The 288,358-nt window shown below is 46.2% G+C and overlaps 3 protein-coding genes and 2 long non-coding RNA genes across 7 annotated transcripts; 1 reads left to right on the forward strand and 4 right to left on the reverse strand.

Annotated features, from left to right (window-relative positions):
* Positions 1 to 33,321: 33,321 nt before the first annotated feature.
* On the reverse strand, positions 33,322 to 40,344 carry anxa2b (annexin A2b). Of its 2 annotated transcripts, none has more exons than XM_023817588.2 (13): positions 40,206 to 40,344; positions 39,065 to 39,125; positions 38,765 to 38,858; positions 37,449 to 37,543; positions 37,218 to 37,331; positions 35,799 to 35,889; positions 35,647 to 35,726; positions 35,510 to 35,569; positions 35,266 to 35,359; positions 34,650 to 34,745; positions 34,094 to 34,152; positions 33,674 to 33,796; positions 33,322 to 33,579 (listed from the first exon to the last, which is right to left on the reverse strand). In XM_023817588.2, the coding sequence occupies exons 2-13, from the start codon at positions 39,113 to 39,115 to the stop codon at positions 33,520 to 33,522; spliced, it is 1,017 nt and encodes a 338-aa protein (XP_023673356.2). In that variant the 5' UTR covers positions 39,116 to 39,125; positions 40,206 to 40,344; the 3' UTR covers positions 33,322 to 33,519. The 2 variants fall into 2 exon arrangements, with proteins under 2 accessions (XP_023673356.2, XP_023673346.2); XM_023817578.2 differs by lacking the exon at positions 40,206 to 40,344 and adding an exon at positions 40,047 to 40,199.
* A 947-nt stretch (positions 40,345 to 41,291) lies between these two features.
* On the reverse strand, positions 41,292 to 55,846 carry ice2 (interactor of little elongator complex ELL subunit 2). The gene is made up of 15 exons (XM_023817565.2): positions 55,679 to 55,846; positions 55,194 to 55,295; positions 54,799 to 55,027; positions 53,557 to 53,676; positions 53,219 to 53,353; positions 52,957 to 53,076; positions 52,098 to 52,260; positions 51,733 to 51,905; positions 50,202 to 51,060; positions 48,441 to 48,610; positions 48,184 to 48,313; positions 43,756 to 43,840; positions 43,455 to 43,505; positions 42,709 to 42,952; positions 41,292 to 41,725 (listed from the first exon to the last, which is right to left on the reverse strand). The coding sequence occupies exons 1-15, from the start codon at positions 55,690 to 55,692 to the stop codon at positions 41,456 to 41,458; spliced, it is 2,865 nt and encodes a 954-aa protein (XP_023673333.2). The 5' UTR covers positions 55,693 to 55,846; the 3' UTR covers positions 41,292 to 41,455.
* Positions 55,847 to 57,151: 1,305 nt separating this feature from the next.
* On the reverse strand, positions 57,152 to 232,826 carry LOC111846919 (nuclear receptor ROR-alpha A). 2 transcript variants are annotated; one of them, XM_023817656.2, is made up of 11 exons: positions 232,501 to 232,826; positions 121,513 to 121,542; positions 69,856 to 69,941; positions 68,554 to 68,695; positions 67,477 to 67,869; positions 66,786 to 66,907; positions 66,574 to 66,706; positions 65,861 to 65,968; positions 65,271 to 65,381; positions 64,998 to 65,110; positions 57,152 to 64,659 (listed from the first exon to the last, which is right to left on the reverse strand). In XM_023817656.2, exons 1-11 carry the CDS (start codon positions 232,652 to 232,654, stop codon positions 64,495 to 64,497), a joined length of 1,557 nt encoding a protein of 518 aa, XP_023673424.1. In that variant the 5' UTR covers positions 232,655 to 232,826; the 3' UTR covers positions 57,152 to 64,494. The 2 variants fall into 2 exon arrangements, with proteins under 2 accessions (XP_023673424.1, XP_023673432.1); XM_023817664.2 differs by lacking the exons at positions 121,513 to 121,542; positions 232,501 to 232,826 and adding an exon at positions 103,366 to 103,496.
* A 9,987-nt stretch (positions 232,827 to 242,813) lies between these two features.
* On the reverse strand, positions 242,814 to 264,531 carry LOC140593392 (uncharacterized). Its single transcript, XR_011993691.1, has 4 exons — positions 264,272 to 264,531; positions 263,321 to 263,394; positions 262,541 to 262,585; positions 242,814 to 243,198 (listed from the first exon to the last, which is right to left on the reverse strand). It is a non-coding gene; the product is annotated as an uncharacterized lncRNA (long non-coding RNA).
* A 68-nt stretch (positions 264,532 to 264,599) lies between these two features.
* Positions 264,600 to 277,684, forward strand: LOC111846801 (uncharacterized). The gene is made up of 3 exons (XR_002838957.2): positions 264,600 to 264,645; positions 277,139 to 277,226; positions 277,544 to 277,684. It is a non-coding gene; the product is annotated as an uncharacterized lncRNA (long non-coding RNA).
* The last annotated feature ends 10,674 nt before the right edge of the window (positions 277,685 to 288,358 follow it).

Raw genomic sequence — 288,358 nt, forward strand, 5'->3', positions numbered from 1 at the left:
ATGCCATCCAGTCCTTTGTCACCTCAAAGTGTTTGACCTGGAGGTCTCTGTCCCCCTGTCGAAATCGGCAGTGAATGCGATGGGACAGTCCCAGAAATGGGAACATTTCATGGTTAATAGCTGCCCACAAGAGGTTTGAACATAAATATTTAAGCCCTCTCCCTCCACAACTACCCCCTCGTGGCCAATATTAGGGCTTTGCTAAGGTTATTTAATGCAAAAATCATGTATAAAACCCACAATAGGTGTATGTGTGCTACCATACTATTACTGCTGATTTCATGTATTTTTGTTTTTATTATAAGCGATTTATGAAAGGTGGTTATTGTGGTACGTTAGACAATGCTCTGCACGGAGTGTAATCCCGCACCGAGACCTGCCCCTTCCGGGACGCTTCTGTGCATTAAGCAGAGTCAAAAGCTTGCGGCGTCCAGGAGTAACAAGTACTTTCTTAAGGGAGGCTTTCTGCAGTCGCTCCTGGTTTTTTATACGGCCCGAGCAGGGTCAAGCACTCCGAACCGCCCTGCGACTCCAAGCAGAGCACGGACCAGCCTGCATCAGCAGTGTCTGTAAGGACCCGCATCGGGAATATGCGTTTTTGCGCTGATGATTTGGCACGCCGTGAATGATCACCCTCACAAACAAAACAAACACACAAGTTACGTTTGTTAAATCTTTGACTAATCTGGAATGATCCCCTAACAATATGTAAATGAAGGCATTTGCACATGAATGGGGGCCATTATGGCTTTTGTATACATCATTCTACAGTGCGCTACATTGTCGGAGGACAGAAAATTCGACGCTCACTTCTGTCCTGCAAATACATCAACAATGCGGCAAAAATAACCCGGCAGCATATTTTTAGAACGCACATACAGTATACTATTTGTAAAATATATTTAAACTTTGATATGCGCTGTACATATTAAGATAAGTTGATGTGATATCGGGGGCATTTTACGAATGTTGTTTGTGATATAAAAGCTAGAATAGCGTTACGTACATATAAAAGGTAAATAGTTAATAGTTACTAAGCAGCAGGAGAATGTTGTTTGCGTGCGGCAACACAAAGTATCTCGCTCTCCTGCCTAATTATCTAACTGCTGCCTGGCCGACATGTATGACTTGCGAGGTCACCGACATGGTCCCCGCGCTGCCGGCTCACAGGCCTCGCAGGACGAGCGCCCTGCTGCTTAAGGCTCTCCTCTCCCTCCCCCTCGACTTTGAGAAGTAACCCCAACTCTCCCTCTAGTGGCGTGGAGTTTGAGTAGGGCCTCGGTCACGGCTGCTAAAAAGGGCCGTGTAGCGCCGGGGCAGCGTAGCGCACTGCTATTTTTACACAAGGATAAATATAAAAACGCACAGGGAGGTTTGCTGAATGTGACTGTTCCTGCGTGTATAGAAATGAAGGTTAAAAGATTAGCTGCTTAACTCTACTTTCTGTGTAATTTCTCAATCAGACAAAACTGCTTCGGAAACTGAAGCAAATTCCGCCGTTACAGCTATGATTATATTTGTGAAAATAATACTGTCATTCCCGTGTGCTTAATATCCACATTATATATTAATATAGCTTGTGGCCTAATTGGGCTGAGGAGCGCATATTAATTAGTTCTTGGCTAATATGCACAAATGCTAAAAAACAAGCTTCTTTGCTTTGTTACTCAAAATGAGTGTTACCATTTTAAGTAAGCAGTGTGAATTATGCAGGCTGTGTGCACAAAGGAGAGTTTGGAGAGTCAAGAGTGCTAGTAAAGCCTACAGCCCAATAACATTTAATAATTAAATATTTCCATAATTCAGGTAATAAAGGTTACTTTAATAGATTTTTTTTCTCCCTGAATGCTTGCTGTAAATTATTATCATTAGTAGATTTGGTAGCAATTGCAGTAATAATAGTTTGACAAATTATATTTATAAATCAATTATTGTTGTTGTTATTTTCAGTTTTGCTTCCGTGACTTAGTAACATTTTATTTTACTGCGCCGTAAATAGTCAGTTATCTCCTTCCTGCTCCATAACAGTCAGTTTGATGACAAAGTTTCGACATTCTTTAATCTGTGGAATTCTAAAGAAACGGTGAAATTACAATTCAATATAAATATTATCACACAAATAATTCCTCAGTATAAATACTAATTAATCACAAGCCTGTACCCATCATAATCCTGATGCAGTCAGCTAATTATTATCCTAGTATATCTTTGTTAAGTGAATAAAGTAATGTACTAAAATGTATGGCGGCGTTTTTTTAAGTGCTTTGGACTTCGGACGTCATGTGTTTGTAAGTGTTCAGTGGACAGTGGAGTCAATTAAAATCCAAATTACGCCGTAAGCATGCCCGCAATAAATGCGGTGCGATCACAGGCCCTGTAATTCTGAAGTAATTCCTGGCTGCAAATTGATAGCATCACAGAAATAGGTTCCCTGTCTGCTACCATCAGCAGAAATAGTGCTACAATCAGCAAAACACCAATTAACAAACGAAAAAAATGTCACCTTGCCGTGCTGGCGGGATGGGCCTCCTAGCTGTATGCTTTTCCCTGCAAAGATATTTAAATATCTGCAGGACTTGCAACAGTCTTGAATTAGTTTGGTATGTCCTGCGCTGAATGGTGCAACTGCCACTTACGGCAAAACATCAAGGAGTTATGCCTCTATTGTTAATGTGTAATTGGGCTGTATTTCCTGCAGCCAGTTGTGCGATTCTGGTGGCACCAAAAGTTCACTGTGTGGTTACGCTGCCACGGGGTCGGCTGACGAGCATGTGACCCGGAGAGCGGGCGGCAGACCGGGGTGGCATCCACCTGATAAGTAAACATAACTGGATCGCTAAAGAATTACCGCTAGCTAAGCCGTGCTAGCGTTCTGTGATTGATGCACTTTGTGCTCTGGTTACCGCTGGACAGAACGGTAATGGAATCAGGACAGTTATTTCAACGCAGCCCCAGGAATGGATAACAGGTGGCGCTCATCATGGCAGCCGTAACGCAAAGCAGCTGTCACCTGCCTCCCCCACGCCCGCCCCCCCCCCCACCACACCAGGGCTATAAAGCCTGCTGCTGCCTCTCTACAACTATCCATCCTTACTAATGACGAGGCTCTCGCTTGCAGATCGCCCACTGACTTTCAGGCTCACCATGGGGGAGCTCACACGCCATTCTCGCGGTCCAGTCAAAGGCCCTGGTGTCTTCAGTCCAATCGGGTCAGTCCTCATCATAAACGTGCCCAGAGCCGGGAGCCCGATGCTGTCTGGCGGGTCCGGCCCAGTCTCAATGACACTTCAGATAAGGACGTAAATCACAGGCATTTCTTACATGCAGTAATTCTCCAAAGTTAAACAGTCATAAAAGGCTAAAGAACTCTGACCTTGACGATGTGAGTAGGCAGGAAAAGCCAATGATGTGTGTGAGTATGGCCAGCTCACCGGCAGGCCGGGGCGCGGTGAAATACGGCACCGGCGCACCAAAGCAAGCCGCTGCCGCCTCTGACATATATAGGGCCGGTATTTCAATAAAACCTCAATTTATTTTGCACTAAAATGTTTTATTGTTGCTCATAAAGCATATGCAACGTTGCCGGAGGCGGCAGCGATTCGCGGCTCTGGGCATCCGCGGGCGCGTGGGGCCCCTCGCCGTATCGGAAATGCATGAAGTTCCGGATCTTGTTTTAACGACGTTTCGACGGAGGGCTGTAAACTCATCACACCGGGAGTCACCGACTTCACCCTCATACCGGCGTGACCTCCCCGCTTTAAATTTTGGCCTGATAACGGCAGAATGACTCTGTGTCGACTTTTTGGTGGAGGGATCGTATTTAGGCAAAAATGTCTGTTTTACTTTAGAGTTTTAGTGGTTTTAGTACATCATGGCAGGTATGTTAGTGGAAAAATATATAAAATTCTTTTTTTGTTTCAAGGCAAATCTTGTCAAGGGCCAGCAGGTTGCCCTCAAATGTACGTTGTGAGAGTGAGGGGCCGCTTAGGAAGCTGGGGTGAACGCTGCATTACCCAGCTATCGCTGATACTTTGCTCTCGTTCGCGCCCACCGTGGCATCGCTAATCCAGCGTCCTCTTTGTTAAAAACCAACTGGCAGAAGGAGGGTACATTTGCCCCTCGCCCCTCAACCTTGTTTCGTCACTTTATTGTCACGCCATGGAAAGGAGGGGGGGGGGGGCCGACATGCTATAAAACAGACACCCCCGGGCCATCGCCTGCCATATGCTCGGGGTCCCAAATCAAACATACCGCTGTCTGTCCTTGGCGGGCCTCGGACCGACGGCCCCTCCATTAGTGAGAGTCGCCACCCCCCCTTTCCATTTTAAATTGATGCTGTTGACCTATTTTACCACCACATTGTTCTGAGAGATTACCCCCCCCCCCAACACCATCCCTGTACCATATGGAAAAATGCACTGCACTCGTCATAATCAAAATCGAATTTCTGAAGCATTTTTCTTCCACAACCGACCGTTAAAATAAAAATCTAAGGTTAAGTCTAACATTACGGTTCAGGATCTGAGAATGTTTTACCATATACGTCGTTCCTGTGACCCAGACCATGGGTCACAGGATGCATGGATGGAGGGATGGATGGATGTAGGGTTACCTCTAAGTTTTCTTGAGGCCCACTAAATTAAAGGCAAAACAAATATATCTGGGCAATGAAGCCTGTAATTCACTGAATGGAGAGGTGGAGAGTGTTTTATTAATACCTTAATGCTACAAGCAAGATCCTCTTTCATTATCTGGGGTCATTTGCGATCCCATAACATATTCAGACATTGAGAGAATAATCCCATGATAAATTCCTAGCCGTGCCCTTCACAGTTGTCATAGCAGGCTCATAAACAGCATTTATAACAATCTAGCCTAGGGTGAAGGCTTACAACGCTCCGTTTAGCATGCAGAAAATATTCAGATTGGAAAGTCCCGGTTTGGGGCTCGGTCCAGTCGTGACAGCAGCGGGCTAAATGTACCATTACAGTCCCACAGCTATTCCCAATAAAAACTCAATACCCTAAAGTGCAGCAAACACAAGTTTTAGAGGGAAAAAAAACCTTCCAAAGGCAAAGGGAAGTACGTCTTCTTGAATTTTTCCACAAAGCTTTCCGATTGTTTTGTTGTTGTTGCTTTTCATGTAAAAATCCTGCTGTATTATTTAGGGAATTCTTGTAGAAAGGTATTGTCAGCATTGTTTGCAAAAGTAATTCACATGCAAGGGCTGTATTGTCCTTTTTGGGGGGAATCATCAGGGTTAGAGGGGTGCTGTGCCTGCGCAGGCGGAATGGCCTGCAAGTCAGGTGGCACACGCCTTCGCAAACACTCACTCCTGCATGCGCACGTGCCAAAGCCCCAGATTTTGCCGGCGTCGTCGGTCGCCGATGCACGCAGGGCTTGCAGTGGAAGTCCCACTTTCCGGGCGAGGGCCTCGGCAGATGCCACAGTGATAATATTTAGCGAGCGGCGCTTCGCGGTAAACTCGCAGGAAGCAGGTACGCAATTAATCACAATTAAGCTGAATATGACAGGAGAACAGAGACAGCACTGGCGAGGGCCCCCCACCCCCGCGCTCACCACCCCCACATTCACTGCTCCTCGCCTGACAAAACGTCCTACTGGGATACTATCCTGTTCCCGCTCCCTACAGACTGCAGCGAGACTGCCTCATGCGTTCCTCTCACTGAAAGAGAGCTTCGGCAGGGATCTGCCACGCTGCGCTTGCTCTAACGCAGCTCTAATGCGAGCGGGCCGCCCGCCGCTCGTCTGTGTTTTATGACATATTGTCAGGGGCTCTGGCCTCCTGCAGGAGAGGGCTGCATTGCCTCAGGCAAAGGACAGGTGGCGCTGTGCTGCAGACCCCTTCCCCCATTCACACCCATCACTGAGCCTCTTACAAGGCTAAGTACCATTTAATTTAGTCAGCATTCTACATTCATCTCCCCCCGATTTATCGAATTACCATCTCACTGCTGTAACATACTGTAGCCTCGTCACAATACAATCTTTTATTACCATTTACCGGTACGAAAACCTGAAAATGCAAAGTTTTTGATTGTCAAGAACATTCCTAGCTGGAACGTAACTAGGCCCCCGTGTGAATAAATGAACGTTTTTCTTGCAGTTTTTTTAAGTACCTCTTGAGTACGGGCTAATTGCCTTATTCGTCATTTCGCAGTTGGCATGGAGGTGCCCCCGTATAATGGAGACCGATGTGCTGTAACGGTGATACCAGGCTGGGCGTTGGTGTTTATCTCCCAGTCACCGTGATACATTCACACACACTGACGCCTCCACTGTGCTTAATGCGCGCCCACGGCTTTGTAAAGAAAACAAAGGGTAAAAAAGCAATTAAGTTCAGCCGTAAAAACCTAAGTACCATAACATGCAACATTAAATACTTATTGGAGTTCATAAATTACGGCAAGTACGCACTCTAGCAGTTTGTTTAATTTGGATGTTTACCAGTGGAAGCTGTAAGAGAAGCGTACATTAATCCTCAGTACCGATGCAGTCTGTCTCATCTGAACACTCAAAAACCTTAAAATAAATAAAAACTCATGTTTGCATTGCATTTGTTTAAAAAAGTGGTCCTGATTTCCTATCTTGTCACAACGTAGAAAAGTGATTTCCTTAAAGTGCTTCTTCTGCACAAATGTTGTTTTTGTTGACGTTAGGTCATGAAGCTGAATGAAGCTTGTATGTCCTGTTTATAGGTGAATTACTGTATTCTGAATTACGATAGATTTGCTCATGTATTTCTGCTCATTTGGTTAAGGGACACACACGGCTTTGCTTTCGGTCGCCTTGAAGCATTAGCCTATTTTTTTCAGTTTCATCCCAACATCGATTCTGATGTGTGAATGTGAGTAGGCAGCCGTGGTAATTTTTATAGTATTTTCCCCACTGCTGAAAGTGGCATCACGGCCGATCCCATTATCCGTCATCCTTACATCCGGTCTTTTTCTTCCAGTTTGCAGTGTCCACGCATACAGTATTAAGCTGACTGCAGGGGTCATTTTGAGTTTCAGGTTACTTCCTGTTACATCTAGGCAGAATTTTGAAAAAGGAATGTGGACAACAGTCAAACTAAATGTTAAATAATCCACAAAATAAGGTACTATTCAATTTGAATTTAATCTTGTTACATGTTTAATCTTCCCTGAAATTGACTGGATAGCAAGATTTCTTCATTAATAATGTAGCCAAGAAGGAAGATAGGAAATCAGCTTGACACTAAGGAACAGCAAAATTTTGACATTATTCATTTGTATGGGGAGATTAAGTTTACCTTTATTCTGCTATTTATTGCAGAGGATATGACAGGAGACCACTATCATCAATTATCAAGTTTTTAAAATTAATTGATCTCAGTAACATCTGGTCTGGTAATTAAGATTGCTTGGAAATTAATTAAATGAAAAAAAAAATTAGCTTGGAGATGCTATAGGGAGCTGTGCACTAGAGAGCCAAGGAGTTGCCCCTGTAGAGCTGAGGGTCAGTGTTATGTGTCCAGGCACAAACGACACTGCTGCTAATGGTCAACGTGACGGCAAACACCCTCCCATGCGCTTCTGCAGCTCCTGTCCACGACAGGCACCCTCAGAGATCTTCGCTGATCTTTGAGCAGATACCCTGCGGTCATTTTATATCTGGCCACAGGGCCGCTGAGCCAAATGAGAATTCGTACTTTGATGAGCTGCTCTGCATCGACGCGGTGAGGGAAAGCCAGTGTTTACTCCCTTTTCTGCCAATGCGTTAAGAGAACGAATGAAAGAATCAGCAGCCATCTGTAGCATGTAGAGGCCAGAGGCTAGAGCCCAGAAACCCTGCTAAATGCAGCGACGCACGGTTTCCTCACCGAGCTGTGTGGTTTAAATTCCGAATAATAATCTCCTCATTTAAATAATTTAGCCTTTTTAACTTTTCATTGGTGCACAGCCATCCTAGTACATCAACCATCCCATCTGAGCAAACATCCCACAATGGGAAACTTGACGTGTTCCAATTAGCTGAAGTGTTAGCGAGCAAAGCGAGAGGCTTCCAGACGCCGCTTGTGTACCTGTGGTCATTTTCCCGCTTCACCAAGATGCCCAGCATACTGGTAACTCAGCCCTCATATGCAGTCTTTGGTGACACTCTGCCTGAACCCCCTCCCCCTTCAACACTATGTTAGCTGCTATGCTAATTGCTATGTTCTCAGTCGCTATGCTAACTATGTTTTAGCCACTATGCTAGCTGCTATGTTCTGCTGAAGGTTTCCTTCCTTTAAAGAATAGTGAATGCCATGTGACTAGGACCAGAACCATATTCTAATTTCGTCCCTACAGCCGGGCAACCTCTGACCTTTGACATACCTTGTGCTTTGGACATTTGCATCATTGCATATACTTTTGAGAAAAACTAAGTAATTGAGGAATGTCTTGCCTCCATCTGAATGGGCATCTTCTTACATGCATAATGATAACAAGCTTTGAAAGTGTCAAAGGAGCCAATGGGCATGTCATAAATAATTTCAGCCTTTGAGGTCAACATTCTTTCAGTTTCCTATATGCTGCTACCTGAACTTACAGATTAGAGGGACATAGGACATTTTTCTGGGGGGAGGGGTAACAAGGGGCTCATGGCAGGTTTGTACAGTGACTTCTTACAAATAACACGCTCAATCAGGTGATAAGGGAGAGGTCATCACTTTACACATAAGCCTGTGTATCCACTTCCTTTTGCGGGGAAGATTTTCTGGGGGCCAGATACTGGGGGAGGGGGGGGGGTCATGTTTGGAATACTATATTTAATATAGTATTTCAGGGGGCCAGCCATATCCTTATGCATATCCTTATTTCCATATTTGTATGTAAATATCCGGCTTGGGTCCTCACTGTAATAATCGCCCGTTAGTGACCTGGCTGGGCACATGCTATGTCACAGGGGTGTTCACAGCTGACATTCAAAATATACCAATCTGCAGCAAAGTGACAAGTCACTTTCTTCAATGTGTTTTTAAATACAGTAACACTAACAGCTGCTGTGCCCCTCAGCTAATTTTCTAAGCCCTTTCAGATACAGTGGTACCTCGGTATACGTCCTTAATCCGTTCCAGATCCTTGGATTTATACCAAACAGGACATATGACAAATGAACTTTTCCCATAAGAATTAAAGGGAAAATGATTAATCCATTCCCATGAAAAATAATCCTATTGTTATTGGCATATTATACATTGATGGGGTTGTATAAAATAAGTTAAACACTCTGTCATGCCCTGCTCATCCGAGCCACCCGTGTGCCACGCCCCCTCGATCGCTACCTCGTGTGGAATCCCCGTGTTACCAGCTGTTTCTCGTTGTTGTTGATTAGTCGATCCTGTGTACTTAAGTCCACGTTAAAGTATGTTTCCCCAGTCCGGTCATTGAAGTCTAACGTCAGTCCTTCTTGTGTGCTTTCTAATAAACCCCGTGTTCACCCGATCTCTTTGGATCCTGTGCTGCTCCCCCGCTCAGTGGCCGATCGACACGACACATTGTCTAATACTAAAGTACATAAATACAAAACCAATTAGATTAAATAAATGAAAAGAGAGTTATAGCGCGGGTTGTTCACTGAATGGTAGCAAATGGCGTACTGACGTTCGTGGGCAGTCGTGGCTTTGTCTCGAGAGAGGTGAACAAGGGTAGCGCGCGGTGTCGTGACTCATTTTGGCCTATACAAGTTCTAGCACGCGAGTCGTATTCCAAACAAAGGTCGTACACCAAGCAAATTTTTTCGCGTCCAAGCAGGATGTATACCAAGTTGGACCTATTCCAAAGCGGACGTATACCGAGGTACCACTGTACTTTTTCTTTGGCCAGGCATTCTCTGTCTCCCATACGCGGACGTTTTAATGGCGTTAATATGGAACTGCGTACTGGCTGAAGTTTGGAGTCTATGCCCTGATTCTGTCAAACAGGTGTCGTATTCTTCTTAAACCTTAATAGAGTAACTGAGGTAAGATCCACTGACTTACTAACATATTAGCTGTCGACTGCATCTATGATATGTCTGCAAATTATAATAGTTTTCGCTACTGATGTGACAGAACAACAGAAAAGCCTGTACGTTACCGTGCAGAGACGGTGCTGTGGTTGAGCGCTGCTGCCATATTTTCCTTTTTTTTTTTTCTTTCTTTTTTTTTTTTACGAAACTCAGTGTCTGCCGTGAGATTCACTCTCCACGTTTTCCCCCCCAAAATGGCAAACGCGCGGCTCATCACTTTTGATGAGTATACTAGGGTATTGGTTTTGTGACAAGACAGATTGCCCGTTAAAAAATCGCCCCTGATACCTAAAAATCCACAGCAATTAACCGCCTCTTATTTATGACAGTAAACAGCATAAATCTCCATCACAAGGCTGCACCACAAACCCTCAGCGTGAGTCCACTGCGACTGCGAGTACGGATACGATAGAGTACAAGGAAGTATGAGGGAGTGTGAGGGAATACAATGAAGTATAAGGGAGTGTGAGGGAGTACGATTAAGTATGAGGGAGTACAGGAGAGTATATGAGGGAGTGTGATGGAGTACGATGACGTATGAGGGAGTACAAGAAAGTATATGAGGGGGTGTGGTGGAGTACAATTAACTATATGAGGGAGTGGGAGGGAGTATGAGGGAGTGTGTGGGAGTACGATGAAGTATGAGGGAGTTCAATAGAGTATGAAGGAGTACAACAGAGTACGAGGGAGTACGATGAAGAATGAGGGAGTGTGAGGGAGTACGGTACAGGGAAGACTATACTTGTTGGGTGGCGGGCGCTTTCCGCAATGAAACAGCTGCCCCTCATAGACCCCCACTAAAGATGGGAACGTCACGGGCAACTTTCCAGCATGTTTCGTCCTTAAGATTTGCTTTAGGCTGAATAAATCATTCAAGCAAGAAAAAAAAAAACTGTAAAAACATAAAAAAGCCTATCGAACCACGTTCGAAATTTTACACCATGGTTACATTTTAAATATTTATTGGATAATATATGATTAATACATAAATGAATTAATACATAAATGGAGCAATACATATTTCAAATATATACATTGTATACATTTTTAACTATTTATAAATAATTGTATATATTTATTTTCCAGATCCTCTGCTCAGTTTCTTATATAAAACTTTTCAGTCCTGTAGGACGGACAAATCATTATTTTACTGGATTCCTCTTTTTCACCCCAAAGGACAAGCTGAACTTTTGCGTAAAGTATAGCCTCCCGGCAGCTGCTTCGTTACCCCCCAGGACCGGGCAGGCTCTGCTGCCGGTCAGTCAGCCGCGTGCAGCACCGCTCCTTCTGTCATTCCGCGATGAACGCTGCTCGCCCCCGCTTTTGGCGCACCCCTCCGGTCGCAGGATAATGGCGCAGTCAATTCAGCTCTCGTAGAGCCCATTTAACTCCGCTTGTTTTCCTACGTACTACAGCAGCCAGTAGGAGTATCTAAATAAGGTACCCGACTCTATCCTTAATATACCAAAACAGCACTGCCACTAGTCAGCATGGTGCCAATTAGCATGTTGCAAGCAAACATATGCCCCTGCTGTAGTTTCTGATTAAAGTGCATATTGATGGTATAAATTACCTCTGAGTACAATAGATTGTTGGGCATATATATGTAAATGTTTAATTAACCCAAGCCTAAATCACTGTGCTGGTTTGCTGTAGAGGTGTTAATCTACCAATATCACCAATAACTGGGGTCTCCAGCCCGGAGTGTGACAGCATGTGACAGATTAATCGCGGACACGGTAGTAGTTTACCTCTGCTGATTAGCATAGTGGCTCATTTCATTTATTGCAGGGTTTTCACTCTATTTGTGTGTTTTATTCTTCTCAGTTATCTGTTGTAAGAAAATGCAGCTTGTCACTGTTTCTGAAACCCTGATGTTTGCCAGCAGTTTGCTTTCTTTGTAATATTCGTTATGTATAAAAACGCAGAACACAGAACGCTCTGATTAGAACTGAGAATGCTGCAGACTTGACTTTCATTTAGCATCAAAACATATGCCACAAAGGTGATGCCATGTAATTTGATATTGCGCAATATTCTGTTTAATTTAATTGAATGAGAGGCATGACTGGTGAGATGGCAAGTTAAAGTTAATCTGAAAATTGACAGTGACCTGATGTCATGCCTGCCATGAAGGGGTAATACCTTACGAAGAACCATCTTAAATAAAGTGCATGGAGTTGATTTGGTGTGCCAACTTTTTTGGTTGTCATAGATAATGGCAGTCTTTTTGGAGCACTGTTGCATAGACATTTGGAAATGCACATTTGGGGCTCACTTCTGTCCTCTGTCACAGGGAGGTTCCTGGAGATCCAGGTCTCTCTCCCTCCCCCTGTCCTGTGGAGATCCAGGGCTCTCTCCCTCCCCTGTCCTGTGGAAATCCAGGGCTCTTTCCCGCCCCTTGTCCCGTGGAGATTCTGGGTTCTCTCCCTCCCCCTGTCCTGTGGAGATCCTGGGTTCTCTCCCTCCCCCTGTCCTGTGGAGATCCAGGGCTCTCTCCCGCCCCTTGTCCCGTGGAGATCCTGGGTTCTCTCCCTCCCCCTGTCCTGTGGAGATCCTGGGTTCTCTCCTTCCCCCTGTCCCGTGGAGATCCGGGGCACTCTCCCTCCCTCTGCTCTGTGGAGATCTGGGCTCTCTCCCACCCCCTGTCCTGTGCAGATCCCCGAGCTCTCTCCCATCCCCTGTTATGTGCAGATGCGGGGGTTCTTTCCCATCCCCTATCCTGTGCTGATCCGGAGTTCTCTTTCGCCCCCTGTCCTGTGCAGATCCAGGATTCTCTCCCGCCCCCTGTCCTGTGCAGATCTGGGGTTCTCTCCTGCCCCCTGTCCTGTGCAGATCCGTGGTTCTCTCTCGCCCCCTGTCCTGTGCAGATCCGAGGTTCTCTCCCGCCCCCTGTCCTGTGCAGATCCAGGATTCTCTCCCTCCCCCTGTCCTGTGCAGATCTGGGGTTCTCTCCTGCTCCCTGTCTTATGCAGATCTGGGGTTCTTATCTGCCCCCTGTCTTGTGGAGATCCAGGGTTCTCTCCCGCTCCCTGTCCTGTGCAGACTTGGGGCTTTCTCCTTCCCCCTGCCCTGTGGAGATCCGGGGTTCTCTCTCGCTCCCTGTCCTATGCAGATCTGGGGCTCTCTCCCACTCCCCATCCGGCTCCCTCTCACTGTCTCCATGTTATGCTCTGGCTATGTGAGAGCAGGTGCTGTCGGGCTGCCGTCTCTGCCTGCCTCTCCCCGAGATCACAGGGAGTGTGCGGAGCTTGCCGCGCCTCGTCCCTGAGGAACCTGCTGTTTTGCCTCAGAGGTATGAGCGGAGATGCGGAGGATCCCAGAATTAATCACCACGCTCGGCGCTGCATGCCGGTTTCAATAGGGTGGCAATTACGGCGCCCTTGCTGGTTGTCCTGCTGCAATGACACGGCCCCTCGGGCAGTGGCAGGGAGGCGGGGGTGCATGAAAGCCTAGACAGGGCCCCGGCTATCCCTGCCCCAGCCACATCGACAGCGCCGTTCTCCAGGCCCCAAGCACAAGCTGGCTGAGCGTCCAAAAACAGGAGGCTGCATATTAATACAATAGCTACTCGTTTCTTTACTAGCTTTTGCTCATTTGACTAGTTACTTTGCCAAGATTGGCCATCTTCATTTTTGCTGTAAAGCAGCATTTTTTAATCTTAAATCTTACTTGGTTTGTAGAGTGTCCTTTAATATCTATTCTCTTATTAGTATAAATATCTCAAAATGGACTGCGTGGATCAGGTATTGATGTAAATTTCTGTGAGGTGGTGGCCAAGGAAACTTGTTTAATTTGATGACCGTCGGCACCGTTTTAAAAGTTTTAATTTGGCAGAATACTGGTGCACTTTGACAGAAGGCATTTGTTTCAGCGCATTAAGAAACACCCAGTCAGTCTGGCAGGGGATGCTTCCTATTTGAATAAACCCAACCCTTCCTTGCAACGCAGAGATCATCATTCCAGAGACAGTTCTGTTACATTGCTTTAAATATTTGCAGTCTATTTGTTAATAAGCAAATACTCTATTGACACTTCACACACATTGAAATCCATATAAATATTTAATGACCTTTAATATACAGACTCTAAAGACTTGTGTAGGAATCATATAACACAGTTGTTTATTCCCTCAGGAGATGAGCGACATTAAAGCTAACCTCTTTCATTCTCCAGAAGAGCTCCTGTTTTTCACATGGTTCTTTCGGGCACTGGGAAATGCAGGGCAGAGCAAATAAACACACACCAGCAAATTTTCTCCTGGAAAAAAAAATCACATTGAGGAAGGAATTTGGGTAAATTAATCCTGGCATATTCTGAATATGAAAAACAAATGATGTCTTGTCAGTACTGGAGATACACACCACGTGACATTTACTTTACTTTGTGAGCGATAATTCCTTCGTTATGAATATAAATATTTCAGGCATAGTTTGGGTTGCATCTAAGGCAGAATTCAATAATAACCAGCAGTAAGTATAAATAAAATTAATTAATCGAACATTTCATTTGCATGTAAGTTTGTCTAATTAAATATCTTATTAGCATAATGTATTCAAGTAATTTGCCTTCGGTCAGCAGTGACGTGCTGCCTTTTAAGTGTGCGGAAATGTATATATATAATATAAAGCATGAATCTGGGAAAATATTGAGTAAAGGCAAATTCAGTTTCCACTCTTTTTGTTCATATTTTGCTTTTTCTTTGATACTGCGGTTTGTGTTGGATATGTTTCATTAAAAGCACATAAGACAGTCAGTACGTGGTGAGCATACATTTCCCCCATATCTTGTTTGAGAGAGACGGAGGCTTGGGAAGCTGCTCTGTCAGAAGATGGAAGAAGCCTGGAGAGACAAGTGTGAGGGTGACATCCTTTTCCAGCAAACCCTCAGAAGTGAGAGATGCACTGTGAAAGCGTTACTCCATCCCGCGTCTCCTCTTCCCTCTTTCTCAAAAATAATTCCTCCAGCCTACAGCGATCGCTTTAGACGTCCGATCCAGGCAGGAAGTCGCGAGATCGTCCCGCACCTCTGTCACTGGGGGGAAAGTGACAGACCGTCTAATTGGGACTAATCAAGCGGCAGCCCGACTTGAGTGTCACTGTAGTGATCTGAAGAGGAGTGGCGCTGACCCAAAGAAATGGGTAGAGCCTGGGGGTTCGCCGGGACCGCTTCATCTTGCAACGCGGCGCGCCGCCTCATAGCATATTCACATGCAAAGAGCGGCTTCTTTGCGATTCTTGGGTCAAGAACAAAAAAAGAGGAAAAAAATCTAACTAATCAAAAAAAGAAAGAAAGAGAAAGGCAGTGAAAAGAGCACCACTTGACAATTTTCCCAGCGCACATTAAAACAGAGAGGCTTGTCGGAGAAGCGTGTTACAATATTCTTTTTTATTATTTCACTTACAGCTATCGCTTTGAATTACACAGGGCTCTTTGTTAAGAGTGAGGCGGAGGAATCAAAAATTCATCAGAAAGGTTTCTGGAGAGGCCGAGAAGGATGTATTTTGTGCTGGAACCAACATTTGCGAAAGTTCCAGGTCCTTAAGCAATTATTAGCGGTGATAGTTTGACATGCTCAAGAGTTGTCAACAACTGGCTTTAAACAAAGTACAAAGCAGAAATAAACACTGCTGCGGGCGAAATTAACTCGGGGACGTGCAGCTCTGTAAATTATAGATGCTCTCCATTACGGCAGAGCCTCGTGGTTTCAGAGTCTCCGTTGCGCGGCGTGCCGCTATATCAGTGCACCTATATGTAAAGCGCCAGTGCAATAATGCGCAAAGGCTTGCATGATACCCCACAAACTAATTGTATCGTTTCCACGACGAGCGGCTCCCTCCCCCGAGGCTTATTGTCAATTGGTTTTCATTCCATTTGTTTTTTCAGCTCAATTAACTACTCTTCACCCAGAAATTAATTCTGTTCCCAAAGCCCCTTTTTAATCCAGCTAATTAGCCGACTGCTTAAGACATAAAAGAAAAGTTTTATCTCTTTAATCTCTTATTCCCTTCTAGTTCTTGGAAATAAGATAAAAAAAATTTGAACGGGTTTATTATTATTAGGCCTATTATTATTATTATTACGATTTAAAATTTTGCTTTAAAACATTGTGAGCATGCCATTTTCAGTTTCCGTCTTCACACGTCGCTTATGTGGTCGGGATTTAAAGCGTGCTGCTGTTTAGCGCGCGCACTAGCAAGAGTCCCGAATTAATACGCACCGTGCGTTACACGTGATGGAGGGGCAGGTTAAGGTATGCAATATATGAGAAACCGCCGTGGAACAATTCAAGGTGCGGCTCAAGCAGTCGGAGTCTGGCTCACTAAAGTTAAGATATTCACACAAGAGATGATGTTTGGGCTGAAGGAGACGGACTGCTGGTTCCGGTTTAATTCTGGATGATTGTAATACAAAACGATACCTAGTAGTTTTACGTACTTGAAATGCGTGTTGCCCCGGTTCTTTGTGTGCCCTGTAATCTGCCGCGCGCCCGGCGTGTAGATTACTGTTTTAGTGTGGGTTGGTGTGACAATTTATCTGAGGCAGAAGACACCGAACAAAAAGGTAAATTTAATAGAGCTCTCTCCAGTCTGATATGAGTTATATGCATTAGTCCATACAGTCCTGCTTCCTTGGGAAAATTACCTATAAACTCTTACTTGGCGTCCATTCTGCTTGCCTCTGGTTTTGGTGGATGAATTGATTCAGCATAAACGCCATGATCTTTCGTTCTAATGCATCTCCTTGGTGCAACGTCCACCTTCACCGCGAGTTTCAGGTGAACCTTGCAGAATAAAAAATAACATAATGCTATTTCTGCGGTAAGCAAGTTCGGGGCGTCGAGTGAAAAAAGCTGCGGGCCTGATGTGGGCCGCAGTCCTTGGCAGAGATTTGTGTTAAATCGCAGATCACCAGTACGGTTTAACTCGTTCAGCGGAAGCAGACTGATAAAGTCGTCTCCGAGTTATTGTATACACATTAAATAAATCATGAGAAAAACAACTTCCTTTTTCCAATCTCCAGAACTCATAACTGCTGAAAAATTAATCCGCAGAAACCATGAAATATGCTGCATTCCCATGTACGCAGGTTGCCTCAGGTTTTCACTGGAAATCGTACCTTTATCGTGCTGATTGGTTCTGTTGGTTGAATAAATTTTTTTAGCCTGACATTCTACAAAATGTAAATAACAAGTGAACTTAAGTGACCAAACAAACCATTTTTCATTTTACTGACATTGTTAGCCTATATATCGACTATTTAAATACTCTACTATTTGTGACTCTAGTAGTGCCAGTCAACAAAGAGGGAGACCAACGCCCATGACGAGACAGCTGATGGCGTGTCATTTATTAATTCTCTGTAACTAACACTGGGATACGCTATAAATCATGCACGTAATCTGCTGTTTGTGTCTCTGTGGGTAGGAAAGCACAGGCCCCCGTGGGGATCTTGCGCAGTCTTGCCGTCTTCTGCTGTGTGCGGTAACTGCGCACACTTGTGTTACCGAACACACTTAAATGTCGCACGGTTCTAGGTCAAGCGGCCGGGTGCCTATGTTGGTGTAATTGATTAACACCATTTTTTGCCTTATGGTTGTGTCATTTAATATTTGCATTTAATAAACTCTATCTGTTTCCCCAGAATGGATATTAACGCATTCGATATCAACAAATTACATCAGATATTTTGTGATATTTGTCTTGAAGAATGAAGGCAATAAATGGAAATTATAAACCTGAGGGTTCCGGTCATGGATTTTGATTGGCTTAAACCTGCTTTATTCCCCCCAATAAAGTAACGATTATTATGTTAAATGTCACCGCACTAACGAAATGGATTCTGTTTAACCATTAACGTTATGATGTGAGCGACTCTCTCGCAGACATGCAGTCAATCTGACTTTAAAGACGGGAGCTGGTGGGGTAGCTGCGCTGTTCTTCTGTGAATTCGTTAGTAAGCTAAGATAACGGTAATGTGAATGGAAACAGTGTCATATTAGTAAACAAACATATTATGGGTGTCCAGTAATTCATAGTCACGAGAGCCTCATTCCACATTTTGATCTATTACATTATCAATTAGATTTGAAAGCATAATTAACAGAATGAGACAAAAAATGCAAAATGTTGAATTTTCGTGGGCACATGCCGTCAGAGCAAAAGAAAAACAGATGTTATGTAGACACCCAAGCAGTCACGTGAGCAGCCCGTTATCTTGTCCCATTTCGTAAAATTTCAGGCTACACTGAATGAATTCTGTTCGGTACTCAGCATCAACCTACAGTTATATGACATCAATAATCAAATTATCAGCAGCCCATGAGTAAACAGAAACTGCTAGCCTTAGCATATTTAAGAGGAGCACTTTAGCATGCGACCATTAAGTTATCTCTTGGTTATTTATTTCCTGTCCTTGTTATTAACACGGGGAGCAATATTATTCTAATTATATCAGCCCAATCAGCAGTATTGCATGTCCGGGTTCATTTACATTAGCGCGAGCTTTGTCTTTCACAGTGTGATACTAATTCAATGAGACATCAAGCATTTAAATGGACTGAGGATGCGGAGGTCGCGCGCTCCTGCCCTTCCTTCCTTTCTATTACCGCTGCTGTGTAATTGTGTTTGTCACTCTCCGGGTGACTGATAGTGCCGGGGTTCCTATCCGAGCACAAATGAACATCACACTAATACATTAGTTTGCTCTATAATATCAATATGTGTTTAGTTCTGGGTGGGTGTGTCTGCAGAGTTTGTCGTCCAACATCCAAGACGTATGTCTGCAGATGATGAGTCAATTTCATCGCCAGATGATGATATTGCGGCGTTAGACTATAGCTCTTTACTACGCCGACTGTTCGATGTGAACCTTCTTGCGCTGTGACGAGTCAAACGAAATAAAAAAGATGGCTTTTAATGCTACACAATGTGCGCAAGGTGCCTGGATTTGGAATTAAGTAAACCTGATATAATTTGTGCACTGATCACAGCCTACGGATGGTGTCTCATGCTCCTCGATATTTCATAATTGTACTTGCTTAGGAATATATTTTGCCGGCTACGTTAAATACGGTAAAGGTTGTGAATCATAATTAATAAAGGCAAAGCTGTCTCCGTGAGTTAACTCCGATTGCTGTTACCAAAAACTGCAAAACCTCCTCCTCCTTCTTCCTTTGCCAACCCGACTCATTTCAGCTTTTGACAGCCGCTAAGCGCAGGCTTCACGGCCGGTAACGGTACTTAATTTATCACTTCCAGCGGTGGGTGGGTGACCTCTGAGCGCCGCACCCTTCATCACCTTCACAGCTGCTCCGTTTAATTGTTAGAGCCAAGAGTAAATGAAAATCAACCGGGGCAATAAGGGATGGAGCCCATTATTCCTCCCGGAGTTTCGCCGGTCCCCTCGCCTTGGTGATGCCGAGACACGGTTCCCCCTCGCCAGCGACAGAGTGGATTGGTACCAGAGTAGATCCAACAGAACCGAACCGGTTAGGAGGCTGAGTAGGAAATATTGACGATAAAGTTTACTCTTATATTTAAGTAAATTGCTTTGTGTGCGCGGTCAGGGTCGGCAGTAGACTTTCATTTTTATAAACTGGAATACGTTTGGTATTGGAGCAATACAGCTTTTGTATGGCGAATTTTCAGCTCATCGTTTAATCATTAATACGACAAACAAACACGAAATACTATGAGTCTCAAGCTGTTCCTCTCGCACAATATTTGTCCTTGTGGTTATTGGATAAGGCGACAGAAGGTCGGGTAGTATTTCCAGTTATCTAGCCGTTCCTGTTTTAGCTGCATATTCAGTAGGCCTACCCGAGCGGAGGTGGTGGTAATGGGAGGGGGGAGGTAGAACCAGGAGGGCATGCGTTTGTTTGTCTGGTTATCGGTTCCCTCACATGCTGGTTCACTGTCGCCGTGTCACAGTCAGACACGAGCATTTGCCAAAGCCTGCATGACACCAGTCTGGGCTGACTATGTGAGCACTGACCTTTGAGCAGGGGGGTGGTGGGGGGACAGACATGCATGTTCATCAATCCTTCCTTTAGCAGGAGCATTGCATTCATCAGCAAAATTAAAAAAGTGTCATGTCCCAAGTGATTTGTACCCTTTCATCAAAAAACACACACCATCAGAGTCTTTCAATTTGCATATTCTTAAAATGTAATAATAACTCATTGCATGACCTGAGACTATAAAAGGCGGAGGGTTAAGAAGAGCACTGACAGCATTTCCGGGAAAATGTGAAAGGATGCGCTGTAGGAAATTGACAAAATCCATCGGATGTCAGGTGCTGATTGACATCTGGGGTCGGTCTGCTTTTAATGAAGCGATCGGACGGTTCGCTTTTCCATGCTTGCGGCGGATTCCCAGACCTTTTCTTGTTTCTCCAATAATTTATAAGGCTGCAGAAGCGAAAGGTGTCTTTGGGTCTGCTTGGGAAGTCAGTCTCTCTCCTAGTAGAGTGGAGTCTTAATTGTTACAATGTAACAATAATATCAATAGTATAAATAATTAGAAATTTAGTCTAAACTAGGATCTTCCAAGATGGAGCATTGAGGACATTCTTTGCCTGCTGGTTTCAGGATGCAGTTTTCACTCTGCATTTCTGTGAGTCATAAAAAAAATAAAAAGATAACACAAATATAAAGCACAAATATAAATAACCGGCCTGTAAACCAGAAGCTGGTGGCTGCCTGCTGTCGATTTTTCAGTTCGTCTAGTGCAACGTTTTCAAATAACTCTGGACCGGCACTGAGACGCATTAACCAATATATATACAGCCGCCTCTGCTCCCATTTAGGTTCAATTACAAAGAACTTCCTCCGTCACAGAAGGCTCCCTTTATCTGCAAACAGAGCGCCAGTAACATTCGGTGCACTTGAAACGAGCTTCCAAACCAAATGCAATAGCAGAGCAACATTCCTGCTAGCTATTTTTCTGCAACGAAACATCTTGCTTCTCTACTCCAAGAAAACATCTTAAAATATCTTTATTTTGTTTTGATTTGTTGTAAGGTGTGCATAAATGAAAATAAACAGATGTTCCGGATGCATCAAGAACCGGCTGTGCAGTGCTGTTTATTGAAAGAAAGAAAAGTGCCCATCTGTGTTATTTTTTGTCATTTTTAATTCTATCAATATTTAATTCTTTTGTAGTTTATTTTTGTTATTTTTTTCATGTCATGACAAGTTGCAGAATTATTCATTACCTCTCCTCCGTGCTGCCCTAGCTGTGCATTGGCCCCTTCATTAGAGGTAAAGTACAGCAGAGTATGCTAATATAAAGACGCCGTATGGTAATGTGCGACGGACCTCCATGATGAAAGCCGCATGGCTGGGAAACAAGAAAAGGACAGTGACCGGGCCTGTGCTCAGACATAGACTGCACTGAATCGCTGATGGCGCCCTCCGGCTGTGCAGGTATTCCTGGCTTTGCCCCGTGTGCGTGCGCGTGTGCGTGTGATCCCGTGCTGGGACAAAGGCGCGACGGTGGCACTCAGCTTCACGCCTTCCCATTTCCTTATTTTGTTTACGGTCAGAAAGAAGGGCCTGGTCCATTATCCATAAGACGCTGGCATTGCTGGCTAATTACGACTGCGGGTGTGACTGGGCCTGGTCACTGTGGGTCTCTGTGGCTTGGAGCTCCAGGGGCTGACTCAGCGCCCTGACGGCCCGGTCCGAGGCCACGTCACGGCTCCATCGCAGCAGGGATGCGACACGGAGGCCATGCTCCTGCCTGCCGTGTATTATTCCAGCACGACATGCATACATGGGAATATCCCGTAAGTTTGGACCATTTTCCATACTTAGCTCACATTCAAATGTTTCAGTAGCAAGAAGCCATGCTGGAAATCTTATTTAATCTTGCGTGTTTTTCCTTAGAAGCTGCAGAGTCGCTAAAGGCAAGCCAAAAAACCAGGCTTCGTATCCTTTTTATTTTTTAATTTTTAATTTTAATGATCTGCTTCCTTTCCTAAAGTAACACAAATGTGAAAAAGCCAGTGAGGGGTTTAATTTTTTTTGCATGTATAATTTTAATTTTGTGCTCTTTAAATCTTTAAGGGCCTAAAAGTTTAAGCAGACATTTCAGCCAACACAACATTTTGCAACAGAGCTGTGATTTGATTTATTTACTGAAATTACTAAATATTATGTCCATATTTTACATCTTTACACTATTTGTAGAGATCACCGCTTGAAGGAACGTGTGTGATTTATCGTTCTCGTTTTCCTGACTTCCGCTTTGGTTAATGATCTTAAAAGGCGGGAAGACAGAAGTCCATATTGACATGTGCCGGAACTTTCTCAGGCAGCCATTATTTTGAGCATGTGGAATGATCATTACATACTGTACCCAAGTGTAGCGAAAAGCACACTTTAGGCAGATATGGTAGCTTTGGGTTTGGATCAGAGTGACGTTTTTTGGAATCGTTGGATTTCTGAGACAACAGTCGAGTTGAGACGGAAAGATTAAATATTTATGCTAATTGTAGAGAAACTTTCCACAGAAAGATGATCAGATGAATGAGGCCTGTCAGGGAGGTTGTCATTACTACAAGCCTGACTATTGAGAGGCGGATATCAAAGCCTCGTCTCTGGTACCTCCTGTCCTAGTCAGGCTTGGGGAGGTTCTCCCTTTAAAAATATTTATAATGAAGGGTTGGCATCAGGAGATTGTCAGCCCGGATTACAGCGGAGCCTCTTCCACTCTGACTCGGGCCCCGAGGCACCCTCTAAATGTACCTGATTCGCTGCTCCCTGACAAAAAGCCGCGCGCGACTTGAAAGCGAGACGCGGCTGATGAAGTTTGCATATTCCCAAGAACAAGAGCACACAATGTCGACGAAAAGGAAGGGCGTGATTAAACAAGGGGAACACTGTAGGCGGGCAGAGATGAAATTTTTAAAATGCCAGGTCTTGGCTTCCTGGTTCCGTGGCTCATTTGCATCACTTTGGAAGCAGAGAGAGGCATGGAGAGAGAAAGAGGTGTGGGGGGGTGAAATCGCTAAGACAGGTCATCGACACTGCAGCAGTTTCTGTCCTGCAAAAGCACCAGCTCTGTTTTCTCAAGTTTTTTTTCCATTTTATGAAGGTGCCTCACTTAGGGCGCTTTTCCACTGCACCAATTACGGTACTCTTGGTACGGTACTTTCGGCACTTTCACGTTTCCATTGACTTCTGGTCAAGTACCAGTACCAAAAGTTCCAGTACCGAAAGTGCCAAACCAGCTGGGGTACTTTGATACTTCGATACTTTAGGGTGGGAGTTTAAACACTTTGTTTGTCGACTGATTATGCAAATAGCCTGCCTCTGAAACACAATACCAACGCCGCCTTGAAAACAGCCGCAAACTCAGAAAATAATGGTAAACAAAGTTTAAAAATTGCAATTTGGTTGTAAGAAGATATAAAACAAGAAGATCCGGATGGCATGACAAGTAATGAAAAAGTATTTTGTTGAATATACTAATACAGCACGTATATAGGATATATTAGCAATATATAGCGATGTGATTTTGTCGTAATAAATATTGGGGTATTTATAAAACAAAAAAGGAGTTCATAAATTTCTCACAAACTCATCTTCGAGTGATTTAAATGGCAAAGATGAAAATGAGAACGCATGCAGCGCTTATGCAAAAGCAGCAGAGGTAAAACTTTAAACTGATTTTTAAACACATAAGGATCTATAAAAGGAATAATAATTAAAATTGCAAAGCTTGCTAAGTTTTTTTCCTATGACAGGGTAACAGAGTAAAAATATTTTAGCGAAACTTTAACCCCCCACGCTATAATGTCCATACAGAATTGAAAGTAAGAAAAAGCCTTATTTTAATACAGCTGACTAGTGATGTAAGAATTGTATGTGCCTAACATGTTGGTATTAATATTGCACATCGGCAAGCCGTATGATATACTACAGCCATTTTTTGAATTCAGTAATACCCGTCTCCAGCTGTGATGTCATTCAGCTCCGGTACCAGTTTTTATGCCAGTGGAAAACAACACCTTCTCTAAGTACCTGGTGCGGTGGAAAAATGCCCTCAGTTCTTTCAAGTATCCAGCATTTATTCCATTTCCTTCATGAGGCACAGCTAGTGGGTGATTGATTAACAAAACCACTGTGTGATCTTCATGTTCTGGTCTGTCCTGGCACCACATCATCAAATGAATACAGGTTTTATAATCTATAACTCCTTACCCACCTACGGCCAGTCTGTTTGTCTGTCTGTCTCTCTGTCTGTCTGTTTCTCTGTCTGTCTGTCTCTGTCTGTCTGTTTCCCTGTGTGTCTGTCTCCGTCTCTCTGTCTGTGTCTCTGTCTGTCTGCTTCCCTGTGTGTCTGTCTCCGTCTCTCTGTCTGTCTCTCTGATTCTCTGTGTGTCTGCTTCCCTGTGTGTCTGTCTCCGTCTCTCTGTCTGTCTCTCTGATTCTCTGTGTGTCTGTTTCCCTGTGTGTCTGTCTCTGTCTCTCTCTCTGTCTGTCTGTGTCTCTGTGTGTCTGTTTCCCTGTGTGTCTGTCTCCGTCTCTCTGTCTGTTTCTCTGTATGTCTGTCTATCTGTATGACTGTCTGTCTGTGATTATGTAAGTTTTGCTTGGTTTGTTTGTTCTTTCCCAGGTAATTTATTGTGTTAGATAAATTACCCGGAGAGCAGGTGTTATCCCATCAACTATGCTAAAACATACCATGGCTAATTAATGCCAGCCGTCCATGTTCCCGGCATGTGATGATAATGACCGATACCTTGTTTAGTCTCCGCTACTCTGACATCCATAGCATTTATCTATGGCAATTGTTTGCAGTAGAAAGTCCCTGTAGATGAAATCAGCTGCAAACAATGTAAATGGCAAAATAGCAATTTGCAAATTAAATGTATGTGTGTGTGTATGTGCGTGCGTGTGTGTGTGTTTGTGTGTGTGTGTGTGTGTGTGTGTACGTGATTGTCCCCACAATGTGATAAAAATCTTATTTTGATCTTGTAATGACATTTTTTCGGTCCCCATAAGTGGAAACAATTTTCTAAAAATCTGTGACCAGTAACCAGAAACCTGAAAATGCCAAAAGTATTTTGTTTGGTTATTTATGGTTAAGGTTAGGGCTGGGTAGAGGTTAAGGTCGTCATGTTGGGATTAGAGTTTTCCCCATAGAAATGAATAGAGAGTCCCCACAAAGATATAATTACAAATGTGTGTGTGTGTGTGTGTGTCTGTGTGTACGTTTGTGTGCCAGCCTGTGACTAATTAGTGCACTTTGTTGAATCTCTGCTTGTGCTGCTGACAGCTGCAGTGTTTCAGTTACTGCTGTAGGAAAGAGAGCAGTGTGAGTGTTATTCCTGGTAACCGACACGGAGGGTGCTGCCATCGCACTTTACGCTCAGATGAGGGGAACGAAACTTGTCTTCATACAGGAAAATGATCCTTTTATGTGTTTGTCCATTTTTTACTAGTTTGGGGCTTAATATCACTGATCAGTATCACAGAAAACTACACAATTTTATTTTATGTATTTATATACAAAGATGCACTCTTTGGTATTTATTCATTTTTGCTGAGTTGTTTCTAGGAATTTCTTCCGTTCCATGTTGTACTGTCCCTGCTGTCTACTGTCAGCCTCTGCTTTAACTGTGATTGTGGCATTGCTCTGTCCCACACCGCCGTACCCCCCACAGCAACCCCTAAAGTAACACCCACCTCCCCACCCCCCACCCAGACTGGCTTCGCAGAGCAAAGTTTGACTCTCTGCACGTCACTGAGAGCCTGTTGCCTTGGTCTGCGTCACCCTGGGCGTAGCTTTGATCAAAGCAGCGTGCGAGACGCGTCCTGAGGCAGGAAGCGCACTGTCTCAATAAAGCAGCTAATTATAACCCCTCCGCTGTATAACTGCACGCTTTACTACAGCATAACTGAACAGAGTACAGTGTGGGCCAAGCTGTCCTTTACCTGCCCATCAATCCATCTATGTATAATGGACACGTGTAGTATTTCCTGTTTTACTGTCCTATTTGTTGCACTTACTTTATAATTAGTATGATATGTATGATATTGCATGATGCAGCTGACTTGGAACTTCTACAAGAGAATTAACCAGTGAGGCACAGCAGCGCCTCCAATTCTCCTCCATTCCTGTCCTCCCAGTCAGTTTTCCTCTCTTCCCGTCCTGTTCTCCCAGCCAGTTCTCCTCCCTTCCTGCCCTGTTCTCCCGGCCAGTCCTCCTCCATTCTCATCCTCTTCTCCTGGTCAGTTCTCCTCCATTCCCATCCTCATCTACCGGCCAGTTCTCCTCCATTCCCGTCCTCTTCTCCCACCCATTTCTCCACCCTTCCCGTCCTCTCCTCCTGCTCAGGTCTCCTCCATTCCCGTCCTCTTCTCCCACCCAGTTCTCCCCCGTTCCCGTCCTCTTCTTCTGGCCAGTTCTCCTTCATTCCCATCCTCATCTCCCGGCCAGTTCTCCTCCATTCCCATCCTCATCTCCCGGCCAGTTCTCCTCCATTCCCATCCTCATCTCCCTGCCAGTTCTCCTCCATTCCCGTCCTCTTCTCCCACCCATTTCTCCACCCTTCCCGTCCTTTTCTCCCACCCAGTTCACCTCCATTCCCGTCTCCTTCTCCTGGTCAGTTCTCCTTTCATTCCTCTTCTTCTGGGATTCGCCAATGACCTGGTCAACAAAATAATTGCACAGAAACATCTCATCCTTTGGGTTCAGGCTCTGGCCCTGCAGGCCACGGCAGCCCTTTTTCAATCTGTTTCTGTACTCGTCAGAAAGAGGGGAGCCGGTTTCCCCAGCAGCCAAACATTCAAAAAAGGGGGAAAACGAGAGGAATCTCTCACTCTTTCTAGTGCAAAGGCTGCAGGCTACGGCCATCATTCCGAATGCTGCCCCCGCTCTCATTTCCATATCCAAGCCCCCCTGAGGAAAGCCGGACAGCGCTGGGGGTCCGGGGGGGACGTGCGGGGCCAGGAAGTGTCAGCATTAACGGCTTCAGCACCAAGCCCGGCGCTCGGCCTGAAGTGTCGCCTCGACGACTGGAATCTATCGAGGATACATAGCGGGAAGTGCAGAAGGAAAAATAATAATAAAAACCCAGAAACGGGGACTTTCTCTCTCCCCCCTCTGAAGGTGTTACTTTGTCAAATGGCACAGGGTTAATTAACATGAACCAACAATAAACAATCACAAGGAACACAAATTGTCCAAAGGTCAGGGGTCATATGTACACTATTTGGACAGAAGTATTGGGACACACCTCTCACTCACTGAATTCAGATGTTTCATTCACACTCATTGCCACAGGTGTATAAAATCGAGCACCTAGCAATGCAGTCGGGTTTACAAACGTTTGTGAAAGAATGGGTCATTCTGAAGAGCTCAGTGATATCAAGCGTGGTGCTGTCATAGGATGCCACCTTTGCAATAAGTTTGTCCAACTGTAAGTGGAAACATTTAAGATCAACAGAAACTCAGTCATGAAGTGACTCAATAACTGCAAAGTTCCAAACTTCCTCTGGCATTAACCCTCAGCACAAAAACTCTGTACTGGGAGCTTCTTTGGCCGAGCAGCTGCATGGAATCATCACATCACCAAGTGCAATGCCCAACCAAGAGCAGTGGAAACGTGTTCTGTGGAGTGATGAGTCACGCTTCTCTGTCTGGCAGTCTGATGGATGAGTCTGGGTTTGGCAGGTGCCAGGAGAACATTACCTGCCTGACTGCAACTGTAAAGTTTGGTGGAGGAGGGATAATGGTGTGGGGTTGTTCTTCAGGGGTTGGGCTAGGCGCCTTAGTTCCAGTGAAAGGAACTCTTAATGCTTCAGCATACCAAGACATTTTGTACAATTCTATTCTCCATCTTTGTGGGAACAGTTTGGGGAAGGCCCTTTTGTATTCCAGCATGATTGTGCCCCAGTGCACAAAGCAAGATCCATAAAGACATGGTCTTATGGAAATCCTTCCCAGAAGAGTGGCAGTTGTTATAGTTGTAGGGGGGACCAACTCCATACTGATGCATATGGACTTAGAATTGGATGCCACAAATGTTCCTGTAGGTGTAATGGCCAGGTGTCCCAATACTTTTGTCCATATAGCGTGTGTCTCTCTCTCTTTATATATATATATATATATATATATGAAGTTTATCTTACTTTGAGTACTTTTATTTTCAGATCACAGTCAGTATGTGAGGTAGTCTTACATGCAGCACTTTGTGATGCTGCGTCCGGCCTCTGGGGGTGAACACGGCAGCAGAGAGCTCGCACCGTGAAGGCAGCGCGCCGCCATGCTAATTACTAACGTCGCCACTTATTTCTCCATGGCTTGGGGCTGACATTTGGTTCATGTTTGAGTGCCTGGCTGCCTGATTTGGGTCCCTTGCATGAAGGTGACGGGGCTTGGATTTGAATCACGGGCAGACGGCAGGACAGGAAGTGTGACAAGCGGGTTGCCTAAAATGGGATTAAGGCGGCGTGACCGTCCTGGATTAAACATGCTTTAAATGACACGTCTGCACCAGCGGGTCATGGGTTCAAAATTAAACAATAAAACTCATTGGGGTGCGTAGGACACCCTCCTCTGCTTATATTCTTTAAGGCTCAGAAATACACCATTTCTGCAAATTGACAAATATGTAAAATTAGCATGCTCATCTTGCAGAGCTTTGGGATGCGTTTGCTCAAGGTCTAAGAACAAAACACAGAATTTATATGTTCTTTCATGTTTATGTAGCTGATTAATTAAACCCCTAAGTAGCAGGTTTTGTTGAGAGATTGAGTAGAAGTTCTCTATTCTATGTGGAGAAGTTCAACTGGATAGGTGAACATGAATTTTTATAAGATTATATCAGATGTATGATGCGTAATTGTTTAATTCCTGGATGCTTATTATTAATGGTTTTGTTTATATTCCAGTCTGTATTTAACACTGTACTGTGCCACCTATCACACTTTATTCATGTAAATGAAGCAGGAACAATTTAGGTACAGTAGGTGGTGTTGTAGCTTCAAACCTCCGGGCTTGGGGGTTCGAATCACACACAGTGTGTGGAGTGTGTTTGTTTCCTTCTGTGTTGTTCCTGTGCTGCCTGAGATAGGCTCCCCCCGTGACCCCTCCCTGGATAAGTGGTTGAATAATGGATGGATGGATGGATGGATGGATGCAGTTACTTGGATTTACTGTCTTTGGGTCTAAGTCTGTTTCTTGAACTATTTTGCCTTCTGAGGTTCTACCTCAATCTTTCATCCTCCTCCAATCCCCCCCCGCCCCCCACCCAAAACGTGGAGGCCTCGTGCTGAAGATGCATGTTCAGGTCTCTCTCTTTCAGTGAGCTCTTCATGAAAGCTGGCGATTAATGGCGAGAGCTGCAGCGTTTACCTGCCATGATGTTTCTCTTAACCTGTTCTCAGAAAGTTACAAACAAACGGGGTTATCGCTGCCGGCTTGTACAAACACCCACCTGAAAGAGGCGATTACAGCCACTTCACAGCCAATCACGATTAGCACGTTGGCTCCGCGCCACGAGTCCCGCCCACGTCCCCCCCCCCTCGGCACGCTGCCAGACACTGTCAATTAGCCGGTGTGCACAGTGGGCGGGGCACTCCTCCAGGAGGCAGGGGAGCCGATTGGCTGTCGCCAGGAGACACTTGGTGTTGCCGGGTTCTCCTTGGCCCCGTCGAGCTGCCGTACTGATCCCCATGTACCTGCAGTCATTTCCTGCTCTCCCCCTCTGTCTCTGTTTTCTTCTGACCAGAGGAGTATTCCTGGTAAAAGCAAAGACTTCATCTCGTTTTCTCGAGATGAAGACTAAGACTCTGCGGGATGGGTAGGGCAGGCCATGGTAGATTCCACTTGGCTCTGGGGTGGGTTGGGGGGAGAGTCCTTCATGTGTTTTTCACACCTCCCGGCCTTGGGGGTGGCCTTGCCTTTCACATTTCCACATGACATTGAGTGTACTGGGTACATCATGATGGGGGGGGCACCCAGGCCACTGCATTCATACGTGTTACATACGTGGTTAGAACCTGCAGCCACAGCATCCATGTGGTTCAGCGGAGCAGTGAACCTGCTGGTGAAAATGCAGAGAATATTTCAATACAAACCTTTTTTCTGAAATATTGTTCCCTGCAAAAAAAGACCTTGGCAACCCCCATTATTGGATGCCATTAATAAGTACATCTGTGTCAAGTTCAAGTAACAATGACATGTTGACCATACATTCTGTACATTGTACTGCTTTTAATTTTCCCTTAAATTTAAGAAAATAACTTGATCTTAGAAAGTTTCTGATTTTACTGTTGAACAGAACGTAAGTTTGAGTGATTTTAATGCTTTTTTTCCCCCCTTTTGTCAGTTTCTGTGGAGTGACTACAAAAGGCAGGCGGGGGGAAGTGGGCGGGTGGGGGCCGGGTGGGGGCCGGGCGGATGCGTCTCTGTCGTCTCACTCCACTCAGCGAACGAGGCGGCCTTGACAGCACCAAAGGCAGGAAACTCGCTTGATGGGCTCAAAAAGCCAGATAACAAGAGTAGTTAAGAGGAGATACCCTTCAGTGCTGCCAGCATGCCCAAGTGAGCAGAATCGCATCTTATTTATCATTATGGTCATGTTCGGGACAAGACACCGGTCAGGGGTGGGGCAGAGTATAGGGGCAGGATGGCGATTGGGGGCGGGGCAGTGGTGGGGGGCGGGGCCAGGTATCGGGGCAGGGTGGTGGTTAGGGTGGGGCCGTGTATCGGGGCGGGGGGACGGTCAGGGACTGTCAGGGTGGGGCCGTGAATCGCGACAAGGGGACGGTCGGGGTGGGGCCATATATTGGGGCGGGGGGACGGTCAGGGTGGGGCCGTGTATCGGGGCGGGGGGACGGTCAGGGTGGAGCCGTGTATCGGGGCGGGGGGATGGTCAGGGACTGTCAGGGTGGGGCCGTGAATCGCGACAAGGGGACGGTCGGGGTGGGGCCGTGTATCGGGGCGGGGGAATGGTCAGGGTGGGCTTGTGAGTTGGGCTGTCAGCATCTCAGCAGCTGTGCCTTTAAATTTTAATATGGCCACTTCCCTGAGCGTCACTGAGGGCCCGGGGCCCGGGGCCGCTGCCCGCAGGAGGCAGTCTGTCGCTGCTGCTGCTGTCTGCTCGTCCTGAGACGCACATCCCAGGCTCACTGCCACTCTGGGTGGGGAGGGAGGGAACTCTACACCCTACACCCAACCCCGAGCGGTTTGGCAGTGCGATTGGCAGGCGAGTCTGAGACGCTCACTGGGTGGGACACCTGGGGTGTGACACGCTGTCGTCACACCAGGTCCGCTGCAGCCGCTGCCAGGAATCAGCAGCCAGCTCTCAGCGTGACGCTGTAAGGAAGGTCATTTCATGTTGTGCGAGGGTCCAAACTGGCAGCTGCGCTGTCTGTGGGGTCGTTACTCTCAGCACTCTGCTTCTGTCTGTCATACTGGCATCCAGCTAATATTGATGCAAAGTTTAATATGTTGCGTAATCACAATTTTAATTGTACTGTGATAATAGTGATTTGTATTTAGTATTTATGGGCCAGGTTTTGGCAGGTTAGCTACGAGGTCAAGCTGAATTTTAGTTATTTGTTCTCTTTAAACCTTAAACTGAGAAAGTAATGCTTTTGATCTGTGATTGAGAAGTAGTAGTATATTTGATCGTAAAAAATCCCTTCTGGTAATTTATCGGTTTTCTTCTCATGCACATACACATTCCGTGGATAAAAACAGTCTATGTGTGAAAGTCCCCGATACTTTTCGCAGCGATAAACGGTGATTTTTTTGCAGGACGTGGTCGCGTCCCGCAGGGCAGCCCCGTGACAGAATAGCATGTTGTACATCCACATAAAAGAAAAAATACGGCAGCTACTCTCCACTTTATGACCTGCAGATTAATCTGTCAATGGATCCCGGCATAAATCGCACTCCTGCTTTACAAAATACTATTTTACATTCCTTTACACTATATTTTATCTTTTATTGCCAATAAACATAAAACATCACAAAGGGGGTAATGTTCTCATCAAAATTACTGCTTAATGATAATAAATTCAGGTGCTTATACATTTTTGCGGGAATACACATATGTTACAGAAACTGCACTCTCAGGAATGTGGTCGCAACTCATATATTTACCGCAAATAATACAGGTGCTTCAACGATGTCGCCTTGCGGCCAGTGGCCGGTGACGTGAGGGCGTGGGCTGGAGTTTCCCTGCGTGTCCTATGGCTCATCAGCGGTTCCTGTCTGCTCTTACTGACCATCGTCGCGCTAACTATTCAGCCCGGGGTGCGCTTAAGACGGCAAGGCGGCAGCAAACACCGGATTCACTAAGATCCATGCTCTGAACTCATGAGTTCGCGCCCCGACAATCCCCACCCCGCTTTGTGCTGCTGTGGTATGGCGCCTTTCCCCCGGAAAAGTGACGCTGTACTTTCCCCTTATTCTGTCAGTGCCACGGCGGATCCCGCTCTCATCCTGGGAGACCGCAAACTAAACAGGAGGATCATATAGGAGCCGTTCGGAAGTATGCAAATCATTGTAGCTGGAGGTTAAATTAACATTTTTAATTAAAAAAATGTGCCAAACAAACAAAGGAAAACACACTAACGATTAAAAAATCTAAATAAAGCCTCCTCTTGAAAGAGGGAAAAAACGGATGAGGAAAATTAGAGCTTCGTGTAAGAAGAAAAGTGGCTGTTATATAACATGATTCAGAAGTTTGCAATTAGGGAATAAAATGATAGAGGGAGGATTTGAGATGTGAACAAAGCACAGAAAAGTGCACAAGAAGCCTTCGGGGACAGGCGACGACGAAGCGCTCTGTAATGCACACACGGGGTATGTATGTACGCAGGCTAATTATTTTCAGTGTCGCAACTTGTTTTTGTTTTAATACGAATGCTGTACATATACATTCTGCTCTTTTCAGGACTATATACCGAATTCTGCACAGGAAATCTCAAATTATTTAACTGACTGCAGACAATTCCTTCCCCTTTTCTGAAACTTTCACTCGTAAAATGATCTGAAAGAAGGATAAAACATTAAGGTAAGAAAAATCATGTTTCGAGAGTGAAACGATGAGAAGTCTAAAATTTAAATCAAACGTCCAGCCGCACTTTATGTATATAAAAAACGACGTCAGGAGCGCGGCGGGCCGCTGTGGTTTTAGGCCGCATCCAGACACACCGATGAATTCTAGCCCTCCAGCGCCCTCTAGTGGCACATAATACGAACACGTATAACGAAAGTTTCACAGGCGTCAAGAATAACAAAAACCAGGCAAGGGAAGTATTTCGAATGACATGTATTTAACGACAGAACAAGATTACAAAAGTCATCAGTACTTCCAATGTGAGGGATAATTCCATGTCTCTCTGTAACACTGCTCTGAGTGGGATATGGAGACTGATGATTCTTCTTGGGACAGCAGGGTGTCTCATATTGATGTGCCCTGCAGTAGTCTCCCCCTGGAGGAACGCAGTCTGACTTAGTCATCTCCCCCACACAGGCCTAGCAGGACCTTCTGGTAGTCTCCCTTGGTGTGCTCCTACAGGGGGCAATGGCAGAGATTTAGGTGTATCACCCCCTGGGTTCAGGCTCCACCTAGGGCAGGACGGGAGCCAAAGCTGCTGGGAACTCACAGTGATCGTCTGGTGCAGTGACTTCCCAGACAGCTTCTTAAACTCCGAGCGGATCTTAACGAGGTCGACCTCACAACGGGACACCATAATCCTCGTCAGCACCTTCTCCTTTGCCCCTTTGGCCTGATTGGCAGGAAGAATGCAACCTCCATGTTATTTATAGTCAAACAATTAGAGGCACATGCACTAACCAGAAGGTCTCATGAAGACCTGCTTCATGAGCTCTATTGCCAGTCAGGTCCAGTGATCCATCAGACAGAGAGAGAGACAGACAGACATGCTTTGATCTGCCTCTTAAATACCTTTTCATGAGAAAATAAGCATGGCTTTGAAACAGTCTGCCAGTGCATCTTTTACAGTGTCGTCATTGTGAGTTGAAAGATGATAATGAAGCTGTTTCAGGTGGCGATTTAAATTTACCTTCATGGCATCATTCAGCCGGTTTGCGAAGTACAGCTGTTTGTTTTCAAGGCACTCAACTGCGAAAGAGAGAGAGGGAGAGAGAGAGTGCACGTTTGAATAACTGGCGTTCTCAGCCTTGCATTTTCATTGGCGGTTCCCCATGTTCCCTGTGAAGGGTTCCTAGTTAGAGGGCTGCTTCGGATTTTCCTTGGCGGTTCCCCATGTTCCCTGTGAAGGGTTCCTAGTTTGAAGGCTGCCTCGGGTGCCTCGGCACCAGGCCACCATTTCCGCGGGGCATCCCTTGAAATCAAATGTTGTTTTTCTCCAAACAGCTTGCAATTATGTTTAATAAGAAATGAATCTACTGCTAGCAGAGTACAAATGGGCTGTGAAGAAGGCAGAATGCCTGGGGGGGGCGGCAAACAGCTAGTCCCCCCGAACAGCAGGATGCCACACCACGCGCCTGAAAGATGGAGTGTGTGGCCCAAACCGGACGTCACTGGGGTAGTGCAGCTGCAGGTAACACCAGGGGGACGCATGGGATAAAACCGGGGGGAGAATGATGATGTCGTACCCAGAGTGAGGAAGGATTTCTCCAGATCACCCTTCACCTCCTTGCAGATGCTCTCCTTCATGTCGTAGGGGCTGTAGCTCTTGTACCTTTCAAACACTGAAAAAAGACACCAATGTTGGGATGATAGACAGACAGACTAAGAAACGGAAAATGATATAAACAGCCAGGCATTTGTGCTGAGACACAGACAGAGAAACAGCCATACAGAGAAACAGACAGATGGACAGATAGGCAGAAAGATAGACAGAGACAAAGAGAGAGAGAGACAGACTGACTAAGACATGGAGGCAGACAGACTAAGACAGACAGGCAAGTAGAGACAAGAGAGAGACAGATGGACAGAGGCAGAGAGAGACAGACAGGGAATGAGAGAGGCAGGTTGAGAGACAGACAAGCAGAGAAGCAATCAGACAGACAAGGAAACAGACAAACTGGACATAGTGTAAACAAGGCAGTGTAAATTAGACAATATTAATTAATGTTAGTACTGAATATTAAGAGGGGTGTGCAGGTATGGACATGGCTGTAGGTTGTAGTTGTATGGTGTGTCGTGGTCTGTTTTCAGTAACGTCTACTAGGAGATGGCGAGCTCTAGGTGCCCGAAGGTTCATGATACCCTTCTGCAAGTGAGGGACACTCCTTTCGGTCATGATACTGATCCATGTGGCCACATCTGTCCCTTTCCTCTTGACTCCAGCTTCATACAAGGCCTGTCCAGTGAAAAGGCACAACAGCAAGGCGACAGCAGCAGTTAATAAATGTGGAGCAGCACCCTGCCCCCTAGCACCCATTGCTGGGATTGCACCTGTGTGACGTACTCGCCAGACATAGCCCGGGAGCGGTCACACTCGTGTAATTACCCTGGCATCCATGTCGATCTTCTCGTAGTCCACGACACTGCTGGGATCATCCCTTTTCGTCTGTCAGGGGACAGAATGGTCAGTATGGAGTTCAGCCAAGAGCCATAGGAAGAGTCCCCCCCCCTCTATGAATGTACCTGGACCAGGGCCAGAAGCAGCTTCGCAAACTGCCCTGAGGTATCTCCGGCAACGTCCTTCTCCAGCTCTTTCTTAAACACTGTGGAAGCAGCTGAGCGTCAGACACGGCGACATGCGACACACAAATGCGACGGCGGCACCTGCCACTCACAATCCTTGTAGACCCTCCTGATATCCACTAACTCTTCGTTGCTGCGAGAGCAGACCATCTCGATCAGGGTCTCCTCATCTGTCCCCAAACCCTGGAGAGAAACATGGGGATGCATCAGAGGTTGTGGGACCCAGTTTCACATCACGTGCAGCTGCAGAGTTCATGCTGATGCATCAAAGGTTTGTAAGTTTATGCACCTCAGTTGGTGCCTCTGCACAGAGTAGGTGACCTGAAAGAGAGGCCAAGCTACAGAAGGGATAAATAAAGTACTAGCTATGAAATCTTCTTGGTTTCATAGACAATTTCGGGACCAATAGTATCCTGTCCTGTGTTTAAGTTTTTACTTGAGCTCAAGGCAGATAAATGAGTAGCTGCTGCAAGTTCTGTCCTGCCTTACATTGGTTTCACCAGCAGAGGGCAGCAAAGTACTGCATGAGCTTCCCTCGTTTCTCATTCATGTGCCGAAAGGAGTATTTAATTCATAATTTATAAAACAAAAACTCAAATCTCGCTTTGTAATGTTAGGCTGAGAGGCATCACCAGGTCCCTTTTTCATCTCAGAAACAGCCCAAGCTTCCCATCTCTCTCCATCACTCGTCGCTTTATAAATTCAGCTGTAAATTAATAATAGGGCCTCACAAAAAATAGGTACAAAAAACCTCCTTTGCAGCCTGTGTTTGAAACCACACTGTTCTGTTTCAGGTTGGTGAGGCTGCTGGTTAACAATCTACCCTGACATGCTGGCTACCAGCCTTCCTGTTGAGTGTATTAATCGTTTAATTTATTTTAGCAGACGCTTTAATCCAAAGCCACAACAGGGTCAGACAGTCACTGAAGCAATTGGGGCTTTAAGGTTTTGCTCAAGGTCCCGACGGTGAAATTGCTCCTGACACTGGGATATGAACCAGCGCCCTTCTGATCACGGACACAGCGCCCCACCAATCAGAATCCTCCAAAGCCGGCTCCCTCCCAGCACACTGCAGAAGGATCCACCGCAAATGGCTAAATTGCTAAATAACTCCCTCTATCTGCTCTTCCCTCCCTCCCTCGATTTCAGGCCCAAGTGACTCTTGCTCACTTCTTTCCACCAGGGGTTAGATACGCAGCACCATCTGCTGATAATAGTTTTGACCTACTTTTTTTTTTTTAATGCATTCATATCATATTTTACTGCCTGTAATCCTGTTTGTGCCAAATGCATCTGTGGCAGGACTTGTCTGTGTCCATGGCAAAATGTTTTGATTGTGGGGGAGAGAAAAAAATTACATGGGCTACGTTTTAAAATACTATGTCCGCGGAAAAAATTGCCTTGATCAAGATGTGTCCTGATGGCAAGTCAGAGCACTCAGACTCTGAATCGATCTGTATTTGTCTGACCAGCAGGACGGGGCGCTGACATGTGACACGCTTCAGGCTCACCTTGATGGAGGCCCTGATCTCAGTGGCGTCGAACTGAGACGTACTTTTCATCAGCCCCAGGATGACAGACTCGAGGGAGCCGGACAGCGCCCCCTTGAGAGCGCTGATCATATCCTGGAAACACAACCTTGTGTTTGCATGATACCAGCATAGAGGAATTAGATATGCCAAGGTGACAGTGGCCATTTTGAGAGCGGAATGGAGGTGCAGCGAATGACCGTCCTCCCTTACCTTCTTGGCTCTCCTCTCATATGCGAAGGCGATTTCCCTGCGCTGAGCGTAGCTCCGTTTGGTCAGGATGTCGATGATAGTCTGCTCATCCACTCCTGAGATAAATGACCAGGCATTTTTGCATTCGTTTTGCATATATATCCTCTCCTCCGTCATCTGGCTGCATTTTTTCTTTCATTTCTTTGCCTACCCTTTTCCATGTTTTTGAATTATTCTGTATAAATCATATAGAATTGTATTACAACACATCCATGTACTACAGCTGTGGAAAAAATTAAGAGATCACACTATATTTTTAAACAACTCTGCATTTTTAAATCCTGGTTTAATCACAGAAGGCTACACTGAGCAGCAGGTTGCTTCTAGGTTCAAAGTTTCTAAGGCAGCAGGAGGAGACATTGGGAACGACCATAAACCAGCCAAGTAAAGGGCAGAAGTGACTTTCTAATGCCAGAGACGACCATTAACAGTTTTCCATGAATTGTAGGATGACATCAAGTGACCTTCAAAAGGAATGGGAAACATTAAGTGCAGGTGTGAAGTGCACTGCTAGGATAGTTTGTATCAGGCTTCAAGAAGCAGGACTGAAGTTCCATAAAGCAGCCCTTCATCAATGAGAAACAGGGAAGAGGCAGGCTGTAGTTTTCAAAAAAAAAATATATTCACAGACTCACACCTAGAAATTGAGAAATGTGTGAAACAAAAAATTGTGCTGTGGTCTCTTAATTTTTTCCATGGCTGGATATGTGAAAGGCGCTATATATAAATAAGTTGAATATATATCAGCCTTTTTGTGACTGGGCTTCACTATCAAAACTCTAACGAAAGAGCACACAGCTGCTCTTCCCTGTTACTGCTTCCATTCAAATCCAGAGGATCTTACCCATTTAAAAAAAAAAAAAAAAAAAAAAAAGCAGAATGATGAAATGAGAAATGACATGAGGCATTTCATCACAGGGGAGTGCCTCTCTCTGCCAGGGCCCCCGGCTGGGGGGGGGGGGGGGGTGTGAGGCCGTGACCGACACGAGGGTGCGGTCCGTGGAATGCCCCCCCCCTCTGCTCTGAATGCATGCAGACAGGAAGGTGAGTCAGAAATACCAAATGCCAGCTTTATTTTCTCTGCTCTTTTCAGAACAAAGACCTCCATCTATCGCATCAGTTTCTATTGGAGTGGAAAGGCCTGGTGTTGAGAAAGGCTTTAGCTCCTTGCCTGGATAAATATTTAGTTTACAGTTTATCTGTGGGTAACGGCACAGATCAGGGAGGTGGTGGTGGGGGGGGGGGGTGTACTTCAGTGCAGGGTGGGGACCTCCTACCTTTAGTTTTGATGGCCGTCTCGATCCTGGCAGCATCCTTGTCGGGGTCGAAGTCGACCACAGGAACCACGCTGGGGTATTTGGGCTCACTTGCCTAGAAATTCAAACAATGTCAAAATCTTACTGTGCAAGGATCGCTTGCTCATTTAAACTGAGAGTGAAGCCGTTAAGTAAAGGCATTATGGGATGGCTTGGCAGAGACGGGTGACTAGTCTAGACAAAGGACAGCTGTGCTGGCAATTGCGGCATGGAGCTGCTGTTAGTGTAATGGCAGGCAGATGGAGAGAGGCTGGTACTCACTGGGCCCAGATTCAGAGTGAGTTGACCCAGGAACTCAGACACCAAAGCCATTTTCACTTTCCTGCAGACAATCGGGGCAAATACCTCCAATCAGCGGCATGGAAAGAATTCCAGACCCGTTTACAAAAAAAACACGCAAGGATTTCTGTGTAAAGGAAGACCACTTCTATTACTGGAAAGAATCCTGGAAGGTTAAATGTTACAAGGCCTCATTTTATCTGGCTGTTTTTTATAGAAACATATTGCAATTACACTTAAACACCACTCCACACTACTACACAACAGGTAAATGAGTGATCGTTACATGAGAACCAATCAGGCAAGGCATTTCTGTCGTTTGCTTCATCTGCATGTTCTTATGTTGTGTAATTGTGTTTTTATGATTACCTAGCAACAAGCCAACCACAGAAGTATTCTGAGAACAGAACAAATAGCTGTTCTAAGGCACCAGATGAATCAGGATCCTGTGCACCGTTAAATAAAGAATCCTTTTTGCAGAAAATTTTCATTACATCATATCCTGATATACCGATATAAACCAACAGTTTTTTAAAGTCTAGCCAGGCACTCAAGGCATTTGAAGTTAATACGGTTATAATAATATAATAAACAACCCACAACGAATATTTACAAAGCAGGATAATTATAGTGTGTATGTACTTATTCTGCAGTGTAAGACTGACTGTCCTACCCGAGTCTTGCTCAGACACGCCCTGTAACACCATCAGTAGATCACTCAGCAGACTAAGTTCTGTGAGAAGGTTTTTCCTTTAAAGATCAGATGACAGCACATGATGGAGATTTCTTGAGATAAAACTGCTTTAGATCAGTCACAAATAGAAAACAACTGCACATAACTTTACCACATAGTTCAGTACCACGTAAAAAATAAAACGAAGACAGCAGACAAGCCGTCAGACAGACAGATGGACGGACACTCGGGGAAGACCATTATTGCTAGACTAGATGTTTGGTAGCTTACCAGGTTGGCTTACTTGGATCAGGGCAGTCAGTACGAAAGCCAACTTCCCAACAAGAAACAACCCACATCTTGTGACAACAGCTGGTCCCAGGACGTTCCCAGAGGCAGAAGGCAGAAGCAGCGTTCAGAAAGTAGTGAGAGAGCAGGTCAGGGCCTTACCTTAGTGGACAGAGCTCAGAAGTTGCACAGAACAGATAGCCCAAGCTGTGTGCTCACCGCTGGGTGTGGTAGTTAAACACCACAGGAACTGAGCTGCGGAACAGAGCGAGGGAAGTCGACTCCCCCACCCTCCCCATCCTGGAGCTGCTCCTCCCATCTCCAGCAGGAGCGTGACATTGCAGCATTTTTCCTAGCAGAGACCTGCTCAGTATAGCAGCCTGGTGCCTGAGCTGCATTACGAGGAAATTATGTGTTATATTACAAAAGCTAGACGCAGTTTTCTCCACGGATATAATTCTACTGGGAAGCAATTCCCTTCTAATGCTTCAGTCTTAAGCTGATTGGAAGCAGAAGAAAGAAAAGCAGAAGTCTGTTTATAGATCTACCAAATGCTTGCATTGTTTGTGGAAAAGGAGCATTATTACTACATGACCTACAGCCGTTACTCGCTGATCAGTATGACACAAGTTCATACAATGGAGTATCCAAGGGAGTACCATACATGTTCATGTTACCTGGCCTGGAGGTCAGAGCCCCCGCACTGACACGAGATACAGAGTGAGGGTCTGTTCTGGGTCTATTCTGTACAAAGCTGCTCGTTAGCACAGTGCCTTTGGAACTGACCGCTTCTGATTCACAAACCTGAGGATTCAGGACCAGGCACCTCCATCCCAGCCAAAGTGCCTCCTGTGGAAATTATGAGGAATCTCTGCAGATAAACACCCAGACACTTGGGCGGAGGGTCAGGCTATCACTGCAACCAGGGCACCATAGGATTCCCAAACATCTAAGAGGTTACCAACAACTGCCTTAGCTCTTCTGGAGGCCTGGAGCCTATATACCATGCCGGGACACCCTGGACCAGATACCGGTCCATCGTAGGGTACATGCACAGACACACACAGACACACACACGCACGCACGCATACATGCACATACACTCACATGCTACAGAGAATTCCGAGACCTAGTCATCCAGCTGCATATTTGACACCCCCCTAAGCCATTAATAATCCATCTGTTCTTTTTAACACTCACCAAACATGACGTACAAAGAAAAGAAAAAAAACAGAAAAAACCTAAAAGTTCAGCATCTATTCATTTTAATATCAAAACTCACAGTGAAAATGTTACAAACCTTAAATAAAAGCCTAAATGCAACACAAGACTGATTGAACTCTTATTTACAAGGCAGCCTGGACCCAAACCCGGGTGGGGGGCACCGCTGAATGTGGCCACTGCCCCGCCTGTCACGTCCTGGGCTGCTGTTTCTTTGGCGCAGGGCCTTGGCCTTTCGCTGGGGGGGCGTGCTGGCCTTTCGCTGGGGGGGCGTGCTGGCCCCTCGCACCCCCCTCTTGCTGCAACTTCCTCTTCTCCCGCCACTTCTGGGAACGCTTGGCGCTTTTGCTCTTTTTTTTCTTCTTCATGGTGCCACCAGTAGGTGGTGCCCCCGGCTTGCGCGCCCCCCCTGTGGACGTGGCACTCCCTGCGGCGGGCTGGGTGCCATGGCTGTTGGCAGGCTGTGAGGGTTACAGAAGAGAGGTATTAACACGACCTCAGGGGGGCTGACTGTAGACTGATGCAGACCCTCCCATGCAGATATGGGTCTGCCCACTGATCGGAATCAGGACAGGTTGCATCATCTTATGAGCATAAGAGGACATTGGCACTGTATGCCAGCACAGTCACAACACATAAACATTAAAGACACGACCTGCTCGTACACAACCAACACACACACACACACACACACACACACACGAGATAGTGGATGAAACGGCATTTGTGCCCCATGGATGCCTCAGATGTGCCGTCGGTCACATCACTTCTGTGGCCTCGGGTTCAAAGGTGGTGGCCACAGCAAGGGGAAGTGGCTGTTTTCGATTGGCTGACAGCTCGTGGTGGGAAGTGGACGGCTGGCCCAAAAAAATGCCTCTTAGCAGCATTTTGGCATCTACTCAACGTTTCCACAGTGACTCACAGCTCATAACTCTCCTCCTTTCATCATCCTGGAGTTGCCGGGGTCTGGCTGCTTCCTGAGCCCCCCATCCCCCCACTCAGGGCTTCTGGGTAATGCTTAAATCAGCCACAGCAAACTGCCCGACTACCTCTCACAACAGATCTGGAAGACGCCATTTTTAGCATGCAGGCCAGTGCACACAGGACACGACTGTGTCCACAGACATCCAGAAACTTCCAGCTGCTTATCCAGTGAGGGTTTATGGCAGGCCTGGAGTCCGACCCAGCAAGCATAGGGGCAGGAGGCATGAGACACCCTAGGGGTGCCAGTTAATCGGGGGGTATGTACAGTACACAGTCTGCCCAACCATGTTTTTTAACTATCAGAATAAATGTATTGATTTAATACATATTAAACCTGGAAGATCTTCAGACTGCCAGATCTGCGCAGATATAATTACTTCACTACACAAAGCCACACCCCTAGATCAGATGAATTTGCCCCCAGAGCAGATAGCCACACCCCCTCTGTGGCAGACCCTACCTTGCTCCCTCGTGGTGGGAAGGTGCACGGCACCCGTCCGTGCTTCACGTGGAAGGACAGCAGGTGGGAGGGGTCCACAGCCACCCAGGGTACAGCGGCGTGGGGCGGGGCCTGCGGGAGACCGCCGTGGGCCTGGTGCAGGTCGTACACGGCTCGCAGGCTCTTCCTTCCGTCACTGGCCTTGGCGATGGTGATTATGGGTTCGCCGGCCTTGTGGCTCACGAGGTACCTCCCCTCCGAGAGACTACACAGGGAACCACAAGCTCAGGCATGTCTTCACTGACTCAAACCACAATTCCGCTTAAGTCCGCTTCACGTGTCCTTAACTAACAGTTTTCCAATAACCAGATAGCTTGCTGTGATTTGTCACTGCACTCAAGATTCCAGATTCACTCTTTGTCTTTGTACAGGACAGAGACTGGGATGCGACCATGAACGATCATATAACAAAGGTACCACGAACAGAGAGGGAAAAAAAAAAACAATGTTAGTGACTTTGACTGAGGCTCCTGAAACAAAGCTGAGTGTGGTTTGGGAAAGGCGTGCGGAGCCCCGCCCCGGATCGCCCCGCCCCGGATCGCCCCTAAGCAAAGCTCAGACAATGGGGCGTTTCAGTGATGTTCTCGTTTCGGCTGACAGCTTTGCTAAAGCCCTGAGTTATACCGTCATTAACCCAGACAGTGGATCTGCGTGTACTGACTGCAAACGTTCCCCGGGGAAAGCGGTACTTCATGAGTGTTCCTCACCTGACGAGCTTCTCCAGCAAATGGTGCAGCACGTTCAGGCAGGTGGCCGGCCTGCAGAGTTCACGGTGCAAGGAAGACACACAAAGGTCACAGAGCTCATAACCAGCTCGAGTTAAGATGAGACACACTCCTGTGTGCATTTCTACAACATGCACAATGTCATCCGTCGAGCAGTGTGACTGTTTCAGCCCTGAGGGACACTTGAGCATCCAGAGGTGACAGTTTATGGTGAGAGGGGGCAGACTGCCAGCATGACCAATTCAAAGAGTCGGCAGGGTGACGCTAGTCAAGGGGAACTTACCGGAATTCACAGCCGGCGGCCTTTATCCTTTCACTGGTGAACTCCTCCATCAAGAAGAGCTTGGATGTGAGTGCATTGATGTGACCTGAATCAGAAAGGGGAGTGAGGAAATGTATGAATATGGGGATGGGGGATGTGCAAATAGTAGTGCTGCATGATATCACATCATTATTATATGGAGCATGCACAATAATTTAAAAAGGCTTTAGATGACAGGCATAAACATTTGACCAGACGCCAGAGTTTCGGTGCTATACAGACTTACTTACGCCCACAATTTGGTAAGCAGATTAGTAGTGCGCCTAAAATATTAATGAGAAGCGTACGGCAGCGTCCAAAAGTTAGTAATCTGTATAAATTTGGCGTATCCTTAGGTTTAATTAACGTGTCAGACTTTAAACTGCAAAAAGTACCACCACGCCGCCGATGTCTGTTTTCCTCGTTTATCCACGAGATCCTCCTCTTTTAAAAGAGTTTGTGGCTGTTGAGCTGTTCCTTTCTTCACCACCACTTCGGTGCTCATCGCTTCCTTGATTTACCAAAACAGTATATGCGGCATGTTCCGATAACTGAATTAAGTAAACATAAGGATAGGCTGAATTTACACAGATTATTAACTTTTGTGCATCACGATACGTTGCTAATATTTTAGGCGCACTACTCATTTCCTTACCAAATTTTAGGTGTCTGGACAAATATTTTGCCTGTTATCTAAAGCCCTGGTGCGCCACATAACTGCGATATCACTCAACCCTATAGTAGTTAAAAAAAAATGCCTGGAATGTTCTCCACAGACACACAGCAGCTTCTCCCTTAGCCAGACCCCCAGACCCCTCCCTCCTCGTCTTGTTGGCACGACAACGCCCATTATCTCCATGACGCAGCAGACATGGCCGGGCAGGTCCGGCCTGCTGGAGAGCTCCGGAGCCGCACGCAGTCAGCATGGCGACTTGCCCATACAGCCACGGTACAGAACCATTCGAGGGACCCACCAGAACCTGATGGCTTTAGGGCAGCCGACTCCGCTGCTGTCTGGCTGGACTTGACAAACCGGCATGGAGCTGAGAGTTGACCCAATACCTGGCAGTAGGGGGCGCTGTGAAGGGCTTTTTTGTTCTTGGGGCCCCATTCAAAAAGTCACTCCGAGGTCCCTGTAATGTAGTGACTGTATGTGGCCAAGAGGGGGCCCCCAAACCTCAGGGGCCCCACACACATGTATGGTCTGAAACACTGCTGCTGGGTGCCATAATGGCGAGGGCACAATGTGACGTAAAATCTGCACGAGAAAAATTCTGCAGGGCAAGAAAGAGGCCCATAGGCGACAGCGATCAGATCCTGATTTCACGAGGTTCTGGGCATCTACATCTCAGCAAGTCACTCTGAGGCGTACGAGCGACTAAGATCCAGCGTGAGCCGCAGTACGGAGCGAGTCATGCTGACCTACGGCGTACGTGCATAAGACGCAGAGACAGGAGCAGCGTGATGCTGCGGACAGGACGTACACTGCAGAGGCACGAGAAAAAAACATGTAAAAATCACTGCAGGCCATTTATATAAGCGCCTGCATAAACACGTCTCTGGAACGCCATGTCAGGACCCTGGTGCGCCCAGGTCCCGGACATCAGGCTATGTTACCCGAGAGGCCAAGAAGGCAGGAGGTTGCCGTTATGTAGCAGGAGATATCTGCCTGGTCAGATGACATCACCTGAGGAGCCGAAGGACACGTGTAGCCTTCCTACACGCCTCCAACACCCCCGCAGCACACGGGCTCTACCCGGGCACTCGCGTCTTGCACGGATACGAGTAGAGGTGGAGCAGCTGGTGTTAGGGTTGGAGGAGGTGAGTGTTCCACAGGAAAGATGTCGAGAGGCAGGGACAGAACCAGAGAATCTCATTAATCCCACCAATTAACATCTCGGGTAACAAACTCGATCTCACTGGAAAATCATGACAAAGTGAATGAGGTTGAGGCTAAAAGTGTTTTTTTTTCTTCTGGGTGGAGGGGGTTACCATGGCAATGGAGTAACAACTAAAAACAGGGCCTGTGTGCAGTGAGTCATCTGGGAAACAGTTCATTTGGGGGGGGGGGGGGGGGGGGTTCAACAAGATTCTTCTGCAAACAGCAGCCCCAGCGCAAGATGAACGGCGGTGGGGCCCCCACGTTCCTCACGATGAGGAGGGGCTCTGGTGAGGTCTGGCCCAGGACCAAGACAGGAGGCCAAGCGGCTGTTATTAAGCTTCACCACTAGAGGGAGCCCACTCTAGAAAGGCACAGGTGATACATAAAAACAGGGACCTAAGACTAGCAGAAGCTGTGAAATTACTTCATGCTTAACTTGTAAACTGGATGGAGTTAAATAGCAAAACAGTTGAAGAGGCATGGGAATTTTTTTAAAGCACATTGTTGCAAGAGCAAGAGGACTTCATACCTGTTTCCAGCAAAACTAAATATAGAAAACTACAACCAAGGTGGTTTACTAAGGAAATTAAGAATAAAGTCAGGAGGAAAAGGGCTCTCTTCCACAAATGGAAAATAACTGATGATGGAATAAAGCAGGAGTATCTAAGTCTACAGGTTGAGTTATAAAATAACATTAGACTCGCTAAGAGGAATCTAGAAAGCATGACTGCATTGGAGGCTAAGGATGACAATAAAAGTTTCTTCCAATATTTTAACTCCAAAAGAGCTCTAAAAGCTGAAATCACTAATTTGCAGGATAGTAAGGGCCTTATAATTGAAAATGAAATTGATATAGTAAATGAGTTAAATGATTATTTTACACGGGTTTTCAACGTAGAGAACACAAGTAACTTACCACCAATTAGTACGAATAAAGCGTCGTCTATGACCAATATATGTATAACTGAGGCTGATGTGGTACTAAGCCTAGCTAAACTCAAAATAAATAAATCGAAGGGCCCTGATGGCATCTTACTTAGAATTTTAAAAGAGATGAGGGATATTATTAGCCAACCTTTAACTATAACATTCCAGAAATCGTTATCTGCGGGTAAGGTACCTTCAGATTGGAAGAATGCTAATATAACACCCATATTCAAAAAAGGGGACAGAAGTAATCGAGTAAACTATAGGCCAATCAGTTCAACTAGCATTACTGGAAAAATAATGGAAGCTATAATCCAAGTCAAAATGGTAGATTACCTGGATTCAAATAACATTCTGAGGGATAGCCAACATGGATTTAGGAGAGGTAGATCCTGTTTAACTAATTTACTTGAGTTCTTTGAGGAAGCTACAAGAGAAATTGGTCACAAAAAGGCCTACAATGTGATCTATTTAGATTTCCAGAAGGCCTTTGATGTTGTCCCCCACAAATGGCTGTTGCTTAAGCTCAAAGCTGCACGGATTTTAGGAAGTGTAGCAGCTTGGATCGAAAACTGGTTAACAGACAGGAAGCAGCGAGTAGTTATTAGAGGCACAATGTCACAGTGGGCCTGCGTTCATAGTGGGGTAGTGCAGGGTTCAATTTTAGGACCACTATTGTTCCCAATTCACATTAATGATATTGATACCAATACATACAGTAAACTGCTTAAATTTCCAGACGACACCAAGGTGGGTGGTGTAGCAGATACTGATCTAGCAGCGGAGATCTGGATTTAATTAGCGACTGGGGTGATACCTGGCAGATGAAATTTAACGTAGATAAATGTAAGGTAATCCATGCAGGGAGCAGAAATATACAGTACAGATATTTTATGGGTTCCATTGAAATAAAGGTAGCTGATTATGAGAAAGATCTCAGTGTATATGTTGATGCTTCCATGTCCCACTCTTGCCAGTGTGGGGAAGCAATAAAAAAGGGCAATAGAATGTTGGGTTATATCTCTAGGTGTGTGGAGTTTAAGTCAAGGGAAGTGATGTTATGATTATCTTATGATGAGAGGTTAGCGCAAGTGAATCTGTTTAGCCTCGTGCAAAGGAGACTAAGGGAGGACATGATCCAGGTATATAAGATTCTAATGGGTCTGGATGCTGTTCAGTCAAATGGCTATTTCAATATTAGTTTAAATACTAGAACTCGTGGCCATAAGTGGAAATTAGCGGGAGAACATTTTAAAACGAATTTGAGGAAGCACTTCTTTACACAGCGTGTAGTTGGAGTATGGAATAGTCTTCCTACTAGTGTAGCGGAAGCTAAAACCCTGAGTTCCTTTAAATCAGAGCTAGATAAGATTTTAACAACTCTGAGCTATTAGTTAAGTTCTCCCTAAACGAGCTTGATGGGCCGAATGGCCTCCTCACGTTTGTAAATTCCTTATGTTCTTATGTATGTAGCTTAATAACACATTACCAAACAGTGTCTTTTCCTGTCAGAGGCTGATCATAAATACAGCAAGATGGCGAACACAACTTTAGGCCTCTTTCATGCAGGATGTAGTCTGAACGCGGTGAACGCTCCTTACCGACGTAGGACGAGGTGCTGGAATGCTGGAGCCACTCTGCCCACAGGACACACAGCTCACTCTTGGTGAAGCACTCCACACCGTAGCACACCTGGTATTCCAGCTTTGCCAAAACGTGCACGGGGATGGTCTGCATTGAAATTACAAAACACAGCGCAGTTTAAAACGATCATTCAGACGGCTGCGTTCGGACTGTAAGTGTCTGTTACTGCATGCGCTAACGCAACATTGGCGGGAGAAAAAGATGGAGGAGTGACCTTATTGGGACCTTGGCCCAGCTTGGTGCGCCGCGCGAATGGGACGCTGCTCCGCACCAGCAGCAGCAGCTCCTGCAGGCTGTACATCTTATAGATCAGGTTCCCTTCCTGGGGCTGCTCATAATCCAGCTCATCCTCAGTCACATCCAGCAGGTCCTCAGGCAGCAGCCCTGTGAGACACACATGGGGGGGTGGTTGTTGTTACAGTAAGCGGAGATTAACAAGATGAGATGCAATCAAAGGGGGACACGAGCTGAGGCAGAAGACGACCCCAGCAGCAGTTCGAGACTTTAGGAACGGCTGCCTGTACTCGAATACTCATTCTTACTCTTTCATACTCATTGTGCTTTTCCACTGGCATACAGGAACCGACCCGCACCCCATTGGTACTGCGAAAAGAGTCCCGTTACAGCACGGTTCCAGCTCACTTTGGTTTTCCACTGCATAAGGGTCGGCTCGGTAATGACCCAACGTTGTTGAGTTTGGGGAGCGACACTTATTCACTGTTCACATGCAGTACATTATAATTTCAACGTGCTAATTTCCTAATTTCTACCACATCTGTGAGAATCGCCATGTTAAACATGCATCACACGCTAGCAAAATTAGCATTAACTTACATAAATTTGCATGAATACAATGTGATGTGTGATACTACTACTAATGAATAATATATAGAACAGGGGTCACCAACATGGTGCCCACGGGCACCAGGATGCCCCCGTGGACCACGAGTCGCCCGCGGACCTGTTCTAAAAATAGCACAACTCACCAGTAAGCAGCATCTAAAATTAAATTTTATCCTGTTGCTAATCTTCTTTAATCACATTTGCATTTATGTAGATTTGAAAATGACAATATCTAAAAAATAAAAACATTTCAAACATGTTTATTATACATGAAGTTTAGATAAGTTTAATATAAATAAAAGTGTTGAATATTGATATTGTACCACGGGCGGGGCACATGTCCCAGCATGCCCCGCGTGAAGTTGTAAATAGCCCTTGTATTGTTTTTCTTAATGTTAATGGTTATATTTCCTTATTGTCACGCGTGTGTTTGCCTGTGTCTTGCTTGTACCCGGTCCGACCCTCGTGTGTATTTAGCTTACGTAAATCTCCCACCATGTCTGCATCTTACAGTTTGGCATCTGACAACCTTGTGTTTCCTGTGTGTAATTGGTTCGGTGGTCGTTGGGTGCCTGATGTAGTCTTTTTCAGGACCGCTAATAAAAAGCGTCTTCTCCCCGGCAAGCGAGTGTCCATGTCTCTGTTCAACGCCACAATGTTATCCGTTTCCCACCTTGTTAAGTCATTGTTGATAAAATCATAAACGTGATCAGTGTCTTCACATAGATGAGCATCGTTAATGATAATATATAACTAAAGGTAAACAGAGCAAATTTGTTATTTAAGAAGAGTGTATCGAACTAGTAGGGCTTCGAATGCCTCAGTGCCCGTGAAATAGCTCTCAGTTTCAAAAAGGTCGGTGACCCCTGATATAGAATTTGCCCTTTTTCCCTTCAGATATCCCATGCTTATCAATGCAGATCACTGGTATCCCTGCATTCGAGCAGCATTCGAGCAGCTCGGTTTGGTCACGGCTTTCAGCATGCCATGTCGGCGTGGTTACGGCTCAGGTACGGGCTCACATATTTTGCAATGGAAAACCGCCAGTTTGTGGCACGGTTTTGATAGCAGTGGAAAAGCACCATTAGACAAAAATAGTGACACATGATGATACCGATTGATTACTACTTACTAGCTGGGGCTTCGGCTGGTGCAGACATGACGGCTGGGTCATCCCTCCGGCCCGGACTCTCCTTGGCTTCCAGGTAGGAGGTGACACAGGGCTTCACCAGGGACTGCGGGTGACTCTGGCTGGGGGGGATGATGGGTGCCAGTGGGGGTGGGGACATGGGTTCGGGGGCCTGAGTCGGACTGGGTTTCAGCAAGGCACTCTGCATGCGCAGGATCTGACCCACTTGGTCACAGTTCTGGGCCGGTTTGACCTCCGGCCTCCTTGCAGACTTTGTAGACCCTTGGGGTACCGGTAAGGCGGGGACAGGCTTCGTGGTCCCGTCCATTTCTGGGGAGGGGGACCTAGGGGTTGCGGGAACCCGGTCTGGAGGGGCAGCTGTCCCTCTTGGGGTGGATTTGAGTGAAACGGGACCTTGGTCGATGATCAGGCGCTCCTCATCAGAATCGCTGTCAGAAGCATGCCTGCCCAAGCTGGCCTGTTCGGCGCCATCCCATCTGGACTGCTTGGCCACAGGAGGGATGTCCAGCTCCGAACTGGACATGTTCAACTCTGCCTTCTCCAGAGAGCAGTTGACTGTGGAAGATTCCAGGTCCGTCCAGGAGTCGTCATCTTCCTTCCCAACCTGGGAGGACTCGGCCTGAACGAGGATGCCCTTTGCGGGCCTGGAAGACGCACCACGTTTTTGGGGAGCTGCCGTCCGCGACCGAGCGACCTCCTGCTTGGCCGCAGCCGTCTCCCTCATGCTTGCTGTACGTTTGGAGGAAGAGGAGGACTCGCCGAAGGTCTCCAAGTCTGTAAAGTCTGCCTCAAAGTTAATTCCGGGATTGTCAAAAGTGAGGAGACTTCTAGGGCATTGCTCCTACACAAAGACAGAATAAAACCAGATCAATCAAACCTGGAGGGTTCGAGTCCTGGCCCTGGCCCTGGGGATGAAGAGCTTGCATATTCTTCCTGTGACTTCATGGGTCGCGAAACATGGTGATTAAATGCTAATAAACCCTGACTGCATAAACCTATGGAGAGCACACATGACCTTGTTTACCAGGTTCATGAGAGAATGGCTGTTATTTATGAAACCACTGACTTATTTCATGCATCCATGTCTTCCACCCACGTATCCAGTGAAGGCTCCTGGGGAGCCTGAGGCCTTCCAGGCAGAACCAGGCAGCCCAGCAGAGGCACACGGTCACACGCTATGGGTGTGTGTGATGCCGTTTTTTGGGAAATCGAACCCTTAACCTTGAAGGGGGGAGAGAACAGTGCCACCCACCAAGCCACTGTGCATGCTATCTGACTGAATTTTATGTCTCCATATTTCCTCATTTAAAAAAGGGTGACCTTGAAAACTAAAGTACTGCCCTTGTCACTGCAATAATATTTGACAGAATTCACAAAACATTAACCTCCTTAGCATTACAATCCTGCATCCTCTATTGTCCCATACAGCCATATACACCAAACAGCACCGGGCTTTTTTCCCCGGGAAACAGACAGCTTTTTGGCGCCCCCTGCTGCCAGATGCCATACATACTTCTAACGGAGCTGAAGGCTTTTCCAGGGTCAGCACAAGTGCTTTCTGCGAGGGCATCTTCCTCAGCGCCAGTTTCACACTCTCCTCATGGAAAAGGGTGTTCCTCTCCCTCTGCGTTATTTCTGTCTTCACCAGGGGGCAGTCCACGTACACCACTTTATGAGAGCCGCTTCCTGCAAAGCAGGTAAGATACCAAATGCTGTGGGGGCTGGCAGCAGCCGGGTAAAACCTGACGGAAATGATACTTCCAGCTGAAAAGCTTCTGCTGCCGGTCATTATGTGAAGATACTAACGCTCCACACAAATATCTACAAGGCAAACATTTACAGTACAGAGAAGAATTCTGCCACCCTGGTCTCATGTACCGCTGGCTGCAGTGGTGCGCTTGACCCACACGGGCAGCTCCCACGTCTCACTGTACTCGGGGCCGTGGTTGTCCAGCAGCCGCAGCAGGGCGGCGCTGCTCAGGCAGATGTGAGGCTGGTAGCGAGCGCACAGCTTCTCCGCATTCGCGTCGCAGCTGACGTCCTGTAGGGGGTGAACACGAGCACATCTGCACAAAGCCCAAACACAACAAACCACCTCAACATGCCCTCGGTCTCAGGGTGACTTTGGGCAGCATAAATCCGGGCACATCTTTACATCTATTTACATCTGCGGGCCAGAACTCCTCATGTGGACCTGAGACGTCCAGACAGGCAATTTATATTCAAAATAATAACAAAATAATAACTTCATCATGAAGCATAAGGAGGTGGGCAGGGAGTATGGCAAATACTCGTCTGCTTGGCAAAAAAATATAAAGAAAAAATACAATCAAAAATAAATAAAAAACACACAGGGGAAAAAATGTATGTGGCTTCATGATACAGCCTAATTAAAATGGAAGGCTTTATATGACATCTTAACACAGAATGCATTACTTTTTGTAACTTTAAAAAAAAAAAAAAAAGGAGGAAAGCTTAGAAAATTTCCCCCCGCTGACGAGTAGTGATTAATATGTCCTTTGCTTCACAATTACCAAATTGAAATTAAGGCTTTGACAAATTAAATTTAAATTTGGCAGTAGGCATTTGAAGTGTTTAAATATGCGCTTACAGCTGGCAGTGTGAGGTGTACTTGCGCCCCCTGGTGGCCATGTATGCATATTACTAATTGGTGGAGGATCCAGTGACACCTAGTACTACACAGACATTTCATGCAAACAAGCATTTCTGTGAATACCATGTGTGCCTGGTTGGCCTTCCTGTCAGGTGGAGTCTCGGACGCCACTGTGTCGTAGTCCACTGCAAGCTGGATGTCCTTTGGTAGCCGTTTCTTGACATCTATGATGTTCACTTTTCCCTTTTCAAAACAAATCACTTTAGGCATAATACTATTTATCAGCTATTTGACAATTTTTTGCCAATGTTTTATGCAAAAGCATCCAGTCACACAGAGAAACTGGCAGTGTGTAGCATGTGCTTTAAGTGGTGATGGAGCGTACCAGTATGAGGAGCTGCTTCTCAAAGTTCAGGGAGAGATCAGGGTTGAACTTGCCCCCTGTGATGCTGGTCATCTCATGGATGTGATAAACCTGTGGGTAACTCCTCACCTTGGAAATGCTGGCTCCCAGATACTCCTGTCACACAATCACAGAAGAGATTAGCTCAGGCATATGATTGGAACTGTCTCAATGCTAATCTGTACACAGGTAGGGAGGTGAGCATGAACCTGAGGCCAGCAGCCACGCCCACCTCGATATATCACATAGAACCCAGGACCGACAGCCACGCCCACCTCTGTGTATCGCATATAGAACCAGAGACTGACGGCCACGCCCACCTCTGTGTATCGAGCGGCTCCTTCACACAGGTGACTGTAATCCTCCGCACACAGCCGCGCCACGTCCTGCAAATACTTCATGAACTCGACCACTTCAATCTTCACACGTTCTTGCAATTGCTGAAACATGAATAAAAAAAAACAATGTCAGTGAACCCACAAACTTTATTAATATAATACTAAATTACTAATACAGTGGTACCTCAGTTCTCGAACTCATTGGAACTCGAATTTCTTTAAAAGTTGAACCAACCAGTTCGAAAAAAAAATTACCTAGAGCTCGATCTGAATCTCAGAAGTCAAACCGTGAACGCCGACCTAAGATAACTTGTAAGCGCGGGGAAATGAGTCACGCAGCACGTCTCTCAGCGGAAACAAAGGGTAAAGCTTCAGTCTCAGCCTCGCATTCGCTGTGATAGCATCATGCATGTTTACACTATCTGAATAAATATATTTAGACAGTAAAAATACATTAGACAATGATAGACAGTAACAGTAATTATAATATAATAAAATACATTTAAAAATAAATATATAATATAATAATAATAATATATTAATAATAAACCATTAATACATTTAATCATAATAATATTGTCATGCTGAGCGGGGACGGAACGGAGACAAAGGCGAATTAATTAATTACAGGTAAGCCAGGCAAAACGCAGACGGACAATACAATGACCGGACTGGGGAAACAAACTGAAATGCGGACGAAATACAGAGCTGATAAAAAACAACCAGAAACAGCTGATCACATAACGAGATGGCGTGGCACACGGAAGGAGCGGACAATCGGGGCAGGACACATTGTTAAGTAAGAAAATAAATGTATCCAAACAATGTGTAAAGTTAAAAAAAAAAAAAAAAAAAAATACTGTTTTGATAAATCTGCTTAGATGTGTTTAGTACAGTATATGCTCTTCTTGTTTCATCCGGTTGATTTTGTGTTTAAATGCTAAAAAAAAAAAAACAACATATTTAGGTGTAATTTTTGGGGCCAGGAAACAATTAATTGGTTTTCCATTATTTCTTATGGGGAAAATTCGATCAGAACTCGAACTTTTTAGGATTCGATCCGGAGTTCTGAACGGATTAAGTTCGAGTTTCGAGGTACTACTGTATTAATAATAGGTCAAATTAATATAATTAATAATATTTAAAATATAAAATATAATATTTAAAATCGTAAAAACGTAATAAACAATATGACTTCATATATGACAACAGTTGCGCGATTACCGGAAAGGAGTTTGCAGGGCCAAGTTTCCTTAACATTCGTAAATACAGCATCTGCTCCTTAGTGGTCAGGCTAGAGAACCGGGGGAATGGCAGTCTCGGCTCGGGGTAAACGTCGCCGTCACCGGCATCCTTCGCGTTCGTGGCCGAAGGCTCCTTCGTTACAGCGGCGGATTCCGCCGGTTTCTCCTTCTTCACTTCGGTGGTCCCTGTCGAGCTTACTTCCAGAGCGCTTCAAGGAAGTATTTAACAGTTCATTCATAAAACACGAAAACTAATTTTAAAAAATGTTCAAGGCGTGAGGTAAAGACGTCATTTCAACGTTACTGCCAATTTAACCGCTGCTTCCATCAAGTATAATAACGTCATTAATATAAATTTAAATGTAAGTTACATACCTTTGCGCTATGGCCCAAAGCTCTTTTATGTTAGGAGCCAAAGTATACTTATCATACAGATCTCGAGAAAACCCGACATCACCATTTTGAGGGGAGTCGTCCCTGTTAATAAAAAGGAAAAAATGTTGGTGTCGTGTTTTTAGCAATGGACATGAACTCTAAATACTGAAATAAATGAATGTGGAGTAACTCTGCAAGAAAGATTCCTCTTCAGAATTCTTTACCTAATTGGAAAGCGACACATCAGTAAACAACTTAAGATATCCACTTATTTTGTTCTTTGGTGTGACTAAACTGCATTTATGTGGACCCAAATTTGGCCACAAATTAATTTACCACAAAGGGTGAATAAGGTTGCACGCTCTAAATGTGAAAATACATACTATTTATGTCGAGTCAACGTTAACATAAAACTGGCTCCTACATAAGTCAAAATTACTTGCAATTCAAAAAAGACGTTAATATAAAAAACTGTCATAACGCACCATATCAGCTCCATAGTTCGTCTTCCAAACTGATAACACCTACTTTGCAGCTCCCACCAGCACTACCACCGTGCTTAGTGCAGGGTGTTGCATCTATTTGCTTCCCCTGGAAACAAGGACTTCCAGACACACATGGGGCCGACGCTCTGATGCTGAAATGCAGCCTTTCCTGCATAGCACGACTACGTTGTTATCGAGAAAGAAAAAAAAACGAATTTAGTAATAAAAGGCATGAAATTACCCTATGACGATTTGTTACCAAAAAAACGAAGAACTAATATTTCAAAATAAGAAGAAACCCAAAACGATAACATTTTGGATTGCTAGCAGGTCTAAATATAAAATGTGTAGGTCTGCATTATAACCCTCCTGCTATAATTGTGTTAAGTTCAGTTTATCTATTACAAGTTAACTCATTATATCACAAGGTTAAATGGAATCGCTGTCATAAACATTGATTTATAATTTTTAAATGATTAGGGCATATGTAAATTTACAAGTTTGCCTTAAACGTTGACGTCTTGATAAAAAATGAAAGTTCATCAATTCATTAGTTGGGTGGACGGCTGGCTCCGTGTTCAATAGTATAGCCTCGCACCTCTTAGAGGTTGGGGTTTAAACCCCGCATAAATGTACTCCCTGAGCTCTCGTGGGTTTCCTGTAGGCACTCCAGTTCCCTCCTGCAGTCGAAAAACAGGTGACTTAAAGCGCCCATTGTGTATGTAACGTAAATGAACAGGTGCTCACTGTACTATAGAGAAGTGGTTGTAAATGGATGCGTCTTTTACAATTAAGGCCATAAAGTATCCAGTAGATTTTGGCATAATATTACTAATTCTATTTCTGTCAGTAATAAAACACGATTTGATCAATTAATCGAATATTCTATATTTAGCATAACGTAAACCATACAAATGTGCATAACGTATTCATTTGTGGCACACTGTTATTCTGAAACGATTCAGGTCAATTTCTCTGCTCAGCAATATAAGAGCAGCTCTTATCCATTGGGATTTGAATGAACAAAACCTGATTACAGGTCCGGCTCTGGAGAGGCGCCGCCATCTGCTGCTCCATTTGTAGAATATCATACGCTTTACGCCCCGTATCTTATAATACGGCGATCATATACGACAGCTATTCGTCACGTCACCATAAGCCGGTATAAATAATAATAATAATAATAATAATAATAAAATAATAATAATAATAATAATAATAATAATATTTGTGGTCGTACTTATCCATCCATCATTTTCCTTATTATAATTGTTGTTAATAATAATAATAATAATTTTTATTATGGGCCTACGTTGTAATTTGCTTCAGTCAGTTTTAGTATGAAGACACACACACAACACAGCCGATTCTGGCTGCGGTCTCACTGTGGTATAAAAGAGGCCGTACTCCAGAGAACTTCACAGAGCCTTAGCGACGCTCTGCGGGAATTTAAATCAGACAGAGAACAATAAATTGAGCAGAAAATAAGAGCCCATTACAAGCTGTCGTTTTATTATGGGGTAACAGTACATAGTGCACATCTAAAATCGATGTGTCGAATGCACTTTTAATAAAGGTAATATTAAAGGTACAGCTTCTAAGTACAATATAACAACATTCATATTAGAATGAAAAGTATTTAAAAGACAACATTAAATTTCTTATTTTCTTTACAGCTGTATTTACAAAATGAATCAAAATACTTATTTTATTTTTAAGAATTAGACAGGAAGGAGCAAAACTACCATTGTGAAGACACTACTCCTAAGGAGAGTTCAAATGAGCCGGATAAAAAGTTTCATGACAATTTGTCCCCGTTTTAAGATCAGTAGCAAACATATACATTTGTGGGAACCACAATCCTCTATCTGCATTTACATTTTTTATTTTGCTGAAGCATGGAAAATATCCTCTTGATCTTACATTTAACAAAACAATGTAGAAGAAATCCAGATGAGTGCTGAATCCGTTTCCGTGTATACATACACACCCGAATACTTAAAATACAGTGATTTAATCCATTTTTTGTATTACATCAAATATTTATATTCAGTCCAGCTTAGAACAAAAACACCAGCTGCACCAGGACCCGGAGCCGTGGCGCGAACAGAGCGCGTTCTTTCCTTTTCTTAGCTAATGTCACCCAGAATGTACTCGTAGTAAGTAAGCCGTCGTCGTGTAATTCTGGTGTCCAGTCCTCTGTGAATGACCCTCAGAAGCCCACTTCATACGGAAAATGCCGTACTATGTATTTCTATTGTTTGTTGTTACCTACTTAATGATGAACGTTAAGAAAGAAGAAACAGTCCTTCAACGGTCTTAGCAGATATCAAACACTGAGATGACCAGTTACTAGTAAAGACAACATGACAATAGTTTGAAACACAAGATAGAATTTTCAATGTGCAAATACATTGTCATTCACAATACAACTTCAGAAATAGAAAACAACATGAACAGTTTCATATAACTTGTGCATCCTGTAACACCGAGAAAGCCTCGGAGTGATTTATTGTGTATTATTGCGAGCATATTCTGGCTGAAATTGGCTACAAAAAGAACTGAGAAACGTTAAAAACTTGTTACTTATGAAGGTGATTTTTGTATAGCAACAATGACAGTGTCTCTGGTGGTTTTTTATTTTTTGAAAGCAAAAGGACTTATATACTGTAGGCTACCTTCACACTAACAAAGCCTGCTTGTGAAAATAAGGGTCCACAAAGCTGTGTTCTGCCGAGAGACTTTCAAAAAGCCCCCATAACTGAAACTAGCACCCACCGACAGGTGGGGGGCGCAGTGCTACCTCGGAGGGGGGCGTTCGGCCTCCGTACTTCACCGCGGACTCGGACTGCAGCTTTGCCCTACTCTTTTCACAATCAGAACTGGCTCAACAACAAATTCAGGATACTTAAAAAGCAAACATACATAATACTGCTTGTCAGTCAAAATCAAATCAATGCATTTTTTTTCTGTAGCGGGAAACTTTTTTTTTTTTATTACTTTTGCGACTAGCGTTAATTAAACCGATACTGCTTTTTGCTAATAATCTTAAAGCATGAGAGAACAACCCTCATCCCAAGACTAGCACGCTGATACAGGTACTCGCTGGGTATCATAGTCGTCATATTATTACCGTAATTATCTTTTTAATCCTAATATTAATAACGCGTCAACACTCAGTGAAATTAATAGGACAGATAGGGTGGCCTAGTCTAAGAATTAAGATTTTGTTCACAAAATTAACTTACCTAGCACCACACATCAGAATAACACAAAATAAATTGAAGCACACCCTACCTTTATCGCACTAAGTCTAGGAGAGAGTAGTATACTAAAACAGATATTGTACAACATGATGTATTTAATAAACAGGTAAATATTTGCACTGAGTAGGCTTTGATAGCAGTATGCTCTTCTTACCTATACAGACAGAACTTTTAAATTGAACCCTATACATGGATCAATAATAACATTAAATATTGTGAAATAAAATCAGGGTGAGCGAAAGACAGAGAGAGAGAGAGATAATGTATCGGTCAACTGAAGTTCTTAGTTCTACAAAGGGACAGAACCTGTTAAGTCAAATATACACATGGGAAAAAAAATGACACCACCAGAAAAAAGTGATAAATAAGAGATTGTATTTACATGCAGATGTCTAAAACTTGTACACGAAATTAATAATAATACAACGTTTATATTATTGCTTGACATTCAGTTATGGCTAGAAGTTATTCTCTATCGTTTTTTTTTTTTGTTTTCTTTTTTTTTTAAAAAGTCTTATTTTTCATGACTATGCCTGCTGTACTTTGGAAAATGATAACTTACTTAGGAAGGTTTCCATAAAATGAACCAATGCAAATATGAATAACGAGACAATGAAGGTAATAGACCGTGACGTCGTCGCTAAGTTAAAGCCTTGTCTGGGTTGGTCTGTCCTGTGCCTACAGTGCGCGCGCCTACGCACACTAACCCTGCGTTAGTTCTCATCGTCCTTCTCCTAACCATATTGCTCACATTCAGATCTGACAATAATAATAATAAAAGCACGAACAAAATTCAGTTCATTTTTAAAAATCTATTAATCAATCAAGGACATCATCTGAATAATAGCATAACAAAACCTGACGCTATGTAACAAATCATCGTCAAATTTCACTGCTTAAATAACCTGTTAAAACAACCGTAATGGTGTGATTGTATGGCTACTAATTTAAGATGAACAACAGACTTCAAATCACCTTAACCCAAATATATACCTGTGTGTGTGTGTATATATATATATATATATGCAATTCATAGCAAGACTGTAGCCTTGCAGTAGTTAATCAAATTGTCAAAACACATCACAATATCTGAGGATAGATTGTGTCCAAAGAGGGTGATGAACCAAAACGTGGTCTCAGATTAGGCCATTCTGGGTCAGACGGTCTATATCTAGCTACAGACAGTGAATCACCCAGCAATCTCAAGGATGGGTATCTGCAACATTAAGTCTGCAACAGCTTTACTTGTAATTTTCGTTTCCGGCTGATATTGCTGATAGTACTTTTCACAGAGAGTCACAGTTGGCAAAACACAATAAAAGCAGAGATACATGTACCGACTGCGGAAAGGAAATGACTGCGTTTCAGGACGGGGGCACACGTGACATTTGCGCACTGATTGGGACACGGCTTAGCACCAGTCGACAGAGATAACGCGAGTTATGATTCACTACAGTTACTGAGAAGATCCTCTAAAACCCGTATTAATAATGCACATAATGCGCCGCTAATTTCTATAACGTACCAGTTTAATAAGCTATGTCTACAGCGCTACCTTGGCACACAGCGAGTGTCTCTCCCTGTTTGGACGAGCAGAGAGGTCCCTGTCAGAATAAATGTTTACTGGAGTAAAACCTTATATCCCAACAGACGCTTCCTTCCCAGATGCAGTAAAGCTGCCAATATTTAGCTTCTCTTTTCTGAAACGAACAGGTTTGCAGCTCGGCTCGGCAAAGATAACGATGCGTTTGTTCTGTGGAGTCTAATTAACTTCCATGACGTCCAGAACCGTTCACATTATACAGGTACAACTGTGCCTCTGAGTGATTTATGGAAATTGCATTGTTTCTAATCCAAACCAGTACCTTCTAATTTGTGGAGGGTAATTCAAGAAAGAATATATGTTTTTCAGTTCATATTTTAGGTTCTATCTTGTTAATACTATACGTATTCAAATATTTGAAAATTGAACCATGTTCCAGATTTGATATGCGTATGAAATGAGATTAAATGAGAACATTGGATAAAACTGAGGGTAAAAACATTGATATTGCACAGACTTTCCTTACAGGTTATAAACTGCAAACAAAGTTAAAAGCAAAACTTTTATGTACTAAGGTTTGTATTGTGTGTATGTTTTTCAAGATAAAAAAACTTTGCCAAAGAAAAGAAAAAACAATAATAATGAACAATCTCCATAGTGACACTTTCTTTCTGCTGCACATCTGAGAAAAAGATCTTTCCGCACTTGAAAGTGTGTGTGCTTCCAGATGCATTTTACAAGGAGAGCGTCTTTCAGAGCACCCTGAAAGGAATACGCTGCCAATTAATAAAGCCTTACTATCTTTTTAAAATAAAGCACGCACTGCAAGTCCATATACACTTACTAAGAAATACCCAATGCCTAACGTGACCTTTCTATTTTAATACCTGCTAATGTTACTCTCCCTGAGCATTCATTTCAAATGTCAATACCCATATGCAAACGATGAGACCAGAGGTTCATACCCACATAAGATTGTCATTCACAGTTTGATCATTTGTCTCTAGGTTTTGAGTTCTGCAGATGCCGTCAGTTGAACATAAACGTATCTGGATGGCCTTGGAGTATTAACTAACAGGGATCACGGAGCGGCGGTACTCCACTTAAGTATTGCTTCATTCTTTAGTCTAGGAAAAATGCGAAATATTGTATAATATAAATGCTTCTTGAAGTGTAGAACGATCAATTTATTACTTTTATCTATATACGCGGATGCAAATAAAACTCGACGTGCCTACATGGATAACACATAGCACAATAAACGTGAAATGCGAAATTGTACCAACACTTAAGGTCATTTTGTTCTTGGCTTCTCAAAGACAATACGAAGGACGGTAAACGGACCACTATGGATATCGTATGTGATTAAATATATGGCTAAATCGTGTCTGAGTTATCATGACCAAGGTAACGTCAAATACAGCATTATTACAATATCTGCAACGCCTCCCTCTGACTGCTGTAAATGGAACCTCTCGGACGTTTACCAGAAGAATTCATAAAAACACCACGAAACTGAAAGAATGAGAACAGAAAGCGCAAATAAGTGGTTTTCACGTCACTCTTCCCTGAGGGATAGCAGTACACAACAGGTCTGTCATGTACGTATTGCACTACAGAGGAATGAAAAAAAAGTCTATTATTATACAAGCTTCCTAACTCCAGTCCTCGGTATTATTACTAATCTAAAAGTCACTGTCTAGTTCTTGGAATGTCAAAACACTACAACACTACAAAAGTCTGCCTCTTTGACACGGTGAAAACATGAGGATCTACTATGGCACCTGTAGATACAAATAACAAGGTTTTTACACAATATTAAGTTGAAATTCAAACAAAACAACAAAGAGCCACTATCTGAAAATAACACTATCATTGTCTCGCATTACAATATATTTCTTTCCTCTCTCATCACACCGATTATAATTTATTGCAGGAATTCTGTAACTGCTACGTTTTGCCTCTCCCTTTTTAAAGTTGTATTAGTTTTTTTTTTTTTGAGAATTACTACCAGACAAGGCTTTGAATGTTTTCACTTGCTGCCCAGTGCTTAAAGTTACTACTGATGTACACCTTACCAAAGAAAAAGTCTGACACACGCACACACACTTCCTGACACTCGTATGCACATATGTAGATTAAAGGGGAGACAGTAAGATTGCAGAAACCCGGACGGAATATCTGAGAGGGGCTATAACTGAAACTAGGACGGTGCTCAAATAGGCATTACACATGCCCACCGTGCTCATTTCGCCCTTTACACTTTCTTTGGGGGTGGGACTAGGGGGCGCTCATACCGTACTTAGCCACTAGGTGGTACGCTTGGACAGGACTTAGTCCACAGCAACGTCAAACAAGCTGCTCCACCAACCAAACTTAAACCCAACTGAACAGTTCATACACTGGGGACAGCTAGACGGATGGGAGTTTTCGGAGAACAGGAGCAAGCCGCTATAGGACTGCAGTCGTCTGCTGAGCCCAGTTCGTAATACTGTGTAACACGTGGTAATTTATATCGATGACAAGCGGAAGTTTTAACTATGACCACGTTTCAAACAAACCTGGGGCCGAGCGGATGGGGGCGGGGGGATTCACAAGATGCAGGTATTTCGCTAAATGTGATGTTGAACTGAGGGTAAATATCTCCCAAAGGCCTCGGTTTTACTGCGTTGTTTGGTTTAGTCCTCCGGAGCTGCCCCACGTCCACCTCCTCCGCCCCGGAGCAGTTTGAGGATAGTGACTAAAGCTCTAGTTATTGAGTAAAAATAATGGGTTAAAACTTTAAATTTACGATTTACGTCGCCCTCCCGACACCCCAAATAGCAAAATGCCAGGAATAAGCAGCATGTCCGCTTCCCGGAAGTAGCCTCCGTGAATATGGTTTAAACGTGTTTCTTGTGCACATGCAACGCATCACTAGGTAACGCACAAGTCTTAAATAAAAAGGTGCAAAAAAAGTGCCTTATCGATTCGACAATAAAGAATCATCTAACTACGAATATCATACAAGTTATTTAAAATAGAATCTAAAAACATCTTTTGTATAAGTACTAATGATACCCTGTTGCACGTTTAAAAAAAAAACAGGTGAGATGGGCCCTTCTCGTTGTAGCAGACACCCTCAGATATGCTAGGGTACCTCTCCACTAAAGGATCGGAGGCAGGCGGGGGTTTCACTATGGTACCATGGAGGATGGAGACTCCGACAGCGAAAAGTCTTTGTGTTTAAACGTTTTTAGGATGGCCGGAATGGCGCGCTTCGTTGAGACGATTGTCCACTGGAGGGCGCTTTTAGCGCCACCTTGGCTGTTCAGACCCGCCACGCCGCAGCAGCCCCAATGTTCCCTGCATCGAGTTTGCATTCTGAACACTGCATTCCACACAAAACAGCAGTTAAAAAAATACAAAACAGGACAAGAAAATTAAAGGCTGAACTTGACCAAGACATGCCAAACAGCTTGTTGTGGACTTGTTGGGTCTAATAAGTATTATATTTTAGGTAATGCATCTTGATTTCATGTTATGCTTTGTTTCATTAAGGGAATGACAATTTTCAGTATTGAATAAAACTTTCTCAAAGGTCTAATTGTGCTTCAAGTTCACATTAAGATTATGATCGATTTGTGGGGTTTTTCGTTTTCATGTTTTTTAAGAGGTCACTGTATAGTGCCAATGTAAAGGGACTCCTGTGATGTACAGGTTGTGGTGTCGCCGTGGCGACACACGTGCATGGGAGTGCCAAGTTCACCTGAAAGGAAGTCGCCTGTATCCTCTCCTTGCCCTGGGCATAGGATCCCGTCCGTGTTAAAAAAGCACAAAACGAAAAACCCAACTAAAACCAACCAAAGAGTAGAAATAGACGCCCCCCCCACCCCCGCTCCCAGTTGTGCAGTGTGCTGGTTGTCCTGGCTCATGCCGGGCACCGTTAAAGTGTCTCAGATGCATCCCGCTCTGCTCCTCCCAGCAATGCAGGCGTGGGCCCCTCCCCCGCCGCCGCCGCCGGGCTGCTAGCCCTCCACGGGCATCGACTGCTCGAAGTCCGAGCCGAACAGCTCCTTGTACAGGGGGGGGAAGTGGGTGCGCACAATGTCCGGGTATATTGCTTTAAAAGCCGTCAGTTTCTCCGTGTGCCGGCTGCACAGCGCTCGCAGCGTCGACACTTTGCATATCAACTGTGAAGAGATTACACAGGGTGTTACTCGCACGCAGCCACTCGGAGCCCGGCTCGGGTTCAAAGCGGCCCAGTGTTTGCTCTCTACAGGGGGTGGGGTGGGGGGGGGGGTAGCTATTCCTGCACAGATGATGCAATGAGGATACCACTTCAAAACACTGTTCTGTTTATCCAAAGAGCTGGAAAACCTACACTCTGCATTCTCTCATACAGGACAAATATTCATGCTGGCCCTGAGAGATGTCTACAGACTTCTCCTGTGAAAGGCTCTGCTTATTTGGCCTGTCAGAACCGGGACCTGGCTTCGTGGGACGGCGACCTCGTCTAGTCTACGCTTACCTTCGTTAGGATGCCATCCTCTCTGTGGTTCTTCTGCAGGACATGCTGTAGGGCCAGCTGGATCTTCTGCTGGAGTTTCTCCACCTTCACTTTCTCTTGAAGCCAGGACCGGTCTGGGGCAAACGAGAGGGATAGACGATTAGGTGGACGTCCCCAGGATCACCGGTGCGGTGACATTACACACACACACGTGAAGAATATCAGAGGGCTGTAGTTAGATACAGGGCTGACCGCCTCCCCTGCCCATGGAACAGGAGCCCAGGAAGTCCTTACCCGCAGACATCAACACGAATGCTGAGAACAAGGCGATCTCATCCTCCGACAGGTGCATAGAACACAGGTTTTTTCCAAACTCAAATATGGAGCTGATCAGGTCATCGCAGCCTGGTGAGGAGGAGACAGACAGATGGGGGGTGGGGGTGTCAGGAACAGGGCTGGGCGTCTCATTTTGGCCTCACATTAACCAACTCAGGAGACGAAACGCGGCCTTAGCTGAGCCGTCTTTGCGTCTGATTACATCGATAGTAACAGGCAATTGGCTGCGACACTGAGTCTCCACCACTTCCTGTCTCTGCCACGTGCCTCTCTGCTGCCATGCGACCCAGGGGCCGTGCACCTTGAAGGAGGCGCTCTGCTCAAACCGCCGGGCATCGCCCGTGTGTGGCACACTGCTAAAACTCCGACCACTCGGCAATGGTTTCCAGGGAAGATATTCAGGCACGTGGCTTACTGGTGACTGCATGGACCCACAGGGACGAGCCCTACGACCAGGACCCCAGGACTGGGTGAGGAAGGCGAACCCAGCGAGCATTTAGCGTGACCTCAAGAAGTGCAGGCAGACGTTGGTACCCGGGCACACTCACCCAGGGACTTGAAGACATCAGGACCTGCGTATTTCCCATCGAAGTAGACGGTGTTGTTCTGAGAGTCGAAGGCACGGCACATTCTGACGAACACGACCTCCAGGGAACCTGTAAGAAGCACGAAACCACCTTCGCGTCTTTCCCTTTGATCTCCGCACAGCATGTTCGTTCTCTTAACAGCCCTCCTACCACTTTACACAGATTATTCCGATAATCATCGCCATCCACTGTTATCGCTCTTCTCTGTTTCTGTAAGATACCGTTTGCTTTAAATTAAATGACATTCTAGTCCAGTCGTGGCTATCTGGGAGTCTTTTCCGTATAACGATTAGAAAATGTGCTGTGACGTCGCGCTGGGGTGATGGATAGGGCGTGAAGAACAGCCTTCAGAGCTGAGTTACGGGATGAAAAGGGTGTAATGAAAACAATTATCGTGCTTTATGAACAGGCTGCAGTTTAACGTGTCACATTAGACCCCTGATCCCCAGTTAATTATTAATATCGGCAGCGGTAATGCAAATAAGAGTCAGAGAGAGCGAGAGAGAGCACACTGCCCTGGGGACCACCCTGCCTGTCTGTTTATCTGCGTGGCGGGGAACAGTTTGTCTTCTCGTTTGAGGAGGATGATGGGGGGAGGCGATGGGTGAGGGGGGGGTGTCCTCACTCCTCCCAACGTGATCACCTAATGGTGACAGGGACAATGCGGCATGTACCTGCTTTCAGAAGCACGATCTGATCGTTTTGACACAGCTCCATGAAGCCGTCGATGCGTTTGGCGAACTCCACCACGTACTGTATGGCCTCCGTGATCTTGATGGCACACAGCTGCCACATGACCTCCCGAGGCTGTGGGGGGGGACGGCGTCCGTGAGCAGGTGTACAGCCTCCCCTTGACCCCTCCCCAGGTGTGGCAGCTGCTCTGTACCTTGTTCTGGTAGTTCTCCATCTCCTCCTGCAGGAAAGCTTGCCAGGTCATCTGCTGAAGCTCCTCCCTCAGGTACTGACACGTCTCCATGTGGGACTTGGAGATGTTCTGCGCCAGATGTTCTGTAGGAGCGGTGGTGAGGAGAAGCGGGGAGAGGTTATGGAGAATGAGAGCAAGGAGCACAACCGCACGGGGCGCAGATGCATGGGGCGCAGACGCACGGGGCGCAGGCGCATGGGGCGCAGACGCACGGGGCGCAGACGGCCTGTGTTTACTCGTTCATTAGTGACAGTTAAAGCAGCAAGTGATTTGTTGAGTTACTTCCTGGAAACACACACATGGGGGGGGGGGGCAGTCAGAGCCAGGTTTTGACGTGAATTGAGAGGGTTGGAGGGAAGACAACGTTACTCACAGAAACAAAGGTCATATTTTCTCTTGAAAAAAAGGACTAAAAATTTAATCATTTTTTAAAATACATTTGTTAAAAGGAAAAGTGTTCTAAAGCACAAGGGAGCCTAAAAAAATGATTTCCCCAGACTCGTGCCCTGCTGGATCTTGATTGGCCCTAATTAATGGAAACTAATTACGAAAAAGCAGTTTTAATGAGTCTTGGAGATGAGTTTCCAACCTCCTGCTATTTTAAACCACCTTTGTGTCATTTGCCCCACAGTTCTGCCCCCCCCCCCCTCACCTAGCTCCGCCATGGACACTGTGGGTGACGTCTCCCCGTTGGTGAAGGAGCAGTAGGGGAAGAATCCCGACCCGGGAGCGAAGTCGCAGATGGGCTCGGGCTTGATGCCGTTGATGTCCAGGCCCGACTGGTCCGGTGAGGGCTGGATGTCCAGGTAGAAGCTGTTAATGGCCGAGTCCGGCTTGCCGCCTTCGGGCGTGTGTCCGTCCATGTAGCCGCTGAGGTCGTCGTGCAGCTCGGTGAGCCCGCTGGCGGACAGGCCGTAGGCGGGCGTGAGCGGCTCGGCCTCCCCGGGCGGCTGCTGGTCCCGCTGCTGCTGCTGCAACCGATGCTTCTGCACCTCCGCATACAGGCTGTCCCGCTGCTTCTTCGACATGCGGCCGAACTTGACGGCTGAGTGGGGGGGGGGAGGGAGAAACATGGCTTTGTGGGGATCCCTCTTCTGCATGGGCTGCTGAGACACAGCGCTGAGAGAGCATCTGAAACTCATCCTGGGAACGTGAATGTAACGTGTCGGACAAGTTGCGGACCCCCCCCCCCCCCCAAACATGAAATTAAACCTCGTGTCTGGAATGCGAGGTTTAGACTGGGATACAGGCCCATTATGGTGTCAGAGGTGAGGTGGCGGTTCTGCGATTAAATTTCCCATCAAAGACAGTGGACCGCGTGTTTAGTCAGCAAATGCTGTCACGGGCTTCCCTGGCAACTGAGGAAAAACACATTAATCTGCCAGCGTCTGATGGAGGAGTGCAGGTAGCGCACCACAGATCAGGGGGCTGCGTGCCACGTGGAGCCAGGGGTCACCTTGCCTGTCCTGGTTGTGTGAGAGAGCAGCTCGAAGGACTCGGTAGGGCTGGCCTGATTAGAGCCCCTGGTGCCCTGGTGCCCCGTGCCCCTCCCACTGCCACAGAGGTCCTGCAGGACAGCCTCACGGCAGCCACAGTGCTAATGCTGCTCACCTGAACCCCTGACGCCGGAGCCACCACTGAGGCACGCTAATTACCCTCATTTGATAAGAGCTACTTGCTGTCTAGGAGGTGCCCCCGAGTGGATGTGGCCAGGGCCCCGGGCACCTACCGTCTCGCGACATGCCCACAGCCAGGCACTTCTGCAGGCGGCAGTGCTGGCAGCGATTGCGGCTGGTGCGATCGATCAGGCAGTTCTTCTGACGGGGGCAGGAGTACGCGGCATTGCTCTGCTGACTTCTCCTGAAGAAGCCCTGGGAAGGTGGTGAGAGCGAGTCGTACTGTCATGGAGTCACCTGCGTCACCGCCAGCTGCCGTCCCTAGGAGCCCACATCGCTGTGCACCTCAACCGCGCGCCAGTGGAAATGCCCGACCAAGCGCTCTGAACGCAGGCGTGTCGGCAGCCTCCCACCAATCAAGTTTGGTACAAGTAGGATGTGCAGGGAGGCCAGAACATCACCATTGATTTGACACGGCCCTGGCTTGGGGACGCGAAGGCCAACATGCCTGTCTGACGCCTCAGCGTTTGACAATTTTCTACTTAATGAATTGATTTTAGCACATCATTTACAAACCCCATTCCACTGCTCGATACACATATGTCTTAATTAGTTGCTCATTGGCTGTTTAATTACAAGAAAACAGCTGACAGCTGCCAAGTTGCTTTCTAATGACAGCCATTATGGAAAGGGGTTCGAGTGCTGGTGACAATCCCGACTTTTTCACGAGGCTGTGATTTATGGACCGAACTCATGCGCTTGCTCATGCCATTAAAGCACTTCTGTGCCTGAAGTAATTAGCAATCATTACGGGCACATTTCAGCGGCTTATTCCACTGCTTCCGCTGCATTTAAGCTCTTGTCTCTGAGGGGAGACTGCAGTGTTTCCATACGCCTCACGCACGACATGCAACAACGGAGGTACTGGCCCCTTATGGAATACTAAAGACCGGCCTGGTGACAGGAGGCGAGTAAAAATACACAGCGAGCAAAATTCTCTTTGTCACACAGGTGAGGCATTTCAGGCATTACAAAACGCGTCCTCAGCGGAAAGAACAATGTGCTGCAGTGAACACTTCACACTTCAGAAGTGTTCAAAGAATCACCTTCCTTAGGGGTTCATTTAGTGACACCGTCTCGCACGGCACTCTCACAGCATAACCATAGACAGAGAAGAGTAAACAAACCACTTTCATTGTGTAACTGACTGAACACTCTGACTTACTGTAGAGGAAACACTTGACCAATTGAATTCTGTCTCTGTCAGGTTTCAGGAGTTTTTTTGGTATGAAGAGCAACTCTTTCTTGGTAAAAAAAAAAAAAAAACACACAGTGGAGCAGAAGGCACCAGGGAGACGTTCACGACGGCATGCAGGAGAGCGTTCGGCCCAGTGCTCCACTTCCCGCAAGCTTACCTTGCAGCCTTCGCATGTTATCACACCGTAATGGATGCCAGACGACTTATCTCCACAGATCTTGCAGGGAATAATTTCGATTTGAGCTAGAGAGATAAAGAGAGAAAGTTTCAGGATTCTTGTTAAAGATGGTCAGAACAGCTACAAACAAGTACAAGTGATTGAATTTTCCAAAGATCTAAGGGCTTGTGGTTGGGGCCACCTTATCTCAGAGCATTCCGTTATCCATCCTAAATGAAAATTTTGAGTAAATGAAATTCCCATGCTGCAGGTTTAATACTTGACTGATTCAGAAGTTGTTTCATTACAACAATTGTTCAAACCTGTTCAAAGAACTCAGATGAGGGAAACTTTGGTAAATGTCACAGTTTGAACATCAAAGCATTAAAAAAAATCCCCACTGAAATGCCCCTTAAATCCTGAAATAAAACTTTTGACCATTAAAGTGAAAAAAGACCAGGTTTATGCAGCAAAAACTGTGTAGCTGTGTAAGTGTGGCAGCACAGCAGAGAACAGCGATGGAAGAAAAAAGCTGTTTATGAGTGACTGACACCATAGATCAGCAGTCAGCAGCTGTAGACCTCATACTCATTTCAGTGCTCAGTCGCCAGTCCAGGGCACAGTCTAGCATATGTGCAGCCTGTGTCCACAGTACTGTTGCTGATGCCCTGTACATGTGGACAATGCTGTATGCAGCCCAGCTACAGCATATACCCTTAAGCCATCACATATGGGCACTTCATCACTATGGGCTGTTCACCTTGAGAAGGTGTTTCTGGCAAAGGGTGTCAGCAACAGCCCTGTTACCCTCTGGCACACCTTGAACTCTGCTAGCTCCAGGATCAGTTTGGCAGAAATCAGGTTCTGTAACTGGACCTAAATTTAATAGTAAATCTGGTATCACCACCCAGCCTTCAAAGTACAAAGACACTGGGAGAGACTCCCTCAGTTAAGGTGGTCTTACCACCCAGCCTTCAACACACAAACACTCTGGGAGAGACTCCCTCAGTTAAGGTGGTCTTACCACCCAGCCTTCAACACACAAACACTCTGGGAGAGACTCCCTCAGTTAAGGTGGTCTTACCACCCAGCCTTCAACACACAAACAGAGACTCCCTCAGTAAATGTAGTATTACTGTCCAGCTTTTAACAAAGAGACTCTGCCTTTAATGAACAGAGATTCTCGGAAAGGCTCCCTTATTAAATTTAGCATCATCACAGAGACTGGGAGAGACTCCCACAGCAAATGCGGTATCATTACAGAGACTCTGGGAGAGACTCCCTCAGCAAATACAGTATCACTACTGAAACTCTCGGAGAGACTCCATTAGCAAATGCGGTATCACTGCAGAGACTATGGGCAAGACTCCCACAGTAAATGCACAGAGACTCTGGAAGTGACTCCCTCCCTTACAGTCAGATCCACACCACAGGCCTCCCATTTCAATGAACCATTAAAAACCACCATGATAAACAGAACACTCCCAGTGTTAAGGAGACCCTTCCTACAACTGGTTGGTCTAGGTGCAGAGTGCCTTTCAAAAGAGCGGTGGAGTAACAAATAATATGGTATGATTATCTCTGTTTATTTTTTAAATTGCCGCTGTTATTATTATTATTTACTTATGCCTTTGCTCTGCCATGCTCCCCGCACCGCCCCTCCCGCCTGTGCTCTCTGTTGCTTTGTTTTTATGTTTCCCCCACATGAATATTAACAGTTCATTGTATCTCTACTCCCTTAGCATTTTCAGCTTCATTACTTACATAATTTGTTCTGACATGCACTCACAACAACTCGAGCATGCTGTAATTAAGGCTGGCTGTGGCTGAGGGAGGGAGTGGGCCGTGTGTGCGGAGGCCGGGCAGCAGGTGGCAGTGCGGTGCTGCGGCCACCACCTCCTACTCGGAGGGGCTCCAACCTCAGACCATTTCCCTTTCCTCCCCCTTTCCAAACGCCACAGCTCTCTAAGACGCCTTAATTCCCCCTGAAGAAGCGAGCTTGAGTGAACACTCAGTCAAGCCTGATGAAAGCCACCATGTCTGGCCACCCCACAGGACTGTTTATAGGGGGGCAGGGCCTCCCTGTGGAGGCCACCAGTATGCACTATGTTACACAGCAAGCCCCACACACACATTCATGTGCACTCATCCAACTCAGTCATCCTTGTTCTTTAACACTTAAAACATCTTCTTTTTGAGCTAGGCATCATAACACAGTCAGTACGTTTACATGCACACTAAGAAAATCTAATTGTTTTGTTAGTCCGACTAAAACCGTACTAAATCGAATTTCTCAAAGTCGGACTAAGACACCCAAATAATGCGATTGGGAGTCGATTTACCCCTGCATATATACGGTCAATTGGACTCAAACTGGCAGTACAACATACAGCACGTACGAAACGTACAAAATGTCCAATTCACCGCTCAACTAAAGGGCGCTTTTTCACCGCACTAGGTACCGTACTTTGATACTTCAAGAAGGCACCAAAAGTACGGTACTTCAAAGTGTTGGTTTTACACTGGAATAAAAACTGTGACATCACAATGCGAGGCGGGGTATTTTGTACTGAATTCGAAATATGCCTGTAGTTAGGACTGGACGATGTGCTATATTAATAGCAGCATCACATGTTATGCACATCCAATTCTTACATCGCTAGTCAGCTAGATTAAGATCAGGCTTTCTCTTACCTTCAGTTTGGTATGGTTATTGTAGCGCAGGAAGTTTAAGTCTCGTGAAAACATTTTTACTCTGTCGTAGGAGAAAAACGTAACATTTTTGCAATTTTGACAATTATTCATTTTCAAGACTATTTAAAAATCGGATTAACATTCACCTCCGCTGCCTTTGCATGAGCGCTGCCTGCGTTCTCCGAGACAATCATAATCATTTTCATCCTGGCTGTTAAATTCACTCCTATACGGGTTCGTGAGAATTTTTCAACTGCTAAACACCCCAAAATTTATTACAACAAAATCACATTGCAATATTTTAAACTGTTCCAATACTGTGCTGTCATAGTGTATTATACAAAATACTTAATTTCTTGTTGTATCTGTTCTACTGACCAGATCACAATTAAAGCTTGTGTCACTTCATTTGTCCATGCATCCATTATAATCAATGTTATTATTTTTTTACGCCTGTGACGCACTAGGTCAACTGGAAAAAGCCCAATAGTAACAAGCTGAAAGGAGCCGTATCGCCACCTACTGTAGCGGAGTTGGACATACTCCAGTCAATAAAACGATTCCCATGGGACAAGGACAATAGTCCGATTAAGTGGCGAAGTCAAGCTATAACTGTAGCTCAACTTAGCTGTGCATGTAAATGTGATGACTGGAAAAGTCGAATGGAATAACCTTACATCTTAAAAAATGTGTGTTGGAATGTGCAAAAGCAAGTATAATACCAAATCTAATTCTCACATAAAAATGCACGTTATTTGACATGCAGTTTAAATACATGCTAAGAGCATTAGAAAAAGAAATGTGACTTTAACATGGCATTTCCCCCCCTTCAGTCTCTGTTTTTCTCTCTCTTTTCGGAGCACAAATTATTTATGATGCAAATGATGGAGTTTTTCCCCTTAGGATGCTCCTGCACCTGATTAAAAATGTACTACGTGCCCCATGAAAAAGGGTATGCTGAAAGTCCCAAGAAATGATTCAAATGCGAAGAGGGTTTAAGAATTAATTCACACTGGGGTGAAACACAAGCAGAAAGCTATATGGCTAAGAACCCGAGTTTAGTGATTCAGTATCTATCAATAAACAGGTAGCTTCCCCGAGTGTCTTCTAGAACAGTCTCTTGCCTGTGCTTTATTTCCCCGTGGCGGCTCAGCCTGACGCCATGCACAGGACTTATAGTGTCCAACACTCATACTGAGGCCTTCTTTAGGACAGCAGCTCCAGGATGGAAAGCACCCCCCCCACCAGCAAACCTGAGTCACAGTGGGCTTCACTCTCCCCCAGGCCCATTCCCCCCCCCAGACTCCTTCACTCTCCCCCAGGCCCATCCCCCCCCCCCAGACTCCTTCACTCTCCCCCAGCCTCCTTCACTGCCCCCCTGGCTCTATCCCTCTCCCTCAGGCTCCTTCACTCTCCCCCAGGCCCCTTCATTCTTTCCCAGCATCCTTCACTCTCCCCTAGCCTCCTTCACTGGGCCCGGGGCCTATCACTCCCTTCTCAGGTGCTCTGTCAGAGACGGGAAATGGCCTCTGTGACACAGTGGCGAGTTCTTTGGTCTCATGGGAAGAACACCCAGAAAAACACACTTCACTAATTAAGCTTCCATATTAAGTGCCCCCGGCATTTGTCGCGGCTCTGCAGGACTTAGCCTGTGCTGCTTGCTTCCCCCTCACACCACACCAAATTATATTCAAAGTGCCACGCTGCCACAGTACAGATTTGATAGAGAAAAAACGCTTTGTCAGGGAGATGAGACGTTTTTGTGGGGCAGACACTGCAGGTAGACGGGCAGCAATGGATTCCATTCTGCACGTGGCAGCGCAAGGCAGTGTACAGTTGGCCCAAATGGTGGTGGGGGGGGGGGGGGTCACTGGATCGTCTACATCGTCTGCTTTCTTACATTCAGATGCATTATTCACACACCCTGACCTCCTGCTAGTTTGCATAGCTGTGTATATCCAGGCCAGATGCAGAGTGCAGCCATTTAATGGGATTCACGGAGCCCCAGTGGTCTGACTGAGCATCTCCCACCGGCCCTGTCTGCACTGGGAGAGAACTGAACTTCACACAGCGGCAGAACTGCACTGAAGGCTGATCCCATCATCAGCGGGTTCAACCGACAGCAGATGTAAGGGAGACAGCATCTGTGATGTCAGTGTTTATTCGACGTAATGAGGAATTGTGAGTCAGGCCTGTCACTCGCTTTCAGCGGTATAATGGAAACAATGTGGGTAGCCACTTTTCAATACAGGCCACTTGTGAAGGATTTTTTAAAAAACAAACGTTTACTCTCAGCTCTGGTGTAAGATAAATACGAAGATGATACACTTATACATCCAAATATTTGATGAAACCAACAAGCTAAAGCCTTGTGTGTGTGTGGGGGGGGGGGGGGGGGGGGGGTTTGTCTGCATGTGTATGCAAGGCTGTGTGTGTATGTGTGGGACTGTGCATGTGTGTGTGCATGGCTGTGTGTGTATGTGTGGGACTGTGCATGTGTGTGTGCATAGCTGTGTGTGTATGTGTGGGACTGTGCATGTGTGTGTGCATGACTGTGTGTGTATGTGTGGGACTGTGCTTGTGTGTGTGCATAGCTGTGTGTGTATGTGTGGGACTGTGCTTGTGTGTGTGCATAGCTGTGTGTGTATGTGTGGGACTGTGCTTGTGTGTGTGCATAGCTGTGTGTGTATGTGTGGGACTGTGCTTGTGTGTGTGCATAGCTGTGTGTGTATGTGTGGGACTGTGCTTGTGTGTGTGCATAGCTGTGTGTGTATGTGTGGGACTGTGCTTGTGTGTGTGCATAGCTGTGTGTGTATCTGTGGGACTGTGCTTGTGTGTGTGCATAGCTGTGTGTGTATGTGTTTGTGTGGGACTGTGTGATTACTTATGATTAAGGTTGTCATAGTTTGGATTAGGGTTTTGCCCCTAGAAATGAATGGAGAGTCCCCCTGTGTTTGTGTGCAGATGTGCCTGTGGGTTTGTGTGTGTGTGCGTGTGTGTGTCTGTGTGTATGTGCGCACGTCTGCCTGTGGCTGTGTGTGTGGCAGGACAGCTCGGCAGCTGTTAGCGACCGCATGATGAGAGCAGACAGAGCCTGGCTCACATTTATTATGTAAGTGACAGGACTGAGAGGCCCCCATGTGCCCTGGTGGGTCACCGTGCTGAGCACCAATCGCACAGGACGCGCTGGGGAGCTGCAAGCGAAGGCAGAGCATGAAAACGTTACTCTACCCACGGCACAGGCACCGTGCAGGGAAATTACCCACTAGTCATTTTTTAGCACTTGCGTAAGTTTAAAACGGTTATTAAAATGGGATATTGTGCACGTATTAATAGAGCCTTATGGAAGACAGTTTGCCCCATTTTTCCGCTGCAAAGTAAACTGTGACCGCATTCCAACACAAACAATGAAACTGGTTCCTTCAGGCTACAGAGATCATCTGCAGCTTCACAACACAGGATAAATTCTCAACTGATACGCATGGAACTTGCAAAATTAAAAAGGAAGCATTTTTAAAGGATAAGCATGAACTTTGCTGCTTCAGTCTGCACAGCCAGTCCTGCCATGGACGTCCAGTTTCATAAGGGCCACTGAGCTTAAAAAGAGAGGCAGTGTGAATGTCACTGACAAAGGATGGTGACCCGGAGAAGCATAAATATGTGGCCTGTTTGGGGCCTGTGATATGCTGGCATAACAGCCTAGGGCACGCAGTTCAGGGCCGCCCCGCAGAGGGGGGCAAACGGGCGATGGCAGGCGCTTTTCAAACCTGGGGAATTCTTGTTATCACTGGAAAAAGCAAACTAAAGCGAAACAACAGGCATCAGAATATGTTTGAAGAAACCGAAGTGTAGTCTTAAATGCGGAACGCAGAAGGCTGATTATTTTCCTTTTACACAAGCTTGGAAAAAATAACGACAACAAGAGGCTTCACTTACTTAACTGAAAAGGTACCAAAATTGCAATTGGTTAACGGTCCGGTACCTGTCAACCAGTCTTGGACTCGTTTCCATTTAAGCCGCTCCTGAGTGTGTGTGCATGTAACTGGGATGTTAATATTTCAGGAGTCTTTTACATTCCGCTTGACTCGCACAAGGAAACGCTTCCGAACACCGACAGCATGAAGGGGAGAAAGAGGAAGACAGCCCCCCCCCCTTCGTCAGCGGAATAGTAATTGGCTTTCTAATTTATGTGCTGTACTGCTGCAGACTGACAAGCTTCCTGCCTGAACGTCTGTGTGTTCACACTCAGGGGGATACAACAAAAGCCAGAGTTTACAAACCAGGCGGGGGGAGGGGGGGGGGGGGCGCTCTGACATCTTACGCTCCGCCAGAGACAGTGAGGCGGAGCCGAGTCCAGTGCTACCTGCCGCGATTACAGAGCGCCGCTGTTCTCGGTACCTCAAGCCCGGCTCCGCTACCGGACTGCGGGTTCTTTCCTCGTGCTGCCTGACGGCCCGATGGCGAATACTGAGGCCCCGCTGTGTGTGTGCTGACATGACTGGCTGAAAGACAGCAGCTGAAACCACCACGCTGTAATGTGTATAATATATGCTCACTGTCATATGCATTGCAATTTTGTGGATACGTGCCTAATGTTTCCATTTATGTGTGTGATACGGTCTGCTGCCGACCACGTGCTAGATGAGTGGTTGTAAGATGGACGGGTGGGTGAGGAACAGAGGCACGTTAACACAGCCAGAGGCACATTAACACAGTCAGAGGCAGATTGACACGGCCAGAGGCACGTTAACGCTGTCAGAGGCACAGTAGCACAGTTAGAGACGCGCTAACATGGCCAGAGGTATGTTAGCACAATCAGAGGCACATTAGTATGGTTAGAGCCACATTAGTATGGTTAGAGGCACATTAGCACAGTCAGAGCCACATTAGTATGGTTAGAGGCACATTAGCACAGTCAGAGGCACATTAGTATGGTTAGAGGCACATTAGCACAGTCAGAGGAACATTAGCACAGTCAGAGGCACATTAGTATGGTCAGAGGCACACTAACACAGCCAGCGGCATGTTAATATGATCAGAGGCTTCCAACTATTTCCTACGATGGTATAGTCAGTATAGCAGAGGGGGGCTTTAAAATTCTTATTAAACAAGGTAAGTTTAGCAGAGACCCCTGAGCTTCAGTCGGGGTGAGCCCGTGCATTTAAGCACGCATGTAAGTACAAGCTGCTGTGCACAAGAATGATGACGGTCAGGCTGCCGGCCTCCTCACAAGCCCTCATTGGTTTGAGGGTTGACCGTGCTTCCGAACAGCTCTCAACAGGCTGGCCACGCTATGCGCCAGGTGGGGGGGGGCGGTAGTGAAATAAGCAACCATGGGCCCGAAGACCCATCGCTGTTACACAAAGGAGTCTCTACACAGGGACAACAGGCCTGTCCATGTTTTAGGAAGAAAGTCGCTGTGTCATGTGCCCCCCAATACCATCGCCGCTGGTGGGGGGGCACAGACGAGGCTTCCTCTGACCGAGATCCCGGTATGATCAGTGTTCACCGAAAGGACTGTGCACAAGAGCGCTAGGAGGCGTGGTGGATCGGCACGGTGGATCGGCATGGCAGAGCAATGCCCATATTGCGGTCTTGTGTGGATATGGCTCAGGGGCCATTGGCACTGTACCCACAGACAGACGGTCCTCTGCTGTCTGCTCCATGCCGACAAGGGGGGGCTTCCTGCAAGATGTTCGTCAGTCAAAGCTGAAGCTCTTATAGCCGCCACACAGTCCAGTGAGAGGGCTGGACACGCTCGGGAGAGTGAACTGTCCGCGTCCCGGGGGGGCACTGTCCAGGAAGGGCGTTCCGGAGCCAACCCCAGTGTCATTCCCACCCCGCACAGAGCATGGAAAAAGCAGATCAATTTTTCAGCACTGGGGAAAAACTAGGACAAAAGATTGTTTACAGCTCTAACCAGCCCAAACCATGGCAAACATGAATATTTATGGGAAAGACTCAAACCAGCCATTAGATGAGAGTAATAAGCCATCACAGCACTGAGTTAAATTCGGAGGCCGACTCAAAGACAAAACTGCAGAGCAATTCTACCATTTCCCTTAATTACCATCTAGAATAACACAGTGAACAGCGCAGTTCAGAACTGCCTTTGATTTCACTCCTGATTCTGCTTTCATTCTCATGGCCTAGATGATCACGGTACACACAGTATTTTCTGTTGAAGTGACCGTGCGCCATCGTTCCTGGGCCGCCCGCGTGCACAAAGCCGGTGTTTCCGGTCCTTGGCGTCCACCGAGAAGTGCCAGCTCTCCAGGGAGGGGGGGGGATTTACTGTGTGACCCAGTGAATCTCTCTGTTGTGCTCTGCCAGCCAGTGAACTGGAGCAGACCCCGCGTCACCCTCCCCACCCGTGTCCTGTGCGGCGTTTCCCGGGCTGCTGCCCCGTCCCGTGGGCTTTGCCGAACACACCTGACGTTGTGATTACATAGCATCCGCAAAGCGCACTGGCATGACTCGAGGTCAGCAGTGCAGAACAAACGGTTTTGAGTAAAACACTTTTCAGCAGCTCATGTGACGAGAGTGGAGTCGACACACTGCTTCATCAGAGCACAGTGAAGTCGACCATTGCGCAAAAATGACAAAGGATAGCTCTCCTAAGAAATGCTACGCTTTCTGGTTTTCCTGAGTCCACAAGGAAGAGGAAGCAGTTCTTCAGCAGTGCCGGGAATCACCTAGCCTGCTTGTGATCCTGGTACCGAAACAGGAAGCGTGAAGTGGTAGGTGATGCTTCCGTGGATGGGAAGCTGCAGCAAACACAGCAGAGCGTTATCAGGCTCCCTGATCACTCGTCTCCAGGTGAGACCCACTACACGAGGGACCCGGCCATAGGCACTTGGCATGAGGACACCCCATCTCAGGGTCATTAAGATGGGGCCGTCACATAAAATTGTTGGTTCTTCTCAACTTCCTCTCCTGTGCAGCCACACATTTTTGCTACTGAGGTTTCTGTGCAGGTGCAAAGTGCAAGTGAAAGGAAAAAGATTCTGTTCTGCAGTTAAACCACGGCGCTGTGTGGAAGGCGGGTGGCAGGCAGGCAAGTGGCCAAGTGTGACCACAGCTAGCAGGCCTCATGCAAAGCCGCACAAGGTCGTCTGCCACGGAGCCCCCTGCGCCCCGGACCCTCTTCTTTTGTCATGATACCTGGCGATCCACCTTTTCGTTATTGTTTTCAGTCTCAAGGGATGGCAAATCGAGTGATCAGGGAGGAGAGGGGCAGGCTCAAAGAGCGAAATCAAATGCAGGCGCTTCGCTGAGCAACCAGCTAGGTTGCTTTGCAACACAGAGCACTTTTATTTGACCATGAGCTTGATTACGGATATTGTAAAATGATGATTCAGTCATATGTGGATGTATGAATCCCCACTTCCATACCTACACTCATGAGTCCCATAAAATGTCTGTGCTATCTGCCTAAGCTGGTGCATGGCCAGCTTTATAAAGAAATACAGTATATAAACAGCAGGGTTTTTTCTCTTATAAGAATATGGCTAATATGCTAAAATCCCAGTCACCTTACTAACGGAGGGTAAACCAGCTACATGAGCTTTGATATTTTAAACTATAAAACATTTCTAATTCTTGGAAATTCTCTATTTGGAGATACATACTAAGAAGTACTTTGTCCTGGGTAAAGATGGTGTAAGATAAACAGGCACTTCCAAGAACCTTGCAATGGCGAACGGGGATCACGCTTGTTTGCAGTGACTGTCAAGGCAGCGGATGGGCTAAAATCATGGATGCTGCTCCCGAAACAGGCACTGTCCGTCTGGGGCCCCTGGCCTCATTAACATCAGGGACTAATCGATACTTTCCACTGGGGAAAATCGTTGGATGGCCCATATGGAAGAAACGACAGAGCCGGAGCTGGACGGGACACCCCCACAACACTCTGGCTTGGCCCCATCGACCCAGAAAACGTTCCATCAGCACGATGGAAAAGAAGCCGCCTGCCCGGAGCAGAGTAGTTCATACAGCCCAGGCCGACCCCCCCGGAAGGCGACTACAAATCAGTAACAGCAGACGGTGGAATGTGAGAGCTTGTGGAAAAACAGAAATAATTACGTCATCTTAAGCTCAGGCTCTCAGAAAGCAGAATTCCAGTTTGCTGTTATCAGAACAAAGAAATGGAAAAACAAAACAAAAAAAAACCTAAATCAGGCTACTTTTACAGATATTGGCAATAACACATAGCTTACACTTATCACTGGTATATACAGTAATTAATCATCATTAACGGCTCAATAAGCTATTAAACAGCCAGGAGAGTGACTGTAGATCTCATCATAGCTGGAGCGCTGAGTCTGGGCAGAAGCCCGGCGTGAGTCTGTCAGGCTGGCGGAGAGAGGGTAAATACCGCGTTTCGGGGTGGATAGAGTGTAAACGCCATGTTGTGAGGCCGAGAAAGCGTAAACACTGTGCTATGGGACTGAGAGAGTGTAAACACTGTGTTATGAGAGGGAGAGAGAGTAAACACTGTGTTATGAGGTGGAGAGAGCGTAAACGCTGTGTTACGGGAGGGAGAGAGAATAAACACTGTGCTATGGGAGGGAGAGAGTGTAAACACTGTGTTATGAGAGGGAGAGCGAGTAAACACTGTGTTATGAGGTGGAGAGAGCGTAAACACTGTGTTATGAGGTGGAGAGAGCGTAAACACTGTGTTACGGGAGGGAGAGAGAGTAAACACTGTGTTACGGGAGGGAGAGAGTGTAAACACTGTGTTACGGGAGGGAGAGAGTGTAAACACTGTGTTACGGGAGGGAGAGAGTGTAAACACTGTGTTATGGGAGGGAGAGAGTGTAAACACTGTGTTATGGGAGGGAGAGAGTGTAAATACTGTGTTGGGGGAGGAGAGGGTGTAAACACTGTGTTATGGGAGGGAGAGAGTGTAAACACTGTGTTATGGGAGGGAGAGAGTGTAAACACTGTGTTACGGGAGGGAGAGAGTGTAAATACTGTGTTGGGGGAGGAGAGGGTGTAAACACTGTGTTATGGGAGGGAGAGAGCGTAAACACCCTGTTACAGTAGGGTGAGAGCATAAACACTATGTTACGGGGCGGAGAAAGTGTAAACAATGCATTGGGGGGTGAAGAGAGTGTTAACACTGCGTTGGGAGGCAAAAAGAGTGCAACCACCGTGTTGGAGGTGAAGAAAGCATAAATACCATGTTGGAGGGGCAGAGGGAGTGTAAACACAGTGTTTGAGAGCAGGGAGAATGTATACACCACGTTCGGGCATGTGACGCGGGCACAGGCCAGCCAGGATGCCCCCCCGATGCCTCTCTGCAGCGGGAATGTGAAAATAAAACCTATTTAATGAGGGGTGAATGAGAGAACCTCGGGGACCCCTGAGGCAAATTCATTAGGAGATTAAAAAAAGCGTTTCCCACAGTAAAACGGCGTCTCGTCTGATCCCTGCCACATTTCATTTAGGCTCGTCTGCAGAGGATGTGGACTGGCCAACCCCTATCTCACAGGCTGCTGATAACTGCTTGCAGACAGGGGCTGGTTGACAGCGCAGGAACATACATGGATGGCTCAGTGTGGAGGTAAATGGTGCTGAGATATCAGGCGGCGTGAAAAGCAGGCGCATCCCCCAACAGCATTACCCGTGTGATAAAGCGCATAACACATGGGGGTAATTGCTGTCTACAGAAGCCCCAGCCCTCATATCAACCTGTCAACTTTGACTTCATCAAATGTAGCCCACAGCAGCATTTCCAGCCAGTGGTCAGTACACTGGCACTGCAGCTAGAGCTACTGGTTTCAGTACCAGCATCCTACTGGTTTCATACCTTTCATAAAGATACAGGATGTATCAGCAAATATTAAGCAATATAATTAGCTAATGTGAGAGATAAGTTTACAATACAGACATCCAAGTTAGTATCCATAATTGACTTTCAAACTACCACGAATGATTAAACAATAAACAGAGGATGTATAGCACTGAAGGTCATCTACACGGAATGGCTGAGCGTGTGTTTCTGGCGCCATCGGATGGAGCTCCGCCTCTTCGGGCGTTTCCTGTGCGCAGGGCTCTCACGCTCACCAGGCTGACTGAGGCACTGTGCATGTGATATATCTTTCAAGCTCTGAGTTCAGCCAGGATTCGTAAGGAGCAGTCGAACATCATCCGCATCTCCCCATCCTGGGTGGGTACTGCCAACACACGCTCTACAGTCATCCTCAAATTGCTGACTGATCATCCAACTCCAACTGCCTTAACTTCAGGAGAACAAAATTATTACATCCACATCTCAGCACACACAACAGTTAATATCTCATTACAGTATGTGCCCTTTTAGACACTGAAAATACATTCTTCAATTTCCAAAAACATTTAGAACATCACAGATCTTAGTTTCTAGAGAAGCTTTCTACCATTGACTCAACTTCAGCTCATGTTGAGAGAGGCACTCTGCCATAGACTGACGGCCTAATTCATTCCTTATCACCAGAGTTCATCCTGCACTCCATATAAATTCTCAATTTATTAACACTGTCTAATTTCCTTGTTAGATATGTATAACCAATCTCATGTAATTAGCAATTCGGAACCTTTGGGGTATTAATCCCGCCTGAATTATGGATTTGAACATCAAAGCATAGAATCCAATGTAGCCAGTGCTTGAAATTAGCTCATTTGAAACCTGCAATTATTTGTATGGCATGTTCACAAACATCTTCCTCTTTTATGTCTGGCAGAATCCCGTGGGTTTTCTGCACGGAATCTTCAATCCATTCTAGTGAAGGCCAAAAATAGACTTAACGCTAGACCCAGAAGCCCTTCCAAAATACTGCTGTGTTCATATATGGGGCTATAGCCTTCTTTCCTGGTAGCGAAGATCTCTGTTGCTTCTGTGAAGGGTGTTGGTTTTTCTGAGTAAGATTATGAAACCTGACCGCAATTCACACCACCTTTTTACCATCAAACAAACATTAAATAAGTCAATGTAAATCAATAGCTCTACCTGAGTCCCGTGCATTCGCTAGGCCAAGGGTCTGTGGCTGAACAACACAATAGTGCACGGTCTCAGTCATTAACGCCCCACTCCTTCTGACATTTGAGAGCTGAGACACACTGTGGGGCACCCCTTATCATCCAAAGGCCATGACCAAACGGAGAGATTTAAACAGAGAAAACAGCTCAGCTGTCACGCACAAAGAAGATGGATGTCTTTGATCCCCCGCGGGGGGAGCAGCAAAATCTTAATTAGTGAGAGAAAACGAGAGTAGCTTATGTGTCAGAGGTGCTCGCATCACTGGCTGGCGCTGAGTCACTTGGTGAGGCAGTTGTCACGGTGGCCGACGTCGTGGTAACGTGAGGGCGGATGCCGCCTACTGCATGTTCACTTTAAAACCATATTCTCATTAGGCGTGTTTTTTTACACGCAAAAGCCTAACCCCACTATGGACACATAAAAGCTTATTCTCATGCTAGACTTTATTTTGATAGAAGTCGCCCTGTGCATCAGTAAAAGGCAATTCAAGATCACCAAAATATTTTGCACAGCTACCCCATGTTTGAAAAGGTAGGTATGCATTTTTGCAGTTATTGTTTTGCAAAATTAACAATCAAGAGAGCTTCAGTCAGCAGTCTGAGACTGGTCTGACCGCCAATCAGTCTGTAAAGATCAAGCTAGGAAAACAACATTTTCACTGTTTTATGAGATATCTGGGCCCCCATGTTCCTGTATCTAGGAGTCAGCAATGAAGCACCTTCACTCGTCTGTCTTAGCTTCAGAACTAGGGGGTTTGTTTACTTAACACTTTAATGAAGCAGTTTGGTTTAAATGATTATCTATTACAATTATAACTGATCTGCAGCAACAGTTGCTTCCTCATGAAATTCCTTAGGAAAATGCATTTGTTATAGACATGAGGGTACAATTAAACGGAAAATGTGACCTTCATTTTACATGATTTGTGAAACAGGATCATTTACCGGAACCTTTATTATAATGCATTTGGTTACCTGGATAAAAATATTATTGATCCCAATGTGTTTTCAAGGGACTCCTGAATAAATGAACCGCTTTCCTCTTCACTTCCTCACCAGAACCAAAGCACCTCCAAAACCTCCAAGTAAGACACATCTTACAGGAATCAACTTCAGATGGGACATTAACAACAGCGGTGTTTCACCAACACTCATCATTATGACAAATAAATTCCTCAACTGAACAATCATTCTCATTCTTATTTTTAATGAGCCCACAGGCAGTAACCTTCTATGTTTAAAGCACATTCTTCTTCTGGATTTCCTGAAAGCGACCTTTCTTTATCCAATAAAGCTTAAATTTTGGATAGCTCAATAGTGCACTGGGGAGAATGTTCCTTTGCTGCAGACTCCCCACTCATTTATAAATGTATTCCTTCATTCAAAGAAATGTGACCAGCTTAGATTTTCTCACAGATGGATACTTTCAGCAAAGCGGTTCCGGTAAGCACCTTGTTGGGGCGGAAGGGCTCGTCCGGGGGCCGGGGCAGGACCCCTCCCACCTCCTGGTGCCCTTTGAAGTATCTACCGCACCCTTCCAGCATTTTTACTATATTTTCTTCTGCTTCTGATAAAATCTGAGTCGGGTGGTGGCGGTTTGGGGAGCCCACAGTCATCACACTTACAGACCACACTGCAGATGCATTCAGCCTTATCAACCTCTGTCCCTTTCCAAAGGGTGGCGGGTTCGACGGCCTAATCGGCCTGGGAATGCGGGAGAGGGGCCGCCCAGGAATCAAAACCCTTATCGGGACTAATTAAATCACTGAGTGGTAAGTGTGAAGACGCAGCTCTGGGTTAGCATGGGCCGGCAAACGGACCTCGGGGGCGCACAGCTAAACGTGGGGGAGGCAGTGCTGACACGAGACACTGATGGAGTCGCAAATCGCTTTGCAGGATGTGCCAGTAATGCATTGGCACAGTGCAGGACCCGCCATTCGTACAGGTGTTTTCACCCGAGATGCGTTTCTACCGCAGGGTTGACATGCATACAAAGACAAAAGACGATGTCACCTCAGCAGTCATGACATGTTCACAGTGTATGGTGCCTGAGTAAATCAGGAAGTACAGTAATACTGTCCACAGCGATTATGAGTCAGAGAGACGGGCTGTGGCCCCAAAACCGCTGCTTTATCTGTGGGGTTAGGGCTGCAATTAGATGTTTCTGAACACTGATTCACTGGAAACATGGTTATATAACCAGGCAAAGCCCCGTCATTAAATAATTCACTGGCATTCCTGGACAGTGGCCATGAAATAAATCTGAATTTGCCTGATATGATGGAGATGGCGGCTAATAGCTCCCGTTGCCCCTCACCTCGCCTGCTGACAGTGTGGCAGCGAATCACGAGCCTTTGTGCGCTGTCCCGATAATGAACGTGGTGAGCAGGGCCCAACAGAGGCTCTGCCCAGCCTCTTCTCGCCGCCAGACAGACACGGTGTAGAGCACGCTGCCCCGCGGGCACTCTGTTCACAGGGCTGTAAATTGATTCATGGGCAGGGGAACAAATGTAAACGAACGCTCATTATCTGCACATAATGTAGCACGAATGATAAATCATAAGGGAGAGCGTGGCTGGGCAGCTGGGCACAGACGCCGTCCCGTTCGCCCGCCCGCAATTGGTGCCGCTCTCCAAACCACACGGGCATCCCAGGAAGCCGCCCAAGCAGGCGGCATGTTTCTGCCCGACTGCACTGCCGATAACACACAACACAAATAACGTGACGTGGACGACAGCGGGCATCTCACATGCCAGCACGGCGAGCTACCGCAAACGACCTGTTAAAAATGATGGTGGTGATCACTGACCACTGTTAATGTACCTTTAAGTGCTTTAAATCAGAATCCTTTTATTTGCCAAGTACATAAAATACAAGCAATTTGTTCTGGTGCAGGCAGTGGCATGGACTATACAATTAAACACACAATAGAAGTACAAAATATGTACACAAAGGTAGCAAAATTGAAATAAATGCAAATAATGAATATTATACAAATAAAGGGGGACACTGAAATATGAGGGGTGCAGCCTCCAAATCATGCCCATTCTCCGAGGGGCGATCACACCCATGGCACAACAAGCCTTGTGTACCCAAGGCGGGCCCCCCTCAAGGCTCTCGGAGATGGGGGGGCCCTGTGTCCATTTCTAGAACGCACCGGCCAGTATCTTGAGGTGGAGATGTCCACCGCGGATCTGCATGCATGAAGGTAAGGTGCTGACTGCAAAGCAAAGACCTGCACCCTGCATGGCTCTGTTTGGTCAAATTAAAATAAATAAATAAATTAGCCAGCCAGCACTTTTTCCATTTTCACTGACATCACAAATAACAGGACGTCATGTTCTTTCCTTCCCGTAGTGAAACAGTGGAAAAACTCAATGCCAATTAGGTTATTTCTTGTGGTGAAATAACTAAAATAAAGCAAAGTATTATGGAAGCACTCCCAGAAGAACAAACAGTATTGTGTTCTGCATGCAGCACATTAGCTTCACTCGCTGCAGTGCTATGCAAGGACGCTGCCGTTAATGCCACACATCTTACAGAGGCTATTGTGGGGAGCTGTGCAGCTCAGTGAGTGACCCCCAAATGCCCTGGGGTGCTGGCGGACCTCACCCTCTGAACTCATCTCTCACCTATATTTTATATACAGTGGTACCTCAGAACTCGAAATTAATCCGTTCAGAACTCCGGACCAAATCCTAAAGATCTGATCGAATTTTCCCCATAAGAAATAATGGAAAACCAATTAATTGGTTCCCGGCCACAAAAAATTACACCAAAATATATATATATTTTTTTTAGCATTTAAACACAAGATGAATCGGACAAAACAAGAAAAGCATATACTGTACTAAATTTAAGACATCTAAGCATAATTATCAAAACAATAATTTTTAAAGGAAGAAAATAAATGTCCAAACAATGTGTAAAGTAAAAAAAAAAACAATGTGTCCTGCCCCGATCGTCCGGTTTATTAATATTAAAATAATTAATAAGATATCTTTATTTTTAAATGTATTTTATTATATAATAATAATTACTGTTACTGTCTATCATTGTCTAAATGTATTTTTACTGTCTAAATATATGTATTCAGCTAGTGTAAACATGCGCGATGCTATCACAGCGAATGCGAGGCTGAGACTGAAGCGTTACCCTTTGTTTCCGCTGAGAGATGTGCCGCGTGACTGATTTCCCCGCGCGTACAAGTTATCTTAGGTCGGCGTTCACGGTTTGACTTCTGAGATTCAGATCGAGCTCTAGGTAATTTTTTTTTTCAAACTGGTTGGTTTGACTTTTAAGAAATTCGAATTCTAATGAGTTCGAGAACTGAGGTACCACTGTGTGTGTGTGTATATATTTATATACACACACATACACACACACACACACACGTCTGTCTTTGGGTGTTTCTCAAAACTATGAATGCAAAGATCATACTTGTGGTCTTGGTAAGACTGGTCTTGCAAAAGTGCCTCCCAAGAACAAACTTTGGCCGCAGTGAATCATGGGATTGGCGAAGATTTACCCTTGATTTTTGGGGGTTTTTACCGACATCCGTACTTGTGTTCTTAAGATTGGAAGTGGTCTTCGGCAATGGAAGATGACGTAAAAAGGCTATATGAGAACATAATTACGGTCAAGAATGCATTTTGAGAAACATCCTTTGTCTCTGTCTCTCATGGAGAGCAAGATGGGATAAGGACCCAATTTCCCCACGGGGATGAAGTGCTGCTCTTCTATTCATTATCAAGCGAGATTATTATAATATGCAAATGGTGATTTAGGGGAAACAGCGCTATGGAGACCTAGGATAGCGGGGGAGTTACATTTACACACTGTGAAGATGGCACAGATACCGTCACACGGAGGTGACAGTGTCTCGCGGAACAATATGCATTTAAAGTAAAAAATTATCCAAAGGAGATACAGGACCGAGATTTTTATCTCCCCAGAACAGATACAGCAGTGCCTGGTAGGAAATGACTGGTGGCCCGATAATTAAGCCAACAAGCTGGGAGAGTTTTCCACGAAGCCCCCCCCCGCCCTGAACAGATAAGAGAAACAGTGAAGGGGGGGTGGGTCGTATTTGTCAACAAACCAGTCTTGCATAATTGACATAGTGTCAGGTGGCAGTGCGATGTGGGTCCCGGGCCCCTGGCAGAGGCTGGCCCTGGGCCCTCGGGCACAGGTGGGCCCTGGGGGAGCGCATCATTAAAGTAGCGGGCTTGTGGGGGGTGCACTGCTGAGAAAATGGCGGCATCTTATCTTCTGGGTGCTGTATGAAAGGCTGGGCGTAATGGTGACAGACCCAACAGCACGGCGCCAGGGGATTTACCGCATCGTGCCAGAATAAGACAAAATAACATATATAAATAAAGCAAAATAAATAAAGAAATGAACAGGCGGAGACACGGCCTTGTCTTACCACTGCCAATCACATGGCACTGATGTAGATGTATGAGAGCTCCCCTCCTTAATAAGAACCCCTATAGAACATTCCAGATCGGTACCCACATGACAAAATGTTGACTTGGCTTTATGGCACTTTTCAACGTTAAAAAAACTAAACGTGCACCTCTGCACGTTACGAGAGGCCTGGACCCTCAGCGCGACACGATCGCGAGGAACCAGCTCTCTCGGGCCAAGCTGCACTATTCACCAAAGCACCAAAAGGAGTTTGTGTGCTAAACAGCTTTCGATTCGAATCGCTCTGTAATCGTGCAACAGAAAAAAAAAAATCTGGAGATGAATTTTCAATCGGCCGCCTGCTGCATTTCTGAGGACGTGTCAGAGATGGGCTTTGGTACCGTCCACAGCGGTCATGAGAGTCTTCGGAAGGCGGCCGATCTTGGGTTCCTGCAGCAAGGACGAAGCCAGAGAACCCTGTGGGGCTTAGCACAGCATACAGACTGTGGTCCCGAGGGAGGGGGGCTGTGATGGTCCACTTCAGCAAAGACCGCTTGGAACTATATCGTAGCAGCTCCACGCCACCCCCACCCCGCCCTAGACCTGGGGTCTGCTTTGTTCCGGGCCGTTCTCTCCGCGGCTCGCCGTGCTTGGCGGCAAAGAGCCGAGAAGCTGAACCTGAAAATGCTGCCGACGAGGCCTGCCTCTCCACACACGGTGTGATGTGGTCGGCGGTGTTGGTCTCATTTGGTCTGAAATAACTGCAGCGCTGTGAAGAACAGCACACAAAACAAAGCGCAATGTGCTGAAGTGCCAACAGTAAATGACAGCGACAAGAAAAACTTGAGACTGAAACACGGCACGGACATAGCAGTACTGCTCCTGCTGCAGACTGGTGTGTCTCATAAGGGTTGCTTTCTTCGCAGGCTAGCGTTAGTGCACCCTAGTGCTAGCCTATTGTTATTGAGTCAGATTTAATTCCAGCCCTTTTCCAATGTCTCCATAACAGGCCGAGCAAGACTTCACTATTTCATCCGCAAGGTATGCAGACATTGCACGTTCAGACATTAACAATTCGTTCCACGTGGCAGCAATTACAGTTTAGGGGCAATTGATTCATAGTGAAGTGCTACTACTCCAGCAGCAGCAGGTCGATACAGTCAGCAAAGTCAGATGCTTCAGACGCTCCGCAAATTGCCACCTTTAATCTTCCAGATTCATTAAAAATTTCAACGAAGAGAAGGCCGGTGCCAACAGTGTTTTTTGATCAGCTGACTCTTTCAAAGGGTGCCGGCCGACGTCTCTGTGAACTCAATTAAACCGCCTTCCAGCTTTTCCTTAGAACAACAATGGAAGAGAAAAAGATCTCCTGGTGGAAAATGGCCCTTATCTTCTGCACGATGGATTTCCCCCCAGACTGGGTTCCCCTATTGACATCTATGCCAGAATAAACAACCCCCCCCAACATGATATTACCATCAGGATGAAGAACTTCCCAGTGAAAGCCCTAATCTGTATATCTGTACATGGATCACAGAAAGAATATTTTGAGTGCTCTCTGGGAACCCGCTAAACGTCTGCGTGTTACATATTTCAGCAGACATTGTTCCCCCTTTGAGCTGCCTGGGGACACCATCGCTTCATTATTACACGTCGTCTCCATACATAACCTATAACATTTCAAACTTGCTTCTTGTCCTTCGCAGGACGTGATCAGGATTGATTCTCTTTGCCGCTGCACAATGTAGAGGTGCTACTGTACAGCCATTAAATCAAAAGCAAAAGTTTTATTTGCTATTTGTACATGTACATTGGAACATACCTTTTTCACACATCGCATCTCTTTTTTTAAGACATACACAAATGCACAGAGGTGAGAGTGAAGCTTGGGGTCGGCCATTTATCAAGTGCCCTATGAGAGCAACTTTCGGCGTTGGGCTTGCTTAACGGCCCAATGGAGATGTGGCTACTCAACTGAGTGTGGGATTCGAACTGGCAACCTTCTGATCACAGGCACAGAGACCTAGCCTATGGCGTCACACACCGCCCCATATTTAAGAGGCTTCTAATAAAGAAATAACAGCCCCAAAGTCCACCTGAACTGTGCTCAGAACTGCATATGACACATGTCATGTGCAAAGGCTTCTATACGTGAAGCTCTGACTGACGTCCTTCTGGGATGTCATCACTGTGGGTCACTGGCGGGCAGAGTCTCAGTCCTTGACTGGGCCATGGGTGTGTACATGAACGCCAAGCATTAGCACTGCTAAAAGCGGTCTACCTCGGCTGGGAGAACAAAAGCAGCTCTGTCTGCGGCTGCATCAAGCCAGATACTGTCAGTCAGTACCGCGAAGGGGCCAGCAAACTGAAACATTGATACTGCCATAAATCTTTTATAGAAGTAAAGCCCGCCCCACAAGTCGTAAGCGGGGAAGGAGGGCTGAGGTAATTCTCCCAACGCTTCACTGCGAGGAACGATGAAGACGGCAGCACTGAGGTATATTTAAAGCGACTCACATGGCTTTGGGATTTCGAAGCATGAGGTGGGAGCGCCTGGGTTAATGTGGCTGGAATTGCTGAGGTAGTCATTATATCCAGATAAGGCCTGTTACACGACGCAGCTCCGGGCACCGCCAGCCCTTATTTATTTGACACGCAGCATTGAAACGAAGCCATTAAATGATACGATCGGGGGGTGGCAGGAGAGTGTCCGTGGTGGGAACGAGTCCAAGGCCACCATTAGCGGGAGACATGAAAGGGAATAATCAGCCTGTGATCACTGTGTCTTTGGTCACTGTACACCAGCACAGCCGCCTTTAACTGGCACAGCTGTCTTTAACCAGAACAGACCTCTTTAAACCAGCATGGCGCCTTTAAACCAGCATGGCGACCTTTAACCAGGACAAGCGTCTTTAAACAAACATGGGCACTTTTAACCTGGACGAGCATCTTTAAACCTGCATGGCCTCCTTTAAACTGGCAAGGCCACCTTTAACCAGGAAGGCCTTTATTAAATCAACACTGCTGTCTTTAAATGGTACAGTATAGGCACCTTTAAACCAGGATGGGCGTCTTTAAACAGCATAACTGCATTTAAACAACACAAGCGTCTTCAAACTGACACAGCTGCCTTTAATCCGGCACATCCACCTTTAAACCAGCATAACCGCTTTTAAAACGGCATGGCTGCCTTTAAACCGGCACAGCCTCCTTTAACCAGGACGGGCACCTTTAAACCGGCACGGCCTCCTTTAACCAGGATGGGCCTTTAAACTGGTGCAGCTGTCTGTAGTCTGATGTGGGTGTCTATAAACCAGCGCAGCTGTCTGTAGTCTGATGTGGGTGTCTATAAACCGGTGCAGCTGTCTGTAGTCTGATGTGGGTGTCTATAAACCGGTGCAGCTGTCTGTAGTCTGATGTGGGTGTCTATAAACCAGCGCAGCTGTCTGTAGTCTGATGTGGGTGTCTATAAACCGGTGCAGCTGTCTGTAGTCTGGCATGGCTGTCTATAAACCGGTGTAGCTGTCTGTAGTCTGATGTGGATGTCTATAAACAAGCGCAGCTGTCTGTAGTCTGATGTGGGTGTCTATAAACCGGTGCAGCCGTCTGTGGTCTGGTGTGGGTGTCTATAAACCGGTGCAGCTGTCTGTAGTCTGATGTGCGTGTCTATAAACCAGCGCAGCTGTCTGTAGTCTGGCATGGGTGTCTATAAACCAGCGCAGCTGTCTGTAGTCTGATGTGGGTGACTATAAACTGGTGCAGCTGTCTGTAGTCTGATGTGCGTGTCTATAAACCGGTGTAGCTGTCTGTAGTCTGATGTGGATGTCTATAAACCAGCGCAGCTGTCTGTAGTCTGGCATGGGTGTCTATAAACCAGCGCAGCTGTCTGTAGTCTGGCATGGGTGTCTATAAACCAGCGCAGCTGTCTGTAGTCTGGCATGGGTGTCTATAAACCAGCGCAGCTGTCTGTAGTCTGGCATGGGTGTCTATAAACCGGTGCAGCTGTCTGTAGTCTGATGTGGATGTCTATAAACCAGCGCAGCTGTCTGTAGTCTGGCATGGGTGTCTATAAACCGGTGTAGCTGTCTGTAGTCTGATGTGGATGTCTTTACTGGTGCAGCCGTCTGTGGCCTGGTGTGGGCGTCTTTAACCTGATGCATTCATTTGTAACCCAGTGTGGGTGTCTTTAATCTGCCATCTTTAAATTGGTGTGTTTCATAAACTGAAATTTGCCGCACTAAGCACCAACTTGTTATATATTCCCAAAACTCCCCAGCTTAACTCCACATGGAATGGAAAGTTTCTGGAAATTTACTGCTCCTAACAGTACAACCCTAATAGTAAATACAGTCAGAACTTCAGCAGACAACATGTTGCTAAATAGCATTTAGCATTAGCTAAGTGGAAAACCAGAAGGGAAAGCCCGTTACAACTGGAGCCAGTCTTGGCTGTTTGGTTAGCTACAAACAGTGCAGGAATTTAACATCTAGCTATTTTTTCCAAAGAGCTAAGCCAGCTCCATAAAGCCATCTAACCAGCTCCACAAACCCATCTAACCAGCTACATAAAACAATCTAACCAGCTCCACAAAGCCCAATTAACCAGCTCCATAAAAACCATCTAACCAGCTCCACAAAGCCCAATTAACCAGTTCCCCAAAGCCCATCTAACCAGCTCCATAAAGCCATCTAACCAGCTCCACAAACCCATCTAACCAGCTACATAAAACAATCTAACCAGCTCCACAAAGCCCAATTAACCAGCTCCACAAAGCCCAATTAACCAGTTCCCCAAAGCCCATCTAACCAGCTACATTAAACAATCTAACCAGCTCCACAAAGCCCATCTAACCAGTTCCACAAAGCCCAATTAACCAGCTCCACAAAGCCCATCTAACCAGCTACATTAAACAATCTAACCAGCTCCACAAAGCCCATCTAACCAGTTCCACAAAGCCCAATTAACCAGCTCCATAAAGCCCATCAAACTAGCACCATCACTGTATCTGCAAAAGAGTGCAGCACAAATCACAGCTGATTAATCAGACTGAAGCACTAACACACTAAATGCAGAACAGTCTAGAATCACCAACCATAACCATAATGGGCAGACCACCAGAATCTAAAGTGGTCACTGTTTTAGATACTCTGATTTTTTTCTAAAAGGTTTTACTTTATCTCACAAGTGAAATATACTAAATATACTAAAATACTAAACTTATATGCCCTTTATTTAATATTACTGCAATGAATAAAATGGTAGAAGCTGAGATGTATTTGTTGCAATTCTACTGCTTGCATACAGATCAGAATCATATCCTTGAAATCAAACTGAAAGTGACTGCAGTGCATGCACTCCCCTGCCGCATATCTAAAACAGTAACGTGTCTTTGGGGTGCACATACAACCCTCTGTCACACAGCCGCATCAACATCTGAATTTATAATCAGTGCCCTGTCACAGAGAAGATCAGGCAGCTTCATCACCGTGACACTGAATCATGTTCTCATATCACCCGGCAGATTGTAAACAACCGATGAAATGATCTTTAACGAAGAGGCTCCGTCGCATTCCTGAGCGAGGGCAAAAGAGGGAGACAAAGATATTTGCAGGAACGGGAAGAGCTTCCCACAGCAGATGATGATGGACGAGGAAAATGTCAACAAAGGCTTTCAGTCTGACAGACAGGAGGTCGGAGGATGGAAATAAGAAAATACATCCTGCCAGCCAAGCATTTTGTGTTTGTCTACGTCTGTGTTTTGCGAGATTGCAGAGTCAAGCCTCGGAGAGCAGGACTGACACTTGGCCAGGACGGACGGACGAGGAGACACCCCGTGGCGGCAGGGACAAGGCTGGGGACTGAGACGTCCCGGGTGACGAGTCAGACTGTGGGCCGTCTGGGGGAGGCACAGGGTTGCGGCTTTCCTCTTGCAGCCGTAGAGTCACCTGTACCTGCAGCCCTCTGTGGACTCCTCCGGTTCCCATGTCTGTGGAACCACTCCTTACATTTATACTCGTTTAAAAGCACCCTGTTGTTCATACACACGCATGCTTGCATACACAGACACGCTTACACATGCACGCGTGTGGACAAACAGGAGCAACTGCGCCCCCCCCCCTCCACTCAATTAAATGCTTAATTTAAAGCCAGGCTTTGATGCTTCCTCTAGTAGCACCTTGTGGCGCTCCTCTGCTGGGCTTCTGGGAATGTGATAATTGCATCCCTGTAGCACCGCGGTGTGGTTGTGAAGATGTACCAGCCCGGGAATTGGGAATTATGAGGCCGGGGGATTTTCCTCGCTGAGCCGGAGCTGCGTGAAGGTGAGGGTGAAGGAGCAGCCTGAGACGCTGCCGCCCGCCCGCCGAGTTAGCATAAACGCGCTCGCTAATTAGCCGCCGTGTGCGGAGAGATCGCGGGGCATTTTCCATACGCGTCACTTCCTCTCCTTTAAGGGTCTTTCTGAAGCCCCGCAGGCACGCTCCGCTGCCGCCCAGAGCCCCCACTTTGTCCTCCGAGAGGCAGAGCTGCGACGAGAAGCCACGCCATACACTTTGACGAATTATTAATAGGGTGAAAGCAAAGCTCCTTCAGCAAACGGCCTCCATGTGCGGGGGTCTGTTTACAGCATATGTGTGTTTATACAACAACACGCATTGGAAAGGCGCTGCGATTAAATTACCACACTCTCTCATAAGTTGGGGGGCGGGGGGGCTCACAGTGACTCCCTCTTCCTCCCTGTCCCTCTTCATAGTGTGTACAATCTGTCGGGTGTCCTGTTTTGCCCCCCCCTCACAGTAACCCTGCTATTCCCCTAACCCCCTCCGGGGTGCCTGATTCCCAACGCGTCCGTCTCCCACTCGTCTTCTCCCATGATTCCCAGCTCCCTGCACCCCCACCTCCGTCTGTGACATGTTGTGCTCACCCAGCCCCCTTCCCACCTAATCCTGAAAACGGACGCCGTTGCCAAAGCACGTGATCCCAGTCGCCAGGTCTGCGCGTTATGCAGCTCTGCTTGGCATGCCGACCAGGGGGCCCTGGTACGCACATATGCCGCACGCCCAGCCTGTTGGGGGGTGCCGAGGAGCACAGCGTTTTAAAGGCTACAAACATGTAATCCTAGTTACAAAACTGCAGTCAAAGCATGTAACTGTTTTTCTTTTTGTTTTTTTTTAATTACCCCCTCCCCAAGTCACAGTATGTAAATCAGTTGTTCTGGGATCCCCCTACTTTTTAGAAAAGCTGGACCCCTGGATGGTGTAAAATCGACAGGGACATGCAAAGCAGGATATCAGGCAGGTGGCTGAGGGCAGACGGGACTGTGCTCTGAAGAAAGGGTGGGTGCAAGCCCAGTGCGCGCTGCTGCCCCCTAGCACGGGACCCTGACACCCCGCAGAGAGCTGGCTGGGTGAGCTGGATACACCCAACACCCGGGGGGGGGGGGGGGCTTTGGAAGTGTGCAACATTGTGCACACACACACACACACACACACACACACACACACATACACACACACAAAGCAGAGGTTTCTGTTAACCCACTTACCACCTGGGGGTGCTCTGGTCCCCCCATGGAGTCCATTCGATACGCTCACAGCGCTCGGCCAAACCGCTATCCCCCAGGGTAAACAACCCACTAACAGGCAAGATGGCACCGCGTTCACAGGACACAGCCCCGCCCCCCCGGCCTACAGAGAGCACAAACACAGCCGTGCACAGCAGCGCAGAGCAAACATCCTCTTGGTTTGCGCTTTCCGAGTGGCGCCTCGCCCGCTCCGCCTCTGTGATGCACGCTGTGGTTTAGCCAGATCGCTGTCACATGGGATGTGTCTCATCTCTGAGTGCCTTTCTGATTTAAAAAAAAAAAAAAAACAACAGAGCAAAGAACCCCTTGTTTAACACACCTCAGTGTAAACGCACACCAACCTTTCTGGGCCGCTGGTATGTCTACCTGAGCAGGTATCGGCGCTGACCTCCTGACCAGCAGCCGCGGGGGGAGAACTCGGCTAAAAAGCTATTGAAGGCGTATGTTAGACGCCCCGACAGGGCGCAGGCTGTGGGGGGGGGGGGGTGGGGCTGCACCACAAACCCTCCATCTTAATTGAGACCATTGTAGTTTGCCCAGTTCCCCAGCAGTCTCCCCCAGTCGTAAATGAAAGTCATTAATACATCCCTCCCAGCGGGGGGCAGCACACCGTTTCAGCCTCCGGAGGCTATTGGCAAAAACAGCATTTCCTTAATGACGGACGGCTCCGCGACGGCGGTGTCGCGCTCCTCACATGCACACGCCTGCCGACTCGGGAAGTTCTTAATTATTTACCCCCCTCCCCTGGTTCTGCTGCTTGTGAGATGATGGGTGAAGCCTCTGTCCTCTGACACATACTGAAAACAGGCCATCTTTCAACAACAGGGCAGCTGTTTTTGCTTTTTTAATTTATCTGATGTAGGCTGATAAGGTCCCGATAAGCTGCCGGAGGCTGTGAGCTTCTCTGGCCACCAAGACTTGACAGAGCAGCAGGGACACATACAGCGATGGAGAGGCCCCTGGGCAGGACGCGGAAATGTGCCTCCAACACGGAGCGGGCAAGAATCGGCCCACGGCAGCAATGAAAGCCATTACAGTTCATTATGGCACAAAAAAACTGTTAAAACAACAAACAGAACAGTGGCCTTCACCAGCAAAGGTCAGCAAGACCTTAAAAGGCCGCGTCTCTCCCTGCGTTTGAAATACCTACGCAGTGTTTCAGAACCACGAGTGTTTCCTCATGCCAGACTCATTCGAGATAAACCACATCAAGACACGATTCACCGTTTCTCTTTGCTAACAAATAAAACTTTAAAAAATAATTTTGGAAAATACTTTAAAGTAGGATGTATGTAGTATACTATTACAAACAGCTGTGGCCATTATGTCAATAGATAGTGTTTCAAATTGTAATTCTAAAAAATGGGGAAAGGAAATGTTAATGTCATCTAAATTCTTACAAAGCAGACGTAGTGCAGAACAGCATAATCAGATCATTTGTTCTGAAACTTTATATTAGCCTTTTTTCCAACATTCAAAGAGTTTAATAAGGCAGCTACAGGGACAAACTATGACAAAAACTGCAGTTATCACACACTAACCTCAAAAAAAAACAATCTGTCATATCGTAAGCTTTGTGTGTTTATGTTTATAAACTGAAGCCATTAAAGCATACTGACCACTTGCACATATGCTTTGGAACATTTAACTGTTTCTAAGTAACACAACTTCTAATTAAAAAATGAATAAATGGCAATGACTTTTTCTTTGTTGCCCATATTTGTGTTTAACTTTTAATATTTTATGTTTATCTTTTAAATCTATAGATCTACACGTTTTCAACTAAGAAAAAAATCCTTAATGATTACAATAAGAAGTAAAATCGCTCCCATGGCGCCGGTCTGCGGAATCAAAGAGCTACTGACAGAGCCTCCCCACCTTTTCATCAGACGTCTGTGTTAAAAAGCGACGGCATTCTCTGCTCCTTCGTAGCACGGTCACCTACGGTCATGGTGGCTTATGGTTTTTATGAGAGGAGGCCCAGAGCACAGCACAGCCCACAGTGAGCAGTGCAACCTGAAGGTCCCAACCCAGGGAGGTGTGCTCTGGCTCTGAAGCTGCAATATTTAATCAGCACGATACTGGAATACCGTTGGTCCGGACAGGCCTTTCCTGCCGCATCCCTCACCTCGATCCATCTTCTCTCCAAAATGACGGTTACCTTGTTCCCCCCCCCCAACATTCCATTCCACTCCACAGTGTTTTAATCTCTTTGTTCCTAACCCCCCTTCCCGTGTTATGAATCTCCACTGGGGGACGTGATGGACACCCCGGTAAATCCTGAGCCCCACTCCTGCACCCGCATGTCTCCGGGACATTCCTCTCCCCGATCCATCCATCCATCCATCGTCACTCTTCCACCTATACCTCCCTCTCCGCTAAAATCACAGAGACGCCCCTTTACCCTTCGCACAGCAGACGGTGAGCGTACCGTGTAACATCGGCCTCTAATTAATGAGCGATGTGGGGTCACGGCGATGAGTTACACCACCCTCTGACCCCTGACGTGTTCAGCCCTTGCACAGAGGCAGGACTCACATGCACCTCCACTGCTTCCCCCTCAGAGGCCCCCCACCCTAACCAGCCAACGCGAATGACGGGGGGGGGACAGGGGAAGGCCACAGCCGCCGCACGCCTGCTTGCCCTGAGATATAATTACTGCAGCACCACCCAACATCTTTGTTGTTGCAATAAAAGGAAATGAACTTCCAAGGTCTTGTGAAAAATAGACCAGTCTTAAAAAAACAAATTTGTCTTTTCAATCACCATTTTTCTTAATCAGCTATTTTTGCAAACCGCTATTTTTGCTCCCACACGCACACAGGGACTCCGGACTCCAGAGCCGGCCGGCAGTACGCAGGACAGGCTTCTCGGCCCCGTCTGCAGCCTTCAGCGAAGAAGCTTCTGGATCTCCAGTGCATCTCTGCTTCTGTTACTTCATTTTCGAGCGTTTGAGTCAGACAAAACGCACAATCGATAACGCTCTCCCTGCCCCATCCCTCTTTGATGAGACTTCAAAAGGGTATTGGACAGCTCTCCGGAGGAATCCGCAGAAGAGAGACATGTTACAAAATACTTCAAACGGATGGACAACAACAAAAAGGCCTTATTATCAGCCCGTTCTTGACTTTCGGGGACCGGTCTTCAGTGTGTGCGGGTCCAGGAGACCAAGCTTCCAGAAGGAGCCATTCATCACAACCTACACCTGGCGAACAGGCCGCCGGCCTGCCGGAGCCTCCTCAGCCCTGTGCCGTGCACAGTCACCCTTATTGAACAAATAAATGTAACATCCATGCAGGTGATGACCTGGAATTTTGGGGTACCGTTAATCTGCACGACAGGTTAAAGCAATAACACACCCAACAGTACTACGCAGTGAACAGAAACAGTAATGCGGCCGCCATTGGGACATGTGTCCGGCCGTTCAGTCACTGGCTCCTTTCACTTTGCGTCCTCACAGAACATTCATACACAGGTCCCACTGGTGGTTGCCGGTGAGGTACAGGACGTTCCTCTATAATGGTAGATGTTAGGGCTGCATTGTGGTACATCAGCACAACAGGGTGGCGAGATGGGCACGCAGAAGCTGGTGTGTACAGAAACACTGCCCTTAGAGGTATACAAATAAAATATGTATAACATGGAATTCTAAAGCGAATATAGATATTTCACATCCAGTTTAAGTACACATCCGTACAGGTAATAGTTACAGCCATTTGCTTTGTTAAGCACAAGCAGTGTTTGATTACATGTAAATTTATATATGATAAAAATTAAAATAAAAAAATTAAAAAACACAGTGGAGATGGAAGGAGAGAAGCCGCTTTTAGATTACCTAAGAATATTGTGTTCACCAGAGCAAAATGAAAATCAAAACTAATTCATTAAATCAGACGTGGTTTATTATAGCTTATGAATTGAAAAACAACAAAGGTGTGATTATCAAATAAGTTTTGATAGTTATCCGCGAAAATGGGCAGGCAGTATGTCGGTTACTGGCGGTTTATATCAGAAAGCTACGGAGAAGCGCTCTCACCTGGGGGATGCAACACGTAACGCCGGAGCCCCATTACGCGCCCGGACCACGGCGAGCCGCGCACCGCGCAGCCGGCTGGGGGGAAGCTACGAGCGAGCGGAGCCGGCACGTACGGAAGCGCCGGCGCCGCTTTGCATTTCGCCATATGCATTTCACGCTCACTCCTGCCTTTCACAGGCAGCCGAAAACTTGGCAAATGAATTTTATCACTTGTGCTCACCCCCTTCACTGTGCTGCCAGAAAGGGATTCAGCATAACGCCGTTGCCATGTAAATATATTCATTCTGCCACAAATACAATAAATATAAATCTAAAGCCTAATGACGCATATTAAAACGTTCGAGTGAAACATACAAATAACGCGCTACAGTTAAAATTTTAAAATCTACTCCACTTAGTAGAGTATCTATTTCCTTGCATTAATTTTAATTCGCAAGCACATGCATTTACGCCTAATCTGTTTCTCCTTTCCCAAGTACCAAGCCTCTGAATCCGGCATCGGGCGCCAAACAGGCGCGGTGGAAAAGAGTCCGGGGCTCCGGCGACAACGGTGAGTCTCACCGACCGGCACCGCCGTGGCAGGTGCGTTAATTATGAGCTGCAACCCATCTCCACAGCTTAAAATAAAACTTAAAATTATTCATTCGGCTTCTTCTATATTAGTGCTAAAAACGGATTTCACGTGTTTTCCCTTCTTTTTTAATGATTGAACAAATGTAAGGAATGCTCAGCTTAATTTTTCTGAGTACACTAGCCAATTTGCATGCTATAATGACTGGGATGTTTCAATTAAAGGTAATTAGGTGCTTTGCAGGCTATCAGTTGGTTGGCAGACTTTGAAGAGAGCTCTTTGTGATGAGAGAGAGGGGGATAGACGGAGCGATGGAGACGAAACAGGGCAGTATGAGGACGACAGTCCCGCTTCCCCTGTAATAACACGGCCTTCTGTGTTTGTGGGGCCCAGCCATTCACACACAGCAGTCCTTAATGTCAGCAGAAATGGCAGCACCAGCACAGTATACCAGACCAACAGTCTCTGCTCTTTACTAAATTATCTTAAAATTGTTTTCAACAGCACCCTTAAAATAAACACAGTCTCTCCAACAGTAACAAAAAAAAACATTTTCTTGCCATTTTCTGTGGCCTCAGAGTTACCTTTGTGGGTTAATGTCCAAAAGCACAGTCAGCTGTGCAGCCAAAAACGCACAGCAATGGTCAACTGTTGTACAGGGTTTAACATTTTAAATGTTGCAGCTCGTTAACAGCAACTGTCTTTCAGCATCGACGATCCCGGACAGTCACAGCTCAGCCTGTTAACTGAACAAATATTTTTTCTCCAACCAGCACAATTTTCATCATAAAAAATAAATCCTAAATCCACCCGCCATTTTCCAGCTATTCTCCAGATTTAATACCGTTTTTCACAGGCACCAGCTCTGTTCTACAGATTCTATAGTATTATTTATAAACACAACTGAAAAAAATTTAATTGAATTGAAAATTGAAAACGCTATTATTACGTAAATGCAAAATGGTCAGCTTAGCTTCTCATTTCCAAATAATTCTGTATAAATTCAGGGATTTTTTTTTGTGCCATAGTCTGCTCTTACAAAAGCTTAAAATTCTATATGGTGCTGATTGTAAAGCCAAAATATAAAGTTTCCATACGGCTCGCTGAATGCACTGAACATTATAGTAAGCATTGTTATTACGCCTTAAAAAATAAAAAAATAGACAGGGCTTACTAAATGTAGAGTACTACCATGCATGAAATAATATGCAAATGTATCAAATATTAAAAGCGGTACGAGAGACAGAGCCCAGCGATAGAGTGTATCGCTCTCCCCAATCCCAGCACTTTTAACTTAATAGATAATGACAGCTGCTAGCTTTATTCCCCAGGACATGGAGTGGTGATTCGGGGGGGTATGGAGAGCGGGGGGTGGGGTGGGGTGGAGGGATTAAGCATGCTCAGTCCGGGTGCAGGATCTGTATCGCCGGGACGGGGAAAAACAAGCGTCGCTCCAGCGGACACCCATGTGCCGACTCTCGGAAAATAGGTCAGTGGAACACAACACACAAATATTAGCTGGAAAATTCTGAGGGATCTGGCACTCGCAGCGCCATGGCGACCGTTAGTAAACCTTAGCGAGGCCGGGGAGCGACTCGCGGCACCGTGGTGCCCGTCTGTGCACAGAGACAGACACGTCTCCGCGACTGGAAAAACAGGATTAAGTGGAGAGATGAACATAAAAGAATTTTGCATGCCCTCCCCCCCCCTACCCCCACCCTCTCTAATCTACACATCAGGAACTTTCAGACGTCCGAGACACACACACACACACCCTGCCATTCCAGGGCTTCAAGTCTTGCAAGGAAAACACGCGTGTAAACAACACACGGTCTATCAAAAACGTCCAGGTTTGGAGCACACCAATAGGCAGTGCCTCATTCACCACATGCCCCCCCCCCCCCAAACTGTGAAAATACACACACATATTAAAAAGCCTCGTCTTCCAGCCTTCAGCTGCAATAAGGGCGCCGTCTCAGTCCCGCATGCTGAGAAGAAGCCGCTTTAAATACTGCCTGCAGCTGCTGGCGATCTCCCGTCAGCAGGGCTCTGCCTTCCCGTCTCTGCCTCTCTCCCTTCCGCTGCGAGCTCTCGAAATGGAGCGCTGGCAGCTCCAGAATACCACAGACACCCTCCCCGATTGTTAACCACTTGTTAGTCTCCCTCTGTCTGCCGCGCATGCATTTGGTCTCTTACCTTTCATAGCTGAGATCACAAAATACATCATTAAGCTCCAAGTCCATAAGAGAAACACCAGCGTCAGAGCGAAGCCCTCCACTGCTGTTTCAGCAGCAGCTGGCCAGCACGGCTCTATCGCTGCTTTAGTGCATGACCACATGAAAATCCATGTGACTGTGACATCATCAGCCATATCTGACTACTCCCCACCCCCTTCAGCCTTGAGTGGCGGCATGGGCAGCCAATAGCACACCAGCTGGGGAGAGCTTTAAGAAAGCACCTGGACCACGTCCCACCGATTGCAGCACGGTGTCGGTGTGTTTGTCTGGGGCCAGCAGACACAGCATGCTGTCGCTATCGTGCCAATCTTATCTCTTGCAGAAGCAAAAGAGAGAGAAAAATGGTCAAAAGCCACAGTGTTTTTTCCCCTCCTCTGTCACTCTTGTCTCTCTTCAGAAGCTAAATAACGAGGGGGGGGCTTTGAATTTGCCCCAGGCTCTCTGGCACCCAAGCCCTCTGCTCCCCCAGCCAATAAATATTAACGATCAGACAGATGAAGCTGAAAGTGCCTCCAGATGTGTGAAGGCAGCGCGGCTTTCCAGACAGACGGCGTCTTGGCTGCGTCTCCATCTCGCCAGCAGGGGGCCCCGGATGCCCCCCTGCCCCCTCTGATAGCCATGGCATAGCCTGAGACTGGGGGTGGGGTTGCCAGCTCAGCCTCTTGAACCTGACGGGGATGAGGGGAGGCAGATCTATGTGGGGCGGCATGGAAACGCCCCCTACACACGTACCCCTCCCCAAATACTCCCCCCACACACACATGTTAAACTGCGCCACTTCCCCACCCTGCCCTGTAGTGGGAGCTGATCAGATTTCCTCAGCAGCTGCCTGTCTCTGATGCGACACTGTGGGTTTGAACATCGGCCCAGCCAGTGCTAGGGCTCCATTTTAGCAGTGGAGGGTGTACAGCAAGCGGGGATATCCAGCTGACACCCCCAGCTGACACCCCCCCTCCTTGAGCCACATTCCTAAAATCCTGGACGGCTTCACGCATGTTTGATTTCACGTGTGTCTCCTTTGCTGCTGGTGAACAGATTCGGGGGTGACACGGCCAGAATACCCCCTCCCCACCTCAATATAATAATAACATTTATGGGGAGAACGACATTATGAAGGTAAATCAATAATGAATAATTAAGGCTTTGCCATTGGGGGACCCAACTGCCAGTCAGCATGCTGGCACCACTGGCTAAAACTGCAGAATGCAATTTAAGATTAAATTGATAGAATTTTAGGCTTGATAATAATAATAATAATTATTATTATTGCAATTACAGTTCTTGCATCTACCTATTGATATCAGAATCTATTTTGTCCAGAGCAAAAACTATGCAGAAATATTTGTAAAATGAAAATGTGTGATTAAATATTACGAGGCGAGTTATGACCACATATGCCTTTAACTGTGAAACTCACGCACCCCTCCCCCCTGTAAATTGGGTGACAGCCGGCCGTTCATCTAAAACGGCGGCGGTGAGACAGGGCTGTAGAGTAGCTGTATGTAACACTTCCATCTCCCTCGCTGACGAGCTGCGGTCAGGTGCTGCGAGCTGCGGTCAGGTAGTACGAGCTGCGGTCAGGTAGTACGAGCTGAGGTCAGGTAGTACGAGCTGCGGTCAGGTGCTGCGAGCTGAGGTCAGGTAGTACGAGCTGCGGTCAGGTAGTACGAGCTGCGGTCAGGTAGTACGAGCTGCGGTCAGGTGCTATGAGCTGCAGTCAGGTGCTATGAGCTGCGGTCAGGTGCTGCGAGCTGCGGTCAAGTAGTACGAGCTGCGGTCAGGTGCTGCAAGCTGAGGTCAGGTGCTGCGAGCTGCGGTCAGGTAGTACGAGCTGCGGTCAGGTAGTACGAGCTGCGGTCAGGTGCTGCGAGCTGAGGTCAGGTAGTACGAGCTGCGGTCAGGTAGTACGAGCTGCGGTCAGGTAGTACGAGCTGCGGTCAGGTAGTACGAGCACTGCATAAGACTGGTACTCATTCAGTGAACGCAGGCCGCGCATGACCGGTGCTCATGGCAGCTGACAGGACAGGTTTGGCCGGGCTGACAGCTTTCGAAAGCAGATAAGCCACAGACAGTGTTTATCTGTGTGTGTGTGTCTCACAGAGACAGTGAGAGACAGACAGAGGGAACAGTTGGAAATCACATACCGGGCTTTGCAGCATTCTGGAGAAAAGAACTGATCAGATCGAACTGAGCCGAATGTGTTTGTACTGATAGATAGAGAAGCAAAAAGCAGCTTTCTGCTATTTACAGGATCAGGGGAAAACAACCTGTCTGATTCTTGTTTTTTTTGGGCTGAAATCAAGATAAAAGGTAAGAGCAGATCTTTAAAAACTGGCCTTTATCCCCTAGAAACATCAGCAGTGTGTAAACAGCAACTCATTGGTAAGCGTGTTGGGCATGTTTTATTGGGCAGAGGGATTCCCTCTGAATTCAGAACGACGGCACTGCTTAAAACGATAACTGCTACAATTATAATTTACAGAGTTAAGTCAGTAATCTTACCTGCATTATATAAATGAACATAATTTTTATTTTGGTATTTTTTTATTATTTGCGAATCATTCTTTTGATAATTTTTATAATTTGCCTTTCTAATAAAAGCAATTATTACCCCACAGAGCTGTAACGCACCATCAGCCACTTCAGCACAGTCTCAGACAAAAGAGGTTTGACAGATAAGTTTGATGGGTCCAGCAAGACCACGGTCCTCGTTAATGATTCCGGTCGTCCCTCAAGCCCTCAGATAACAGCCACGCGTTGTGTAATAACGGAGCGTGCTTCCAGGGGAGCATCTCTGGCAACCATTCCAAGCCCTGAGAAAGGAAATCCCGACAAACCGAAGAAGCATATTTTCTCAGAGAGTAGCTGGGTATTTCTTACTTTTTTTATATGACAAAAAGACAGAAGACAGAAACAGGTTGACTTCAAGAGGCTTGTGTGTCACAATATCAGTAGTTCTCATCTGATTTACACCAACATATGAAGAACATTTTAAATGCCATTAACCCTTACTCAGGCACACATACATACGTAGCCTTGCTGTTTTATTTCAGCAAATCCCAGCGCTTCCCCATGTCTCCCTGCTCCTCCGCATGTCTCCCTGCGCCTCCGCATGTCTCCCTGCTCCTCCCCATGTCTCCCTGCTCCTCCCCATGTCTCCCTGTGCCTCCCCATGTCTCCCTGCGCCTCCCCATGTCTCCCTGCGCCTCCCCATGTCTCCCTGCTCCTCCCCATGTCTCCCTGCGCCTCCCCATGTCTCCCTGCGCCTCCCCGACACTGATGGCAGGACGGACCCGCTCCTACATGGAAGCTGTCACCCCATTGCTTGCCCCCACTGGTACTGGTCCCCCTATCCATTCATACCATTACCTGCTACAAAACGGCCTTTCCCTGTCAAAATAAAGCATGGGGAGTTTCCCATTAAACTCGGAATCCCATCATCAGAGGGTTTCAGGATGTGAGAAAATTAGCAAAGTGAAAAACTTTGAATCCATAACCACGAGAAACACTGTTCTGCCCATTCAGTTAGTAGCAAGCTAGTCATCATTTTGCAGACTGTGTGACGTGTGTGTCAGTGAACGCTGCTGTTTTCCACATCCAGACGGCGGACCGCTCCGGATCCCACGGTGCCATATTCCACATCCAGACGGCGGACCGCTCCAGACCACGACGCTGCCGTTTTCCACATCCAGACGGCGGACCTCTTCAGATCCCGACGCTGCCATGTTCCACATCCAGACGGCGGACCGCTCCAGATCCCGACGCTGCCATGTTCCACATCCAGACGGCGAACCGCTCCAGACCACGACGCTGCCGTTTTCCACATCCAGACGGTGGACGTCTTCAGATCCCGACGCTGCCATGTTCCACATCCAGACGGCGAACCGCTCCAGACCACGACGCTGCCATGTTCCACATCCAGACGGCGGACCTCTTCAGATCCCACGCTGCCGTGTTCCACATCTAGACGGCGGACCGCTCCAGATCCCGACGCTGCCGTGTTCCACATCCAGACGGCGGACTGCTCCACATCCCGACGCTGCCGTGCTATGGAGGGGTGCTGGGCCTTTCACCTCTTTTATCGTAAATAGAATTCGACAGAGTGGAGGTGGCACATGGCAGGCTCCCGGGGGCGCTCTGGAGCAGGGATGAGGGTGAAGCTGCTAATGGCCTCATTAGCAGGCTGTCAGTAACCGTGCCACACGCTGCCAGGGACACTATGCCACTTAGCTGCCCCATGCTGGACGCGCCGCGGCCTGCTCCTCCCTGTGTGGGGCCTCGCACCCAAGGATCACTGTAATACAGCCCTAGACGGAGGCAGCTATTCCCCTGCCGTGGAAACCCTCACACCGACCCCGACAATTTACCACATTACCTGGAATAAAATAATTGAACAGTCCTAACTAGAGATGCACTGATTGCAATTTGGCGGATTCCGATTTTTTTGCAAGTGTGACCTGCTGATACAGATTTTTGCCGATTCTGAATTTTCTTAAGAACTATAATTGGCAGCATATACAAACAAAAATCAGTTTTCTTTAATGCCAAATTTCCCACAAACTGCACTAAGTTATAGGACCTTCTCTCAGAATAAAGTACTCTGTGAGGTACAAATGACAATTAACTGAAAATGAGTTACTGAACACCCAGTTTTATCTGACATATTTTACTTTTCCAAACAAGAGCAGGTGCAACAGATTTAAATAACAAAACAAATGTCAGTTACTTATATCACTTTCCAGTATGTTTAATTTCACCAGATAACACGACATTGACCTTTTTCTTTTTTACTCATCTTAAATTAAAAAAGTCCATAGGTTACAAATAAAACTGAAGTGTACTATACTCTTCCAAATAATAGTAGGTGCAGTGTAATATTATTAATTATGCACATACAATTCTTACATCACTAGTAAGCTAGATTAAGATCAGGCTTTTTCATACCTTCATACTGTATGGACATTATACCACAGGGGGTTAAAGTTAAAAATACTAAAATACTTGTACTCTCTCATAGAAAAAATCTTAGCTAGCTTTCCAGTTTTAATGATTGTTCCTCTTCAAGATCATCTAGTATATGTTTAATAAGCACCTCTGATATTTTACCACGTTTTCATTGCGGTTCCCCCACGGTTTACTTTGGCTTTACATGTATTACAAATTGCCGTCTTTTTGACGTCTTCACTCACAGTGGAAAACTTCCACACTAATGACATGTGAGCGTGTGTCTGTGAGCGTGTGTCTGTGAGCGTGTGTCTGTGAGCGTGTACACAGCTGTGAGGTTATTGCCTGCGCCTCTGTGGGTATGACGTGTGGTGCAGGCGTAAAACGGATCGGTTTGGTATTGGAAATACGAGACTGACTGGCTGGTCTCTGGTCTGAGCTAAGCATGCTGAAAATCATCCGATTCCAGCCCCTGGCCAGTCGACTGGTGCATCACTACTCAGCCATTTGTGTTACTGAGTAAAGCCCTGTTTGGCAAAAGAGAGACCAGCAGCATGGATCTGTGTGGCACAAATGCCACAAGCAGGGAATATCATTGCCACAGAATCACAAACCAATTCAAGGCCATACATATTTTTTTTCTTTTACAAATTTCCTGAGGTTTTCTCTCATAGGATACTTGAGTAAATCTCGCGGGCAGCACTAGGAGTTCCGCCTCCGGTGACAGAAAGACGCCAACTGTTTCTGACTCACAGCAGCCCGGCGCTGCCTTTATAAAGAGTGCAGGCATAAAGGCGTCCTCTACGGGGAAGCGATTCTGTCGAAAGCCACTGCGTCTGGCACTCTCATAATGGCTCAAGGTAAGTAGATTTGCTAGGCATTTATTATGCTGTCAGAGAAATCTATTACTCTGACAAAGATCTACATTATTAAAGCAGAACGCTCATCTGAATAACATTTTCATAACTCATCTAAACAGTTAAATCACTCCTGCATGCTGATTTTAAAATATGCAGAATATTAATAAAGCCAAAAGATGACATGATTAACATTGTTACATGTAACCCTACTGGTGAAGTATCAGAATCTAGCACAATAAGAAAAGGTCTGGGTACAGAGGGGACCGTTGTGATGTGTGTGACAGTTTCTCTGGATTCCTCAGCAGCAGGGAGTGACACTGTGTTTCCTGTAACGGCAGTGTTAACGGGACACGGGTCGTCTGCGTGCTCTGCAGTAATTATATCACGCTTCCCGTCACAACATGCTTTGATTGCGGTTCCCCGCTCAGCTCTATCTGGTGTCCAGATCGTTTCACTGCACACTCATCAAATGCCAGGTCGGTATTACATCATACAGTCGCATGCCAGGGAAGCATGCAACCCTCCTTATGCACAACCTTGCCGATTCACAAAACAGAGGCTAGAGTCCTCCATCCATCGGTGGAATGGCGAATGCCAGCGCTGCCCTTCCGCCACACCACGTCTGCCATGCCGCCCGCTTCCGCTCAGACCAGCCCTTGTCTCTCCCCACAGCTTAATCAGGCTGACAACGCGTAGAAGCTTCCGGACCCAGAGCTCAGTCTACCCCTGGCAGATTGAATAATTCACAGCCCGATATCTCCCAATCAAGGCCATCTTTTAATTAGTTCACTTACAAGATTACGGCGCGTGAGCGGAGCCTCGTAAGGGGACCTGGGAGGAAAGGAAAAACCCGGAGGAAGCCGGAACAATGGGCCTTCGTTGAGGAGGTGGGGAGGCAGGCGTGCTGCGCATGGCGCTGACTGTGCAGATGGAGTGTGCTGCGCATGGCGCTGGCTGTGCAGATGGAGCGTGCTGCGCATGGCGCTGGCTGTGCAGATGGAGCGTGCTGCGCATGGCGCTGGCTGTGCAGATGGAGCGTGCTGCGCATGGCGCTGGCTGTGCAGATGGAGCGTGCTGCGCATGGCGCTGGCTGTGCAGATGGAGCGTGCTGCGCATGGCGCTGGCTGTGCAGATGGAGTGTGCTGCGCATGGCGCTGGCTGTGCAGATGGAGTGCGCTGTGCATGGCGCTGGCTGTGCAGATGGAGTGTGCTGCGCATGGCGCTGGCTGTGCAGATGGAGTGCGCTGTGCATGGCGCTGGCTGTGCAGATGGAGTGTGCTGCGCATGGCGCTGGCTGTGCAGATGGAGTGCGCTGTGCATGGCGCTGGCTGTGCAGATGGAGTGCGCTGCGCATGGCGCTGGCTGTGCAGATGGAGTGCGCTGTGCATGGCGCTGGCTGTGCAGATGGAGTGTGCTGCGCATGGCGCTGGCTGTGCAGATGGAGTGCGCTGTGCATGGCGCTGGCTGTGCAGATGGAGTGCGCTGCGCATGGCGCTGGCTGTGCAGATGGAGTGCGCTGCGCATGGCGCTGGCTGTGCAGATGGAGTGCGCTGCGCATGGCGCTGGCTGTGCAGATGGAGTGCGCTGCGCATGGCGCTGGCTGTGCAGATGGAGTGTGCTGCGCCCCACGCCTGCCCATGTCTCCCCGACACCGATGGCAGGACGGGCACGTTCCTGATTAAATAAGAAGCCTTCCAGGTACTTTGCGCGGCCCGCAGTAAACAATTTGATAAAGTCATCTTGTACTTCCTCTAACTGGAAACATGCCCGGTCCCTCTGAGCTACTTCGCCGTGTCCATCTCCCTTATTTCTTTTTTCCCTTGTTATTGTTCTTGTCATCGCCCGGCTAGTTTTAATGGAGGGAGGTTTCTGTGTCTTGGGGGGGGGCGTTTGTTTTCAGAATGAAAGGGGGGGAGGATGGATGAGTGTGCCCCAGGGACGGAAAGCAGGAGACCCGCTTCAGATACGGGGGGGCGTGTGGGCTGGAGAAACCAAAAATGCTTCATAAAAACCCTGTACTATACTATACTGCCCAGCCAAAAAAAAGTTGCCATTTGAATTTATATCAGCAAATACTTAAGAGCCAATGACTGGATCATTATTACAGCTCAGTAGTGTTATGCAGCAATAAAGTAAAGTCAGCTGAGTACCTGAATCTACTGAATGGCCAGGTTACCTCCAACCATCATCAATGGATTTTTTTCTTCCCTGTTGGCATGGGCATATTCCTGGCCAAGAATACCAAGATTCATTGGGTTTGAATTGTCAAAGAGTGGTTCAGGGAGCATGAGGAATCATTTTCACGCATGACTTTGTCACCACAGAGTTGTGACCTTAACCTCATTGAAGGTCTTTGGGATGTGCTGAAGGAAGCTTTATGGAGGTTCAACTCACTTGTCAATACAGGATCTCGGTGAGTAATGAATGCAAATCTGGATGAAAATAAAGGGTGAGATGTTGCTTAAGCCTGTGGAAACAATGCCATGACAAATGTGCGCCATAATCAAAGCTAAAGGCGGTCCAATGAAAAATTCAAATGGCGACTTCTTTTTTGCCCGGCCAGTGTATATACTGTACTGCACACTACGCTATGCTCAACTGTGCTACACAATGTAATGCTATTAACTACCCCACAATATACTGTACTGTACTATACTACACTATAGCACATCCTCCACTGCCCATGAAAGCTTGTCAACCTATATTAATCAGGAGAACCCAGAAATCAGAAAATGACGTGTGCTGCATGTATGAAAGCGAGGAGGTGGCATGGGTGAGCGTCCCACAGACAGTGTCATACTCCACAGTCATACACACAAATTTACTCTCATTCAGTGTAATGTATCAAAATAAGAATGGGGGGTACATAATGAGAGGGGCTGCCTCATGGAGAGTTGTCTGCATGAGGGGGCTTAGCTTGGGGGGGTGGGGTATGGGTGCTGTCAGTGGAACCATCTAAATCCTAATTAATTGGCATGGTGCCCCCCAACCCATCTCCCGCAATGGCGTGGTCATTAGGGGCCTTAGTCCGGCAGGAGGGGCCAAGGGCAACCCCCCCCAGTGATAATTACAGCCATAAGAGGGTGCAGTCCATCCAGGGCGCGGTCGCTCAGACTGCTTGTGGGCCGTCGTTGGGGGAAACGCAACCGCGGCTGTGATAGGGGCTGCAGGAAGTGCAGTGGGGGGGGGGGGGATGTGGCCTTTTGGAGGAATGTAACAAATGTCCTTCATTATGGTGAGCATGTGAGGTGGCCCCCCGCAGGCAGTGATGGATCGCTGAGCTGGAGCCCCGATTCCGCTCTTCCAGCGCCTCCTTCGCAGACTCCTTGGCTCAGAAAGAAGATATGGACCAAAATAGTTAACCTCCAGGGCCTGAGATGGTGCCGGGGGGGCAATAATGGCACTGCACGCCACATATGTCACACTGCCAGCTCATGATACACAGAAGAAGGTTGTTGTGGATGGCACCGGATCTGCACGGAGCCACAGAACAGCGCGGTCACTGCTGAGCTTGGATGGTGGTGGATCTGCACGGAGCCACAGAACAGCGCGGTCACTGCTGAGCTTGGATGGTGGTGGATCTGCACGGAGCCACAGAACAGCGCGGTCACTGCTGAGCGTGGATGGTGGTGGATCTGCATGGAGCCACAGAACAGCGCGGTCACTGCTGAGTTTGGATGGTGGTGGATCTGCACGGAGCCACAGAACAGCGCGGTCACTGCTGAGCGTGGATGGTAGTAGGTCCATACTGGGCCTCCGCCAGCCCCCCACTTTATAATGGTCATTTATCTACATTGAAATCATTGGAGGGAAAAAAACAACATGCAAATTGTAAAGCCAAAGAAAAAAGCAACTTGTGAGTGCCTGCATCTTTGGGCTATCCAACACTGCGCAGGTAGTGCATGCAGCGCAGGCCCTCTCCTGCCACCCCACCCCCCCACTAGGCCCCACCCGGCGGCACCTCCCGCCACGCTAGCTGGAACCCTGTTAGCATGGTGCTTCACGCCGCCCCCTGACTTATGAGAATGCCATCACTGGGCCACGGCGATCCATCACGCTGCCGCCGCTCCTCCCGCACCTTCTCGCATTTGTAATGTGCCGCTGAAGAGCTGGGGCCTGTCACAACTTTGTTGTAGGAACCTTTGCGCAAGGTAGGGCATGGGAAGTGCCAGCTCGTGGCCCACTTTCAAACTCTTACGGCACAAATGAGCTTTTTCGAAGTCCAGGACCTGGACTGATGGGAAGGAGGTGCTCTGAGAGACGCCCACAGTGGGGGGATGGACTGCCGACAAGAAGGTGTTCTGAGAGACCACCACATGAGGGGATGCACTGACAACGAGGAGGTGCTCTGACAGACCACCACACAAAGGGATGGACTGATGATGAAGAGGTGCTCTGAGAGACCAACACAGCGGAGGGATGGACTGACGACGAGGAGGTGCTCTTTGAGACTACCGCATAAGGGGATGGACTGATGATGATGAGGTGCTCTGAGAGACCAACAAAGCGGGGGGATGGACTGACGATGAGGAGGTGCTCTTAGAGACCACTGCATAAGGGGATGGACTGATGACGAGGAGGTGCTCTGAGAGACGCCTACAGCGGGGGGATGGACGGACACTGAGGGGGTGCTCTGAGAGACCACCGCACGAGGGGATGGACTGATGATGACAGGCCCCCGCACTGGTAGTTGCCTGCAGACAGTGGCCACATCAAGGGTGCTCTCATTTGGAGTATGGTGTGCGTACACCGGCATGTTTGGGAGAGTCAGTGTGGTTCCCTGTATCCTCACATACAGAACCCAAAAGTACATGAGCAATAGATCAGCACTGCTCACCCAGCACCATAATATATCAGATTTCATAGAGAACCACTGCTTAATTAATCCAGCACTAACTCCTGTCAGTTGTTCATTGAAAATAACGGGACTCAAATTGGTTTTAAAAAACACTATACGGTCATATCACATACATGATTAAATTAACACCAAAATAACAGGTTCATTGGATTTCCCAGGTATATGTCAATCCATCAGCAGGAGCCAGAGAGGTTTAGCATGGCAGCCCGAACAGGGAATCTGATGCTGCAAAGGGAGCATATAGCGTCATGGGTATTTCATCCCACAACACAGCGGGTGGGGGGTATGGGGAGCAACTAGGAAAAGCGAAGCACTTGGATGACTACAACTAGCTGGGTGAAGTGTAACCTGGGCTACTCTGCCTGTCCCATGTGGTGATGGTAATGAACAGTGATGACAGATCCGACATGATCGCAGCATTTAAAGGGGGGCTTTCGTGTCAGTCACCCTTAAAGAGGGTTTATGACGAGGCCGGGTCCGTAAGCGCTGACATCACCCTGGTGTTTTATGGACTAGTTTGGGTTTCCAGTCTAGCCGCTCATTTAAACAAAGACTCCGAAAGCCCCTTCATTCCCTCATTTATTCAGCCTCTTTTTTTCCTCATACCAACCGTTCGATTTGAAATCTTGAAGTATTTAGGCTACAGATTTAACGACTAATGGCGGGTGAGAAATGGACATGGAATAACCCCAGACAAACCCTGCCTCGTTAGCGCTGCTGCCGCTTCATCATCCCGGGCGGCAATTTAGTGGCGTGTTAATTATCATGAAGGTGTTTCTCACACAAGCGACACGCATTATAGATGGTCCAGGTCTTTATTTCACATGCATGACACACGATCTTGATGCTTGCGAGTTTTGTCCTGTGTCAGCAGCAGTGGCCTCAATGCCTGTGCCCATGAACAGGAAGTGCTAGGAATCACCTGACCAATCTCGCACGGGTGCTTGGGAAGAACACAACCCTCAAAAGCACCGGCGTCCGCGAGCTCAAAGGCATAGTGGATCAGAGTGCTGAGGCAAGGGGGCGGGGCCTCTCCTACTCCACCATCAGTGATTAAGGTCTCCACGGTGCCGTGCCCTTACAGCGGAGACTCCTGCCCTCTGTGTCCTAACAGCATCTCCGCAGCCTCACCTCCTGCTTGGGGTAATTGATTTATGGGGCAGTTAATCAGCCTGCCCACGCCCCAGCCGCCGCCTGTCTCCCCAGAGTCACCGCGCCTAACAAAGCACGCTGTCTGTTTCATGGGGCCGCTCTCCTCTCTATAATAGTCGCCTGTCACCCAGCCGTCTGTCAGCAGAGCTCCCGTCTCCAGCGATCATTCTGGAATCATCTTTCTTCCCCAGCAGTCGTGTGGAAGAGATGGAATCACCTGCAGAAGATGTAAGGCGCTGTTTCCTGCAGTCTCTCTGTCCGCGCTTCTGCGATGGTAAACATCACCATGTTTCGGCATCTCCCATTCCGGCCACACTTACGCTGCTTGCCCTAACCTTCGGAGACCCAGGCCCACTGGCCTGGCTCACCAGTCCCAGGAATTATTTGTCCCGGAAGCCGTCTGCTAAACACAAATCGGCGCCCCCTGATTCCACCTGGTTTCACATGGCGGCACACCTGCCCTACTTCAAATTAAAGTCATCAAGAAAAATTGGTTCTGCAGTTTATGAAATGCTGTTATAGCCAAATTGCATTATGTTACTTGAAATTGATTAAAATGGTGCAGATCCTTTGCTGTTATTATTAAATTCTTAGACTGTACATGCTGTAGCACAATGAGGTGCGTTTGTGGGCTTCTGCTCCAGTACCTTGGACCAGAGATGGCATGAAATCGGGCTTCTGGGGGGAGGCGGAGGAAACTGAGGAAGGACGCTCCACGGCGGCGCGCCCCAACCAAACCCCTCTGTGAGTCATTTCCGGGGCTCCGCTCTGACCTCCATTTTTCGACAAGCTAATTGAATCAAACATATTAGCAGACACGGGCGTCCTGTCCCAGCTTTGAGGAAGGCACAGTGGGTAAGGAGAGAGGAGGTGCCCCAACCAGGCCATCATACTAGATGAGAGAGCCCCCGCTATCGCTGCCTCCCCCTCACCGCAACTAGCTTTCAGCGAGCTCCCCGGCACATCGTGTCTTTGCGTGACGGCAGCACGGTGACCCGTCTCTGCCCGGTGAAACACAAAGGGAAGGGGCTGGTCCAAGAGCCGTGGTGAAGGGGTAAGGGGGCCAGATGAAGGCATTCACAAAGGGAGGCCCCCTTCGCTGCGACCCCGAAACTTCGGCGATTGTTAAGACGAGCATCCTGAAGTAACAAACGCCAGGTTCACTTTTTACTCTGGAGAATCCAGGAAAGGCAGCAAGAGCTTCACCAAATGACAGGAAAAACAACGTCCCAGAAAAATCAGCGGCTGACAAATTGTCAGAGGGAAATAAAAGTTTGCGAAACTGCGTGGTCTGTTTTATGTAAAATATGGTAAACAGATGTCCCTTCACAGTTATGTTCTGTCGTTACCTTCTGTCTTTCACTTTTGATATTACTTTGACCTATTTTACCAAACATAACAATTTCAAGGGATATAACCGACATACAGGGAGATGCATCTCCTGCACCACACAGAAGCTGACAAATAGACCAGGACGACACATTACCTTGTGTTAAAAATGAATTTGCTCTCTGTTAATGTTGTGGAAAAAACTGCTGGTTTTATTAACGCTTCAGTTCTGCCTATTGAATATGGCAGAATACGGAAGCGCCAGATTATGAAAAACTGCAATGTGCTCAGTAAAAATAGTAATTACTATTATATACAGCAAAGAACTTAATCAAGTATTTAATCATGTAGTGTTCTCAAGCTACAGTATGGTACTTTGTGTAAAGGTGCTGCTAATGACTGTGAAACCCGCTATTTTTTAGACATTCGGAGTAAATTTTCGAGTAGAATAAATGGTATCTTGTCAGGATGGTAGACAGTAGTGCTGTAATCTTGAGAAATTTTACTGATGGCTGTCAAATGTTCAGCCAGAGCTGACGATGTGCCCAATGGATATTACAACGGAACAATACGGCTCCCAAGACGAGCATCAAGAAAACAGGAGCGAGACCCTTCAAATGCGGCAGCATGTCTGTGGAGGAAATGGCTCTGTGCAGGTGCCTTTTTCTCATGTTGTACCAAACGCAGCCGGAGACAATGGCTTCCATTTACCTCTATGTGTGGTGTTCAGCAACACAGTGTATAAATAATTTCCACTATAATGAAAGCTGAAATGAATAACAATAAGGTGGCAAGTTACAGTGCAAATTACCCTAACAACTTGTCCAAAAATAATAATCAGTAACCGAACATTGGGGAAATAATACTGAACTGTCATTATTATTATTATTATTATTATTATTATTATTATTAGTTAATGCTAGTTAATACGTGTTATTAATTAATGTTTCCAAACATTGTTTCTGAGTAAACAAGTGCATCTTTTTTAAAAGATAATGCATGTTTGGTTTGAATCCCTGGCACTGTCACTATTCTAACATTTATTAGGATTATATTAGTCTCACAATTCGTGAGGGGAGGAATGCCATGTTTAAACTGTAACAGCAGCAAACATTTTATCTCTGTTTAACTGAAGAATGTCTCAGGTAGTGGATTTAAGGGTTATCATAAAATGATATCTATGTAGGACTAGTAAGGTGACAGAAAGGACATTATGCTCAAGCAAGAGCCTTCATTAGCTCGCACACACCGTTTGCAGTGAAGAGTTACCGTTACAAGCTTTTGGTAAAATGCCAAAAAAATACATCAAATAAATGATCAAAAAAGCTTTTTTCTTTCTTGGTAAAAATTTCTGATACTGATATATTTCTTGGAAAAATATATAATATGTAACTTGCGAATGTTTTTTATGTTTCATTACAAAAGGAGGCGTGTGAACAGATCACCTAGAGACAACGATCAGGTGCATGTTACACCTCTCAGTGAGGAAGCTGAAGTGAGGCCGTTTTTATCGTGGTTTCACACTTTGCCATGTGCTCTTTGCAGAAATCTTCAGGAACAAAAGTGCTGTTTCAGCTCACTGATGAGAGATTAGAGTCACTGCGTGGCGTTCAATCACGTAAACACATCTGCCACGGCAGAGAGAGGACGCATAAACATCTCTCTCTGCGTGAGGTCCGGGCCTTGGCTCTGCTACAGAGAAGGCCGTATCCTGCCTTCGTAGCTAAATAATATCTTCCAAGTTTATCAGTTAGCATTGCGAGACGTGTTTCTTATTAGCGAAAAGCATTTGTTTTTCACTTTTCACCCTGATAAAAACTATTTTGTTCTCAAAGTACTACAGCATCAAGGCAGGATCTTAGCAAATGAAGGGCTACAGGAATACTACAGTTTATCTGTTTTTGTCACTGTGTAATATTCAAATTAAGCAAAATTTCAAAAAGACCAAAAATTAATTTATCTCTGTGAAAGCTGAATCTTTTAGATACCTATAAGAAGAAGATATTGAAGTATTTTTACTGCTTAAACATTTACATTAATCTGATTTGCACTGTTAATCTACAGTGCAATATAGCCTGTTCAGATGTTAAGGGTTTGTATTATAGTAAAACCAAATAATCATAAAACAACTAAAATAATAATTTTAAAAAAGAATCAAATCACTGACAAGTGTAAATTCCCAAAATGACCTCATGCCATTCAATGAGATTTTGAAGGATGCTGCCGCAGAATGACGGTCAGCGTGTTTCATTGTGAACAAACGGCGGTATCCACGGCGATGTGGAATGCTGCATTGCTATTAGCTTCCACTGAACAGCACAGCTACACAGCGGCATGTTGATGATTTATATACGCCGGGGGGGAGGACGGGGAGGCATGGCTCGCTGGGGTGCCTGGGGGTTTCCCTACCCCTTCGCGGGGCCAGTGGGACCCCGGCATAGCCCCCCACGCAAATTCTCTGCAATCCCAGAAGGGGTTGGCGTAGGAGTGCAGTTCGGACCGTGCACGGTTAGCGAGGGGCAGCACAGACCCTGCGCGGCCTGCAGCCACTGTGTTCTGGGAGCTTGCCAGGAATCTGTGCCGTCCTCACGCCTCATGAATTACGAGAATTATTACCCTGTGGCTGGTTACTAAGTTCTCTTTTTATTTTGGAATGTATTTTGGCAGATGCGGTCCTCCAGAGATAATTACACCACTTAAATCGTGGTTTGACCTGTCTTGCCCCCCCCCCCCCCGACATGTACGGCATTCTGTCGCTTTTTTTTTTCACGGTTGTTTTGCCAGAAATGAGGCCGAACATGGACAGATGAGGCCAAACCAGGGCTAATTTACGCAGTTTTTCCTTGCCATCGGAGCCAAGATGTGGTGAAAAGTGAAATTAGCAACTGCAGCCCCAGTTAACAATAATTAAAAAAATGGATTTTTAATTTACAGGTCATGTTGCAATGCACATATGACTATACTGTTCTCCCCTGGATAGGAGAATGAGACCCCGTCTGTATGACTGAACAAAGGAAAAATTGAACAGGGCATGAGATCACGGGCTCAAAAGGTTAGCTACATTCCTTGTGGTTATGATTTTAAAAATGCATCACTCTTCACAGCTCTGAATGGGCACTCCTACAGCCTGCTCTTTGATTTTGCTAGTGTCACCCTTTGTGTAGGCCGATTATGGCCACAGAAGGGACCCCCCCCCCCCCCCAAAGTATGTGTGTGTGTCTGTGGGGGGGGGGGCATACTCTCGTTTTATCTAAATAAAGCAGCCCCATACTAATCAATTCATCTACAAATCTGTCTGCTGGGGGCCATGAGTGCAGCTGCAGCAGCACTGAGATTTTTTATTGGCTTCTTGAAATTCCTACATGGAAATTCAGAACGGATCGGGATGGAAATCCGTCCCTGGAAGAAAATCGCCTGCGACCTCGCGGCGGATCATCGTGACACGATGGAGAGAACGACGATTAGACACTCCATCACGACACCAGGAAGAATACCCCACAGACAGTCTGTCAATAAAACAAGATATGGTCACATCCCAAAACATGATGTCAATTAATACCCACTGCCACATAAAACTGTGCCATCACTTTGGGGGGAGTGGGGGGAGGTCTTACATACCTTACCTAGTAACCTCACTACCAGCAGTCCATATGAGCATTTCAACTCCATTCATGAGCATATAGATCATGTTGCAAATATACAGGAGCACATCTACGTGAGACGTCACATGTGTGCATGTACACTTACACGGCTTGTCACAGTGAATCTATGTGCTGTACCACCTGCTCTCTGAATTGGACATTAGGGTGAATTTCTCCTGAAGCACTATCTGAGCATCTTAAAAATGTTGCGAGGTTCTCCACCTCCCATCTCGTGGACATTCAGCCTCACGGACGTGTGTCGGACAAACTGGAGCAGCTCAGTCAGTCTGGTCCTGGGACAGTGCACTTCTGAACAACAAGTATCGAAACACTCACTTATCTGCTGTTAAAAAAACACAGGCTGTCGCCGTATCAAATGTTCTGCAGGAGACGGGAATGTGACCCACTGCGTTACAATAAAAAGCATCGGCAACAGCATCTAGGCACACAAACAAAACACATCCTGTCGCAAGAGTCTGCAGGCAGGGGAGAGTCTCTAGCGGACTTTGTAAAGACAGTTCTGTGCTTTGTTCAACATCGTCACATGTGCTCCATTCACGTTTAATTTACACAAGGTACTTTCAACAGAAACAGAAGAGGAGGATGTCACTGCCTCTTTTAATGAACCTCACATCGCTGAATAAGGCAGCCATGAAAAAATGTTAATGTGATACATTTAAGGTGTTTAAGGTGGTTAACAAAATAGAAAGTCAGATTGATGGCTGTCATGCATTCCTGTTGGTCAAGAGAATATTTCTAAAATAAAAAAAAAAACATGTTGACATCATTTAATATTTTACACATTCAATTATAATTATAATAAAAGTATAATGGAATAATATCTATCTGACACATAAATGGTGTCTGTTAAATAATTTTCTATTAAGAGCTATTTGAAATATCACGAAATGTGTAAGATCCAGCAGCTCCGCGGTACACAGGGCTAACGGCAACGGTGACGATGAGGCCAGCAGGGACATTTCAACAGCATATCCTTGCTGCTAAAAGCTAACTGCTACTCGTACACACTTTCATTCATCTGTGCAACAAAAGGACAAAAAACGATTTTTCCGAAGCGTGACAGAAAGAGAAGCCGACCGCCTTGCCGGGCACTGCAGACGGGCAGATGCATGCCGTCCACGCAGCACAGCCATTTTGTAAATTCACGCTGCCCAAGTCAGCCCTGCACTTACGGAGGGGCAGACGGTGTATTCCCGACGATACACCAAGCGAGCCCTCGGACACACAGCCGCTTTCAACCTACTTTCACCGACAAGCACAATGGCAGGAATCTTCTGGAAAGCTGGACGGCTCATACTTACACGTGTGTGTCTTCTTTGTCACCGAGATACCTGTAAAAGAAGAGAGAGAAACGTTAGCTTTTTCCTGAACGGTGGCCACTTAAAAAATGGCACTGGCAAAATAAATAAATAAAAGGTCGGCAATCTCCCGGCACACCGAGGCCCACAGCAATCCACCAGATCCCAGGGCATAAATCTGTTTGGCTGCTAGGGCATGCTCCAGTGGTGCTGCTCTCCATCCGCACCGGGCCAAGGTCATGCGGCACAGAAGGCAGGGCTGCCGCGCCATCTGCAGCCGGCACCGCAACACAGCGTCGCGGCGAGGCCGGGCCGGGCCGGGCCGGGCGCACAGCACTGGACAGGGGCTACATCATGGATATTCATGTAAAAATATGGTCTGGCTTGCAAATGAGCCGCCCGTGTGGCTCCCCGCCACCTGCAGGCGCTACACACACCTTTTGGGTGCAACCTTGTCACGGCCTTGACCTCGGCGGACTGAAGGCGCCGCACCCCCCAGGACTGAGAGGAGCCCGCCCCCCCCCTCCTCCCACCCGCCGGGTCCCGGTTTCCCCGGTGAGCCAGCCTGTCTGCCGCTGACTTCTCACAAGCCGCAGCTCGCGTCCCTCTAACAAACCGTGACCTGAATGGGTTGGAAAAAAGATGGGGGGTGTCCCCGGAAGCCAGGAACACACGGGCTGCTCTCCGCGGGGCTCGCTAATCGCCAGCCGCAAACGGGGCTCATTTTTTCTGGTTTTTTTTTCCATCCAAGGCAACATCCAGGGAAAAGAGATGGTACAATTGCCATTTTCTCAGCAAAACAACAACAGCAGAGGAACACACACACACACACAGCTGCAGCCACTATGCCGAAACAAGACCTCTGGTCTGATCTCTGACCTCCGACGCACTTAGCCGGCTGTAACCTGGGGTGGCGTTTGGGCTGGTCCTCACAGGTCGCCCCAAGGGCCAAAAGCAAGCGAAGGTGATGAAAAGGCACCAGCTCTCAGAGGAAAGCTCACGGCGCTCAGACAGCATGGGACGCACAGCAGCCATTGGTCAACAGCGTCGGCTGCCTCCACATCAGCGCCTTACCTTCAGCAGTTCAATTTAAAATGAAACTGCAGTGTGACACAAGACATGTCTGTCACGTCCTCATTCGGAACAGTGGTAGACGGGTCCCCTTCGTAAGATTCGGGAAGGCCTGGCTGTCCGATGGCGCCTTGTAACCCCGAGACGCCAGCAGCAGCACAGGCGATCTGGAATATTCACGGCACATTTTCACCGTGGCAAACTGGGACTTTCACCACGCCTCCCCGATAACACGGCTCGCCGGGAAGTAATTGGCCCCCGCTCGCAGCCTATTCCCCGCTTAGCCTCATTCCTGGACCCCACCCCAGCCTCCTTCGCGTCCCCCCACTGTGTCGAGTCCCTCCTATCAACCATCTGGCTCCTTGCCCCCCCCCCCCACCCACAACCACAACAGCCATTCTGTCAATGTCACTCAGAGATATGAAAACTAATCTTAACAAAAAATTTACTTGCTAGGAAATCATTACTGTCAACTGTGATATAGGTCCACTCAGAATAAATGGCCTGTTGCTAGACGGGGGTGGGGGCCTGGCCGCCCTCCTCACCCCCCACGTGTCACTCAGAGCTCGAGGATTGGTGGTGGCAGAGGCCCTCAAACCAATTGGCGGGTCTGTTACCAAGTGGGGCACCGCAACTTCAGAATCGGCTGCCAGCTCTAGGCTGTTTGGTGGCAGGGGGGTTGGGGGTTGCTCTGGAGGATGAATCTACTCTTGAGAGAGTGGGATTCTATGATAGCACCACCTAGGTCATAGGAGGAGTCTGCGACATTCCACACGATGACTACACGTCCAATGGCATATAATCACCATCACGGGTATATCACTGAACAGGTGTTACTTTCCAGCTAAATCTAAAAGACAGACTTTATTCTCATGGGCAACATCACTGCATGAAATGTGTATGAAATATTTATGTGGATATAATAAAAGCACTTGAGTATATCATTTTATTACATGTTAAATACAATCTTGTATATGCTATATAGATGCAGTTTGTCCACACAGTAGAATGGATTTGTTATGAAAATAAACTCTACACATGACATACTTTATGCTCTAATTTTCACTTTGATATATTCTAAACAATTCAAAAAGCAATCTGCATTACATTGGTCATGTTTAATCACAGGACAGAAGTTTGTGTTCCCTGAAAGTTTTTGCTTGCCGTTTTCTGTGCGTTTATGGAGAAAGCCTTTCAGATCATCAACACGTGCTTCTGCCTGCAGGAGAAACACTGGGCCAGCCACACCAGGGTCTCTGTTCATGGAATTATCTAGCCATAAAGTCCCATTATTCTTGTTATTGAGAAGGATGCATTGGTAAAAATATATTAATGGCCCTACTCTACTTACTGCCTACTCGGCGTGAAAAAAATCCTGGAAAACAAACACAGTAAACCGAGTGAACGGCCTCTTCACATGGCCGGCCTGCGGAGATGTTGTGAGACGACACTTACTAGCAGTTCCCAGGAAGCCCGATAACCACAGCAGTAATATTTCATGTGACAGACTGCACATGAGGAGCAAGGATTTACACGCTGATGCACTGCCTCTATGCAGAGGTTTCCGGAAGCCGTCCAGGCGTTAATGGAAGACAGGAGTGGAAGGCTGAGCTGAAATACAATGTTCCCTTCACATTTCAGGCTGTGGGGATGACCACGCTTTGAGTACAGAGAGCGTCAGCAAGGGGAGATGGCAGTAAACACATGGGGGGGGCAAGCCGCCATTTAACTGACAGGGGTGAAATGATGTGTGAGTCTCGTGGCAGTGTGTAGGTGGCGATGGTGGGTTCCTCACTGCTGACAGCAAGTGATTATCATAAATGGCACTGTCACCCCCCCCCCCCCGTGAGACGCGGCCGGCCTCTGTGCCGTCACAGTCAAAGTTACAGTCTCCTTCGCATAATGGAGCTGTGCTCTCAGCGTGCTAATGGGAGCAATCCATTTAACCCATGCCACCCCCCCCAGCCAGGGAACTTCCTAATGCACGCCAGTCCTGGGGGGACATCGATCCCTCCCCAGCCCCCCGGCTGGCTCTTCCTGCCACTTGATTCATTGACTGCTGCTGCTCACTTATCCTCATTCACTGCTCAGTCTACACAGACAAAGGGGGGCGGGGCCTCCTGGCCCACAGTCCCACACAAGGACACAGCATGTAGAGGCCAGTGGGGGGGGGGCCCAGAAGCTACGGGTGCAAAGCAGGAAATAATCCCAAATGGGCCACTAACCCTTTGTGGGACTAATAATCACAATTCCTCTATTTACTAGGTTTTATATTTTCCACCCACCCCTCCTCACAGCAGTCAGGGTCATGGGGGCTCCCAGCTTACCCCAGACACACAGTAGGCAGGGTAACACCTTACACAGGATGCCAGGCCATCCAAGGCCATCCCAAGGTACCTGGAGTAGACCCATGCAAACCACAAACATGTAGAGCAGAGGTCAGATTCAAACCCATGGCACTCAAGGTGTGCAGCCACAGACCTACTCACTGAGCCACCATGCCACCCAGTCAGCTATTTCCTTTATATTTTTCATTTCCTTTTCTTTCTACCATAAACAAACCGCCATGGATTTTAAGTAGGAGCATAACATTACTATGATGTTTCATAACATATATCCCTGCATGCAAATATGCCAAAGCACCTACACAGGCCTATATGGAAACATGCACGAGTGTTTAGTGCTTCAAACAGACAAAGCATTATGGCCTTAAAAGCAGTTTCCCAGCATGCCCACTCTTACCAGGTGAGCGATTCACCTCAGCATCATGGCTGCCTGATCCTGCAACCAGCTAGTGCTGAAATAATTTGCATAGAACACTGATGGCAAACAGTCACATATACAAGGAAACGTATGGAAAAGACGTCCTTCATACCCAAAGCCTGGCAGGGAGGGGAGGGGGGGGGGGTGCTCTTGAATGTATCTTTATGTTTCTCATACATGCCCCCCTCTCTCACCAGGGGTACCAGCTGGGTCTGGCCTGCCACTCACTGAGGACCACTGACATTATGCATCAACAGAACAGTGCAATGGTTACAAAAAGAGGTTTTTATTTTAAAACCAGCTACAGGCTCATTCATCCAAATCCACTTCAAAATAAAAGTGCACACACATCCCTCCCTCCCCCAATACCCCTCACACCCCAACTTTAAACTCTCCAAAACGTAACAACAGGGGCTACCTCCCCGTTTTGTTCCAGGGATGAGAACTAAAAGTGTTCGGTTTGGTCCAAAAAGACCGGCGTGTGACGGGCCCTGCAAAGTCACTGGAAATGGCGACTTCACACATTAAGTTATTTTAACGAACTTTCCAGCTCCTGTGACACATTTAGCCCGATATAAACTAGAAACACAAAAATGTAATGATTAAAAAAATAATAATTCTAATCAGCTACCCCCTAATTTCTGAAACACTTAACTAATCCACGGAGAGGCCGTATCTCCAGGGACGTTTAAGAGAAAAATGACTTCTTAATCTCCAGGCTATGTTATTTCTGGTCATTTTTAATTGGTTTTACTTGTAGCTACCACTTAGTAACTCAACAAGTTACTCAACGTACCTTTTTGTCGTTACACATTTTTGTGTAAATAGAGATGAATTCTTGCGACATTTTCGCAAGGTGGACACGCCCCATGTAAGAGTCACACGGCCATCTTCCTCGGAGATGAATCGCTAAACTGAGTGACTTTCTATAGGAACCACAGTGGGCAGTGAGGGACATGCCCACAGCTCCATTGAGAGTCTGCTTTACCTAACTCCCCCCCACCCATGCCAGACCAAGTGACCAGAGGATGGGTGTGGGAGGTGTAGCGGGGGAGATGCCAAGGCACATTTTAATTGGTTGACGGGCATCAGCATAATTGAGAAGATGCCAAGACAAGAGATCCGCGTCCGGACGCCGTCACTGTGACTGAGAGGGTGACGCGCATTAGTGGCCAGCAACAGTGCGGCACTTACTGGGAAATCAGGGGCCAATTAGAGCCACCACCCCCAATACAGGCTCTAATCAGTGCGCTGTAATTGTTCAGTGGGGCCCCTTTTCAGAAGGAAGTTTGTTCTTACAATACAGCAATTAATCACAAAGTGAAAATGCTTTGTATGGAGTGTGAAACCGCCCTAGACAGGATGCCAGCCCCTCCGGGTGCACGTACACACACACAGACACAGACACACACACACACACACACATAGGTTTGTGATTATATCTCTTGGGGACTCTCCATTCATTTCTATGGGGAAAACTCTAATCCCAACATGATGACCATAACCCCAACCCAGCTCTAACCTTAACCATAACTAACCCAACAAAATACCAGACTTTTGGCATTTTTAGTTTTTTCATTTAGTTTTTGATTGTATAAAATGGTTCCACAATGTAAAAAAAAAACAGGTTTTTTGGTCCCCACAATGTAATATAAACCTAATCCACACACACCAACAAAGTGGGGAAAATTAGACCCAAAAACCAAGTAAAAACAAGGTAAAGACTGTGTGAAGCCCATCCGGGGGTGTGAGGTTGCTACAGAGCCCGGCACCGAACCACAGCCCCACCTTCCAAAGGCTTCCCAGCTCCCTCATGTAATGCCATGATACATCAGGAGCTTCATGCTATTCTTCTCCTGCTCCTTTGGATGGAAACCGACCCCTTCATTTTTTCATCATCAGGTTCAGCTTCCGGCCCTGAGCCCCTGGGCTCCAGTGTTCCGGCCCGCGCTCTGGCGCCAGGAATTCGCTTTTTATTTTTCTCCTTCAGAAAGTCCTTTCAGCGGCGCTCACATTTATAAAAACAAACCAATTGACAAATATAGCGGCAGGGTATTTATCACCGGGCCGTGTATCCGTGAGCCAGCTGGCCTCCTTCCAAGATGGGGCACGTGGGGAGGTGCAGCGCCTCAGCCGGCTCTGGGAGGCATGGAGAATGGAGGATACGGGCTACGATAGGATGTGCAGGGATGGAGGAAAGCCTGGTGGGGCAGGAGGTGCGGGGTATGGGCATGGAGGAGAGCCTTGCCGGGTTGGATGGGAGGTGCAGGACTGGAGGAGAGCTCGGCTGGGCTGGACAGGAGACACGGTAATGCAGGAGATCCCAGTCAGGTCTGCAGACCCAGGGGATTGAGGAGAGCCCAGTCGGGTCGGGAGGTGCAGGGGACGGACGACTGCCAGGCTGGATCGGGAAGCACGGGGGTTGGAGGAGAGCCGGGCCGTGGCAGGAGGCGTGGGGCATGGACAGTGAGCCGAGAGCCCCCCTGCTCTCCCCCCGCTCCTGTGCTGGAGAGAGGGCATGCGGCCAGGTGCTCCCCACAGATAAGGGGCTCCGTGGAGCTGGGGAAATGACTCTGTCAGCGCCAGGCCAGCCGGCCGGCCGCCCACCCACCCGCATGGCGACTCTCACCCTCACGCGGCTCAGCATCTACGCTGCTGCTGCTGCTCCTCTGGATATGGCTGTTTAGTAAGTTTTTTTAATATATCGTAAACAAATTATTCGTTCGGCACATGAGCGTGTGGACAGCAACGGGGAATACTTAACCGACACCTTGCATCAATATATAATAATTTGTTTATGCACACGTGTGCGCATAAATCATGTATCAAAATGTTTATGCTATTATCACTGTTTTGCATTGTGAACTCATGCTGCTACAATGTACATGTTGGTGAATTCAGGTCTAACTTGCTACATCTGATTATACTATACACTTAACATATATTTCATATGGTTTTAACAATACTGCACATTACCAATATTGCACAACGTATACTTAAATTGCACTGTATGTCCTGTATGTCTTTTGCATATTGTCTTGTTTTGTTTTTTATTACACTAAATTTATGTTTACACTGTGGTCCCTGAGTGTTGCCGTTTCATCTTTCTATATACTTGTATATCGTTGAGATGACAATAAAGTTCACTTTGACTTTGACTTTAATATCTTTGTGGGGACTCTCCATTCATTTCTATGGGGAAAACTCTAATCCCAACATGAGGCCTTAACCCCTACCCAGCCCTAACCTTAACCATAAGTAACCCAGCAAAATACGAGACTTTAGGCATTGACAGATCTTTGTAGGGACCTGGAAAATGGCCCCCACAGTCAAAATATCAGGTTTTTATCACATTGTGGGGTACATGTGGTCCCCACAATGTAATATAAAAATAATCAACACGCACACACACACACACACACACACACACACACACACACACAAGCGACATTTAGGGGGAGGTGGGTTTTTAGAAAGAAATTTAGACCAGGGACTGTTCTTTGTCATCTTCTCCATTGGCGTCACAAATGGCCCTGGCAGGAGATCAAACACGTTGTCAGGGAGCGCTACGCTGCATAAGACAGTGACAGCCGTTTGGGACGGGTAAATACTCAGAGCCTCGCCCTAAACACTGCCTAAATGTCACAGAACATGAAGGAGTGACCTGCTGGGTAGATTCACCATCCAGGGTGACTGGTACCAGTGTATTGTGTTCCAAACTCATCTAAGGAGGACCTATGCTAATTAAAGGCAACAGCAGATCGGTCGTGAGTCAGATGTCGAAGATGGAGACAAGAATATATATACATGTAAGGATGTATGGATAGATGTATGGATGGATGGATGGATGGATGGGTGAATGGATGGATACTGCATTGAAGCAGTACACACACTTCCCTGAAACACTGGTTTGACAGCAGCCAGTTCGTAGGTGAGTTAGGGTTTACAGGAAGTGTCGTGTTCCTGGCAGGGTCCTGGCCTGCAGATGCAGCACAGGGGCAGCATACACATCGGCAGACAGGAACATCTCGCCTCCTCACATCCTAACTGGCTCTTTGATCTTGAGATCAGTCATGTCTTAAAGGTGTGTCATAGTTCATGTGGGCTTTTCAGAAAACCACAATTAAAAAGGTCAGGGAGCGAATGATTCAGCGATTCCATGTCTTGATACCGAACAAAGCAGGAGCAGCCGCTCCATGCAGAGCGAATCAAACCCTGAGTATGGGGACGGGGGCACCTGCAGCCAAACGACCTTTGTCAGTCACAAAAAAAACAAATTCCATCAATTAATGTGCTCGCTCTGTATCGAGCAGGCCTTATCACGCCACGGCCCAAGCAGGCTGGCTCCGCGGCACCCGGCGGGCCTTATCGCCCAGTGCGGGGCGCATTCATTACCCGCTTGCCCTTTTCAACTCCAAATGCAGAACAGATGTGTTCACCTGCACTCGGAGACGCCCGAGTTGAGGGGGGGTGGGGGTCTCCCAGGGGAGCACCTGCAAGCCCCCTCTCACTGCACTTGCATCCAAAAGATGTGCAAGGGTCCCCAACACTGGAATGTCAAGGCACTGGGAAGCTGGTCCTGAGGGAAATGTTTTCCTGTCACATGGCAAGAAAACCATAAACAAGAAGCAAGTAAAGTAGGATATTTACAGATCCGTCAAAGAGTCGATCAAGAACAATGACCTCTGAGAACAGATAAGGAGAGATCGATCTTTGTATTCCGCTAGGGCAGCTCTCACACTTCCAGCTTCTTCTGGGCATAATAATACATGCATATTCCTACATGGGAAGTGCACAATACAACGTAACCTCCAAAAAATATAGCTGCTCTACATGTAAACACGGACGATCCTGTTTCTTTTCGCGGTGAAGTTCACACTTGCATACTGTTTAATCACACAGAAAGCAATGGTGCTCCAGCAGCATAACCAAAACACCCAGAACAGAAGTGATTTATCCCCTTTCCTCCCCACTGAGTTCTGCCTGTTACCCCCACAAGCGTGCAGCTCATTCGTGTCTCACAGGACGCACCATGAGAGACAGAATGACTCTGAAGGCACTGACCTTAAAAGCTCATGCACTGTGCTAGAGGAATATCAAGCCCGCACACGCGGTGCTGATGTTACACTGAGACCTTCCGTAAAGAGCGGAAAAAAATCCCCCACCGTCGGAGGAGGTGAGACGGCCGTGCTTATTTATTTATTTGTCCTATTAGCTGCAGGGTAATGTGAAACCCACAGGCCCAATCTGAATGCCAGGCTGGCAGAGTCTTTCCATGCCTTCAGCTGACTCGGATTCAATGCCGCACTACCGTCTAAATTTACAAAGGTGCATCGAAGGCGGCCCTGCTTTCATACTTTCACTCCGTTTCATCGAACCTGATTTACCAAAGCGATGTGTTAGCATTGTGTCACTGCGAGCTACAATAAAGAAAAAAAATATATATAGGGCAACAGGACGTCCTGTTAGCTTTCGGGAAGTCTAAAAATACAGCCCAGGGCTTTCGTGTGTGGTGGCGAGGTGATCACGGCGACAGGGCAGGTCATTGAGAGGACATGAACTTGCGAGAACATTCTCATGCCCGTCAATTGGAAACAGCCATTTTCGAAATGCCTGTGAAATCTACATGAGCAGCCGTCAGAGGCTCTTGGAGTCTCGATTTATAGGAGCAGCGTAGGTTTCAAGATTTCCCATTGAACTTATCAGCAGAAATTAATCGCTATGCAGCACGCATCACATGCAGAAATTAATAGCTTTGTGTTGTCTCTGGGTATAACCCCCCAGTGTAACACTGCTAATTATGCTCTGCAATGACAGAACTGCTACTTACAACAGGCTGGTGACAAATCTGTGCCTCCCATCCAACGCTACACACTCATACAAACAGCACTCTGTTACGCTCCTGTCCGTGTCCCGTCCAACGCTACACACTCACACGAACAGCACTCTGTTACGGTCCTGTCCGTGTCCCGTCCAACGCTACACACTCACACGAACAGCACTCTGTTACGGTCCTGTCCGTGTCCCTTCCAACGCTACACACTCACACGAACAGCACTCTGTTACGGTCCTGTCCGTGTCCCTTCCAACGCTACACACTCACACGAACAGCACTCTGTTACGCTCCTGTCCGTGTCCCGTCCAACCCTACAAAGGCGCAAACCAAGCTCTGTCTCTGTCCTGTCCATGCCGGCTACACTCTTTCCTGTTACCTCACACTCATCCATGGCATATTTACATTTTTGCATTTTATTTATTTAGCCGACATTATTATGTAAAACAATGTACTTTTTTAGTAAGCAGAGTCAGACAGACACAATTGCGGATTAAGGGCCTTGCTCAGGGCCCCAAAGGTGACATCACTCTGTTGACCCTGAAGCAGCTGCCTCCTGATCACAGGCACATTGTCCTAACCTGCTGAGTCACACAGTGCCTTCAGCAGCCTGTTGCATATAGACCTGTACCCTGTGCAGCCAATGCCTTGATCGTGTCATCGGGACACGATGGGAGAATGGCTTTGTCATGTGGAAATACTAATAGACCTGGCAGGAGTTTGGAAAGGCCAAAAGAGATGTCGTTTGCCGTTGAGATCCATCTAAGGGGAGACGGGGGTGTAAGTTGTTACTAACGCCAGTGACAGCAATCAGTCAGGACCTCCTCAGTCATTCGGGTGTCTGCCCATAACCATGCCTGATCTGCCATGCCCAGGGAAGCCAAGCCTTCTGATACATATTGACATTGTGAAGTCTTACCTTTCATGCTAAGCGTGTTTTTCACTACGCTTGTGCAGGGGAAGCTGAGCGACTGGCGTTTAGGTCACTGTGAGGTTGTGATTTCCACATTGACCTTTTGAGAGCACTGCTAAGCTATGGTAGTATTCTTCCAGATGTCACCCATTGGGTGTGCATGTAAGTTCATCATTTGCTAAAAGGAAATTCGAGAGCGGACTGCCAGTGCTTGGTGACTGCATCTCCGTGCCATGTTCAGTGATCTCCCCAGTGCATCATGTCAGTAATTACATTTCTACTGGCCAATGTTCCCTCCATACCAGCTTTATATCTCTAAAAATGCCACACATATTAATCAGCCACGAGACGCTCTGACTATTCACCAAGTTTGACAAACAACACACATTCTGTTTGCTAAAACAAACAACCAATCCTCATCCCGCTGAGCTGACACCCAAAAAAGGTTAAACTTCGAATGAAGCAGTTACCATAATTACCAGTTACAATACGCCATACCTTCACAGACATAAAAAGGCAGTGATAGCTTAGCAAAACAGCAATAATTAATGTCACTGTCTATAGGAATTCCATTAGCTGCCATAAACATCTTCATTAATTTAAAAAGCCAGAGTCTGGGAGTCAGGGCGCCATTGAGAGGCACGGCCCAGGCGCACACCGGCCTTTTACATTTTTAAACGAGCTTTTCATGTTCTCCAGAGCACTAAAAAGCCTTTGAACACTCAGCTTGTTAGGAGACTCACCCCACGGCCTGCACCGCCCAGCCTACCCCGCTGATCCCCTAATTCAGCGCTGGGAGGGTCTGCCTTCTTTCCACGCCTCTCTTCCCCCCATCTCTCCACTGCTGATCTCCACCTGTGTCTCCTATCTTCCTCAACTCCTAGCATTTCTTCACATCACTCTTTTTTTTACTTCAGCGCTGGCATTTTTAATCGCTGTGGTATATTTACAATATGGTTCACTAGGTAGCACTGCTGTCTCACGGCTCCAAAAAACAGACCACAAAACAGTCTCCTGAAATGGGATGCATGGTGTTCCACTCTGGCTCCTGTCTTCCTCCATCCATCCATCCATCCATCCATCTATCCATCCATCCACCCATCCATCTTCCACTGCTCACCTGGGTCTGGGTCACGAGTGTAGTAGCCTGAGTAGAGACAATTACGCAGTAAATGTGTTACTGCATGGGACAGGAATCAGATCGACTAATGAAAATGGTAACGACTCTTTTCAAAAATCACAGCTGCTGAAAGTGACATGACAGAGGATGCCTTCAGAGAGTTTCTTCACTGCAAGAATCAAAGATGGAGAATTCTTCTCTTACACTTAGGGATGTAAGCAATTAATCGATTATCAATTAATTGTCGATAAGAAATTACTCGATTAAAATTAATTAATTGCAATTAATTGTATTTTGAACCCATAATTCCTTGCCAGTCCTCGTGGGACGCACTTGACGCCAGACGTACTTGACGCACACGCGGGAACACAAGCAAACAACAGATAAAACAACAGATAAAAGAGAAACGGTACACAGAGGATGAAGAGGGCAAAACGGAGTGCAGTATGGAGCCACTTCAAGTTGGTCAATGACGACAACGACGCCAAATGCACAATATGTGGAAGTATTTTGAAGTAAATAGAAAAATTGCCGCTTAGCAATTAATCGATCATCGATCAATAAGATGAAACAACTATTGATTAATGAATTACTCGATAATTTGCATCCCTACTTACACTGTATCATTTTTTTTTTTTATTATTTGTACTCTGGTTTCCAAGTGACAATAAGAGCCTTGTCTGACGTGGAAGTGACAATGTGCTGAGCCAATAGCTTATCTGGTCCTACAGCTTCTCTGGTCCTGTAGCCTCTCTGGTCCTGTAGCCTCTCTGGTCCTACAGCCTCTCTGGTCCTGTAGCCTCTCTGGTCCTACAGCCTCTCTGGTCCTGTAGCCTCTCTGGTCCTGTAGCCTCTCTGGTCCTACAGCCTCTCTGGTCCTGTAGCCTCTCTGGTCCTACAGCCTCTCTGGTCCTACAGCCTCTCTGGTCCTGCAGCCTCTCTGGTCCTGTAGCCTCTCTGGTCCTGCAGCCTCTCTGGTCCTGTAGCCTCTCTGGTCCTACAGCCTCTCTGGTCCTGTAGCCTCTCTGGTCCTACAGCCTCTCTGGTCCTACAGCTTCTCTGGTCCTGTAGCCTCTCTGGTCCTGTAGCCTCTCTGGTCCTGCAGCCTCTCTGGTCCTACAGCCTCTCTGGTCCAGTAGCCTCTCTGGTCCTGCAGCCTTGCTGGGCCTATAGCTTCTCTGGGTCTGCAGCCGCTCTCATTAGCATGCTAGCTGCTAGTTTGCCAAAGCAAACTGTCTTAAGAGCACTGCAGGAAGGAGTTAAGTCACTGTCTTTCTATTTCTGCTACCTATTTGGTGACCGATACCAGGGAAGAGATCTGGTGCCCCCATTGAGTAGCCAGACCTAAAGCCGAAATCTACAACATGACTTCATATAATTCCTCTCCAACACCCAATCACAACACTGTCCTTTCTGGCTGCTCCGCCTATTCGTCAAAATACGGAAAATGTGCTTTGCTGGTGAGAGTCAGGACATCTAACCCTGACAGTGTGACACGGCTATGCTTGGGGTTACGTGCCCCTGTTTGTGAGTGACTGCATTCGATGCTAATCCACTCCGGGCACTAATGATCAAAGTCGGCAGTCGATCTACGCTTCCCAAGCACGGTCCTTGCAGGTTGAGTCTTTATTTAATTCTCCAAAGAAGCCTACAGATGACTCCCAGAACCAAAGCATCATGTCTGAGTACCAACTGCATCTGCAGATAGCTACAAGATAAGGATAAGGACACAGGCTCCCTGATCTGTCGTCTACAGTGTAACGAAACGGCTGGTCATCCGCACTAGAGAGCCAGCGGCTGGCCTCCTCATTTTGGGTGGTCAGACAGACGTCGACATTATCATAGATCATCTAGAATTCCTTTGTAATGTCAGGGAGAATCTGGATCAGAATTTAGGAGCTCAAAACACTTACTCTGATTGCAGGACATGAATGAGGACATGTAAAATGAGAGGTCCTTTTCAGGATCATTTTGGACTTTATGACTCTGTTTGATCTGCTAAACCCTCCTTCAGTCAGAAAGACCTTTCCGGCTCCTCCGTGACGGGAAACACTTAGCGAGGCGCCGTCACGACGGACCGGCCTCACCGGAATGGCACGGTGACACACTGACCTAAAACCCAGAGGTAAACTTTGGCTGCCATAATAAAACGTATCGATTCTCGCAAGAAACAAAAAAAACATTTGGATGGCATCGTCCTCCTCCAGCCTCCTAATTACTCCCCCGAGCGGAACGAAGCAGTGCGGTGTGAAGACAGGGAGTCAACCTGTCAGGAGCGGGGGGGGCACTGTTAGAGAGCGAGGGAGGGAATACCACGATGAAAGAGAGGCAGAAAAAAGGAGAGAGGGAAGGCAGGAGAGGCCTACAGTCACGGAAAACACCTTCTGCAAGGAGAGGCAGAGGAAGCAGTGCTGCAAAAGCGACAGCAAAGAGGGAAAGGAGACGCTTTGGTGTAGAAATAGCCTCCCACGGAGGGGTGTGCAGTGCAGCCGCAAGATGCTTCGCCATCAGCACACATGCGGCAAGTTTGGCTCTGATTCGGTGGCGAGGCTGCGGCGAGCGCCACGGAGCCCCGGCTCAGGACCTTCCTACAAATGCTGCAGATTTACTGCTACAGTTTGCCGAGGAACCGCAGAGAACGTTCCACATGCGAAACCAGACACTGTGCAGCTGTTCAGAAAGTCATGCAGCTCGGCGTGCAGACAGGACCGACATTGAAAATAACCCAGTGCTGCGAGGACAGGGCTGCGGCAGGCCCCAAGCACATGGGTAACAGCAGCACCAGGAAAAGGACTACAGAATAAAAGAGTAAAATTCAAAAAATGAGAAAGGACTGCATTCAACAAGCAGGTTTAATTTGTGTGGCTGGAAGCTTCAATCTTTACCGAAGCATTATTTTGCATTCCTAGGATTTTCCCTCGGTGTATGCCGGAGTGTTTACGCTACAGTAGGGAAGATTCAGAGAGAGAGGCTGCCTTCTTTGGGGGCACTGAGGAGTGGGCAGAGAACCATTTCCCATAGTGCGCAAACGTCTTGCGATGCTTTTACTTATCGCTAAATGCTAACTGACGAGCTAAAGCCATTAGCCGACTACAGGCGGACGGCACAGAGGGACCCTGTTAAAAATGCATGGGGAGCCCGGTTCCGCTAACCTGACAATGGAGCTCCATCCAGGCAGATCCCTGTACGGCCCGGGAGTGTGGACCCTGGCCTTACATAATTTAGGGGAGCGGGGGAGAGTGGCCGGCCGGGGACTAGTGGGGGCTAATAGGAGCAGGCGTTTGGAGGCCACCTAAGGTAAACGCAGGAGCTGATGCAAAAAAAGAAACCCACAGAAAACCCCAAAAAAAAACAAACAAAGAGAGGGGTGTGCGGCATGATGGAGACATGCTAAGATGCGATAGAGTGCTCCATTGTTTACTTAGCCGAGCAGAATCTAATGTCAGTGTAGTGGAGGTGGGGAGACGTCAGGTTGCGTTACAGAGAGACACTTTTTATTAAGAGACCTGACTGAGGGGCCCTAATCACTTCCCTGGCTTTGTTCCTCTTCTGGGCAGTAGGTCCTAAAAGGAGATTCCTTATGATGCGACTGCTGGGGTCTCATTTGTCTGTAAATATGACACTAAACCCCAAATGGTAACAGTTATCGTTAGAGATATTTGTTTTTAATTGACATTATTTTAAAACAAACTTTAAAAACATTTGTCAAATGACATCAACAAATACAAATCACATGACTGGGAACCAGTGACAGGTTTATGGGATAGGAAGTAGGAGTGTAATGGTACACATATTCACACGTATTCGTACAGAGATCGATACGCGTCTTTCAGTTCGGTTTGCATATATACCGAACAAATGCAGCAAATGTGGAACCTTTGTGTGTTTGTGGTTCCCCTGAGCAACACTCAGAGAGGGCCGGATGAAGCCGCATCAGTACGCACGCGAGCGGACATACTAATGTGCAGATGGATGTTAATGTGAATACAAGTACAACACAGGTATTCTTTTACAGGCTGCACCATAATGGATATTTATTTTATTATGCTTTTGTATTTTTTGAGATGATATTTTTGTTCCACAGTTCAAATATGAAGTTGAAAGCTGCTAATGTTAATGCAGCACAGATCAGGGACAGTTAATTTTATAAATTTGCACCTTAATGGATATTCATTTTATTTTTATTTACTTGACAGAACATTTATTTTGATTTACTTCTACGTAAATTTTAGATTTTTATTAGTAGGTTGTAGCTGTGAGATTCTTCAGCACTTTTGATGCATCTTATTCACATATAGACGCTTTTATCCAAAGCAACATACGATTTTGAGAAAGGAGAGTCAACCTGGAACGATTGGAGTTTAGGGGCCTTGCTCGGGGGCGCACTGCTAACACCACTCTGTTGACCCTGGGATTTAAATCAGCGACCTTTCAGTTACAAACAGTGTCCTAACCTGCTGAACCATACAGTACAAGGTGCAGGATACAGATGATGTCAGCTTTCCCCTTCAGGGAGTGCAGAACAGCTCCAGTCACACTTAAAACCATCAAATGAATATTCAAAAGCATGTTGAGAGGATTTACATGCAGGAAGCAGGGAAGGAATCCAGAGCCAATGATCAATCGATGGGCAGGAAAGCCCAGTGCGTGGTTCTGGCCGTACAGCCTAAACGGATGATGGCGTCTCTTCCCGTGATGGGACAGGGGACAAAACCCTGGTGGCAAAAGACACTCATTCAGACTGCTCATTCGGGGCACTATGCGGAGGCAGGGAACAGTGCCTCTGACTGTCCCCCCCGTCCGCTGCCTCCGCACCGCCCTCGGAAACACAGCCTTCAGCTCAGAACGGATCTTCTAACAAGATGCAAAAATGATTATTTTCATAACATGGTGCAGAAGCAGAGAAAGGCAATGGGAGGTACAGGGCTATAATTACTGTGTAAATCCCGGGGAAATGCACTGGCAGATGATTCCGATGATTCACTGAAAAAGGGGGGAAATCTTACGCTTCTCTTCAGCCCTTTTAAAGGAGAAATTTATTCCTGCCATCATCCTAAATTGGAAGCCATTTATTGGCTCTCTGAAGCTCATTTTTCACCCGGGGGCCGAATGCGGCTGGGGTAGGCTACGAGAATCTGCCTCCCACTAGGCCCCGGGTGCTAATATGTGCAAAGCGGCCGGGTGGGTATGGTGGCCACCGGACAGGGAGGGGGCAGAAGAGCAAATAAATTGTTAATTGTGGAAGAATGGGACATTGGGGAACGGGTGGGGGGGCTGAGTGGGAGGGGCAGCGTTTAGGGTTTATGAGCTGAAATGTGAGTTTTGCCACCAGTGGGGAGGGGGCATTTCAGAGGGGGTGGGGGGGTTTAACAGTGAAGCAGGCCTAGGACGCCACATGGGCACAGAGATCACTATGGCAGAGGGCTGATCTCCAGCTGTCCATCAGGGTGTTCAAGGCTCAGAGAATGTTGGACCACGACATCCAGCCAGCAAGCAAAATGGGATCCATCCATCCATCCATGTTCCACTGCACTCAAGGGAAATCAAGTCACCCACTACTGCAGAAATGAAATGGAGGAAGCATGGCACATTAGTGCTCCTGCAGCCCGATAGCAAATCACAGAGGGTGGGGGGGGCGCCTGTTCAGTCCGCCACGGCACCGTGTCAGACGGCGTGTGGCACACGCCTGCCGTGTGGTTACCGCCGCCCTGCCGCGCTCTGTCCCGTGACCTTGCCGCCATGCTCGCGGGGTCCTGAATAACGATCACGTTTCCCTGGCTGACAGCTGACACCTGAAGGCCCGTGTGATATACGAGACGTGACAGGCAGCTCGAATTAAATGCAAAGGTGCACGGCGCTATGAGGCACACGGTATGGCAGCCCCAGGTCAGCCGGGGCCCCTGGAATCAGGTGGGGCCCTGGGAGCCATGAGCCACGGTTGATAATTCACAAGCATTCAAGGCAGCGGACAAGTGACACGCTTCACCTTCACCATAAAAGGAGCATTCTCAGGTCATGTGACATGTTCTTAGAGGCCAGTATTCACACCGTTGTTTTGCAAATCATAAGCTTACAGTTACTTGACATAAAAGGCTCCTCAATTCCATTTATGAATCTATGAGAATCACAGCAGCTCAAGTATGAGGTGCTGACGTGCTACTGGGAATCGCACAGAGGAGTCATCACCAGCCCAGGAATCTGCTTCAGATTTACGTGAGTGAAAGCAAAACTGCGTTGTTCCTCATGTTTCCACAGGACGTTCGGGGCAATTTGGCTAAATTCATTTGTGAGTGAGAGAATGAAGCCTAAAAAGCGGTTTGGAGACTGTATGCCAGGCTGATGCCATTAGCATGCGACTGGAGATGGGGGACGTAAACACCGAAAGCTCTGCTCTCTCGTCTGCCATAAGTTGATCCCTATAGGTCTCCTGGCCACAGCTACAAATGGCATTTCTAAATATCTCAGGGACAGTCCAATCAGCTCTGAGATCTGGATTGAAACATGCCGTGTTTAATGATGATGTGACACACATTAAATGTACCGAAACCCTCTTTCCTAGCAGTCAGTTCTCTGAAGTGGCATGTGATCCTTTCGCTACTGGGACCCAACGTCAAGGGTGTTCATAGATGGGGTCACAGAGGCAAAAGCAGCATGACATCTCGCCCCGACCCAAACCTCACAGCTGGAGGAGTCTAACTGAGCGGCAAGGATGAAATCATCTGGGAATCTGGGAAAGAATGATAGAATATTCCAGAAGAGTCAGGAGCACACATAACTACTGGGCGCCAGCCAACATAAATCATATTTCAGTGGAGCTCTGACAGCAAATTGCAATTAATAATGCTAAAGCAGATCCGCTGGCTCGCTGCCGCCCCAGATAAGAAGTCAGCAGCAGTGTGAGTGCCCCCCCACAGAAATGCCGGTCCCCCCCCCACGATCAGCTCGCTGAATTTAACAGGCATCTCAGACGCGGATTTGAGCGCGATCAGTGGAAATCCGTAAAGTCAATAACATCCAGCTGAACAAGCATGAGCCTGTTGATTCTCGAGGAGGGACAGTAGCACACCCCCTCGCCTCCACGGTCCCTGTTGCCACGTGTGGCCACGTTAATGGGAAGTACGATGGCTTTATGGGACCTCGGGATAGGGGGTCGGGGGGGGTTAACGGGGCGATGTTTTGGTATCTGTGCTAACCGGCTACAGGTGCACAGAGCCCTGGGATTTACCCACGCTGACATCCCTGAGCCCCCCCCCCCCCAAACCTGCAGGCCGGACCGCCCCCCGTCCCTCCTCTCCCCGTCTGTGGTGGCCACCGGAGCGGCTGATGTGATTAGCGGGGATGATGATGAGCACCGTTACATAACAGCATCAAATTAATTTGCGGCGCAGCCCGGCAGCAGCGGCAGGAAATCACTCAGGCTCTCAGATTTCACCCTGACTCTCCAGCATCCCCCCACCCCCCACACACCCGCTTACACAAACACCCCCCCCCCCACCCAGCCCCGAGTCTATTAAATCGACATCAAGGGATTTCGGCGAAGTGGGTCAGTGGAGCATGGGGAGGAGGGGGGACGCAGCGTTGCGGAGTCAGACGTCATGGTGACCTTGTAAATCAGGGAGGGTAAACATGGGGGGTGCGAGCAGGCCGGGATGGGGAGGCCTCTCATCACACCTCCCCAGCTGACCATTTTGGGGGAGGTGCTTCACCAGGGAGGGGCTGCGGGGGGCACCATGGGCGTAAACAGCCAGGTGCGAACGTGTGAGCCGCACCGTCACTCATGACACTCCTAATGGATTCCGGCGTGTTCCATAAGTTCCAACACGGCCGTGTAGAAACAGGCGGCAGCGTGACTGGAGCCAGCTGAACGTGGTGATTAATTAGTACGTTTTTGGGGATGGGGTTCCTTAACGAGTAGTGACAGGGCAGGCAGACCTTCCCTTTCGCTGACGGCACCGGCAGTTTCGGCTGGGATGCCGGCAGAGGCTCCCGACGTGCCTTCCCCGGCGCCGGAGGTGTCAGGCTCGCCGGGGAAGGGGAAGCCGGCGATACGGCGGAGAAGCTCCTTTAATTAACGGATCCCGGACCGGCGCCGAGGCATCGCTGTGCTCCGGGTCGACCTGGCTGCTTAAGGAAGCCACGAGTCTAAAAATACAGGAGGGCTATCATCCCAACCAGCCGCTAATGGCAGGACGCGACGAGGCGATGACAGGGTCTGGCCCGGTAAGTGGCCGGCGCCGTCGCTCTTGAGATGCAGGGAGACGGTGGGGGGAGGGGGGCAGAAATGTTGCTAATGGGAGGTGACGCAGTGGATGACACTCCAAATCCATGTGACCCCCCCCCTCGGTGGCCACTAAACAGGCTTTGCGGAGCAAATTAAATTGGAGGCTACCTTCAGTCAGTCAAATGCCCCCAAGCTGAGCTCAGGATTCCAAACGCACTTCCAAGCGAGACTTGGAAAAACAGCAGAAAATACTTAGACACCAAGTAGCTACATAAAGTAAAGGCCCTCGGGGTGAGGGCAGAGGCACCTGCAGCCTTGTGTAAGCGATAGTTTGAATCCTCATTGCTTAATACACAAAATAAACAGTAGCACTGTAAGGGAGCTCCTTAGCGGACCGGGCCAGAGTGGAGCCCGTCTCAGGGTCGGGTCCCCAGAGTTACGCGTGAGCAGGTAGCTGTCAGAACATCACTCTCCTCCAAGGAGGAACTGGAGCATATAAAGTGCACAGGAGCAGACGGAGGGGCCTGCGGAGGGCGCTGCTCTCACAAACTGCCAGCGGTCATGCAGCCTGGCCTGCCGACATACTCCTGTCCTACCAGCAGGGTGACGCACCTGGAGAGAGAAGCCCAGACTGAAAGGTACAGAGAGTCTTATGTACACAGTATTGCACACCTTGACTGAAGCTACCCTTCTTTATTCATGCTTGCCTACCCCTACATCTCGGTAAACCTGTCTGCTACAATGAGTAAATGGTTGAATGAATGAGTGAATGAATGAGGCACTCCAAACATCTGTAAGGCTGTCTGTGACCCTATATTTCCAAGGCTATGGGTGTGGCTGTGATGTATGCATGTTCTCCCCATGTTCACGTTGGTTTCCTCCCGCAGTCCGGAGCTTGTCATGCGTGCCTATGTGCATGTTAATGTGTCTCCCTGTGTTCCCTGTGCTTCTGGGGATAGGCTCCATGCTCAGCCTGCATTGGACAAATGGTTATAGAAGATGGATGGATGGATTCTTGAATGTATTGATGAACGAACATCCCTTAAAAGACAGCAGCCCCAGAAAATATGGACCCCCCCCCCTCCCCTGCAGGTTGTGGGGGAGCGGATGGGTGAGTCACGCTGACGGCGCTAATTATTTAGCCTTTTATCCCTGCCAAACACCCCTCCTGCATCTGATTCAGGAAATTAACCGCTTTACAATTTTAGTTCAGCGTTCTAAAAATTCGTGACAGGGTGGGTGGCCACCTTAATCACCCGCATAGATGTTTGAGCTGACTGGCAATGACCCAGGAATGCTGTTTAGCCTTAAATGAGACACAAACGCACATGCCCACCACACTGTCTTTCTGATAAAGTTTAAACTGACCGGGGGGGGGGGGGGCAGGAGAATGACGAATTTAGCTGCAGGACGTCATGTGACCTAAGGAAACTGTGACCCCCCCCCCCCCCCCCCACTTTGTCCTCATGAACAGCTCCGCCAAGCTTCAGAGGAAATGCAAGTCTGGGACACAGCAGGGATTCTGTGGGCAGTGAGACACTGACCCCTTGCACCAGGAAGGGTCTGACCGCCTCGATCTGCCTTTCTGGGTAACGGGTACGACAGGAGGCAGGAACGTGGTCATCTGTAAAAGCGCTCATTCCACGATGTGCCGAACATGGCCCCCGACTCTCAGGACTGCAGCATCTTTAATTGTTCGGAGGAATGGAGACTCGCCACAATTATCCAGCATTACAGCTGCCTCCAAACTCATTTCACCCGCCTCATTAGGGATCCGGAATCCACTCAACACAAATTCCACTTCTGTACCCTCCGGCAAAAAAACATATTTTTTAACATTAATAAGATAAGAGATTAAAGAGTCTCCAGAAGAAATTAGAATCGACTGCATGTGTTGTTTGGCTGAAAGCCGCCCTCTGATAAAGGAGGGCCCTTAACGGGCTGGGAATCCAGGTTTCCATGTCACTCCATAATGACGTTTCTGGTCCCGTTCCCTGCTTCACACCGAGGTGAACCTCTCAATATGGGCCTCCATCTTCTCCTCACATCTTCTGCACCATCAGCAGGTTTCTGCAGACTGCCCTCCATCCAGTACTCAGATCTACGGTTGATCCCTAAGTCAGGAACACTGAGCTTTCCAACACCCAAACAAAAGAAGAAATTTAAAGAAAAACACACACCACATGCTCAGTTCACATATTCCATCACTTACTGTTAAATTCCCCAAATAATAACAATCAAACACTCAGAAATCTCCATATTTCTGTATTCACATTAATGCCAATGCACTGACATCTGCGTAATAAGCTGAAGTCAACTGACAGCAGTGTTCTGGAAACTTCCACACAGGCTGAGGTAACCGGTAACAGTATGCTATGATGGAACAAGCCTCCACCCCTATCCCACAACTCCCCGGGCTGAACATACTGCATTAGTGTCACAAGGCAAGCGGACGTTGTTTCATAATGCAGGTTTTCTACGTTCCTTTCGGAACCTTGAGCTGGTGCGTCCACCGCACCCGTGCATGGCAGCTCCCTGCAGCCCCCTGCAGCTAACTGCTTCTGTAAGAGTGAACTGGGTGCGGTCATGTCAATTTCTCTCAGCAGACAAGGATCATAAAGCTGATAAATTTGCCTGACTGTGTCACCACACAGCCCCTCCGCCCCAAACCCCAGTGCGCCTGGGCAGTACTTGCCCAGCCTAGCTGTGGGCAGTTTGGTACCTCCCAAACAAGCTGTTTAACACAGCGGCACTTTCAAACTGCTCCTCATAAACAAGCGCCACTCTGCTCCTCTGTATTAAAGCCCCGGGTGTCCGCGGTGCCAAAATCGCAGCCGTGTCTCACTGAGTCAGAGTGTAACGCCATTATGGACATTATGGGTGAAACAGCGGCGGCCCGCAGTGCTGGGGGTCCTTGCATGAGGCTGCGAGGTCAATCTCCACCCCTCACCCCACCCATTACATGCCGTTAGAAGCGAATGGTTGCTGTAAGCAATGCCGCCCCTCTGCTCCCCCAGTCACAGGTTGCCCAGACACAGCCATCATTGTACTTTCCTTAATTACAAAACATCTGTTTCACATTCGCCTCCCCCCCGACCCAGAAGAAGATCCCCCCCCCAAGCAGACGGGGCATTGTCGTCTGTAAGTCTCTGTCCCCGCCATACCTGCGACCGACCGTCTGCGGTGATGCGGGAGGACAGGGTGGCCCAGCGGTGAGTCTGACGGGAGGGGCAGGAGGGTCCGTCCGTCAGAAAAGTGGGCTAAGCGGCTGACGGTGGCTGCGTAAGAGTGTCTGCTCCACGCTGATGAAGGACCCATCAACGCTGTGCAAAACAAGAAACCCGCATGTGTCCAGACAGCGCAGCGTGAGCCCCGGGTGACACGGAGGAGAGATTCCATGGTAGCCGCAGTAAACTAGCAGGCCATGTGAGCAAAGCATTGATTCTCAGTAACAGCCTTGTCCCCCATCACACGGGTGATGAAACTCAGGATGGGGGGGGGGGGGCTGCTCGTGTTGGCAGGCATGACACTTCGATCAGGTGACCCGGAATCCCATCGTCTCATCCAAGGCTTGAGCAGACAGTAAACCCACAACCTCCTGGGGGCTTTTTCCACCATATAAGTGGGATTAGAGGAAATTAATAGCCCCCCCCCCCCCCGTAGATGTCCGAACGCCAATTTCCATCAGATTTAATGAAGTACCCTGGGGGAGGAAGCCCGTTTGGTGGCCCTCTCAGAGCGGGAGCTCTAGCTGAGACGTCACCCCGATACACGGCGAGTGATTAAGGAGTGTTTCAGGGTCCACTTAGGCAATCACAGCAGGCGTGGAGCCCTGGAGATGACATCAGGCCTTAACTGCTCAGCGAAGCCTTCGGACAGATTCATGGAAAAACACCTCGCAACCAAAGTCAAAGAAATCAATGGCAGCTTCAGCGGGTGAAATACCCAGAATTCCCGTAATTGGGCTTCACACTGAAATGCGAATGGCACCTTCAGATTAAAGTGAGGAATCTCCCTGAGCGCTGCAGAATACCGGCACCGAGCATTTACAAGAAGAAGGCAGAAGCTCCTGGAAGTTTGTGGAGACGAAAGCGACTGCCATCGGATCCTCGGAATCTGCTTAGGTGTCTTTTTCCTCCATTTTAGCTCACATTCCAAAAATCAATTTTTAATCAGAAGTGACAAATGGGGCCTGCAATAAGCTGCCTTGGTGAAGCTCATGGATGAGAACAAACAAAATGCTTCCGATCGTCTTCAGGGCTGGAGCCGGGCATGAACATTAAACAGGAAACAGGTCCAGACACACGAGGAACACATGAGAGCCCCATTAGGCTCGTGGACAGACTATCTTAGAAAACCAAATGTTCATGCGGGACAGATACGGAGCTACGGTATACGGTGACAGACACGATGACGTATCTCTATTTAACCATTTAGTAATGACACAGACACTGGCCTTGGCCATCTCTGCTCTTTTGCCTCTGTTACTGAATCTATAGCCAGATAAAGTGCTAATTTCATATGCCTTTAATCCCCCTTTTATCCTGATGCTAACTGGCGCACTAAGCTGTGCCTGGGCCAGCTTCCCCGCGGCAAGCAGCCTGTCCGATGGGTGACAGGCAATGCCATGTGCAGGTCAACAAGGCAAATGATCAAATCTGGCAGCCAAAAAGAAAACAGAGCTACAAAGAACCAGGGAAAGGGGGGAGGTGGATGTGTGATGAACTGAGGAGAGCGCCACCCACAGGCCAGTCCATACATCACACTTCAGAGATGGCGGCAGCATCTCCTCTATTTATTGTAGTTTCCTTGACTGTTTTCCAATTTTAATTACAGATGCAGTAGATCATTGAGATGTCACAGCACATGCAGCAAACACTCCTTGATATTTAAAGCCTGGCTTCTCTGACTCCTGCTGCCACCCCCCAGTGTCACCAAAGTCCGCCATTCACTCCAGCAATCAAAACGCTTAATATTAATGGCACTCGTTTTTTTTTTTTTTTAATAACCACACAATACATTTAATTTATTCATCCTAGCTTGTTAATAAGCAATTATCAAATTCGCTTAATTTCGCCCTGTGGGTGTTTGCCCTTCCCGACGCAGAGGGCCCTCCAGGCTGCGCTGTTAACCCTTACCGCCTCTCTTTTCAGGGGAGGGCCACTACATTGACCCAAAGCCACACCCCCATGCTAAACAGAGCCAGTGTGGGGCCCCCTGTTGGCCAAAAGCAGTCAGTACACCAAATATTAAACACTTTCTTTATTTAGCAGATGATGAAGCAGCACATTTTGCTAACCAGCTAGCCAGATACAATCTTCTGACTGCATTTGTTAGCAATAAATTTTTTTTTATTTTTTTAAAACATTGGAGGTGGGGGGGGGGAGCAGAAACAGCAAACTTGCCCTTGACTACGCTCCCTACAGGCAGGGGCACCCAGACTTACAACCAGCCCTCGGCAGCACCCCTCCCTTGCTGTATTCAACTTGCAGGAGGCCACCATAGGATGAGGTGCCTTCTCAGTGATCGGTAGTCAGCCTCCCATGCAGTAACACATTTGTCGGTACCAACGGTTTCGTTACCACGGATGAAACATGGTCATGGTTTTTCACTGGGGCAATCTACACAGCACACTGCCTTGGGGAGGCGCTGTTGTTCACCGCATCAAACTAGGCAGTCAGTCACCTGGCCGTGGGTCCCACCGTAATGTATAGAATTAATGTTACGTTCTTGGTGCTTGGTATTTCAGATCCTTTCAGATAATCCAAGTGTCAGATGTTTCCAATATATGGATTAACACTTAAATGAAAATCCATGTGATTAACATAAAGCACCAGCAATAAGAGATTATAAAATGGCACATGCAGAATCACAACCTGGGCTCAGCCTGGGGCTCCGTGTTTGGGAGTCCATGTCACATGTGAATCTGTGTCTCATCTGTACTGTGTGGCGTTCGTGACCGAAACCCACTCAATGACCTGCTCTGCTACAGACGCTCTCTGGGTGGTCAAAACAGCCAAGTGTGAAGAATTCAGCAGCTTCCTTTACCGTACACATGCCTGTAAACTTTTATCAGATTTTACCAGCAGAAAATTCTGGAAACAATCTCGGTGCATCATCAAGGCCATGGCAGAAACCTTTCAATTATTTCTCTGATCAGCCCAAACATCTGCACTTATGCAAACCACAATAAAGGGATAAACGTTCGACCATGGTCCCGGCCTGAAGAGCGATTAACGCCTGAGCTATCATCACCGCTGTAGCAAAGATTGGACTGTAAATTTACAAAGTACAGTTTGAGCCCTCGGCATGAACACGCAGCGAATAGGCGACCCTGAGGCAGACAGAAACATAGCCGCCCGCGCCCTCCAGGGGGCGTCAGAGGCCCCCACATCTCTTTATGAATAACACAAAGCCAAGCAGGCAGGTTTCTGTGTCAGTCCCTGTGAGGAAGCCGTCTCCTCAAACAGAGCTGTCCGCTCCCTCCTTACCAGGCGGCCAGCTGCCAGCCAAGGTGCATGGCGCTCGCTGCCGCATTTCCACAAACTCCACTGGTGTGTCGGCCCGGCACGGCTGGTTCAGGGTCCCCACGGCCCCTTAAAAAGGCAATAAATCAAGCGGGAGCCCGAATGCAGGCAGGAAATCGGCCAATTACAGAGGCCTGCTGGGTGGACAGCTTCGCAAACCAGTGCCAATTTATGCATCAAGCTGCGTTTGGGAGGAGAAGCTGGTGGGGCCCAACGCACCCATCCGGCAGCTTCTGGAGGGAGCCGGCATTGCACAGCAGCCCACTTAGCAGTGAAACAGCCCACACAGCATCTTCACAGCATGACCTTTGACCTCCTGTCCTCCCAAGAAATGCATGGGTGATGGCTACCGCTGATAACAGCAGCTTACATCGCTACGCACTGGACCGTCGTGCCACATCATGCGTCGCCGTTTACTCCCAGATGCCATATGCGTGTCCCTCGGGTATGTTTACGTGGCCCCTCTGGTGCCTTCTCACACATCGGAAACATCATCACGCGTTCGGAGTAGGAACTGCAGCACTCGAGAGCCGGCTACAGGTGTAGCAACAGCTGCTCACAATCTGTCCACACGGAGGTTTTATCCAGAAGACATTAATCTGTGCCTCTTTTCCAGCGTGGGGAACATCATGTTCATCGCTGTTCACAAGATTATCAATCTCAGCATAATAACCAGAAAAGAATAACCCGCGTCATCGTCAATCTGTCTCCCCCTGCATCGCTTGCATAATTATTTACGCTTTTTCTGTTCTGCTTCACTCATTTGACAGGAAGATGCTTGGAAAGCTGCCGATATCTCCTGTATGCTCACCGATCTGGACAAGCCGAGGCCTGCTAGCAAACACAGCCTCGTACTCGGAGGAATTGCCTGTATTACTAAACGCACACATGCAGGTTTGCCTTAGCAGAGTCATATTTAAAAATATCTCAGGCGTACATTAGGCTTCAAAAGATCAAAGACACAGACGCTGGTCAATGCTATGACAGAGGTCATGTGACTTCATTCCTGATGTAAAGTTCCATGGCACATGCCGTGACCCCCCCCCCCCCGCCGCCTCCCATCAGGAAATGATATCTGTCAGGAATATAAAGATAAAGTGTGATTTGCATGATGGGCTCCATAGCTCTCAGCAGGCGGTGTACCTGGCTGGCTGATAACCTCGACGGGCCCCCGGGGGCCCTCGCAGACTCCCTGCCTCCCGTCTGATTGCATACTGCTAAGCCGCGTGGCCTCGAAATCCGCAGCGGTAATCCGCCCGGTCTCTGGAGGGCCCCGACTCGCACGGCCGGCCCCTGCTGCCGCCTGGCTTGGTGCCATTTACTCCCCCCACCAATATCAATGCTGCATCAGGTGCCGCCGTACATCTCCACGGTTTTGGTGACGGGGTCCCTGAACCGGGAGCAGCCCTCATGGACAAACCTGGGCCCCCTTAGCACCACACACACTAACTGGAAGCATACACTCGGTGGCATGAACAGCACCACTTCAATGTGGGGGGGGGTTAAAACAAAGTCAAACACAAGCACTGTATTTAAACCATTAAGCTTCACCAAAAGGTATAAATAACCCGCCCCTTCAAACTGCCATGCCTTCACGCAGCCACGCAGCCACGCAGCTTCTCCTGCATCCGTTTAAGCTTCCTGAAATATTAACGGCCCTTCATAATGAGCCTGATTGGATGAATCACTCGCTGTCCCCCAGAGCGCCCCACAATGGGATCCACAGGCATCCACAGTGGCCGTCTGATTAATAAAGATCAGCGTCTGAAAATCACATCTCTCTCTTTGGCGTTTCAGGGAGCACAGACATTCAACTGCAATCCTCTGCTAAGCATCGCGGTCAAACATGCTGCAGTCTGATAGTTCTGCCATCCAATCAGATCTGCAGGTGAGAAAGTCAGTATGACAAGGTATGCTGGTTCTTCGGTTGCCACACGGGAGAATCATTCTCTTCCCCCCCCCCCTCCCCCCCACTTCCCATGTTTGGTTCTTCATCACCATTCCTCTCAGGTCCCCCCAACGGCCTGGGAGAACCCCAACCCCAATCAATCGCCTGTCCTGAAGCTGCGAACTGACCCGAAGAGCTGATCCCTCGCCACACGCTTAAAGCTGTTTCACAGCTCTTACAGTATGACATTGTTCTTCTTCATAAGATTTTCCATGGTCAGCTCCATTTAGAGCATATGATGGAGCAGCCGGACTGTGCAGAACCGTCAGCACCCATGGGCCCACATGTGAAGGTCATATTAAAACTGTCAATTCACTACCACTGCATAGCTGAGTTTTACTGTATTAAACTATGCTATACTACACTATATTAACTCATGGTCACATACACAACATCGCTCACCACAAAAACACTGCCATCCTCAAAATGGCACAAAACAGAAAGAGCTGCATGTCAAACATCTCAGGGCCTTTATCCATGACGGCCTCTCTGGCTTTCGAGCCCACGCCGCACCCAGCGCGAGAGTCAGGTGCATGCTTCACCTCACCAGTGAAGGTCTTACCCACAATTCCCTGCCAAGTCCCGGCATCCACTGCAGGGAAAGTCGAAAGACAGCCGCTATGTTGTGGAAGTGTCCGCAATATATTTCCGCTGCAACAGCAACACCAAGGACATACACCAAGTTTTCATAAACCTGAGAAAATAATTCTCACATGCATCTACGTTCAGGCATTAAGTTTATTTTGCTGGTTTGCAACATGTGGCCAGCAAAATCACAGAAGCAAGGTGTGGCTCAGTTTGGTAGTGTTAGTGTAAACAAGAGGACTGTTTCGGGCAAAAAACACGGTGATAATATACTGTAGGTGGCAGGTTAGGATCAGGAAACCTAGACTGACCGCCTCAAAAAGATGACGATAACAGAGAAGTAGGTGTCAGGGACCAGTTCGGTTCAGGCATCATAAATCAAAAAAATATAAACAATGATACCATTTATTCAGCATAGGCCATCATAATATGAAGAGTGCATGTGACCCAGTGTTAGACAGTAAGCTCATATAACCAGCAGCTTCCAGTTAAAGGGGGGGTAACCCATCAGGCAGGCAGTGGGTGGACACAGGGCTCCAAGCTGATTAAGGCAAGATTACTAACAAAGGGGCGGGGGGGGGGGGGGCAGAAGGGTGCTTGGCTCCCGCTCATGGCCTCGCGGTTGCCTAGGAGCCCTTTTCGGCTGTCTCCCCTTCCGTCGTCTTCCTTTAGTTCACGGTCCATGACAGACACCTGCCATGACACATCCCATTTAGTTAGAGAGGCAGGCAGGCCTGACACCTGAGCCCAGCTGTCTCACCTTGGCCCGGATACTACAATGTACTGTAGGAGCGCAGGCTTTACCCCGCCGTGGCCCCAACACCGGAGCCGGGCTCTCCCCCACCGCGGCGCGGACCCCAAAGCCCGGCTCTCTCCCACCGCGGCGCGGACCCCAAAGCCCGGCTCTCCCCCACCGCGGCGCGGACCCCAAAGCCCGGCTCTCTCCCACCATGGTGCGGACCTCGGAGCCCCGGAGCCCAGCTCTCTCCTGCCACAGTCCAGACGTTGGAGCCCAGCTCTCTCACCTCAAACCAGATACCAGAATGTAGGAGCACAGACACCGGACCCCAGCTCTCTCCCGCCGCGGCCCGGTCCCCAGACCCCAGACCCCAGCTCTCTCCCGCCGCGGCCCGGTCCCCAGACCCCAGAGCCCAGCTCTCTCACCTCGGGAAGGATACCTGAATGTAGCAGTGCATGCTCTCTCCCTCTGCAGCCCGGACACCGGACCCCAGCTCTCTCCCGCTGCGGCCTGGACCCCAGAGGCCAGCTCACTCTTGCTGCAGTCTGGACCCAAGCCAGAAACCCTTACATGGTCACAAACACCATTGTGCTCCTCTCACCTATACATCACGCTGGACAGTAGACTACAGCCAAATAAAAGGGATAGAGCCGGTCTATTAACTACAATGGCATCCCATCTATAACAGTCAGCATTAATGGCCGAACCATCCCTTTAATTTTTCATCTACATTGAGGCCAATTAGAGGGCCTGGAATGAGCGTTTGGAAGGATGCCCATTTTTTACCGTGCTGCTATAACTAATGGCTGCATAATACATCCCTGCTCTTCTCAAGACCAAACTAATGGCCCTCAACAACATAATTATTTTGGTTAATCTGGATTATTATATTTGTGCTCCCAACTAATTCTGACCATTTGTGGTGTGTCCACGGCCTGGGACTGCATCCGCATACGAGAGGCGGGGGGGCTTAGAGTTCCACTCAACTTAAAGCCTCCAACCAGATATCAAAGGGGCCAGCAGAACCATTTATATTTATCTGGCACCTCTGATATGATTTTATGCAAATGACATTTTACAGCATTAAAAAACCCGCTGTGGCCCTAGAAGAAGGTTCCAGCAAATATAACTATATAACTGCATATTTAAAATAAAAAGTGGTGTCACAAACCACAACAGAGAAATTAAGGAATTCATTTATACCAATCAGTACTACCTGATTTCAAGACTGAAATGTAAACTGCTGGCTTATTATTCACACGCGCACATGCAGTTTTTCAGTAAAACCCCAGCAGAGGAAATGTTGCATATGGGATCATAACCTTTGGCCTTGTGACACGTGTGTTCAAACATGTACAGACGTTAAATTCATAATTCCTATATATGAATTATATATAAAATGTGGAGATCAACATAAAATCACAGAGCCATCAAACACAAACAAGAACAGTTTTTTTTTTTTTAAAAAGCACCATCATTGCCAGGTGCATAGTGTCGACTCAAAATTAGGAGAGAATTATTAGGGTGAAAGAGAGCACTGCAGAGACAGACAGGGTGAAGCTATGGCGAATCACGGGGGCCGGGGGGGTGGGGGAGTGCATGTGTACAGCGGTCAGATGGGTAGCAGGCGAGACCAAATATTCCTGAGGATATATCGGAGAGATGAAGCTCTCCCACACTCAGGAGGAGGTGGTGAGGAGACTGACTGACAGAAGGCAGAGTAGCTGGGAGTAAACATTCAGGATGACATGGAAGGAATGTTAGAACCATAGGGGGCATTAAACAAAACACAGGTATGATGTTTCCTTCATTCCTATGACAAGGGTGACAGTGAAAAGGCGAGAAAGGAGGCCAGACTGGGCAGTTCGTACGCACGGCGGGAACTGCGGAAAGTCGGTGAAAGATTAAAGGGCAGTTTGCAGAAACAGAGACAGTCAAACTGAAGGGGGGAACAGGACTCAGGAGGTCAAGAGCGGATGGAGGGATGGCGTCAATGGAGCGACAGGGGACGGGGAGATTCACGCAGAGCAGCGGAAGGTGCTGTCCGGAAGAGGGACATGGGGCGAGGAAGCAGTGACGGTACCATAGGAAAGCAGGGAGGGATCCAATACCATAATGGCATTAACTAAGGACGCTAATGACACAATTCAGGGCCTCTGTGTCAGAATCACATAACCACATACCTCCTAGTTTCCTCAAATAGAGAAAGATCTTCCAGGATCCCTCAGAAGGTGAAGTCTGAGAGAAACTCGCCACCGCTCTTTGCTTCCTGCAGATGTGGTGAAGGTACCACCTACCCCCCCCCCCACCCCCCACCGTCAGGCCTCATCTCGCGCCGTGTCCAAGGGGAACCGCGTGGTGGGGGTGGGTGCAGCATCGCTGGTGCAGCTTCTCCCGCTCTTTTGTCTCAGTGACGGGAGCAGAGCTTCCTGATTATGTAATACTGACACCTGCTGGAAAGTGATTCCGCACGACTGGACGCGGCAGTGGCAGGGGGGAGAAAACCGCGGTGCTCAGAGGCTCGGCTCTCCCCACAGGTCACACTCACAGGGTCCCCATCAGAAGGGCCCCCACAGCTCATACACAGGCCATATGGAGGGGGTGTTAAGTTTGCTGCTGCACCCCCAGAAGGAGGGCCATCCTGTAAAGTGACCAGCCGACAGAGTGATAAAAACATAAACGCAGCGGCCCTGTCTTAAGAAGCGCGTCTTAATGTAAAAGTCACAGGCGGGCCCCTCACCCGCGGCCCTCATTCAGCTCCCGGCTGCTCGCAAAATTACCAGTATTTCTGGAATGAGGTCAGAACGATAAGGAGTGCTGCCGTTTCCATCAAGAGGGCCTGTCACGCATCCCCCCCCCACGTCGGGGTCATCATAAACCGCCACGTTATGCACCTCTCTGAATAAACGGCAGGGATTACACGTGCTGCCCATCTAAATCCCACAGATCTAGCAGAACGCAGACAAGGAGATACTCCCAGCGTAACTCAGGGTGGCTCTCATAAATCACTCACCTCCCCCCAGAAAAAAAAAACAGAGACAAAGTTCAGACAACATCTTTGTGCATTTGTAAATTATCCTAATGAATTTTGACGGAGAGACTGAAAAATATGGGCAGGAATAATGCAAATGAAGCCTCTGCCAGATTAATCAGCGCCAGTGACGATGGAGTGAGGTGTTGTTTCTGGATTAATTAAAAGATGTTCCTGAAAGCCCAGCTTCTGCTCTCAGATCAAGGAGCAGCTGATTGGACGAAAAAAGCGATTCACAGTGCTTAAAAATGACAATTAAAAGGTATATATAAATTATAATAATTAGCATAAAATGAAGGTAAAACACATTAACAGCACGAATGACACCACACTGCATGATTACCATGGTAATACAATCATTTATGCCACTGATGTTGTTTTATTGTTACGTGCAGTTTTGCGATCATTTTTAATTTAAAAGGATAATTTTTGGACTGTGCCTGGGGACAGCAGAAGGTATATCTCACATACTGCCTTCTGCCAGTATCATTTCATTTCAAAAACAGGAGTTTAAGTAATTTATTCAATGAAACATGATTCCCTCGTACAGAACATGACAATACACTATGCATGATATACACGCATTGTCATAGGTTGGAAACGTTCACACGACTCATGTATAAACATCAGGCCATTCGGAGGACACCAGCACTAGCGAGTGTAGAACAGCAGAATCAAATACACCTCAAAACCGAAGCAAGGAGGAACAAGGTACACAAAAAACTGAACATAACATATTTGAAGCTACTCATATTTTACCTTAATATTAAGAAAATCACAGCAGGGCCCAGCATGCTTTTTCTGTGTAAATCGTATCGATTACACAGTCATCACAGTTTCAGTTTATCCCTGTCATATGGACAGAGCACATTGAAATTCTTACTTCCTGCAGATAAATAAATATGAGACAGCTGACGATGAACAACAACAAATAAGAGAAAATGTCAGCAGGGATGACGAGAGAGCACTCAGCATACACTCGTGCGAGGAGGAGGGTGTTAGGACAGGACCTGGGGAAGCAGTGTCAGAGTGTTAACTGCAGAGGGATTACACAGAGGAACTCTCCAAAAGCACCATGAAATCACTAAAAGATATGGTAAGACTGGGCTTGGTAAGCAGATCAGTTAGTAGGGCTAGGAGGCTTGTACACTGTCAGAAAAAAGGGTACAGCCCTGCACAGTTTTGTTCCATCCATCCATCCATCCATCTTCTGTAACCGCTTGTGCTTTTCAGGGTCGCGGGGGGTCCAGAGCCTATCCCGGATATTATGGGCACAAAGCAGGCAGTTTTGTTCCCCAAGGTACGAACAACATTAATGTACCCTCAATGGCACAAAAATGTTCCTCAGAGTCCATTTCTGCACCTTAAAAGGTACATCTACCTACAGCTAGGATATAATTGGCAGACCCTTGAGGGTACAGCCCCAGCAATGAGTTATTATACCCTCAATGGTACAAACTAATACTTTTTTTCCAAATAGTGTAGGAAAGATGTGTAGGGAGACATGGTCACCCGTGTAGCGAAACACAGTCATACGTGAGAGTATACATGGTCACTTGTGTAGGGAAATATGGTCAGACATACAGAAAAACATGGTCACAGGTGTAGAGATACACTAACAGTGTGATCTGTGCCATCTAGAATACAAATGAATTTGAAAAACAACGTTCTAAGGAATAATAAATTTTACAAACTACATATTGCACCTCATACTTCTTGTATTTGCAAAACACTTTCAATCCAAAAAATTGTAATTCACACCCTGAACGCTGGCTTCCGGTGGGATAATTCCCTGATGTGTTGTGAGCCATTCCTTTCTAGCTAGCCCAGAATTTCCTCCTTGCTCTCCCAAGTTTCAAACATCAATTTCAGTCTTGCTTTGAAACAAGGTGGCACATCAAGGGAACTTCAGGGGCTCAGAACCCAAAGCAGGGTAGGTGTCTTTCCATGTGCAATGTTACCCTCACGCTAGGAGTTGATATTGCTCACTGGTCCTTCAGGTTTCACGTTTACCTTCCAGTATCTATTTCCTTCAAGGACTGCTAACTCTTACCAGACTGGTCTCTTAATCCAGCTTAACACCCTAGAAGCATGCGATATATTTTATTTCTGGAAAGAGGCACCGGTTCTGTAAACGTCTCTTTCCATGAAATGCCTACAAGGCGGGTTAAGGACCAATCGCATCGCGCACATCCGCCTTCAGAAGTCGCGTAATGAAAGAGTCGGCATATTTTCACAAGAGCCACCACTTTAAGTGGAGTTACAGCTAAACAACCAGCGGTAACTGATTTATGCTTAGAAAACCCTCCACATTCTGCTTCATATACAAAACGAATGAATAAAACACACTAAAACTGGCATCGCAAATCCATCCTTTTCTTTTTTTTTTTGCGTGACTGGCAAAGTGTAAACGTCATTAACTAGTACAGGATAAGTTAATCCTTTTATCCAGATCCCCGCTGTAGGGCACCCGAAATTCGCTCTGATTAAAAGGGGGAAACGCATTTTTAGCAACCGCTGCACAAAGGCGCGCTGTCTTGTTGCCATGGCAGTGCTGGGGCCGTTGCGTACGATTGCGTGGTTGCGGGTCGGATATATTCCTATCAATTCTATAAAATGTCTTAGGATGGAGATAAATTCTAAATATAAATCCTATAGAAAGGCTGCAGCGGCGCCTCGGATCCGAGCGGGAGAGCCGTACGCATTGTCACCGCGGGGCGGGCTCACCGTGCACATCGCCGGCTCTCTCCTCGCAAAGGCCGCGGCGTCGCCACTGAAAGCCTTTCCGGGAGTTTCACAGCGGAAGGACGGACAAAGGAAGCGGCATGATCCACTTTGGTGTGAAAGCAGATTAGCGCCGTCGCAGAATCGCACCCGAGCCCCGGTAATGAATGTATATGCAGACATATATACTATTCATATGCATCGTTCTGTATAAGCACTGACTGGCTGTACTGTATCGTCTCAGGGGAGAGAATAGGATGGCTGCGTAGCTCAATTAGCGACATAAAAAAAGAAAGACATACAGGAAAATAAGACTAAAGTGAATTTAAAGAGAATGGAAACACACGTATTACATGACAGCGTATTTAGAGCAGTAAGGATTGTGCAGAGACTGTTTAGATCCCATTCCCCAGCCCAGCTTGGTCCAAGAGTAAGGAGGACCGTGGTGGATGCCCGGTTTGCCTACCCCAAACAAACACACACACACACACACACACACACTCTTCTGACTGGACAGGACAACCGGGCAGCCATTTCTCCTGTCAATATTCGCAGCATCCATTTTCACCCGGCTGACACCTCTTACTGGTCAAGGGATGAATAAATCACACTTAGTGCGCTCCCTGGATAGTTTGACTAAAAAAGAATATCACCATGAAGGAAGACTGCAGTGTTTGCCTGTCATCCCTGCCCCTGAGGTATGATGAAAAATTACAGGCAATAAAATAACATTTTTCAAAGAGCGACAACGCACTTTTAATCTATCTTCCACAACGCACCGTTCTGGGGGCGTGTTTTATTTCATCTGAACACAAACAATCTTTCACAAGGCTTAATAAGAGTTACACAAATGAGCTTCATTAATTACCTGCTAATGGAACAATGTCTGTGCCACCTTGCATGCTCATATTACTATAAATATTATCATAAGGAGAGATAAAATATGAACTCTAATGGCCAGAGAAGTTAATAACGTACGCTTTCTTAACGAAAAGCTTGACTTCTCGCCTAACAATCAAGTCCTAGTTTTTTATTTAAGCACACAAATTTATCAGAACCTAACTCCTCATGATCACTACGCACATGGCCAACCGGTCAAAGGGAACTAACATTCAAAACACCAAACAGAAATAAAAGTATTATAAATCTGAAAAATAAGATTTTTCCTCAAATGTACCTGAAAAAATGCTAATGATTTGTGATGTGTTTCCCCCTCAGCGATGGGCCGGAGCTCTGGAGATCAGCAGGGCCTCTTTGAGCAGTCCTGATGCTCTAAAGCCAATTTCCTCTGTGGGCCTATCCATACATGCTGCATTCAAAGGGTAAATTTTTCAATTTTCAAGTTGCAAAAGATCTCTGTGTTTTTTCCCCGGTCTGACAAAAAGCAAGAATGACACCACAGAACTCGTACACAAAACGCAGTTAAATTGAAGCCATACATAAAGAGGCTTTTCCTGAATGAGATAACTCTGTCGGACGGCAAGGGCACGCCGCAAGGGTCCGGCTCCCTTCTCTCCCGCGGTAATTGTCAGAGCTAAACGGGCCAGGCAGTCTGTGAAGTATTCTGCTACAGTGTAAATGGGTATCTAATGAAATCTACAGCTTTACAATAACAGATCATTATGAATAATTTAATGCAGGACCTCAAATAAAAACCGCTGCCTTGAGCAAATTTTGAGAGAATTCAATTAGAGTCACTTTCCGACGCGCCGGGCGGACAGATGAACTGACGGGCGCCCGGGCGTCATTATCGCACTTCGCACCCTGATACGGTACGCGGAGCAGAGGCGTGCGGGGGGAGCCGGGGGGTTGGATTCACATCGTCGGCCCATGGTGAGAGCTGACTGATTGCCGTTTAAGGGCGATCCCGAGCACGGCATTATTTTACATGCATGAAAAGGGCCGTTAAAAATCAATGTCATTGACATAGAAGTGGATCGCTTAAATGACGCGACGACACTATATAAAATAAAGAAAATCGTAATAAATCATGTCATTGTTTCACGTTGTTCATTCTGCATTCTGTGCATCTCTTCGTGAAATATTAACACCAAAAAATCATTCTGAATTTCCAGTCAGTCGTCCACAGCGTAAAGTTAACTTTACTTACATTAATTTACCTTAAAAAAAGTGACTGAGTACTAAGACTCAGTTTTTCGGGAAAAATAAAATGCTGGCTGGAATTATCGAAGCCACACTGGTCGGAATAACGAAAAATATCATCACGATGGGAAAAAAAGGATGGATTCGGTTGAAAATAACCATGGTTAACAGATGATAAATTAAAGAGGGGGGCTGGCATCATAAATTCGAGCAACACGCTCCCACTGCCAGGCGGTACGAAGCGAGCGCGGGGCTGCGCGGGGCTGCGGCGGCATGCGAGCATGCATCAGCTGCGCGCTGACACTTTATCTCTGCGATGCTGTTAGATTACACCTAGAGGCTTCGAGTGAGAATCCATCATTGCTATTATTACTTGAAGCTCTGGGCTGCATCCATCACGGCTAAGGTTACCATAACCTCAATATTAACAGGGAAAACCGTCTAATAAACACGAGGACGGATGGCGCGCGCAGCTGAATTTAATCTTCCTTTCACTTTTAATAAGGTACTCAGAGGAATAAAGATTACAGACCATATTTAGCATGCACAACAGACCGAACGGAATCTCTGCGCTCTTCATCTGGAGGCGGAGCTCCACAGACCTCATACATCCGTCATACTGCGTTCAGAATTGGCTTTCAGCTGGTGTTAGTTATTATTTTTAGCTGTTTTGTTATTATCATTATTGTTAGAGCCAGTCAATCCAATGGGCGAAACAGACAGCCACCTACCGCACCATCTTCTGAGGGGCTCTAACTTAGCAACCCGCTGGAGCCCACCCTTCCTACTGTACCATGCAGAGGCCCACACCCTGTCATGCGTCTCAAAAACATAAGAGGACCCCACTGGACTGTTGAGTTGACTGTGGGATAAACTGCCATTAGACAATGAGGTCCCAGCCAAAATGAAAGTGTGTGAGGTTAAGGGAGTAAAGCCTCTTTGGGGATTAATGGAGCGGGTTCAGGAGAACTGGACACAAGGTCACAGTCGGAAAATATAAAAACCCAGCAGCCAGATGCCAGTAGCATTCAAATCCATTGAAACCCAAAGGAGAAAAATTGAAGTCATATATATAATATATATATATATATATACACACACACACACACACACACAACCACAAGTAACAGCTCTTCATATATTCTGAGCATTGCGCTTATTTATATTTCTAAACGGAGTGTTTTTAGCTCAAGCTGAACCTCTAAGAAGTAAAAGATCCCCGTAAAAAATCACAGAAAAACCACAGACCTGCATATATATGCATATTCATTCTGAGATTATTTGAACCACTAAATAAGTAATCACTTATTTAATAAGTTATGCCATCAATAAAAATTTTAAAAGCAGAAACTGGAGGAGAGGGATGAAGATGCAGACTGATTCTTGAGAGAGACCAAACTGTCATAAATCACTCCACCCCGTTCAATTCCTTATGGCAGATATGCAAACGAGCTGAGATAATTAAAACGGAGCGATCAATTAGCACCATGAGAGACAAGTCAGGGGGCGGGGCCCAGATGGTTCAGCTGGGCGGATGAAGGGGCGGGAAATCAGAGCTGAGCTGCAGAGGGTGACAGAAACATGCAACGCCTCCCCCCACCCAGCTGTGTCGGAGCCTTTAAAAGCTGTGTGAAGTCTGTTTCATCTTTCACGTTACAGCATACCCAACATGTTTAAAAGCACATGAACAAGACACCCCTCTGCCCCTGCCAGCCTCACTCATCATGTGCAGATTAGATAAACGTATGAGTATTTTTAATGGCGTTTTGCCCCCAGGTTTCATTGTGTTCCTAACACTTGTTTTCTGTTGCGGCTTTTCCAGCTAACACGCTCAGATGCAGACACTCCTGTTTTTTTTTAAATATATTCTGGCGTTCTGTAGAACATGCTAATCTGACAGTGTCATTCTGACCTGTCTCTCTTCCAGTGCCTTTTCCCCATCACTCCCAGTCCCCCGCCCCCACCTTCACACCTGGTCCCCCTCTTCTCCATCACTCCTGCCCCCCCTCCTGATCTCACTCAGTCCCCCCCTTCCCCATCTCTCCCAGTCCCCCTCTTCCCCGTCACTTCTGGTCCTCCTCTTCCCTGTCTCTCCCGGTCCCCCTCTTCCCTGTCACTTTTGGTCCCCTTCTTTCCTGTCTCTCCCGGTCCCCCTCTTCCCCATCACTCCTGGTCTCCCTCTTCCCTGTCTTTCTTGGTCCCCCCCTTCCCCATCTCTCCCGGTCCCCCTCTTCCCCATCACTCCTGGTCTCCCTCTTCCCTGTCTCTCCCGGTCCCCCTCTTCCCTATCACTTCTGGTCCCCCTTTTCCCTGTCTCTCCCAGTCCCCCTCTTCCCCATCACTCCTGGCCTCCCTCTTCCCTGTCTTTCTTGGTCCCCCCCTTCCCCATCTCTCCCGGTCCCTCTTCCCTGTCTCTCCCGGTCCCCCTCTTCCCTGTCACTTCTGGTCCCCATCTTCCCCATCTCTCCCGGTCCCCCTCTTCCCTGTCACTTCTGGTCCCCTTTTTCCCTGTCTCTCCCAGTCCCCCTCTTCCCCGTCACTCCCAGTCCCCCTCTTCCCTGTCTCTCCCGGTCCCCCTCTTCCCTGTCACTTCTGCTCCCCTTCTTCCCTGTCTCTCCCAGTCCCCCTCTTCCCCGTCACTCCCAGTCCCCCTCTTCCCTGTCTCTCCCGGTCCCCCTCTTCCCTGTCACTTCTGCTCCCCTTCTTCCCCGTCACTCCCAGTCCCCCTCTTCCCTGTCTCTTGCATTTCCCTCTTCTCCCTCTGTCCTATAGTCTCCTCTTTTTTAGCATATGCACCTTTGTGACAGACGCCACCTTCAGAGGCCTGCCCAGCTCACAAGTGGAGGCCTGCCCAGCTCACAAGTGGAGGCCTGCCCAGCTCACAAGTGGAGGCCTTTTCCACCGTGGGGGCCTGGCCGTGGTGGCCACGGTCTTTGTCATGTCCGGAATTAGCCTTTTATACTACCCATTATAGATGAAGTCTTACAGGGATCTCTGTGTCCCCATCTGGGGGACACATGGAAACGTGTGCCATTTATACGGCTGTAACGGCTCCCAGCAGGCTGGCTAACCAGGCCAGTCTTTGGGGAAATAAACACAACGAGGACCATCTCATCCCTCAGTCTGCTGCTTCCCCAACTGAACTTCAGCCACGGTGCCAAGTTTGGGGTCTTTTCCTCCTCTTTACAGGACTACACTTTCTGACAGAACTTTATCTTCCATCTCCAACACAGAGCCCTAAATCCTAAGCAGGACCTTGATGCTAATGAGCTGAGAGAGGCAGATTATTAGCGTTTTCCCAACCCTGTGGGTATTTTACACTGGCGCTCGCACTGTTCGGGGGTATGCTAATTGAGCCGCTGATCGCATCCTCAGATGTGATAATTATGGGTTTATTTGTAAGCTGTCACTTTTCTTAATGCTCAAAGATGTCAAAATAAGTTAAAAGGAGGCCAGCTTGGGGCCCATTTGATAGCAGCGATTCAACTCAGAGATTCGGTCAGTGGCAAGGGGCACCGTGATTAAAACGGGAGCTTCCTTAAGGGAAAATAATGTATGTATCCTGAAGGACCCACATAAAAACATGCACCAAAAGGTGTCAATCAAAGTCATGCTAATGATATATAAATATATAGTAGAAATTAAAAAGTATGAAACACAATCTTTGTTTACATGAAAAGTGTTCTTACCGTGAGGCCGGGAGTGCCTATTAAAAATCATGTAATCCCATTTCCCGTTGAAACAGGTCCTGTATGAAGCAAAAGATCCTTAATCCCAGTGCCTCCTGTGAGCTCCAGTGTTGTGGAGATAAGCATATTAATCTTAATTCAGCATGCTTTGTGCAGGAAATCTGGAGAACGATCTGACCAGGGTGCCTGATTAGACAGCCATTAAGGAGGCTTCATTGCTCCCCGACAAGGATCATGCCCCATCAGGTGCTCGGCGTGGAGCACCGCCAGGCTGCCCCCCCTCCCCACATCCTGCCTGAATCTCCAAAGTCAGATGGACGAGACATAAAAGGAGGAACGTGCAAGGAAGACTGCAGACAGAGGAATGGTAACTGAGCAGGCGAGGATGATGATATGTAGGGATGTGTGATGGGGAAGGTTTGCACTTAGATTGCTGCAGAGAGATCCCCATGTAACAGAGAGACGGGTCATAGAGGTAATCAGAGCAGCAAGGAGGACAAGGATGGCCCAGCGCGTTCCTCACCAGCACGGACGCTCACTGCCTGCCGTTCCTCTACAGCCAATCATGAGGACACCCAGCAAAATTTACACTTACATATTTAGCAGATCTTCTTTTTCAAAGCGACAAACATTATTGAGAAAGCAGGAACAGACAATGCTTAGAGCAAGTGGGGTTTAAGGGTCTTGCTCACCTGAGATTTGACCCTGGGATTTGAACTGGTGACCTTCGAGTCACATGCATATCCTAATCCACTGGACCCACAGCTTCTCATATAGACACACACCACTAAATTCAGTCTTGATAAAATGTCTCTTTGCATTAGCCATGCAGGAATGCATATTAAATACTGCGTGCTTCATCTTCATGAGCAACAAAACAAGCTCATCACGCGCCACAACCTCACACCGAATCAGGGCTAGGGGTCGTGCCTCCACACAGTGAGGGCTTCACCATCATCCTCTTCACATCCATTCACTCTTGTTGCCCTGATGCAGAAACAAGTATTTACGGGGAGCTATGAGCTCGAGATCTGAAAGGGGACACTCGTTTATTACTGTGAATACAGTGACAGAGAGGAGGATTTGTCAGCAGTCTCTGAGGAACACTCTGCATGTTGATGCTAAGATCACCACAACATTTAAGCTCTCAGCAGTTTGGGGTGCTGTATCTGTGATCGGAAGGGCACTGATTCAAATCCCTGGGTCGGGAGAGTGATGTCACCGCTAGGTCCCTGAGTAAGACTCTAACCACTCAGTTGCCCCAAGGAATGTCTAAACCTGCTTCTTCAACAGTATGTCGCTTTGCATAAAAGCATCTGCTCAATACATAAAAATGTACTGCTAACAATCTTTTACTTGATGGCACAAGGGAGCATCATTCTTTGCAAAAAAAAAAAAAAAGAAGAAGGGTGGCAGTTTTATGACCAGGCTGCAGGTAATATAGTTTTTAGAGAAATTCACCTGGTGATCTGTAATGAAAAAAACACTATATATAGAATTTGTACTAAAATTCCCAATGTGAGCAGGTCTCTGCAGCCCTATGCTACTCAATATGCTAACAATATAATAAAATATAATAAAAAACATCAGAATGGGGTATAATTATATTACTATCATATTAGAAGAATGGAATTAGAATGGAATTAAACTGGAATTTAAGAGGAACAGATGTAACAGATTCTGCTGGTATTTATAGTCAGGATCCCATATTTTCTGCAGCTTGAGGATCAAGGCACATAAACTTAATGAAACGCTTATTAAATAACTCACCTGAATGATTAAATTCAGGGAAAATTTGGCCCCTTGGCAAAAAAACAGAAAACATCAATAAGGAGACAAAGCCGCACATGGATTTGTCAGTGTGCAGTCATTATATACAGCCGCAGTATAATAATAGCCGTGAAGCATGAGCTTTAATTAAAAGCGGTGAGGAGCTACAGGAGCACTCACATCTCCTTCCTGCGATGTTCACTTGTGTGTTCAGCTCCAGCTCCACTTGAGGGTGCCTCACGATCACCACATTCAGGAATCCCACCGCCCTCGGATGTCGACAAGCAGGCAGGTGCTTTTTTTACACATCCCTGAACCAGGAGTGCTGCCCTCACCTGGCAAGCGTGAGAAAGCAGCTCCTCTCATGTCAGAGCAGTGAGCCAAGTTCTTCCTGCTGAGATCGCCAGTCAGGGATCACAGGGGTACCGGTGATGTGTGCCCCCGCAGGGCGGAGCCAGAGGGAACCTGACTGAGCCGGGATTCGCCGTGACTCTCACCTGTATCCCACTTTATCTGAAGAACATTACAGGCATTAAATCCAGCCAGCTTTCCTCCTGGGCTGTGTCGCCCGTTTCCAGGGAGATTTTCATAATCAGCGGCATTATAGACATTATATAACAGGCGACTCAGGCAGACATCACCCGGGCAATACAAAAGGCATGGCGAGACGGTGGACATATTTACTGAACTTTCAGTATTTGCAGTGGTGTGTTTGGAAAGTGATTTTCAGTCAGTTTAAATGTTATTACAAAAAAGGCATGGTGATAAAATGTAGGGCAGGTCATTCAAATAGAACCGCAGCTGTGCAATGATAAAGGAACAGCCCAATTGCGCTCTCTAGAGGAGGTGGCTGAAGCAGCGGGGGCTTGGAGAGATCTGTGAGGCCAAAGCGGACAGGAGTTCTGGGGCGGGGGGGCTCTATGGAATGCATGATATGGAAGGCTGTCCGTCACCCTGATCCCAGGGACCTGTGGCGTGTGCAGGTGCTATGGCGGCCGGAAAGTGCTGGAAAGTTCCGGACTGAGCAAGAAGGCACCGACAGACACGCTGTGGGGAACCTGGTATGATAGGGGGTTTGCTGCAAAAACGTAAGGAAGGAGAAGGAGGAGGAAGAAAATGGGGGGAAGGAGGGCAGCATCGCAGAACTTAACGGCAGCCATGAGCAGCAAGCTTGGGTCACAGATCATATTTACATTGTTTAATGCCCCGTTTGGTCACATAATGGGCCTTTTTAATTTAATTTCATTGCCAAGCTGTACCGCAGCATTACAGCATGCCGATGACACTGCAGCCCCACCAAGGATGTCCCAAGATCACGGCACGCGGCTGGCCCCTCCTCTGGGGCGTCGGTGGAAACGTGGCCACGGCACTCCCTGGGCGTTGCTCTGCTGAAAGGATAAATAATCTATGGCATTAAATATTTAAGGAGTTTGACCTGCAGGAGGCGCACTGCTGCAAGATGTGTGCTAATGTGCCCCGAGAGGGCGCCAGGGGGCCCCTGCTTTTATACCGCCATACGCGGCACTTAACCTGAACATGCCTTGGCTCCATAAACGGGAAGATTCGTGTGGAGGTTCGCCATTTGCAGTCACATGACGTCACATGACAGATTTAAAGGTCTCAACCTGAGACTGAAGTCATATCAGTTTATATACATTTAAATCTACATATGTATAAATGACTGAATAAATACCCGATTTCAATCTCTTATGAAATCAAGGTAACGTAATCCTTAGGTAATCGTGCATTTTTACTTAAAATTTCAGATTTTCTGCAGATGACATTGTTTAAAAGTACACAAATTTAGACACTACTTCTTCCGTGATGCTGCTTTGAACTGGGGCTTTCCGGGAGTAACTTAAATAACAAATAAATGCTATTTGACTGCAGCTGCAGCAGCCTGGCGCTCTGAGCACAGGCAGGAATCTGTCAAAACTCAGCAGGCATAAGCACCGGCACCCTCAAATGGGCTGGGTCCTGCCATGAGCACATCAGTGCGCTGACTGAGGCCTGTCAGTCAGGAGCCCGAGGACGCTCACTGCCGCCCGACATGGCAGGTAACACGCGATCAGGAGCAGGCGCCGACGACGAGCAAACGAGCATCACCCGTGAGCTCACCAGATCAGAATAATGATCATAAAAACATCATGCTAAGGAGAGGGGCGGGACACTCAAGGGGCTGTGCCGTGCCAGCAGTCTGAGCTTGCATCTCAGCTAAAAATAAAGCTGCCCATCGAGCAGAAGTCCCAGCTCCCTCCAGCTGAAAGGAGAAAGGACTCCCAATACCCCAGAGCCAGGCGCCTCCACACCTCACTGCAAAGGCAAGCGGCGAGTCCCCTGACTGAGCAGAGACAGTCACCAATCAGGTTTGGGCCCCTGGCACGGGCAGACGAGCAGCTGGGGGGGCACCGCCGCAAAGATGGGGGTCTCCAGCTGCTACATTCGTGAGGAAGAGCCCAGAATAGAGCTGGAGATAGAGGAAGTGCCATCAGAGTTTGGGGCATCCGGAGACACACTTGTAACCAGGTGACATACCACGTGGTTTTGGAGGGAGATCAGGTGGGAGCCCAGCTGACATGCCAACCAAGTGATGACGGCTGGATGTGGGACTCTAATTAATGATGCAGTGAAGCCCCCGGTGGGCCAGTGCGCAGAGCTCTAGTGCAGATCGCAGAGCTTATTTGGTGGATGCAGGCCTATTTTACTACTTTACATGAAGATATCCCCCTTCCCCCCCCACCCACTGCCGGCACAAAAGCCTTCATTACTATGCTCTCGAAATGCTCTTTGAAGTGCTTTGAGGTACTCCATTGCATAAAACAGCCATCGTTAATCCGCTTGTTAATTAATAGCTTTCGCGGACCCGTGTCAGAAGGGCTCAGCGAGGGACTCAGATCCTTCAGAGAAGATTTCCCAGATATCGGGTGAGAATCGGGATTTCCGCGGTAAGTGCCTCTCCCTCGAAAATACACCACATCACCACAATTAAGAGATCAGTTTGCGGCCTCGGCTGTTTGTTTGTCTTCGACTGATTAAGGATGTTTGACATAAATAACTTTTCTTCTATGAAAACAGCCCTCAGAAATCGAATCAGACAGATAACGCACGTACACGTCACTATTATACCGTCACCAAAGAAATATGTGCTTTGGGATGGAGGAATTCTTTGAGGTCCTAAAAGGGCTTAAATTAAAGGCAGCACGATCGACGGAGGAAAGGCATGGAAATAATTCCTCACGCTCCACCCTCTCCATTTCTGACGAAATTGATGCTAATATTTTCGGCAAACAGGAAATTACCCCGAGGAAAGAGGCCGCCTTTCCTCCCAGCCCTGCGGTCCCGAGCGCGGAAAGCGCTAGAAGGCGTGCTACGTCTCCCCGCTGTGCCAACAAGTCCCCCTTTCAGTTCAATTAATGAGCCATAAATAACCCAATGAAGGTGTCAACAAAGAGCGCAATTTATCATGGCTTTCACCGGCGCTCCGTGTGAGGAGGACGCTCACTCGCAGCCGCCGCTCGCCCAGCCGGGGGGGGGGCAAGAAAGAAGGAAAGAAAGAAAGAAAAGGAGGAGGAAAAAAATGCACTGCTGCTCGACCGCTCCACCCAAAAATTTATCTTGAGCTGGAAGCTCACAGGTGTGGTGCTTTGACAAATAAGCAGGACGGCACGCCTGCTCCTTTGTGGGGGGGTGCGGAGGGGGGCACTTGCTGGGGCTATAAATTTGGTTAAGAGCGAGGGACAGGGCACTCCCCGGGGGTCTGGGGAAGGAACAGCAGCTCAGCCCCGAAAATGGGCTCGCAGGCGGGGGATATGTGCGGGGGGGGGGGGGGGAAGGGGCACTGTGGGAGGAGGCCGAGCCAGTCGGGAAGACAGAAGCCCTGATTGAGTGTTCATTACAAAAACACACCAGATCTCAAGAAACAGCCCCTATCAAGAAGAGCAACCTTCTACAGGGACCAGTGACGAGGAACATGGAGCAGGATAGGGGGAATTTGCAGGGGGGCTGGGAAATGGAGGAGTGGGGGTAGAGACAGTGCAAACTGAGAAATTACTAAAACACCATCCATCCATCCATCCATCCATCCAGCCTCTTATCCTGTTCAGGGTCAAGGAGGGCAGGCAGCCTCTCCACGGCAGCACAGCACACAAGGCTGGGGATACCCTGGGCGGGATGTTACTTCATTGCAGAAACACACCATCCCAAAACCACAAACCAAAACCTGAAACAAGAGAGCTGTAATAAACTAAAAAGCCTCCATAGTCAGTAAAACAAGACCACAATCAGGTGCTGGAACAAAAACTCACCTGTGAACCAAACAGACTCTTACTTCAAAAGAGTCTAACACCACCACAACAAAAAAAGCCTTAAGAGTACCCGCAGCGGGAGTGGAGAGAGTAAATACATAAATAGAGTAAATTACCTCACGCCTGAGTAAATATCCAGCTGGCTTATTGGCCAATCTCATCACAAACTGAACAATCATGCAAACGTGAGCCATTCTCAGCCATCATTAACCAGACTGCAGAATTAACACAAAACCAATAGATATTCACAAAAAAAAGTTTTAAATAACTGGCCTCTTTAATGACAGGCTACCAGCATCAAACACCATTAAACTAACTATCATACTACTAACAGTACTACATACTACTGACAGTACTACACTCCGCATTTAAGCTAAATGCGAACACCTCAGAGTCCCATTCTGTGCAGTATATGTCAGTGAGGTCCAGTCCTGTTGTGGAAGCTCCTGTAAAACATTTGTGGGCCCCTGCCATCAGATCAGTGCCTCCTCGGCCTCGCCCTAGTTCTGTGGTCTAATTCATCCTCAGAAAGTTCTCCAGAGAGAAGAGCTGAGGCTCTCCCCGTCACATCGAACCCGAGGTGCCCACAGGACTCATGGTCACAGCCTGCCACATATTTCATTAAAATGACACATTTACAGACGTAAAAATGAGCCAAGGAATGAAATCTGACCGGCATTTGGAGAGGGCCACCCACGGGTCCTGCAGTGATGCAGGACCTGATGCAGGACCAAACGCACATTTTGGGCAGCGTGTAACAGAGCTGGGAGAGCAACACGAGCCCAGACAAACAAGCCTTTCCCCATTACCACTGACACATCCCCCTATCATGCGTTGTGGGGCAGTGGTACATCTGATCAGGCCCTGTCACTCACCACCACGCACCTCTCTGCATCTGCACCCCACTGGAGGCTCCCCCCCCCCCCACACAGCCTCCCTGGCATGTCACCATCTTCGGAGGAGAAGATTAAAAATTTAAAAGCTGTAATGATGGCCTTCATTAGCCGGTGATTAAAAATCCAGCGGACATAAATAAGGGGGCAATGGAGACAGCTGGACGAGAAGACACAAGGAGAGACAGCGAGACAAGGAGAGAAGAGGAGAGACAGTGAGACGAGGAGAGACAGTGAGACGAGGAGAGACAACGAGAGGCGATGGGACTAGAAGAGACGAAAGATGAGGAGACAGTGGCAAGGAGAGATGGTGGGACAAGGAGAGACAGCGAGACAAGGAGAGATGGCAGTAAGCAGAGAGACAGAAGGATGAGGAGATTGTGGAATGAGGAGAAGACAAGAAAAGATAGCAGAATGAGAAAAGAAGAGGGGAGAGAAAGTGGGACTAGGAGAGAGAGCAGAACTAGGAGAGAGACAGTGAGACAACGGGACAAGGAGAGAGACAGCATGATGAAGAGAAACGAGACGAGGAGAGATAGTGGGATGAGGAGAGAGAAGAAGAGAGATGCCGGGGTGAGGAGAGATGAAGAGAGAGGAAGACAGATGGCAGGATGAGGAGAGATGGCCGAATGAGGAAAGACAAAGAGAGATGGGGTGGCCGCAACACTGCCAGCTCGGGGGAGACAAGGGACCCACTGGGGGACCCACTGGGGCGTGCCACTGGGTTACTGCACCTACTGGCAGAGATTATTTCAGCTTTGACACGATGATCTGGGAATCGCTCACCTGGCTGTTCAGGTCCACACACAAGCAGGGACTGAGCTTCTTAAAAGTGGGAGGGAAATTGCACCCCCATTCTGCCAACTCGAGGGCTGGTCATGTTCATGAGCAATGAACTGCCTGCATCCTTTAACAGGATGGCTCTTAGGTTCTTAGAAATGCAGATACTTTCATTTGACCAGCAGCTTGAGCTGACTGTCAACTGCTCCTTGAGACTAACCAGATGCTAAACAAATGATTTTATAAAAACATGAGGTATTTCTAACAGTCCCGTACCCTCTGCTGTCTGGGATAGGTCCCCGTGACCGTGACCGTGACCGTGACCAGGATGGATGGATGAGGCATTTTCACACTCACATCTAGTGCATCTTCACGATTGTTCGGATTCATTCTGAGTAACCCTTTGTAAATTTCATTCCCGACCATAAAAACATGTGAAAACAGAGAAACATGATAATGACTGTGTTACTTCCTTGCTTTGTATAAGCTCCATTCTGTTCCTGTCTTTATCTGAAAAAGTAAAGCTTGTTTCGCCAGCTAGCCAGGGCTGCCGTCATCACCGGCCACTCAGATCTCCCTGAATGCGGCTCGTCCACACAAATGCCAGGAGGAACTCGCAGTTTTCCTTTAATCCGCGGCTCTGTTCCGGCTCTGACTCATCTCACCAGCAACAAAGGCTATAGACTCCACCAGGTCCGACGCGTAACACCTTTAAGAGGGGAAACAGGCCCAAACGATCCTTTGAGTGTGTTTTTTCACATTCTTATTATAAAGCCACTCACTGGAGAGGTGTCAGTGGATGGGATGATCCAACAGTGGGACGAGTGGGGCCTGTGTTCTGGTTCGAGAAGCACGTTTGCCAGTCATAGAGCACAGTCTGTGCCTTATAATCAAATACGAGGCAGGATCACTACCTCCCATCTCCTGGTGATTCATCTGAAACTCTTACGCATAACCAGCTCAGAATAAACATCCGGTATAATAAAACTTTCAAGACGTCTCAGCGGAGGAGCTAAAAACAACCACTGATGAGAGTCGGTCTCCATTCATAAACCTTCATCAGTCAGATAAAACTCCCAATCAATTGTAAACATATGACACGGGAAATCAGGACACATCACAGGAAACATCACTGGCGTGTATAAAGAGAGACCGTTACTACTGCCTGTGTGCATGATTTTATAGCCTGTTTTATTTATCTATGGATTTATTTATTTATTAACCTTGGTATGAATATTCTAAGGATTAAACACCCTTGGAAACACACCAGCACTGCATTTTCATGTGGGCTTTCCCAAAGCGGTGACAGCCTCCCTCTCTCCCTCTCTGTCCCTCCCTCTTTTTCTCTCTCTTTTTCTCTCTCTCTCCGGCTTGCTCGCTGAGAGGTGATGGATGACTTAACAAGATATAAATTACATAACAGCAGGTAAACCCAAAACACTCATTAGCTTCCGATGCCTTTTCATTTCTCTCTGAGTGGCTAATTGATGTCTGCCTCACCCCTCACTCCCCCCCCCCACCTCCCCTCAATCTTCATCCACACACAGAGAGGCATCGTGAATGATGGGCGTCTACATGGCAACCATGCACAAGGACGCCCCTGAATGGCCGCGACTGGCTTAAGGGACAAAAACACGGAGGGCTTTGCAAAGGAACAGACACCCAGCTCCCAGAAATCCAGGTTTGCCTTGTTTTAAAAATACATATCTCTGGAAAACGCTGACAGCTGACATGAAAGCCACACCGGTGTGTGGTCACCTCCCCCCACATACAGGGGACACAGATGGGGCTGCTGTTACCTTCCTGGCACTGCGGCAGGCGAGGATTTGGATCCAGCACCGCTACCATGCCGGATCGTGTGATTCCAAGCAGCATTTGGGGGAGCGGAGCAGTTTGTTTGGAGCATCGCCTGTGAGACCGGGAAGGGGGGGGGTTGAGAGCCATCGCGGACAGCTGTCCGTTCAGCATCACCAGCGCTGGAGCGGGTCCGGCCGCCTCGGCCCCAAGCACCTTTGCTCTGACACCCCACCCCCCTCACAAGGGCTGGTTCCACATTTTAATTTCATTAGTTTGTTTCACACAGGAAATTAACGGCTTCCTGCACGTGGGGAGCGCGACAGGAAAGCTGAGAGCCACGGAAGGTGAACCCTCCCTGTTGACCTTGGGACGGCAAACGGCCTGGGGGGGTGCCGGGGGGGGGGGGCGCACAGGGGGGCGACTGTCAGTGCCCATTCGCCTGCGAATGAAAGAGACGCCTCTGCGGTGCCAGAAGCAGCGCGGCGATGTCAGGCGAGGAGGAGAAGCAGCGGCAAACCTCCGGCAGGTCCATCTGCGGGCCACAGGAGGCCAAAATGAAGTGGCCGGTGAGAGGGGCGGGGATGAAGTATAAACCCGAATAATAATCTTCATAATAATAATCATCAGAATAATAGTTATAAAATGAGATGGAGTCGTCTATTAAGAGTGTCCCACTGAAAGAGGGCTGAGATGAAGTGGGAAGCAAGCCCAGAAACCAGATGATGGGAATGTTAGCATTGCAGACAGAGAGCATGCCACATGTGGGTGGGGTGGATGGCCCCCCAAGGCTGCATTTTCCCACCTAGTGAGCCAGCCTCTTGGGGGGGGGGGGGGCACTGATGGCCAGCAGACTGATACAGAGTTTGCTGAAAAAGCATAGCTGGCAAGGAACAAGGGGACAGCTGTCCTGCCCCACGGGGCGGGGGTAGGCACCTCAGACGAGCCCCCGAAATCTGCTGCAGGCATTCAGCAGATCTCCCCCCCCCACCTCCCAAACAAGTGGGATATTGCCTGCAGGGAAGGCAGGTCAGGGGAGGTGGGAGGAGCAGGTAGTTTAGGCAGGGGGCATGCCATGTGTCAGGGTCACAGAATAACTCGCGACGCCGGTACTCAAACGTGTACATGGGCCATAATGTGTCATGATGCGTTTGTCTTACATCTCACATCTGCCAGACATTTACATTTGTTTGTCTGGGAGGTGCTTTCATCTGAAATGACATACAAGTGAGAATTAGGGTGCAAGGTCAGCCAGTCCTTGAAGCGCCTGAGGTTAAGGGCCTTGCTGAAGGGCTCAACAGTGACATCACTTTACCAGCACAGGATCTGAACCACCGATCTTCAAATCAAAGGCACACAACACAACTAACAGAAGGTGTAGATGAAAAGACTAAAAGTGCGGTTTCAATGGGATACGACGTCACGTCAGTCATCTTCAGCCGCATCTTTGGTTCTCTCTTTTTCTTTAGCAATGAAGTCATCATCCTCGTTGACCCTTATAGGAGTGATAAAGACGAGGACACAGACCCGCTGAGGTCTGACTGAGTTTGGGTTTCCCTTGCTGCCTCCTATGCAGACAGCACTTTCACAAAGCGATACCTGTTCATTCCAGTCCGAACTCTACACCCCCGTTTCATTAAATGGCTCACAGTGAACCCTCCCACATTATGACGGTACAGACCCCAATGAAGCTGTTTCTCTGGGCATGAACTATAAAGAAAGAAAGCAAACTGAGACTCAGAAAATAATTCATAATGTTGCGGTCTCCAGCAGAATCTCATGACCAGTAAATCAATCAAAAAAGACTGGGGTCATTTTGAAAACTGTCATGGCAACCATTGTGAGGCTGTCCGATCTACACAATTTGATGTAATTCATTGACATTACCCTGCGCTCTGCACTTTGTCTTCAAGCATTGTTTTATATCACTCTACTTTTTTTCTAATCCAAAAATCTGACATTAAATAATCCTCGGTTAGGATGCCACGAAGCGCTGTCATCCACATTTACAGCCAAAAGGCAAACTGCTTCTCAGCAGATTACGGGCGTTACATAAACAGCAAAAGCAGAGTTAAGATCTCCCACTCTGAGGACGGGCCCCATTTAAAACCAAAATAAACAGCAGGCAGCTCCACTGAAAGGCAAAAAATAACCACGGAGGACAGAGAGATGGGTGAGGCAGGAGTGTGCGTGTTATATATGGTAATAACACACAGAGAGCCGGTGAAATCCCGGCAAAAATAAAACAATGAGACTGCAGTTCGTGCTGTTGTGTGGAGCTTCTGGAAGTCCATCAGAGGCCTGTGTTTCTTCAGCGTTGAAACTCTTAAGCTGCCTTTGGGTCCTTCGAAAGTTTCCTAATAAAAAACACGTATGCGACGGTAGACACCAAAGAAGAATGACAAGATGAAGGGGAGGACAGGAGAATTTACCAAAAACTTCAGATGGCCAGTCCTGCCACTGTAAACAACAGCTTAAAGTACTCCAAAGGCTGTTATGGGAACGTCAACTTTAATAAAACGGCACATATCCAACACGTCTTCATCTCCACAAAGGGACAGGAAGCTGGCTGTACCTGTTTATGGAGAAGTGTAAGCAACCAGGGCCCTTGCAGGGCATCCAAAACTCACCATGCTTCCCCAGGAAGATACCTGACGTTATGGCTGATCGATATTTAATCTAGGGAAATAAATAGCTGTTGTTCCCCATTCGTCTCCAGTGAGGTATACAAGCATCGTGACAACACCATGCAACCGTTAATCAGATAAAAACCAGACTTAAGATGCAAAAAACAAAAAAAAGACCAAATAAAGCGAGCATAGTTTGCTGCAGTTTGGTGCCTGCTGTGACCCGCGCATGTGACACATTCTGTCTCGCTACCTGCGCTTGGCCCTGTAATGTCAGTGGGGCTCAGCTCTCCCTGACCGGCGATGGACTGGATGTGCGTGAAGATGATTTATCCCCGGCGCGTGCTCTGGGAATACAACGAGCAGCAAGTGACGCGCGAGCAGCCATACTCTTGTTCTCCTGACCTTCTTCTTCATAACTGTAATATTTAAATATCTACCTATAACACACACACACACACACACACACACATTGCCCCACTTATTCCGAGGCCTTGTCCATGCAATTACCAGCCCTCAGTCCGGACATCCCCGCAGTCATCCGTGTAACGCTAGCGGAAGGCCAGGCTCCTGTCTGGTACAGCAATTACCATCGATTTTTTAAGCTCAATTCGAGTGCATGTCAAACCCCTGTTATACTGGTCCGAAGACAATGTAAGCTACTAGTAACGTTTATTCTCCCATCATAATGGAGAAACAATACAGTCTGTCCTCCGGTTTTCTATAGTGCTATCACAAAACAAAAACTGAAATTATAAGGAGAAACAGGTCACACCTCAATAAAGTCAGAGTTAGTAAGATAGGGTTATAACGACAGGATACGATGGCTAGACTAAGTGTTACAGAACTGTGTATATTTTGTCGGTTCCCTTTTGTTCCACAAACAAGCTCATTGTCTTTTTTATAGTCTGCAGAAAGGGAAAACTTATTACTGGGATGCCAGTCAGAGGAACGACATTGTCTCTGATGTGGAGCAGCAGGTGAAAAGGCATTACGTAACAGCGCAGGACAGGATTCACGTCAAGCTGTAAGGAGACAAAAAAAGCAAGGGAGCTGAGGATGAGGATGCAGGGAGCGGCTCGGAATACCCCGCTTTGACGGGGAAGAGGAGGCATCTCGGCCCAATGCTGGTGGGAACATGGAGAATGATGCAGGAAGACACAGTGAGTGCAAGCAGAGAGCATTCACGATAATTACACTGATGCACATCTCAGTCTGCGTGGAAATGCAAGAGAAACGGCGCATAGGTCCAATGCGTGATGACGAGAGGTATATATTATGGTCACATGATCCAGAAGCAGAACTCCCACTATAAATAAGAATGTGTGTCATGTGTTACCATTGCTTCATGGGATCCTCTCCGGCTGCCACGGCACAGGCTGTCAACGTGTGCTTTGAGGAACTCAAGGACAAAGTCACCTATCTTCCATGACCTTCCCAATTCCCAGAACTCGGTCTCATAAAGCATTTATGGCACAATGTGGGCACCTAGTTTCACCGAAGCCAACGTGAAATAGAGCAGGGGTGGGAGAGCAGGGCCCGAGGAGGCCCGCGGGGTCCGTCGCTGCCGCCGCCATTGCCGCCGTCGCTGCTGCTGGTTTTTCTTCTAATACTTTTTTTTTATAATTATATTGACTGACACATGGCTGGAACCTGAACCTTTTCTAATAGCTAACAGCAGCCATTACCTGCCGGTCCACAGCTAAGGGCCAGGAATGCTCTCCATAAATGTATGGAATTCCATACAGAAATACACAAAGGCAGGAAATCTATGCAAATCCACAGCTATAGCTGGGAACTCTCACCATAAATGTACGGAATTCCATATGGAAATACACAAAGGCGGGAAATCCATGCAGAATAAACGCAGAGCCGGAGCGAATGTTCCATCGCTGTATCCATGGCACCCCGGCAGCGAGAGACTGGAAGCAGCTTCCAGACTGATGCTTCCATCATTTTATCTTTTTAAAGGCAACGAAATATACCACCTGCATACAGCAACCGGAATGTTAATGTGCAGCTGCAACTCACTCAGTGCTGCAGTAGCCTCTGTCAGGAAGAAACTGACCAATGAGAGCTCAATCCCTGACACACACACACAGAAATATACACGCATGGTGCTACTTTACATTAACTGCACCTTCATAATGTCTTTATAATGCATTCATGGAACATTCATTGCACCTTCATAATGCATTCATAAGCAGCATGTAAGTATGCCATAACATCCTAACATACCTTAACAGCTTTAATATACATTAATAATAATGATAATAAGAAACATTATAACCGTATTAAAGCTGTTAAGGTATATTAAGATGTTAAGGTACTACCTGTAACTTAGGAATGTGAAGGTGCACTGAGACCCCAGTGTTAATACACTCCGATGCTGTTTGGGTTCCACAAGGGTGCGCAGCTGGCTTCTGATCTGAGCTCCTGCCTTGAATTCGACTTGAAATTTAACGGAGGTAGATAATGCTACAAGGAAGAACGGCTGACCTGCATTCCATCACAGAGAAATAAAAGCTGCTAAACTGAGAAAGACATCAGGCCACTCTGTCGCTTAAAAAAACGAGGCTTACACAAGAGCAAACTGCTATTTCCTTAACCAGAAACCTTTCATGACTCTTACCTTACATGCCCATTTTCTCAGTGCTGTTTCACTGTAAATTGTCCTAACCCCTATGTGTTACCCCTATTATATTAACTTTTGGCCCTGTGATGAACCAGCATCCTGTCAAGGGTGCCCCCTGAGCATCAGGGGATTTTTCTCCAGACTCGCTGTTATCCTGTACTGCAGTATTTCCCAATCCGGTCCTTGGGGACCCATAGTCAGTCCACATTTTTGCTCCCTCCCAACTCCCTAAGAAAACCGTGGACTGTCCGTGGGCCCCCAAGGACCAGATCGGGAAAAACAGCTGTACTGGATAATCAACTGACAGTTTCTTGCTAGTAAACTGAAAATAATTGGCTATTTTTCAAGATTAAGTACTTCCCACATTTCAGATTTAAATTAGACATGCAGTGGTTGTGTGTTAAGGCACAACTACAACCCTATGAGAGTGAGAGCTCTGAAAATGAACTGCATCCCATTGTGATGTATGTACTGTATATCTGTTCAACATCAGTTCCTGAATTCACGATTCCCCAGTAGTCCAGCTCTGACAATGTTCCTGTCATAGTTCAGTTACAAACTATTATTCAGGCAAGGACAGGATAATGCAAGACGGGTTATAGTTTTATAAGCTAAACCTTTATTAAAAGATTATCCAATTCAAACCCGCAATGGAAACCTTGGCATTTTAGCATACGAGTTGCACTGCTTGCTCACATGACACAGATGATGCTGAAGTCATTATGGCTGAAAGGAGAACAAGCTGCCCCAGAGCTGCTAAGATGGCATATCTGGATGTTTGGTTTCTGACATGACTGGACACTGGTCAGATTTATCATCATCATCAACAACAACAAACAAACATACAAATAAATAAAAAGAACCTCCTCGAATAATCATGTCCATGGAGCTGAATTTAATGCATGCTTCAAAACAGAAAAATAAAAAAAATACAAAAAAGCTGTCAGAAAATTGCCTCATCTAAAAATAAACTAACATATTCGGGCTGCTTATATGCATGTCATTCAAAATGAATGAGGTGCAGATCACAGCAGCTCTGATCACCCGCTCGCCGCGTGCCCGTTGCACGCTCGCCGCGCACTCGCGGTGGCGTAAGCCCCGGCTGTCACGCGGCATCAGACCCACACATATGGATTATCTATTTCCTCCCATCTCAACCTCTGCTGCTCGTGTTCCCACGTCTCGCCAGCAAAGTTGGAGAAGCTTCAGTTCAGTGGAAAAAAAACCTTCTATTCCCATGAAGTCCTGGCAGCAGTCAAAATACTTTGGATACAATATTAAAATTAGAGTACATGCGGCAGGGTTTGATTGACAGCTATTAGCCCAGAAGCTCTCGCACTGCACCATATCCGCCTATGAAATTACTGTGAGGGAGGTGACAGTGTTTACTCTGACAACAAATTATTATGGCAAATTAGATGCACCTGCAGTGTCGGCATTAAAAGCCATGAATATACTGTTTACGCAGTGAAGATGGATATTTAGACGCAATAGTTAAACTTACCTGTTAACAAGCAACATGCGTTTAATCATTTTATTTTTATACGTATTTTAGGAAAAATTGGTTCAAGTCTTTTGCAATTTGTCTAGTTTTCATGTTATAAAATAAGTTTATTTCATTGGGAGACGGCTGTATAAAAATTATTTTTTCGTAGTTTTTCGTTACTTCTTATTTACTAGTTTTGAATTGATTAATTTCACCAAAAATTACTACAATTTCTTGTAATTCAATGCCATTAAAAATAATTTCAGCTGGTTACAAGAGGCTGTTATAACACAAACTGCATATTGCACGTCAGCTGCAAAGGTAAACAATAATGACATTATCTGCACCAGCATCAGCTAAATTCAATTTAACCTCCAATTTACCACCAACCTCCAGCAGTATTTTTCCAAGGTACTGGTACACAGAAATATTTGAATATTGCAGGTAAACTGGGGAATACATTTTAACCTCCAGAGAACTAATTAGCCGCAATTACAGTCTCTGCCCTACTTGTTGTAACGTAATCTGCAGTAGATGTGTAAAGGACGCTTCACTGACCCTGCCAGCATATGAGGCCGCATGACACTGTGCTCTTTCATATTATAGGGCAAAACTCACCAACACGACAAGACACGGGAAAAGTCATTACGTGGAAGAGACAGAGCGACATCAAGACGACTTTGGGTTTGCAGCAGAAAACTGTCTTTTGAAATGACTGTTAGGTACTAAATGAGGTTATGAATTTATTATTTGTGGGCCTCTGCATGCTCCACTTACAGTAAATGAGAAGGAAAAGTGAATGTATATATTAGTAGGTCTGTTCCATAGCTTGACATGAATTTAACACAATGGCAAGAAGTGTAACTGTACATAGTGAGGGCTCTAGGTGTGTGACATAGTCTGCACTATACTGTACTGTATGTGTGTGATATAATAAGACCACCTGATTTTATACCATTAAGGGAATTAATGGTTCGGTCTGCTATGATACTGTAACTATGTATGTAAGCTAAACAACCCACAATGTCATGTAGCATTACAGGCAGCAGGTGGTGCAGCGGTTAGGGCACTAGACATGATTACAAGTAGAAGACACCATCTGGTAATACTGTAACAAAAGACACCTACCAAGAACTGCCTCAGTGAAACAATGGCCTAGGTCTATATAAATGTGTGGAGAAACTCAGACTAGAACATAAACATTGATTAACTGCAGATCTAGGACGCTAGAAGTGAGGAAGATCATTGCACATCAAACACAGCCCTAAAGTCATAAACCCTCTGAGTGACATGTATGTTAATATTGACTGCAAGAGTACTGTGTAGCTGATGTGTCACTTTGAACGGGACAGGCTGACAGGTAAAGCCAGCCACAGGAGCTGCATCGTGGTGGGCTGGCTGAATTCACCATGCCCACAGATGTGCCCTTGGTAGAAACAGCAGCTTTATTAGTGCAAAGTGATAGGAGCATTAAACTGAGCACTTATGCCACATAAACAAAGCTAACAGCCAATAGTCAGTGTTTAATAATTTAGAAAAAAAAAGCCTTAAATCAAAACATGTTTATTTTATGGGGCTTGCAACTTAAACGGAGATGCCCAGTAATCCCAGGGGATTTGGCCAGGCACTCCTCTTAATTAAAGCGCGAGTCTGCGGGAGCGAGTCTGGGGGAGAAATGCTGGCACGCCTGCCTGGGACGGGTTAGCGGCCGCCGCCCACCTCAGCTTTGCCTCCCTGGCGGTTCCAATTTCCCGCTGAATGCTGATGAAAGAAGCCTAATGACTCTTGCCATTCAGCAGTAGTTCTGACAGAAAATGTAGATGAGATGAGACGCTGTTCAGCACCGGCAAATCCCAGCCGTTTGCCGCTGAGCGCGTACCGCAGGTTACACAGGCACCAAAACTCTGCGGGGATTACAGTAGTTTACACCAAACCGAACGTGACGTCTCTGCTCGCATAAGGCGGCGATTCCAAGACAGACTGGCGTTGAGGGTTTCTTGTATTTCGTTTCACCTGAGTATCAGATGAAAGTCATGCGTGTGGTTTACAACACCGTGATTAGTTACGATTAGTTTTCTGATGTCGTTACCCTGGAAAATAATCTCGATTTTAGTTTTGATTACTAACAAAAGAATTGAAAATAGAGGAACAGACTTGTTCCTGCTGAGTATGTTACTGAAGAACGATACACAAAACTACATTCAAACGATCAAAGTCAGAGAGAATCCATCCATTCCTAAAAGTTCGTCTGTCACTCCCATCTGAAATAAGGCCCAATTAGCTCCAGCACATGCACTATGAGTTCTAATGAGTTCAAATACAAATTATGGATATTAGATAGAAAATAACAGTAATCAAATTTAAGAAGTGCGTGTAGTGCAGAAGCGTGTACATCAGAGAGGAGGGTTCTGACATTGCATAAAGATTTCATCATCCAAACACACCGCGATGTTTATTACAGTGAGAATCCAGCAGTACGCGCGTAATAGACTCGCTATGATGTTAACCTCCCATACTCAAAGCAGAGATTTCAGCATTGTTACACAAGACCGATCCCCTCCACCGGTTCGACCCTGCGCGTAATGCCACTGCGAGAACGCACGGGCATGCACACGAGCCGCCAGGAACGCGCGTACAGGATCCGAGCGAACGTGTCGAGGAACTCGGATGAAATATCCCTCCAAAAAAACCTTATTTATCTCTGGTGTACAGTTATAAACATGGTATTTTAAAACAGCCATTACCAAAAGAATAAAATAAAGCAGCGTTAAAGAGGAGAGGAAATGTACGGTAAGATGTACTTCATTGATCCCAGGGGAAATCATTTAAGGCCATCGTGCGAGCGGGTACTGCAGGTGTTTCCCACATCTGTCCAGTACAGTAGCAGGACATCAGCAGGGGGTCCAGTCGCACTTTCTGAATCACTACTTCTAAAGCAGTTTTAATTAATACAAATTACTATCAAACAATTTGCTACTGCAATGCGCGATTCTTATGTACTGCATGTGCGCGTACTCGTCTAATACACTCACAAACATATCAATGTCTTTTATATTTTTTAAAGAAAAATCATATTGTATATGAAGGTCCTCGTGTTTTACTGAAGGTGTCCCAGACACAGAAACGCGTCCGCCACTCCGCGACCCTGTGTGACCCGCGTCCGGACCGGGAGCCAAATCCGGTATATGTAGGCTATTTGGCTTAGATTACATATAGAGTCATACGGATAAGCATGAAACAAAAAGAAAAAGAATAAGTATAGAATTTTTCCAAAAAATAGCGGAACAAAGAATGGAGGGGAAGTGATTAAGAAAAATGAGTGTGAAACTTTCTTTGTCCTGCGCTTTCGCTCCTCACAGATGCGCAGCTGAGCCAATGCAGCTGGCTGCCTGACAAATGTGAAAAAATAAGCCAATTTGAGCTGGTCGTTAGCAGCCGGAGCGCCGCGCCGCAGATAAATGAGCGTCTGCCCCAGGTATGGCAGCAGATCTTCTCGGAGCGTCCCTGGGAGACTCCGGGCTGTTACCGAGCGCGGCCCCATCGCCGCGCCCCCGCGCCGCGCCGCGCCGCCGTGCGCCAGGGTGACCTTGCATCGACGCTCTTTATTTTTACACCCATGACCCTTCCTCTCACGTCTCCGCTTTTTTTTAAAAACCTCATTTAAAAAGTACTCCATATTGATCGGTACAATACACATGCCTCCGCGTTTTTGTTTTTTATTTCATTGGTTTTATTTATTTTTTCTTTTTTGTAAGGGCAGAAAGAGAGACAGATATGTGCAACGTAAAACTTTGACTCGGTGCAGTCTATTCGGGCCAGGCGCAGGAGAGGAGCTCACTCCATTAAAGGCGTCTGCTCGGGGTTGAGTTGAGTCAAGCACTTACTCTGACACCTTGACTCAGGTGCTGCCCTTGTCCTATAAATGTGTCCTGTGTGTGTCTGTGTATGTGAGTCTGGGTAAGCCTGTTGTTTTGACCTTGTGGTCCCCACAAGGGGAAATTCAAGATTATAAAAATTTGTTAATGTAACCAAAAACAAAAATGCGAAAAACCTTGTATTGTGTTTGGTTACTTACGATTAAGGTTAGGGCTGAGTATCAGGATAGTCATAGTTAGAATTACAGCTTTGCCCACAGAAATGAATGGAGAGTTCCCACAGAAATATAGATGCGTAATCTGTGTGTGTGTGGATGTCGGTGGCTGCGTGTCGATGCGTCTCAAGGCCTAGTCCCCACTGCCGAGTCGGTCACAGAGAGCCGGTGCCACGTGCTGCCACAGCAACAATAAGCTTCTGTGTGGGCTGTTGGCAGAATGGGCCAACACACTTCTTGATGCGTTACAGGTCCGACAGGTTGCGGGCCACTCAGAGATAGTGGCAGGGTTACTGACAGGGCAAAGTGTCCTGCTTGGTACCAAATGGGAGGAGCCACCTACACCAAACTAACTAACAAATTAACCAATGTCAGTAATGTTTAGTTACTGCCTGCTAAACTGTAACGAAGGCCCTCATCCCCAGGCTTTGGACGCAGAGGCCAAACGGAACCAGCCAAGCAATGTTCATTAGCATGACAGCAAAAACAAAAAGCAACAAAAAGCGAAGAGGGCCAAGATTGAAACTCCATCAGTTGATCATACGCTCAACCATGCCTGAAGCTCTCCTAATCCAGGGAAGCACCTCAAATATTTTAAAAAAGTGCAGTGAAGTCCTTGCCACTCGTCATGCCTGTGTTACTGTGTACTTTAAGGATGCATTTTTCTTACATATCATATACAATAATAAATGTACTTATATGTTTGCATCTACATGCATCTCTTACATTTATGCAGCCACCCACAAGTATTTACAATTAAAATAAATTTATCAAGAATAACTGGGGAGGATTTTTGAAATTTAAAAGTAAATAGCCCTTTGAAATACTTTGAAGTGTCAATGCTGAATTTGGGACCCTGCCTCTCCCACTTATGCCCTAGGAGCATTTAGGAAAACATGAATAAGGCCGCTGACAGTGGCTCAGAGCACACACACCAATGTATGAGCTGGAATTGTGAGTAACTGCGGAAATCCAAAGGTGACATTAACAGATCGGAATTAAATCATACAGCACATTGCAGCTGCTTATTCTCAACCATTATTAATTGCATGAAATTTCTGCAGTCCCATATTACAAAAAAAACCCAAATGGTTATTTTGTAATGTATCAGTGATTTATTCTTTATAACTTGTGATTTCCTACGAGCAACCGGGATCCAGTAAATTTTAAGGTGATAATTATTTTTTTAAGCTGTAAGGACTTAGAGTCATGGGTCACATGACTGCCAAACCTCCGCCCTGCTCATTAATGCAGGCAGACTCCCTTACTGGCCCTTATCTCGGGTGGCCACACTCGCTGTTCAGATGAGTCAGAGCCCTCCGGGCCCCCGTTCTTCCAGGGCGCCATCTCTGGCTCCTTCTCCTGCAAGGTTCCTGTGTGCCCCTCCGCCCCCCCTCCTGTCAGCCCCCTGTGCATCACGCAAACCTCGGTCTCCATTCCTTTCGACTCTTTTTCACTGAGTAATTTGCAGCTCTTCCCCGCATCCTTAGATCTTCCATGATGTCCTTATTCGGTGGTGGCGGGGTATTCTTTTTTGACAACGGGACTTGATGGGAAGGATGAGGAGTCCCCGGGCACAGATGGCGTGGCCCCAAGCATAGGCATGCACCATGTGGCCCCTGAGGGCCCCCAGGACCGGGGCCCACAGCCGGGCCAAGTGACAAATCCAGGAGGCATCTTAGTGTGACGGTAGCAGGAGCTCTGACGGTAATGATGATGATGATTTACACCATTGCACACACAAAGCCTGCCCTCCATTCACGCCTTACACTGCGCAATATTCTATATAAACTCATATGTTGCTTAAATTATAAATCTTTTTTTTTCTTTCTACTTGCATAGTGACCAAAATCAAGATTTTAAATAATGAATGTTTTTGTAAGTAGTATTTCTGAATAAAATTTTTCCCACCAACTGACTGCTATATTTCTGTTTTTTCGAACTGATTTTACTCCTGCAGTGTCAGCTAGATTTAAATCAGCTTTACAGCACTACAACAACATACAGGTTATTAACCTGCTCTGTCACTTAGTGTCTAATTTCCCTTCAGTTAAAATTATTCTTTCGTAAGAGATATGCCATATGTTGTTATTTCACTTACAGTACATGTATCAGCAGAGTATTCTTATACATTCTTACACACACACACACACACACACACACACACACACATGTGTGTGTTTTTCACACAGTGCCTCATGTACAGAAAGGTCAACGCATCCGCCTGACATCCTCGCAGGAGAGAGGGGCGACTACTTCCCCGCTTCTCCGCCTCTGTCGCTATCCTTTCTCAAGGCCACATCCACATTTGGGCAAAGTCACCACTCCCTGTAGGCCCGTCAGCCGGCGCAGGAGGGGCGGGGCACACAGAGCCTGACGGCAGCCAAGAATCGCACCTGTCAGGTGGGGAGAGGCCGGTGCGAAGATGCGAGTGCCTCTGGGAGCGGCCAGAGGCCTGGGCACCTCCCCTTCGCACGGCGCCGGTCTGCCACTGTCTCCCGGACAGCATCCACTTCAAAGGCACAAATTAGCTGTCTGCTCACTGGCAGAGTGGTGACTAGTGAAGGGAAAGGAGGCTTATTCTGATTCTCCTACCCCCCCACACTCCTTCTTGTCCCACTCAGGTTCTGGGACAGAGGTGCAGGCTAGAAGCATCTGGAACATGCCCTTTCCTCAGGCACGAGGAGACAAATTAAAGCAAGACTCCTGAAGAAAAGCCAAAAGTGCCTGCTGTAGCATCCAATCAGATGGCACCTTCGGCCCTAGCACTCCCTCTCTCCCTCTCTCCTTCGTTTTCTCTCTCTCTCTCTCTCTCTCTGCCTGCACGGGCGTCTTCTGCTCCACCCGAGGGCTTAGCCATACGTTTATTGGTTTATCAGCAGGGATTTTTTTGTCCTCATCAGAAATTCACAAACCTGTTCTTTTTGCCCTCCAACAAAATATCAGGCCTACCTTTTCGCTTGAATTCCCCCTGTTTTGGCGAGGACGTTAAAAGTGAAAAGCTGTATTCGTGATTACTCATCTTTTATGCGTAAGTAGGTGATGCTATCGATTTTATAACGGCCAAATGCAATAATCACTTTAGCATTTTAAGTGAAGACTTGGAACGGGGTTTGGGATCTCAGGAAAGCTAAAAAAAAACTCCAAGTGACATCATCTCTGAGGGCAGACGTGACAGTCGTTACAGTGTTCACAAAGCCAATTAGGCAACCACAGGAAACAGCAACGGTGGCACACCTTCAGCACGAAGACTTGCGATTGGCTGATATGGTCCCCAGCTTGTGCCAGCCACTGTGCACTCGTTACCATAAGAGATCCAATTATGCTATAAATGTAATAAGCTCTTATAAAGGCTGAGCTCTGAGACAAAATGTGATACATGTTGAAGACAAACTGAGGGTGTACTTTAAAAAACCCCTAGAACATAAATCCCCAGGGATAGCAAACATGCCGGTCAGCCCACTGATGTTCACAAGTGTGTGTGTATATCAAAAGGACATGTCAGGAACCCAAAAGATGCAAACATATCCTCTAAACATACTCAAAATGTACCAAAAACCCAACCTTCTTAGTAACCTTAAACACCAGAATCAAATAAATGTAATCTTCTCACATCAATGTAATGAGCATGTGACAGTACAGACAGGGGCGGATTAAGGTGTACAGAGGCCCCTAGGCTACAGTAGTCTGTGGGCCCCCCAACCCCGCCCCGCGCCAATGGGGGCCCCCTTGCAGGCTGGCACACGTGGGGCCCCTAGGCTTAAGCCATATCTAGCCTGTGCGTTAATCCGCCCCTGAGTACAGAGTGTTCTGTGAGCTGTTTGACTCCCATTCAGAAAATACACAAATACAAATGATTAATTAAATTAAATTAACTTGCTTACCTGCATCAGACCACCATCCACCACCAAGGCAAAACATGAAAAGAGAAAGAAAATCTGTTAGTGACATAGCATGCCAATTAACTAAAATTAATCACTTACTCATTCTGACATCATTAACAATATTGATGATGCATACAATAGCTGATTATTCAGTGTTCAACCAGAAAACATCACACCACCCAAAGCCCCAAAGCTCTCTGCCACTCTCTGTAGTGTATTTTAATTACTTGAATATCGATTAGTAAATGAGGTCCATGAGAACCTCGACAGCAATGTCCACGCCCATCTCGGAAAACCCAAAATCTAATAACATTCCGAGAGCACATCATCCCAAAGAGGAACTGCACTTGGAGAATGAACCATTAGGTGGAAACACAACATTATCTGTAAACAAATTAATATTAACTGGAAACACAACAATATTTCAGAGAACAAATTGACTGAAAACAAAACAACATTAACAGGAAACACTTCCGCCATAACAGGGAACAAAACAAACAGGGAAGATTCAAAGACAAATACAATCTCTTATTTCCGATTGGATGAGCCAGGTGTCAATCACCACTCCATGACACAAAGACAAAATGAACATGTGAATGATGCTGGATTAAGTAAATGGCTGATCCAGCAGGCTCTCAGTTTGGATTAGAGCTTAAACAGAGTAATTATCACAGTAATGTTGCCACCTCTGCCACAAATGTAGCTGTTAGCCTAAAGGGGCCCAGAGACCCAATATTAACTGAGTAGGTCTGTGTCCTTCCTTGGATTGGATGACTTTATAGACTTGGCACGGGTAACAAACTGGATTTACAGCAGAACCGTTATTAGCATTGACATACCAGGAGCTGTTCATGCACAAGAGGTCTTAAAGGTTTAAGTCATTCAGGCTGTATCCATTCCAACAAAACAGCAACTTGTCCATCACCACTGCCCATAGATAAAAATAATAATCAACTCATATGAATTGATGAGCAGAGTACAAACCTCATAAATGATTAATTGGAAATGTGCGTATTATATATCCATGATGCAAAGAGCATGTAGAGTTTGAAAGGTTGTTTGCTAACAGTGACAATAAGCGAGGATAAACTTCCCCTCTCCATGAAGCTCCTCTGACAGAGACAGTGAGACATGCTATGTTCCCCATCCACAAGCCTGACTACATGGATGAAGAAACTGGCAAAGCTCGACACACACAGAAAAATATTCCTGCTGCACCAAAACCCCACAGACGTTACTGACAGGAAGACTTCCTGGCACCCCCCCCCCCCCCTCCCACGGTGGGCTCTACTCTTCTCACGAGAAAAACACCTGATTGACATGTGGTTTACACGATCAACAAAGGGGGCACTGTCTGTCACCATACAGCTTCCATCCCCAATGGAAAGTGCAGTTCAGACTTCTGTCCTCTGCTTGAGTTATAGTGTTAATGATGTTTTCCCTTACAGGGCATCACAGCCTGTGCTCCTAAAATGTCACACTGTAATCTGATGTCATAGCATTCTGTTCATTTGGTCTCTGAGATACCATTTAGTTTGAAGACTTATTTTTTGGATTCTTATTTTGATCAGTACATCAGGGCCATCTTCTTGATGTGTTAGATGACAGGGTGGGGCAGTAAACTGGCTGTCCCCATGACTACCAAGCAGTTGGTCTTCGAGAAATTGCTTCATTTTACATAAAATATGTCTATGTAAAATGACAAAGGAGTACAGATTAATTTTAATTTCAGTTTGATTCAAAACTCATACTGTTTCTAGCCACCCAATATCACACCTGAATCGTGATGCTAGCCTTGGTAAGCCTGAGTATGTACCAGCATATGCTGCTGAACTTGAGGAACGGTGAAATGTGTGTCCTGGTGGCTCAGTAGTACTGTGTAAGAGCTGCTTGGGAAGGGCGACAGGACATTCTTCTCCCGCCAGGAAGCTAGGTTCCATGTGACAGAATTCCCATCAAGCAGCATGAACACTGGAAAACCTAATGCCATGCACATGAAACCTGTACAAATATTGGTTTATAAAGGTCTGTGCTTGTGTTGTGGTATTTTGACCTATATAACCAGTTGTGGGACTGTATAAATCACACGGATAATGCACAGTTCATACAGTATTTTTATGTTTATATAATGAGGTGACCCCCAATACTGTGCCTGTATTATTATGTACATATTTTTATTTTAGAATGCAACTGAATTTTTTTGTCATTACTTAGATAAAAAATTCTAAGAACTAATAGTTCTGTTTCTTGCACTTAACAGTACCTTTGCAAGACTACACTGTACTGTAGCAGTGGAATATGTACAGAACAGTGTAGAATGAACTTAACAGTGTAGTGTGTACTTAACAGTGTAGTATACACTCAACAGAGCAGTATGAACTCAGCAGTATCGTATTTACTCAACAGTGCAGTATGTACTCAGCCGTGTATTGTGTACTCATCAGTGTAGTACAACCTTAACAGTGTAGTATGTACCCAGCAGTGTAGATTGTTCTCTGTATTAGTAGGCACTCAAATCACTACTCAAACACACACCATGGTCGCACCCTTCGTACATCACTCTGTAAATTAGTGACATGGTGTTTCACCTAAGAGCACGGTGGCGGGGTAACACTTCACAGCAATCCTGACATTCGTCAGACCTCCAGCAGGGAAGGGGTCTTTGAGACATCTAAACGAAATCCCTCCCCCGGAATAAAATCCCAAATTAGCCACCGCTTGTCAAGCCTGGGAAGAAGGTGTCTTCCGAGGGGCTGACAGTGACAAATTCCCTGCTCGCGTTTATTGGCCTGCAGATGTTTTATGCATCCTGCCTGGTTGGGCAGCCTGAGGGGGGCATCTACTCGTCCCCGTCACCCTTTTGCTGGCAATGAGAGTGATGCTGCTCTGCTAACGTGTGCCCCGTCAATGGGGTGTGACGAACCTGAGGTGAAGTCGGACGGTTCGTTTGGACTCTGCGTCTCCATTGAGGTCATGGACCTCACCACCAACCGGTGCTTACGCTCCTCTTCTGTCCTTGCAGAGGAACCCCTTGCATGGGGACCTATTGCTAACTTCAGCTTTATGTTGTTATATTTTACCACCTACTCTATTTAGCTAGGAAGCCCATTCATTAACCTGCAGAACCAGGCGGCATTTTTCTGTCGGCATGGTGCCGGCAATGACACTCCTGCAGGAAGGGCTTGACCCCTTGTGTAAGTGTCCTCCCACAGAACGCCGTCTAGCCGACATACCCCGGTGGCATTGCCCCCATCGCTGAGAGAGCTGCCCTGATCCCAGCTAACAAGTTTATGGAGTGATTTCCATGATTGTTCTGTCGGGTCGCAGCCGACCGGCCGCCTGAAAAACAAAAAGGTCAGGAACTAGCAGCCGGCTGAGGGCAGGATGGAGGGACACTCTTCACTACACAAACAGAGAATAAAGCATCTGCCAAAAGAGAGCCTGTGACCTGCACTCACCTGCTCAAAGGACCCTAGTAAGCTTATGCACCATTCTCACTGCCACGTAGGCCACTTTAGAAACTGCAGTCTGTATTCACTGCACAAGTGGAACAATCTTCCGGTAATTAGAAAAAAACCCGGTTTGTAGGACAATACTCAGAGGAAGCACTGTCTTTACTCTGGGTGTTTAATGTTTGTTCGCATTACAGAAGACGTAAAAAAAAAAAAAATCCAGCGCGCAAGGTTCTCGGAAACGGCGCCTTTCCGACGCTCTATTAATTAGCGGTGAGGGAGTTAAGCACCGTGTTCAGAGCCTGAATATACTTCATTAGTTATCCAAGACACAGCAGAGACATGGAGTCCCCCCCCGCCAGCCGCTACTGTGTTTATGAGTGCGAGAACCATGGTGGTGCAACACGACGCAGCATGGGTATTACAGTAATACTGCTCAGTAGCACGTCTGTCTTTTAATTGGCTGATTGGTCGCTGCAGCTGATTGGTCACAGCTCATGTTTGTAATTATTTTCTTCTGTGGAATGTGATAAACCATTATTACACCCATAATTGCTACCTGAGGTAATTAACCACCTTTTCAATTTCTTAATGAATAAAACTGTGACAAGGAATGCAGTATGAGGGCGATCAGATCATTTGCATGATGGTTAAAATGTTGATTTTTCCCTCCATATTTCACAGGCATGTAGTTCTGTTCTGTAATATCAGCAGTGCACAGCGACGCTGTCACGGCTGTCAGAAACACGGAAGGGCAAGCCTCCGTGTGACTCTGCTGGCTCCGGGCCAGCCGCCCTCCCTGTATGGGACTCGCCTGCCACGGGAGACCCCGTGACTCACTTGTGTCTTCCCGTGCCCGGGACGTGCTTTTCAAAGGAAAAACCGCTCAGCGGTGTTCCCAACCACAACATTCAGGACGCCGCGCCGCCGAGGGGGGAGGGGGGCTGACCGAACCACAAGGGAAGCGAGGAGAAGGAAAGAGGGAGCGGGAAAGCGGAGAAGTGAGGCAGCATGTGAAGCTGAGGGGAGGTACTACTCCTACCCCGCACATCGCGACTCCAGCACATACTCCAGCGCGTACTCCACTGCGTACTCCACTGCGTACTCCCTAATCCCTCCCCCTTCCTGTTATAATAATGCCTAACCGTGAACAAGGCAACAAAAATAAATGAAGGGGGAAATCGTCGTTTACTGGGCTGCTATTTTCAGTTGGGGGACAGCTCGTTTTCCCGCTGCTGAATTAATCACGTCCAAAGGACATCATCTTCAAACCCGACGCAGCCCTGGAGGAGGGGGCCCCGTTCTGCAGGCGGGGGGATGGGATGGAGGGGGACTTCACAACGCGCTAAAAATAAAGTGGCTCTGCGAGCAAACGGCACTCTGGGAGTCTGAGGGGAGCCTGAGTAACAAGCGTGCTCATGGGAATAGACACCATGATTAGATGCGAGAGGCGCGTGTTCATAAACAGCATTAGTCTTTGTTACCGTCTCGGCGCCCCATCCCACATACAAACACAGTCCTCCGAACCTCGTCTTCTTGCAGAGTATGCTATTGTTTTTCACCCACCACCTTATGACGCTGCTGTAGGCTCACACCCTTTTGGCCGGAGAGGTGTCTATACTGGACGTGCAATGCATGTTCAGGAAGTGGTCCTCCAGCACCCAAACAAGCATACAGCAAGGCAGACTGCACTTGTTCATGGCATGGAGACCAGCTAACAAAGTCAGTAAATACAGTGCCCTGCTGCTGTGTTGCTCAGAAGGTCGTTGGTTCGAATCCTGTCACCAGCGGTGTAACCGCATCAGCACTAGACCCCCAACTTCAATAGCTCCTGGGATGCCAAGTGTTTCTCAAAGAAACATAGCAATACAGGCCTGAACCTCACCCCCAACATCTGACAATACAGGCCTGAACCCCACCTCCTCACATTACAATACAGACCTGAACCTCACCCCCCACCTGACAATACAGACTAGTGGGCAGGGAGTTGCCATGGATACCAAAGACATAACAACCTGTATTTCAATTTCACAAGGTAATGAAAGTGGACAATTTTGCACTCAGTTGTTCCCTGTCAGTTATCAACAAAGTTATTAGCAAACCCATCACACAGTCAGTCAGTCACACTTTGAACACCTCTTTTCTGCTCCATGGATGAAATTCAGGAAGGACCAGAGCAGAGCGTCAATAAATAAAACTACTGTAAAAAGGACCAAAAATCCCATGTTAGCTCTCCCTTTTTCATTGCTGGTAAAAAAAAAAGTAATTTCACTCCAAGCCCAGCTCGTTACACTCGTTAACCTGAGTCTGGCACATGCCCTGCAGAGATGCAATTTTCAACGAGTCCAGAGATATGTCATTAGACAGTGAAATGTTTCATAAAATGATCCACATGTGAATAACTGTAAAGACGTAACAGTGAAATGCTGCATCCCAGCTTATACTTTCACTGGCCATCCGTAACTCTGGCTCTCTCCTTTAGGGCTGCCATTAACAACTATTTTTCCACTGATTAATCGATCGATTATTTCACTGATTAATCAACTAATCTAAATGATACATTTTCCTTCAGAAAATCACACTCACCGTTTAATTTAAGTTAATTTTATTTTTATTTTGACAACAACAAACTGTGTCATTGCAAGTGTTTACATAATGGACAGCAGCTTTTCAGCACTGTACAGACATTATTTTCACACACAATTTGATAAGCAGATTAACAATATGTCTATAATATTAAAGAGATGTGTATTGTGATGCCAAAGTTATTAATCTAACTCTTTTAAAAGAGGACATCTTGTGGTTAAACTAGATAAAAAGATGATGGCAGCGTGGGGGGGCTTTTTGCAGATTAAAGTTGAACACTTTTTGTGGTGAATAGTTTTTATTTCATGATTTTATTTTTTAAATACTGTCTCTTTTCCTTTCAGTTTTAGTTTACAATAACAACACTGGTCCCAACAAGCCCAACACATACACTGGCACCATCAATCAATGTAGATTAAGCCCAAATTTTAGCCTAAATATTGTTTCAAACACTTATTCAATGGAAATTCTAAGGTAGCAGGCAGACAACTTAATGGCTTTAATAACTAATGTATTTAGCAGCTAGAAGGACAAAAGATATTTCTCATACTATATTCCATACTAATGGAAATTTAATAAACATGAATAGACAACACTTAGGGTGGTTTTGTCTATCTTGGCAGCCCATCATCCAGAATAGCACATGTGATATTCTGTTGAAAAACCTTTATTATAATGAATTGAAGCATTTTAGAAATCAAAAAGGTAATTTCATTAAAATAATTAAAAAATACAATGCGTTGATGTAAAATATTGCTGTAAAATATTGCTGATGCATTTTCAGCATCGACACCATCGACTACGTCAACTATTGGTGGCAGCCCTACTCTCGGTTCTCGGTTGGCGGCTGTATCAGGCCCCGCTAAGGCACGCTGATTTTAGCTTAAAAGCCCCCCATGTACAAACATGCTCTTTTCCAGCAAGCTTTTTATGTGCCCCACATTATGGGCTATTCCATCTATAGTTGCTGAGATTCTATACATTTTAAATGCAGCTTGAGAGGGACGGTTTCCCTTCTGGAGTCTCCACTGCTGGAAGATGGTAACATGATGCTGATTGGACAAGACGGGGCAGAAGGAGATCAAAGCCAGCTGCAATGTTTTGCCCCCCAGCGAGGCACGGAGCACCCCCACGCACTGGCTGTGGGCTCAGGGAGTGTGGACATGCGCACCGAGGGAACCAACCAGGCGTCTCCCAGCTGACCCTGCCAGTGACATCGGTCACTAGACAGTATGAGCAGATCGCTGAGCAGTTCCGCTCATCACCAGCTCCTTCAGAAGTATCCGAGAAATTCACCTAAATTAAAATTAAACCTAAAATGACAAGAATATAATTGACAAAGGACTCAGCCAGTCTGAGGTTTAAGAAAACTACTCGATACATGTTTGAGTGCACAGCATTTGCCAGGCATCTAAAAACACCAACAAATCAAATATAAATAGAAGCATTCCCAGGAACAAGTGTGCTGCTGTTCAGTTCAATATACATGATCCATCAAGAGTTCAGTTTGGCTTCACATTGATCAGTGAGAGATCAGCACAGAAAAACAGGCGCAGATATTAAAGTTTATAAGTCATGCATACAGTATGCACACCCATGTAGACACATAGGTACACAAGTGTATGAGCCCAGAATGAACACGCCTGTTCATCTGTGAAGCCACACAGAGGGCAAACGTCTCCTCCAAAGCCGGCCAGTGCTGGATCCATGCTGTTTGGTGGCGCCTCAAATGCACCCCCCCATCCCCCCCCCCCCCCCCCCCCCCCCCAGACACACACAAAGGCAAACCCCTTCGAGACTGCAGGTGATCTTTCACCTTCCCACCAAAGGTCCATGCTGTCATATTAGGCTCTGGGGAGGGACAGGGCCGTCAATCCTGAACCCCCCCCCCTCTTTCCTGAAGGGTGGGAGCTGATCCACAAGCAGCAGAGTCCACAGCTATACAACCTGTTCATGCCAGTATACGACCTATGCTCACTGTAAGGAGTGCCACAGAAACCAAGTACAACATATCCATCTATCCATCCATCCATCCATCCATCCATCCATCAAACCTGTTTTTTCATCACATCAGTCAAAAAGTGTCTTTGTTTTGTCTTCTACAGGCATTAACAGGGAGTGGTCCAGCCAGGTCACAACTACATCCCGCCCTTGTTTCTCCCCCCATATCGCCGGCATTAGCTGTTTAAACTCTGCCTGCTCCAGACTGGTGTTCCCACGCTATCATGTTAGACGGTGGCGTTGGCGTAGGAGGCTGAAACTGCAGCCTATCCCACTGGCTTCACAGAATCTTTTATTAAAACCATTCAAGTTGTTTTCAAAAGAATGACAGATGCAAAATAAGCTTTGGTCCCAAAACCTGATTGAAGTCAAAGGCAAAGAAAAAGTGTGTGACATGTTACAGGAGCGTGTACTTCATCGGAGGAGTAATGCAGACAGGAAACACCCCCAGCGTGGGGGCGGGGGATGGAGGCATCCACACGGCCGATCCAGGAGCAGGAGGAGGCTGCCAGCTCACAGCACCAACTGTAAATAATAATAAAACTTCGGGGGAGCGCGTCTCCAGGAACAGCCCCACCCCACGCTACGGTGCCACTCACAGCTGGCCGGCTGCCTGGGTAACCACAAGCTGCAAAAACGGCATGCGACACAAACGGCACATGGTAGAAGCTGAATGCAAAAAAACCACATGTAGCACAAAATGAATGCAGCACAAACCACACATGGCACAAATGGAAGGCCACAAAAACCACATATGCCACAAACTAAACAAACCATACAGGACACAAATGGCACTTTGCAGAAACGGCACGTGGCACAAACCACACACAACACCAATGGCATTCCTCACAAAATGCATGAGGCTCACTGTACAAACTGAAAACAGCACAAATGACACGCCACACAAACAGAACACAGCACAAACCACATGTAGTCTGTCTTTCAGTAACTACAGTCTCTATGTCCCCCCTCTGTATCTCTGTGTGTTTTGCTGTCCCTCTGTCTACCTGTCCTCCTGTCTATCTTTTTTTTCTGTCCCTCTGTCTGTCTCCCTCCATCTCTGTCCCTCTGAATTTCTCTGTCTCCTTCCATCTCTGTCCCTCTCTTCCTTTCTCTGATAGGATCTGCTAGCCTTTCATGTTACCACACACATAAAGTCAGTCATAGTACAGGGCTCTCTCCAACATAACAGTAACCGGGAAAGTGCTTCCATTTGCAGACCTTCCATAAGCTTTGTACACAGAGCTGCTCCCAGTGGACAGGAGGAGAAATGACAATCCCTCATGAGCAGTGGAGTGGGGCAGAGGCTCATAGAGGAGCAGGTGTGCCTGGGTCCATGTGATCCAGCGGCCCAGCAGCACTGGTCTGGCTTGGCCCAAACTGGCTCAGCAACTTGTCATCAAGCCGGATGAGAAACACCAGGGGGCCATATCTGTACCACTCTTCACTAAATGAAGCCATTTCAGAAAGAACACGGGGAATGTTTGCGTTTCTGGCTGCTTAACCACAGTAAGCCCTCGCTGCCAAGAACGATTTGAATACAGCAAGAAGCGCGCTGGGCCATAATGGGCATAATTGAGGGCTTGTGAGGAGCGGGGCTGTGCAGCAGAGCGTGGAGCATCCCAAAGCCATCCCCACCCCCACCCTATCGCGGGAAATGCCACCGTAACAAGCAGCCGCTCTGTCAACTGAGATTAATGATCTACTATAAATCCAAGTTAATAATAAATGGGATGTTTACTTGTTCGAAGAGGAGGCCATTGATAACGGCAGTGAAAAGCCCACCTTTAAATGCCAGAAAGATAAATTCAGCTTAAGCGCTGAGCTGCCAGGCCGCGCTCCTTACTTCTCTGTCATTATTTACAAAACAAAAGTATTATCCCAGTTAAAGGAAGGAGAGGTCAGCTGGGGGGGCAGGGGGCACACAGCAGTGAATGCGCGGGTGCGAGCAAAAGGGCCGGGCAACCCCTGGCACCACTAACCACCCCCCTCCTTCCCGCAGCGACACAGCGTGGACCTAGCTGATGACCATGGGCCGCCCGCTTCCTCGGCAATCACGCCACTGAAAACGGACTGCTGAGGCATGGACAATTAGGATGAGGAGAGGGACAGAGAGGGAGAGAGAGAGTGAAAGAGGGGGACAGAGGATGAGAGAGAGGGAAAGAGAGAAAGGGAGAGCGAGAGAAGAAGAGAGAAACAGAGGGAGAGAGAGGAAGCGAGAAATACAGTGAGAAAGAGGGGGTAAGAGAAAAAGGAAAGAGAGGAGGTGTGTGTGTGTGAGAGACAGAGAGAGAGAGAGAGAGAGAGAGAGAGCGAGAAGGAGACCGTTGGAAAGAGTGAAGAACGGTGCCCCTGCACTTGGACCCTCGCTGACTGCTGTCCTATGAGAAGAGCACTAGGAGGAGGAGCTGATTGGCCGTGCTCTGCTAACCACAATGAGGACTCTCTGAGGTCCATATCGGTGCCAGCATTGGCTCACACCATCATGTTGCTCTATGGTAACATCTGATAATCAATACAGTATTCAAAGCTTTGACAGAAACCATTCAGGCCAGAGTTAGCAGGACAAGTAGCTGTCTTTAACCTGATCAGCATAATAAGCCAACAGGCTGAGTTAGACCAGAGTCTCTCATCCAACGTATTTATATATTCATGTTTAGGAATCAGGTAAGCAGTTGGTAATGCCAAAACTCTTTAAGAACATAAGAAATTTACAAATGAGAGGAGGCCATTTGGCCCATCAGGCTCATTTGGGGAGAATTCAATTAATAGCTCAGAGTTAAAATCTTATCTAGCTCTGGTTTGTTTATGGTTCACCCAAAAGGCACCTCTAGCACCCCCTACTGGAACACTCCCACTAGCACTGTACTGTAGTTTGCACCCTAACAGTAGCCCTCCTCAGGAAATTTAACTGTGATCCTACGGGTAACACACAGGACAGAAGAGGATCAAATGCACGTTTGTCTGGTGAGACTTCCTGTTTGCCGCTGACTTTCAAGTCTATACTACATTTACTTTTCTGTGCAAACCTCTTCTCAGGTGTTTTTACCCCAGCAATAAACATGGATGGCTCCCTCATTCAGTGGCACTGGTCACTCCCCGAGCAGCCAGCCCAGACAATTAAATGTGGGACAGGAGTGAAACAGCAGTCATATTAATTCATAAGCTGTATCCTCCCTCTGCGAACGGCCTGCCGACAACATCAGCAGGGCAAATATTTAGCATGTGGCTGTGGCCTGGCTCCACTCAGCACCTCCAGTACCACAGATGGGTGGCAGTGTTTGATCTTTTCAGAGTTCCACGTTTTTAAACAGGCACTGCGCTGGCTCCAAGTTACTCAACAAACACTGGCCTCACACTCTGAGCTCTACGTTGGGGGAAAAATCACCAAGACTGACGTCTCCTCTGAGATTATGGAGTGGGGCGGGCATCTCCCAGAGCCACTGCTTGCTGTTACTTGGTCTCTCCCCCACCCAGTAAAACTTACATTAATTTAACTGGGTAAATTGTAAATTGACCCTTGGCTGAGAGCGCCAGATTTCAAATGTGGTTTTACAAACACGCTTGGGAACCCAAGCCCACTCTCAGCATCAATGGACCGTCCAGGGGGGCCACAGTCTTAACCGCATCATCGATACATTCCCGCCGCCCCCTCCCCTGCAGTCTTTGATTTTAAATTACTCCGCTGATGACAGGTAACTGTGGCTACTGGGATTTGCCAATGCTCTTAACAGCCGTTCAGAGTAAGTCCCTGAACCAATTAAGTGGCACGATATTTAAACATAATCAATACAAGACTTAACTGTAGATTGACTCTTCTAAAGCAGCATTTGTGAAGCGGAAATATTTTATAACAGTCAGCAACCGAGAAATGAACCCAAACACATTTCCCCGATAAACAGCAGGAGCAGCCAATCAGGTGCCTGGTGTTTTTTGGTTTCCCTCCTGCCATTTCAAGCTGCACGCAGCCAAACTTCGGGCTACACATGCGGACTATATTTGTTTAGCGAAGAAAGCCCTCCTGGGCACTAACGTTAGCACTGAAAGGCAACAATGAATTGCCAGTCTGGCAAAATTGTAACAATTTATGTTATTATGGCATTTTTCCTACTGCTGACGGTGTTTACAAAATGTAATTTTCATTGGAGAGAAATGTACTGTAATTGCCTCTGGGTTTCTGCGAGTCCACCGACTGTAAATATTCCTCAGTACAACAAGCAGGGAGCCCAAGAAAGTCTGGTGCCAGGTTCCAGCCAAAAAAAAACAAAAAACAAATGATTTGGGCATTTAAGCTCACGGCTAAGAGTCATTATGCACCTGGCTTTCAGATTACAATAACGGAAACTGCACACATTTTAACATTAATTCATCTACTTACCTAGCATGTCTCAGCGGTAATTTAAAATCCACAACTCAGAGACTTTGCACATTACACAGTCTGGCTGGACAATATTTTACAAATGCATAAATTTATATAGTTCAGAAACTGTGGGAACTCGCGTCCTGAAAATCTTGATTCTGAACACCTCGAGGGAAATGATATTTTAAGATTCAGCAGCACGAATTTGGTGATGTTAAATACATAAAAAACAAAGTTTCTAGTAGCATACGTGACTTGTTGAAAAGTAGTTACTGAAGACTAGTTTGGTCAGAAACACAGTTAATCAACAGAAAACATTGACAATTGATGAAACTCCACAGCAGCAACCAGCTAAGAAGCCCAAAACAGGGACTGACTTGGTGCTTTGATGGGCAAGAGTGTGAGTGAACAAGTTCGTCCCACTGTTTCGGTAAGATCACCCCCACCTCCAGTTTGTTTGCATCATTGTTTTCTGTGCCTGATAATCGGAATATTGGCTACTCCAATGGGGGGGGGGAGGACACACGGCTGAAACAGAGAGATGCGTCGTGACGGACCAATTAACCCCCACCCCCCACCTGATGCCGGGGACTCAGGCTGCTGTGATGTGACATTTGTGTGAGAGGCGACATCAAAGGCACTGCTGGGAGAGGCCGCTCTACCTCTGAAGGCGGTGGAGAGCAGCAAGGGCGCCAGCTCTCTCCGGGCGGCACAGCGCCGGATCAGAGCCCCGGATCAGAGCCGGATCAGAGTGCGGCCACCGACCCGGCACCTGCCTAATCCTGTCGCACTCGACAAACAGGGAGGAGGCTGGCCGTGCACGCAGTGAGCTTCATTCAGGACCAGAAGTGGCCCCTTTTCATGACGTATAGCCACCGTGCTGCTGAGTGACGAATCAGCCGCCGACTCCACCCCCCCACAAGACTGCTCTGCTGCTCGCTTTTAATTTCCTGTTTCATTACACGCTAACAATGCCTGTATTGTCTCAGGGATGATAAACCAGGCTCTACAATGGGGATGGAGAAATGCGCCCCCCCCCCCCCCCCCCCAGTCTGACCTGCACTTACAGCTCCTTTCAATTACCGGCCGCTCTGCCCTTTTCTCACACACAAAATATTAATTACATTCATTACAGTTCACACTTTCCCCGTTAATTGTTCAGCAATGGCAGATTTCACAGGGCCCTCAGCTGAAGGCCTTGGGGGCACCCCCCCCATGTCCCTGGCAGCCATCCCTTCAGTCCGTCCCCCCCCCCCCCCACCTTCAGTCACCCCCAAGTCTCACATGATGCCCGTGTCACTTCACTGATTAACCACATCACCTGTGCAGCTTGCGTACTTGGGCACCGATTTGTCCCATATCCGGTTTCACCTCAGCCGGAATGCTTGTGGTAGACATTTGTACTTGATCTTGATAGATACAGATTTTCCTTTTTAGCAAAATTTTAACTTTAATTACTTTAAAAGATCCATATGTTATAAAGAGCCAGGAGCCTAAGGGGGATATCATAGTCCCGCCCTCGCTTAGCATACCTGGCAACCGATTGTAAATAAGCAGCGGCCTCCCAGGTTCACAATAAAGTGATATTCTGCTCTGTCTCTCCAATTAAACAGGCTATTATGCTAATGTAGCATTTACTGAGTCAGCGAGTGGGCAACCATCCCCGTCTCCTGCAGGGTAGCGATGGCGGGCAGAGCCATGCCCCGATACTTTACCCCCCTCCTGCCCCCAGCACCTCCAGCAGCATCAACCAGCCACCATTAACGATGGTGAGTCCTCCAAACGAACAGCAATGAGACTAACATTAAGCTAGTGAGACTCCCCCACCAGGAATGCCAGCGACCATCTTCAAATGTTGCAGACCTGCCTTGTTTCAGAATAACCTTGTTAAATGTCTGATGAGGGAACCTTCAAATGGATCACGATGATGGATCCTGGCACTTTGTTCATAAAAAGTCTTCATTACAACAAGGAGGCATTATCACATAAAACCCTACATCTTGGTGTCCTACTTGTGTTCTGTTGTCAAGGCTGTTTGTGTTCGCTACCTGGTTTCATATCAATGGAAGAGGCTCGTTGTCTGGTTTAAGATAAGAATAACTTAATTACAGCTGAGTAGCATGCAGGAAACCCACTTTTAAAGGCCTCTGAGCCCAGGGAGCTGAAAGGAATTACAATCTAAAGGAGTTTTGCATGCAAACCGCCCGCAAATGCTAATGATTTCTCAGAAGCGCAGAGCTGACGCGGTTTCAATAAAAGCTAGTTGAGATTCTGAACGTTAAGAGGTCTGAGCATCCTAATCTTTTTGGATGTTCCCCTGAATAAGGTATAAAAAAAAGGCTACCCCCCCCACCAAGCTCAGTATCTGCTGAACTACATCTTGTGCCCCATTCCAATGAGAGCGAGATCTGAATGCACATACTGGCAGCAAGAGGCACACAGGAGCATGGACCCCAGCGCTATGGGCAAACTTCAGCACTGACACATTTGTCAGGCTACCAGGAGGGTGATGGGGTGGAGCCACTTTTGGTAGCGCCTTTGATTGGATATGTCACACCTGATAAGGTCTCATGGAGCTTGACCTCAACTGCGAGCATCAGACCCCAGACCGGTATGGTCTTATGTAGGGCGGACTGACAAGGGTCTCCTTTGGCAAGCTAAAATTAGCAGAGAGCCAGGAGAGGCGTTGGGTGAGCAGCTGGGCTTCCTGAAGGGCCCGTGGGTCCATGGCTGGGCGCTCGAGCGAGTTTCCCATGACATGAGCGTTGCCTCTGCTGATTTATTTAACTCATGGTGTCGGCTTCCTCATCAATAAACCAGAGTACCTCCCCAGGGTGGCCAGTGGACTTCCGGGTTGGAGATGCCATCACTGAGGGTAACGTCCCAAAGCAACGTGGCTAACGCAGCAATGGGACAGCCCACCCCACCCACGTCCATCAATGTCAAACACCACAATTAGCTAAAAGATGCTGAAATGACACGCAGGACTCAGGTTTCATGGGGGTCTGCTGGGCCCCCGAATAATCAGCCACCACCCGCAGCTTGGTGCGGGAACTTGCTGTCGGGCTGGTGGCTCTCCTCCAATCCCTTCGTTTTCCTGCCAAAGCTGACAAGAATCCGGTCTCTGCCTCATGTTGACATGCTAAACAAACCTTAGCCTACTGAAGAATCATTATTATCATATATATATATATATATATAGCGAGACCAATGCACGGCATACGTGCTTTGTGTGTGCATGACATGTTCATATGTGGGTGCACACATGAAAAAATCAATGTTTTTCACCTGACATAGGAGAGAAGAGAAACATGACCAGGGTCACCAGGAGGCGCTGCTCTTTCCCATGGAGGTCAGAGGACACCGGGCGCAAAGGGGGCACACTTCGATAACCAATCACAGGGTAATTAAAGGCCTCTAATAGCAGAAATGGGGCCAATGGCCCAATCTACATGCATTGATGAAGCAATCGCTGGTGTCACTCACCGCGCTGGATGCACGCACCTCATGTGCATTTTCAGCACTGCCATCAGCAGTGGGATGAAGACTTCAGTTAGCCACTGGAAGGTGTCTGTGAGTCCCCGCTCCCCTTGAACAGGTCACCGGGTACGATACAAACAGTGCGCAAGCCTCATTAGATGCTGTGTGTTTGGGAGCATGAATTATGCAACATTTGGAGAACGAGCCAAAGTCTGTCCATTAAAAGAGCGCATTTGATCTTCCCGACATTCCGTCTTTTAGCATACTTAAAGGCCCCGCCCATCCTTGCTGGTGTTTGCCACTATCCGGATCACCTCCCTAGCCATAGCCTAGTGGTAGAGTGGCTCTCGCTTGACAGGTATGTACAGGGGTACCTTTGAAGATACACCTAGAAACCCATTAGGGCCCGAGCACTCTCTCGCTGCTGATTGATTCACTAACTAGGGCCCGCCCTAGACCCTGCCATCATCTCCATAAATACTCACAAGTCCGCTGGAGATCTTTTGTTTGGGAGGAAATGTAGTAAAAGCACAGACATCGCAAATTGCCATCTATGGCAGAGCGTTTCACATCTTTTATTCCACGTCTGGTCACATGATTAATGTGTTAATCTTTGGAAAGAGTCGCTAACGCGTTTATAAGTTCCCTCTGGATTGTCCTGGGTGCATAACATACCAGTGCTTCATGCTCATCCCTGCAATACTGACTATAACATGTCTCTTATTCCCGTTACACTCATCTGTTACTCAGCCGGAAACCTGACAACAAATGCGGTGCTGTGGCCCGGATGATGACGGATCCACGGGGTGCAAAGCAGACAAACAAACAGATGAGCGCTCGACACATTCAGGGGCCCGAGATTGGAGTGAAGAGTGCTGCCATGGTGCCATGAATCATCGAGACGACATCACAAGAGAATCACCAGTGCAAAGGACCTCTTACAGGAAACGATCTAAACAATATAATAGCGCACACAGGCGACAGAGTGTTTTGGATCATAGACTAACCCAACCAAAGTGGAAGAGCTTCACCAAGTAAAAAAGAGTTTTGACACTGACATTGTCTGCTGAATTCGCTCTCACAAATAAAGATAGGGAATGCGCGGGGCTTTATCATTTAAGACTGATAAAGTATCCAAAATCCATTCCAGGATCAAACATGACCCAAAGAGACCCTGGTAGTGATATCTGGTCAAAAATACCTGGTAGCAGGATATGGTGGTGTTGGGAATGTAAAATGTAAGACCGACACACGGCAGAAGGTGAAGTGAGATGAAATTGGTCCCAGTTTGGAGCGAAGGCTGGGCATAAAGGATGCTGGGAAAATTAGAGACCTCCAGACCCTGCCAATGGCCGTTATTTTTCAAGGACTGAATTTTCAGTGTCAGATTAAACAACGTCCAAGCCTCATGGACACAGCTAATAATAGCACTTATTAACCAATCAGGATTTATAAAAATAATTATTATTTTTCCCAAAGAAAAAAAAAGGACGGCCAGTGTCTAGCATCAAATCCCAAGGCATACAAATATATCAAGTTCATCTTCACAAAAGGACAGTGTAGCCCACTTCCAATATGGGCATTTACTGCCCTTAAGTCATTCAGCTTTAATTTTACACCTAATATCATGGAAAAATAGTTCCTTTAAGAAGGACAGACTTCACACTGACCAGAGCTAAAATTGTGGAGTGGAGAATGACCAAAGACCCGGGTTCAATCTTGTGAGTCATTAGATACCAATTACTGAGTCGTAGCCCGTGTCTCCATGTCGTGGTAGGATGAGCACTGGTCACCCTGGCACCCTAGTGGGAGTCCAGGTGCATGAACATCATTCGCTGAAAACGGCAGAAGATTGAGTGGGGTTCCAAACATTAACCTGGGCATTTTGAAGCAAACCTGAAACAAGACAGGACTTTATTCATCCCCATGGGGGGAAAGTTCATTGTCCATTAGCACAGAAAGAAATACAATAAAGGATAATGTAAGCAAAAACAAATAAATCAGAGGACAACGTAAACAAGAAGACAACAAATATGCAATGGAAAGTCAGTAATGAAATAAATATGAAAGAACAAATGAAAAAACTGCGCAAAACAATGTGCCACTATAATAAATACAGTAGAGAATGGCACTTGTTCAAATGGCATATGTACATTCAATGTCCGTTCAGAATACCAGTGCCTTTGGAAGAGGCAGCTTTGTACAGCCGTCAGGCAGTGGGAAAAAAAGGCAGCATGTACAACAGCAGAACATACAGTACAAAGCTTGCCTCTTCTTCTTAAGCTGTCTAAAGAATCAAGAAATTACTGTTAGAATGAAAAACACATGACTTTCATCCAGCAAGACTCCCAAGTCATTCAACCCAAAAGCATAAAAACAATTTGCTGTCCCCGATGCATCCATCTGCCTCCTATGAGTGCTTATGCAGCGTGGGGTCACAGCAAGTGCTCACTGATGCCAGAGTTAATGCAGAATACACAAGATGCAGGTCAACACGACACAAACTGCGAAGGCGATATGTGTATCAATGATTCACCCTAAAAGCTGCTGTCAACCACACTGCCGTGAGAAGCCCGGAGAACTGGGCCCAACGGCCAAGCAGGACGATTCTGCCCTGTGGACCACACCGTTATCACTGCTCATCGGGCTGCGTCTAATCTCATAGCCGGCCCTTTGAGATCAGTATCAAAGAGCTTAGCATTAACACAACCTCTAGGCCCAGGAGTAAGCAGCCTTGGTTTAGAGCCTAAAGACATCAACTAATACGTTTACAACACAGCTGCCAACGTCAACCAAAATAAGTAAAACACACACTTCAAATGAATACAGAAGTACTGCTTTTTTTGCAACTTCTTAACTTGTGAAATCTTCCTCCATAGGGCCATTTGAAGCCACATCATAAGAATGGATGCTATATTATTGCCACTAATTGAAAACACGCATCACTTAAATGGACAAAAAAATGAGCTGATTCCAGCTGTTTCTATATCTGCATCCCTTAAGAGTTTGAGGGGACCACTCTCTAATTTAATCTAACAAAGACACTCGTTTACCAAGAGATTCCAATACATAAAAAGACAAAAAAAACCTCCATGTAGCACTGACTGTTTTGCATTTCAATCTTTAGGAGCAGATGTCCTCCTTCTTTTTATACCAATTATTTTTTACACATTTTTTCAATTAGAATTTTATGGAGGATTTCTGTGTTTTTTTTCCAGAATGAATTTGCCTGAAAAGACCTCGTTATCATTTGTTAACGAGCAGCTGTCAATAGGGAAGGACCCCGGGTCTTTGTTTTCGGTGCTGGATGGAGAGAATCCACGCAGAAAACAGGAGGACCGCTCCTGTTCTTCACACCTCCATCTGCCACAAAGATGACCAAGGCCACTTCTTATTTTAGGCCATCTATTCATGTCCATGTCCGCTAAGACCTCCCTCTCTTTTTCCCTTCCCACCTGCTCTCCAGACATGCGCTACCTAAACTTCTGTCCCCATGGCTGTCTTTTCCACTCCAGAAAGTTCATAGGAGCGCTGCTGTCCTCCTTTATGCTAACTTTGCCAGCTAAAGGATGGCTCGATCCGCCTAATGGCTGAAGGAAACTTTGTTCTCCAGGGCTTGCACTTTCAGAGCAGATCTGTGGCAGAAACGTTCAATCACGGACATCACACCATAATGTGCCTGCTGAGGGGTAAAGCATATCAATTATGGAACAATCTTAATAGCCCAAACAGTCTTGCACATCTCATATTTCATGCGTGACTGGCATATTTAAATTGAGTTGAGCTATGCTAGATCATGTATAGTCATTTATGAAATGTACACACTGATGGTTAATGCTAATGAATCCGTGGGATGACAGCACTTCCAGGTTCTACACACCATGAAAATTAAGTAGGTCAAAAATGACAACACTCTGCTCCTTTTCGGGCCCATCCTGACCATCTCACCAGGCCAAATAACAGCTCAGATAACCTTTCAATGGAGAGAACCCAGCAGCACCACCATTCATCCTCACAGGAAAAGAGGGGAGACATGTTCCTGTATGTCATCTTGCTCTCTACCAGAAATATAGACATACACGTATATATAGGTAAGTGCATATTTTGGGGTCAGCCAGTGTCCAGCCCCCTTGGGGGAGTTGGGGATCAGAGTCTTGATCAAGGGCCCAACTGCAGGATTCAAACTCAAGACATCCTGGACACAAAACAAGTTCATGCCTCCTTGACCACATGTTTTCGTTAAGCTCCTTTGTGACTCGAAGAATGACACATGGTAGCAGCTTTACTCCCAGATGCCCTCAGTAATGACCCAGGAGCTCTCCTATCTGGATGGCTACCATGTTCCTCCAGTAGATCCCACAACAGCAGCACTCAGCTAGCCCGACTCCTACTACACCACTACCACTCACCTCCACTGCTTCTCTCTGCAGGATCCATGTGCCCTCAAAGTATGTTCATAATCATCTTTGGCCCTCTTAAGGGAATTCGATTATCACACATGCTTCATTGCTGTCTTGAGTTTCATGTCATTGCATAGTTCATGTAATGCTGAACACCTCACACATACAGATGTACGTACATAGATGCACATTTCAAAGTATGCAATTGCTAATTATCACATAACTCTGAATCCTACAAACAAAGCAGCCTCAGAGCTGAAGGATTATTTCCACGGCTTGATGACCCTCCACGTCACAGAATAGTGGAATTTAAGCACACTGTGGCACAGCTGTTGAAGAAACTGCCAAACCATCATCTTTTTATCATTACAACAGAATGACAAGCCAGGTAGATACACAAAAAGTAATCAATCAGTTTCATGCCAGAATCACGAAGCAAAGTTGTTATGTTGCCAGCTGGAAATGGGTGGTGTAGATTAACAGGTATCCAGACTGCAGGTGACGTGTACACCAACATGATAGTCATCATGTAAACAAAACTGAATGGTAAGAAGTGGCACTTTCAGCAATCCTGAATTTAAATCAAATGGCACTATGGTAGAGAACATTCCAGACAATGGAACAGGTGTAATGTTTATTAAAAACGTGTGTGGCTAACACACATGTACTCTCTAGAGCTACAGTAATGGCGATTTCTGTTGGGTGTGAAATGCGTTCCTTTGGCCAGCACAGGTGATGCCTGACTTGCAGGCCACCGGTGACGCCTCTCCCGCACGCATCTGCCAAGTGCCTAGATGTACAGCGTTGTGATATTGCAGTAGCCAGCCTGGCGACGGCACCGCATGCCTGCCGGCTTCTAAACTTGCAGAAAGTTCTGCTGTCGAGTAAACCTCATCAAAATATTTATAAAGCAGACACTGGAAAGTAAGCGGAGAACTTCGGAAATAAAGGGGCATTTATAACGTCTAACCTTATTTTGTGCTGAATTGGATTTTCCATATTGCTAAAATAAACCCTCTGTTTGTTGGCAGGGACAAAAATAAAAAACTCTGTGGAATAACAAACTTCCCCAAACGCGACTCTGGCGACCCTTTTATCGCCCGCCCGCCCTCCCTCCCTCCCTCCGCCGCACCACACAGTCCTGCACCGCTCCCCGTCTCTCCTACGCCACCTGATAATGCAGCCTGCAGTTTCCACTGAGGCGCACACTGAAAAAAAATACACCATTTCTGTTTTTTCCATGCAGTGAGATCCCCCCCACCCCAGGGAAAGCCATGCACCCCAAAGCAGGTCGGATTGAATTTGCGCGGGTGCAGATTAATATATCATTATCCTTCATCGCCAGAGCGACTCCGGCTCTGCCGCCACCTTTATTGTTTAATCTGCACCCCCCACTTCCCAGGAGGGCCATGGTGCAATATTTAAGATTTCAACCCTGGAGATGGAAAACAAACAGTTGGCATAAAGCTCGGAGGAGAGCAGGTGCCGCCCCGCACAGAATCTGCAGGCCTGCACACGCAGCCCCGCATGAGCATCCGGGATGCCACCACAGGTGCTCACCGACTTGCACAAAGTCTGATTTTAATCGCGACAGACTTAACAAGAGACCAACACTGGCACGGAGGCTTCTCCCTGCTCCTTGGAGAAGATGCTACTTTTTCCTCATGACGTGCTTGACTGAAAGGGGCGCCACGATTAACAAATCCAGGAGAAGCGGCCATGTTTAATGGACACCGCACTGCAGAAAAGACGACAATCTAGGCTGTCGACCAGAGAAACAAAGGGAAAGAAAGGTTTAAAAGAAAGGAGATCTGCCGCTTCTGAAGTAGCCCTAAAAACTCCCGTCAGTGAGGTGGGGAGTCAAAGGAGGTGACACCTTCTTCAAGGACATCAAGGTTCCCGGGGAACTTGTGGAAGAAGAGGAATATTATTAACCCAAGTGGCACCATCTTCCCGTTTCTTCAGACCCATCACATGGCGCACATTTCCGTGAAAGATGAAAGCTAATTTGGCTTAGGAAATTGTTCTGCATAAGGTCAAAACAATGCCACAACAATACCGAAAATGGGCCATTTTAAAAATAACTAGATGGGGAAAAAATGTATAGAGGCGTAGCGTTCTTTTTATCTAGGCCAGGAATCATGAGCGTGGGGTTGATTTCAACTTGACGGAGTCTGAGAAACAAAAGTTTAACTTCTAGAATGTACACGGTGCCCAGCTGTTGGATTTCAGATCCCCGTTAGGATAGTTTTTAGGCTTACAGAGGGATGACCTTGACCTCCTGTTGATTAGCTCTGATTAACTAAAATTGCAGCAAGACACTTTAAAAATATATTTGTTCATATTTTTTTAGTTTCCAGAAAATTTGAAAGGACTTCAACATGACTGAAGCAAACAAACCGGCCTTTAATGCGGTCTTTGTTTCCTGGGATATGGCAGCATGTCGGCACTTTCTGCAGCCTCCCGCATGCTGGCTGACACCACATGCTGCCGATGCTCTATAATTAACCCTGGCGTGGCTCCAGCACAGGTACCGAGAAGCGAAGCGGCCTGCCAGCAGATCTGGCAGACAGGAGCGATTCCCACAACCTGGGCTTCACCGTGCACAAGAGGCCCTTTAACACTTTCGACTGCGTGAAGCTGCAGCAGTGGCAATGTCTGCCCGCTCGCCCCACCACCAACCTGGCCCACCACACATCCCGCCACCAACCCGCCTGCCTCACCACCAACTCACCCCATCCTGTTTGCTCCCCAATGTGCAGGCTGTTATCGGATCATCGGAAAACAGGCCTCCATACGGCAATCTCGATCACCTCATGAGGTTCGATCTTGTCGAAACACAGTGTTTACGGGGCTTCGGATGATCGGCCGATTAGCATATTACGTAAATGTTTGACACACAGAGACATGCGGTCATTCAGAAAGAACCGACCAGGGCGGGAGGCTTTAAAGAGGAGTTAAATGACTCATGTTCAACTCAGAAGAGGAATAACCATAGGAACTGGGAGCTCAGAGGTACTGAATCCTCCTTAGGAGCCAAAACAGCACAAAAGCTGCTGTTTAGACACAAAGCCCAGCTCTTCTGCTAGATGTTTCAATACAGCACGCCACAGACTGAAACACCTGCCTCTCAGAGGCACACTGGAAAGCCAATCCAGCCAGATCACCTTCACGAAAGAGTCAAGGAGCCGCAGACAAGGGGCTCTCTGCTTTTATTTTCCAGCTTGATTTTAAGCGGTTAATTAGATGGACAAAAAATTGTCAGTAAGAAAACCTTGTGTGAAATTGTGATTCAGCAAATAACGTCAATGCTACCAGCTTCGATCATACTGTCTTGGAGCTTGGACTTCAACGAAAAGCACTTCAATATCAGCTTTTTTATATTTACAAATATTGTACGTCCATCCGTCCAACTGATAACCGTTTATCCAGGTCTGGGTCGCAGGGAAAAATATCATATGTTCTAATATTTTCAGGATTACATTATTATTTGACGTTATGTGTTGGATGTGATCATTTGGTTCATTTGTCTGTTTTAATTCTAATTAAAGAGAGGAGACGCTGAACTGGCTGTTAACCTATTGAAGATTCAGTTTAATCTCACCCTTATTGTACCCATCCAGGGACAACAACGACAGGCGGCAGATTATTAAGTAAGCAAAAGTATTTAAAACTACGCGAGCAGAGATAAGAGAGGGCGCAGGTAGGCGGCGCCGGGGGTGACCGGCGGAACTCCGGTCGGTAGATAAGCGTGATAGATGAGCTCCGGACGCTACTCGACCGGTTTCGGCTCTTGGAGCTGGTGAAATAGGGCACCGCAGCTGTACGATACGGAGGGACTCATCTACGCTACTCGGTTTCATGCGGTTATGAGCTTACAGGCATCGTCCGTGTGATATAAAATACATATATACTGTATTTAATAACACACCCCAGAAGCATGCAAACATCTACACACTGCAAATCCATTACACTGCAATATTACAATTCTTTATTTTACACGGTAAATCTCTTCATTAGAAATTGACCAGGCAAAAGAGATAAAAGTAACAGTGATATTCAGTACGGAATAATAAAACTAAATATCTGGCTATCCGCTATCTCTCTGTCGAATTAGCGGGAATGGTCTCAATTAATATTTGCAAAAAGTCGCAACGTATATTTTTCACCCGAACAACTGTAGCTTACATACGAAAAAAATATTAAAATGCAAGTTATGTCCGTGGGTGTTATATAAAAAAAAGTTTCATAATGAATTATAAATGAAGGGATATTCACGTTTTTGTTTCAGACCGCACCTGCTTATATTTGGGTCAGTACAGTATGAATCTAACGATGCAATTGCTATAGAATCGCTGCTGCATTTTAAAAGTTTAGAAAACGTACAGTAATGAGGACAGAAACACCCCAGCATCCGCCCTAAGGCCGTCACATCTGCCCTCCCTTTATAAAGGGGACACAGGGCGGCGGCATAATTATAAAGCCACGTTGCTCCCTATCCTGCCCCTGTTAAACGGGAGAATCTCCTTTCGCTTATTTGATATAAATACATACATTTTCTAACCACACCCAGCAGCACCCTGTGCTCTGGATAAGATCCTTTCCATTATTATTTCTATACATAGCGTTTTAAGGTATGATCGTAACCTAGAGGAAAACGCGGTGTCGGGGACGGGCAGTGCGGGGAGAGAAACCCATGGCGCCCCCCCTGGGACTCGGCCGCTCTCTCAAACCCGGTGCTGACGGGCCGGCCCCCACAGCCAAGCTGTCCTGACCTGCGCTTTTAACTTTGCCAACGCAAAGACACTTTACCTTTGGAGTCTGCTCCTGACTTTCACTGACCGCTCCCCCTCCGCGGCCACTTCATTTTTTTTATCATTTATTGCGCACTTACGACGCCGTTCGCTGCCGGACTAATCGCTCTTCACATTGTAAAAACGCTGGATTCTTTTTTCTGCCCGAAAGCTGGGTTGAGTTTGCTGGGCTATTTTGCCGCTAAGTACCCCGTCCCAACACAGCATTTAGGTTACTGGCTTGACCCGGCACGTGGGTACCTGTGGTCTCGCGTACCACATTAAAAAAAATGTCGTCGAAACCGTTGGAGAACAACTCAAAAGTGGCATAGATGTAACAAGGCGAACTGACTACTTTTAATTTAATTGTTATAATAATATTTATAATAAGAATATTGTAATATTATAAACGATAACAATAATAATGCTAGTTCATCAGATCTACTTCGCTTTGATTTTAACATTACAAAGTCTTTCGTCTTACGTCAGCTATAACGTTAGTTAATGTGAGCTAGCTAGTTGCTGTGATCTAACTAATGGATAAGGTATTGCCAGCGGATGATTATCGTGCAATAAACTCTGACACCGAAGGCCGTCGAGTTTTCTGGTTCGCAAGATATTCATGTTCTGGAGAATTAATCCTGTCAACAGCAATAAACATTTACAACAACATTTGCTATTTGTAAAGTGACGATATTTAATTATGGTATATATACATTAAAGATGGTCCCAATATGTATTTCATAACAATAAACGTCATAAATGAACAACTCAGTAAATTTAACCCAACACTGTCAAGAATAATCTAGTCTTGGGTAGTTGTAACAACCCAGCATTCTGGTTCAATTACATAACCCAAAAGGCTGGATCAAAAAAAACTGCGTCTTCTGTCCAAAATTTACCCAGCACTGGGTTGCCAGTTAACCCACATTGGGTTGTTTTTAACCCAGCATTTTTAGAGTGTAGAAATACTACAATAGCAGATCTTGGCTAGGGCAAGCAACATGTGCAATTGCCCACGGTAGCATTTTCTGAGGTTAGCAAATGTCCCGTCCCCTCACAGTACAGGGTGAAATTAGGCAGTGAGGGTTATTTATCACAATCAACCAGTTACATGTACGATGGAATTTTTTCCAATTCTTAAATGTTAATTTAAAAACATACTCTGGAAATCATCTCGTGACCCCCTGCCAGTGTCTCGCAACGCCCACTTTGGGAAACTCTGGCCTAGGGCACCTAGGGTTGGCAACTCTCACACATCTGGCGTGACACTCACGTTTTTCACTCTTGCTGTTATGCAAGAAATCTAATGGCAAATTTATATTATTCCATTATAAACCTAAAATTAACTACAACAGAGGTGTTGGGGTAGTTTGCAAACCCAACAGACTATTTACAAGGTAAAAAAACTATTTCATACATGTAAATGCATGTGCAGACTTGTCTCAAATTGAAAATCCACTTAGGTAATTTCAAATAAAATTAGCAGTCTGTGGGCTCCATTAATTTTCATCTGGACCTTGACAGGCTTTGGAGGAACTTTCTGTTAAGTACAGGACCCAGAGATGGAGTTCCCCAGAATGTCCCGGTGTTTATCCTCTCCTCTTAAAAATCAGAATTAAAATGCTTGTACTACACTAAAAACAAAGAAAAAATGTCTGTCATAAAGAAAATGGCTTGGCATGAGTAACACCTTCCAGGGGAATCCAGTCCACATGACACGATTCCTATAGCTGTGGGGGGCTGTGTGGCTCAGCAGGTTGGGACTCTGTGCCTTTGATCAGAAGGTTGTCGGTTCAAACCCCAAGGCCAGCAGTGATGTCACCATTAGGCCCTTAAGCAAGGCCCCTACCCACCAATGGCTGACCCTGCTTTCTTAAAAATGTATATCACTTTCAATAAAAGCATCTGTTAAATAAAAAATAAATTCTTTCAGAGAATCCTACCTATGTGGGAGGATTTAAGAGTCCTATAGTTGTAATGGACTATGGGCAATGCGTTCACCACAATAATGTTATCAGACCTCACTGTAGGAGGTCAGCTTTATGATTTTGGTAAAAATAGGTGCAATTATTGCACCTGCCCGAAATTTCATTGTTAATAACAATAGATGAAAGGTGCAGAACAATAGCAGGTGAGTATCAGTGAGTTCATGCTGCTCTGAAGCAGTCTGGCCAAAGCTCAAGCGTGCTACCAAATTCCTCCTGAAGCGCTTGACATATGGGGCTCCAGAGCCCCACCGGGGTCCCCTGGCACCTCTCTCAGCCTCACCAAATGGGCAGCACCGTCTCTGCATCCCACCAGACAGGTGGCCAACCTGCCCTCTAATATTAATTTTACATTTACGGTTAGTGTGTGTCAGCGTCACTCTAGACGTGCGCGGTGCAGAAAGCCCGTAGCCCATATGGTGTCTCTAGTAAACAAATTCACAGGAAATTAAGAAAAATGAGGAATACACGGTAAAAACTCTTACCTGCCAGAAACACAATTAACCTGTACTATTCATCACGAGAGAAACACAGATTTTCTGGCAAGGTGTTCCTCCCCCTCACTCGTAATTTAAAAAACTGGGGAGACCTTCAGATGTCGGAAATATCCCAACTATGCTGTCCTTCTTTTTCAAGTCATGCTGAAAGCAAGACACGTAGGGACATTTTAGACTAATCATCATCTGGGTTAAAAATGAAAGAGCCTCCTGCCAAACATGCTGCCAGATCCACACATCAACACGCGTGATGGATGAACCCCGTAAGCCCCTGGCATGTCTGACAGTGTTTTACTGCGCGCTGCCTGCGGCGATCAATCCACCGCGCAAAAAGGTACCGTTACACCCAAGGAGGACTTTATCCCTTCAGACAAATGTACTGGGAACTCTTTGGCTTTCCGACCAATTATTTAACTGGCTGTGTTGGAGACGGTGGCCCATATTCTGAGGTGTGGAGTCCCAGAGAGGCCCGCCCCCCCCCCTGTCCCCCGCCTGTCCAGCTGCCGCCCCAACAAGACAAAGCGTAGTCACACTGAGCCCTACTTCCAAGATGGCCACTTCAGCATCAGCATGACCCAAGGCTGACGTCTTCCTCTCCACACACACAAATCTGTTTAAAGGCCACAGGGTACAGATTTAAAAAGCCTTTTTACAAATATGTCTATTTTAAGAGAGCTATATCACTATGAGTGATTGGTAGAGAATGGCCAGACATGTTTAAATCATTATATAGTTAAGAAAAGATTAAATGATCCTTTTATGTGTCAGTATAGTAAGTGATACACAGTGGGTTTAGGACTAAATAAAATACCTGCAGTAAACAATCATGATTATGATAATAAAGCCATTAAATATTTATGTATGTCATTTTAAAATGAATAACAGTATAAGTAAGAGATGCAGTGCAGGTATGTTTATAACGTACTCCAGGGTTTATGGAAGGTACAAGTACAGAATACACAGCAGACAGTCTGCCAGTTAAGCTACACTGAAAAATATCGAAGATTACAGACACATTTATGTATTTAATTTGAAATCACGAAAATGAAAAGGGAGCTAATTTTTCCAAATCAACTCAAGGACTGATTAGAAACAATAAAAACTGATTAAGAAAATTTCAGCAGCGTGTTTGGTTAAAAATCTGCAATGCAGGGCCATCTGAGATGCAGTTAGACACTGTTTCTCTCAAGCAAAGTTTACAGTTTCGTAGATGAAGAAACAAAGGACAAAAAAATAACAATCAGTCACACCCTGCCAAATGCATTTACTGTTTACTTTTTATGGTGCCTTGACAAACACATAAAACGCATACGTAGGCGTAAGTGAAGGGGGGGGGGTTCTATATTATGACTGTATACTGACATTCGATCTCTCACTCATTCCTAGAATTAAACCTTCACAAATAGGGGAACCAGTTGAAAGTTTCCAGCTTCTCTTTCACAATAATCAATAATATTGAGGCCAATCTGAAAAGGTAATAAAGACAAACGTTGAGACAGCCGAGGGATCCGCCAGCATTGGCAAGAGAGGGGAGGGGACGAGCCGCATAACTGGCATGCTCACTGATGGGGGGTCAAGGGTGAAGCCAACAGTGGCATTCCACAACTTTTCCTATTCTGGGCGTAAATCGCCAGGAATTAAGACTTTACTCCAAATGTTATTTCTTTTATATGCTTATAAAGATTATAAATAGTCATATTATAAGCAATCACAAACTGTAACTATGTAACATTACAGCTACGTAACACTGGAACAGGGTAACACTGCGTAATGCAACACTAGCTATATTACACTAACAATGCAACACTGTTGCAAAGTAGCACTGTAAAAATGTAACACTCTGTAACAATATTACAGTGCAAAAATACACAGCAATACACAATGTAACAATATATTATGTAAAGTTCACAAAATGTATCTGCATAATTTGAATAACTGATGGTGCATAAAAAGCTAAGTCTTTGTTTGCTCCCTCATAGGCTATGATCTATGAACATTGCTTTATTCCCTAAACTCCCTGTTTCACCAGTACCTTACAGTCGCGATAACATACATACAATACATGGACGGCACCCTAAGGGGCAGATAGATACAGACCATGCCAAGCACCCAGGCCTGGGTTATCTCCAGCCCAGGGGGATGTGAGCAGTTCCGACAGGCCTGGGATTAAGCTCCTTTGACAGCAGTAAGCTTTCCATTCAGGCAGCTTCTACAGTTTATTTATCATGGATAGAACTTTTCTTTGAACAGTGATTACTGCTGATGTCAACCCAATTAGGATCAAAGCGGATGGTATCCAAAGCTACCACACTCTAGAGCAGGATGGAGGAGCCCAGAAAAACAGAGCATGGCAGTCGGTAGAACCAGGACACAATAACCTAAAGATGGGAACTAGAACCAGGAGTGTGACTAGTTTAAGAAGCAATAAAAACTGTGATCACACAATTTAAACGATCGCAGGCACAGAGCAGTTTCCAGTGGAGATGGATGGCTACCCCGTTATTAACGACTCCCATTTAATCACAATTTTAAGTACGAGAGTAAATGATCAGAACATAGATCAACCAACTTTCTTAGCTGTTTGCAGGAAATCTTCAACTTTAGCCGAAACGAAGGCGAACAGCAACTCATGCTAATTGATAACGGGGGCTGCCAGCACCTCCCTTGCAGGCCAGGAAATGGGCAGGACAGCAAAGGCGAATGAATTGGCGAGTGGCGTGCCAAGAGAGAGCTGGAGGGCGGTGAAAGACGGCACTCCTCAAATACCCACGCCGAGTTTCAAAGAAGCCACCATTAGTGGGCTATCATTAAGAAGGGCCGGCCCCTCTGCTCCCCGGCGGACGGGGGGGGGGAGGCTCGCCAGCCCGCATCTCTGGAAGCCAGCACGGACCGCAGAGAGGGGCTAAGGACCAATGAAGTCTCAGAGCAGCATTGCTCTGCGTTGCCACGGCGCCCTCAATTCCCAGCCCAACTGTCATTGCTGGAATTGGCTTTGACTTGCTCAAGCAGAGAATTTTTAAGTCATATGGCAATTAACAACTATTGCCCTTGACAGGACTCACTTCTAGCAATCTCGACTACCTCGCTATTATCTAAGCATGAGTATGTTACCCTCAAAAGACACACTTGTTCCAGAGTTTTCATTTTCTAGCTTTTCTACGATGGCCAATGACCTCAAATTGAATACTTTTCACATATTCTATTTAAAAGTCACAAAAACAACAAGATGTGGCGTACTGTGGTGTTATCACCAGCCGCGTGCTAAAACCACCGTGTTTCGTCCAGAGCTAAAACCACGTGATAGGGGAGAGTGCTACATATTTATTGTATCTACGTTTCTATAGCCGCACATTTACGTAAACGCCCCGCAGACGTTAGGTTCAAGTGACTTCAAAGACGGACAACTATCTCCCTCTTAATCTGAAGCACACTTCATCTCAGAAAATGCTTCACAGCTGCACGCATCTAATATTTTCTTTGAAGATCTGACAAAGGGAGGCCATCGTCTCAGGAATGAAGAACCTGCGACGAGTAGGAAAGCGCGAGTAAACTGTCGATAGCTGCGGGAGTAACTTGAAAATTATAAACAATATAACGATGCACCTTCAATAACAATAATGACAGCGCAGCCGACTCGTTCCAAAACGCTCCAAGCAGTAAAACAAAGCGTGGTGTCGCTGTGATCTCTCGCTCCCTCTCGCTCTCCCTCGCTCTCTCTCCCCCCTCTCTCCTTTGAATGACAGGTTTCTTTTTTTTGTTTTCTATCTGTGCTCCTTTCTTGACTTGGTGTGCAGAATCTGTTGCTGACAATAAATTGGCAAAATACTAAAATTCAAATCTCCCTCCTTGGCGTGACACGCAAAACCCTCCGAGTTTTCTAAATTCCGTCGTGGAGTCTCTGATTTTCCATCTTTTGTCAACACACACGCAAGCGTATGCCTAGAGACGGCAGGGAACGTCATATTCATTATCCTACAAAGCACAGAGCCGGGAGGGAAGCCTTGATGTTGACCAATATGAGAAATGAATCACAAAGAAGATTCAATAACTATTCAACTGCCATTGAAGGCAGACCTTAGCAACATTACACTGGAACTGTCACTTCAAAAACAAAATGGAAAAAACTCTTTTCCTTTCCTTCAGTATCATAGCTCTTTCTTTACTTGGTAAACAAGTATCCTAGTATTACAATACTGGCCCAATTTCACCTCCACTGGCTGAGATTAGCAAGCTATCCAACCTGTAGTTGGATGTGGCCGCTGGATGCAGCCGATTTGATGCAGGCAAATAAAACCAAATGAAACTCTTTAATTTTCTGCTCTTTTATTTGATCTTTAATAGCCAAGTAGTGAGTGCAATCTTAGAAAAAGCTGTGCATTTAAAAATAATCTTCTGAAAGCTACATTGGAGCATAGCTACCGCACATTATTGTAAGCCATATGAAGTAAACACAGATAACAATACAGCTACAATACAGTCAAGTTTAGAAATAAAATGTTTACGTAAAGGAAGAGTCACAAGTGAATATAACAACAGCAGTAAAACCACATACAGTGAAGAAGTGGATGAGTTTAGATCAATAACTTATTGTGAGAACAAAAGAAAAAAAAAACAAGATTCTAATCTCAATTGATTTATATCTATCTTGAAACATCAATAATCCCTAAATCTAAAAAAAAAAAAAAAAACATCTTCAGTATAATTAGTGTGGTGGTAGGTTTTGTGATATGTGTAACTCTTTCTCCTGTGCTGACTAATATTTGCTACTAGTCACTCGTCGGGAACTCATTGGTAAATGGTATTACAAGACATGTCATTGTCCACTAGCACTATGGATCAATCTCTCCAGAAAGCGTACGATGCGCCAGAGAATGCTACTATCACTGTAAAAACGGCAATGCCATCAATGCCCAGCTGTCGGCTTTAATTGCATAAAACAAAGTAATTTGAGCGCGGCGGGGGGCATGAGGGGGTAAGTGATGAGACAGAAGGTCACCGCCTCGCTTTCCCAGGTCATACGGCGTGCTTCTCCATCCACAAACACTCCCAGCATGCCTCGCCGCTAATATTGAGATGTATGATAAGACGTGGCCTTGCCATCTGTTTACCGCCGCGTTGCTGAGCACAGGGCTGATGTGAGGGCGCCAGGTAGTTCGACAGTACAGCCGTGCCAGGGCAACATGCCTGCCTGCTGCTTCCATGACGACACAGTGGTACAACTGCACCAGCAATTCCGTAACTGGGAAAATATATTATATTATTTTTTAAGCCAATGCTGCACCTTGTTTTGTTTGTCAAGATTGACATTTCCTGGAAGAAGTTCCTTGAAAAGTTTCAGCTCAGCGTCTTCCAGGAACTATCAAAAAAAATAAAATAAAATACAGTGCCTTCACGCGTCGATGTGTGAATCGCAGTGGTTTCTGGGAAGACCTTTGTCAGAAAAGATGTTTCCTGGGATTCTTGCAATCATCGCTACCACTCAGTCAACAAAAGCGAAACACAGTTACGACAGACAACTGGGTCATGGCCGTCTATCGAGGTCGCTTGCTCGCCAGCTTCCAGCGAGAGCGGACACGCGCTTTGGTACTGCCTGGTTCCTGACGAGCTCCCTGACGACCCGTCTGTTGGCTCTCCCCAGGACAGAGGAGAGCGCTTCTTCAGGACCAGGGTTAGCAGCTGGAGATGGACACCAGCTTCCGGAAGCCATATTTAAATAGAAGCTACAGCAGAACCAAAATCTAAAGACTCTTTGAGTCTGAAGAACATCAGTGTACACCCAACATTACTATACACTCAACATCAGTATACACCTAACATTACTGCGGCCCAAAATCAGTGTACATCCAAAATCAGTGTACACCCAACATCAGTGCATACCCACCCAACATTAGAGTATACCCAACATGAAGAATCACTCACAATTTCCAGGACTGTTGTCCAGGTTCCTGAGAAACACGGCCTATATAAAGCGAGTGTCAACAATAGGTATATCAGAACATGCATAAAAATCAGTCATGTTGTGACCCCCCCCCCCACCCCCCTGGCAAGCATAGGTGCATTTTAAACGGTTTCTGAGGAGTTGTGCACTTTATAATCTACAGGAACATCTCCGGCAAACCGCTGCTCTCCCAGGCACCGCCGATACACAAATTACAACTTGCAAAGCGCTCCGGGGCGTGTTGACACAACCTTCCACAAATAATCTTTTAATTTGTCTCTACATTTGCATTTGGTGGAGGAGCCTTTCACCTCCGACAAAGTCTGGATCTGAGGATCCCTGACGACGCGTGACAGGCGGCTCCCCCCGGTGGCACGGAGGCTCATCAGACACATTTATGGCATCACCGTCAATCTCTGGGGCTGACGCTAAACAGCAGGAGAAAATCCCCGTATGGAGATGAGATGTTAACGTCGTCTCGACGCTCTGTGCTGCTCGGTAAACCATGTAAGCTCACAAAAAAGGTTCGTAATTGCAACCTCACCTCGAAATGTTTTTTCCCAGTATTGTCGGTATGCGTTGTCTCGGAGAACCAGTGGCACAGGAGTCCCCTTCATTTGAGTCATTACGCTTCACAGATAAACAGGTAAAACCTTGCAGATACACAGCGACGACATGGAACGAAGGAAGGAACCGCCATTCATCTCTAGATAAGGTGGCTGGTGCCTGGAGATTGTAGAATGCAGACTCTAGAATGTTCCGAAAGCATGCGGAAGTAGCGCTCCTGTTCCCGGCCTTCTAGCAACACACACACACGGCCTGAAGCTGCTCAGATCCAGGCAGCAGTGCTGGGAGCATCCTGCGCTGGCACCTCCACTGGCCGCCCGGCATGACACCTGAGCGACAGCTGAGGGTTTGAAAGGCACTTTGTCCAATTAGAACCGCGCAGAGAACCTCCACCTGTCCCTGACAGAGATGGAGTGGTTCTTCGAGGAGCCACTATGGCGCCCCGCCAGGTAAGGGCGCCCAAACACGGCTCCTCGTGCTAGCGACAATTAATGAGCTTCGCACGCCACCCTCCCCTAATATGAGACGACAGATAATGAATATTCCCTCATAATTAAAACCCTAATTCATCATGACCAGTTCATTTTTTACCCCCGGTTGGGTATTATTCCTCAGGAATGTGAGTCATTTACTGAGACTGTCCAGGTCCTGTTTGTTGTCTGTCATCAAAAGGAGGAGAGTATATGAGGAGCTTCAACACAAAAAGACTCTATGGGGAAAAAGGGACTTGCCAAAATTTTGGGGGAAAATAGGAACGCACTTCCAGGAGCCCACAGCATGATAAGGTTATATACACAACGGCCATACCTCCCTCAGCAGTCAGCTGGCGTGATAGCATGCCAACAGGGCATTCTCACGCAGCACAATGGGAACTGTATTAAGTTATCAGCCCTTTTGTGGAAATAGAAAGATAAAATTAAACGACCCCTGTTCCAAGCACATTATTCAAATTAGGCTACAGACCGGAGCAACTTAAAGGGGACTGTCACTGAAATCACAAGAACGTCACAACTGTACAGTAAATTACGCTTATTTATATTTCGTAAGCACTGAAAATGAGCACTTTCATGTTTCATTTCAAAGGCTGTGTATTACAGCGGCTGGCAACCTCAAACAAACAGAAATCCCGCAGAGAATTCCAGCAATATCTGGACTATATTCAGACTCTTTACCTTTTCAAAGCCACAGTGGATTGTGGGAAACCGAGGATGGGGTACCAGCAATGGGTAGCAGGTTTTTCATATAAATATCACCGTACAGGATTTTGTCTGAGGCTGGGAAAACAATGACGGGCGGTGAATGAGCAGGAATGCACAGAGCGGGAGATTACAGAGAAAGCAGAAAAACACTGACAAAACCGCAAAGCAGATAAACTCCCAGGGAAAGAGATGAGTAACGAACATTTTACAAATAATCTCGTTCTCTAACAGGACGATATATGAAGGAAACCAAACAGGCCACCTCAGCTGGCTGCAGACTTTCAGCTGGAAAATTTCAGCCCATTCCATGCTGACAGACCAGAATTTCTGTCTTGCTATTTCTGTGTGACTATTTCAGTCTGTCACTTAAAAATAGCATTTTAATAACCTGACACTTGGTTCATTATTACTCCTTAATTATGGCATTAGGAAAATAAAATGGCAAATATTGAGTCTGATAAAACTTCTTGGCGGGGAGCAGGGAGCTGGTGCCTGTGGCACAGCTGGGAAGGTGGGGCCATCGCTCATCAGCCAGGCCGACAGAGAGTCTCAAGGCAGCGTGTTGGTACATCACCTTCAGCAGGCAAGGTGAGGCTCCGCACTGCCTGTTAACCTAAGCAGAAAGCAGCCTTCAGTGGCCTCATACAAATGCTGATATGTGAGCGTAATAAAAAAATAAATAAACATTTCACACAACAGTGTAGAGTTCCACAGCTCCCACCCCCAGGGCAATGATCAGACGGGGTGGACAGGTTCTAACATCACCGACTCAGCTCCAGCCTGGTCGCTCTGTGGAAGACGGCCTGCCTTTAATCAAACTCTGATTGGCGGTGAGCCTCTTCGGACACGCAGGTGACATCACGACACAGCGTTAGACTTCAAAGTGTACAGAACCAATGGTACGAGATCTCAGTGCACACGCTGTTTCACACCTACTGCCATTTCTATTGTGACTTTTAAAGTGTTTAAATCTTTGACTGCCCCTTAATCCTAATCACACCCAATCAAGCTCCTATGTACATATCATAGAATAAATGAGGAGGTTTTTCCCAAATGCTCAATTGCACAGCTAAGATCATCCTTTTCACGGAACACCCCTAATTTATCACACTGCTTGTGAAAACCAGACTTCTTACCAGCGATGCCGACTAGCAGGACAAACCAGGACCTGTCCTAAGGGACTTTATACATAAGTCTTTAAATTCTTATTTAAATACAATTCTAGAATCTAACATTTATTTTCATAATTATGTGACAATGACAACAGCAACACGCTGACACAATACTATTATGATTACTGTTTTTTGTTCAATTCTTTATTTAAATATATTTATGGAAGTGGATATATATTTACAGTGAATGTTAACCCCGACAGTAACACTGTAACACTACTAAACGCTTTACTTTTACTAAATCTGCTTTAATCCCAGCATTTCCAAATACCGTATATTTAAATTGTTCATCTGTCTCGCTACAATTACAAACGCATTACGATGTGCATTTATAAAGGACGGAGTCCTTCATGAATCACTTTTTATTATTTACTGTGCTTTTTCATATCTTGTCATGCACCGCTGTGGAGGAGACCGTGATCACTTCATTTTACCCCATATCAAGATGATAACTAAACTATGAAAAGTCTCTAGATAAATATGTATATAGAAATATTCATATCGTGTGTTGTCAATTAGCCTTTATATCAATATTCTAGCTTAGCCAAGACGTGTGTGATTATTAAATGTAAACCTTGGTAAATCCTGTAATCCTGATGTTCAGGCGTGCAGATGTGTAACAGGCTGTGCAGTTCATACATGTAAAACAGTAAAGTTTCACGGAGAATGAGATGTGGTTTTAAAGCAGTACCGTTTTTTCAGGATACGACCGCGAAAATTTTTTTTACAGTAAAATAAGTAACGCGTCGACCTGTAGCTCTCCTTACGTAAGTTTCTAATTTGTTCGGTTCAAAATTATAAAATGCACAGATACACGCTTTAATATCTAATGTATTACGCCACATACATAACAGGTATTATTAAAAAATAAAATAAAAAACACACCACAAACTACATAACAATTATATCCCTCAATACATCACTCAATATAGCCATTGCATTTAAAAGATTTCTTTCAGATGTTCATTAATTTCATGTTGCATTTCGCATACGGGCAAGAAAGCATACTGCTTTACAAGCAGGGATTTATACGTAGATTTGGAGGAAACTCTGTAATTATGCAGAATGTGATAAGGACCGCGAGACAGCTCACCTGTCCGCATGAAAAATACGCTTTACGTTTTAATGAATTCGCACTTAGCTTCCCCGTAATGTCCCCTCACTTCCCAGCTCATTAATCACCTCGCTTTCCCACTTCGGCTGAAAAATCTTACAAATCGGTAAATTGTGCCGTAAACAAACTTTATCACACCGATGAGCTTTTAATTAACACCGCTTTGACGCACCCTAATAATGCATCTAGAGTATTTCCATTCATGACTATTTCAGCGAACTATTTTAGATATTAACTTGTTAAAATGGGACGGAGATCTGAGGCGGCCCATCTCACTGGAGACCGCACATCACCGCCCCCCTCCCCCCCGTCACCAGTAGTCCCGCGTCTGCCAGCTCCACTTCGGCCACCAGTGAGCCACACTCCAAAATAAACTGTCCCGAAAGGATACAACTTTCTGTTTGCTTTAAAGGGAGTAAACTTAGCTGAATCTCATCCCATAAAACATCAATAAAAGAGGTCATGTTTCAAGTGTGTGATAAATGCATTTCGGTCAGGATCTACATATCTGATTTTCCCTCTTTCCACATTATCTCTGCGCTTAAGCCCAGATTCCATCTTAATTTATGTATAAAAGGTACAATATTTGCTGATTATGAAGCCGAATATGTTTATCTCTATAGATAAACTATTCTTATTGGCTTCAGATTGAAACAAAGTGTATTTGTGGCAAGACTGTAGAGATGGTCCAGGCATATTTTACATGTTTACGCACAAAAGGGGTCCATTTTTTCCTGAGGAAAGTCCAGACACAACTTCATCCACATCTAGACCAGTAAAACCTGGGGAAACATTACAAAATCAAATGACTTTTTCATAAATGAAGCTCCTTACAATCTGTGACAAATATGTGTGTCGTTTCAAGATTCCAGTTGTCATCTGAATGTATTACTAATAAACAGGAAAATCCACCTGCCACCATGCATCCGGCTGCAGACTTTCAAACGACATGTGTGATACTTGCAGGAACACCGATCTTACACACTGGTGTAGAACAAAATCATCAATACCTATTCACATCAAACACACACTCTACATCCTCAGAATACTTGAATAGCAACACACATTTCTGAATGGTATGATGTATGTCGGCCTTGGAGCCCCAACGATTGGACTCTGCTACAGCTACCATTGCACTACGTGCTTCCTCTTCTCTGGGACCATCTGGATTTCTTAGCTACCATTAATTGGAGGAGTCGGGTCAGGTTGATATTTCTTCTTAAAGGCTATTAGGTGAATGTGATGAGAAAGGTGTGATATAAATTACATGAAAGCGGGAGTGAATTCCCTGAAATGTTTTGAGCACAGGATCTCCAGCCGGCTCTTCTCTCCGAGCTGTCATGCACATAAATATCATACAGGTGAAAGTGTCGACCACAAAACCAACAAAACTAATGGGTTAAATTAATGACATGCAGAATAAGACATAAAATACTTATTTATACACAATGTTATGCCACAGAGCAGAACAGCCATCACTCTCCAGGTAAATTTCAGATAAATACATCTCTTCTCATTGTCTTTTGAGATTAGCGTCAAACCCAGCACATAAGAAATATCTCAATAAGGAATTTGCCTCAATAAAGATTAAATTAATCTCTCACTGGTGATAAACAACTGTGAATTAATTAAAGCTGATTTTCAAAAGGAGCAGCTGCATCCTTCACCGCTGACTTGAATTGGCGTGTTTACAGGCTATAATCATGTAATCATATGATCTGTGTGTTTATAGTGAACTTAAAGAACCCAAATTTATGAATCTTGGTGCATGACTGACATAAAATAAACAAACTATCCGACCTTAATATCCGTTTCCTGACTCCGGATTCCATTTCTGATACATCAAACAGAAAGATTTTATTTTGAAGCTCAGAATATCAAAATAAGCAGCTAACTGACTGATATATCAAATATATACTACACATACTATTAATATGCAGGGTAGTGTTGTGGACATTGGGTCTATACATGCAGTATATAGGTAAATAAATCAGTGGAAATCCATCTACAATCATGAAACTGTCATTATGCCCTTATAATCTGCATATACACATACATACATACATACATACACCAACATACATACACGTGTGTCTCATGACTCTCATCTTTATTCTGCCATGCTTCTCCATGAATCAAAAATTATTCTACAACGCTCACCAGCTGCTAACACATGCTATAAATTTATATATTAAATTAAATTATGAGTGGTCTTTTTCCGAATCAATGCAAATGTTACTTATTAAGCATGTTGAAATCCCCCATAATTCCTAGCAGCCAGAGAACGATTCACATTTTGCTCTGAATTCGGTCACAATGCTGCTAATGCAAGTCCGTTAAGATTCGTGAGGAGCCTTGATTTAATGCCAGGTGATCTTTAACCCGTTTAACCGCAGAGGTGGGACATACACACCCCCTCTTTCCTCCTGGCAAATACTGTGGTGGCAGATGCTGGTGAGAGAAAAAAGGCAAATTAAAGGTGTTAAAAGCCCACCGGATGAGATCAGAAATACCCCAAAGAGAGACCATGAAATCCCTCTCAGAGAAGCAGTACATTCAAATGAAGTCCAAAGGCCCTTCTGTTAGCCAGGAGCCATGGGCCTGAGCCAGTACAGGGGCCAGACGTGGACATCCAGCCATAATGTGACCACAGACACACCGGCAGCACTTATGGCCATGACCAGGAAAAGCAAAATGCTCACACACAAATGCCAGCTCAGAACCGAAAGCTGCACTCGTGCCAAATCACTCCAGATAACGTTTACATTGTTCAAGCTCAGTATTCTCAATGCACAACTGCCTTCATGCAGAAATCGTTTATGGAAACTGCAGAGTGGAGAAGGGCAGAAACTCACACGTGAGTAATTAGGCTGAACAGTTTAAGAATATTTTAATTTTTTTATTTTCACTTTTATCCAAAGTGATGTACGTTTTTTGAGCAGGACCAGCCAATCCCTGGAGCAATTAGGGATTAAATACCTTGCTCAGGAGCACATTGGGGAAACCACTCTCTTAGCCGTGGGATTCAAACCCACAACCTTCAGATCACAGGCATGACATACTAACCAGCTCCACCACAGCCCTAAGAAACAACTAAAACACACATATTTAAAAACGGCGAACAAGGCTCGAAAGAGTAAATGTCAATTCTGAGAGATCCTGCCAGACTCTGAGAGACACTGTCTTACTCTGAGAGACCCTGCCTCATGCTAAAAGACTCTGTCTGACTCTCAGAGACCCTGTCTGACTATGAGAGACACTGCCTCATGCTAAAAGACTCTGTCTGACTCTCAGAGACCCTGTCTGACTATGAGAGACGCTGCCTCATGCTAAAAGACTCTGTCTGACTATGAGAGACCCTGTCTGACTATGAGAGACCCTGCCTCATGCTAAGAGACTCTGTCTGACTCTCAGAAACCCTGTCTGACTATGAGAGACCCTGCCTCATGCTAAGAGACTCTGTCTGACTCTCAGAGACCCTGTCTTACTCTGAGAGACCCTGCCTCATGCTAAGAGACTCTGTCTGACTCTCAGAGACCCTGTCTGACTATGAGAGACCCTGCTTCATGCTAAGAGACTCTGTCTGACTCTCAGAGACCCTGTCTGACTATGAGAGACCCTGCCTCATGCATAGAGACTCTGTCTGACTCTCAGAGACCCTGTCTGACTATGAGAGACCCTGCCTCATGCTAAGAGACTCTGTCTGACTCTCAGAGACCCTGTCTGACTATGAGAGACCCTGCCTCATGCTAAGAGACTCTGTCTGACTCTCAGAGACCCTGTCTGACTATGAGAGACCCTGCATTATTTCTATTGTGGGTAAGTGGGGGGGGGGGTCTTGTAATTTGCCCACCTCTGGTTTAGCTGAGACCGTCCTGACTCCCCTCACTGTCTGACTCCAAGCCTCAGGCAACTAAAGCACAGCTGTCTCTCCCCCATCTCACTATCAGAATAAGGGGGCCAGCTGTGCTGCATAGAGAGAGCATTGGGGGGGGGCTTGGGGGGGGGGGGCAAGATAAGCAGCGGGCACCTGTGTGTAGCTAGCTAGCTGCGTTTCCCACTTTACTGAAAATGTTTTTTTTTTTTTTTCTAGACCATTGTAATTCCAAGCCCTAACTCCATATAACTGACAGTAACACCACATCACTGACAGTAACACCACATCACTGACAGTAACACCACATCACTGAAACTCCACCCCTCCCCACATCACTGACCCTAACCCCACATCACTGACACTAATCCCTCATCACGGACATTAACCCCACATCTCTGACACTAATCCTAACCCTAACCCCACATCTCTGACTGCACCCTACACCCCCTCTGTAATCTCCACGGTAATGTTAACTGGGCCTCTCCAGTGACCAGGGAGAACATAATCCCTGGTATTTCTGAATGTCACAGCGTAAGGACGCCTCCGCCTCTCAGCAGGCTTCAGCAGCCCCTGTGGCAGCGGCATGGTTTCTGGGGCTTCGTGCGAGAATGTGTCTGAGCGCCTAAGTCCCCTCATGCCCTGCCCCTCCGCTGGCATGATGCTGACATACCTGGGGTCCAACCTGCAGACCTGCCCGTGAAGAGACCCGAAGCACCTGCAGGTCCGTCTCAAGCCAGGCCAGCGCTTTCTTCCATCTTAATTAAATATGTGATTTTTGATTTCCGCACACGGATTTACCTACCATGCATGCATGGAATCTATTAGCCTTGATTCATCACCTCTTTGAGGGTCCCCAATCTTTATGTCAGGTAGCCACCATCATTGAGAACAGCGGTCAATGCCTAATCAACATCCGGCCAAGATCAGCGAAGCCAGAGAGAGCTAATGGGTCTGACCGGCATTTTTGTGGCGGACATCCCACACTTCCGCCGTAGCCTCGGGAAGTGGGGCAATGCGACACACCATGCAGGGGTAAATATCGCCCGCACGGTCTGCAGCGTGCTACTGCGGAATGCACGGTTTCCGTGTTAACGAAGAGCTGCTCTGCACTCCCGGCTAAAACCAAGCGAGTTTTCAAAAGGCAGTCAACTGAACATCTTACGATGATTCCGATACTGGCCAAAGGTGCGGTTTGGCTCGGCAGACGATACGCTTGGCCCAAAAATCTGGCCTCGTGGCCAATCCAGGATCTCCGATTTCCCACTGACGGTGATCTGTAAGAGATGCTGGGTTACACAATACGGTTTGCAATGGATTCTACCGGGCAGAAGAAAGAGAGTTATTCAGGCCTTCACCCAAATAAAAGCAGCATCAATCACTCCTTCGCTACATTGTGTACGTTTCTCCAATTTGAACCTTTTTTCCCTTTCAGGCAGGATTCCTAAAAGAACGTATCTGTGTGACGGGGAATCTCAAGCCCTCTGGTTTAACTGCTCTGTCGATCTCTTCATACTATCGGCATTTAACACAGAGGAGACACCACGGCAGTCGTGCATCGTATGTTCGACACCTGTCCGCAGCCGGTGATTTACATGCATGTCAGGAGCTTCAACACGTGCTATCAGGAGCCCGGGCGGCACAATCGACACGCAACCAGCACTGCTGCCTTTCTCCCCTCTTTCCAGACAGATTACGAGGGACCGCAAAAACAGTCATATCATATATAATTAACGTAGCCTCCTCCAATTATCCACGACTCATATAGATAAAATGTAAAGATCTTCAAAAAGGGCTTTAATCTGGTGAAAAAGTCCCGATGATATGAGTTAATGTAAGATCACCACTGTGTGTGTAACATCAACAGGAAAATACCTCTATGAAGGTAAATACATCCACAAGCATAATAACAAAGGTTCATTTTCAGCATGCTAGCAAATTGCCAGTGATATAAGGTCAAATCATTTATACATAAGCTTGCAATGACAATTAGTACATGATTGCAATTATTATTTGTTTTCATATTATTGTTGTTGTTTTTGTGGCATTTGACAGTAGCAAGAAATTACTCAAATACTAGGGCCTGTATGGAATATATTCTCATATTTTCAAAACGACTTACTAAAATAAACAGATTTAAAATACAAAATAAGAAAATACTAAACACTTGAAGAGAGTTTGGCACGTCTTGAAAACTGGATAGCGAAGGATCTAAAGGGCTTGTTATTATCATGTACCTTGTAGTTTGTTTATTCCAGAAAACTTTTTAAAAAGTTGTGTAATTTGGATCAGGAGATAATTGGTAAATGTATTTTTTTTCCATCAAACAAAACATGTGTCCCGTTCCAGTATTTTCGTCTCGACCTTAAATTAGAGTAAAAAACTAGAGTCATAATAGCAGGGACTAAAATAGGATTGTTATCTAAGTATCAAGTGGGCGTAATTTAATAGTCTGAATGTATACACATGCGCTTCGTGTGTACATCCTGTGTAGTGCTTTTTCCAAAGATGTCATTACAATTAATTAATTACCAATAACGAATGAAACAATATCCTCTATTTAAAAGAGAATGCAAAGACGAGGGGAAACGGTTATAAAGCCAGCTCGTCTTGTTTTCAACCACAGGATGAATTACATAAGCGAATGAAGGCGTCCTTTCCCGTCATTCTCCTGCTGGTGCACTTTAATCCCATGCAGAAATGGCAGGAATATGGGTCAGCAGGTTAGGAGTGTCTCGAAGTCGGGCTTCTCCTGAAACGCTAAAAGATCAACGTAACAATGTAAGGACTGAGCGTCTTCCTATCCGCCCGGACACTGTATTACATAACCAGCGCCGGTAACGGAGTGGATGGATGGACGCTGCTTTAGCAGCCGTTTTTTCCTGAAACCGCTGTGGGACTGAAACGCCGCCAGCAGCGTGCAGATGAAGGGACGATGCGGGTTTTTAATCGCACAGATCGCCGCTGTTTATCCGCTAAACCAGTTACATAAGCGCCTTTCTATACACCTCCAGCGATGCACTATAAACACTCACGGGAAGGAACACGCGGGACTGAATCCGCACGCACGCGTCACATTAGCGTGATCCCCCGCACGCGGTGATCCGTCTGTACACGCACCGCTATGGGTTTTTTTTTCTTGCGTGAACGTGGGCAGTCTGAAGGGGGTGTGGCTATACTGTCTGTACTGTAAAACACCGACGGCGCTCTATCAGCCATATTCCTCAGCGAAATATGAAAAAATAAAGTAAAAATGCAGAACAGACCCAAAGCAGACGGACACACCCTCGGCGCACCGACAGCCTCGTCGTCCGTCAGCTGTCATCTGCTCCCTAACTATATGTCTGAAATGTGCCTGGTGCCTGTTCTGCTCATGGTGCGATGGCAGATCATCTAAATCTCCATGCTGCTGACACACGCTTTGGAAACGCGGCTGCTTACAGTCATATAATTCTGCTTTTTAACTTTTCTGCAGGCCTGCAGAAATATAGGTATGAAATATGGATGAAAATGCGAAAAAGTGAGACGCTAATATAACTTCCAAAAGGTAGACCTCGGTCACACTTTTCCGAAGTTCACTTCTCCCAATCTCGCAGAATAAAATGATTTGCTAAAATAGAAGCAAAAAAGGTTAACGATATTGGTGCAACCTTTAAATGTAATTAGCCTAATTCAGATAATTATGAAATGCGTGACAGTGCTATTTTGTATTTCAGCTGACAATAAATTGATGTAAAATGTATTCGTTTGCCATCCCAGCTTTCTGTATCCCACCATAATGGCTGGAGCTGTCAATTGTGTGTCAAAGTCTACAGTTCATGCCACTGCTTAGCCAACCGAAACATATCAGAGACACCCGAGAAACTTTTGTCGTGCGTGGGTCTAACTCGATCCCATGAAGTACACGGGATTAGGGACCTTTTCATTCCTCATTCAAAACCTCCGACGTACCAAGGCACTTTGAAGTTAAATAGCCGACCATGCTGGTGCAATTGTCCGTCAATATTTCCCATGTGCAGCCCAGGCACTCACAAGCTTACCTCGATTTGTGCTGCTGCAGCTCTGCCTCCGAACCGGGGCTTGGTGTTCAGCTTTCCGGAGAGTCTCCAGGTTTACCGGGTTCTCCCTGCCAGGGGTAGCCGGCTCCGTGGCGCTGTTTCCCGTCTCGCTTGCTGGATCAGGAGGAGACTCCATGTTTTATGGTAGATGTGCTACCTGAACAGCGCGATTATTTTGCAGCTGGTCTAAATGAATAGAGAGCAGTGAGACTGTGCCGAGTGGTGTATTTTACAGTAGAAGTATGAAATGTATGTGCGGGTCTCCGATTGAGGTGGGTGTGCTGGTTTGATTGTCCACTAGCGGCGCTAGAGAGAGCTTCTGACATGCCAGCGCGAAGGGAGAGCCTGTCAATAGCCGAGAGAATAGATGGAAATACAAGGGATAGAATATTTCCAGCTTTTCTTCCTCTTTTAGATGCATTCGGGGATCGCACTCTGGTGTTTCAAAACAGACAAATGCCACGTACACGCGCTGCTAAACAATGATATCTATAATCGATGTTAAAGATGATAAACGTATAAAGGAATGAACCGACCATATGGTAAACAGCTTATTGTCAGTGAGCAAGGAAATTTCCAAAAGTGCTTGGGTAGATATGCGGGCTGTTTGCGGTTTAAAATGAAGGCAAGCAAGAAGAACCCCACCCAGCCTCAAAAGGAAGCCGTTTGTACCTGTGAAGCAGGACACATAGGCCCAGATCATCTGGGTCTAATAAATAGAAGAGCCGTAATACGTGTGATAGGAACAATTTTTATTTTAATCTATTTCAAGATATGCTCGAAAAATGCAACAGTGTAATAGAAATTGAGAACATTTAAAATTAAACTACTAGATTAATCAGTCACAAAACATAACTGAAATGTTAGGTTTCATCTCAGAGATATTTTTCTTCACATTTTTCACATTATCAGCATTTAATGCCAGGAAACTCTTTCTCCATTCTACAGTAGATGTTGAATACAGTAGATTGAGTTGGTCTGGAAGGTGATTGACTAAAGCAGCTGATCGCGACACGGGGCGGTCCCGTCCTTCGCTGAAAGTTTGTAGGAACAAACTTGATGATAGCCTGGCTTGAAAGTGAAATCGTGTTGACAAATTCCCTACTGTACTGTTAACTCTCTGGGTTCTGTGCATCTCTGTGCGTAACTGTTAACATGGGCATTTGTCATGCGATATGTTTAATAGGCTCTCTGCCAGCTCCTTCATTACAAACGCCATGCCTCTTACATGTGATCACTACCGTTACGCGTGCTGACGGCCCCGCCCCTTCAGACGCACACGTGGACTTTAGCGTGGCAACGTTTCGCAATCAAGGCTGCATACGCCAACGTTACGGTTCTCGGGTTAACTGCTATTGTAATACAAACTGACTGTTAAAGACATGAACAATACGAATTATTTTTCGACTCATAAGTTGTTTGTTTAGTGTTTAACAGATGTGCCTCAAATGCATTTTCCCTTACAAATACCAGAATTATAGCAACAACCATAAAATGTTATTGCCACCACCAGAATCATAAGTATATTTTGTTACTTGCATTTTTCATAGTTGGCAGTTGTGACGTTTTTTCAGTGTTATTGTATTTTGATATTCTGGCTTTTGATTTGACTACCTGCTATTGCCAATAATGATAAAATATAATATGATAATTATGTTATTATTAGTAGTAATTTATGTATGTTAAGAGTAGAATCCCACCTATGTGTATTCCTTAGTAACCCATTTCCTTAAAATGTACATCTGATGAATTTTTTCAGAATAAATAAATAAATGTAATTAATTACCCCATTATCCTAGGTTATATGTAAGAAAACAAATAGTTAAAATGTGAATATGGTCTTTCAGTGTCAAAATAATCCCCCTGTTATTATTTAAACAGTAAGGTTTATAGTGCAGTCTATAGATAAACATTTATTAAAATATAGGGTAATAATACAGCCATAATGTATTTAGCATTGATTTTATTCACTTACACATTATGACCTAGATGATAGTTTTAATTTTGTTTACTGCGTTATACCACTTTTGCATAATGTTCCTTATTTTGAATATTTTGTTCAAATACAGATGTGTAAAATGGCCTCCGTGTGACACGCAGCCTTGTGCCACTTCCTCGTTTATTTGTCACTCATCGCACGCATTACAGCACTATCATTCTGCCGTGTCTTACAGAGGGGGCCGTGTAGAGGATCCGGGCTCTGCCCAAACCTGACCGCGGCACGCTCACGGCCCACGCTCACGGCCCACGCTCAGGGCCCACGCTCACGGCCCACGCTCACGGCCCACGCTCAGGGCCCACGCTCACGGCCCACGCTCAGGGCCCACGCTCACGGCCCACGCTCACGGCCGCTATGGTCACAGCACGTGGGGTCCGGGCCGCCATTTTGCTGACCTGGACGGGGCGGCGGCCTCTGGAAATGGAAGCGACCTCCTGCCGTTCCACGACTCCCAGCGATCGTCCTGTAAAAAGTTTGGAAGATCGTTACTGGTGCACTCTGCCCAGTGCTTCGCTGGCTTCCCTCCATGTTTTTCCATCATATCCCACTTTGGGCATAAAATCACTTATTCCATTGAGCTCTGATTTCCCATCTCGTCCACTGCAGGCTCTAGGCTCCTACCGGGCAAAAGCAATTACCCTTATTTTGACATTGAATTCTTGAGAAAGGACAGTGCCGAAGATTTCATGACCGGAGCACCTCTGTAAGACAAAAGCACGTTTTTTTTTGCAATGGTAGAGGACTGGTTTTGAGTAGGTCTGCTCCAAAACGCTCCTCGTAGCCCAGTGCACAAATATTCATTAGTATTCCCATTGCTGACTTCCCGCTCTAATGTTTTTCCTGCTAGTCAGTAACACGTCTGAACAGTGATTGTGCTAGTTTGGTCAATTTTGTATTGATTAAAGGTCACACCCTGCAAATTCTCCAAAGAGGGGCAAAGTGATAATATTTTTTGGTGCTATCATGAGCACAGGATCGTTTCAGAGTCAGAAAGATTCTGGGTTTTTCTTTTTCTCATGCATCGAATCATAGATATAATTTTGTACCATATAATAGGCATTTCAGTGCTACTGTGTCCTCAGTCTGGACCGGATGCAAGCAGCTGCTCTGTGGCACTGCAGAGGTTAGATTAAGATAGTCAGCTCTCTCCACGGACTGAAATTTCATCATTATCTTCTAGCATGAGCTTTCATGATAATGATGGGTTTTAAAATGAAAACGATGACATTTTTGACACGTTTTTACAAAATGGCTTTCACCGGAATGTTTGGTAAATCTGAAATGCAGTTTTTGATGTTAACATTTGACAAATAATATTTTTATTATGTCTGCTCAGAGATTTAGTAAAATGTGCTTCGGTGCTTCCAGCATGTACGGCAAATGAAAACAATACGTCCTGTCTGGATTAATTTGTATTACTGCGCACATACCTTTAATCATGTTCCCTGACATCATAATGAGGCTGCATTAAACCCCAAAATGCATGCTACAATAATGTTTTTTTTTCTTTCTTAAATTGAAGACAGAACAAAGCTTTAGATCTTCTCTGAGGACCATTTACCAGCAAAGGCACAGTATGAGATTTTGCCCCAGGATAAGCCTTAGGAAATGGTCAGACATGTAAAGGAGTACTTTAATAATTAAAAAATCAAATCCCTTTGTTATGTTCTACATATATATATGCTTTGCCTGTAATAATAATTATTAATGGCATTCAGCTGCTCCTTAAATATAATTATAATAATTGATTCAACAGTAATAGCTGTTATTAAAGATTTCAGTATTTTAGTATAATATTTTAATGAATTTTCAAATCATGGATTTTTGTCAATTACCCTTTTTCCTACATTTTGAATAGTTTGAGTATGATTGCTATGTACAAGAGATTAAATACTCATATTGTATGTTTTATTTTTCAGCAATATTCACCTTAAGGTAAATTAACATCATAACAGTCCACATAATTATTTTTATTTTATATACTTATTTATTAATATTTTTGGGGTGTCCACTTTGCATGTTAAAATATCTAAACATCTATAGAGGGAATTTTAGCAGTTACGTAGTAAATATGACGTATTTTCCAAATTCTATTCAGAATGTTACACTTATATAGTGCCGACCTTTATGGTGGGTGACACTGTCCCTTCATCCCAAACGGAATCCCCAAAGCCGGCGTGGCAGAGCGGCTCGTGCTTCTGGAATCTTCTGGCTAGCTGTCCGGAGCCATGTGCCTCCCTTCGAGCCTCCGTGGGGTAAATGTGGCCTGAAGAGAAAATGGAGGGTTCTAGAACAAAGCCAGCGCTGAGACGCTCGTTATTGTTCATAGGGGTGTCAGATGGTGCGACATTTGTGTACCTCAGTGTTATTTTCTAAAGATACTCGTAGCATTAATCACGTAAGAGGATTGACAGGCTTTGCTATCAAATTCGCTGGCGATCCTTTTTTAACCGGCAGCCTTTAGCCTTATCTGGGGTCTGCCAAAACGCAGGCCCTGGCACACGGTAGCTTAACGGCGGACTGTTCAGCACGACGGTCTGCCACCTGCTTTGCTCTTAGCGATTTAAGCAAGAACAAGACAGTAAGTGCTCAGCACACAGTGGTAGGATATAACAGAGGGCGCAGAGATTTTTTAGATGACCCAGCGGAAGCGTATCTTCTGAATTAGCAGCAATGTTTTCAAACTGGGTTTGAGTCCTGCCATTAATTTTGCCCAGTTATTCTGTGTAGTAGTACTAAGTAATAGGCTAGGGTAATCATATTTTTGATATCAGTTCTTCATAATTAACAGACTCAATGAATTAGAGGAATGACTTTACTATACTTAAGTCATTAGAGGTGTTTTTAATCAGAAAACATAAAAGTGTAAACTGTCATATTTTATCGGAACGCAGCTTGACGTTATCTTTATTTGGATGCTCTCCCAGAAATATTCTTCTTTTATAGAAGCAGAGCTCGCTGTCATCTGGATAACAAAGGATGTATGATTTAAAATACAGCGGTCTAAGAATAGAGCTTTGTGGGACACTACATTTGAATTCAGAGACATCAGAGGACTTTATTGCAAAAAGAACTCCTTCTGTGTTAACACTGATGTTAAACTGAAATAATGTAGGTAGGATTTTTGGATTACTTTTAAAAATATCTGATTGCTGGTAGGATAAGTAGTTCTGTTCTTTCTGTGTTAAAATACAGCTTATTTTCCCAGGCCTAAATCACATCTAATGTGTGGATAGCATCCAAATCGTAATGCAACCTTCAGGGTAATGTGTTTGCCATTTTGGGGGGGGGCTCGTTAACAAGTGAAACTCAAGGGTTCAGCTATAATTGACATAATAAATTGATGGAAGGGAGTAACAATCTACAACCCTTCGGAGACCTTTGTCTGATCATCCCTGGTCCATGTTATCAAATGCAAATAAAATCATAGCACAGGAAAACTCTTTTGATTGGATGTGATTTAGCACCCTGAATGGGATGCTGTTTGGGGTCTTTCCAGATGTATAAATCAGGGCAACAGAACACATACATTTACATGTTTAAAAGGACTTGTTTGGCTTGATGCAGAGAACCTGGTACACTTGGTTTTTATAAGGCTTTAATGGTAGCTTGTAAAATCGACACTTTTCCAAAACAACTCCATGTGGAACTTTTTAGCAATTGATTTTTTTTACATGTTTATGTTTTTATTCTACCAAATAAAACAATTCATAAAGTGATAGATCAAACACAACCAGGCCATGAGGCTACTGTTAATAACAGTGTGTTCGCTACGCAGAATAATAACACGATCATTTATTTGTTAGGCGGGTCTGCAAAGCGCACTGAACTGTTGTGTTATTGTCGACAGAAAAAAAAAGTATAAACACGAAGATCTAAATCATAAGAATAAGATGCTGTGCTTCATCATACTGGCTTTTAGTTTATGGTAATATTTTTGAGTGCTAACATTTTGTGTGAGGTGTAGATAAGAAAACATCCCTTCTTCTAAAAAAATAATTATGCAATGTGTTTCTCCATTTTTTCAGAATTTTGTCATATTTTTCAACTCCAGATTTTAATTTTAACTTATGAAAACTGTGAAACAGCCACCATTGATGACCATCCACAAACAGCATGACACAAAATGTATTATCATTCTCTACAACACAAATATATTCATTTTACTGTGGCCTGAAAGCTCGGCACTGAGTGTTTTATTTGAATTAAGAATTGAAGAGATTTGACTTTCAGCTCCTGAATTTAAAATCAAGCCAGTCAGCCGCCTGCCAGTGGTTCCTGAGCTGCCTCTTATGGGTTTTTAAGTTGCGTGTTTGCACTGATGATGGCCCTGAGCGGAATAAGATACAAGATCAAACTTCAAACCGCGCGGCACATGACTGGCTCTGCTTTCATTCGGCGCTGTGCCGATATCTAATTTTCACAATAAGGGATCGAGTCTGACGTGCAGAGTAAGGTTCCACTCCGCTCCTCTGTTTCAGGGGAAAACAAACGGCAAATAGGACCTCGCCAGATGACAATTAATGCATCTCCACACAGACTCCTGGCTGCCAAGGGCCCGGATTAGCCAAATAAAGTATGAACACGAGCTCACATAGCTGCCTCCTTGTGTTTGGCTGTTCTGAAGAATTCATACTGACTAAATATTCATACAGAATGAATCAGGAGATGTTCAAACAGATGCATATTAAGGATGCACTACTGCTGGACAAATATAAATATTTATACAAAATGCAGATATGAACTTTGTATTTTGATTTTGCTTTTGATTTTTTTTTCCAAACTTTGTTTTCACTTTGATATAGAAACTTTTTTCTTTTACAGTTTGCAATTTGAAGCATTTTCATTTGTCCTGAAGGTGAAGGTTTTATTTACAGCAGCTACATACTTCTTCATGCCAATTTAAATGTAGACTTATTCAAAACTATGTTTCCCCTTCCTTGAAGAATGTTTTGTGATAAACCACCACACCCCCCCCCCCCCCCTTAACTTCACCCCTGCACGCTCCACACACACCTCTGCCCTTGCCCTACCCCCAACTGTGCAAGATAAGGTGCATTCCGCATTTGGGCTCCAAAGGTTGCCTTGATCACCACCCCATGGATGTAATATGAAAGTGCAAGTGAGGGGATGAAACGAAGGGAACTTTACAGGGATCCCTGTCAGCGACACGCTCCCCAAAGCCTTTTAATAAATTACACTGGGCATCAGTATTAATAGGAGATTTGTCTCCAGCTAAGTAAGTGCGGTCCTACTTTTCTGTGAATATTTTACCTCTCTAAATTACATTCAGCATTGGGCTCATTGTTTAAAACTTGAAATATAATTACACTCCAAGCCAGTTTTTAAACTCGATTCTCCGTCCCACTGATCAGGCCATGTGTTTCTCAGAGAGAGCTGGGTGTTTGAGGTTCAGCACTTTCTGCCATGACGGCGGCTCCCCGTTTTCCGATGGTATTCCTCGTCAACACTTCTTCCGTGCCTTAAGTCTTTAGGGGGAAAATCCCCAGACACATTACCTGAGATTCCCATCTGAACCTGGAGAGAAAATGAACCGTCTGTGTTAATTACAATTGACTCCGGTTTGTGATTGGATTGCAATCTGTATCCACACCTGTTTCGGATCAGAGGCGGTAAACTCTCTTCAGAGAATAACCCTATAAATTAGCAGTTCTCAATCCTGTTCCTGGTGTCCCAAGCACCAAAATGTTTTCATTCCAACCCAAGCTGCTTTCAACCTGCCACATTCCTTATTTGCCTATTAAGGACCATATAAGCCTGATCAAGGTAGGGATGGAAAGAAAACATTCGGGGGATGGGGGGCTACCAGGAACTGGATTGAAAACCAGTGCTATAAATGAATTTGTAGTTATACCCAGTAACACAGTGAATACTGAAACACTACTCTTCAAACTTAATACACACCTATGACTATTTTTTAGTCACTGTAAACAGCAGCTTTACAGACGCATACATCTTAGAAGTGATGTGTTCACCTCTGGAGTTAACAGGCTACTCTGTCTTTCACGGCTGTGTTTCTTTACTGTATATGAAGAATAATTTCCCCGATTTACAGTACACATCAAGCACAAAGTTCCAGCATTATTACCCTAGGAATTATTCGTCTCCCTGCTAACATGACTAATCTGAGCCTGGCTGTTGCTGTAATTGTGAATATATAATACGGTAGAAGACAAAGATGAGATGTGATGTCACTAAGGGTGGCTTTTCCAGAGGCCTGTCTGCCCCCATAATGCCCCCACCTCTGCCCCAATGCTGAACAGATCAGCTGGTCCTGGATGACTCAGGGTGCCATCGGGGGCTGTTTTAGTCCTCAAGCCAGGATAAATAGTTTACCAACAAAATAATTAATGTAATTCATCAGAGGATTGTACAGTTCAATAACACCCCAGACACGGTCTTTTATTGCACTGAAAATTGAGAATAATTCAGCCTTTATAATGAAATACATTTTTCACGTGAGGGGGTTCCCCTTCAGAGACTCCTGTCTGACACCCACTATAACACTTGCGTGGCATCTGTTCAGCCAGTAACACTTGTGGGTAACACGCCGTCAGCTTCTGGGCAACGTCTCTGCAGCGAGCGTGACCCGGGAGTGAACCCAGGCCGCCGTTCTTATCGTGCTTTTACCGTGTAAAATGCACTAGGACTCTGTGTCATTTTCAGCAGATTTCGGTTTCATTTGGTCAACACCGAGATAACAAAAAAATATGATTTCCAGGCAAAAGCTTATTTCCCCCCCCCCCCACACAGATTTCCAAAACAAATTAGCACAGAAATCAATACTTTTTTTTTCAATATGAGCAATCTGTTCAAGATGCAGGACATCACCTGAGGAACAGCAACATGTCTTAAATAACTGATACCGAAACATACCAATTCATTTATTTTTTGGTGGCATTAATGATCTGGTAAATAACTACCTTTGCAATGTATTCTGCAATATTGTAACAATAGTATTGTGACACAGGATAGGGATGCAGTTCAAACCCGGAGCTGAAGTATATCACGTACCCTCACTGTGGGTGAGATATAATGGAGAGCAGAGAGGTACTGTAAATAAGGTCTGGAAAATTCTGTACTGTGTGCTAAAGAGTCACGGGAGAATTTGATTTTAAACATAAGAGACAAAGTGGCATGACTTTGACAGTGAGTCCTTTCTAATTAAATAGCTTACAGCCACATCCAGACCCAAGGAAGTTGTTCTTCATTTGAGTTGGGAAAAGCCTCGATATATTTCAGGTGGCAGGTCTGTCAAACTGACACATCGATAAAACAGCCACTTACAATAATTCATCAACTGGACGTCGAACATAATCTACAGTGTAAACGCAGCGTTTCGTCGTTATACATATGGTGGGTGGGATCTGTTTGGAAAGCAGCTCGCATAAAGGACTGAAGAGTCACTCCGCGACATTAGCGGTGATTTGCTCCTTGACTTTGAAGTGGGGGTAAATTGTAAGCTGCCAGGCCTACAAGATCTGCTGGATTAAGTGAGCATTCGGTGTAAACAACCACAGTCATTAGACTATAGGCTCTTTGTTGTGTAATAACACTTTTATCATGAGAACAGCTAAGAATGCTGCATTCAGCTCTCTGGCGGCTCCTGCTTTTCTCCATTCTGTCTTTCGGAAGCATTGACGTGTTCAGATCAGCGAGGGATGCTACTGTCTTACCATACTGAACTTCTTCAAAGAAGAAATCCAGACAGAAACATTAGCACTGATGTACAGCAACTTTCACAAATTTAGCAAGAGCTAAATAATATTCTGAAACACAGATGGCTCAAATTTCCTCAAAATTCAGTTCTCAAACTATAAAAAGGATGCTTTGATTCCTTTCTGACACAGTTGAGCATAGTAAGAGTGTGAAAAAGTGTATCTCGCATGACGCTCAGCCGGGGCCGGCAGAGGATGAGGAGAGGCGAACACCGCTCTCCAGGACCGCGAGGAAGACTGTGGCTCTGTCTCCAGGACCGCGAGGAAGACTGTGGCTCCGTCTCCAGGACCGAGAGGAAGACTGTGGCTCCGTCTCCAGGACCGCGAGGAAGACTGTGGCTCCGTCTCCAGGACCGAGAGGAAGACTGTGGCTCCGTCTCCAGGACCGAGAGGAAGACTGTGGCTCCGTCTCCAGGACCGCGAGGAAGACTGTGGCTCCGTCTCCAGGACCGCGAGAAAGACTGTGGCTCCGTCTCCAGGACCGCGAGGAAGACTGTGGCTCCGTCTCCAGGACCGCGAGGAAGACTGTGGCTCCGTCTCCAGGACCGCGAGGAAGACTGTGGCTCTGTCTCTAGGACCGCGAGGAAGACTGTGGCTCTGTCTCTAGGACCACGAGGAAGACTGTGGCTCCGTCTCCAGGACCGCGAGGAAGACTGTGGCTCCGTCTCTAGGACCACGAGGAAGACTGTGGCTCCGTCTCTAGGACCACGAGGAAGACTGTGGCTCCGTCTCCAGGACCGCGAGGAAGACTGTGGCTCCGTCTCCAGGACTGCGAGGAAGACTGTGGCTCTGTCTCTAGGAACAGAGCTGCTGGCTGTTGGCATCTCTCAGTTCCATGGGAATCTTTTTCTAGTGGTTGTCCATAAAGCAGAGTGTGGGTCATCCTGTTGTCTCCTTAGGCCCAGGCCAACGCACCGCAAATCCAGGAACTGCACCATCTGTCTAGTAAAAATAATTATTGAGCTCCTTCTTTAAACAGATTTTAAAAATGTTAATTGATAAATTGCAAGGTAAACATTTCAGCTAGCATTCTTCAGGTAACTGATATTTCCTTACAGTGAGCATATTTACTTGCGGTTATTCATATTGTGCTCGGCTAAAAGCAGCATATTGCTTTGTTTCTGGCATGGACTGAGACTCAGGCAGTTGGGAGTGAGTATTGAGGATGGTCTGAGTGCTTCATCATCGTACAGAGAGAACAATAAGCGGCCATCTGCCACCCGGCGGCGTCCCCTATTTACTCATACTGTACACTTGGATGTGGATCTGGCTGTTTTGAAGGATTGCAGGGTTGGGCGTCTCAGCACCGCTGCTGTCAAGGCGCCTCCTCATGAAGCTGCACCTCCTCCAAAAAAGGTGCATCACCTCTATCTATTTTCATGGGAAAAGGAAGCCTACTTCCTGTTCGAGCTGCCACTCATTACTGACGGACAGTGTATGGTTTGGACGACACGCTTATAGGAGGCTGGGAGCAAGCACAGGTCACAGCCCGCATAAGTGAGATAAAGGGCCTTCAGTTCTGAAATGTTGGGCAGTTGAAAAGCTTTGGAATAATTAAATAAGCAGATTTTGCAAGTCAAAATAACTGTTATACTGTTGTTCAATATCACATGATATTCAGAAAGAGTTTGATTCCTCTAAACCCTCCACAGGATGAAAATAGGTTTCCAAGCTAACTGGCAGTGTGGCGTATGCTGCACTTAGAGACAGAGAACATTCCGGAATATCTAGTGGTAGCTGTGAAGCCTAACCGCAGGCCTGTGTCTCAGCCGAGATCAGCGATGGCACAAGGTTAACGCGCAAGCTCAAGGTTTTTTTGTTCCTTTGATTAATCAGGTGAGACCTCCCTTTCCAGGCTGTCTGAAGAGAGAAGGGCAGCGTTTGATAATGATTGAGGATCCGGCAACGACGTGGTTTAATGTTATCAAGCCGGCTCCTGAGCAGGGCCAACCTCAACCGGCTGGGCCACGATAGGGGGAAATTTCCAGGGGATGGCTGGCTTCAGACAGCCAAAAGGATCACACGTCGCAATGGGATTAGACAAAATCCTCCCCCTTCAACTCTATCTCACTGGCCAGGCTTCTGCCGGCGAGTGTCGGCCGCGTGACCCGGCGTAATTCACCCCGCTAACACTCGGGCTAAACCCGGCTCCCTCTCAGGTATGACACCGTAGCCGACTGGGGCCCATGTTTGCGGGGGCCTCAGCTCTTATCTTACAGCCCCTATTAGACACACAACCCATCCCCCCCCCCATCGCTAAAACCTACGATGAGGCAAGGACGAGGCTGACGGTTAATTTTTAAGTTATGATGAATTATAGCTTCCGTCATAGACTGGAGCACAAGAAGGATACGAGAGACGGGGGCTACGGCACGCCCGGCCGTGTTTAAAAATGATTGATTAAGCTGACACCGGCTCAGAGGAGCGGGCCCCATCCATTTGTCATTCTCATCACGCGAGACAATGTCTCAGATCAACATGCAGGAGGCGCGGCGGTTAAAGCACATCCTTCAGGTGCAGTCGAACCCCAAATTAAGGGGGAAAAAAACACAATTATTTTTGTCATAGTCGACGGATGTCAGGAAACGGCAAAAACAGAGGATGCAACTCATTTGAAGTCCAGCAGGAGGGGCTGTATATGTGAGACTCGCACCCAAACCATGCGTGAGGGCTACATTAGTCGTTTTTGGCTGGTACTTTCTTGCTGTGTGATAGAATGGATATCTAATTTTCTGAAGTAACATCATGGTGTCATTACTCTTAATGTGATTCTGTTTATTGTAGGGAAGTTTGTACTCATATATTAGGGAAAGGGCTTCACCTTTTTGCAGAGCTAATTTCGCCTGTGAGGATTTCCATCAGAAGCAATTTTAAAAGTGAGCAAATGTAAATTAAGATGAAGTGTGGAGAGCAATGAAAATGGAGGAGGGAAGGAAAGTCAAAAGCGGGAATCTGTCTGTCATTCATCAGAAGTGAGGCACTCTTTGGTTCATAATGGCCGTGTGTGCATCCAGTGTGCATCAACGACAATGAGCATTAATTAATTATGAGTAACGGATTGATATACCAGCAGAGGCACACGGATACGCACGCTGTCGTCTCCACCTCCCGCTGGCGAACCTCACATCTGCTCTGCCTCTGCGCCATTGTTCTCACGGGACGGCAGGTGCACACACGCGTGTGCAACACGCTATCCTCACGCTAGCTATGTCTGAGAAGGCCCTGTCACACCCAGAATGCATTTCCTTACCTCATGTAAACTTGCCCAAAGCCACAATCATGTATCACATTATGCTGAACTCCGGTACTCTAACAAGACAAATTGATCTCTTGAAAAAACAGGCCAGCCGGCATTGAGCTGCGTTCCGCGCGGTGAATTAAAAGCGGACCTTTGTCCTGCAGGCAGCTGCGGCTTAAAGAAGTTTCTCATTGACCCAAGAGCACTTACATCTGGTATTACGGCGGCTTAAAATGAACGTTTAAGGTGTTTAGTATCGCTCTCCTCGCTACGCTGCCCCACAGAGCTGACATCGCCCTTTTATTAAGCGTGAGTAAGAACCCAAATCGCTATCAGCGCCAACTTACTGTGCGATTTTTTTCTCCCCAAAGTCTGTCAGCACTAAAGACTACACTCCCGGCTGTTTTATCCACACGTCCACGTCCCCGCATCTCCGGACCGTCTCATGAAGGACCGAGGCCTGTCGTTAAGGGCCTATGTGGCTCACATCTCCATCCAGCACAACGGAGGTTCTGATGTTCTGCATGCTGGGAGGAGACCATCAGCTTTACTGCTGCCTTTATTTATTTTCCAGATTTCGCAGCTAGAGTGTCTGCTGGTGCATTTATCTTGGTTAGTTTATTCTGACTGCGTGCTCATTGCGGATCGGGCAGAAAATTGGCCCTTAGTGAGGAACACGGGCCGTTGATGAAGAGCGATGCGTTCGCAGACACATCGCAGTGTGAGATGAAAGCTTGTTATATTTAATAGAGGTTAAAAAGGGTTCACACTCGGCACATATGGGAGAGGGGCAGCGGCGGGTCGGGGGGGTTCAGGAGGCGGGAGGTGGTTTAAAAAAAGACAGAAGCTCACCGAGGGGAAGTAAGGGGCAAATAAAAAAGAGACGATATGTTCAGAGCCCCGGGGGGGGGGGGGGGGGGGCGTAGAGGATGATGGGAAGTGGAAGTGAGGGAGCTTTTGTACGTTCACTTTTAATCTGACCAAAGCGTCGGGCCGGTAGGACGGAGTGTCGCGCCCGAGGTCGTTAATGGTGATCGATGGCGTGATCGATGGCCCTCCGCTCTCATCATCCGAACAACGTGCCACGCCGCGGTCACCGAGCGGAGGAGCCAGAACGTTCGAACGCAGAGGGCTTTCAAACATGAAGGGCCGGGATCACAGTGCTTGCCATTGTGCGACGCGCCTCATTGATTATTGGATAGCCTGAGCATGCAACGCAACTGAACAGTGCCCCCTAGCAGCAGCTAGAGGTACTCCACCTGTGCCTCACAAAATACCTTCATAAAACAAAGAATTTGAGCTCATGGCTCCGCTATGTACTGTGGATATGCTGTTGATAACATTTTATTTATTTATAGTTAATTGACATGAAAACGGTTTAATAAATTAATTGAGACATAAAGCTGCCTCGATCATTGTCTCAATATGTGGAGGACAAGAAGTACAATTTATTTTAATTGAAATGGAAAGCATGTTTTTTTTAGAAAAAAAAAAAAAAAAAAAGAAAAGGAAAAAAAGGACCAGCAGACTGCAGTTTGCAGACGGAAGGTAAAAAATGGCATGGTTATTTGTACCTGACAGAAGTTAAGAGTTTCTCCCTGAGGCACAGAAGGTCCCCGCAGACGGCAGCCAGCTCTCCTCCAGCTCCATCTCACCTTGCAGGAGGACGCGGAGAGCGCCCCCCATGCCCGCGTGCCACACCGCGCCGTGCCGTCCGCACCGCCTGGCCTGGCATCTGCCGAGCTGCTCCACAACTGGGCCACAGTGTGTGTGTGTGTGTGTCCGTCTGTGTGCGCGTCCGTCTGTGTGTGCGTCCGTCTGTGTGTGTGCCCACGAGTGTAAGGGGGGGGGGGGGGGGGGCGGTGGTTGCCGATTCTGGGCTGTTCTGTGGACTTTTCCAGTAATGGTGATCACATTACCATTCAAAATCACTCCACACTCCTGATTAAAACGGGATTCTTCCGGATGATGTACAGCCTTAAAATGCGTATGAAGAACATTCCAGCCCTTATGAAAAGAGTCGGTCATTGCAGACCACGTGAAACTGAACATTATTTTAGAATCTGATAATGAATAATGTGTCTTACAACAGAAGAATATGAATAAAATTAAGCTGGGAATCTACCAAAGGAATAAAACAATAAAACAGTGATAAAATTAAATAAAACTACAATAGGAAGACCCTGGGTTTAGCTGCACATACTCCATGACATGTAATCAAAAACAAATATGCATATAAAAAGATGACAGAGCAAACACCAGTAAAACATTTTCAGAAGGACTGTTCATTAGTCTTTTAACATATATGAACATGCATGTGAAGGTGAACATGAAACATATATCATGAGTACCTGATAACAGATGGGTAAGTGTGCAGTTTGGTCAGGTGTGCAGCTATTTTAATAATGAAATCACAGGACGAGGATGTAAGGAATCATGTCTCTCCCTTGAATTGTGGCTTCAAAACAATTAAAGGCGCTTTCCCAGACGGCGCCTTGGAGGGAGATTACGGCAAGGTGCACCAATTAAGTGAAGGCGTGCTTGTGCATCACACACTGCTTCGCTTTGCCAAATCTATCAACAGCTGTTCCCTCCCACCCACCCCCCAATTCCCAGCTCTGCTTCTAGAAGGGATGTCTCTCAGACAGGGACCCCAAAACATGCCAAAATCTATAGCTACTTGTTATCCTTTTTCTTAAAAACTTTAAAATAAGGGTGTTCTCTCTGTTTCTTCTACAATTAGGCGTTGCACAAAGATGGAGTCGTCCCCATCTCAGCCCGACAAAGAGCGGCGCAGAAGCCGCTTTGTGATTCCGGACAAATTCCCGCCATCACAATGGCCGCCGTCTCTAGAGTCACCCCGTCGCTGAATTAGCCTTTAGCCCGTTGCGCTGCAAATCGGAAGGCTCGGGACGGCGAGTGTGGGGACGCGTGTCGCTGGGCTGTCTCTGTGCCCGCGATTCCTTTAATTGGGTGAGCAGGGACCGGGTTCATTTCCCAGAAGCCCTCCTTCCTGTTTCTGCATGTTAACAAAAGGCTCCGAGATGAAAAAGACAATGTCTCGCCATCCGTGCTTCACGCCGGCATAGCACAGGCGCGTCATGCATCAAGAGGCGCCAAGCCGAGCTTCAAGGAGACCTTTGTGTCGCTGCTGTTTTGTTCTTTTCATTTCTATTCCACCTCCTGCACTCAATTGATAGAGCTTTAGTATTGTTTAAAACAGCAATCCTCTATTTAAAAGGCTGCACTGACTGGTACGTGCAACCATGATGGCCAACAGGTCTGCCAGGCAATGACCCGGCGCTTCAGGGGTCTGGCCTCTCAAGGAAGGTGAAAAATTGGGATTTAGCTCACTACCAGTTAACTGGCAGGAATTAAGCTGCCTGGAGAATCTAAACAAAAACACAGGAATTAATCGTCACCATTTCCATGACCTTTCCTAAGCTGGTGAAGTGACACACTAAATAACAATTAATGTGGATAGATATAAATAAGGTGAAACAGATTCTTGAGCCCGTGCGCCTGCTTGGCTGTGAATCCACCCACTCTGATCCACTATTTCTATCTCAAAGAGGTTTTGTACTTAGAGTAAAAAAATGAAGGATTCAAAGAATTCATACAGTATAAGGTTGGCAAACGCTCACATACACGTAAGTGACATTTGCAACAGAACCAGACTAAAGGCCCTCAAAGTGATTCCTTACTTACAGGGATTGCAGTGCCTCAGGCTGTCATTCTGGTTTTTCATCTGTATAAAAGCCTTTTCACGTTCCTGCTGGATTCTGTCCAGCTTGTAAAAATTAATTCACACTCTTAGTAGTAATTACTTAACAATGTTCTTCAGACAATATGGTGGCAAAATTAACATGAAGCACAATCGACGGGCCAGATTTTTGTTGGCTGTTTTCGTTAAACATTATTACACCAAAATAAACACAAGTGATTCAGGCCCTTAATAACACATAATTTGCATCAGCCTCTATCTAATAATGAATGTCTTATGTACACAATTATTGTTCCATTAAAGCAAAATCAGATAATAGACTTATTTCCACTCCAACCTGACAGATGAATAACCACAGAAACATCAACAGTGTTTTCTGGATATTGCATATATCCTGTCTGTAGTGAGGCTAACTTTGTGCTTAGGGGATTCAGCAAAGCCCCTGCTGGAATCACAGGGAAGCCCCGTGTGGTAGGGGGCCATGGGAAGTAGAGGAGTGAAAGTGAAACTCTTACGTACATTACAGAGAGACTGATTTAAGCTGCCCAATCCACTGAATATGAAGCTACAGCAAAGCTCATACATGAATTCATGTATCAGGAGTAACAGCTGATTCATCTCAGGCAAATCCAAAGCATTTATAACTGATACATTTTCCTGTCATTTGTACATAATTAGGCTCCATTTAAAGCACATTGTTTATACATTTAAATAAATGCAAGTACAAAAATGTTGGTTGGCGTGTGTGAGTATTAAGTAATTGATAAAATGCAAACATTACAATGTGAATGTTTATTATATTCAAATATCCCAGGTTAGCTACAGTATACCAAAAAGCAAGCCAGCTAGCTGTTGCAAGTTTTTCTGGTATTAGAAATATCAACAGAAAGACTTGGGGGCCCAAAGTGAGAAGTCCCCCCCCCCCTATTGATCAACACAAACTCACAGACAAATGAGCAGATGATGGAGAGTATGCTCCAGAGGTTTCGACAGAGTCCGGCCTTTTCGGGCCCCATCAATTTTAATCACGACTCTAATGAAGTGGCTCTTCCGCAGTAGACGCCTATAACTCATAATAACTCCTACCTTCACCTTATCGGAGAAGCCGCATGACGTCCAAGCCCTGCGTTTAATGAGCCTTAATGACGGTTTTCAGAGTAAATTCATGTAGCAAAATGCTAACGTGCTAAACAGAATGTAGGCAGGAAAGTTTCTGAGGCACGCACAGGCCTTTGTGGCTTTCCTTCATCGCCCTGATGTTTTCGTCATGAGATGTGGTTACGTTCCGATAAACCTGCCGTGAGGCGAAAATATCGTAAGGTGAAAATGCATTTTAAAACAGTACGCTTAACCTAACAAACATCATAGCCTAGTCTAGCCTACCTTAAACATGGTTAGAACACTTACTCTTAGCCTGCAGTTGGACAAAACCATTAACGCAAAACCTATTTTATAATAAAGTGTTGAATATCTCATGTAATTTATTGAATAATCACACCCATCGAAAACCTGAAATGAATCATCGTGACCCAAGAAATGTCTGTATTTAAAACATGCTAAATTTGCTATTTCATTTATTAAAATATGAACATGTTTAATAATAATAAGGGAGCTTTGAAGAACAGCATGTCGCAAAGGGTTACATGTGCCTGTCATTAATACAGCCTGTGATATCAGTCTGTAAAAAGTATTAGTTTAAAACAATTCAGCATTTCCACCTTAATAATCATGGTCCCTGGGAATTGTTTCCTATGCAAAGTTATTTTATTAGGCGATAATCTGAGCAGTGACGAGTCAGACTCGTCGTGTGTCATGGAGGGGGGGCACACAGCTCAAGGCGCTATTGATTTTACTACGGCTGCTCCCTCACTGTTCTCCCACGCGGGCCACCTCCTCAAATTAGGGGGAAATATCGAACAATGAGTAAGTCCTGTAAATAAAGACACCTTCACTCTCCAGACGCTTTACACCCTAATCTATTTATTCTGCCTTCAAAATAAAAGGAGTCTTTCCTGGGAGGAATATAGTCAGATAATCACTTTTCACAGTAAGTGTCAAAAAGCAAATGGCTACAGTTTAGTATCGAGCAGCTTGCCTCGGGAGCCTCTGTTACAAGCCAGATATACCTGCGGATGGCAAGTTCAAAGCTTGTTTTACTTAAAGCAGCTGTGAGCATGCAAATGGCTCTTTTTCCATTGTAAAAATAGGTTTTTCACTTGTGAGCTGACTGCAGGAATAGACGCACACTCTACAATCTGATATTTAATTAGCAAATCCCTTGCTGAGTGTGTATACTCCAAAACCAAATGTTCGCTGGTGAACTTCGGCGCACACAAAACAGTTTGCACCATAGCTGGGAAACTCATGTAAATACATAAGTAAAAATGTAAGGTAATTAAATAAGTAAGAAGAAATTTGATTTAATATCAATATATTCACCACCCCACAGAGGAAGAGGGCGACCCCCAAAGAGGAAGAGGATGACCCTACAGAGAAACAGGATGATCCACAGAGAAAAAAGGTGATCCCACAGAGGAAGAGGGTGACCCCACTGAGGAAGAAGGTGACCCTACAGAGGTCCACAGCTCCCCCTTGAAGCCAGCTGAGATAGCTGACCCTGAGGAAGTGCCACCATCACAGGGTAAGAGTGCCCAGCTCCATAGACCTACGGCTCAGTGACGTCTGAGGCCCAGCTATGACTGAACGGCCATCAGAATTTGCAGGACCAGGCATAGGAAGGCAGAGCATCTTAGCCTGGTAAGCAAAGAGCCCACAGTCAGTAAGCTGTAAGTAGTGGAGCCTTAAAGTGGGTGAGCTAACTAGATCTTTGGAGCACGCTAACATTGAGTTTAGCAAATGCATAGCCACTGTCCTGCTTTTAGGGAGGCAGTCCACAGACCCCAGTGGACATTTGGAAGCAGAGATCCTGCACCTCACTTCAGCGCATGTGGTTCCCCCCACTGTGTGCTGGAACCAGGAGGCAGCTAAAATGAGTCGGCCAGGAACATAGACTGTATCCCCAGCTGACTGTTAGCTGCTTGGGCCTCTGTGTGGTGCTTGACCGGATGCGAGTTACCTTTAATGTATTACTACATTTACTTTTAATTTATTTTGCAGGTGCTTTTGTCCAAAGCAACATACCCATGAGGCAAATAGCATATTACAAATTCACGGCTGTCAATGAGACGACTCAGCGTAAGTGAAGCAAAGCTAGCACACAATAAGTTGCTTGAAACTGATAGCCACTTTGTAGCACTGCCATGGGACCGGCAAGCTCCCTGCCAAGCTCGGGTGCTGCAGGTCGACCTGCTGTCCCTCTTTGGGATGCAGCGGTTGATTCTGGTAGCCTTCAAGTCTACGCAGGAGGTCACAGGAGAGCTGGGACTTGGCTGGCAACCAGTGAACATGGCGCCATCTGACCAGCCCAGTGTGGCAGTGGACCCATAAGGGCGGAGTCGCCCTAATGTGGTTGAATTTTGCCATTCCCCTACTCTCCATGCTTGTAAACATGACAACTGTTGCTATTAGTGACCTACCCTGTGGCAGCATGTTATTTCCCAGGTCCCGCAGTAAATAAAGAACATGAAGACTCCATCTTTAAGTGGTGCCAGGACAGGACACTACAAAACCGCAACTGCTGCAGCAAGGCCGGCTGCCCCTCGTTAATGACTAATGTGCAGTGTGGATGAAAATGACTTCAGTGCATTAGTAACATCAACATTCAGAGTAAGAGATATAGCTGCTCTCACCGAGTCACGACTTGTCCTGAATCATGGGGGTACGGTTCTGACTTTCTGGCCTACTTGGTGAACTTAGAACCTGGCTTCAACATTTTCAAGAACAAAAATATTTCTTTCATTAATCTAAACCTTTTCTGGCCAATTATACCCTTTGGCTGTCCACAGTCTCTTTTTCGAAGCTTTTTCTGAACACATCTCCTCTGGGATGTGATCTTCGTCCTGCTTTTTCCGGCAAAGCAAAGTATGGTCGTCCTGTATCTTTGGATAAAACCACCACATGGTGAATGGGGCTTATGCACCAAGCAAACATGTGGGTTTACGTGCCACCTGAATAATTCATCAAGCCATCCCTTAATACTTTCGTCCTTTCAACAAAATAGTCTATAATTTACAATTCTCATCATTTGCAGTTACTGTTATTTGTGGCTTTTGCTTTAAATGTATAAATTAAGACTGGAAATGTGCCATTGAAACAGGCAAGCAAATGAAACCAGTGACGGTCTTTTCCTCAAACGGCCATTTGTTGGTCATTTTTAAAATAAACATTCAAATGATTGGGCCACTAACCTGTGTTGATATTATTTCTGCATTTTCTGATAAAATATCTGTAGTCTAGATGGATTTTTGGCTGGTTCTTCACATAATTGGTGCACTGAGTTGACTGGGAGGCAAATAACAATTCAAAAGAGTCTCTGATGATTCACTTCTTTGCAGCATCATGATTGCAGCCTGCATCTGCCATATTAACCAGAATGCAAACATCCAGTGCATGTCATCCTTCTCGTAATTGATACACTGTAAACTATGATCTACTGGGGTATTATTCCAACTTTAATCAAAAGCAGAAACATGCCAGATAACACGGCAGCATGACCTGCCAATAATTTATTGGCTGAATTTTGGCGAAGGAGCGCACAGAGAGTGACTGGAGTTATTCACCACCTGGGAGGGGTTTCTTCGACATCGTGAGCACACGGAGCATGTTTCTAATTAATCTGATGGGGCTATGGGGAACATGGGATAGACTGGAAACATTCTGCTGTTGTTCTGTTTTGTGCTTGATATCGGGCATTTTCTTCTACAGCGATAACAGCAAACACCTGACTGAAAGACCCCGGGGGTGTTTCTCTTTCAACCGGAGTCATCGAGCTGCCGAGCAGCCAACATCACGCGCCAATGCAGCGTGATCATCACCAGGGTCTGATCTCTCCTTTCTGGCGAACACATGGGACCCCCTGTTTACGAGCATTTATGTTACTTTGAGCCTAGTTTTGCCGTAGCCCAGAGGCAGCGCGAGGCGATGTGGATGGGGGCGGTCTTTCGTTTGTGCAGCTGGGGTGACCCTCTGATGTGATCAGCCATGCGTGGACCTCATAGGGCCAGGGAACAGCTGTGCTGAGTTTGGAGCCCATTGCCTTATGGGGGGATATGTCAATAATGCACAGCTTTTCTTTCCTGTCAGAGAGAAGAAAATGATTTTAATTAATGAAATAATTACATCAGCACTGTGGGGGAGTTCCCCCCTCGGTTAGCTTCAAGCTAAGGCTTCCTTTTCTGTTGGAGTTCTCTATTGGTTAGCTTCAAGGTTTCCTTTTCTGTTGTAGTTCCCCCATTGGTTAGCTTCAAGGCTTCCTTTTCTGTGGATGTTTCCCAATTGGTTAGCTTCAAGGCTTTTTTTGTCTTTGGATGTTCTCCATTGGATAGCTTCAAGGTTTCCTTTTCTATGGATGTTCTCCATTGGTTAGCTACAAGGTTTCCTTTTCTGTGGATGTTTCCCCATTGCTTAGCTTCAAGGTTTCCTTTTCTGTGGGAGTTCCCCATTGGTTAGCTTCAAGGCTTCCTTTTCTGTTGTAGTTCTCCCATTGGTTAGCTTCAAGGCTTCCCTTTCTGTGGATGTTCCCCCATTGGTTAATCTCAAGGCTTCCTTTTCTGTGGATGTTCCCCCATTGGTTAGCTTCAAGGCTTCCTTTTCTGTGAGAGTTCCCACTTTGGTTAACTTTGGTTAACTCTGAGTTAATACAGCCTCACAATGAACCCCTGCCAGGATCAATGTCTTGCTCGAATATGGCCGATTGCATATTTAATGTCACGTTTGAATGATGGTCTTAGTGTGTTCATCGAGAGTAAAGCGAGGAAAGTTTAGCGATGGTGTCATTCCAACTAAGAAGGTCAGTGAAATATCAGCGTCTTCGGGGCTCTTAGAGCAAAGCATGCCGCGGACTCCGACACCGTCTCTGGGTTACGGCAGTCCTGCTGCTGGTTTCCCACAATACACACACACAGGAAGTTGGCGGAGAGCCGGGCTGGAATCACACTCAGCGGTGATAGAGCTGTGTGACGGGGCCCAGTCTGGCACGCGAGCAAAGAGGCAACTGGACCGCAGCGCTGGGTGATACTGCTGAACTGGCTTAAGCAGGAATTCAGGCGAGAGATGCTGTCCTAACAGCAAATAACACAAAGCAATCGGTCTCGAAAAGAATGCTTTCACATCTCTGGTGTCTAAGACTTGCGATTATTTCGGCTAAAACGCAGCGAGTTCTTATCTGGGCATTTTTTCCCTCCTTTTATATGAAAGTATTTCATTTTTCAATAAGGCCTGTGTGGACATGTATCATTCCGAGTGGGAATATCACAGCAGGCTGAACAAAGAGCCTCTGCTCCTTTCTACATTCTATCTCCTCTGTTTGTTTCCCGTTACTATTGATCAGGCCGCTGCCATGCCGCGCGGCCTGACGACACAGAGGAGACTCCCGTTATCAATCTTTAGGAAATCACTCTCCTGGTCGTCTGGCAGTGCCATTAGCATGAACGTACAGGGGGAAACACAAAAGCAAGGATCTCTCCTAACTACCAGATTCGCAGCTTTTAATGGTTACTTAAAAAAAAACAATATTCTGTGAAGCAGGTTCATCTGTAGCATACAAAAATTATAATGCAATTAGCCAATAAAGGTCTGAAAAAGTCATACTTTATAACATACCAGCTATATTCTACAGCTAAATATTAGCCCATAATTTGTCCAGTGGACAGATTCATCCAGTCAAGCTATTTTTCAAACTCTATAACTTATAATCTGGTTATATATCACAGTGCTTCCACTCGTTCAGCCTTATATGTTCCAAATTTGAAGATCACCATGCAGTTTTGCTTGGTCGTGAAAACGAGCAGTGCTGCATTATACTAACACTACACTAACATTACACTAACACTGCATGTACACAGAGTAACACCAACATTCTGGCACATGAACACGCTCTTCTCGTGAAGTTTCAGTTGCATGTACCAGACACCTCAAGGAAAGTTTTTGAGACGAGAAAACGGCACTTTGATTGTACCCAAAAAACAAATGGGCTAATCTACAAAACCGTTAAGGGCTCGGAGAAGGAGAGACAATCTTTAATGGCTTGCCCACTTTTTCACTCATGGCCTTCCTCCTCCCATCATGCACAGCTCCTTTCCTCTCATCTGCATAATGCATGTATTATTTATAAGTGAACACAATACTGGCTTGGCCCAGCTATTGAAGATATATGCATGCATTATTTTTTCCTCACTCCAAAACTTTTTAAAAGCATTAGCCTACTTTGGTAGTCTAAACCCAGCTGGATCTGTTGCTATTATAACGACAAGCAATCGAGTGGTATGAATAGCTTTTGGCTCGACCAAAATGAGACTCTGGGCAATTTAGGTCTAGACTTCAGCCAGTAATCTTCAGGTGCTGCTTCTCCTTCTTGGCCTTTGTTGAAGCCTGTAGATCTATGCTGAGTTTGCCAGTGAACTACAAAATATGCAACAGCTGTACCCAAAAAGACTGATCTGTCATGGCGATGTCTTCCAGTCGAGCAAACACAAAGAGGTATACGGAAATGTTTTTTGTATTCATTTAAAAACATTCTAATATGTAAAATTAAGAGCAGTATTCATGTAACATAATGTAAATTAAAGTGTTTTTAACAAAGAACTTCATCTTACATTTGAAAACCACTTTTCATTCCAAGATGGCTACATTCTGCCTGTTACCGTAACGACAGTTGTCTGTCCTGAAGGTACCCTGAAATATTATGGTTTATTTAACAGCATTGTGTTGCACTGGAGCGCAGCACCCCCCACTATAAATCTGCTTCAGCAGAGCTTATGACACAGGAGCTAGCACATTTCTATCTTTTAAACATAATGTTAATAGATAAAAAGGAAGCAGACCAGACACTGCCTTACAGGGTATTTTCAGTAACGTCGCTCAAGTTCATTAATCACCGATAGCCTGTTTGCTCTTCATTTTTATTGTTTTTGCCACAACGTCTCCAGATATTCCAGGAGACGGCTTACTGAAGATTTCAAACACCTGGCACAATGGATATCATTATCCTTCTTTCCCTCTTGTAAAAGACGGATTTTATTTGTTAGGTACTATTTCTTCTGATTGTTGTTTATATGTATAACAGGTATAAAACTTAGGGTGAAAACGAGACCTTGCAGGTACACACAGCTTTCACAGATCTTTCCGGAAGGATTCACGGCTCCCGCTTCGGTGTCGGAAGCGAGCGACAGACAGAGTGATTCTATACGCGAGTCGTTATAAAGCGTAAGATTAATTACTCAGACGGAAACAAGACGCCTCCTGCCAGCCTGGGGGTGTCCGCTGAGGACGGGCACGACATGTGCAGGCGCGGTGTTAAAAAGCAGGCCGGCCTATTTCGGAGAATAACTCACCGGCCGCAGTGACAGACAGCACCCTCCAGGAGAAGAGCGGGGGCGGGAGCGCGACCCTATGCCGCGCCCCCATCTGACCGGGCTGCACTTTATTAAGCTCGCTAATATGCGAGCGACGCATCAGCACGCTTATCGCCACACTGGATTATTATGCAGCCGGCTTGATGGATGGACAGATAAAAATATGAATTCCTCTGGCACACGTGTGAGCCTGACCTCTCTCACAGCCTGGAATGAGTTCAGCAGAGAGGTGCCCCAAGTCTTTAGGTGTGGGGATGGAAATAACAGTAGGAGAGGGGTTTGATGCCCATCTTCTTGTCCGCTACATGTAAGGTGACCAGCGACCGAGACAGCGCTCGGTATTATTCAATAGACAATGATTATACAGAAAAAAATGTAATTAACTACGGGATGTCAGAAGAAAAGAATTCTAAATAGTTTACATCTGCTAAACTGATTATGCCTGAGAAACAGAGACATGAGTAAACAATGGACTTTGAGTCACTCCGCTGTCAGCAATATCTCATCAGATGTTTTTAATGTTCTGGAGTGGAGAAGTTCCTCTTTCCATTTGCTCCTACTTAAAATGCGGCTCTGAAAGGGATCAGTTTACAAAGCTTTGTATATCAACACACAATCAGAAAATTCCAATTTAAAAAGATCATTTTCCCAGGAAAAAATAAAGCACATATACAACTATTGTTTATTCCACCCCCACTGTGTGTGAGAGTAAATTTCACAATGAAGAAATCTTTTTTATAAGACTCTGCTGTCATAAATGTTCTGGGGAATTTCAGCACGCCGCTTTGTTATCATTATCACGGGCGCAGTATGACTGTAGGACCTGCCTTGCGGACGCGCGCTCCCATTACCGGGCGCCGTGCGCGTTCCCGTCAGCTCCCATTTTCTTTGTTACTCTTAATGCTAGGCGGCAGCCCTCTCAATTACTTATTTCCCCGCCCTTAATGCAGTTAGCCCTGCCCCAATGTAAATTTACAACATTACGCCAGGAAGTTTGACGAAATGGAAAATGAATGTAATTCCCGCTCCACACACTACGATGGTAAATGTTAGTGCGCCCGCTGCATCTGACTCCATATCACATCGCCGTTATGAAAAATAGTTTGCTATTTTGGAAGCCCCTGGCAGCCGTAGTGAATCACCCAGGACCCAAAGCTCATCCATCTTTTGTCAGAGATGAAGCCAAACTAACGCCATCTCTCGATCCCGCTAAAGAATGAGGAGAAACACAAGGAGGTAAAAATAAACCGCAGCGGCTCAGGTAACTTCACAAGTAATGTGCGCCTTTAAAGTGGAGCTTCTACGGGAAATTAAGCTCGTTAGCTTGGAAGCATCTCAATAGTCCTTCACTTTACGTTTATAAATGGCTAATTTATCAACAACTGGACCTTAAAGGAGACTATTTTTTCGTTTTTTTTCTGCACATTTAGTCTCATCTAGACGCAATAATAAGCATCATGCCCAAAACATACTGATATGAGCCTATTTTTTACATACACACCATGTCACAGATAGGGTTCCTTAAAAACCTATAGGTCATTTATTCTCACAGTATACATGTACATATGTTCTGTTAAATTGCTTTGTCTAAATCATGTCTCCATTGGTCTTAATCACACATTATATAAAACTGAATAAAAGTGCTTGTAACCACTAATATGAAAACAGAATACCCATAACGTGTTCTGTGCCCATAGTTATAGGGTTGAAACTTTGTAGCTTCTTGCGTGAGGATTCCCAGATCATCTGCCCCTGACAAAATAAAACTGTGAAAATATATTAAATTCTTAATCTGGACAACATGAATCATCTTTTTCTTTGGTTCTTGAATGAATAAAAAACCCGAATACCGCGGAGTGAATCCTTCAGAACCAGAGCCAGTGCCACTGATTCTCACAACTTTGTAGTGGAAATGAGGAAGACTGTAAACGACCACCATCTATGTATTACATCTGATCTGCTTCACACAGGTCACATGACTGCACGGCACATCCCGATTAATGACAGCACCTTGCCTGGATACTATAGTAGAATGACACATATTGTATCATAGTCTGCATATTAGCCGGCTCTGATTGTCTTCTCCTTGCGGTGATGATTCTATGGAGGAGCCTCACGGTATTTATTGGGCTGGAACGACTGAGTGGCATGCACTGAGCTGGCCAACCATGACCTTCACATAGTGGGAGACCATCAGTGATGCAGCACAAGCCATCATGCAAACACTGCGGTAGCTCAGTGAGACCCCTAGAACAGCATGGGTTCCTGTTCTGATTGTTTCCTTGTGTCAAAGGGAAGCTCAGGACTTTCGGAGGTTGAATGCATTGGCAGTACCATGATAGCCTTGGGATAGAGGCTTGAACCTACTGAGATACTTGACACAGCCATAGGCTACATAACGTCAACACTGGAAAGATCTGCAAAATAACCCTGTGCTTTACCAGCTCCTCGCCAATTAATGCCCAACAAGGACAGATTCTTTGCAGCTAAAAGATCGTTTCTCTGGCTTTAGATACACTGTGACCTCCTTGATCTGTTCTCAGCATCATAAGAGCAGGGTCATACTGTACAATACGAGGCTTTGCTTTTGTCAGATTTTTAATCGTATATCCACTGTAAGGTCCGTAAAACAACATGCATGTATTGTAGCCATCTGTTGTGAACTTATTAATACGCAGTTCAAATTTAACTGTGCAGTCCTGGACGTGAGCTGGGTGTGAGCATGACAACATGTGATGTGTATTCAGAGCTGTAATAAAAATCGGCAGTGAATTAATATCCACAAATTGCATGTTTAGCAGTGAAAGCTGAGATGTGAGCAAAGCATAACGACTCTTAAATCGTAAATGACCTCATCATTTCATGTGCGAGTGTAATGTCAGTCCTGTGCGATGAGACACCTTGTGTGCCACAGATAATAAACAAATGAGGTGCCATTGCACCGGTACGTGTCACTGGCTGGTTAACGTCAATTTGTTATTTAATCAACTGGCAAAGCAACAGCTGTATTAGCGAGTTCCTGAGCGGCCGGAGCTTACAGACATACGCTGAGTGTATCTGCAGGAAATAGATCAGGGCGACTCTAATATATGTCTCCTGTTACAGTCCCCTTTCCTTTGCTTGGGACCCATCTTGAGTTTTTTCGCTGCTGGCAAGGTTGCTTAATAGAATTTGAATTCCAATTTGACTTCACTGCTTTGCAGCCTTAATTTGAAGGCCGCCCGCCTGCAACTAGAGCTGGTCGATTGCAGCTTATTCGCACTGACTGCTTTGCATTTCCTTTGTACTTTCCTTCGGCACAGAATTTCAAGTGAAGTTCAAGAAATGATAAAACAGCTCCGCCGTCCTGTTTTGTTTGGGCCAGGAAAAGGTTGAGAAGTCTTTAAAAAATAACTTGTATTTTTTCCCCCCTTATAGTGTCCTTCATTGTGTCATATTGTCAAAGCTCAGACCTGAAAAGGACAGCATCTGCAGACATTTATTTACATTATGAACAATTTTATTTAAAGCCATGACTGGTTATTACTGGTTATTAATATTCTAGGAATAATAAAAATAAACATGTACTGGAGTAATGTTAGACATTAACTCGATAACACTTAAAGCCATGTTTTTAGTAATTTATAAACACACTCATAACAAATAACAATGCATTCATAAAGCATTATAAACATGGCTATAAATATTTATCAAAAGGCATAACACATTATAGCCATGTTTATTATGCATTATGAATGCTTTATGACACTCACATCTGCAATGCACTAAATACAACTTTATAGTGCAGTACAAAGCATTACCATTATAATGCATTATAAATGTATCTATAGTGCATGATAGATGTGAGCTTCATAATGCATAATAAACATGACTATAATGTGGTATGCCTTTTTATAAATAATTATAGCCATGTTTATAATGCTTTATGAACGTATTATAATGCATTATGTATCTGTTGATAAATTAGTAAAAACATGGCCTTGAGTAATGTGTTACTGTTAACTCATTGTCTTGCTGCACGCAGGCATGGAGCGGGGAAGCAGCACAGGAGCTGGGGAAATGGGGTGAACATGGGGTTTATTCGGAACAGAAACACTCGGGAACACAAAACAACGTCAATGACTGGACTAAGGAAATTATGACACGGACTGGGAACAGCTGGGAACATGGGGATTCTACACGAGGTAGACGAGGGGGCATGACACACGGGAGGTTTGGAATGACTGGGGCATGACACTCATCATGTACAGGCATTGCGGCCTGAAGGTAATTTTGTTTGTATTTCCGTTATAATTTGTCTAAAAAATTAATGAGTCAGAAGAAGTATGACATGAACTGTCTTATAGATGTCATTTTGAAAAGGTAGGGAACAAATAATTACATTAAAAAAAGGTTCAGTAAGAAATTGGAAACAAAAATGCTTTTTATAACCTGATGCAGCATTCTTTAATTTATTACGTGATCATAGCTAATGTCATACAGTGGTTCATTTGTATGTGAAGCCCACCTGTTTCATGGGGTGAAGAGGCCCTCACACCCTGAGATGAATGACATCACACAGGTCTTCCTCCCTGTTCGTCTCTGGGGGTGCAGGACCTAATCCCCTCTGTTCCAATTACTCTTTTTACATGGCCTCGCCGATACACATGCCCTGTCTGTCTCAGATCACATCCTGTTCCATTTCACGTCACAAGTTTAAGTCGTGACCATTTTCTTTTTTCTGCACTAGAATCTGCGATGGTCTTTCCCCAAGGAATATCGTTACTAAAATCTGAAACCTCGGCCGGACTGCACATTACTAAGAAGCGACATGCAATCTGGTTTGTCTTTGAACATTGGCTTCCTACTCACCTAGGAGAACTGGCACTTATGGAGCTTCACAGGAAGGCTTCCAGCCTGCAGCGACAACATGGCCATCAGCATCACTTAAGTATAGAACAAGTGGAACTGAGACTTCTTCTGGCCCAAAAACTCTGCCCCTCCTGTACTGAACTGGATTACAGGTAGTCCCCAGGTTAAGAAGGCCCACAGCCACCAAACACATTCTTTACTTCATTAGACACATGCACTACTTTGTGATGCTTACTATAACATTGCATGGCTTCAGCGGTTCATTAACTTGATGTGTATAGTTACTTATATTATCACAGAATAATTGTTAATATTATTATGGTCTGCATTATTATTGTTCTGATTTTCCTACAGATTCGGCTTAAAGACAGACTTAGGGAACAGAACTTGTTCATAACGTGGGGACTGCCTGTTCTCAGAAGAACTTCCTTGGTAATTCTATGGAAACTCCTTCACCGTGAAATTAAGCACAGGGCTTTTAATAGTTAATATCACAGGATAAGTGCCACTTTACAGCTATAGGGGAAAAAATCATACAGTATAAACCAAGAATATATGGTGGACCTAAAAATGGAAACAAAGTGCTTAATTTATAATCCAATTAAGAACAAGATGGACTTATGAGCAAACCATTTTCCATGACAAAAAAAAAAAATCAATCTTCCCATTTTAATCAATCCCAGAGTATGCAAATGATACAGTTCAAACTCCCTTCGGTTTCAAATTAGCCACCTGAAATTGGTGGCTCACCCAAAAAAGGAGGGCCAGTCTACTACTAACCTGTAAGGCAGCATTTCTCAACCCGCTCCTCGGGGACCCCCCAGACCGTCTATCTCTATGTTCCCTCCCAGCTCCTGCAAAATGTCGACTGTCTGAGGGACTCAGGGACTGAGAAACACTGCTGTAAGGTGAAGCTGATTACAAACTCTGATCATGCAAATGACAAACCCATTGCCAATACCATCAGCATGTTAGTAAATGTGCTTGGGAGTTAAAGACTGGTGCAAGGTTGAAACTGTGAATAGGTAAGAATGAAAGGGGAACAGCCAGATAGATTCTCAGCGAAGGATTATACCTGCGAAACTTCGAGCGCCTTTGAAATATCAAAACTCAATTAGTCCCTGAGGTATAGTGACATACAGCACAGCCTTGAATAATCCTGTAACCATCATCGAGCGAGTGAGGAATCCTGAAACCCACATCGAAAACACTCTTTCCTTTGATGAAGATACACAGCAAACAAAGGCTGATAACAATGGAAGGGTTGTGATATACATATATGAATTTGTTTACACCGCTCATTATCCCATACAGGGTCCCCGTGAGCCATAGGGCATGAGTTTAGGGGCCACTGTGACTCAGATGCCAGCACTCACACACACATCACTCACACCACACATAACACCACACATACATCACACACACACATTTGTAATTATATCTTTGTGGGGACTTTCCATTGATTTCTTTGGGGAAAACTCTAATCCCAACATGGTGACCTTAACCCCTACCCAGCTCTTACCCTAACTATAAGTATCCAAACAAAATACGAGACTTTCGGTATTTTTAGTTTTTTGATTGCATTCACCGATCTTTGTGGGGACCTGTAAAATAGTCCCCACAACATTCAAATAACAGGTTTTTATCACATTGTGTGGAACATTTGGTCCCCACAATGTAATATAAACATAATCAATATACACACATACACACACACACAGACTAACTCACCCACTACAGGCAATTCAGAAACTTCATGTCTTTGGACTGCAGGAAGAAATCGGCACATCCTTATGGAGACTGGAGTTATCAGGTCATTAACAAACATGTAACAAATGTGCACCCAGCAGGTCCTTAAAAAGTCCTTGGAAAAAATGTTCAGAAACAGGTGATCCCACCAAAAGGGCGGATCAACAAGGCATAAATCACTACATTTGTGGGGCCCTGAGCCGGCGGCACAGAGCTTAGCCGCCACATAATCGACCGGCGGGCCTGTGCCAATCGCTGCTGATTAATGACGACCAGCTGGCCCTTATCAGAATGATCGGGCTGCCTGGAGGCTGAAGAGCCAGCTGGTCGCAGCAGAGGGGATCACAGCTTGGGCAGTGAGTAGGGATGTGTAGGGGTGATGGGGTGACTGGGTGAGTGAATAGGTGAGTGAGTGAGTGAGTGAGTGAATAGGTGAGTGAGTGAGTGAATAGGTGAGTGAGTGAGTGAGTGAGTGAGTGAGTGAATAGGTGAGTGAGTGAGTGAGTGAGTGAGTGAGTGAGTGAATAGGTGAGTGAGTGAGTGAGTGAGTGAGTGAGTGAATAGGTGAGTGAGTGGGTAGGTGATTGACTGAGTGAGTGAAAGGATGATGGTGAGTGAGTGAATAAATGAATGAGTGTTTGAATGAGAATTTCCTGGGTGAATGAGTGAGTGCACTTGGGAGGATTATTGAATTCTGTAATGTTATGTTTCATGACCATAAAATGGCAAAGAATTCTTTAAGAAATACACATGGAAGATGATTTATCAATAACAGACCACAGTAGTTGCTAAAAAAAAAGTTCTCTTGATCTACAAGATATAGAGATAAAATAGTTATAGAAAGACATGTTTTTAGTGGATCAACCTTGAAGAAAGGATACTGTATGTGGAGCCTAATGAGTGAATAAATTAATTTATCTAATATGGCTTTGACCTTGTTTGAACATCCTGTATCTGAGTAATAGAATGGCCCACATTCCTTTGCTTAATCAGTCAGCCACAGGTTTTCATTAAAAGCAACACGTATATTGCTCAGTGTAGTTTCTTTGTATGTAATAATAAATGCTGAAATTGTGCTAGAGGGCGAAGATGGCCCACAGTGAGTGGAGTCTGCTGTAGATTACCAACCAGACGTCAGTATAATTCGCTGCACGGCTCAGCTCTCTGATTCCGCCGAAGCTCATCTCGATTCGAAGTCTCTGAAGTAAAGTAGGAAAAGGTCCCAACCTGATGTAGGATATTTAAACTAAAGCAGCAAGGTATTTTTTAGGCAGGATGATCAAGAAGCTTATCTACAGTACAGAGGAACCATCATTCCTGCCTCACCTCTGTAATACACAGGTTTGAACCTGGGGCCGCACCCAGGCCGAAAGTGAGTTTTCCACTTGAGTGTGTGGTTTCCATGGTTGCATTGTTGACAAGTGAGGTCCCCATATCCAGGCAGGACACCATCTGCAAATGGAGCCAGTGAGCGTGTGAGATCCACACCGTTACTGGATTTCATTTCTCACGCGGTAAATCGTGTCAGGTGTAATGAGGAAATCTGATTAGCGTGCTGTGCAGCGGGACGCTCCCTCATTTACTGTAGCAGAATGACAGCCTTAACGAGCCTGTCCTGAACACCTGTGCATCACCAAAAAGGCCTTACATGTACTATTTCAAATAAAATGAATAAAAAATGAATTATGTGCCATGCATGGAAATTATATATTTAAAAAATTTCCTCATCAACCTCACATTCCTTTATCGGCCCATAAAATATGAAGCAAAATATGAATTCTTCCATAAAAAATAACTGAGGAAGTTGAAATGTAAATAGCGAATACTTCAAGGTCTGTGCAGAACAACAGTAATGCTGATATGTTGGGGTCTGTGTAGAGTGACGGTAAAGCTGATATTTCAGGGTCTATGCTGAGCGACGGTAACACTGATATTTCAGGGTCTGTGCAGAGCGATGGTAACACTGATATTTCAGGGTCTGTGCTGAGCGACAGTAAAGCTGATATTTCAGGGTCTGTGCTGAACAACGGTAACACTGATATTTTAGGGTCTGTGCAGAGCGATGGTAACACTGATATTTCAGGGTCTGTGTTGATTGATGGTAACACTGATATTTCAGGGTCTGTGTTGATTGATGGTAACACTGATATTTCAGGGTCTGTGCAGAGTGACGGTAATGCTGATATTTCGGGATCCATGAAGAGCGACAGTAACACTGATATTTCACTGTCTGTGCAGAGCAACACTAATGCTGGTATTTCAGGGTCTGTGTAGAGTGACGATAATGCTGATATTTCAGGGTCTGTGCTGAGTGACAGTAACGCTGATATTTCAGGGTCTGTACTGAGTGATATTGGGGTCCATGCAGAGCGATGGTAATATTAATATTTTGGGGTCCCTGTGGAGCCTTTATGCAGGGCGACTGTGACACTGATATTTCTGGGTCCATGCAGGGTGACAGTAATGCTGATATTTCAGGGTCTGTGCTGAACAACGGTAACACTGATATTTTAGGGTCTGTGCAGAGCGATGGTAACACTGATATTTCAGGGTCCGTGCTGAACAACGGTAACACTGATATTTCAGGGTCTGTGTTGATCGATGGTAACACTGATATTTCAGGGTCTGTGCAGAGCGACGGTAATGCTGATATTTCGGGATCCATGAAGAGCGACAGTAACACTGATATTTCAGGGTCTGTGCTGAACAACGGTAACACTGATATTTTAGGGTCTGTGCAGAGCGATGGTAACACTGATATTTCAGGGTCTGTGTTGATCGATGGTAACACTGATATTTCAGGGTCTGTGCAGAGCGACGGTAATGCTGATATTTCGGGATCCATGAAGAGCGACAGTAACACTGATATTTCACTGTCTGTGCAGAGCAACACTAACGCTGGTATTTCAGGGTCCATGCAGAGTGACGGTAACGTTGATATTTTAGGGTCAGTGCAGAATGACGCTAATGCTGATATTTCAGATTATCACACTGATATTTCTGGGTCCATGCAGGGTGACAGTAATGCTGATATTTCAGGTTCTTGCAGAGCGAGGGTAACACTGATATTTTAGGGACTGTGCAGGGTGACAGTAATACTGATATTTTGGGGTCTGTGGATACCAACGATAATACTGATATTTCAGGGTCTTTGCAGAGCGATGGTAACGCTGATGTTTGAGGGTCTGTGCAGAGCGACGGTAACCCTGATATTTGAGGGTCTGTGCAGAGCGACGGTAACGCTGATATTTCAGGGTCTTTGCAGAGCGATGGTAACGCTGATGTTTGAGGGTCTGTGCAGAGCGACGGTAACCCTGATATTTGAGGGTCTGTGCAGAGCGACGGTAACGCTGATATTTCATGCAGAGCAATGGTAACAATGATATTTTATGGTCTGTGCAGAGTGACAGTAACACTGATATTTTGGGGTCTGTGCAGAGTGACGGTAACACAGATATTTTGGGGTCTGTGCAGAGTGACGGTAACACTGATATTTTGGGGTCTGTGCAGAGTGACGGTAACACAGATATTTTGGGGTCTGTGCAGAGTGACGGTAAAGCTGATATTTCAGGGTCTATGCTGAGCGACGGTAACACTGATATTTCAGGGTCTGTGCAGAGCGATGGTAACACTGATATTTCAGGGTCTGTGCTGAGCGACAGTAAAGCTGATATTTCAGGGTCTGTGCTGAACAACGGTAACACTGATATTTTAGGGTCTGTGCAGAGCGATGGTAACACAGATATTTTGGGGTCTGTGCAGAGTGACGGTAACACTGATATTTTGGGGTCTGTGCAGAGTGACGGTAACACAGATATTTTGGGGTCTGTGCAGAGTGACGGTAACACAGATATTTTGGGGTCTGTGCAGAGTGACGGTAACACAGATATTTTGGGGTCCGTGCAGAGTGACGGTAACACTGATATTTTGGGGTCCGTGCAGAGTGACGGTAACACTGATATTTTGGGGTCTGTGCAGAGTGACGGTAACAGAGATATTTTGGGGTCTGTGCAGAGTGACGGTAACACTGATATTTTGGGGTCTGTGCAGAGTGACGGTAACACTGATATTTTGGGGTCTGTGCAGAGTGACGGTAACACAGATATTTTGGGGTCTGTGCAGAGTGACGGTAACACAGATATTTTGGGGTCTGTGCAGAGTGACGGTAACACTGATATTTTGGGGTCTGTGCAGAGTGACGGTAACACAGATATTTTGGGGTCCGTGCAGAGTGATGGTAACACAGATATTTTGGGGTCTGTGCAGAGTGACGGTAACACTGATATTTTGGGGTCTGTGCAGAGTGATGGTAACACAGATATTTTGGGGTCTGTGCATAGTGACGGTAACACTGATATTTTGGGGTCTGTGCAGAGTGACGGTAACACAGATATTTTGGGGTCTGTGCAGAGTGACGGTAACACTGATATTTTGGGGTCTGTGCAGAGTGACGGTAACACAGATATTTTGGGGTCTGTGCAGAGTGACGGTAACACTGATATTTTGGGGTCTGTGCAGAGTGACGGTAACACAGATATTTTGGGGTCTGTGCAGAGTGACGGTAAAGCTGATATTTCAGGGTCTATGCTGAGCGACGGTAACACTGATATTTCAGGGTCTGTGCAGAGCGATGGTAACACTGATATTTCAGGGTCTGTGCTGAGCGACAGTAAAGCTGATATTTCAGGGTCTGTGCTGAACAACGGTAACACTGATATTTTAGGGTCTGTGCAGAGCGATGGTAACACAGATATTTTGGGGTCTGTGCAGAGTGACGGTAACACTGATATTTTGGGGTCTGTGCAGAGTGACGGTAACACAGATATTTTGGGGTCTGTGCAGAGTGACGGTAACACAGATATTTTGGGGTCCGTGCAGAGTGACGGTAACACAGATATTTTGGGGTCTGTGCAGAGTGACGGTAACACAGATATTTTGGGGTCCGTACAGAGTGACGGTAACACTGATATTTTGGGGTCCGTGCAGAGTGACGGTAACACAGATATTTTGGGGTCTGTGCAGAGTGACGGTAACACTGATATTTTGGGGTCTGTGCAGAGTGACGGTAACACTGATATTTTGGGGTCTGTGCAGAGTGACGGTAACACAGATATTTTGGGGTCTGTGCAGAGTGACGGTAACACAGATATTTTGGGGTCTGTGCAGAGTGACGGTAACACAGATATTTTGGGGTCTGTGCAGAGTGACGGTAACACTGATATTTTGGGGTCTGTGCAGAGTGACGGTAACACAGATATTTTGGGGTCTGTGCAGAGTGACGGTAAAGTTGATATTTTGGGGTCAGTGCAGAATGACGCTAATGCTGATATTTTGGGGTCTGTGCAGAGTGACGGTAAAGTTGATATTTTGGGGTCAGTGCAGAATGACGCTAATGCTGATATTTTGGGGTCCCTGTGGAGCGTCTGTGCAGGGCGACTGTGACACTGATATTTCTGGGTCCATGCAGGGTGACAGTAATGCTGATATTTCAGGGTCTGTGCACAGAAACAGTAATGCTGTTATTTGGGGTCTATGTATAACAGTACTAATGCTGATATTTCAGGGTCTGTGCAGAGCGATGGTAAAATTTTATATTTTGGGGTCCATGCCGAGCTGTGGTAAGGCTGAGTTCTTGCGGAGTGAGGCTAAAGCTAATATTTTGGGATCCCTGCTGTGCATAGCGTTAGTCATACTGATATTCCGGATTCTTGCGGAACAACGGTAACGCCGATATTTTGTGGTCCGTGCAGAGCGATGCCAACACTGATACTGGCGCTAATGCTGATCCTGACGCTGATGCTGATCCTGACGCTGATGCTGATCCTGACGCTAATGCTGATCCTGACGCTGATGCTCGTGCTGGTTTTATAAGCTGGGCCGCTTTGGGTCGCACTCGTCGTCTCTGTGGATCGTCTCCTCCTCTATCCGGCTCCGGACACCCGGAGCAGCCTCGGTCTGGGAAGCTCGGCGAGACACAAAGCAGCGTCTGGCAGCCGGCTGCGGCTGGGAAATGGGCCGCGGTGGCTGCTTAATGAGCCTCTTCCCGGCCCCCAGTGGAGCCGCCCCCCAGGGAGGGGGAGGCTAATGCGGCCTGCAGGCCCGTCACTCGCCTGGGCTAATCCTGCAGACAGCGGGGAGGGGCCGCAAACACACAGCAGCAGGCTGTGGATGCCGTGTGCTATTGTCCCTGGGTCCTGAGACGTGGCGAGGCGTGTAAACTCTACAGCGTGGCCGCGCCCGCCACCGCGCCCACCACCGCGCCCTGCCGTACCGAGGGCCCATGCCGTGCTGGGCACGTCTCCATCCAGTTTACACCTCTGCTGGGCCAGTACACCACCCAGCGCTTTTTCAATTACAGCCCTCACACTGTGAAAGGCAGCCTTACGCTTCAGTCTTCCCCACTATTAAATATGCATATCATTTTGAGACTTTTTCCTGAAAATGTCCTGCCCTTGGCTTTAGCTTAACCCTGCGCTCTGTGGTTTGGAGCTCCCACAAAATCCCCATGGGTTTGTTCCCGTACAAAATGGTGGCAGTTCAGTTTAATAAACGGATATATAGTTTTCTGTTCTATCTAGCTGACAATGTCGCTGACGGGGAGGGTGTTATATGGTCAGACGCAGACAGAGTGCATCTGCTTTGCTTCCAGAGTTTTCATTTTTCATTCCAAACTTGGGCGTCACTTCATAATTCGAAGGAAACTCATAGTTTTATGTGACAAATAAATACAAACAGATGTAAATGCCACTGTAAGACCAAGTCTGGCATTTAAAGGCGCCACAATATTTCCCTATTATTTCCCTAATATTTCTAACACAGAATATAAATGTTAATAATTTAACCCTTTTGATTTGCTACAAATCTGAAAGGCCACACATTCTGACATAAAACTGCCTCTTAAATATTCATTTAGATAGTTAGTAAGTACCTAATCAAACTGGTATATTTTTTCATCCAAAAAAAAAAAGAAGAACGAAATTATTTGATTGCACTTGTCAGAATGATGAGTCTGGGTTACAGTTCGTGAGTATTCCTACATTAGTGTTCTTATCTGTTGACTATTTTTAGAATTGTAATAAGCCTTGAAGGAGTTGCAGAATGGTTAAAAAATAATTTAGGAAGAACTAGCATTGCTTAATTCACATGAGTATATATTGTAAATATGGATTGAACATTTTCTGGAGAATATGATCATAGTTAAGGGGTAAGCTGACTGCCCTTTGAGATGTTTGCGTGTTCCTTTCTCCTCACACATCTGACGATATTTTATAATGCCGCAATTCACAGACGTGTAGATGCTTATCCAGGCGAATAACGCGCAGATAACGCTGCGATCGCCGATGCAGAGGCCAAGGCCCCGGAAGAGTAATGGGAAGGTATGAAATATCTCCTGCTTTGCCAGCCACATGTATGCTCATTAGGGCTGGAGGTCCTGGGGTGAGATTTAATACATTCTGGAGTCTTTCTAACCCTGCGACGAAACATTACTTTAGTAATGGAAGTAGGGTGTATCTTGCTGTGACTACCCAGAAAAAATATTTGGACAGTCTATTCAAACACCTTGGGGTGGAAACAGAGAGCTAGCAGCCGCTAGGATGCGGAGCGAGACCGTCGCTGGGCAATCTGGCCCATTTGAAGCCCAGAAGTGGGCTTTGAATCGCTACCGAGTTATCGATAATTTATCGTGTCATCTGCTTCCTCTCTCATGTGGCTCCAGAAAGTTCCCCGATGCTGCTCTTTGCAGGCTAGTGGGTGCGAGACCCCCGTCAGATGCTGGGAGGGGGTTGAGGACATGGCTTGGTTAAGGCCCCCGTCAACATCCCTGCATTAAAATACCCTAGTAAATCCACTTCATTGCGCAGAGACGGCTAGCTGTGTCCAAAGGCGTACAGTCCGCAACAGAGAGCACTGTTTACTAATGCGTGTCTCCGTCCGTTTTCACCCAGAACATGTGACCGGGAGGATGATGGCGGCCTTTGCTGAATATTACGACATGGCATCCCCCGCTGCTCGTGAGTGGTGGGGGACCATGAATACTGCATACTAGCCTCTGGCTTCGCCTAGGCCGCCTGCTGCCAGCCAGAGGAGAAGCTCACGCTGTTCCCAGGCTTCGCTTTGCTCCGCTTCCAGTGAGAACTTCCAGTGAGAAGCACTGTAATCTATGCAGAAGCTGTGCACGATGGACCTGGGCTACGCGGGCACCACGATGGGGGGCATCGCGGTGGAACGTGGCAGGGAGGCGTTACAGGGGCAGCCCAGGACAACACGCCCGCGCCTCGTTACAGACGCCAGTCTCCGCAGAGCAGTGTGGCGTGCCTGTATACGGGAACATACTTTAGTCTCAATAATTCATCGTTATGGAGGGATGCTGAATAATTGAACTGGACTTGGAGCTTTTTCTGTGAGATGGAGCTTCGCATATGGCTGTCGGCTGCCTCAGATTCCATGCCAGGGACATTATAGAGGAAAGAGGCAAACTCCAACCCTTCCGCCCCCCCCCCCCCCCCATTTCCATTGATCAATTATTCAGCGCCAGCCTCAGATTGTGACCCGAGTTTGGGGCGGGGTGGGGGGGGGGTGCTCTCAGGATCCCAGCACCGCCGCCTGTTCTTCTGACGCCGTTTGTCCCTCGTCTAAAATCTGCATGCTTGACCCGGTTAAACACACCTCTGTAGCTTGGCGGTGGCCAAAACCACTGCGAACACCAGCTCCGTGTGGAGTGGTGAGACGGCATGATAAAGCATGGCTAGCAAACAGACGCCAGCTCCTTGCCGGTGTCCCATGATGCACTGGCCGAGAAAGCCACCGTCCGGACGCCGGTCAGCCACCCCGGTCCTCACCCCACTGCTCTGCTCCTCCTTAATCAAAGGCGCTGCTGCAGACCCGCATCCTGAATCTGATCCCCAGCTGCCGGGCCGCCTGGGTCTCTGATTAGCACCAAATAAAGCGCTGGTCCTCCTGAGGACCAGCATCACACGGATGAAACGCACGCTGCTGAACTTTACAGCATTTGGATAGCAAATGCGTTCTTTGAAAAGGCAACAGAGCAGCATATTATACAAACCTATCTGAAATATGTATATATATATATGAAATATATATATGCACACAAAAGGCCCTGTCTGTTCTACTTTCACAACGCTTATTTTCAGACTGGGACTGAAACTCCCTCAACCTGCCAAAGACAAGGCTTTCCTGATGTCCTGAGTATCGAAACCGTAAAAATATTCATTCACTTATAAGTAGCAGGTGGTTGAGGCATTAAAAATAGATTTACGGCTCTTTGTAGGGTATTTTATTATAAAATAATCATGGTAATAGGATTAAACAGTGAGAGACAAGCTCACTAGGCCTTATCCTTCTAAAGAGCCATCAAGAAATATTGTATATATGCATGTGTGTCCGCTGTGCTTATTCATGATCTCTTGTCTGTAAATTCTCGCAGACGTGAAGATAATCTGACTCCATCGCTCCATCTATAGTCTAACAGTGTTTTTTTTGCCCTTGTTATTCTGTTAATGTTGATATAATCCTTAAATGTAATTTGGCTTTGGTTTTGTACTGGGTGAAAGATTTGGTTTATTTTTACCAGATAACATTAATATATATAAAATATAATAATATAGCAGGGGTTTGTAACTTTATTGGTATCAGTCTGGTAAAGTCTTTGGACTCCTTCAAAATAGTGATATTAAAATGTTGAAAGATATTGAATTCTGTTGAGGACAAAGTGACAGGCACAGCTAATACTACTGTGCTTTGTTTTTTTACATTTGTTATTGAAGTAAATGCAAAATTTCAGTTTATAAGTTAATGATAATAGAAGTCTATCCACCGCCCCTAAGGGGTTATAATGCTCTGAGTCTGGACTGCGTCTGGCTCATGTCTGGGCTGCGTCTGGCCCATGTCTCACCCTCGTCTGGCCCACGTCTGGGCCGTTGGTTGCTTGTTCACAGCTCCAATTCTAATGTAATACATCCCTAATAAGCTTGCCTGTGGTCTGCTCCAAACTCCCACTCAGGACCTCTGCACTCAAGCCAGTGAGCTGCACTGTGAGACTGGGCGCTGATCATACATAACAAGGAGCTCACAGTAGCCAGGGACAGAGAACACGCCGTGTCTCCCTGCCCCCATCATCCACGATGCAGTATCAGAGACGCATCAGACGGGGATTCCCACTTTGCGGCCTGAAACATGAGGCTGATCCAGGAGCCACAGTGCGTCTCCACAGTGACTAGCAGCTACACTACGAGAAGCAGTGCAGCAGGACACACAGGGACAGCTTTCAGGTGCATTTGCCTCCAACAGCCACGCCGTATGACACCCATACCACACGAGAGGGTGGAGACTGGTCAGAAATAACACTTTTTAGAGTTTACACAGCTAAATTGGGACAGGCAGCCGCTTCTCCGAATCCTGAGGCCCATGAACAAACATAGCTAATTTGCACAGTTCAGCTGAAGCTCCTCTGGTGAATAAGTACAGTTTAGTCACAGCACGCTGTGGCGGCGAGGTAGCGGATTCACCGTGCCATGGTCACCAGCCTCACATGCAGTTTCACGTTAATTGTGTTTTTGCTGTTTTCCATGTCATTTTTTTTGTCACTTATAACTCGATACAAGGGATTTTATTTTGACCATTTTATGTTATAGCAGGAAGGAGGAAGTAAGGAAAAAACATTTAATTTGTGATTAGTCTTCATTCTGAGCATTGTTTATTCTCAAAGGAATTCATTATAAGCAAAGGCTCCTTCATTTTTCCTCCCAAGACTCATTCCTTCAGAGACGCAGCATAATTATACTCTCTATGTGATGAAGAGCTAGCGTCAGATACCATGAATAACTGATTCCTCTTTCTTCCTGCAGAAGAAGATGACTTTATCCTGCACACGGGTTATTTCCAGCTGTTTTCTTTTGTTCTGTTTTGTTTGCTCCTTTAACTGTTGTTGTTTAATTAACTCCGTCTTAAAGCCACAAATTCACACTTCAGCATTAATTACGCCACGCCACTGTTTATTATTTGCACATATTACACCGTTGCCACGGTTATCGCCACGGCGACACTCAAAAGACAGTCAACTAAATGCAAATGCGAAATGTAAATTCGAGCGGTAAAAAGAGTTAACCCATTGACTAATATTTATCGCTTCTGCGCCGGTATATTTTCTGCTCCCGGCTCCATTTACAAAGTGCCTGGAAATGCAGAGCACCATCTGTGGCAGCACGGGGAACAACTGTTGCTCCTTAAATTAGGCAGCTCCATCATCTTGATGCATCAGTGGAGTACCTGGGCTTTCGGTGACCTTTCCCTCTCCCACAATCAAGCCATCCCCTCCACTAATATAGATGCAAACTCAAGTAGGTCAAGCACCGGGTATAAATCTTCCCTGGCAAGGTGCGGCAACCATGGCCAGACTCGCACCGCGGGCTAGCGTGACAGACCAGGAGCGGGGCCGCGTTCTGGCTTCATGGTGCACGTGTCTGTTCTGCTGCCAGGGGGGCGGGACCCGCCTTGCGATTGGCCGAGGGGCTCGACTCCTGCTTGGTGACCAGTTGGTTGTTAACACTCATTCTGAGAGCAGATATTTGTTACTAGAAAAGGCTGACGCCGTATCCCCAAGTCCTCTGAATGGGGATTTGCTGGAGCGGTGAAAAGCAACCAAAAGAACAGAGGCAGGTGAGCTGATTTACACGAAATGTAGGAGTAACCCTCAAATCCAGCTGGTTGAATTGATTAGTTCTGATGTTATGACAGCTTTGTTATAACTGCATATATGGAAGTCAGGAGGGGGACGGAGCCTGAAGGGAACATCTCCTGGAAGGGTAACGAGTTCTTCAGGGCTGAAGGCTGCAAGCAAGCCAGTCACTTCAGCAGAATGAGAGCATTAGGACCACTGATCTCCTCTCCCAGTTATGTGATTTTCACAGACTAGTGCCTGCATGACTTTAATACACGCTCAAGAATTTGTCATATTTTTTTCATGGAACATCTGGTGGAAGTGTGTGACCTAATGAGAAAAACATTATTACTGAAAAACAAACACACACACACACACGCTCACACACAATAGGCATCTTATTGAAATGCAGTACCTGATATTTTTCAGAACAAAACCCTAAAACTCAGTGACTGAGGGGAACATTCTGGACAGTTGTAAACGCCTCATTTAAGGCTGTTGGCAGCTTATTGGGGTGTTACAGGCAGGGGGGGAGAGGAGGTCCAGCCCCCCCCCGCTACACCTCCGAGAAACAGCGTTCTGCCTCCCAAAACCACACCTGCGGCTGACGCTCTCATCCTGCGAGCTCCCCCCCATTACATAAGCACCATTATTGCCCCCGTGTGGGATGAGGTAATGCCCTGTGAGTGCCGGCTGTCTGCACTGACTCGCTGCATTGTTCACCACCGCAAACAGGAGGCGCTGGTGGACCGGGCCCATCTCAGGTCGTGTGCCTTACTGGAAGTGCTGAAAACAGAGAGCTAGAGTGCTGACCTACTGACTGATATATGGGATCACCTATACGAGAGTAATTAGCTACTCCTTTAACAGGCTGTATCTGTTATATACTTATATACATGCATACTGTATGTAAATGAAATATCTGGTGTACAAATGTTATTAAAGCATAATGGCAGATGACAATTTATATATTCAGTAAAACGATTTAGGTGAATTATTTTTATGTGTTTTGGAGAAATTAAAATTTAAACAAGGGAAAAAACCCCCAAAAAAGCTATTTAAAAAGTTTAATTCAAAGCTTACCCATATTTGTCACAGTGCCCAGCTCAGATCTGTGAAGCAAATGCAGGTATCGATCACATCCAATTTCAATAACTACTTATCGCTCCCAGGAGTGGAACCGAGGACCTGGCATGACAGCCAGCACATACTGATACGGACACACATGGGAGGATGTCCTGGTGTCCACCAAATGACTATGTAAGCATTTCTAAGTATATGAAATAACCAAATTTAACAGTGTCTGTGCAACAGTGCAGGGAGCTATACATATATAACCCAAACCCTCTGACCTACAAGAGAACCTTAGCCCCCATGAATTGAGCAAAGGTTGTAATATTATTACATGATAAGTGATGCTTACATTATGACATCACCACCACCCTGTCTAGGGTGTCTGCCTGCCTTGTACCCTTGTACCCTGGCTCCAGCCCCCCCCCCCCCCCCGCCCAGGATCACTGGATAGAATATGGGTGGATGGATGGACAGATGATGACATCATGTTTTTTTTGAGTCAGTCTCAGACTGGCACTGTGGCTTGGAGGAGGTCTTCAGGAAACATCTGGAAGGGAGAAGCCTGGACGCAGTGAGATGGCACAGCCCCAGGGCTCACAGAAAGGCATTCAGCTGGAGTTTCCATGGAGACAACAGGGTCACCATCCCGCATGACCCCAGAGTCTGTCTCGCTTCGGCCAAAGTGGGTCTTCCTGCTATCTTGGAAGGTCCTCATCTGTGAAATCCTCACGCTTAGCAGAAATAAACGTTATTTATGAAGTATCACATCAAAGCTTGAGCACTTTGTTGCATCAAATGTGTGAAGTGAAATCCTGATTAGTGACCAAGCAACGAGTTTGGTGGTCCAAACTCGAAAGTGTAACGTAATGAACGAGGGGCACAGATAAAGCTGCATTTGCAGAATACTCAGCGATCCCTGCTCACAAGCCTGCGGGGTGAGTGGCAGAGGGCTATCAGGGCCCTCTCAGAGATAAATCGCCCACCATTCACCGGCCGGCTGCGAGGGACCTCCGCTGGGCCCTCCCGTCACTGAGAGTGATGTTTCTGACTCCATTTCGTGCCGTTTGTATAAACGCCTCAGGACACGACGGCGCTAAATGAAATGTAAACCCACAAAGTTCCTAATCAAAATTTACATAATTCATTTGCACGCATTTCCTTGAAAAATGTATAATGTGCAGTGAAGGAGGGGATGAGAAGCTAACTGGCCTAGCAGTGGCTAACCAACAAGTGTCTGTGTCCAGCAGGACTCTCCAACAAAGGTGCAACTGCAAGTTCACTACACAGGTCTAGAAGGTTCTCTACCCATATTCAGTCTGGTGTATGCATTTTCAAACAGCTTGTTGTCACGGTACCCGTAATAGTCTTCATTGGATCCGGAATATCAGTTTTTTGCACTTTCTAATGGATACACAGCTCTCTTTTGATGTTGTAATGAACACTCATATAGGTTTTTTTTGCGTTCTTGGTCAAATTATCGCATGCATGCTAGATTAAGTTCTTTTTTTTTCCGATATATGGTAAACATGAGGCATCACAAACACCCCACAATCCTATTAAGATCGCCCACTGTATGGGGGTGTTCCATACTATAGAAGGTCGCCATAGAGAAATGATTAAAGTTGAACTTAATTAGCTTAAGAGGAAAATGGAGGAATTTCATCTCCCAGCTGTCCATTCCTGCCAGCGTGTGAAATGTTGGTTGAGAAAGGTGGTTTCGTGAAAGAAATATTCCCTTTTTTATGATGGGACAGTATAATGAGGATGTTTCGCTTAACAGATTTAGTTAGAGTGGAAAAAATGAAAATAAGAACACGGGGAAAATCATTTTAGTCAGCCTGGGAAAAGAGGCCCAAGTGTTTGCCAAAGTGCAAAGTGATAGGCAAGCTGGTTTTTACTGTTATCCTGTAAATCAATCCACAACTTGAGGTCATTTTCATTGCCGACCCTGCGGCAAGCCCCGCCTTTACTTCCGTGCATGCGGAAGTGTCCTGCAACAATTTTCAGATGGTGGGTAAACCTCTAAGTCCTATCCGCTCACTCGGCGCCATGCTGTCACAGAGAGAGAAGCAGAGCTCAGCAGAGGTGAATGCCCTCCACGTTAAGTGGCCTTATTGCGTAGGGAATTTGCTCAGAGAGTGTTAGGAAGTGCAGGACACACATTCTTCACCTGCACCCTCCCGCTGACGGTTTTGATCTACAAACTGTGGACAGCAGGACATGCAGCGGGGGCTGGTGACTGCATGTAGAATCATCTCCGCAGGTTAATGTGTCACTGCCATGGGGTCAGCAGTTTGGGGGCGAGACGTCGGCCGCACCTCCTCAGGACTGATGGAGTCTGCATGGGGAGACGAGGAATGAAGGAGCCGATTTGGCTAACAAACTAAGACAAAAGCATGACTGGAAACGGGGAACCCAGTCACCTGACTTTCCCTCCAGAGACTGCTGTAAATCCATGTGTCCATGATTTGGATTCTAATAAGTTAGCATCAGCCATTAGCTGTATCTAACTTTATTAGATGCAATTTACCTATCAGGGTGCAGCAGCTGCACGCAGTTATAGGGCTGCCAGTGTCACTGGAGGATCTCAGAGGGGGCATCAATCAGAGCGAGCCTCGCCTGTACCGCCTGACCGTGAACATGGTGCCAGACAGAATGAGGGAGTCACAACGCGAACGCAGCTATGAATGTTAAGTGTGCTTCAAGTGTTCACTACAGGCAACCCCCCTCTCATTTTCACTGTGTATGACTCTCTCCCCAGCATAGCTGTCAAGTCTTCCGTTTTGGCCGGGAAACTACCGTATTTTACCCCTCTTTCCCGCCGTCCTCCCGTATTAGTATTTTCCCGTAAATCTCCCGTATTTTAATATCATTTAAAGAAAAATTCCTCTGCCTCTCCAAACTGAACTGTCAGTAGCCTGACGAGAACTGCCAGCTGCTGTAGTCTGCAGGTCATTTACAACATTAACCAGGTCATAAATGCGGAGGTTAAAATGGCAATGCTGTGTGCCAAAAACAACGTTACTTTCACCTTCTGTGACGACTTCAACAAGGATACAAAGTCTGCAACAAATCAGTATAATAAGTCATTAGTGAATGCCAGAGAGCCACATGAGTGAACATGAGAAATAGAAATTAAAAGAAAATGTTTAATTAAAATAAAATGTAAATTACAAGTGGTTATTTTAGATTTCTTGTACACCTGTCTTAAAATGTAAGGGATACTGGAGCTTGGTTGGGGTGGTGGGTGCCGGAAAATTTCCCTTATTTTCAAATCCAAAACTTGACAGGTGTGCTCCCCAGGGATAGCCAAGCCAGCGATCACACTGTGAGTTCTGGTTGGAAAGGGCTTGTTTATAATTAGGCTGGTGAAAATTAGTCAATATAGATACTTGTTTGTTAAGTCTTTGATGTTTCAGTCACATGGCAATACTGTTTCTCAGGGCCAACCCAGGTACAGGCCAAAATGCCGCAGTGTTTTCGATCTGAAATAAAAAAAAACTAAAGAACTGTCTTTATACCACTTTCCATGTCATGAAAAAGAGAAGAGGAAATGACTGTGTAAACTAGACAGCCATGGTTACCATTTTTTCCATGTTTAGTATTAGGAGTGTAATGGTACTCAAAATTCATGGTTTAGTACAAACCTCAAGTTGGGTTTACAGTTCGGTGCAATTTTGGTGAAGCTGGGAAAATGGAATTTGTTCTGAGGTTATTTGTTATTATAGACACAAACAGAATTAGAAAAAGTTGAAAACAAATCTGCCCATCAGCATGTCTGAATAACAAGAGATGCTTATTTGCACGTTGTAAAAAATATATTGAATTTTTAAATTGAAAATACAACGTCATACAAATCGAAATGAATGTTCTCTGCTACTGTAAATGAACGCCTTGCTCCGGTCCTTCACACTTTCAGATGATGTCGTCTTAAACGAATTAGCACGTTGGATGCGTTTTGAGCAATATAGTCGAGTTCGGTATAACAGAGCCAATGGACAATTTTGGTTTTATCAGCTACTCTCTCCTCAGTGTTGGTGTAATTTTATGGGAAATCAAAATGTTCCAAAACGATTATTATGATTATGACTGACAGTAATTAGGATTGGCTGTAACAAACTCACAGCCCCAATTAGCATAATGTTTTTCATGCTGAACATCTACTTGTGAAATAAGGTTCCACTTTTGTCAAGAAATGTGTTCCTTAATTTCATTGTATGTACTGAACCAAAAATGATGCACCAAGCCTGTAATGATATACCAATAATCCCTCCTGGGAGAACATTAAATTGAAGGAATTTAGCCCCTTTTTTACCCGTTCATTCTCTCCCCATCCCCTCTTTTTTGCTTACATTAAAGGAATTTAGCCGACTTTCACCCTAAACGATACCTTGCTGTCATTACGGTTTGTTTGGCCTGGAAATATTTTAACGTCATGAGTTAGGTCAGACTCAACAAGCAGATTGAATATACTTTCCATGGCTGTATGGAATATAGATTCTTATAGTTTCCATGGCGGTGTGGAATATAGATTCTAACAGTTTTTATGGCGGTATGGAATATAGATTCTTGTAGTTTCCATGGCATTGTGGAATATAGATTCTAACAGTTTCTATGGCAGTATGGAATATAGATTCTAATAGTTTCCATGGTGGTGTGAAATATAGATTCTAATAGTTTCCATGGTGGTGTGGAATATAGATTCTAATAGTTTCCATGGTGGTGTGAAATATAGATTCTAATAGTTTCCATGGCGGTGTGGAATATAGATTCTTATAGTTTCCATGGCGGTGTGGAATATAGATTCTTATAGTTTTGATGGCAGTGTGGAATATAGATTCTTATAGTTTCCATGGCGGTGTGAAATATAGATTCTAATAGTTTCCATGGCGGTGTGGAATATAGATTCTTATAGTTTTGATGGCAGTGTGGAATATGGATTCTTATAGTTTTGATGGCAGTGTGGAATATGGATTCTTATAGTTTCCATGGCGGCTTGGAATATGGATTCTTGTAGTTTCCATGGCAGTGTGGAATATAGATTCTTATAGTTTCCATGGCAGTGTGGAATATAGATTCTTATAGTTTCCATGGCGGTGTGGAATATAGATTCTATCCGTTTCCATGGCGGTGTGGAATATGGATTCTTATAGTTTTGATGGCAGTGTGGAATATGGATTCTTATAGTTTCCATGGCAGTGTGGAATATAGATTCTTATAGTTTTGATGGCAGTGTGGAATATGGATTCTTATAGTTTCCATGGCGGTGTGGAATATAGATTCTTATAGTTTCCATGGCGGCTTGGAATATGGATTCTTGTAGTTTCCATGGCAGTGTGGAATATAGATTCTTATAGTTTCCATGGTGGTGTGGAATATAGATTCTTATCGTTTCCATGGTGGTGTGGAATATAGATTCTTATCGTTTCCATGGCGGTGTGGAATATGGATTCTTGTAGTTTCCATTGCAGTGTGGAATATAGATTGCAACAGTTTCCATGGCAGTGTGGAATATAGATTCTAACAGTTTTTATGGCGGTATGGAATATAGATTCTTGTAGTTTCCATGGCATTGTGGAATATAGACTCCATCAGTTTCCATGGCAGTGTGGAATATAGATTCTAACAGTTTCTATGGCAGTATGGAATATAGATTCTTGTAGTTTCCATGGCATCGTGGAATATAGACTCCATCAGTTTCCATGGCGGTGTGGAATATAGATTCTATTCCCTGCCATCTGTAAAGTTCCTATTTAAATTCAAAGAACCACATACCGTTATTGGGTTGTACTTATTATCTAGTGACTTTAAGTAGTTCAGTGTTTCCCTGAAAGGGCCACTTTTCTCTGTTCGAAACTTTTTTTAAGAGAAATGCGATCACAACACAGCCACCAGGCTCCCTTGGACGAGGACGAGGGATGGTCCTTCACCTTCTCCAAGGGCAGGACTTAAACGCCGCACCGCTGGCCTCCCGCTCCTCTGCGCTTGAGAATGACGGAAATGTCATCATCTAGTTCCGCGAAGTTTTGCTAATAGTCCTAGATTCAGCGGGTAAAGGGGGGAGGAAGAAGGGAGGGGAAAAAAGGAGGGGGGGGGGACGTAAAAGCCTAGTGGGAGATTGCGCCTGCGGTAAGACACAGGTGGACGACGCCGGGAGCAGGGTCACGCTAAAGATTTATATTATGTACAAAGTTAAGACCGGAAGAAAAATGGCTACTCATGTAGCGTATCAGTGAAGCGAGTGAAACAGCTGTTCATGGAGTGAGGAAATGGTCAGGTAAGACAGACTGGAAATAATAATCACAGGGCCATCTGCTGACCTGGGACCACGGCGCCCCCAGGGCTGCCGGAACAGGCGTCCCCGATGGAGCGCGGCGGGCAGGTGGGCGCGCAAGGCGGCGGTGGCGGCGGCGGCGGGGTGGAGGCGGCGGGCAGGCGGTGTCGACAGGCCGCTTGCTCCACCGCGCGCCCTTGCTCTCCCAGCTCACCCGCTAACGCAGCCCGGGGACTTCCAGCGCGGTGCCGTCAGGGGAAGCGCGCGTGACAGATAAGGCCCGCGATGCACTCGCAAATACAGACGGATTAGATTACTCCGCCATATCATCTCAGTCTCTGTTTTTCTAGGCAAGTATGATGAATTCTTACTCTTTTCCTAAAATATGAATGATTTCAGGTAGTCAGATAGGAGGGGAGTCTTTTAACCTTCTCAGAGAAAGAGCCAGAAAGTCGTGGGATTGCACGGTCCGGCAGCCAGGGCTGTTTAATCAGACCATTTATTTAGTTTGCTGTGTAATGAAACATGGAATTAAAGGCATTTATCATATTAGTCTGCATACGGGGCGGATTCCACCTTGTGCTCCTTTAACAGATTCTCTCGGAACTGATCAATACCGTGTTATAATTGACCGATGGGGAGGGTGAGGGGTGTGAGAGCCTGGATTATAAATTTCTATAATTTATTCCTGAAGGAGGTGATGGAAACGGACGCGCGGATCTTCCCGAAGATGAATGGAATCGTCCCAAGTTTGCCAGGTCCTTAACTCCATATAATTTCTTCCTGATGTCCTCTGATTTCTCACTATAGACTAGTATGCCCGTTAATAGGATGAGGATTGTGTAAATAAACCATATTATCCTGGGTTAAACTATCTGGTTAAACTAGACTCTGGCAGCAGCTGCAGAAAGGGAGCAGCTCTTATACATTGAGTCCATTATCCAGTACAGGGTCACACAGAGACGGGAGTCTGTCCCAGGAATCACGGTGCATCCTGGACGGGACGCCAGCCCATTGCAGGGCACAAACTCAACCATGTCTGTGTCTCTAAATTACCCAGTTACCCAAACCATGTGGGTCAGAACCGCAGGAGGAACCCGGAAAACCCAGAGGAAGGACATAACACCCCCCCCCCACACACACACACACAGGCTTGGGTGGGAGCCAAACCCCCATCCCAGGAGATGTGAGGACATGGTGCTACCTGCTGAGGCACGATGCTGTCATCCCACACAGACATTACTGACATCTGGGGTGAAATCACATGCCAGGAAGAATCTGCAAGTTCACAAAGTGAACTCGCGTTGGCCGAGGGCAGGAAAACCTCTAAAGCACAAACATACGGCAGCGTGAATATATCAGGCTGCGGGCCGGGCAGCTTCTGGAGAGAAGCGTACACCGTGAAACGGGATTAGCCGGGTCACCGGGTCACGGGGACGGTGGTAACCGGCAGGATGTTCACATTTACACGTGACATGCGACACGTTACCGCCCGAGTGAGCCTGTTACCCAACAGCATCATACTCTTTTATGTCAATTTTCATGGTGAAAAACTTAAACAATCGCAAAATTAAAAGCCTCCACACCTCATGAAGGCCTCAGAAACGAAATAAACTGTCTGTGTCAACAAATATAACCAGCGGGGCCCTTAAATTAGGATTTTAGTACTACGGAGAGAAACCAATGAACAGATATTCATCACACTACTGCTGACTTCCTGAAATAATTTGTCTTATACAAAGTAGATGTTTAAGTTGTGAAGCGCACTTTCACTGATGATAATATTTATGCAAATGGGAGCGAGGAAAAGGGAAGTCTGCTGAGAGCGGACTTTGAAACAGAATGGCAGCTTTGCGGAGTAAAGCCCCTTTTAATGCCATTGATTCAGCCTCACAAATGTGTAATTCCTGTATAAAGTGTGGGAGTCAGCAGTGTCTCTCGGCTACAGGAAGCCGGCGTCTTTTCAAAGAGCCGCCCGCCTCAGAATGCAAACGTGCACAATTTCTGGTGCAGCTCGCGCAACAAAACACGAAGAAAAACCCCAAAGCCTGTTAAAGTGATAAATATATCAAAAGCAAGACAAACTACAGAACTTAATGTGCCAGTAATTTCATGACATTTCGGCAGGATAATGTAACAGGTTAAAAGACTTTTTTGGGAGCGACTGGTTTTTGGTTGTTTTTCACCTGACACATGACAGATGATTTTAAAGAGACGTGTCAGCTGTGAGTCATAATAAGGTAGACTGGCCAAATCAGCCTCCCATTACGCTGCCTGCGGATCAACAGTGCAGATTCCGCTCGACACGAGCCGGTGATTATTTTCTGTTTTTCAGCTGTAGGTAGCTATTATGCCAAGAGCTCCCCTTTTATCACATATTTGCAAGGATAAGGGAAAAAAAGGAAAATAAAAGAATCACTGTCATTCATAAACAAAAGGGAACACATTTTTGCAAGCAAAGCCACAGTTTAGAAGAGCGGGAGTGTGGCTGCATCTCAGAAGCTGTCTGTCGTACTTTTGGTCCGGTTTATAGAGCAGACACTTTGATGAAGAATCACAGGCACAGCGCACCATGGATACCGGAAAGGGACCAAGCAGCCTCACCGGTAACTATGGTACACGTTACAAACGACCAATCAGCCTCACCGGAAACTATGGTACAAGTTACAAACGACCAATCAGCCTCACCGGAAACTATGGTACAAGTTACAAACGACCAATCAGCCTCACCGTAAACTATGGTACACGTTACAAACGACCAATCAGCCTCACCGTAAACTATGGTACACGTTACAAACGACCAATCAGCCTCACCGGAAACTATGGTACACGTTACAAGGGACCAATCAGCCTCACCAGAAACTATGGTACACGTTACAAACGACCAATCAGCCTCACCGGAAACTATGGTACATGTTACAAGGGACCAATCAGCCTCACCGGAAACTATGGTACATGTTACAAGGGACCAATCAGCCTCACCGGAAACTATGGTACATGTTACAAGGGACCAATCAGCCTCACCGGAAACTATGGTACATGTTACAAGGGACCAATCAGCCTCACCAGAAACTATGGTACACGTTACAAACGACCAATCAGCCTCACCGGAAACTATGGTACATGTTACAAGGGACCAATCAGCCTCACCAGAAACTATGGTACACGCTATCTCCCTCATCACCTAATGCTCTTATAGGTTCCCCTAGCCTGCTCATCTGAAGATGGCCACGTCCCTTTAGTAGTAAGCGGTAGGTCGCGACGCTCACTTCCCTTTGTCGTCCTATTCTCACTCGAATCCGCCCGGGTGGCCCTCACACAGTCGACCTTCCCGGGAAGCCTGCGTTTGAAGTTCTAACAAATTGTTTCATCATCCGGAATATTTTAAAAATTAAGGGAAATGTTTCTTGCGCAGGTCAAACAACACACAATGAGCGATTAAGCAGTAGGCAGACATTAAGCAGTAGGCGGAGTGCTTTCACAGCTCTGCCATCAGAGAGCATCATGGTATACACAGCACCCCCACCCCACTGGGAGCGGCATTACAGGCCTGTTTAAATGCAGGGAGTCTGGGCCTGCGGATAAGATGGGGCTTCCGGTCCAATGAGGAATATCACACCTCAAATGATTGCATCATGGGTCACACTGGGAGGGCTGGGGGTTTGAATCCCACTTCTGTTCTGCATCTGCTGTATGTGTGCCCTCCAGTGTGGGTGAGCCTCACCCAGCCCTTAAACATGCAGCTGTGCTAATTGGCATCTCTAAATTGGCATATCCTGTGATGGACTGGTACCCTTACCTTGGGCCCTGTGCTTCCTGAGAAAGACCCCAGACTCAATGCCACTCCACTCAAAATAAGTGGAAGATGGATGTGTGATGTTTTATCTTCCTGCACCAAACCACTCCAACGGGGTACCAGTGTGTCTCGCACTACTCATACTGTACATGCTTCTAAAATACAGGTTGTCGTCAACTTACAACCAAATTGAGTCGGAACCGATCGCAGTCGTAAGCTGTTGGCACTTTATATTTTATATGTATAATGTACTGTAAAATAAAATTGTATCATCACTAAGTTATATGGTTTGGTGTTTTTTAAACCTTTTCATCACCATTTTCTTAGTTCACTGCTGCCGACAGTTGGGGCGAAAACTGTCATGCACTCACGCTGGGCGGCACTGGAGCTGCCAGACTCGGCGCAGTCGTGGCCACGTATCTGCCGCCTCAGAACGGTCGTAAAGGCGATCGGTCATGAGCTGCATAGGTCATAAGCCAGTGACGACATGTATAGAATATTTCTTTGATGGCAAGAGGAGCGGTTCATAAAACATTAACCACAGCGTCTGTTACACAAATACCACCAGTTTATTTTATTGCACACACTTCTATTGCAAAAGCTAATAAACAAATCCAGCAAAGGCCCTGTCTGAGGCCCCGCACGCCATAACCCAGGGTGCTTATTCAATTTTCCCTCTGTACAAATATATAACATTCCCCTCACCCACATAAGAGCATTTGAAATGATCCATGTTTCTCCCGGGACCTTTCCGGGCCATTTATTAGTCCTGCCTTCCTGCCTGCACGTGTTGTACAGTTACCGCCTGTAACAGCTCTCACTATGACCTCGGGGGCAGGAGTACTCTGATGTCTGGTGGGGGGGGGATCGCACAATCAGATTAACCCTTCTGACCTAATGGCAATAATTGCAGAAACAGAGCTTCTGCTATCCAGCAGCCTTGAAGATTGTTTTTTAAATGCCCTCGGAGTGCGGGGTGTTTGTTCTGCTGAATAAGAACCGCTCCACGTTTAAATTGGCTTGTTTTGTAAACAGAGCACCATCTTAAATGTAACGACGACTCAGCAGCGGAAAACGGAACTTCATTGCGGCCACGTTCTGGCTGCGTTTAATTAGCGTAATGCTAAAGGTTTTGTGAAGCTCAGCTACAAATACGACACGTTTTCCCCGAGCGCACGTTGCTTGATTGAGCCCGCATTCTGATTGGACGGTGATAGCGTCTGCCACAGGAGGCTGCGATTGCCCTCT

The sequence above is a fragment of the Paramormyrops kingsleyae genome, chromosome 11 (genome assembly GCF_048594095.1).
Source record: "Paramormyrops kingsleyae isolate MSU_618 chromosome 11, PKINGS_0.4, whole genome shotgun sequence".
NCBI lineage: Eukaryota > Metazoa > Chordata > Actinopteri > Osteoglossiformes > Mormyridae > Paramormyrops > Paramormyrops kingsleyae.

Coding starts and splice junctions, on each gene's coding strand:
- anxa2b (XM_023817578.2), bottom strand. CDS start 40,114: ATGTGGGTTGTTTCTTGTTGGGAAGTTGGCTTTCGTACTGACTGCCCT. Junction 37,332..37,448: donor ATGAGAGGAGAGCCAAGAAG/GTAAGGGAGGAC, acceptor TTGTGTTTCCAG/GATATGATCAGCGCTCTCAA. Junction 33,580..33,673: donor CACTGCACCAGACGATCACT/GTGAGTTCCCAG, acceptor TGCCCCCTGTAG/GAGCACACCAAGGGAGACTA.
- ice2 (XM_023817565.2), bottom strand. Junction 55,028..55,193: donor CTTTGGGCCATAGCGCAAAG/GTATGTAACTTA, acceptor ACTTCCTTGAAG/CGCTCTGGAAGTAAGCTCGA. Junction 51,061..51,732: donor AGCCTTCAGCTCCGTTAGAA/GTATGTATGGCA, acceptor GTCTTTGTGTAG/GAGCAATGCCCTAGAAGTCT.
- LOC111846919 (XM_023817656.2), bottom strand. CDS start 232,654: ATGGAGTCTCCTCCTGATCCAGCAAGCGAGACGGGAAACAGCGCCACG. Junction 67,870..68,553: donor TGTGGGCATGTCGCGAGACG/GTAGGTGCCCGG, acceptor CCCCCCACTCAG/CCGTCAAGTTCGGCCGCATG. Junction 66,908..67,476: donor AGTGTCCATGGCGGAGCTAG/GTGAGGGGGGGG, acceptor CCGCTCCTACAG/AACATCTGGCGCAGAACATC.